Genomic DNA, 232,376 nt, shown 5'->3' with positions numbered 1-232,376 from the left:
AGACCACTTCAAGAGACTCTGTTCCTGAAACATTAAAGGTAGCAAGTTCCTGGGCACTTGGACTTGGCGTTTGGACCTCGAGCATCCCCTATAGACATTTTTTAAATATATATATATATATATATATATTTATTTATTTATTTATTTATTGTTGGCTGCGTTGGGTCTTCGTTGCTGCGCACGGGCTTTCTCTAGTTGCGGCAAGCGGAGGCTACTCTTCCTTACGGTGCGTGGGCTTCTCATTGCGGTGGCTTCCCGTTGTGGAGCACAGGATCCAGGCATGTGGGCTTCAGTAGCTGTGGCTCGCAGGCTCTAGAGCGGAGGCTCAGTAGTTGTGGTGCATGGGCTTAGCTGCTCCATGGCATGTGGGATCTTCCCGGACCAGAGAGCAAACCTGTGTCCCCTGCATTGGCAGGTGGACTCTCAACCACTGCTCCACCAGGGAATTCCTCCCTTTAGACATTTTTGATCTCTAACATTCAAGATGAAATGAACCAGCTCAAGGGAAGCAGCCCCTGCTGCCATTTTAACCTGCTCCTCCACGCCCACCCCATGCACATTTTAATTTAGCCATGTAACAGGTACACAGAAGAGGAAGGGAGAGGATGAGGTGCAGCTCACAGTTTTTGGCTTTTGGGTCTGAGTGAATGTCTGTGAAAACCTCCCTCTGTGAGTCTTTCTTTTTGAAAGGTACCTGGGTTAAACACTTACCTTTTGGAACTCTCAAGCAAATGGGTCTCCTTGATCCCTCTTCCCTGGTGACCTTTGACCTATGGAGAAAGATGGGAAAATGAAGACCAGCAAGGTGACTCAGCAGATTCTTAGCTGTGTAGCACAGCCCTGTTGGACCTGACAAGGGAGCAAAGGGAAAGTAGGTCAAGAAGCCTCAGTGGAAGAATGCACATGTCTCTCCTGGGATAGGGCCTCTCCACCACCTGGGTGAGATCTGGCCACTGACAGGAGGAAGGGGAAGGTGACAGGCAAGGCTAAATTTGATCACAAATCTATCTTATTTAATGCACATTTTTAAAAACCAGGAGGAAATACACCAAAATTACAGTAGACATTACATATGATTTCCCACATTTTTGCTACTCTGATGAACTTAAAATGGCAGCTCATCTTGTCTTATTTGAATTTAGCTGAATGCTAATGCGGTTTCTTACTGTGTTTACTGACCACTAGGATCTGTGAATTGCCCAATTGTAGCACTTGCTTTTCTTTTGAGTTCTCTGACTTCTTCTTTAGGTAAAATCCCTCATATGTTTTTGATGTTGCAAGTATCTTCTCCCTGCCTGTGACCCCTTCATGAACTCTGCCTGTTGGGGAAGATTAGACATAAATCTTTCATTTTAGGTAGTCAAACCCATCATTTTTATCCTTGGTGGCTTTGCTAATCATAAGGAAGATGGACTTTTCTATAGCTGGTGCTAGTTGTCTGTACAGAAACCTTACAACTAGATCCCTCTGTCATATCAGATACAAAAATAATTAGAGTGATCAAAGACATAAAAGTGGAAAGCAAGGGAATTCCCTGGCAGTCCAGTGGTTAGGACTCCACGCTGCTGAGGGTGCAGGTTCGATCCCTGGTCAGGGAACTAAGATCCTGCAAGCCACAAGGTGTGGCCAGGAAAGAAAAAAAAAAAAAGCAAAACTTTAAAACTTTTAGAAGACATTGAAAAATATCTTTATGACCTTGGAGCAAGAAAGTTTCAAATAAAAATTACAAACCATTAAAAAAAAAGACAATGACTTAAAGTTAAATACATTAAAATTTAAGCTTTCCAAAAGTTAAGGGACACAAATCAAATAGTGGGTGGGAGTGCTGGGGGAGAGGGAAATTTGTTGAAGTGAAGGAACTGTTTCATATCTTGATTGTAATGGTGGTTCTATAACTGAATGTGTTTGTCAAAATTCACAGAACTATACGCTACAAAGAATGAATTTTACTGTATGTAAATTATGCCTTAGTAAAAATTAATTAAAAATAAATTATCCTTCTGTTTGATGAAAGACACATCATAGACTGGTGTCTTAGTCTGCTCATGCTGCTGTGACCAAATGCCATATACTGGTTCGTTAAAAAGCACATTTATTTTTCATAATTCTGCAGTCTGGGAAATGCAAGATCAAGATGCCAGTGTTAACCTAAAACAATTAAAAAGCCAGTTATTTTACTAGCAACATGGGTTTATTCAGAAGCCGCAAAGAGTTGTAATTGGAGACATGCGACTATGTCCAGCAAAGGAAAGGAAATGCTTTTATAGGGGAGAAGGAGGAGTTGAGAGGAGCTGTCATAAACAAAGAGCCCACTGGAGGAAACTGGGAGTTCTAGGTGCAGTGGCTTTTCATTGGCTGAGTTGTGACAGTCTCTCATTGGCTGGACTGTTGCTGGTCAAAGAGAAATTGTTTCTTCCTCCTGCTGGGTAGTAAAGTAGTATCCCTTCCTGCTGGGACATGTTGGGATCTGTGCTGATGTTGAGTGGTATGTGCATGAAAGCTCCCCCTTCTGGCACCCTGGTTCCATTTTGGTGAAGTTTCCTTTTATTACTTTTCATACTAGCAAATTCCTTCCTGTTGAGAGCCCTCTTCCTGGCTTGTGGTGAGGGTCTCCTTCTAGGTGTGTCCTAGCATGGTGAAGAGAGCCATCTCTCCCTCTTCCTCTTTTTATAAGGCAGCAATTCTATCATGGGAGGTCATTTATATGAACTCATCTAATGGTAGTTATCTCCCAGAAGGCCCCATCTCCAAATACCATTGCTTTGGGGGCTAGGGCTTCAACACATGAATTTGGGGGGACACAATTCAGTCCATAGCAACTGGGAAGAGATATTTAAAACAGATGTAACTGACAATGGATTTATTTCCAGAATACACAAGAATTCCTCAAAAAACAGTAAAAGAACCGCAACCTAGTAGAAAAATCAGCAGTGAATACAAATAAGCAGTTCCAGAGGAAGAAACTCAATTGGCCAATAAACATATAAAAAGATGTTTAACCACACTGATAATCAGGGGAATGAGTAACGATAGCATTTGACATCAATCAGTAGAAATTAAGTCTGATGTCAGCCAAGTGTGGGGATTCACAGAACTAATACAGCTGAAGCTCTGTGTCCCCTTAACCTGGCACTCCTGCTTCTCCACCTTCAGGTCCAAGAGGAGGCAGGAAAGGGGTGTTTGAGGCAGCCCTGGTTTCCATAGTCCCGTGAAGAGCTTGCTGGCTGGCTGAGGGGAAGTCTGTTGCGATGGAATACTGAGCAGTTTCAGCAAATGGATCACATCCTCACACAACCACATGGGCAGACTTCTAAAACAAGCTGTGTGAGAAAGCAAGTTACAGAACAGATACTGTGTAATACCATTTTTGCAAAGTTTCAGAACACATCATCAATACATATATTGTTTTTGAACACCTTCATTTGTAGTAAAAATACCAAAACGAAAGTGGGAATTATATTGAGGGGGACAGAGGAGGAAAGTGGTAAAAGGTAGCTGTACCTGTAACATTTATTTCCTCCAAAAACAGGCAGACTGGGAATAAACAGGACACAGTACCAACATCTCGTAAACCTGGCGGGTGAGTACACGTGTGTCCGGGCTTGTCCACATATTTTAAGGACTTCATAATTAAACACTTCTTAAATTCCGTAAGTAAATCCTGTACCCAAAGTCTCAAAGATATCCACCTCTATTTATAGCTTTTCCTTTCGCAAGTATGTCGTTAAGCTATTTGGAATTTTTTTTTTTTTTGGCTGCGTTGGGTCTTCATTGCTGGCACAGGCTTTCTCTAGTTGCGGCGAGCGGGGGCTACTCTTCGTTGCTGTGCACGGGCTTCTCATTGCAGTGGCTTCTCTTGTTGCGGAGCATGGGCTCTAGGTACACGGGCTTCAGTAGTTGTGGCTTGCGGGCTCTAGAGCACAGGCTCAGAAGTTGTGGCGCACACGGGCATAGTTGCTCTGCGGCATGTGGAATCTTCCCAGACCAGGGCTAGAACCCGTGTCCCTTGCCCTGGCAGGCAGATTCTTAACCACTGCACCACCAGGGAAGTCCCTGGACTTTTTAAAAATGTGGTGTAAAATAGGGACCCACTTTTGTTTTTCTCACTTAATCAGCCGGTTTCCCAGAACCATCTGTTCTTCCACCACCTATTTGTGAGACCATCCCTATCAGCCATTTGAAGATTGAAAGTAATTTGTGTCCAAGGTGGAGTGATGTTGGGAACCCAGACCAGAGAGCTGTGGAGCAGTTCTCAGGGTGTCCAAAGAAGCCCACCTCCCATGGGGACAGGACAGATGCTTCTGTGACAGGTCCCTTCTCAGCGAGCACTACGGGCTGTGCCGGGCCGGATATCTGCACTTGGAGCAAGCCCTCCACCCAGAGCTTCAGGAGGAGCCAGCCCACAGTCAAGGGGAAGCCTCTCAGCTGGCCAGTGGTGGACCTAGTGCCCCAGGGAGGCCATGGATGTGCCCTGGAGATGGACAGCAGGAGGGGGCAGAGCTCTATTCTGGAGGAAGAAGAGACCTGCCACAGGCCCATGATGGGGCCAGAGCAAGGGAGGAGCAGGGCCACCAAACAGCCTGCCACTGGGTGCCCCAGGAAAGGGGTTCTGGACCCGGCCGAGGGCCCAGCACCTCTACCTTCTGTCCCACCTTCTCCTCCCACCCAGAAGAGGCTGGCCTCCCCCTCCCAGTCCTGAGCTGCCATCCTGGCTGGGTCATCTGGGGATGAGGGGGCAGGGAGAAAAGAGGGGGTTTCCAAGGGGCGGGAGGAGGCGCTTTACAGGCGATGGGTATGTTCATCCTCTTGATTGTGGTGATGGTTTCACGGATGTAGAAATGTCAGAACTCACCAAACTGTAGATTTCACTCATGTGCAGTCTTCTGAATGTCAATTACACCTCAATCAAGCTACAAACTGCTGGCCAAATATTTTCAATTTACAAATTTAAAAAACTACATATACATTTTGTGTAGGGTAAGTAAACTGAGAGCAGAGTCTATTTTAGGTCTAGATCACACGCACCCTCCCCGTGGCCTCCTGAAGCCGAGAGCACAGTCCACACTCGTGTTTACTGATATTTATTCAGTGGGGAAGGATTTTTTTCTCACCTTCAAGTTTAGTAAAGTACATTTCTTAGAGTAAAAATAGACCATGAGTTTGTAAGGCACAATTTAATTCCTCCTGACTCAGCCGAGGTTTGGATGATTTTCTTATTTTAACATTTCACTCTGCAGTTGCTGGCACCTGGTCCCATCTTCCTGTGAGGACAGGCATCTCCAGTCCCCACGGCGCCCACATCCCACACCTCCCACGCCTCCCCTGCAGCCAGAATCACAGCCCACAGCCGGGGGATGGGCGCCAAGCACCAGGCGGGGAGAGGTTTGTACACAGATTCAGAACTTCCTTTCTTAGCCTCGGGTCACATTTTCCAGAGGTGAAGATATAATTCACACCATTCTCCTCCCATGGGGTAAAAATTGTCCAAATTACACGTGATGGTGGAAGAGTTAAACTTTAATTCTGCATATTCCTAACATTCCTTATTCCTTCTTCAGCAGACACCTGTCAGGTGCTGTCTCATTGAGATGCTCTGATGTAGGGATGTGATGAGGTGCCCCCCAAATACTCCAAAATGTGAAAATAAAGTTATCCTCTGGGAGTTGAGTTAAGGAACTCCATACTAATAACATGTGTCACCTAGGAAATAATGCAAGATAATCAGTAAATAAATGACTAAAGAGTTATAGAAACCTATGTCTGCTGACAGGGTAATGTAGGTCTAATCCCAGAGACCTGAACCAGGATGCAGCGGTAAACATGAAATCCAGCAATCCCATCTGAGGGGCTGTCCCCTTGAAGGGCCCGATTAGCACAAGCAAGGAAGAGGGAAGTCCAAAGAAGGATCTGGTCCCCCACGGCCCCTAGGACAGAAGAGCCGAGTTGGGCAGAGCTCTGGCCCGAGAGGTGAGCAGGGAGCCTCTGCCATCTCCCACTGGCCCTCGGGTTTTGCCAGAGAGGGGACCTGAGACTCATGCGATCTCACACACACACACACACACACGCACACACACGTTCTCAGCACGCTGGTCTACACATTGGTTTCTAGTGAGTGTGTTTGATGTGAGTCAGGACCCACATGGGATGCCTGCTCACACGCGTTTTCTAGAAGCAGTGGGAGTTGCCAGGTTCATATAATGCAGTCAACCCTTGGCCACGGTTTATTGAGCAAGAGCCAGACCCTGACCCGAAGGGAGCACCTTTCCCAAGAACCGGGATGTGTGTCTGATAGAAGGAATACCGTCTCTCTTCAGGGGGCTGGGCTACAGCTTGCACACAGGGCGGCTGGGACCTGGGCAGAGAGAGCAGAAGGGCAGCGAGGGGAGGGGCAGGTTCACAGGGCAGGTCAAGTGGGAGAAGGAAGAACCCCCGAGCCCTGGGCCCCAGCTTCATCCCCAAGCTCCAGTGCATCCCAGCCCTGGAGCCTGTGAACTTCCCAGGATCTCCCCCCACATCCCCTCTTCGTATCTGTTGCAGCATCCAGCAGAGACCAGCCTAAGTGCCCAGACGGAAATGCCCCAAGGGGCCCACGCCCAGCCGCCTCCCCGGCCTGGGAAGCCCTGACCCCGGAGAAACCCTCTGCCCTGCTCAAGAGGACACGGCTGCCCGGCTGCAGCATGATCGGGCCTCGGGGCAGAGCCAGGGGTGCGCAGGACCCCACCTGGACACACAGTCCAGGGTGGGGGTGTGACCACTGCAAGGCAGGCTCGGTCTGACCCACACGAGAAGGACAAAGCGATGTGAGGGTCAGAGGAGAGGGGAACATCTGCTGAGCCTCCAACTGGCAAGGTGCTCGGGGATTTACCATCTCTCCCTGCTTCACTCAGCAAGCCCACGTGCATGGCTGAGAGGAAGTTCCGGAGGGCCAGTCGTGCTTGTGCCAGCCCCCAGCCAGGGCACCGGGCAAAGGGTTCAGTGTGCACCTGGTGGGTGGACCGCGTCCGGGCGAGGTCAGCCTCAGCCTCCCAAGTCTCCTCCTCCATCGGGGTGGCCCAGCCCTGGCAGGTCCCACAGTGCCTGGGGCCACCAGAGACCCACATGTGGAGGATGCCAACCAAGCGACCAAGAAACAAAGCAGAACGACCTCCAGCCCTTTCCGCGGTGACCCGCAGACAAAGCACAGGCAAGCCAGTGAGTTTTACCAAGTTACCATGGCAACAGGAGTCGGCAGAGAAACTCCCCCAGGTTAACAGTGTAGTTAAGTGAATTTTAAAGTTCACTGCATCATGGTGACGCCTCGGGGACACCTTGTGTGGCTCACAACACACGGGTCATTCACAAATTCACTCAAAAAAATGTACAACGTGGAGCAGGGGCTGGAAGGCTGCACCCCGGTGGTGGGCAGCCCTATGCTGTAGCCATGATGTTTCCTGTTTTTTTTTTAAATTAACTTATTTATTTGTTTTGTTTTGTTTTTGTTTTGGCTGTGTTGGGTCTTCGTTTCTGCACACGGGCTTTCTCTAGTTGCGGAGAGCAGGGGCTACTCTTCGTTGTGGTGCGCGGGCTTCTCGTTGCAGAACACAGGCTCTAGGCGCACAGGCTTCAGTAGTTGTGGCACTCGGGCTCAGTAGTTGTAGCTCACGGGCTCTAGAGCGCAGGCTCAGTAGTTACGGCGCACGGGCTTAGTTGCTCCGCGGCATGTGGGATCTTCCCAGGCCAGGGCTCGAACCCGTGTCCCCTGCATTGGCAGGCGGATTCTTAACCACTGTGCCACCAGAGAAGCCCGGCCGTGATGTTTTTATGTGTAGTTCTGAAAAGACGTGAGGCATCCTCATGCCATGGAAGGGGGACTCGGAGTGGGGGGGGTCTGTAAATCAGCTTCCACAGCTGAGGTTCACACATAAAAGATGATCCTTCCTTTCAGAGAACCTGGCATTTTCTAAGGGAATTGTAGATTGTTAATGTGGAAGGGGACAACCTAATTCTCTGCCAACTGCCACCAAGTCCGAGTGCCACTGCTGGGGCCTGTGTTAGCCCCCTCACCACGTGCACCTGGCCCTCCTTGCCAGCCCGTCCCGGAGCCCACCTGGCAAGTGACACACGCCAGGTGTGCCCATGACCCACAAGCCCCCGGCAGGCGTCCTGGACCTGCAGGACGACAGCCGGGGCTGGTGGACTAAGCCAAACAGCGAGGCAGATTCCTTACAGCCGAACTGACCACCACATGCAGACGATGAGCATGGGCACGGACCTCATGGTGTGTGCAACTGTGATGTTTAACTTTGTGTCAACTTGACGGGGCTAATGTATGCCCAGATAGCTGGTAAATCGGTATCTCTGGGTATTTCTCAGAGATTAGCATTTGATTCAGTAGATGGAAGACCTGCCCTCATCAGTGTGGGCTGAGGAAGGGCAAGTTCCCTCGCTCTCTGCTTGAGCGGGGACATCCACCTTCCGGTGCCCTTGGCTTTCGGAGCCCCTGGTTCTTGGGCCTTTGGGCTCAGACTGAATCACACCATCTGCCTTGCCGGGGCTCCAGCTTGCAGTTGGCAGATCATGGGACTTCTCAGCCCCCACAGTCACATGAGCCAGTCCCTATAATAACTCTCCTCCTGTAGATCTATATATATCCTACTGGCTCTGTTTCCTGGAGAATCCTGACTAACAGTAATAAAAGGCTCACTCCTTTCATTCTCTTCTGTCCTCCTGGAGCTACGCTGCTGTTGAGTCCCAGGCCTTCGAATGTGGCTGGCGGGACACCCTCCCCAGGGCCTTCTTTGTCTCCTCCAGGGATGGCAGGCCTCAGCTTTCTGGCACTTGGGGTCTATGGTTGCAGCTCCCCAGGAACTGCCTTCACGGTTCTCTTTCCTCCTCCCGTGGCATCACGAGCGCCCATCTGCCTGCCTTGCTGGTAGACTTGATGCCACCACACCCTGGTGTCCGTTTAAATGGCAAGCGGAGCTCCTTCTGCCCGGTGGCCTCCCTGCCATGCCCCTGCACCCACGAAGGCGGGAAGGAACTCAGGTGGGTGTGGGTGTCTGGGGCAGAGGGCTCAAGCTCAGGACTCTAGTGGCAGCACCAGGAGATTGCAGGGCAGGCAGCGCCCCCCGCCCCCCTCCAGGACCAGCTGTGGAGGACACCCCTCCCACCAGGGGAGCAGACAGCCTCCCCTTGCCTCAGGGTGGGCTCCCCCTGCCTCAGGACCAGGGCTTCACGCATTAGGTAAAAAGTGTTTTCTAAACTCTTCACAGGAAAAAGACAGGAAGTAGACACACCACTAAACGCCCAGATCACCAGTGATTCTGTTCAGGTGCCCTCCTCCTCCTTCTAAAAACATTTGTGAAGTCCAATGAACAGATGTTTTTGCAGTAAAAAGATTATTTTTTAAGTAAATGCATTTTCTGGCAAAACTCTAGGACCTGTGCTTATGCAAATGGACGGTACAGATGGGGGCAGGGTGGGAGGCAGAGAGGAAGGAGGCACCCAAGTCGCATGTCCAGCCAGAGGGCAGATCGACAGCTTTGAGCACCTTGAAGTTTGTAACAAACAGCACAGAAAACAAGCCCAGGATCCAAGTGGCCCCCTTAGGTCCTGGCCTGGGTATGTGTCAAAGAGTGGTCATTGGGGAAGAATTGAGGGTCCAGAGATCCCCCACCCCCTGGGCCTGAGGGAGGGTGCTGGTGACAATGGGGACAGGCCACCTGGAGGACCTAGAAAGTGAGCCCCTAAATGACCAAGGACTAAGTCCTCTAGGGATGTCCCAGCAAAGGACAGACTCCAGGGCAGGTGGGGAGCAACCCTGCCCATGTCACTGGAGGCCGGCAGAGGTCCCTTCTGCAGCCCACACCCCCGGTGATAGGACCCAGGACACAGGTCTCGTGGAGAGGCTCAAACACGCTTCTCCAGCCTCCCTAGTTTGGCATCTCTTTGCCAAGCACAGGTCTCAAAGTGGGAAAGCAAGGAAGAGAAGACAGCCTGAAATGCCCCCTTCTCTCCACCCAGGCCATGGGAGCCACCTCAGGACACCCACTGGATGCAGGCAGGAGGGGAAAGGAGGCCAGCCTAGGCAGGGGCTGGGGTGGCGGGACAGCCCTGACCCTGGGTTGTGCAAGGGGGACACCCCTGTGTCCTGGCCTCCTCAACACTCTCGAAGTGCTGGAACCCAGACCTCCCTGGCATGTGTGAGCAGGTCAGCAGGTCAGCCACACTGCCTAGTCACTGCCCCCCATGCATGGGAGACAGGGCCATGGGGAGGGAGTGTGGATGCAGCACAGTTCCTAGAGGAAAGGCCAGTCTCTGCTTCAGACACTCTGCTGGGATTGTCGGGTTTGGCGCTCAGGCTGGGCAGGCGGGAGGCAGGTCGCAGGGATCCGAGAGCAGGTGCAGACCAGCTCCTCTGCAGCACACTGTCCCCTGCCTGTCAGAAATGCCAGCAGACACAAGGTCACTGGGGAGCACTGAGGGGCACCAGGGCCCGCCTCCTGCACAGCCCGGGGGGTGTGAGTGGCCAGGCTGGGGCGGGCAGCAGGCCACCAGGCCGTGTGCGTCTCCTGGAGGTGGATACAGTGGCCCCCTCTGCCCCCTCCCAGCCCTCCACCATCAGTACTCCTCACCCCAGCGACCGGGGGGCCTGCCCAGCACCCACACCCTCCCGCCGCCTGGTTGCCCGCATGCCCCAGGGACCGAGAACGTATCTGCCGGCCACCAAACCACAAATGGCCAATCAGCAGTTCCTGTCCTACGAACAAGCCCACCTCTGAGACTGGGGGTCTCCACAGAAGCCCACGCCAACTGCAGCTTCACAGTGTGACTGAACGCTGTGAGCTCCTGGGTGTCCCTCCACCGCTCCCGCCCCCAGGACAGGACAGGAGCCAGCCAAAGTCCTAGAACGTTCCTGCCACCACCCTGCGATGGGGACCCAGGAGGCTTAGGGGCCAGGTCCCAAGCAGGGGGGTTACATCTCCTCAGCCACCCTCAAAGGAAGCTGCTGCTCAGAGGACTAGGATGAGCAGGTCTCAAGGGCGGGCTACGCCCCTGGGATTGGTGGGGGAGGAGGGGAAGCAGAGAGCAGTGGCACCTTCCCCCACCCCCATGGGCCCAGCAAGCCCTCAGGCCCCCAGAGAGGGGAACGCACCCAGGGGAGCGTTCAAAGAGAGACAGGGTTCCCATCCTCTTCAGGCAAGCCATACTGGTTCTGGTTTTCAGGGAGGCCCCGAGGTCTGCAGTGCAGCTCCATGGGGCGGGCCCCTCCGGGCCCCTCCCAGCACCACCCATCTGCCCTGGAAGACTCGAGCCTTGCCCTATGTGTGGAGCAGGGGAACCCAAAAGTGCCCGAGAATACATCTAGAAATACACGTAAGAGACGGAGGGGCAAGGCATCAGGCCCAGCACAGTGACCATCAGTCCACCAGGTGGGTATTTTGGGAAGGGGGCCAAGGACACAGGTGACCCTTGAAGGTGGGAGCGGCACATCACCTAGAGCTTAGCAGAGAAGGATGAGAAGTCCGCCAGCGACTGGATGTCGTTAGGGAATGTCAGCCAGGCCCCACCATCAACCACCAGCAGGGCCCCCGTCACGTAGGATGCCAAAGGGCTGGCCAGGAAGAGGGCGCTGTGGGCGATCTCCGTCTTGTTCCCCAGCCTCTGCAGGGGGCTTGACAGGACCTTTGCCCTCATGCTGGCCTGTGGGCTACCTGGGAAGCAGCAGGAGGCTCAGCCCCTGTGGGCCCCAGGACCCCGGGGCCCTCCACCCTCCCCTGCCCAGCTTTCCCTGAACCACACCCGGGAATGTTGGGGGCATCGTTAGCATCATCCTGGGGGAGCAGGAACAGGCCAGGTGCAGTAACACCACCACAGAACCAGCACAGGGCCTTTCTCCGCTCACCCTGCCAAGGCTCTGGAGGCTTCAATGGGGCCCCACTTTGTGTCTGGCTCACACATCAAGGCCAGCAGCCCCTGGCCTCTAGCTCTAGGGGGCAGCTGCCCAAGTCCAGCTGACCCTTAGTCCATTGCAGGGCTGTGCGAACTGTCCCCAGCCTGGAGACGGACTCTTTGCCCACCCTGGGAAGCCATGAGGATTTGGCACTGATCCCAGGCCTGTCCCAGCCAGGTGGGAGGGGAGCCCTCGGAGGCACGGTGGGGGGTGGGAGGGGCCTGTGCTCAGGGGAGCACCCGCTGGGGGGCCTGGGCTCCCCGGGAGCCTTACCCAGCCGCCGGAAGCCCTCCGTGCCACTGATGGGGCCGGGGGCAAGGCTGTTGACGCGGATGTTCTGGGGGCCCCACTCCACAGCCAGGTGCCGTGTCATCGCATCTGCACGGGAGGCCGGCAGGCATGAGGGAGAAGCAGGGCTGCTCTGCCTTTAGGGGGGCCTGGGTGGGGGTGGGGGCTCAGCGTCACTCGGGACACTGCCGGCCTCCGGGGACAGGGACGGGGAGGAACCCACGTGGGCAGACCAGAGGGGGCGCCCGTACCCACGGCCGCCTTGGCAGAGCCTGCATGCACTTGGAGCACCTGCCCGCGGGTACCCAGGGTTGCAGTGATGTTCACGATCACCCCTCCATGGTCCTGCAACACACGAGAGGGGCAGTGAGCAGTGGCCAGAAGCGGGGAGGCCCTGGCGGCGGGACACTCACATGGAAGAACTTCTCGTAGAGTACACGAGACACGTTGAAGGTGCCCAAGGTGTCGATGTCCATCACGGTCTTGAAGGCGTTGGAGGACAAGGCACTGGCAGGGCACAGGAAGTTCCCGGCTGCACCTGCCAGTGGAAGGAGACAGCGGATGGTGCTGGAGCCCCGGGCAGTTGAAGCATCTGGACCCTCAGGGTGGCCCAGGTTGGCCAGGGAAGGAAACCTGAGCATTTGGACAAGTTCCTGAATGATGGCCAGGATGGGTTTTATGGGTTGGATTGTGTCCCTAAAAATAATTTGCTGAAGTCCCAAACCCTGGTGCCTGTGAACGTGACCTTATTTGAAAAGATGGTCTTTGCAGATGTCATCAAGGTAAGATTAGATCATACTGAATTAGGGTGGCCTAAGCCCAAGGATTGGCGTCCTTAAAAAGAAGAGGACACAGACGTGCACAGGGGATGGCAGTGTGAAGGAGGCAGAGGCTGGAGGGGTGCAGCCCAGAGCCAAGGCCCGCCAGGCAGCAACCCCAGGAGCTGAGGGCAGGGCCTGGGACAGAAGCTCCCCCGAGCCTTGTTTTCAGACTTCTGGCCTCCAGACTGTGAGAGAATATATTTCTGTTGTTTTAAGCTGCCCAGCTTATGACTTTTTTAGTGGCAGGAAAATAATACGCAGGATGTTTTTAAAGGAAATTTCAGCAAAAATGAACCTGAATGTAAAATAGGGACTATAGTTAACCGTATATATCAATACCGGTTCCTCGGTTGTAACAAATGCAAGGTGTTCATAGTACGTGGAGTTCTCTGTACTATCTGCTCAATTAGTCTGCGAATCTAAAACTATACTAAAACAATAACGTGTAGTCCTTTTTCTTTAAGGGGGAATTTCAGGACACAAGAGTGGCCCTACTCTTGATTCAGCCTAGTTCACGGGGCATCCTCTTGAGCCACGGCTGCACTGACCCGGGAGGAGCTGAGTTAGGCCGAGACAGTGGCCTGGAGCCAGGACAGTTCCGGGGCCTCCAAACAGGGAGATCTGGTATTGCTGACCTGTCAGAAGCCCCCTGGCCAGAAGGCCAAAGCAATGTGAAGGAGACGTTAGTGACTTGAGAGCACGGCCACCACCACTGCCACCATGTGCCTCCTCAACAAGCCCAAGGGTGAGATGACCCCGGAGGAGTTGCAGAAGCGGGAGGAGGAGGAGTTTAACATGGGTCCACTCCCCGTGCTCACACAGTCGGTCAAGAACAACACCCAAGTGCTCATCAATTGCCGCAACAAGAAGCTCCTGGGCCGTGTGAAGGCCTTTGATAGGCACCGCAACATGGTGCTGGAGGAAGCGAAGGAGGTGTGGACCGAGGTCCCCAAGAATGGCAAGAGCAAGAAGAAGTCCAAGCCAGTCAACAAGGACCGCTACATCTCCAAGATGGTCCTGTGTGGGGACTCGGTCATTGTGGTCCTGCGGAACCCGCTCATGCATCGCCAGCAAGAAGGGGCCTTCTCCCCGCCGTCAGAACTTGCCCCCTCGTTTTTCAAAGACCTGCCCTTTGCGCTGGGAATAATAAAGTCCTGTGTTTTTTCTAAAAAAAAAAGGAAGCCCCCTGGCCTCGCTCAACAGTGACTCACAGTTAATGAGAATGTCGATCTTCCCGAACTCCTTCAGAGCCTGCTCCACGGCTGCCATGATGGCCAGGGGAGCTCGGACATCCAGAGATAAAGGGAGGCACATCTGGCCAGTGGCAGCAGCCAGCTTTCTGGCAGCCTAGAAGCCGGACAGGAAGAGAGAGGTGGGCAGCAGGCCGGTGACCTCAGCCTGGAGGAACAGCCCTTCAGAATCTGATGAGGATGATGAGCCAGGTTCTGCCAGGAAGCTGGGCTCTGCTGCTGAAACCCACTCTGCAGAGACACAGCTGGCAAGTGGCCACTCCCCAGGGCCATGACCCCTGGTGGACGCTGCTAAGACAGCCCGCACCCTTTCCCCTCTCATCACCCTCCAGGCCCGTGGTCACTAGTCACAGGTCAATGGCAGCTCCAGCTGACGTCCAGTCCCTGCCCCGAGACCAGCCATGGCAGTGGAGAGACTCTCCACCCTCATGACCCTGGTGAGCCCAGAGATCTGTCTTGGGGCCACAGTACCACCCAACATAAGGGTTCCTGCATAGGACCCAATAAGTAGATTCTTTAAAAAGACAAGGATGTCCCTGCAGGCCACTTCCATTGAAGCTCTGTATTTGGAAGAGGGGCAGGTTTTGGTATAATCATCCTCTGGACCTCAGGACCCTCCAGGCCCAGGCTCCCAGCCCCCAAAGCCGCCCATGGACGTGTGGGCACAGGAGAGACCCCTTACCATCGACACTCTAGGAAGACTTCTGCTGGCGATGACTGTGTGGCAGCCGTGCCTGCAAAGCCAGAGGGCAGGCGTGAGGGCAGCAAGGTGCAAGGGACACGCCCAGCCGGGCTCCTGCCTGGCGCTCGAAGCAAAGGTCCCCCTCCCCGAAGGGTCTCTCAGGCTTAAACACCAGCCTAGGGCTGAAGGCACAGCTAGCAGAGGACCCAGGGGCCTCCGTGGGGCTGAGTGACTGTGGCAGGACCTCAGGCAGCCACCACTGGTTTCTGCGCTGGGTCTCTCTGGCACGAGGTATGCCAGCCATGCAGGGATGTGGGCCTTGCCCCAAACACCATGTGAGCAGCTGTGAGTCTCGGACACAGGGCCCAGACTCTGCATGAGTCCTGCTGGGTCCACCTGGGTCTCCCCAGGAGGATGGTGTGAAGGACAGAGAGCCCATTCCGGGGCCAGGGCACCTCCCCTGCCTTACCTCCCGACAAACCCAGCCTCAAACTCAGTAACAGTACCAGCTACCACCTGCTAAGCCAGTCCCACTGAATCCTCAGAACACCACAGCACAGCTGGCCACACTCTGCTCAGAGAAGCAACAAAGCTTCCAGCTCAGAAAACAAATTCACCTGGAACGGATGAATCCCAAAATCTCGTCCAGTGGGACATCTCTGAAAAGCAGGGTCCTGGAGGAAACCAGCTTCATCTCCCCTAACCCCAGCCTAACTCTAGGCCTCTCCTAGGTGGGGGTGACAAACTGTTGACCTGGGCCTGAGACCACAGACCTTGTGTCCCAGGAGACACTGTGCTCTGCATGGTGCCAGGGTCCAACTCGGCCCACCCTGACCCTGGCTCGGCAAGGCCCTGGGGGACCCTGCAGTAGAATTACCTCAACCTTTGGATCCTCCCGCTTTGTACAAATGGGGGTGCTGAGGCCAGAGACAAACAGTCTAGACTAATCTCTAGGAGAGGCTGGAGTCTTGCCTCTCCCAGGACAGCACTTGACCCCTTTCAGATGCTCTCTGATGGCCCTGGGCCTAGAGGGGTTCCCACCACCCACCGGCATTTTGCCCAAGATCCCAGGGTCCAGTGGGGTCCATGCAAGGGGGTGGGGAGCAAGATGGGGCACAGAGCAGTGCTTACCGCATGAAAATCTCAGCAATCCGGAACCCGATTCCAGAGCCACCGCCTGTGATGAAGGCTACCTTGTCCCTGAGAGAAGAAAACAGAGGCTCTTTAAAGAGGCCCCTGTTAAATGGGGGCAGGGGAGGAGGTGCTCTTGGAGGACATTGATCCTCTGCACTGGGCACTTCTGTCAAATTTGAGAAGCGCTGCTTTTTTTAAAAAATAAATTTATTTATTTATTTATTTATGGCTGTGTTGGGTCTTCGTTTCTGCGCGAGGGCTTTCTCCAGTTGCGGCAAGCGGGGGCCACTCTTCATCGCGGTGCGCGGGCCTCTCACTGTCGCAGCCTCTCCCGTTGCGGAGCACACGCTCCAGACGCGCAGGCTCAGTAGTTGTGGCTCACGGGCTCAGTTGCTCCGCGGCATGTGGGATCTTCCCAGACCAGGCCTCGAACCCGTGTCCCCTGCATTGGCAGGCAGACTCTCAACCACTGTGCCACCAGGGAAGCCCCAAAAAACGCTGCTTTTTAAAGTCCTCAGCTTTTTGAATCTTTGGGAAGAATGTCTCTATGCATAAAAGTCTCTATGCAGAAAGTTATCAATTAAGTGAGAAATGTTTTCAAAACATACAAGCCTTCCTCCAGCCACCCTCTAAGCAGATAGGGTAGAGGGTTCCTGGAGAAAGAGAAACAGGTATGGCTTTCTTGACATAAGAGAAGCATTTTTGGCCTAAGACATTCTATGATCTAAGTCTGGTCACAGTCTTGTCCTCGAACAGGTCTCAAAAGAATACAGAAACTGGGACTTCCCTGGTGGTCCAGTGGTTAAGACTCCGAGCTCCTGATGCAGGGGCCCCAGGTTGGATCCCTGGTCAGGGAACTAGATCCCGCATGCCACAACTGAAGATCCCACATGCCATCCCACGTGTCATAACTAAGACCCAGTGCAGCCAAATAAATAAATTTTTTTTTCAGTTAAAATGGGTAGGGGTCACATATATATGCTGTCTACAAGAAACCCACTTCAGACTTAGGGACACATACAGACTGAAAGTGAGAGGGAAAAAGATATTCCATGCAAATGGAAATCAAAAGAAAGCTGGAGTAGCAATACTCATATCAGATTAAATAGACTTTAAAATAAAGAATGTTACAAGAAACAAGGAAGGACACTACATAACGATCAAGGGATCAATCCAGGAAAAAGAAATAACAATTATAAATATATATACACCCAACATAGGAGCACCTCAATACATAAGCCAACTGCTAACAGCTATAAAAGAAGAAATCGACAGTAACACAATACTAGTGGGGGACTTTGGGCTTCCCTGGTGGCTCAGTGGTTAAGAATCTGCCTGCCAATGCAGGGGACACAGGGTCGAGCCCTGGCCTGGAAGATCCCACATACCGTGGAGCAACTAAGCCCGTGTGCCACAACTACTGAGCCTGCGCTCTAGAGCCCGTGAGCCACAACTACTGAGCCCATGCACCACAACTACTGAAGCCTGTGCGCCTAGAGCCTGTGCTCTGCAACAAGAGAAGCCACCGCAATGAGAAGCCTGCACAACACAACGAAGGGTACCCCTGCTCGCTGCAACTAGAGAAAACCCGCATGCAGCAACAAAGACCCAACACAGTCAAAAATAAATAAATAAAATAAATTAAAAAAAAATAATAATAATAGTGGGGGACTTTAACACCTCACTTACACCAATGGACAGATAATCCAGACAGAAAATTAATAACGAAACACAAGCTTTAAATGACACAATAGACCAGATAGATTTAATTGTTATTTATAGGACATTCCATCCAAAAACAGCAGATTACACTTTCTTCTCAAGTGCACATGGAACGTTCTCAAGGATAGATCACATCTTGGGTCACAAATCAAGCCTCGGTAAATTTAAGAAAACTGAAATCATATCAAGCATCTTTCCGACCACAACGCTATGAGATTAGAAATCAATTACAGGGGAAAAAAACGTAAAAAACACAAACACATGGAGGCTAAACAATACACTACTAAATAACCAAGAGATCACTGAAGAAATCAAAGTGGAAATCAAAAATGCCTAGAGACAAATGACAATGAAAACAAGATGATCCAAAACCTATGGGATGCAGCAAAAGCAGTTCTAAGAGGGAAGTTTATAGCAATACAAACCTACCTCAAGAAACAAGAAAAATCTCAAATAAACAATCTAACCTTACACCTAAAGGAACTAAAGAAAGAAGAACAAACAAAACCCAAAGTTAGTAGAAGGAAAGAAATCATAAAGATCAGAGCAGAAATAAATGAAATAGAAACAAAGAAAACAATAGCAAAGATCAATAAAACTAAAAGCTGGTTCTTTGAGAAGATAAACAAAATTGATAAACCTTTAGCCAGACTCATCAAGAAAAAGAGGGAGAGGACTCAAATCAATAAAATTAGAAATGAAAAAGGAGAGGTTACAATGGACACTGCAGAAATACAAAGCATCCTAAGAGACTACTACAAGCAACTCTATGCCAATAAAATGGACAACCTGGAAGAAGTGGACAAATTCTTAGAAAGGTATAACCTTCCAAGACTGAACCAGGAAGAAATAGAAAATATGAACAGATCAATCACAAGTAATGAAATTGAAACTGTGATTAAAAATCTTTCAACAAACAAAAGTCCAGGACCAGATGGCTTCACAAGTGAATTCTATCAAACATTTAGAGAAGAGCTAACACCTATCCTTCTCAAACTCTTCCAAAAAATTGCAGAGGAAGGAACACTCCCAAACTCATTCTATGAGGCCACCATCACCCTGATACCAAAACCAGACAAAGATACTACAAAAAAAGAAAATTACAGACCAATATCACTGATGAATATAGATGCAAAAATCCTCAACAAAATACTAGCAAACCGAATCCAACAACACATTAAAAGGATCATACACCACGATCAAGTGGGATTTATCCCAGGGACGCAAGGATTCTTCAATATATGCAAATCAATCAATGTGATACACCATATTAACAAATTGAAGAATGAAAACCATATGATCATCTCAATAGATGCAGAAAAAGCTTTTGACAAAATTCAACACCCATTTATGATAAAAACTCTCCAGAAAGTGGGCATAGAGGGAACCTACCTCAACATAATAAAGGCCATATATGACAAACCCACAGCAAACATCATTCTCAATGGTGAAAAACTGAAAGCACTTCCTCTAAGATCAGGAACAAAACAAGGATGTCCAATCTCGCCACTATTATTCAGCATAGTTTTGGAAGTCCTAACCACTGCAATCAGAGAAGAAAAAGAAATAAAAGGAATACAAATTGGAAAAGAAGAAGTAAAACTGTCACTGCAGATGACATGATACTATACACAGAGAATCCTAAAGATGCCACCAGAAAACTACTAGAGCTAATCAATGAATTTGGTAAAGTTGCAGGATACAAAATTAATGCACAGAAATCTCTTGCATTCCTATACACTAACAACGAAAGATCAGAAAGAGAAATTAAGGAAACAATCCCATTTGCCATTGCAACAAAAAGAATAAAATACCTAGGAATAAACCTACCTAAGGAGGTAAAAGACCTGTACTCAGAAAACTATAAGACACTGATGAAAGAAATCAAAGATGATACCAACAGATGGAGAGATATACCATGTTCTTGGATTGGAAGAATCAATATTGTGAAAATGACTATACTACCCAAAGCAATCTACAGATTCAATGCAATCCCTATCAAATTACCAGTGGAATTTTTTACAGAACTAGAACAAAAAATCTTAAAATTTGTGTGGAGACACAAAAGACCCCGAATAGCCAAAGCAGTCTTGAAGGAAAAAAACGGAGCTGGAGGAATCAGACTCCCTGACTTCAGACTATACTACAAAGTTACAGTAATCAAGACAATATGGTACTGGCACAAAAACAGAAATACAGATCAGTGGAACAGGATAGAAAGCCCAGAGATAAACCCATGCACCTATGGTCAACTAATCTATGACAAAGGAGGCAAGGATATACAATGGAGAAAAGACAGTCTCTTCAATAAGTGGTGCTGGGCAAACTGGACAGCTACATGTAAAAGAATGAAATTAGAACACTCCCTAACACCATACACAAAAATAAACTCAAAATGGATTAAAGACTTAAATGTAAGACTGGACACTATAAAACTCTTAGAGGAAAACATAGGAAGAACACTCTTTGACATAAATCACAGCAAGGTCTTTTTTGACCCAACTCCTAGAGTAATGGAAATAAAAACAAAAATAAACAAATGGGACCTAATGAAACTTCAAAGCTTTTGCACAGCAAAGGAAACTACAAACAAGACGAAAAGACAACCCTCAGAATGGGAGAAAATATTTGCAAATGAATCAACAAAGGATTAATCTCCAAAATATATAAACAGCTCATGCAGCTCAATATTAAAAAAACAAACAACCCAATCAAAAAATGGGCAGAAGACCTAAATAGACATTTCTCCAAAGAAGACATACAGATGGCCAAGAGGCACATGAAAAGCTGCTCAACATCACTAATTATTAGAGAAATGCAAATCAAAACTACAATGAGGTATCACCTCACACGGGTTAGAATGAGAATCATCAGAAAATCTACAAACAACAAATGCTGGAGAGGGTGTGGAGAAAAGGGAACCCTCCTACACTGTTGGTGGGAATGTAAATTGATACAGCCACTATGGAGAACAGTATGGAGGTTCCTTAAAAAACTAAAAATAGAATTACCCTATGACCCAGCAATCCCACTACTGGGCATATACCCAGAGAAAACCATAATTCAAAAAGACACATGCACCCCAATGTTCATGGCAGCACTATTTACAATAGCCAGGTCATGGAAGCAACCTAAATGCCCATTGACAGACGAATGGATAAAGAAGATGTGGTACATATATACAATGGAATATTACTCAGCCATAAAAAGGAACGAAATTGGGTCATTTGTAGATACGTGGATGGACCTAGAGACTGCCATACAGAGTGAAGTAAGTCAGAAAGAGAAAAACAAATATCATATATTAACGCATATATGTGGAACATAGAAAATGGTACAGATGAACCGGTTTGCAGGGCAGAAATAGAGACACAGATGTAGAGAACAAACGTATGGACACCAAGGGGGGAAAGTGGCGGGGAGGTGTGCTGGTGGGATGAATTGGGACTTTGGGATTGACATATATACACTAATATGTATAAAATAGATAGCTAATAAGAACCTGCTAGGGGCTTCCCTGGTGGCGCAGTGGTTGAGAATCTGCCTGCTAATTCAGGGGACACGGGTTCGAGCCCTGGTCTGGGAAGATCCCACATGCCGCGGAGCAACTGGGCCCGTGAGCCACAACTGCTGAGCTTGCGCATCTGGAGCCTGTGCTCCACAACAAGAGAGGCCGCGATAGTGAGAAGCCCGCGCACCGTGATGAAGAGTGGCCCCCACTTGCCACAACTAGAGAAAGCCCTCGCACAGAAACGAAGACCCAACACGTCCAAAAATAAATAAAAAGAAAAAAGAAAAAAAGAACCTGCTGTATAAAAAGATAAATAAAATAAAATTCAAAAATTCAAAAAAAAAATGGGTAGGGGTCAAACTCTATCCAAGTTAAAAAAAAAAATACAGAAACTAACGATTGTCATCAGGCAAGAGAAGTAACAATAGCAAAGATAATAAATCAGGTTTAAAGACTCCCAGTTCTGTTTCCATGGTAAAGATTAGCCTGAAGTGCTCAACCACCAGATCAACTGGAACCTCAGGGATGATGACCCTCGTGACTTCAATCAACTAAAGCTTGGACTCTCAACCGCCCAAACCCTTCATGAAGATGCATGCACCTTTAGCTTAAAACTTCCCCAAATTTGCTGTGCAGGGAGACACCGCTTTAGGGAAAATCTCCAATGTTCTCCTTATTTGCTGCTAGTAATAATAAATCCTTCCTTCTCCCGACCTTTGGCTTGGTTGTGTCCTTTGACACTCACCCCCACCTCGGAGCATTACTAATGAATACCCGCCACCACCCACAGGACAAACAGACCGTGCTCACAGCCATGCAAAGATCAGAACACCAGCAGTTGCATCTCTGGGGCACCTGGACCTCCGGACAGTCTGGCCACCAGGCATGGGGTCTTCACGCATCCCAGTAAAACCGCAGTCCCCGTGCAGCCCGCACCGCAGGCGCTCCCGCCCCCTGCCCGGCTCCCTGGGGCGTCCCCGACACGGCCCTCACCGAAGCAAGTCCGGACAGAAGAAGTGGCGGTACTCCGGGAGACAGTCGTCCTCCCTGACGTCGGGCGGTGGCTGGGCCATGGCGCTCGGTGCTGGCCTGGGCGGCTAGAACAGCAGGGACCCACCGGGATCAGGATTCCGACCTCGTCCTCCGGGGACAGGCGGCGCTGTGCCCGCGCCCTCCTCTCGGGCTGGCCTGGGACGAGGAGGCCCCGCCCACCCGGCCCTCGCCCCTCTCGGGACGCCCCGCCTCCGCGTGCCCGCTCTCCTCCCAGGAAGCCCCGTCTCCGCGTCCCTTCGCTCCTCCCAGGACGCCCCAACCACCCCGGCCCTCCCTCTTCCCAGGACAACCGGGTCCTTCCCGGCCCTCCCCCCACTTCTCCCAGGACGTCCGGGCCCATGGCCGCGCGGCCTGCTGGGACTGGAAGTCAGTCTGGGCGCCAAGGTGTGCGCAGGCGCAGTGCGGCGGGCAGGTTCTCGCGGCGGAGGCGGGGTGAACACGGCTGGGAGGTGTCTGCTTTCCCGACTTCTTTTCACAAGACTGGGCGTTAGTGCCGGGGTCGGAGCCAGCCGGACACAGGGGACACTCGGTTCCCGGGCTAAGGTGGAGCTCGCGGGCCGACCCAGGGCCCCTCGGCTTCCCTCACCGCCCTGGGCCCTGCTGTGCATTTAAAACACCTGGTCGGACTCGCCCAGCATTTAAAGTTCCTCGCCTCCCAGACGCTTCCCTTTCCTGTTGCAAAAGTGTGACGTAGAAGAGGGAAGGAGACTAGAGCCCGGAAAAGCCATGGGAAACAAGGAAGGCCCTTCCCTCGAATGGCCAGTCCCAGGGTTAACTCCCAACATGACCCTTTCGCGGCCAGTAAAGTCAGTACACTTCATCCGTGCCCTCATGTGTAGGCACAGGGAGCAACCAAAGCCGGGAATCCAGGACCAGCGCTTCCGTCGGCAAGACGTCAAATTTGAGTGAGGACCAAGTCGGCCTCAGCAGGTGTAATGATGTGTGGTGTCCAGTACCTGTGACAAGTGACCGGGGACACACCTGAGGACCAGGCGTAAGTGTGTAGTGTCAGTGTGGTCACCAGCCTTTCTGCCCTGGGGGCGGCTTCAGTTCCCTGCCTACCCCTTTGCAACCCTCCAATCCTGCCCAGGGCTCCTCCTTCAAAAGGAGGAGAGCACTAGCTCAGGGGCTCAGCTTGGATTCCCCAGATTTCAGGCTGGAGGTCTCTGGACCTCTGCCTGTCTCATACATTCAACAAAGTTACTGATCCCCTTCTGGTGTGTGAGAGATGGTAAGCTTCATTTCTACTTTCAAGCTGCTTACAACTTTGCATAAAGGCCTCATCCTTACCTCAGAGATGGCAGAGGCTGTAATGAGCACTCCGCCCCCACGCACAGCACAGTGAATTTTAATGTTCCCACTTTGGGGGAAGGGAGGTCACACTACCAGCTTTTGGAGGCACCCCAAAGCTTATCTGGCACTTTGGTACAGAAAGGATTTTGTCCAATCTCTTGCTTGCTTCGGATAATACTAAAAGGCACATAAAGTTGGTGGCTCAACCCCTCTGGGCTGGGGTGGGGCAGCAGGTGGACAGGCGGGTGGGTCTGGGACAGATGGGCAGAGCATGGGTGTGGGCTCAAGGTCTTGTCGACAGAGGTAGTTGGTTCTGGGTGGATGCTGGGGTGACCGAGGGCACCCTGAGTGCTCAGGCTGGATAGATGCTGCTGTGGTGGCCTTCGTCTGCCCAGTCCACCAGCTCACTGCTCTGGAACCACAGCTGGATCTCTCTCTGGGCCCCCTCCACGGAGTCGCTGGCGTGGATGACGTTCCTGTGCCAGGTGGCAGAGGTAGGACACAGGCTTCAGTGTGCACCTTGGGGGTCCCAGGGACAGTCTGCTGCGTGCACCTTGGGGGTCCCAGGGACAGTCTCCTGATGCCCTACTGTCTAGGGGAGCAAGCGGGGTGATTGTACAGAGGGGAAAGGAAGAACAGGGGAGCTGCAAAACTGGGTTCCAGCCTGATCTCAGCTTCTTAGCCACAACCTCATCTGTCCCGTGCCAACCCCCGGGGCGTCTGGCGATAAAGTCAGGTGACAGACAACGATGGCAGAGCACATACACAACACACAGGGAATGCTTTATCTTCTCCTGTGTGCATGAAAGGGTTTTTTAAAAAACCGCACTAGCAAACGTTAGGTGTGATGTGCCACCAGTAAAAGTCTCTTCTGGCTTTACTTTCCCCTGAGCAAGAAGCCCAGGTCCGGTGGATCTGCCTTAGCAGCAAGCTGCCGCCCCAAGCCCCTAGTGAGCTGGCCCTCAGCTCCAAGTGGCCGAGTGTGTTAGGGCCCCCATACCTGCTGATGTGGATGCTGAAGTCTCCCCGGATGGTGCCAGGGGCGGCCTCAGCCGAGTTGGTGTGTCCTATCATGGCCCTCGAGGTGCAGACCACATTGGGGCCTTCCCAGACCTGCAGCACAGAGATAAAGGAGGTGGGGAGAGGTGGGTATCACCAAGGGCTCAGTCCAGGACCCTCCACCCCTCCCACCACCCCTGCCCCGCTGTACCATGGCCACCACCGGGCCGGAGCTCATGTAGCTGATGAGGGCTGGGTAGAAGGGCTTCCTCTGCAGGTCGTGGTAGTGCTCAGCAAGGATGCTCTCTGGTGCCTGGTGCATTGGGGGAAGGGGGTGAGAGGAGCCCTTGGAGAGGGAGCCCCACCAGGCACTGGGACAGTGACATGGTGTACTGATCACAGGGCCCTTTGCAGACGACACCTACATGGGGCAGCACTCCAGCCACAAAAGCACAAGGCAGACACCTCCCCACCCCTCCCCTTCTACTGCCAACACCATGATGTCTTCCTGACGCAGGGCTGAGATGTGAGAAGCCCCCCATCCCAGTCCCCTCAGGGACACCCACAGGCAAAGAGCCCTGGTACCTGCAGCATCTTCATCCCCACCAGCTTGAAGCCCCTCCTCTCAAATCGCTGGATCACATCCCCAACGAGCCTCCGCTGCACCCCGTCTGGCTTCACCGCAACCAGCGTCCGCTCCAGGGTCCAGGAGGGTCCTCCTTTAGAAGAGGGGGGTTCGGGGCTGCCGAGGCCTCACCCTTTCATGTCTCCCGGACCTGGGTTCCCCTGCCAGGACCCAGGTGTCACCTGGACTTCAGAGTGTCTGCCTCAGGCAGAGCAGCTCTGGAGGGGAGAAGTGTGGTGTCCACAGCCAGGACTGTCCAGCGTGGTGCTACCCCTTGGGACAAGCAGCACAGGGGGCCCCTGGGGACTTCAGCCTGTCGGAGGGGCCATGGGCCCTTCCAGGCAGTGGCAGAAACTGCCGATGATAGAGCTGATGTCCCCTGAAAAGGCATCTATCTTAGACAACCTGGAGGCCTGGGGAGGCACAGTCCAGCTCAGAGGCCACCCGGAGGCCCAAAGATGCCATACTGGAAAGAAAGTACAAGCCTTTGCCTGATTTTCACTCTTGTCCTTTGCGGTGCTAGCACAGACAATGTCTGAACCCCCCACCTGCCACATCAGGAAGGAACCACCACCCATCTTCTGGGTCTCAGGTGAAGGAATGGCAGGGGACCAGGGAGACAGAAGTGCACTTTCCCCACCGGGTGGGCCACAGACAGCGGGACAAAGGGACCTGGGGATTGAGGAGAAAGGTGGAGGGGTTCCTGTCTGCAGGTGGGGAGAGTTGAGAGGGCTCCTCCCCTCACACCTTCGTTGGCCAGGCTGCTGTGGGGTTCCAGGGTGGGACGCTTCCAGACCTAAAGTCAACACTGCCACAGTCTTCCCCCTCCTGGGGAGACACTGCCCGGGAGACCCCCAGCATCATCACCCTCCTACAGCCCCAGGCCACTTCCAGAGTTATGCTGACCCTCAGCATTGGGTCCAGGGTCAAGTGTACTTTTGAGAGGAGCCCAGACCCTGGATGTCCAGCTAATTCCTGCAAAGAGGGAGGAGAGAACTGGAGGAGAGATAAGACGTAGGGTCCAGGAGGGCCAGTGTCCCTGTAGGCAACTGCAGCTGCCTTCCCATCCCCAGGAGGAAAATTAACCAAAGTTGTGCAGGGCCTGGAGAGCAGGCAGTGGGTGCCCACCACATCCCTTCAATGAACCGCGCTGGAGGAAGGCCCCCCATCCTTATTCCATCCCCCAAGCCCAGTGCCTGGGGGCCCTGCTGCCAGCTGGCTCGTGCCTCCGACGGTGGCAGTTCACTCTTGCCAGCATTTGGAACGCCAGGACATCTGCAGCTCAGGAAGGGCCTGACGGCCAGCAGGAAGAGCCTGAGGGCCAGCAGCTAGGGCAGAGGTCCCTGTGGATACCAGCGGGCAGGAATACGCCAGGCGGAAAAACGCCCCAGGACGGGAGTGTTCATCTGCTGAGAATGACCCCGCTCAGGAGCCCCGGGTCCGCCGCAAAGTGTGGCCACCAGGCTTCTGGCTTCCTCCTGCCCTGGAGCCCTGGGGATCCCCTGCCCTGAGCACGGTGAGGAGGTGAGCGGGGGGGCGTGGGGGGCTGGGTGGGAGTGAGCGGTGGGGGGGTGGTGTGCGCAGGGCCCCAGCCCGGCGGGAACCCGACGGTCGCGCAGCTCCAGCCGGTCTGTCCCGAGGCCTCAAGCCCCCTGCGCCAGGGCCCGCACGTGCGCCAGCAGAGGCCTGCGGCGCCTCAGCCCGCCCCACCTCGCGCATGGCCGCCCGGTGGGCGGACTCACCAGAGCTGGAGCGCGCAAGCAGGCTTGCGACCGGGGCCCGCGTGCGGCACATCAGCCCCCGCAGCGCCGCGCGCCCGGAGAGACAGCGCATGACTCCCTGCCCGCGAGTGCCGTCTGAGAGCGCAAGAGAGAGGCCCGGGGATGGAGGGGGAGGGGCGGAGGGAAGAGGGAGGGAGGAGGGTGGAGGGAGAAAAGGAACCTGGGGAAGGGTTGGAGGGACAGAGGGAAGAGGGAGGGAGGGAAGGGGAGGGAGGTGGAGGGGCAGAGGGAGAAAAGGACCCCGGGGAACGGGCAGCGGGAGAAAGGTAGGAGGGAGGGAGGGGAAGGGGGGGAGAGGAGGAGGGGTGGAGGGAGGGAGAGCGGCGCAAGGCCCCCACGGCCCCTACCTTCGCGGCCCCACACCGACCTTGCTTCACTCAAGCGGCCTCGGGAAGTATTTAATGTCAATTTTTGTTAAAATCAGAAGAAAAAAATAACAATGATGATGAACACAGCATGGATTGTATTCGTCTTTATACCAACACAGTCCTTAAGTATCATTTTGAGTTCATGCAAGTCCTCCTGCGCCTGTCTTGGGCTGTACCCCGTCCTGGCAGCAGGACCTGCTTCTGGGGGCGGGGAGTGTCCTCCCACCTGAGTCTCCCTCGGAAATTACACCCTGCATCTGGAGAGGGTGGACCTGGATGGTCAGGCAAGGTCAGGCAGGGCATCTCTGCATTTGGATGGGGAAAATCCCACCTTTATTCTCAAGTGGACATGTAACTGCATTCCTCAAACTGAAGGAATTTAGCTTCCACTGAAACCCTTACGGTCCCTGTGACTTTATCACAAGCAGAAATCACAGATATTCTCATTTACTATATTGTTCCAGTTGAGAAGGTGGCGCAATACTGTTTGAAATATGAGATCAACTGCAAGATCTTATGTAATGAGTTTTCGTTTTCTTTTTTTTTTAATTTTATTTATTTATTTTTGGCTGCGTTGGGTCTTCGTTGCTGTGCGTGGGCTTTCTCTAGATGAGGTGAGCGGGGGCTACTCTTCGTTGGGGTGCACAGGCTTCTAAATGTGGTGGCTTCTCTTGTTGCGGAGCCCAGGCTCTAGGCACGCGGGCTTCAGTAGTTGTGGCACATGGGCTCAGTAGTTGTGGAGCACGGGCTAAGTTGCTCCGTGGCATGTGGGATCTTCCCGGACCGGGGCTCAAACCCGTGCCCCCTGCATTGGCAGGCGGATTCTTTTCTTTTCTTTTTTTTTTTTTTTTAAATCTATTTTATTTTTGGCTGCGTTGGATGTTCGTTGCTGCACGCGGGCTTTCTCTAGTTGCGGGGAGCGGGGGCTAGTCTTCATTACAATGCGCGGGCTTCTCATTGCGGTGACTTCTCTTGTTGCGGAGCCCAGGCGGGCTCTAGGCGCGCGGGCTTCAATAGTGGTAGCACACGGGCTTCAGTAGTTGTGGCTCGCAGGCTCTAGAGCGCAGGCTCACTAGTTGTGGCGCACGGGCTTAGTTGCTCCATGGCATGTGGAATCCTCCCAGACCAGGGCTCGAACGCGTGTCCCCTGCATTGGCAGGTGGATTCTTAACCACTGCACCACCAGGGAAGCCCTGTAATGAGTTTTTGAAAAAGCATATATACTTCTTTATGCTGTTGTGGATGGAATTTTCTTAATTTCATTTTCAATTGTTCATTACAAGCGTATAAAAATACAATTGAGTTTTGTATATGGATCTTGTATCCAGAGACTTTGGTGAACTCATTTATTAATTCTAATAGTTTTTTAGTGGATTCCTCAGGATTTTGTACGTACAAGGTTATGTCATACAGGAATAGAGATAGTTTGACTTTTTCCTTCCCAATCTGGATGTCTTTTTTTTCATTTTATTAATTAATTGCTCGGCTAGAATCTTCAGTACAATGTTAAATACAAGTGACCTTCTTTTTCCACTGTCTTTTTTTTTTTTTTTTTTACTTTTTTATTTTGAAGCAATTCCAAAATCACAGAAAAGTTGCAAGAACAGTACAACACCTACGTCCCCTTCACTTTGATTCCACTGTTGTTGACATTTGACCACATTTGCTTTATTATTCTCTCTTTGTCTGTCTGTTTATCTTTCTCTATATTTTTATAGCATTTAAGAATAAGTCTCAGACATGATGATTATTGAATGTATATTTTTCTAAAACAAGGACAATCTCCTATATAACCACAGTAAATCCATGAAAATCAGGAGATTAGTATTGGTACAATACAACCACCCTACCTTCAAACTCCATTCAGATTTCTTTCCACTATCCCAATAGTCATTTATAGCAAAATCAGAAAATCAAACAAATATACAAGATGTACTTCTCTTTTTCTCTTTTCTTTCTGGTCCAGAATTTTTTTTTTTTTAACATCTTTATTGGAGTATAATTGCTTTACAATGGTGTGTTAGTTTCTGCTTTATAACAAAGTGAATCAGTTATACATATACATGTGTTCCCATATCTCTTCCCTCTTGCGTCTCCCTCCCTCCCATCCACTGTCTTAAGACAGGAGATTAGATTATTGTTTTGAAATATTTTTTTCTTTCTTAGTATAGACATTTACAGCTATAAATTTCCCTCTAAACACTGCATTAACTATATTCCATAAGTTTTGATGTGTCTTCATTTTCTTTCATCTCAAAGTATTTTCTGATTTCCCTTTTGATTTCGTATACTCTAAAAACTACAAATCATTGTTGAAAGAAATTACAGAAAATCTAAACAAAGGACAAAAATCCCACTTTCATGGATTGGAAGACTTAACATGTTAATATGTCAATGCTCCTCAAACTGATCTACAGATTCAACTCAATCCCTGTCAATGCTCCTCAAACTGATCTACAGATTCAACTCAATCCCTGTCAAAATCCTGACTTCTTTGTAAAAATTGATAAGTTGATTCTCGAATTCAGTGGGTTTGCAAGAGACCCAGAATAACCAGAAACTCCTGAAAAAGAACAAAGCAGGAGCACTCACACTTCCTGATTTCAAACTTATCACAAAACAATAATAATCAAGTCAGTGTGGTACCAGCACAAGGATAGACATATAGACCAATGGAATAGAATTGAGAGTCCAGAAATAAAACCATACATCTATAGTCAACTGATCTTGGCGAGGAAGCCAAGACCATTCAATGAGAGACAGAATAGTCTTTTTAACAAATAGTGTTGCAGTAGCCAAGACATGGAAACAACCTAAATGTCCATTGACAGATAAATGGGTAAAGAAGATGTGATACACATATACAATGGAATATAACTCAGCCATAAAAAAGAATGAAATAATGCCATTTACAGCAACATGGATGGACCTAGCAATTATCATATTAAGTGAAGTAAGTCAGAAAGAGAAAGACAAATACCATATGATATCACTTATGTGTGGGATCTAAAATATGACACAAATTAACTTATCTACGGGACTTCCCTGGTGGTCCAGTGGTTAGGACTCTGTGCTCCCAATTCAGGGGGCTCAGGTTCGATCCCTGGTCAGAGAACTAGATCCCGCATGCCACAACTAAGACCCGGTGCAGCCAAATAAATAATTTTTTTTTTTTAAAAAGACATGCACCACAATGTTCATTGCAGCACTATTTACAATAACCAGGACATGGGACCAACCTAAATGTCCATCGACAGATGAATGGATAAAGAAGATATGGGGGCTTCCCTGGTGGCGCAGTGGTTGAGAATCTGCCTGCCAATGCAGGGGACACGGGTTCGAGCCCTGGTCTGGGAAGATCCCACATGCCGCGGAGCAACTGGGCCCGTGAGCCACAACTACTGAGCCTGCGCGTCTGGAGTCTGTGCTCCACAACGAGAGGCCGCGATAGTGAGAGGCCCGCGCACTGCGATGAAGAGTGGCCCCCGCTTGCCACAACTAGAGAAAGCCCTCGCACAGAAACGAAGACCCAACACAGCCAAAAATAAATAAATAAATAAATAAGTTTAAAAAAAAAATGTGGCACATATATACAATGAGATATTACTCAGCCATAAAAAGGAATGAAACTGAGTTATTTGTAGTGAGGTGGATGGACCTAGAGCCTGTCATACAGAGTAAAGTAAGTCAGAAAGAGAAAAACAAATATCGTATGCTAACGCATATATATGGAATCTAAAAAAAAAAAAAAAGGTACTGATGAACCTAGTTGCAGGGCAGGAATAAAGAGGTAGACATAGAGAACAGACTTGATGACATGGGGTGGGAGGGCGAAGCTGGGGCGAAGTGAGAGTAGCATCCGCGTATATTCACTACCAAATGTAAAACAGTTGGCTGGTGGGAAGCAGCAGCATAGCACAGGGAGACTGGCTTGGTGCTTTGCGATGACCTAGAAGGGTGGGATAGGGAGGATGAGAGGGAGGCTCAAGAGGGAGGGGATGTGGGCACATGTGTATGCATATGGCTGATTTGCTTTGTTGTGCAACAGAAACTAACACAGTATTGTGAAGCAATTATACTCCAATAAAAATGTATTTTAAAAAGTATCATTTAAAAAAATTAACTTATTTACAAAACAGAAGCAGACTCACCGAACAGACTTGTGGTTGCCAAGGGAGAGGAGGGTGGGGGAGGGATGGATTGGGAGTTTGGGATTAGCACATGCAAACTATTATATATGCAATGTGTAAACAACAAGGTCTTATTGCATAGCACAGGAAACTATATTCAATATCCTGTGATAAACCATAATGGAAAAGAATATGAGAAAGAATATATGTATATAACTGAATCACTTTGATTCAGCACCTGAAAAGATGCTCAACATCATTAGTCATCAGGGAAATGCAAATCAAAACCCTGAGAGACAACTTTATGCCCGCTAGCATGGCTGGAACCAAAAGGTCAGATAATAACCTGTGTTGGCGAGGATGTGGAAAAATTGGAACCCTCCTACATTACTGATGGAAATGTAAAATAATGCAGCCACTTTGGGAAATAGTCTGGCAATTTCTCAAATGATTAAAAATCGAATCATATGACTCAGAAATTCTATTTCTAGGTATATACCCAAAAGAAATGAAAGTACATGTCCACAAAAACTTGTACACAAATTTTCACAGCAACGTTATTTATAGTAGCCAAAGGGTGGAAATAACCCAAGTGTCCATCAGTTGATGAATAGATAAACAAAATGTGGTCAGTCCATGCAGTGGAATAGTATTCGGCCATAAAAGGAAGGAAATACTGACACATGCTGTAACCTGAATGAACTTTTTTTCCCCCTAACCACTGGACTGCAAGGGAATTCCCTTGAAGGAACCTTGGAAACATTATGCTGAGTGAAAGAATTCAGTCACAAAAGGCCACATATTGTATGATTCCATTCATGTGAAAGTACAGAATAGGGAAGTATACAGAGACAGAAAGTAGTATTAGTGGTTGCTTAGGGCTGGAGGTGGGGAGTGGTGGGGGAATGGGAGGGTGATAGCTAAAGGGTATGGAGCTTCTTTTTTCTTAATATTTATTTATTTTATTTTATTTTTGGCTGCTTCAGGTCTTAGTTGCGGCACGCAGGATCTTCATTGCGGCGTGCGGGCCCTCTAGTTGAGGCGTGCGGGCTTAGTTGCCCTGCAGCATGTGGGATCTTAGTTCGTTGATCAGGGATTGAACCCGCATCCCCTGCGTTGGAAGGCGGATTCTTAACCACTGGACCACCAGGGAAGTCCCTGGAGCTTCTTTTTAGGAGATGAAAATGTTCTAAAATTGACTGTGGTGATGGTTACACATATGTGTGAGTACACCAAAAATCATTGAATTGTAAATTTTAAATGGGTGAATGGTTTAGTATGGAATTATTTCTCAACAAAGCTGTTTTTTCAAAGATGAAAAAGCAAAAAATAAGAAAAGAAAAAACAAAAAAAAAAAGACCAAAAAAATGAAAAAGCATTTATTATTATGTCACATATTTTAAATGTCTTGAGACATCTTGGCTATTTCATCAAACCACTTCCAACCCTGCACAAGTCAGGCCCTACACTGCTCTGGGACTCTGAGGCTGCTGTAGCCCAGCCCCAGACTGATCCCTGTTCCCAGAGACAGTGCAGCACATGGCTCACGCCCCTGCTCTGTGCAAGGTGGCCACTTCCTGTTGGGAGGTGAGCCTGCTTCCCCACCCCCTTTGCATCTGGGCTGGCCCTGTGGCTGGTTGTGTCTGCACAAATGCTGGGTAACATCCTCATCTGGGCCTTAGAGATCTGCACCTCTGCCTTTGCCATTTGGGATGCACGGGCTTGGACTTTCCTTTCCATGTAAAGAAGCCTAAGGCAGCCACAGAGAAAGAGAAAGAAAGAGCCCCCAGCCCCCAGCTTATCCCTACCAAAGCACCAGAAGTGTGGGTAGTCATCTTGAGAGTTCCAGCCCCAGCTTATGCCTCAAGGAGCAGAAGAGCCACCAGCTGAACCCTGCCCAACTCCCTGACTCAGCAAAGAATCAGCAGAAAATATCCTGGCTGTTGGTTGAAGCCGTTGAGATTTGGGGTAGTTTGTTGAGATGCCTCCCACTCAACCCAGCCTGGCTCAACTGAGCTCATCTGAGATGTGGAATCCCTTGGCTTCTCAGTGGTCAAGCCAGGGCTCAAGTAGAAGAGTGGCCCTAGGTCCACTGCTCCTCCGACCACAGTTCCCTGCGTCCTCTTCTGGCCAGGATCTGTGCAGCTTCTGTGTGAAGACTTCAGGCTCACAGGTGGCTGGCTGAGTGAGTTAGGAGACCTGAGTTTCGACCCTGGTCCTTCTCCTAAGGCTACAGCTTTACCCACTCTGAGCCCCGTCCCCTCCTCTGTAAGGTGCTGCTGACGGTGCCTCAGGGAATAGGGTTCTGGCACATGGGCTGCTTCTTGCTCTGTCCTGTCTTGTCCTGTCCCCTCTGGTCCCTGTTCCTGTCCCTCTCCTGCACCCTGACGCCCTCCTCAGGCTTCCAGACCCACTGCCACTGTGTCAGATGGGATTGCTGGGGGATTTACCTCCCCCAGAGGCAGAGATGTGCACCCTGCATCTCCCTGGCCCCCATATCGCAACAGTTCTGGGGTGCCTTCAGAGGTTCCCGAGAGATCAGGCCAGAGTTCCATGACCTGGGCCTCCTTCTCTTCCCTTTCCAGACCCAGTTCCTACTCCCCCTGAGTGTTCTCTGGGACCACATCCTAAAACATCGTTTTCACATTTTCACACAGGTCCACATCAGGGTCCACCTCCAGGAAACCCAGCCTCAGACAGGAAGATACCAGAAGGAAGCACTTTATGACCACATTTGATACAGCAGAGCACAAACACGAGGCTGTTCATTTCTCCTCTGATGCTGACTCTCCTCCCGCGTCCGGCACTAAACGTGGAAGCACTTTATCAATATATTTGCTCGGTATTTATTTCTCTGTGACCGCATTCCTCCCTTCTAGACTCTCCTCTCCCATCTCTTGAGGAGTAGATCTCATAGCCCTCAGATCATTTTCAGTTGTTACAGGTCCAGTTTCACGTGGGTTAAAACCCCCGCTATGTATCCACCTGAAGAGTCCTTTCTCTCCTTCCCCCAAGCCGGCCGGGTTTGGTCCAAGTGAGGCTGGTCTGCAACAACGTCCTTTCTCTCAATCTCTGTCCTCATCTGGTGCATGACTTTCTTGTCTCCAAGTCGTTCACATTCAGCTTCCTCCTGGCAAGGCAGCCCTAGTTCCTTCTGAGAATTAGGATGACAGACATCTTGTCTCGGACCCTGCACCCCTGAGCCCTTCAGATAGAGCCAGGGCCCAGGGCCAGTGGTCAGCTGTCCTCACCTTGACCCACAGACCCCAATCAATGTTCCAACAGGATTGTTTTGTGGTCTCGAATTACAATATGGAAATGCAAGGGGCCTGACTACCCAGACTCTCTGAAGAAGATGAGGATGAGAGGGCTTGTTCTGCAAGCTATCAGTCCTTGTTACATAGCTGTAATAATTCCGACCGTGTGTTGGCCCAGGTATTGACAAGTAGACCAAGGGAACAGGATAGAGAACCCAGAAACAGACTCATACATGTACGAGCACCGAATATATGATTGAGGAGCCACTGCAGATCAGTGGGAAATGCAGACTTTTCAATAAACATTGCTGGCTCAATCAGGTATCCATATAGAAAAAGAGAGAGAGAGACCTAATCCTACATACACAGAAATAAATTTCAGGTAGGTTAAAGGCCTAAATATGAAAGGCAGATCTATAAAGCTTTCAGAAGGTAAGAAACTATAAGCAGGACCTTTTAAGGGGAAGAATTTCTTTAGGCACAAAAGGCACTAATCATAAAGAAAATGATTGACAAATTCAACTACATTAAAATGAAGAACTTCATAAAAAACACCATGAAGACATTAAAATGGCCCAAATCTAAAACACTGACAATACCAAATGCTGGCAAGAATGTAAAGCAACAGGAACACTAGTTCATCACTGGTGGAAATGCAAAATGGAACAGTTACTTTGGAATATATTGTGGTGGTTTCTTACAGAGCTAAACATACTCTTACCATGTGCTGCAGCAATCATTATACTTGGTATTTACTCAAATGAATTGAAAATGTATGTCCCCAAAAAAGTGCACATGGATGTTTATAGCAGCTTTATTCATAATTGATTTATTCATAAATTGCCAAAACTTGGAAACAACCAAGATGTCCTTCAGTAGGTGAATGGATAAATAAACTGTGGTGCATCCAGACAGTGGAATATAGTTCAGTAATGACAAGAAATACGGGGGACTTCCCTGGTGGCCCAGTGGTTAAGAATCTGCCTGCCAACGTAGGGGACACGGGTTCGAGCCCTGATCCGGGAGGATCCCACATGCCACGGAGCAACTAAGCCCATGCGCCACAACTAGTGAGCCTGCACTCTAGAGCCCACGAGCCACAACTACTGAGCCCGCGTGCCATAACTACTGAAGCCCGCCCGCCTAGAGCCTGTGCTCCGCAACAAGAGAAGCTATCGCATTGAGAAGCCTGCATACCGCAATGAAGGGTAGCCCCCGCTTGACGCAACTAGAGAAAGCCCGTGCGCAGCAACGAAGACCCAACACAGCCAAAAATAAATAAATTTAAAAAAAATAAAAATATTAAAAGAAAAAGAAGAAAAGGTGGGGAGTAGATGAAACAAAGCTGTCAAAATGTTGATGATTGTTGAACTGGGGTGATAGGTATGTGAGGGCTTGGGTGTATGATTTGATTTCAGTGTGTGTTTGAAAATTTCTATAATAAAAGGTAAAAAACAAAACAGGTCTTTAAAAAAAAAAAAAAAGAAAAAAGAAATGTGCCATCAAACCCTAAAAGGACATGGAGTAAACTTAAATGCATATTACTTAGTGAGAGAAGCCAGTTCGGAAAGGCTATATACTGTATGATTCCGACTATAAAACATGCTGGAAAAGGCAAAACTCTGGAGACAGTAAAAAGATCAGTGGTTGCCAGGGGTTGGGCGCTGGAAAGGATGAACAGGCAGAGCACAGAGGATATTTAGGGCAGTGAAACTACCCTGTATGGTACTATAATGATAGATACATGTCATTATATATTTGTCCAAACTCAGAGAATGTACAATACCAAGAGTGAACCTTAATGTAAGCTATGGACTGTGGGTGATTAGGATGTAGGTTCATCAGCTGTAACAAATGACCACCCTGGTGGAGGATGGTGATAGTGGGGGAGGCTGTGCATGTTTGGGGGTAGAGGGTATATGGGAACTCTCTGCACTTTCTGCTTAATTTTGCTATGAATCTAAAACTCTTAAAAATAAAATATATTAAATACACACACACAGACCATGAAGAAAGAAAAAGACAAGTCACAGAACAGGAAAGAATATTTCCACCACGTAAAACCTATGCACGTCTAGGGCTCTATGACCAGAAATCAGTGAGTAAAAGACCAATGGCCCAACAGCACAGCAAATACTTGAAGATTCATTTCTCCAAAGAGGAAATTTTAACAGCCAGTAAATAACTCAAAGGTGCTCAGCCTCAGGAGTAATCAGAGAAACGCAAATAAAGTCATGGTACAAATCTCCAAGTCTGAAAATTCCAGATATTAGTAAGGATGTGGACCACTGGAACTCCTCAGTGCTAGTGAGAATCTCAGCTGACCAAACCCCTTTAGGTGAACAGCGTGGAGTTATCAAGAAAGGGAAAAGACAAGCTACAGAGCCAGAGAAAATATTTGCAACTCATAAATCTGATCAGGGTCTAGTATGAAGAATTTACAAAGAACTCTTACAAATTAATAACAGAAAACCACTCCGCCCACACCCTCCCGTAACCCTCTCCCCTTGAGTGTGGGCTGCACCCAGTGACATGGAGAAAACAGCAGGAGATGGGAGGTTGCCTTCAGGATTGGTGACCAGACCCGCTGATCTGCTTCTTCCTTTCTCCTTCCCCCCATCCTGCGTGGAGCTCCAGCTGCCCTACGGGCAGGTCCACGTGACAAGGAACCCAGGTCTCTGGCCAACAACCAGTGTGGACCTGAGTTCACAGCCACGGATGTGAGTTTAGAAGCAGATCCTACCCCAGTCCAGCCTTGAGGTGACTGAAGCCCCGGTTGACACTTTTGCAGCCTGACTAAGGATGAGGTGGGTGGGGAATGAGGGGGGACAGCCTTGGATTTCTGGGACATTCCTGCTTGGAGAGACCCTGCCTTGCAGGGTGGGAGGAGGGGGCAACCCAGGAGAACCAGACTCCGTACCAGCCCTGCTGCTGCTGTCTCCTTGCCCTACACCGGCTCTCCGGCTGTTTCTAATCTTGTGCCTCTTTGGGTAAACGTGGAAGTTTCCAGGTTGCCCCTTCCCCATCACCTGCAAACCAGCAGCCTCTCAGAAGACCCTGAGTCTGATTTTCACTGATTTCTAGATACCTAATTATTGTTATAGATTTCTAATTTAATTCCATTGTGGTCAGAGAACATATTCTGTATCACCCAAATTCTTTGAAGTTTATGGAGAACTGGTTTTTTAAAAATTATTTATTTATTTATTTATTTATTTGGCTGCGCTGGGTCTTAGTTGCGGCATGCGGGCTCCCAACTGTGTTATGCAGGATCTAGTTCCCCAATCAGGGATCGAACCCAGGCCCCCTGCATTGGGAGCACAGAGTCTCAACTACTGGACCACCAAGGAAGTCCCTTGACACTCTTTTAATAGGTGCATACATATTTATTTCTTCCTTATGAATTGACCCTTTTATGGTTATGAAAAAAATTTTTTTTGGTGATACCTTTTGTCTTGAAGTCCACCTTATCTAATAGAAATATAGGCACTCCAGTTTCTCATGTTTATTATTGCATGCTGGGTCTTTGTCCATCCGCTTACTTTCAACCCATCTGTGTCTTTATGGATGTAGATAGCTGGGTCTTGATTTTTTAAAAATCCAGTCTGATCATCTCTGCCTTTTAATTGGAGTGTGTAGTCCATGAATAATTAATGTAATTATTGATATGGTTGGAGTTAGGTCTCCTGTTTTATTATTTGTTTTGTGTTTGCCCCCTCTGATTTATATTCTTCTCCTCCTTTCCTGACCTCTTTCGGATTAAATGAATATTTTAAAATACCGTTTAATTTATTTATTGGATTTTTAGGTATACCTTAGCATTATTTTTATACTGGTTGCTCTAGGGATTGTAATTACATCCCTAACATTTCACAGACTATTTAGAATTTATACTGTGCCACTTAATGTAAGATGCAGGAATCTTGCAACCATGTAGGTCTGTTTTCTCCTTCCCCCTGTCCTGTCTGCTCCATTGTTTCTGAAGAGAAGTCATACGTTGTTTGAATTGTTATTCCCTTGAATGTAATTTTTCTCTGGATGCTTTCAATATTTCCTCTTTTTGTTTGGTTTTCAGTAGTTGACTATTATGTGCCTGGGTGTGATTTTCTTTGTACAGTTTCTTCTTAGGATTCACTGAGCTTCTTGAATCTGTACATTAATGTCTTTCACCAAATGTCACATGTTTTTTCTGCCTCGTTCTCTCCTATCCTTTTGGGACTCCAACTTTAAACATGTTAGACCTCTTTTCACCCCTGCTCGGGTCACTGCAGGGGGAGCCAGTGTGGGTGGCTTCTTCTCGGAGCTGGGGTCCCAGGTAGCCTCGCCCCCATCTGCCAGCCCAGGGAAGCTGGTGAGGGCTGCCAAGGGGGAGCGCTCAAACCAGAGCATCACTCTCAGGGCATCCTGCCCTGGCAACATCTTCTGCCCCTGTCACCCACTGCCACCAATGGACCACTTTCATCTTTCTCATCTTCTCCTGTAAATTGCCGGGTTATGGGATATTTCCAGTGTCTTCTTTTGGACTGTCTTTTTTTCAGTGTGTGAATTTCCTTTCTATCTTAGGTATATTCACCTTTTATCACACATAGCACATGTTTTCTCCCATTTGTCTTTTGACTTAATTGATGACGTCTATCCTTTCACACTTTTTATAATTACATAGCATTTTTTAAAATGTAGTCAAATAAGTAACTTTTTCTTCATGTTCCCCAGTTCCCTGTCTTGCTCAAGAAATTCTTTCCCATGCCTGTATTCTAAGGGACGTGTTCTAGTTTCCTTTTAATATTTTTATCATTTTATTCTTTTTTTTAAAATTTTGTTGGATTATAGCTGATTTACAGTGTTGTGTTAGTTTCAGGTGTACAGTAAAGTGAATCAGTTATACATATACATATATCCACTCTTTTTTAGATTCTTTTCCCATATAGGTCATTACAGAGTATTGAGTAGAGTTCCCTGTGCTATAAAGTAGGTCCTTATTAATTATCCATTTTATATATAGTAATATGTAAATGTCAATCCCAATCTCCCAATTTATCCCTCCCCCCTCTTTCCCACCTAAAAATATGGACCACTTCACGAATTTGCGTGTCATCCTTGTGCAGGGGCCATGCTAATCTTCTCTGTATCGTTCCAATTTTAGTATATATGCTGCTGAGGTGAGCACTATCATTTTATTCTTGATAGTTGACAACCTGATCCAGTTGGAGTTCATTTTTCTGTGTAGTGTGAGGTAGGATACAGAACCGTGTATTCGCAAGACCTCCAGAAGGGGCCTCCTGCCACTGGGCCTGTTTCCATCTTCAGATGAGGCCTCCCAGGTGGGTCCTTTCCATTTTTTAAAAAATATTTATTTATTTATTATTTAGGCTGCGCTGGGCCTTAGTTGTGGCATGCGGGACCTTTTTGCGGCATGCATGTGGGATCTAGTTCCCTGACCAGGGATTGACCCCTGGCCCCCTGCATTGGGAGCAAGGAGTCTTACCCACTGGACCACCAGGGAAGTCCCTCCTTTCCATTATTAATACTCTGTTACTTAGCAGAGTTCTCCTGAGCCCCCTAGATGGAGCACCGATGCCTCCTCTCCTGCCTGCTCGGGGAGCTTGGCCCTGGAGCCTCACACTGAGGTGACCCTCAGAGTGGGTAGGGCTGGTGGGGGACCGCTGAGCCCAGCCTGGGGCAGGGATGGATCTCGGCTGGAACAGTCTGCGGGGCTCAGTGCTGACCACAGCTGCTGTCCCCAGCATGATCTGGGTCAGTACAGTGCACTAAAATCGAAGCTCAGCAAAATCCAGAATTGGTCTCTGTCCCTTTAAATTGAGGACCTGGGAGCCCCCTGCGGCCACGGGTGAGGGGGGTCCAGCCTAGATTCCAGAGGAATAAAGGGTCCCTTTTAAGGGTTCACACCTGGGGCTTCCTCCCCCCACCCTCCCGCCATGCCTCACCCCCCCTTACCCCCCAGCATTCAGTGGCCTTGGGCTCTCCGGGTCAGCTTGTCTTCCCTCCCCACCGGTAAGCCCTCACGCACGCCCGCGCGCGCGCGCGCGCGCGCACACACACACGTACAAAGTTCGAAAGGTGCAAACAGGTATAGCCCCTCTTCCCAATCCTCAGCCACAGGATTCCCTTCCCTCCCCGGCTGCTGGATGCTTCCAGGCATTCTATGTCTTTAAGACATGCAAATTAAAAAAAATTTTTTTTCTACAAAAATGGTAGCTTTCTGAACACATTATTCTGCCCTTCCCTTTTTTCAGCTAATGGTCCCCCTGGTAGACCATTCCCAATTAGTACACAGAGCTTCCTGGTTTTCCTTTTACAGTCCACTGTATCAGTGTTTATAATATCACAGTGTTTGAATTTCGATCTGGGTACCCATGACTCTAATGCCCATTCCCTCATGACCAATATCTGGGTGCATGCTGCACTCGAATGCAGCCTCACGCTTCTGTGACCGTATCTGCAGGGAAAATGCACAGCGGTGGCAGGACTGAGGCTCCCGGGAGGGAGGCTCAGCAAACCTAAGAAAGTCTGTGGGCAATGCCACCCTTTCGGTAGGATCAAATTTTTTGATCTCTGCAGATTTGTTAGGTGAAAGAAGAAAGGCCTCTGGGTGCTTTTCAGTTTGCATTTCTCTAAGGAGGGAAATATTCATCTGCATATCCTTTCTAGGAATCTTCTCTGGTGGTTTGCTGTGGGAGAGTTGATATTTCTTATTTACTTGTATGAACTCTTTATCATTAGTAATCTCATTAAGATCGGCCCTTTGTGATGTGAGTTGCAAGTGTCCTCCCATTTGAGGCTTGTTTTTTGAGTTTGGTTATGCAGTTTTGCTCGTAGCAAAACTATCTTGCCTCTAGCCTACTGGGTCACATGTAGAAAAGCCTTCGCTTCCCCTAAACTGTGAAAAAGTTTCCCCATGTTCTCTTCCAGTCCCTCCATCGTTTCCTTTTCACGCTGAAATCCTTAATCTGTTGGAATCTACCCGGATGTCAAGGGTGAGTGAGTGCCACCCACTGACGTGAATCGCCACCTTCACAGTGTACGAAATATGTACAAGGAGCCTTTTCATTTTTCCATGAAAGTGTTTTTCACACATACTCGTAGCGCCTTTGTGGTGCGACGCGCCGGGAGGCCGGCCGGGGAGTCCAGCTCCGGGAGGCAGGAGCCGGCGCAGGCTGGCCGGACCTCGCGCGGCGCCTGGCCCACGAGCATGGACCGAAAGACACTCGCGTCCCGGGGTCCCCGCAGCGCGTCCAGAAAGCATGTGGGGACACTCCGCGGCCGCTTCGAATCTCCTGCGCGTTCCAAGTCACGCCCCACCATTTCTCCCTCTGAACCACGACCGCCGCACCACCCTTCGCCCCCATTCCTCCCTCCGCCCCACGTGTCCCGCGACCCTCCACTCCATCCCGCCCCGCCTCCCCCGCCTGCGCACTGTCGCGGGCCCGAGTTCCCCACCAGTCCGGACCTCCCTCCGACCCATTTTCCCTGCGCGCCCTCTTGGTCCCCGCATCGCCCCCCGCCCCGCGTCGCCCCCCGCCCCGCATCCTCCTTCAGATCGCCTTCCCCGCGCGCCCCCCGAGCCCAGCTCAGCGCCGTGCGCCCGGCCCCCCTCTCCGGCCCAGCTCCCGGCGGGGCGGGGCCTCTCAGGCGGAAGTGCCCGGGGCGCCGGCGGCTGGGACCGGCCCGGACGATGGGAACCCAGGGCAGAGGCGGCGGCTGGGGCCGCAGTGGCGGCCGTGGCTGCCCGAGCGGCGGCGGGGGTGGGCGGCCGGGTACGCGGGTCGGGTAGCGCCGGGCCGAGCGCGGAGCCATGCGCCAGGCTGGGACCGGGACCGGGGGCGCGGCGGTGGCGGTGGCGGTGCCGCTGCTGCTGCTGCTGCTGCTCGCTCGGTCCCCGCCTGCCGCCGCCGGCGACGGCAAAAAGAGCGGTGAGCGAGCGCGGACCCGCGGGCGCCATCCCGGGGGCTTGGGCTGGTGGGCGGAGGGAGCAGCGGGGGGAGCGGCCGGGATTGTGAGTCATCTGGGGGCACCTGTGCGCTCACCTGGCGCGGACGTAGGGCCCAGGTCCCCACCCTGGGTTGGGGGCGCAGGGCGGCCCCTTCCGGGGCACCGAGTGTGAGAGCGGGCGGTAGAAGGGACAGCCGCGCCCCCTCCTCTGTCCCCGGGGCCGGGTTCGGCCAGATGGTCCCCTTGGAGCGAGTCCTCCCTTCCTTCCTGCTCCTCCTCCTCCCAACGGGTTCTGGTCGGGCACGAGCCTCGCACACCAGGACGTGGGGGTGAAGTGGCCCAGGGGGACTCTTCTGGGACTCCAAGAGCTGCGGGGGGGAGCTGTGAGCCCCTGGGAAGAAACGTTGGGCCGTGGGATTCCCGGGTCCCCATCTGGTCTGGGAGAGGGCCAGAGTTGGGAAAAAGTTGCTTAGATCCTAAAGTAGCAGCCGGGGTGGGTGTAATGCCTCCACCCCTCCCAAGGTGACCACCACCCTACTGCGGTCACTTTCAACAGCTGGCCTTGCTTGTTGGAGGCTAGACTCCCAGTCGTCCTCAGAACCCTAGCAGGCCAGAGTGGTTCTGAGAAATGGGCACCTCTGTGTTGTCTGGGAACTTCCACTCCCTTTGATGAAGGCCCAAGGAGGTGGCTAGACCAGAAGGTGCTGTCCTTGGGGTTCTGCAGGACACCTGAGGATGCTGCGTAAACTGCCTGATTCCTGAGGCCTTGGGCTCTCTGGTGGCCAGGCTGGTGGGGCTGGGAGGGCCCAGATGCCCCACCAGGCAGTAGGCAGCTTACCCAGCACAGCCTGGGGCTGGCTCCCAGCCCATCCCCCCTTCTCTGAACTCTTGCTTCTCCAAGCTCCTGTTTCTTTGAGGGTTGTGCCTCTGGTTTCTGAGCTTGGCACAGCTTGAAATGAAAGGCAGTTTCCCCGAGATGGGCCCCTGATGAAATTGCTCCATCGGGTACCGATGAGAAAGTCATCCTTACTTTCTCCTTTCCTCCTTTTCTGGGATCAGGGCTAAGTGAGGGGTCACTGGTGAAGAGTTTATGGAGATGGAAAGTCTGGGGCAGCCGCTCACCTCCCAGGCCTGCTAAAGTGATCCTGGTTTCTGTGTGATTCTGGCTTCTGGGGTCTCTGGGTGGGCAGGGTCTCCGCACTGTGTGCCTGTCCTGGTTTGGAGGATGTGGGACAGGGTGCCCTTACTAGGGTTCCCAGGACAGGCTCAGGGACTTTCTTTCTCCTACCCCCAGCCCTGTGTCCTTGGAGGGGGTTGTGGGCAGAGCAGGTGTGCATGTGGCTGGTGCTCCCTGATATCAGAAATGTGTCTTCCACATCTGGCTCAGATGGAGAGCTGCAGAGCTGGGGATGGGGTGCTGGAGGGGCTGTGTGGCCTGGGAGTGGGGACCCCTAGGTCTTAGGGTGACCTCTCTTATCTCTCATGCACCTGGTGAAACTTCACAGCCACCAGCTGGGTTGCAGGTGTCCAGCGCTGGCAGGGGCCAGAGGACCTGGCCACTCTCTGGTCAGGGGGCTGCACACTGCAGCGGGACCTCCCCTGCCCGGCCCCATCTAGAAGCTGGGTGCCCGGTGGGCTGGCTGACTGTTTCTCTAAGGCCCTGTGGTCCTGGGGTGGGGTGGGGTGGGGTGGGGGAGGGCTGCAGCAGCCTCAGGAGAAAGTTTGTATTAGCTCAGTAGCTGCTAGTCTCCTGGCACTCAGGCCACAGTTGGCAGTTGGGACTTGGTGGCCAGTAGACACCTGGAAAGCCTGGAGTGTGTCCTATGTGATGCCTACCCCTGCCCAGCCCCCAATACCGGGCTCCTCCGAGCTCAGACTGGCTTTGCAAGTGGGCTGCTGTCTTTTCTCAGGGTGTTTCTATGGCAGGGTCAGGAGGCTGGCAGGAAAGCCAGCTGCTCACCTGGTTCCCTTACCTGCTCACCTGGCCCACCTGGAAGGGCCCGGGCTTGCTGCTGGGGTGGTGTGAGTTGCCAGTTTCCCAGTGGGGCAGGGGGAGGTACCCAGCTCAGAGGAGAGGGAGACCACACCCTGCTGTGTCCACAATGCATTTCTTCTTAAAGCACTTTAACATCCATTAACCATGGAGGGAGGGGCAGCCAAAGGGAGGTGCTGTCCGACTCAGCCAACTCAGAGGAAGCTAGGACCCAGAGAGGGGAAGGGATGGTCAAGGTCACACAAGAACAAGGCCTGAGCTGGCGCTGGGGCCACGCTTCCTACCATGCAGCCCAGGTGCCTTGTCAGCCACCCCTGGGACACAGCACCAGAGCATGCCTGTTCTGTGGGAGGCCTTAGAGGGAGGATCTGAGTGGGCACCCTCACCCACTCATTGGGCAGGTGGTTACACCATGGGCCCCAGACACATGCTCCAGCGGTTAATGGACACTCCCAGGAGGGCCCTAATCCTGGGTGGGGCCGCAGGCCTCTGTGCCCAGTCCCAGCAGACCTTCAGAGCTGGTCTGGGAAAGGCTGGCATGACAAAAGGGGGCTGCAAGTGCAAACTTTTTGGAGTGTGTGGGGGAGGGCAGCTGGGGAGCCATGGAGGTGGAGCGCAGGGGAGCCCTGGGCTGGGGCTACTCTGCAGGGGCTTGTGCCCACTGGAGCTGGGGGGTAGCCGTTCCAGCCGAGGTCCCCTCCCCACAGGGTCTCTGCCTGCCTCCTGTCTGGGTGAGGAGGGATGACGGCTCTGGTGCAACTGTATCCCAAATCATGGCCTGAGCAGGTGGCCAGCCTCCAGACCTGGACTCCCTGGCCTGTCCAGTGGAACCAGGATCAAGGATGCTGGAGCTGGGGAGGCTCAGAGGAGGTGGGGGAGAGTGTCCTGGCGTCTAGTGCCCAGGGCAGTTGTGGGGGCTCCTGCCCTGACCACTTCCTGTGCCCTTCAGACTCCATCCCTCAGCCCTGGATGTGCCAGGGCTGCAGTGGAGGGAGGGGAGGGGGGGCTGTGACCAGTGTGGAGAGGAGCTGCCTTCTGAGTGGGGCTCTTCCTGCTTCTAAGGTCTGAGACCGTTGGGGTGATCAGTGTTGGGTGGCTGTGGGACTCGTTGATAAGGGGTGGCTGGTGGGTGGGATGTGGAGATCTGGGGAAAGTTGGCAGAGGAATGGCTGTGGGGGACTGAGCCTGTGAGCTAGAGATCGTTGGCAGGGCTGGAGGGGTTTAGAAAGATGGATGTGTGGACGTGAGTGGGAACGTGATGCCTGAGTGAAAACTTCTGAGCCCTGGGCCCTTGCCAAGGGCTGGGGGGGGGGAGCAGTGACCTTTCCGAGGTCAGAGTGGGCATGCCAGGCATCCCAGGGGCTCCATGGCTTCCCTCGCCCCTTCTCTCCGGCCCAGGCCAGGCATGAGGGCCTCCATCTTCTCCCCAGGGGAGGGGGATCCTGGGCACCCTGGCCTGGCTGACAGCGCCTTCTCCGCAGATGCCAGGCTGGTGTCGGAGCAGTTTTCGCAGGCCCCGCAGAAGCTGGCTTTCTACAGCTGGTATGGCAGCGCCAGGCTCTTCCACTTCCGGGTGCCCCCAGACACAGTGCTGCTGCGCTGGCTGCTGCAGGTGTCCAGGGGCAGTGGCCCCACCTGCACTAACATGGAGATCACCGTGTAGGTGCCGGCCCCCCGCCCCCGCCCCCCCCCCCCCACCCCGCCTGAGCCGCCTGGGCCGACACCTGAGCCTGCCCTGCTCTCCCTGCCTCCAGGTACTTCCGCTACGGTGCCCCTCCCGTCATCAACCCACTGGGCACCAGCTTCCCTGACAACACCTCCGTTCAGCCCTCCTTCCTCCTCAAGATGCTGCACAGCAACGCCTCCGTCAACATCTCCCACCCAGCACCCGGGGACTGGTTTGTGGCTGCCCACCTGCCCCCCTCATCCCATAAGATTGAGGTGAAGGTAAGGGGGCTCCCTCCAGGGACGGGGGTGGGCAGGACCCCACAGTGCATGAATGGCCAGTCCCTATTTTTCATCTCCCCAGGGCAGACTTTGCTCAGGGCTCTGCTGCCCAGCCCTGCCACTCCACCCTAGGGCTCTATGGTCCAGCCCTGACACCCTCCCCCCGCAGGCTCTCTGGTCCAGCCCCGCCTCCCCCAACCCTAGGGCTCTCTGGTCCAGCCCTGCTGCCCCCTCCTGCTTCCTCTTCTCCCCTGTGCCTGCTCTCTCCTTAGGGCTTTGTTCCCACCTGTGCCTGCATCTTCCAGCCTGACATGCTGGTTGTGCGAGTGGTCGAGGTCTCCATCCTGGAGCCTGACGTGCCCCTTCCACAGACCCTCCTCTCCCACCCCAGCTACCTCAAGTGAGTGGAGGTTTGGTGGAGTGGGTGGTACTGCTGTCCTCACTGTGGGTGAAAGTGGTGGGTCTGTGTCTCTGGGTCGTGCTAAGAAGTGGGGGCCAGGTGTCTCGCCCCCTTTGGCTACCACTCTGAGGGTGAAGTATACGGGGAGGTTGGTTGAAGCAGCAGAGCCCAAGTGAGGCCGTATCCCCTTGGCTGCAGAGTCTTCGTCCCCGAGTACACCCAAGAGCTGCGGCTGGAGCTGCAGGGCTGTGCATCCAACGGGAGCCTGGGCTGCCCTGTGCGCCTCACCGTGGGCTCGGCCACCCTGCCTGGAAACTTCCAGAAGGTGCTCACTTGCAGCGGCCCCACCCAGGCCTGCCGCCTGCTGCTGCCCTCACCACCCTGGGACCGGTGGCTGCAAGTGACGGCCAAGAGCCTCTCCGGGCCCCATGTGTCCGTGGCTTTCAGTGTTGTGGCTGCCCTCACAGGTGGGCTGAGCGGGGAGATGGCTCTGCCCCCTGCCTTCCGCCCTCAGGCCTTCCTCCAGCTGAGCTCCTTGTGGTCCTGACAGCCTGCAGGCCGTGGAGTGTGAACTTCCAGCACCTTCTGCAGAGCAGCCCAAACCAGAGCAGCAACGCCTCCACCGGTCTGCTGCCCCCGACCCCCAGCTACCAGGACCTGGACCGGAGGGGCAGGGTGGGCGGCGGCCCCTTCTGCCTCAGGAGCTTCCCCGTCCTGCGGGAAGACATGGACGTGGTATCCGTGCGCTTCCAGCCCCTGGACAGGGTCTCGGTGCTCGTGCAGTCGGACATGCCCTCGGTGATGCGACTGAACCTCAACACGGGCATGGACAGCGGGGGCTCCCTCACCATCTCCGTGCGGGTCAACAAGGTACCTTGGTCCAAGAGCCCCTAGAGGCCCGGCTCGGATCAGGGCCCAGGGTCCAGGGCTCAGACCTGCCTGGGCGGAGTGATGCTGCTCAGGCCTCCCTGTGCCAACTTTGGCACGGAGATGGGATTGGGATGGCCTTTCGGGCAACAAAGTGAGCCCGGCAGGCATTGGGCCAGAACAGGCATCATCTGAGAAACAGAAGGCCTGTTCTGCGGGGCAGCAGGTCCCCGTTGGCAGGCCCAGGGCTGCAGGTAGGGTCAGAAGCTGGGTGCCCCAGGCCTGGAGGGGAAGGGTCCTGGTGGGCCCTGAGCCAGCGGGGGCCACAGAGAACAGCACCCAGCACCAGGGGTGAACCTGAGGTGGAGGCCGGGGACTGACCCTGAACGGCCTCCTTTCTAGACCACGATTGCCAACACCTCAGTGGTAGCCTGTGTGACTGCTGCCTCACCCTTGCTCAGCTTCAACGCTTCGCTCAGCTGCACCACAGGTATAGGTGGCATCCGGCCCAGGGACCAGCAGGCCCTCTGGCTCCCTATGACCAGGTCTTCCTCCTCCCCTGCAGCCTTCTTCCAGGGCCACCCCCTGTCTCTGAGTGCCTCTTCTCCCACGGCCAACCTCATCATCCCCTACCCGGAGACAGACAACTGGTACCTCTCCCTGCAGCTCATGTGCCCCGAGAGACCTGAGTAAGTAAACTTGAGGGCAGCTGGCCAAATGGTTGTGCTCGGGACCATGGACAGGGCTGCCCGCATCCCAGTTTGGGGCTGACCCGACTTCCTGCAAGCTGTGCAGGGTCAGTTGCCTTCTGGGAGTTCTAAAGGGTTCCCCACCTCCACCTGGCCACTCCTCCCGTGGCAGCTCTGAGAGTCCGGACACAAGCAGGGGGACTGGTCCAGGACACAGCCCGACAGGCTGGTACTCGGGCAGCGGGAGGAAGAGGGGCATCTTGGCCTCGCAGAGCTCGTGGCTGCTGTCCTCCAGGGCTCGGAGCTCAGGGGCCTCAACTCTGGGTTCATGTGTCCAAGACCCTGCTGGGAGCACTGGTGGGGGACTGACCGGCAGACCTCAGCAGCCAGCCTTCCTATGGCCCCTTCCTCGCAGGGAGTGTGAGCAGGCCTCGGTCCTCGTGGAGACCACCTTGTACTTGGTGCCCTGCTTGAACGACTGTGGACCCTACGGCCAGTGCCTCCTGCTGCGCAGACATGGCTACCTGTATGCGGGCTGCAGCTGCAAGGCAGGTGAGGGACGGTCCTGATGTCTCCCCGACTCGTGCCCTTGGCCTCCCAGCCCTGTGCCTTCCTCTGGGAGCCCATCCCAGCTCTGCCCCCGAAGAGCAAGGACAGATGCCCCCTTCCCACCCCTACCGTGCCCCCGTGCCGGCACAGAGAGGTACCCCCAGAGATGGTACTGCCTTCTGATCTTGGCCTCCCCTGCCCACACCTGCCCACACCTACCCACACTAGCATCCACCTACCCACATGTGCCCCACACCTACCCACACCTCTCCCGGCCTGCTCAGGGGTGAGGAAGGGGCTTCTCTGCGGGGCCCTGGGTAAGGGGCGGGCCCTGAGGTTCCAAAGCGCCCCCTGCCGAGCCTGCCCCACTTGCCCGGCTTCAGCCCCCTCTGCGTTGCCTTGGCCCACAGGCTGGCGTGGGTGGAGCTGCACAGACAACAGCACAGCCCAGACGGCGGCCCAGCAGAAGGCTGCCGCCCTCTTGCTTACCCTGAGCAACCTCGTGTTCCTGGCCCCCATTGCCATCTCCGTGCACCGCTCCCTCCTGGTGGAGGCCTCCGTCTATGCCTACACCATGTTCTTCTCCACGGTAGGCCTGCTTGCTCCCCTGGGGGTGGTAGGGGGACCTGGGCTGCCGCTCACCGCCCGGCCCCACAGTTCTACCATGCCTGCGACCAGCCGGGTGAAGCGGTGCTGTGCATCCTCAACTATGACACACTGCAGTACTGTGACTTCCTGGGCTCCGGAGTGTCCATCTGGGTCACCGTCCTTTGCATGGCCCGGCTGAAGGCCGCCCTGAAATACGTGAGCGATTTCCTGATACCCGGGGTCTGGGCTCTGGGGGGGCGGAGGCCCTTGTGCACAGCGTGTCGAGGGAGACACCAGAAAGGGGGTTTGGCCGCTGCCCTTCGAAACCTCTTGTACTGACCAGTCGCCTGCTAGAAGAGGCTGCCTCCAGTTGTGAAGGGACTGTGTCAGCTGCTCGGAGGATGCCAGGAAAGGAAGGTGGTGGGCAGGGTTGGGCGAGGCCTGTCTCTCTCCCAGGGCCCCATTCAGAGAGGAGGCCTGGAGCCCCAACCCTGGACCAGACCTCCATGAGAAGCGCCCAGCTGTGCTCCTGGAGTCCCTGGTGCTGAGGACACTTTGGGGACTTTTCTGCTGCAGCCGGGCTTGGCTGATGGAGATGCGTGCCCTGGTGCCCTGCCTGCCCAAGTTTGTGCCCCAGAAATTCACCTGTGGGGAATTCCCTGGCAGTCCAGTGGTTAAGACTCCGTGCTTTCACTGCTGAGGGCGGCGTGGGTTCAATCCCCGGTCAGGGAACTAAGATCCCGCAAGCTGTGCAGCGCGGCCAAAACAAAACAAAACACATTAGAAACCCACCTGTGGATGGACCCTTGGGACTGATGGATCCCAGCAATGCAGGAGCTGGAGGAGGGGCACCTCCCTCCCAGCCAGCAGAGCAGGGCAGGGTGTGCCAGTTGCTCCAAGGGGACTGGCAGAAGTGCTGGGGGGCAGTAGGGACAGTGGGATGACCAGCAGGCCCAAACCACCTGCTCCTGCTGGACCTTGTGCCATCAAAAACGAACCAGGCCTAGGGCTCCTGTGATCCTGCCATCGTCCCTGTGTTTTGCCCAGGTTCTGTTTCTCCTGGGCGCTCTGGTCTTCGCCATGTCCTTGCAGCTGGACCGCAGGGCCGCCTGGAACACAATGGGGCCTTGCCTCTTTGCCATTGTGGTCATGGTCACCATGTGGGTAAGGAACTAGGGCAGGCCTGGTGTCCTGCCCAGGCTCCCTCTCCTGGTAATTGGGGTAAAAGAGCATGGGCTCTCCATACACGCTCGCTCTGGGAGGAGAGAGCATGGTCCCTCATTTTGGCCATGTTCTCAGTCCTGGGTCTGAGTCCTCCAGATCTGCCAAGGGCTGCCAGTGGCACCCACAGGGGCTCAGTGTGGCTTCATGCCCAGGGCCTGGGCCTGAGGAACCCATAGATCTTTGTGTCCTTGAACCCCTCCAAGCAGCCCACACTCCCAGACCTGGGCAGGCCCCTGGGAGCTGTGGCTGCAGCCCCTGTGCCAACACTCGTGCGGTGGTTTTCTCCAGGTGTACCGCTGCGGGCGCCGGCGCCACTGCTACCCCCCATCCTGGCAGCGCTGGGTCTTCTACCTCCTGCCCGGCATCTCCATGGCCGCTGTGGCCATCACCATCTACACTTCCATGATGACCAGCGACAACTATTACTACACCCACAGCATCTGGCACATGCTGCTGGCAGGGAGCGCAGCCTTCTTGCTGCCACCACGTGAACAGCACACCAAGCCTTGGGCCTGCTCCCAGAAGCTCACCTGCCACTATGAGATCTGCAAGAACCACCGGGACGAGCTGTACACAGTGACATGACACAGCCAGCTTGGGGACACCTGCAGCTTTGATGATCTCTCCAGCCAGGGGCAGGACCAAGGGAGAGGGACCCTGTCCAGATCCATTTCCAACTGAATAAAATTGCCCTGAGCACTCTTTTGCTTTCACCTCCCGAGGAGAGGACCACACCCCCAACTCCCTTGTGCCCACTGGCTGCCAGCTGACTCGGTCCCTCTGCAGGTCCCAGCTGGTATCTGCAGTGGCCCCTGGGGCCTGGGCCTGGCTGCCTGGAGACCACAGGTACCATGTGGGGTCAGGCTCTGAGTTCTTCTGGCCTGGGGATGGTTGGAGGGAGATGTGGTGTAAGAGTCCCCCATTGCCCTATTCCCCTGTGAGGCTGTGGTATGAGAGACCCAGGTGGGCCGAGGAGGCCTGAGCCCACCTCCCATGGGCCCCTGCCCCATAGGCTGGGAGCTGTGCCATCCCTGGCTCATTGGCACCTTGTGCCCCTGAATGCCAGCCTGCCTCGGGCATGGGGATGCCCCCTGCTGATACATTTGCCATGGGAAGGAGTGACCACATTTACCAGGGAGCTGATGGCACTGGGGTGTCCATAAGGGCCAGCTGCCATGGGTAGCATGGGGGAGGCTGACTTCTGGCTGTCCAGCCCTCCCCCTTTACTCCCTTTGGCTCTCAGTTTTGGAGCTGCAGGCCCCTGAGATGAGCTTCCTGGGGAGGGGGCTGCCAAGCTGCTCTGGGAGTGCTGGGCCTGCAGGGCACACCTTGTCCCATGTTTGTGTCCCACTGACCCCTGGGTTCCTGGGCCCTGTCTAGGGAGCATCTCCTTGAGTTACTCCCAGGAGAGAAGGTGGTGGCTGCCGGCCTGCACTGGCCCAACCACACGTTTGGGGAGGGGGCTCCTGGAGATCTGGCCCTGCCTTTCTCCTTCCTCTGTGGTGGAAGCACGGTGAGGGCTGCTGACTGCCCCAGGAGCAGTGCCCTGCCCCTCCCTAAGGGGCTGCTGTCTGTGTGAGGGTGCTGGACAGGGCTGCTGAGCCCAGGGTGGGCGGCACGCACTCTCCCATCTTTTGGCCCTGGCGTCTTCCCTTCTGAGTCCTGTCCAGGCTGCGGCCTCCTTGGAGGCTTCCCGCACCCCCAGTCACCCAGCACTTGGCCACTGGAGCATTCTCTAGGCTTGTAAAGTGGAAACATTTATATACAGTATTTTGGGGAGGGATTTTTTCAAGACATTTAAGACGTATTTTTCTGTAGCTCTGATTGCACTGTGATTGGTGAATTTAATATTCTACATGATGTTTCAAGGCAAAAGAGTTTTTACATTGTTTTCTGGGCTCCTTCCGGGAGGAGGGGAGGTGGGACCGAGAATGACAAGTCCCTGCTCCCAGGAAATGGGCCCACACTTGCCGACGGTGCCTGCAGCTGCCGCCGTCTCCGCAGCGAGTTTTCCACGGTCCCTAAAGACGGGGAAGGGGGCGGGACGAGGGGGGAGGGGCTGTAGACCGACCGGCTTTGCAGCCAGTCAGCGGCGGGTGGAAGGCAAGGTGCCGCGGCACGACTTCCGGTTCCGGCGGGGAGCGGGACTCAGGTAGGTAGGTGGTGCGGCCGGCTCTGGAATCGGGGTCTTGCGGTGGTTGGGCCGCCCGGGGTCACGCGGCTGGGGTCGGGGCCGCGCGGGGGCACGGGGTAGGGATTGGGGCCGCGCGGGGCGCCGGGCGCGGGGGGGACGGAGGCGGAGCCGGGGGTCGGGATGGGGCTGGGGGCCGGGGGCGGGAGTCGGGGGATCGGGCCTCTTGGAGTTACGCGGCTGGGCTCGGGGGCGCGCGGGGCCATGGGGCCGGGGTAGAGGCGGCGCGCCGGGGGCTGGAGTCGGGGGTGGGGGTCGGGGCCCGCGTCCGGCCGGGCGCGCGTGACGGTGGCCCCTGCCTCCTGCCAGGCTCGCCACGATGCCCCTGCACAAGGTCCCGGTCGGCCTGTGGAAGCAGCTCCGGCTGCGGGAGGGCATCTACTCTCGCCTGCCCCAGCACTACCTGCGTTCCTTGGAGGAGGCGCGGACGCCCACTCCCGTGCACTACAGGCCACACGGGGTCAAAATCAAGATCAACCCCAAGAACGGGCAGCGGGAGCGCGTGGAGGACGTGCCTATTCCCGTTCACTATCCCCCGGAGTCCCAGCTGGGGCTCTGGGGCGGCGAGGGCTGGGTGCAGGGTCACAGATACGTCAACAACGACAAGGTGGGTGAGCAGGACGGGCTTGAGTGGTACTTCCTGGGCCTCGCTGCCTTGCTCCGGGCTCTGGAGGTACCTGGACAGTGAAAGGGACCCCCACCCCTCCGGGAGAGGGAGCTTACAGTCTGGTGGAGACACAGCTCCATCTGAAGAGTGTCTTCAGGAGTAAAAAGTCACAGTTCTGGGAGCCAGATCAAGTGTATAGATGAGGAGCCCTGTGTGGTGAGAAGAGATGGAGAATGAGGTTTAAGGTCACCTGTCAGCTTGACCGCCATACTTTCCCTACTTCTCGTGACATCTACAGGGCTGGCATTTGGGAAGGCCGAGAGGCTCACCTGGGAGCAGGTCTCCTGAGTCTGCCCCCTGAGCTGTGTTGCCTCTGGTGGGGAGCCTGGGGGAAGGAGGGAGCTTATGTCTTTGAGGCCTCCTAGGCTAGCGTCTCCCTTTGCCTTTGGCCCCTTGGTCCCTGGTTTGGGATGTGATGACCTGTGAACCGTGGAGTTATGGTCGTGTGTGCGGTGTGTCTGGAATAAACACCAGCAACTTGGGCAAGGTCTGGGGAGAAGCTGACCTCTGGGTGGGCACCTGGGTCCCCAGGTGGGGACTGGTTCATGCAGCTCCACATGCCCAGTCTCCCCACTCCAATGTGTGGGGAGAAGCAGCAGCGCTCACCAAGTTTCTTGCCCCCTCAGCTCTCCAAGAGGGTGAAAAAGGTGTGGAAGCCGCAGTTGTTCCAGCGTGAGCTTTACAGTGAGATCCTGGATACCAGGTTCACCGTGACCGTGACCATGCGCACCCTGGACCTCATCGACGAGGCCTACGGGTTTGACTTCTACATTCTCAAGGCAAGCAGATCTGCACCACGCTGGGGTTTCCTGTGAGATATAAACGGGACCATGTCCCTTTCTGGGCAGCCCCAGTGGGAGTCCATCACTGTGGACGGCCATCTTGCCCATGTGGCCGAGGGAGCACAGCTGCCTCCTTCTCTGCTCTTAGACCTTCCTCACTTCTGGTCTGGGTGCTGGGGCTGCCCACCTGGCCTAAAGTGCTCCACCAGGCTGGCCTGGGGGCTGCCAGCTGCTGGGGAGGAAGCTGGAGGGGCCGGCTGGTGGGGTGGGCAGGGCCCTGCCCGCAGCACCTGGCCCCATGCAGAGCCTCCTGCCAGACCCCGAAGGAGGACCTGTGCTCCAAGTTTGGGATGGACCTGAAGCGAGGGATGCTGCTGCGGCTCGCCCGACAGGACCCCCAGCTGCACCCAGATGACCCCGACAGGAGGGCGGCCATCTACGACAAGTACAAGGTCAGGGCTCCAGCCTTTACTTACTGCTCCTCGTGGGCCCCCTGGCCGGCTGCCCACCCCTGACCTCACCCGCGGGCCCGTCTCTGTCTGCCCAGGCGTTTGTCATCCCGGAGGCAGAGGCCGAGTGGGTTGGCCTGACGCTGGACGAGGCCGTGGAGAAGCAGAGGCTCCTAGAAGAGAAGGTGAGCGTGTGTGAGCACCAGCTGCCCTGCCCTCTCAGGAGTGGGCACAGCTGCCAAGCAGCAGCCCCTGGGGTGCGTTGACAGGGGCAGTGGGTGGGCTTGGGGATGCACTGCTGCCCAGCGGGAGCCGTGGGCTGTGGTCTCCACGTGGCCCACTCCCTCCCCTCCAGATCCTGACCCTCTCCTGCCCCCCCGGCTGGTTTCGTGGATGGGAAGATGGATAAGAACTGGATGCTTGGCACCATTGATTTCTGTGGCCACCTAGTATTCCCCAGGGTCTGCCCAGTACTGCACTGAGGCCTTTTGTGTCTGTCCCCTAGAGGAGTCTGGAGCGTGTGATAGCTGCCAGGACAGGGGGCCCATCGTAGCTGCTGCCCCTTCTCTCTGCCCGGAGTCTCTGCAGCCAAGGCCCCTGCGGCCCCTCTCCCACGAACAGAGCACTGTCCTCTGGGCTGGGGGCTAGCGGATGGCAAGTAGCCTTGCTTGACCCCGTGGCCAAGCCAGAGGGGCCTGGTCCTCTCATGCTCGATTCCTTTCGGTGTTTGGTCAGCAGCTGGATCCCCACCCTCCCCAGCGCGCCTCACTGTGACCTGACTTGTCTCTCTAGGACCCCGTTCCTCTGTTCAAGGTCTACGTGGAGGAGCTGATCGAGCAGCTTCAGCAGCAAGCGCTGTCTGAGCCGGCAGTGGTGCAGAAGAGAGCCAGCAGGACGTAGCCGCGCTGGGACCTGGGCCTGACAGCCAGGCTCAGCACCCCGCCCCCTTTGGCACCGTGGACAGAGCCTGGGGTGGTGGTGAGGGCCACCCGTGGTCGTGTGTGCTGGCCGTGCAGCTCCCAGGTGGGGTGGGCTTTGTGGAGGCCCCAGGAGGTCTCTTGTCCCAGGATCCCCAGAGGCCTGGGGCCCTCTCGTTGCCTCTGTCCCCCCCTCCCCGCAGTGGAGGCCCTGCCAAGGCAGGTCACCACCCTTGGGGGACAGTGTGAGTAAAGTCTGAGCTGGGCTGTGTGTGTGCTGCTTTGCTTGGAGGATCAGGCTCACCCCGTGCCTCAGAGACCCGGGACGCAGCTGAGGTGGGTGGTGGTCCCTAGGTGTGCAAGGTTTTGGTGCTCTTCTCTTCTCTGGGAGAACCCAGCATTGTGGGAGGCATCCTAGGATAGAGTAGGACTGTGTTCGCTCCTCCTCATTGCACATTGCCTGGAATGTTCTCCAGAGCAGAGGCCTGGTGCTATGTTCTGGCTCTGGGAGTGGCTGTATGGTGTCTGCACCAGCACTGCCTTTGGGGTGGCGAGCACCCCCCCCCAGCTCTGGGAGGTGCAGGGGCCCCAGAGGGTGCTGCTGGTGCCAGTGTCTTGCAGGGATGGCCTTGAGTCTGGAGCTTCTGTTAGCACCTCCCTGTCACGGTCCAAAAGGAGGCAGAAGCCACATGGCCTGCGGGGCCTGTGACACAGATGTTCCCTCTTCAGCTGACCCAGACCTGAACTTGGGTGGGGATGTGGCCCCCAGTGGGAGGCTGAACCAGGCACCTGAAGCCTTTCCTGCTCTGAGATTTGGGGGTGGCATGACCCTCTTCGCTGACCCTGCCTGGAAATCCTGAGCACTGAGACCCATTTGGGTCTCTCTGGGAGGACACAGGTGGGTTCCCCTGACCTGGTCCTGGCAGCTGACTGAGGGGCACCAGGCTCCCCTGAGGGAGCCGTGGAAGTGATGCCACCTGGGCTGTGTTTATGGGGCGGGAGGCCAGAGGGAGCGTGCAGCTGGCCAGCGAGCATGGCTGCAAGAGGGCCCTGGAGGTTCCCTGGCTCTCAAGGAGGTCATCCAGGATGGGGGGCTGCCTTGGGGTCAGAGCCCTGGGGGGAGTGCCCCAGAGGTCACCAGTCCCAGTCTCCTCCGGGGACACCTTGAGACCCCATGTGTCCTCATCCCTATTCTGTGACCATTTTAATTTTTTAAGAATTTTACCAAAAGCTGATGATGCCCAGCTCACGCCTGGCCCGGCTCTGTGGGCTGGCAACGCCCAGCCCAGTTGTCTGAACCACACAGACTGCTGGTGCTCTGGGTGGGCCAGTCTCCCCAGCTTCCACCTCCTGGTTCCCTCCCACGTTCAGGATCCCCTTTCTGCGCCCCGCCCCCCCCAAGTCTGTTGCCTGGGTACCCCTGCGATGCGCACCCAGAACATCCCCAGTTCACTGATATTGACTCAGGTACCCCTTCCTTGCCTGCTCCTTCCTGCCCCAACTAAGGCCACAGGCCGAGGGGGTGCCTGTGCCATTCCTGGAGCCTCGAGGGACCTGAGGGACCTGGCACTGGTATAGGGATTGTGGCCTGAGCGGGGTGGGGGCTGGGCCAGGTGTGAGCAGTCCGGGGGAGGGAGAGGTGGATGGAGGGTGGAATTGGCCTCCCTGTCAGCACTGGTGGGCCCAGGCTGGCTTCTGCTGGCTCCTGGGAGGAGCTTGGCATGCCCTTAGCAGGTCACTTGCCCCCCGCATAGCCTGAGGCTGGACTGATTTGGGGGTCTCAGTGTGGTCCTGGCCCCAGAACTAAAACATGAGCCTTTTTCTGGTGGTGCAGCATCAGTTTCCTCAAATTCTCACAAAAATCCTTGCCTCAGGAAAGGTTCAGAAGCCCTCACTGAGTGACAGACTCACTCCCCAGCCCCAAGAAAACAATAACCCAGACCTTCCGGTTTCCTCTGGGAGGTGGGAGTGGGGAGAGGACACAAGGGCTGCACTCACCCACAAGCACGGATCCAGGAGCTGAGCTGCCCATCAGCTACACGTCCCTGCCTTCCACGTGTTCCCCCCCCCCCACACCGCCCCCGGCCCTGGTCAGGCGGAGGCCCCTGAGCTGCCTTCATTTTTGTCTCCCGTCAACCACATCTCTGCACAGTCTCAACCACAGTCTCCTTGTTACTCTGTCAGAGCTCCGGTTCTGCCCTGGCTGAGGCCCTGCAGCCCATCAGGACCCTGGGTTGGTGCAGGGCAGGGGGTTGTGCTGATCAAGGTCGAACCTGTGGAATCCTGAGCTGCCCTGCACTGACCCGTGGCTGCAAACAGGCCATGCCCCTGTCTCTGCACCAGCTGGGTCAACCCTCCTGTGTGTTTCTATGACAACAGAGCTCAACCAGTCGGCTTCCATGCTGGGCTGCGGACAGGAGGGTGAAGCGTCACTATGGCTATGGACTGGGGAGGGGCCCTCGGGACCAGCACTGGAGGCCCTGACAGTAGCATGGCCATCAACACCCCGATGTCTCAAGGCCCTGTTGTGTCCACTGCCTGATTCCACTGTCCCTGTGTCCCAGGGCAGGCAAAAGGACCAACCCTACCTAGAGAGGGGACAACCTAGGCTGAGAGGGGCAGGGCTCAGTCCAGGGCTCTGTGCCTGACCCCTCACCATCAGGGTCTGCAGGGTGGCAGGTGTGCAGAGGGTAACCTGGGCCCTTTCAGGGTGCTGGGAGCACAAGGGAGCCGCTGTGGGGCCCATCCACACGCACTGGGACCCTCCTCAACCTTCACCATCCATTGCTGCCCCCTTGAGCCCCTCTCCTCCCACCGCCACTGGCTGCCCCCTAGCTGGAGCCCTGGGTCAGGAGAACTTGCCCAGCAGCACCAGCCCTGTGCAGATTGGCACCCTGTGCCATAGAATGCCAGAGCCCTCCCCAGCTCACCCTGAGCCCCAGAATGAGGCTCCAGGCCCTGGCCCCTTTACCACCCACAGGTGACCCAGCCCACTTTGCCCTTGGATGAGATCTGTCTGCGCATGGCATCCAGCACAGCAGGGGATGCCCCGAGGCTGGGGGTGGAAGCCCCATGACTGGGCAGCTTGGGGTGTGGCCAGGCCAGTGTGAAGAGTTCAGGACAAGTCCAGGGTGCAGGCCGAGCAGCTTCTGTGCCCTGTGGCTCTGGGCCCAGCCCAGCCTGCCCTGTGCCTGTTCCCTCAGATGTGTGACCACTCTGGACTCCTGTTCCATGCTCCCCCTTACTCCTGGGTCCCTCTGGCTTTGGCAGTGGCCTCGGCAAGGGCCTGCCTCAGCCTTGGCTTCTTCTTGGGGGCTTGAGGCCCACACCTGCTTCTCCAAGCCCTGCAGCTGTTCCTCCATCTTCTGCTCAGCAGGTGGGGCTGGGCCTCCTAGGGCTCTCAGGTGCCCTACGTGGGGGCCTTGACCAGGAGGTGCTGACCCTGGGGACTTTTTGAAAGGCCAGGGGTTGTCATGGAGATGGGGTGGGGGTGGCTCTGGGCTGCTCTCTGTCCTGCAACACCCAGGATGGCCAGTTCTTGGAGTGATGCTGCATTGTGCCCTTGCTGAATAGCTGTGGCCTTGAGACATCAGGGAAGGCCTCACTGAGGCCAGCAGACCCTGGGGCAGGCCACAGGAAGAGCAGGTGCAAAGACACAGGGTTGGAAAGTGTCCCAGGGTCCTACTGGGTGGAGACACAAGGTCTGTGGGGCAGGAGGGCCATGCTGGGGCTGTGTGTGTCTGTGTGTCCAAAGGACTAAGGAGAGGGCTGCAGAGGGGTTGGCAGGCAGAGGTGAGGCCCATAGGCCGTTTGGGGTCTGAGGTGGAGGAGAGCTTGGATCTGCCTCCTGGGGGTGGGGAGTTCCTCCTGCTCCTCCTCCTGCTGCCCTCACGCATTATTTTCTCACCAGACTGGGCCTGGCCTTCAGCTCCTGGGACAAGCCTGACCTGAAGTCTTCCTCTCAGTAGGGGCTGCAAGGACACTGTTCCTGCCACTGCCAGAGCATCAGGAAGGGCATGGAGTGGCCTAGCACATGTCCCAAGAGAGGGACAGGGACCCCTAACACTGGACATGCATGAAACACACACACAAAAAAACACCCAACAGCTGGTGCAGGAGCAGCAACCATCCAGCCACGTCTGACCCGACCCTCCAAGGGGACCCTGGTGTGGGCCCACCAGCGGTGCCGCCTGCTCCCTCCGCAGTCAGGAGTGGCTCGGGGGTGGCGGTGTCTAAAGGGGCTGGTTGCCATGGCTACCATAGGGTTCCGAGGCCGTCATCTGGTCCCTGCCTCAGCCAATCGGCGGTGGGAGCCCGAGCTGCAGCCTAGAGTCACGCTTCTTCCTTGCAGCCACACAGTGGCCAAGAGCAGGGACCCGCTTCCTGGAGTGGCTCAGAGTGCTCGGACGGACAGCCAGGCCCAGCATGGCGGAGCGCGGGCCGGTGGGGCGGGAGCAGGCACACGGAGCCAGGCAGGTGAGGTAAGCTGGGTGGGTGCACGGATAGACAGACGGGCAGACAGGCAGACAGGTGGACGCGCTCCCTGCTGCCCATTGTTCTTGTGGCTGAGCCCACAGCCCTCAGCCCACCCCACCCTCTGCACCTTCACCCCGGGACCCTCTCCCCATATACCCCAAGGAAGGGTCATGGGAAGAGAGACAAAGGAAACGGCGCAAGGCAGGATGAATCCCAGTGCACCGAGGTCCGAAAATCGCTCTCGTGGGTCTTTCTCGGCAGATTTCACGTAGAGGCGGCATCAAAGACCCCCAACTGGCCGAGGCCCTGGGCGTAACAGCTGCCCGGCCACTGCTCCCAGGGCTAGGCAACAGGCATGTCAAGGCAGTGCGGTTTCAGAAGCATTTTTTCGAGAAGAAAAAAAAAGGCGGAAAAAAAGGAAAAAATGTCCACCTATAACAGGGAGTGGTCAGCCCAAGATGGATCAGAAGCGCCAAATCCCATTACTCGGGACTTCAGAGGACAGGCCCCGAAAAGGCAGCTGCGATTAAGAGCTTGTAAATGGAGTGTCCTTTGGAGATCAAAGAGGGATGCGCTCGTGTGTGTGTGCGCGTGTGTGCGCGTGTGCATGCGTGTGTGCAGGAACGCGCGTTGAGGGGCGCTGGCCGTGGGGCTGTGCGCCATGGCATGGTGGAGCCCGGAGTGTCACCTGCCGGCCATGGCTGCACTCCATGTTGCAGTGTCCTTGCTGCTGTGTGTGACGTGTGGATGCCCCTGGGGGGGTGGGCCCGTGCAGGCGAGGGCTGGTGCCCACCACCCACACCTGGCCTTGGGCAGCGGGCCCTCTGGAAGGAGGTCCTGCCTGGGCCTTGGCCCCCAACCTGGGCCTCCATCTTCTTTTCCTGGAGTCTGGTCTCGTCCCCACGTTGGGCCCAGACGGGCCTGGCAGGAGCCGAGCGCTCAGGCCCGCCATGGCCGAGCCGGATGTGAAGATGGGCGGAGGCTGCCTGTAATCACCCCAACCGTCCTGCTGCCCGCAGAGGCTGAGGGCTCCCAGATGGCCTGGCGAGTGTGTCTCGGAGGTTCAAAGCCTCCGTCAGTGCGATTGTTAGGTTATTAGGTAAACTCTGAGAAGCAAATCTTTTAATCCACTGTGGCTAATCCAGTGCACTTTTGTTTGCCATGACAGATTCTGCAGCAACAAAGGGGCCAGAGGGACCCGGCATACATAATCACATACTTACAACTGGGCCGTGGCAGCCGCAGGGCTCCTAGGCAGCCGAGAGAGACATCGAGGGATGGCAAAGTGGAGGGCGGGTGGCGGAGGCAGACCTGGAGGGGTGGGCTGGGGACGGGGGCAGCTGGCCCACCTGGGGCAGCACTTCCCTGCCTCCCGTCGCCAAGGCCCCTAGCTATCAGCTCGAGGGGTGGCCCTGGTCCCCAGGACTATGGGGACTTGGCCGGATCGGGGGCTGGGGGTGGAATGAGGTGTGTCAGGTGGAAGGAGAAACAATAACCCTCAGATGGGTGTGAGCGCTCACGGCACTGGGAGAGGCCTTCGGGGATGGGGCAGCCAGGACAGGGACAGAGAGGACAGAGGGGGAGTCTGCCCAGCGTGAGGGTCAGTGCAGCAGGAGGGCAGGCGGCCCCAAGACCAGAAGAGGAGTAGCCTGAGGCTGACTGGGAAGGTGGGACTTTACCTGCTGCTTCCAGAAGTTGGGCCGAGGTCCCCAGGAACCTGGCCCTTCCATGTGGACACCAGTGCTCCTGGGGAAATAGCACTGGGGGTGGGCGAGGTCAGGAGGCCCAGTCCTCTGTTTGCAACATGTCTGAGACCACAGCCAGCGTGGGCTCCATCCCGTGGCCTGGGCCCATTCATGGAGGGTCACACACAGACCTCTGAGGCCAGCAGGATCATGTTGGGACTCTCACTTTGCTATTGAGGATACTTTGGCTCGAGGAGGTGCCCAGAGTCTCTGGCCAGCCCAAGACACAGGCAGACACTTAAGTGTCCAGGGAGGCAGGAGCTGGGCGGGTGACACTGAGGCCCCCAAGTCGGGGAGGTGCTGGGCTGCGGGTGGGTGGGTTGCTCACCCCTCCTCTTTCCCAAGCCCCTGTGGCTGGTGGGAGCCATCTTGGCCATCGAACCCTCAATGCCCATCCTCTATCCCTGAGCCCAATAGACACACCCTTGCAGTCAGAATCCTCCAGAGAAGCAGTGCAGAAAGGTGTCTCTGCTGTGCCCCTCGGCCTGGACTGACAGGACCCCCTCAGGACACAGGGTGAGACCTGAGTTGGGGGTGTGTGGAGGGCACCCTGGTGTGGAGTGTGCTGGCTTTGGGGCTTCGCCCTTGACTCCTGGGGGCCGGCAGGGATGAGGGGAGCTGTGTCAGGTCTGCTGGGTGAGTGGTCTGTACAGGGACCCTGAGACGAGCATGCCACCAGCTTGCGGGGCCTGGGACTCCGGGCTCTGAGTGAGCGGGAGCAAGCAGGTGACCACCGCGTCCGTTTGTGAGCATACTGCCCACGCCGGCAATGGCAGAGTGCTCAGCTCTCCATCTCTGTGGGTGGAACCTCCTGGCCTGTAAGAGGCCAGGGCAGGATGAGGTGCCTCTTAGGAGCAGGGGCCACCGGGACTGGATGACAGAGAGCAGCAGGGTCAGAAAGTGTCTTGCACCACTGAGGTGACCTTGGAGCCAGTTTGTCTGAAGCAAAGCCCTGCTCCTGTCCCCCAACCTCCCTAGCTTGGCACTGGGACTGGGGTTGCTCCTGGGCATCTGTCTGCGGCAGCTTTGGCTGCAGGCTGGCAAGAGAACTCCAGGCAACAAGAGGGATGCAAAATGGCAGCCTGGAGGATACACCTGCCCCCAGGTGGGAAGGGTGAGAGGAGCCAGACACAGGTGGAAAGAGGTGGGGGACCTGCCTGAGGCAGAGTCGGGGCCCAGGGAGGCCCCAGCCCAGGGTGGCCATGGAGCTGGCCGGCCCAGGAAGCTCAAGGTGGCACCTTCTTGCTGGTCCCAAGGCCGACTCGGGGAGACCGCAGCAGTCACATCCTGCCTGACACTGCCCCATGGGTCAGCTCTGTCCCATACCCCAGGATCCTCACCTGAGGCTGGCCTCACTCTGATGGATTAATTTATACTGACCGTTGATGGGACGATGGCCTGCTGCAGAGCTTCCTAGTTTTCCTAAGATCTCAGCAGTAGCGTTGTTGTAGACCTTCTTCCTGATGTGTGAAGAGACTGGAGCCCGCCTTAATCGCCCTCCAGCAACGACCGGTATTAATGCTCTGGGGTAGTTCCTGCCTTTATAGGCACATTCTCTGCGTCCACCCAAGTGGGTACCGTGTGTGTGGGATCCAAGCCTTTACACTTGGTGGTGTCTCTCACGCCCTTGGTGTGATGTCTCCACATCCTTTGTTGAACTTGTGATGGAGGAACACCTGGCCTTCCTCGCTGAGCTCAGAACTGATGGAAAAAGGACACTCCTCAGGACAAAACATGGAGCCCAGGGGTCTAGGTTCATGGCCAGCAAGGTGGCTGGCCGCTGTGGCTGGGGCCATCTCTCAAAAGGGAAGTTCACTTGCACCCGTCAGAACTGATGAGCCAAGGCCTCCTCCCTCTCCAGGTCCTCACCTGCCTGCCCATTGCGCACTCCCACTGTGCACACCTGGGGCCAGGCAGAAGAGCTGAAAATGCAGAGCCCAGAAGGGACTCAGCCTGAAGCTTGCGACTCCCTCCAGAAGCCTGACTCAGAACAGCCCCTCCTTGCCCTCCCCTCCTGGGAGTCAGGAGTGGTGCGGATCTGACATGTAGTAGCCTGTCTGTGGGGCTCATCCCCCACACATGGCGCCATGCTGGACGCCCCTCAACATAGCACCTTGGTGCATCTTGGATGATTCCCAAGGATTAATTCTTGTAAGTGGTCCCCCCCAGCCAAGTGGACAAACATCTGTAAGGCTTCAGAGCTCACTCAATTTCAAATATTCCTTTTATGTCTCATTTGAAGAAAATGATTTATTTTCTGCTCTTAAGTTTTTTATTTCATTCCTGGAAAGCCTGAACAAATGTCATCTATAGTTTATCACATCAAAGCCTCCTGTGGCAGACTCCTGCCCCCAGGGAGGGGTGCCTTTTAAAGGACTTCTGTAGGAAAAGAGGGCTCCATCATGGACTTCCCTGTTCCCAAGTGAGGCTCCCACGGCTCTGTGTCTGCTCTCAGCTCTGGGTGGCTGACGCAGTCCCTCTGCCAGGTCACCCTTGCTCCAGTGCAGGCCCCCAGGGCTGCCCTCCCTGCCTCCCTCTCTTCAGAGCCTCCCCAAGCTCCCTCCTCTGGGCTCCTCCCACCACCACCCTGCTCCAGCCTCCCCTGAGTGTCCATAGCCACAACCCTGAAGCAGGGCTACAGCATTTCCTCCAGGCTTTCTGACTCCCTTCCTGTCCCCACAGGGCGAGGGCCCCGAGGAGCCAGAGGCGCGAGGGCCCTGTTCTCGTCCCAGGGCCTGGGGACATCTGCCACCATGGGCCAGGAGGAGGATGGATGTGGACACGACCCTGGGAGCCTGGCCTGGCCACAGCAGCAGCTCTGCAGAACCAAGGCAAGCACTGGGGGCCCGTGTCTGGGGGTGGAAAGACAGCCTGAGGACCAGTGTCCTGGAGGTCCTGATGTCTGTTCGGCCCACCGAGGACTCCTGCACCCCACAGAGACTCTGTTGTGCCATTATGGCCACCTACTCTGTCTCTAAGGCTCTGTGGCTGAACAGGGTCGCGGGGAGGCTGCAAAGGCATCTCCTGTACCCAGCACTGGGAGGCCTGGGGCCATCCCAGCTGGATGTGGGTGAGAGTGACACCTGCCACCAGGACTCTAGTGGGTTCAGCAGTGCAGTTCCTCTGATGTGCTGTCCCCACCCATAGCCCCTGCTCCTGCCCAGCCTGCCCTGGGTGGTGGCCTGGGCCATTGGCAGGCTGGGGATTCTTCCCTGGTGGCCCTCGTCCCTCATTGCTCCCCTTTCCTATGAAACCCTGGGCGTCAGGGGCTGTGCTGAGCCCTGGGAAGCTGGATGCTGGGGGTTGGGATGCCTCTGTGCCACTCACCCCAGGCAGGGGCCAGCAGTGGGCAGCTGGGTAGGAGGTTGGCTGGTAGATAGAGTGCCCCAAGCCTGGACTTCTCCCCTTGCCTGGGAGCTATGAGGGATGAGGATGGGCAGCAAGGGTGAACCAGGAGAAGATGTGATGGCATTAGAGGTGACCTGGGGAGTTGGGGGGGCAGCATAATTGAAGCATGAAGATGGGCAAGTGACCAAATGCACCCAGGGAAGAGCCCTGAAGGCTGCGAGAGCTCCAGAGAGCAGGCCAGGTGAGGGCCGCTGAGGATAGTGTGGGATGGATGAGGGGCTGGGGAGCCCTGGGCCGGGAGGAGGTGAGCAGGTCCCTGTGTGGCCTGAGCTTCAACTTCCTTGTGTTAGAATGGGGGTACAGCCATGCCCTGGAGCTTGTCAGGAGCATTTTTCTAGGTGCCAGGTCTGATATGGCACTGCTGGAGGACAAAGTCCTGGGTGATCATGGGAGTGGCAGAAGCAATTCCTTAGGGACAGTAATCAATTCCTGGTGCCCACATCCTTTTCCTCTGGGAAGGGCTGGTGGTGGGTGGGCAACATGGGAGCTAGCCAGCTGGGCTTGCAGATCAGGCAAGGGCTGCCATGGAAACAGCGAGGGGAAGAAGGGTAGTGGGTGCAGGGATCAGGACACCCAGAAGCACTTGCTCTCAGGCTGGCCTGGGCCAGTGGGACCCACGGGGCAGTGATGGGAAGTGGAGCCCTTGCCAGGACGCTGGATGGTGCCTGGGAGAAATAGAGGCAGGCTGGACCAGTTGGGGTGGGGCCTCAGCCAGTCCCGCCCACAGCTCTTTGGAGGTTGGGGCCCCTGCCCAAATGACATCCAACATTTATTGGATGCCTACTGTGTGCCCTGGTCTTGGCTGGGTCCTGATGGGCTGGGGACTCAGGGAGGGCAGAGCCCAAGCCCACCTTCTCAGGGTCCTGGCTGCCTGGGGGGCAGCAGGCACGGAGCAGGGGGACAAAGAGGCTGGATGTTACCAGGGGCTTAGTTCCTGGTCAGCCTGGCTGTGCTCTCCAACCGCCCAACTCCTGGACACCTGCTTTCTTCTGTGCCGTGGGCAGTTGGTGGCCGTCCTCCTGCGAGGGTCTTCCCGTTCAGGGAGCTCCGAGGCCGTGGCAGGCATGCTGGGCGCGGGCCGGGCCTGTGGGTGCCGACCTGGGGAGCCCTGGGCCGGCGGACACCGTGTGGGCGGCAGAAAAGGGCTGCAACCTGGCGTGCGCCCGCGGTGCACCTGGGGGCCGTCCGTCTGCTCGGTGCTCGGGCCACCCTACCGGACCACACAGCCCCAGGGGCCCAGCGCAGTTTCCGGCGCCCCCTCCCGGGTCACCCTTGACGGCGTCCTGGCACCGTCCACACCAAGACCTCTCCCCAACAGACACATTTGATCACGCCCACTCGCTCGGGCTCTGCGTCACGCCTCGGGTTCGCCTCGGGTCCGCCTAGCGCTTTTGGCCCCGCCTCCACGCTCAGGGTCCACGCCTACATCAGGCCCCGCCTCCATGCTCGAGGCTCCGCCCCCACGCTCGAGGCCTCACCCGCTACGCTCTTCGCCCTTCCCTGCGCTCCGGTTCCGTCTAGCGCTCTCGGCCGGACTGCCACTCTCTTGGTCCCGCCTCCATGCTCCGGCCCCGCCTCCACGCTAGAGGCTCCGCCCACCACAGGTCTTCGCCCTGTCACCCCTCTCGGGGTTCGCCTGGTGTTCCTGGCCCCGCCCCACCCTCCTGGCCCCGCCCCCACGCTCTTGGCACGCCCCCGCGCTCCAAGCCCCGCCTCACGCTCCGGGCCCCGCCCCCGCACTTCCGGACGGCGCCGGCGGGGGCGCTCCGGCCTGGGCTTCGGCGCTGTGAGCTTCGGCTCCCGGCTCGGGGAAGCGATCGCGGCCGCTGCCGCTGCCGCTGCCGCCGCCGCCGCCGCCGCCGCCGCCGCCGCCGGACCGGCCGGAGTCGGGCCGGAGCCGCGTCCCCGCGGAGCAGGCCGGTGGGAGTGGGCGGCCGGCCTCGGCGGCGCCCCCGCGGCCTGCCCCGCGCCCGCCTCCGGGCCGCCGCGCCGCCGCTGCGATGGGGGCCGCCCGGGGCCGCGCCCCCGCCCGGTCCCGCCCGCCGCGTCGCCGCTGAGCGCATGGGCCGCACCGCGCCGCGCCGCTCTGGGAGCCGGTCCCGGGGCCCCGCCGCCGCCGCCGCCGCAGCCGCCGCCGCTCGGGTGAGTAGTGCGGCCGGGTGCGCATTCCTGAGGGGCGCGGGCCTGTGCGGCGCCCATTGTAGGCCGCGTAGGCCGGGCCAGGCGCGGGACCCGGAAGAGGGGCTTGGAGGGTGTGCGGGCTCCGAGGCTGTGCGGGCTTGGAGCGTGTGAGGAAGGTGTGTGGGTCCACTCTTGGGAGGTCGGGTGTGTCTAGGAAGGGATGCCAGCAGGTGATGCAGAAGGCAAGGTCTGTTGACTCTGGAGCCTATGGATGGGGAAGAGTGAGATTTGGTTCAGAAGGGGCAGCCACTTGCTGTAGGTGAGCTGAAGGGGGTGAGGAATACTCAGGATTCTGAGAAGGAATAGGGGGTCCTCCTGGAAGAGACCGGGGTGTGCAGCTGATGTGTTTGATTGGATGGTGCCGGGTGCAGTGCTGTGGTCTGTGGGCCTGGGGCATGTTCGGCCAGAGTGGGTGGGGTGCAGAGGGATCCTGGAGATAAGCAGGACAGTGGAGTGTCCCTTCCCCTCCCCCAGCAAAAAGTAGAAATGAGTGAGTATGAAACCCAAGGAGGGCACTCTCTGAGGCAGAGGTGCCTGAGTCTGGGTCTCTGCTGTGGTTTGGCTTGCTTGAGGGGCTTTACTCTTTCAGGTTGATGCCTCGCCCCCAAAACTCTCTCTTGGGTGTGTATCTTAGAATCTACCTCTGGCCTACATTTTGGAGTTCAGTCGCTCATGAAACCAGAGCTGTATAGTCAGGACAGTGAAACTTATAGCTCAGCCTCGAGGACAGAAGAGAAAAATACATTAGTCCTCTGGGGATTTTTCTCAGCCCATCTCTAAGATAATTAATAAAAAGTTATTGAGCATCTCAGCCCCTCCTTTTTGCTTGTACTTACGTTCTCTGCTGCTTCAGGAAGAATCTCAGATGTACTTGGACCAGGCCCTGTTTTGGAGAACATACACAGTCTAAACCTGACCTCCCAAGATAGCAGTATCTGGGTTTCAGTTTTAGGAACTTCTATTCAGGGACAAGGATGGGAAAGCATGCAAAATACAATGTTTCTGTTTGATTTTTCAGCAGGTATTGATGTTTCTTGGATTTCTAGTTTCAGAAAAGCTAAGTGGATTTTTTGGGTTACATTAGTCATTGAGGATTTAGGTGGTGGGGGAACAGATTACATGTAAAACAGTAGTCCCAACCCTTCAAGACTTTAATTAATGGACAATTGGGAATGTGTCAGAATCACGCTCTATTGTTTCCACACTCCACATAAATCAAAAATTCAAAAGTTCTATTTGAGTAAAATAAATAAATATACACACACCTATAGCATTGAGCTGGCTGCCATGGTACCCAGGGGGTGCGCCTAGGCAGTGACTGAAGGCGATTTTAAATGAGGTATCAGAGTTGTGGATTCCTTTTATGGAATCCCTTTGTTGATGGTGGTTACCAGGCTGTTGGCCAGATTCCGTGTTTGTGGGCGTTTGACTCTAACCTGAATTAATATAACTGCTTTATCTGTGGTATGTATGTGTGTGCACACTGAATGCTTGCTGTACTTCTCCGTGGGAACCCAGATATTTTGGTAATTGGAGCACGTTTCAATTACAGCAGTAATTTGGAGAGATGTTCGTGTGCTTCCAGGGACACCAAAGGTCTTCTGTCATTTGACAGCCAAAAATAGATGTGAAGTTTAAGACATGTTTCTTCTGGGCTATGAAAAAATAGTTTAAATGATTAGGGGGACGTGTTCACACACAAATGAAAAGTTAGTCTACCAAGACAGCACACTTTTATAATAAAGGGCTAGATCTTGAATTTGCTGCTATTTCAGCACCTGTGAAGAGCTGACATTTGGCGTCTATGACAAGTGTTGTTTTCCTTAATGTTAATGAATTAGGTGTTTATTGGTGCCCATTAGTTGCAAGACCTTGTGTTAGATGCTGTGGGCCCTGCAGAAAATGTTTAAATCAGCCTGCTACAAATCATTTACATGGAAGAGATAAGCACTTGAAGAGATAAGTGACAGTGACTTGTCATTAGCCTCCTGTTAGAACGCAGTGACTTGGTTTTTTCTCAAGGCTAGTGAACTAGAGTATCTCCATCCGTAAGGCTCAGAGCACCAGGTGTGGGTCCTCTTTCCTGAGATGGTGTCCCCGATAGGAGGACACTAGACATCCATGAGCTGGTGTCCCCGATAGGAGGACACTAGACATCCATGAGCTGGTGTGGAGACATCAAAGGTGCTCATTCCGTGTTGATGGGACTCAGAAAAAGGGACTTTGCAGTTGAAGTGGTCCATGAGCAGCAGGGTGTCACAGCCCGTGGGCCTTGACGAAGGAGCAGGCTGTTCCTGCCAAGGCTGAGATTGCATGCAGCCTACCCGGTAGTTTTCATACAAAGTCATTAGCTGTAGAACAATAATTGTGACCCATCCTCCATCTCTAGATGCTTCTAACTCTCGGCAGCTGCTGGCAGGTGAAGTGTGTGCAGTGTGAGAATGCAGGTACCGGGGCAGATTACATGCAGGCCAGGGCCTGGAGTGTGGAGAGGTGGCCGGGGAGATCCACACCTTGTGTTTGTACCAGGTTTTAGGATTTCACTCTGCTCCCTCTGGCTTGTTCAGTGCTTTAGGCATTTGGACCTGTCATGCTTCTCTCCAGTCTCCTTCTAGGCAGACCACTTACATCCAACAGGCCAGGTGGGTAGGTGTAGCCTGAGCTCGTGGGCTCAGTGACAGGGAGGACCAAAGACCATGGCAGAGTCCCGGTCCAGGACAGTCCTCCCTCATACAAGACAGGCATCTGGAAGCAGAAACAAAACCCATAGTTCCCTGACCTCTAAGAGGGTGGGTAATTTGGTTTTCATTTTATGGAGTTGAATCATGTGAGCTGTATGCTTCCTTAGCTAATTGTGTTTGGATTTTGTTTGTTCTATACCTTCTCTGCTCCTCAGAGTACTCAATTGCCATTTGCTATCAAAAGGACACTTTCCTTTTAAGCAGGGTTTTAAAGTCGAGAGCAGCTTTCTGATGAAGCGTTTTTAAGACTGTCCACGGGAATCCCCTGGCGGTCCAGTGGTTAGTACTCCATGCTTTCACTGCTGAGGGCCCGGGTTCAATCCCTGGTCAGGAAACTAAGATCCCGCAAAAAAAAAAAAAAAAAAGACTGTCCACATCATTGGCGGCGTGAGAGGGCCCCTGTGCCTGTGCATGTGAGTGATGTCCTTTGGTCACTCACTTGAAGATGCTGAAAACAACCCACGGTTAACTGCTCTTTTGGGCGTGTTGAGACTTAGAGGAACAAGTTGCTGTGTGTTCGCATATGTTGTGAGGCACAGTAAGTGTGAAGTAATGGGGCAGCAGGAAGCACAGTGGCTGTGGGCCTGGAGAGTGTGGAGTGGGGAGCAGACTGCCTTCCTTCTGGTGAGTGATGTGCCATATCTGAGTATCACAGTGACCCTGTTCTACTCAGATACACATCCTCGTCTTTCATGTGAGGTTTATACAGCTGGGAGGACCAGAAGCACCTCTCTTTCCTCCAGTCCTTCTGCCTTCCTGGAGCCTGAGGAGAGGGACTGGCCATGCAGCTCTGTAGCTGCGATGGGCTGCTAGTCTCTCTTTGTTCTCACAGAATGACACTTGAGGGTAGTGGCGCTCTCTGTGTTCTGGACATTCATTTCTTAGTGCCAGAGGCATTCCTGTAGTTGGAAAAGTTTCCAGAAATTGTTCTAATATAGTACAAACCTTTTTTGTGACAAAAGATTGAAAATTTAAACTGAATTTCTGGCTTTGAGTTCGAGCGGGAGGGCATCATTGCGAGTCTTGTCTTGAGAAAACCTCTGTGGTCATGTTTCCATGGACCCACCTTTCCTAATCCTTGTCCTCTTAATGGTTTCAACAGGACAGATTGATTCACTTTGGAGCTGTAAGTACTGATGTATTAGGGTGCAGCGCTCATTGTTCATTGACGCACAGAGTCCCAAAATGAATATCCAAGAGCAGGGTTTCCCCTTGGACCTCGGAGCAAGTTTCACCGAAGATGCCCCCCGACCCCCAGTGCCTGGTGAGGAGGGTGAACTGGTGTCCACGGACCCCAGGCCCATCAGCCACAGCTTCTGCTCTGGGAAAGGTGCCGGGATTAAAGGTGAGACTTCAACAGCCACTCCGAGGCGCTCAGATCTGGACCTGGGGTACGAGCCTGAGGGCAGCGCTTCGCCCACCCCTCCGTACTTGAAGTGGGCTGAGTCACTGCACTCCCTACTGGACGATCAAGACGGGATAAACCTGTTTAGGACTTTCCTGAAGCAGGAGGACTGTGCCGATCTCCTGGACTTCTGGTTTGCCTGCAGCGGCTTCAGGAAACTGGAGCCCTGTGACTCGAATGAGGAGAAGAGGCTGAAGCTGGCCAGAGCTATCTACCGCAAGTACATTCTCGATAACAATGGCATTGTGTCCAGGCAGACCAAGCCAGCCACCAAGAGCTTCATAAAGGACTGCATCATGAAGCAGCAGATCGATCCCGCCATGTTCGACCAGGCCCAGACGGAAATCCAGTCTACCATGGAGGAGAACACCTACCCCTCGTTCCTCAAGTCCGATATTTATTTGGAGTACACGAGGACAGGCTCGGAGAGCCCAAAGCTCTGCAGTGACCAGAGCTCTGGGTCGGGGACAGGGAAGGGAGTACCTGGATACCTACCCACTTTGAACGAAGATGAGGAATGGAAATGTGACCAAGACGTAGACGAAGACGATGGCAGAGACCCTGCTCCCCCCGGCAGGATCACACAGAAGCTGCTCCTGGAAACCGCCGCCCCGAGGGCCTCCTCAAGTAGACGGTACAGCGAAGGCAGAGAGTTCAGGTGAGTCCGACCCGAGGCCTCCGTTTCTGTGCTCACCTCCAAGACCTGGAGAACTAGCAGGGAAAGGTCTTGTCCTTCAGCCCCAAAGTGGGTGGACTCCTGGAGCTGGGGCAGGTTGTGGTTTTAGTCTTTACTCATGGTGCCTTCACATTTGTCATTAGATGTTTTTAATGTTTGTATTTTGAGGGCACTTTTATCAAGAACAGCCTAAAATATATGGCTTTGTAAGTCATTAGGAACATTGGAATTCTTAGAAGTGATATGACGTTTAAACCTTACCCTTTTTTTAAAATTTTTTTATTTTTTAATAAATTTACTTATTTATTTATTTATTTTTGGCTGTGTTGGGTCTTCGTTGCTGCGCGTGGGCTTTCTCTAGTTGCGGCGAGTGGGGGGCTACTCTTTGTTGCGGTGCACTGGCTTCTCATTGCGGTGGGTTCTCTTGTTGCAGAGCACGGGCTCTAGGTGCGTGGGCTTCAGTAGTTGTGGCTCGCGGGCTCAGTAGTTGTGGTGCACGGGCTTAGTTGCTCCGCAGCATGTGGGATCTTCCCGGACCAGGGATAGAACCCGTGTCCCCTCCATTGGCAGGCAGACGCTCCACCACTGTGCCACCAGGGAAGTCCCTAAACCTTACCCTTTAGCAGTAAAATTTGTGTCCTCTTGCACAGAAGGTGGTTTACCTGGCAGATATAATCCTTTTGGCTTAATAAAGAGAAGAGTGGACATTTCAGTGCATCAGTACGTAGAGAATTCTGGATCATTGCTTTTTGTAACTGTCTTATAAGGTTCTTCCTAGAGGTCGGGGGGTGGTTTTGAGGAAGCTGATGTGCTTCAAGCTGTCCGAGCACTTTGGGAACTTCCAAAGTGGTTGTGGCTCCAGTACTGGACCTTTCTCCCGCCAAGAAAATGAGTTGTGCTGTTGTGTATGCAGTTCCCAGCATTCTGAAGTTGTGATCACAGTCTTTGCATGTGGGCACATATGCGGCTTTGGAGGCATGGAGTGGTGCTATCTGGAAGTTGTTACCACTTTGGAAACCTGTTTCTTCGTTCTCTTTTCTGTGGTTGCTGGAAGTTTATTTGGTCTCAAGTTGGAGCCTGTTGCCGATTTTAGTGGGCACTTCCGTTCTCACTCATTTCCCTGTAGCTGGTTCTGGATACTCCTGCCTGTGAAACTTTGAAAGCCTGGAAGTCCTGTGACCCTGCTGATTTAATCAAGAGTCTGCAAGCACATCCCCAGGTGCTGGGCCTCTCCCGTGGAGTTGGTAAAAGCGCAGATCACTTCTTCAGGCTTACTGTGGCAGAGAAATTGGTCGCTTGCTAATAAAACACAGGATTAAATATTTTTAAGGTTTAAATGTCCTTTAAGTGATGTGATTGAATATACACTGTTTAGGTAATTTTTGTGGGCCTTTTGCTCACTGTCTTTAAACCTTATTGATTTAGCAATCTTTTTAGGGCAGAATATACTATAAAATTATCTTGGTAAGTAAGGCTAGTAACTGACACAGCTTTTCAGACCTAACCTGAAAGTTGTCATATTTGATTAGAACAGTTTAAAAATGAGATTAAATTTGAGGCCTGGGCTGCAGGGAAAAACAAATTGAGCTCAAATCTGATTTCTAATTTTAGAAATTCCTGCGTGCCACCCTTCCCCCAACCAGCCAGTCTGCACACTTTTCAGTTCTCGGTCGGGGGTCGGTCATAGCAGCAACTTTGCTTTTTCTCTCTTTGGTTTGCTCTATTTGTAATAAATAACCTTTATTATCAAATTAATAGAGTATGTTGCTGTAAGGACTCTGGTACATGTTCGTTTTTAACTTGCCCTTCGTGGAGCTGCTGGTGGCCGTGGGAGTCTGGCGCTCACGAGTCCTGCCTGCTCTCGGACCCCGTCCTTCTGGGGGCTGCCTTTGCGGTTGTGCGGGTGGACAGTCCCCCGTGTCAGGGTCATTGTTCATCAGCACTAGCAGGATATGGAGTCCAGCACATTCTACTTGCTCTGCAAGGGTGTGCAGTTAGGATGCATTAGTGTGAAAGTCACAGAAAAGCCAGCCCACCCCGGCTTAAACACTGAACGGGATTGGTTGGCTCAGGTAAATGAAAAGTCCAGAGGCAGGCCCAGCTTCAGATGTGGTTTGATTCGGACTCCAGCCATTTTTCTTTCAAAGACTTGATTTCTTTTTTCAGAGAAGTTTTAGGTTACCAGCAAAATTAAGAGGCAGGTACAGAGGTTTCCCATATACCCCTCCCCCCCCGCACATGCACAGCCTCCCCCACTATCACCATCCCCCACCAGGGTGGTTGGTCATTTGTTACAGCTGATGAGCCTACACTAATCACCCACAGTCCATAGCTTACATTAGGGTTCCCTCTCGGTGGTGTACATTCTGTGGGTTTGGACAAATATATAATGACTTGTATCTATCACTCTAGTACCATACAGGGTAGTTTCCTCTGTGCTCTGCCTGTTTATCGTCTCCAGCCCCCAACCCCTGGCAACCACCGATCTTTTTACTGTCTCCACAGTTTTGCCTTTTCCAGTATGCCATGTAGCTGGAAGTATACAGTATGTAGCCTATTCATATTGGCTTCTTTCACTTAGTAATATGCTTTTAAGGTTTTTCAGTGTCTTTTCGTGGCTTGATAGCTCATTTCTTTTTAGCACTGAATAATATTCCATTGTCTGGATAGACCACAGTTTACTTATCCATTCACCTGCTGAAGGACATCCTCATGGTTCCAGTTTTTGGCAGCTATGACTAAAGCTGCGGTAAACACCTATGTGCAGGTTTTTGTGTGGACGTGAGTTTTCATTTCCTTTGGGTAAATATCAAGGAGCACAATTGCTGGATTGTATGCTGAGATCACGTTCGTTTTTGTAAGAAACTGTCCCTTTTCTGAATGCTTTTTTGCCTCTGCCTTCCTGCGGCCAGCTTTGCTCTCAGGTTGGCTCCCTTGTTTTGTAAACAGATGCCTCCCACTGAAGGAACATCCTGCAGTTTGCCCTGAGTGGCTGGGGGTGCTGTGTGCCAGTGTGTCCTGCCCACTCCAGCATAATCACTGTGCAAGGGCTGAGACTCTGCTCTTGGGCTTACACCAAATAGGGCCACCCCAGAAGAAAAGTGGGGTGCCCCACCCAGACAGCATCACCACTCTCCAGCAGGGGGAGTGGTCCTTCAGGGGAAGATTGGGGTTAATGGGGAAGGGAGGAGGAGAGTGGGTAGTGAATAGGCAGCTAGTGAATGCCCGCTGCCAGGAGGAGGAGCCGGGTGGGAACCTCAGCTCAGGGGATGTGTTTCCTGCAGCAGCAGGTGCTTCTCTCAGCATTGATTCTGCGTGGAGGAGTGTGTCAGCCGTGAGGCTGCTCCCACTGTGCTCGCTGGTGTCGCCCAGGCTCCCTGTTCCCTGGCAGGAGGCCTGAGCAGCAGTCCTCATTGGCTTCACGTGTGTGCACACGGCTGTTTTTCAGATCGCTGACTTGAGAGATGGTAAATGAGCCTTTTACGTGGGTCTTTGTCAAAACTGAGAAAACAGGGATGCCCCTGGCTTTTTTCTGCATTTATCCTAGTCACCTGGGATGACTAGGATAAAGAGCCCAGGGCTGAGGGGTCACAAAATCCCTTGCTGCTCTTCTGTTCTCTGTGTGGAAGACTTTCCCAGTCTTTATTGCCCTTTGTCAGTGGAACTTTTGAACATAACTTTGGTTAGTTCATATGCACCATTTAAATTTGGTGTGAATTGGCAGAGGGTCCTCTGATGATGTAGGTGTTTTGGCTGTTTATTTACTTAATGCTTTGGCCTGGGGGGCCAGGGTCTGTAAACCATTAACAGGCTCAGAAGCTTGGCCAGGGGCTGTGCTGGGCCTGGTTGGTCAGGCCTCAGTCAGGCCATCTTCAGCCCTTCAACCACCTGCGCTTAGCGATTGCCGCTGGTTTTCTTTTGTGTCTCTCTCTCTTTTTAAAAAAAATATTTATTTCTTTTTGGCTGCATCAGGTCTTAGTTGCAGCACATGGGAGTTTCGTTGCGGCTTGCGGGCTCTTTGTTGCGGCGCACGGGCTTCTCTCTAGTTGTGGCATGCAGGATCTTAGTTTCCCGACCAGGGATCGAACCCACGTCCCCTGCATTGGAAGGGGGATTCTCAACCACTGGACCACCAGGGAAGCCCCTCTCTCTCTTTTTTTAATTGAAGTGTAGTTGGCTTACAATGTTGTCTTAATTTCTGCTGTACAGCAAAGTGACTCAGTTATACATATATATGCATTCTTTTTTTAAATTTATTTATTTATTTATTTATTTATTTATTTATGGCTGCGTTGGGTCTTCGTTGCTGCGCACAGGCTTTCTCTAGTTGCGGCGAGCGAGGGCTACTCTTCGTTGAGGTGCGTGGGCTTTTCATTGCGGTGGCTTGTCTTTGTTGCGGAGCACGGGCTCTAGGCGCGTGGGTTCAGTAGTTGTGGCTTGCAGGCTCTACAGCACAGGCTCACTAGTTGTGGCGCACGGGCTTAGTTGCTCCATGGCATGTGGAATCTTCCCGGACCAGGGCTCGAATCTGTGTCCCCTGCCTTGGCAGGTGGATTCTTAACTACTGTGCCACCAGGGAAGTCCCAAAATATGCATTCTTTTTTATCTTCTTTTCCATTATGTTTTTTTAAAGACAATCCAATTTTTATTTTTATTTTTATTTTTAAAAAATATATTTATTTATTTATTTTTGGCTGCGTTGCGTCTTCGTTGCTGCGCACAGGGTTTCTCTAGTTGCGATGAGCGGGGGCTACTCTTTGTTGTGGTATGTGGGCTTCTCCTTGCGGTGGCTTCTCTTGCTGTGAACACAGGCTCTAGGCGCACGGGCTTCAGTAGTTGTGGCTTGCAGGCTCCAGAGTGCAGGCTCAGTAGTTGTGGCGCACGGGCTTAGTTGCTCTGCGGCATGTGGGATCTTCCCAGAACAAGGCTTGAACCCGTGTCTCCTGCGTTGGCAGGTGGATTCTTAACCACTGTGCCACCAGGGGAGTCCTATTTTTTATCACTTTAAATATTTATTTGTTTATTTATTTGGCTGCGCTGGGTCTTAGTTGCGGCATGCGGGCTCTTGGTTGCGGCATGTTTAGTTGCAGCATACGGGCTTTTAGTTGTGGCATGCATGTGGGATCTAGTTCCCTACCAGGGATCGAACCTGGGCCCCCTGTATTGGGCGCGTGGCATCTTAACCACTGGACCACCAGGGAAATCCCTCCATTATGGTTTATCTCAGGATATTGAATACAATTCCCTATGCTCTTCAGTAGAACCTTGTTTATATCGCTGCTGGGGTTTTTTTTTTTTAATACTTATTTATTTATTTAATTTATTTTTGGCTGTGTCGAGTCTTAGTTGAGGCATGCAGGATCTTTTGTTGTGGTGCGTGGGCTATTCATTGTGGTTCGTGGGCTTCTCTCTAGTTGTGGTGTGCGGATTTTCTCTTCTCTAGCTGTGGTGCGCAGACTCCAGGGCGCGTGAGCTCTGTAGTTTGCGGCACATGGGCTCTCTCGTAGAGGAGCGCAAGCTCAGTAGTTGTAGCGCACAGACTTAGTTGCCCCGTGGTGTGTGGGATCTTAGTTCCCTGACCAGGGATCAAACCCACGTCCCCTGCATTGGAAGGCAATTCTTTACCGCTGGACCACTAGGGAAGTCCCTCACTGCTGGTTTTAATGTCTAACAGCAGCATTTCTTCTTTCCATTTCTCTTCACTACCTTCCTCACTGAGAAGTTCCCCGAGGACAGGGTCCAACTGATATTTCCTTACGTCTTCCTGGTGCGCCAGCCAGTGAGGCACTCTTGGTCAGGGCTGGTCATCGTGGCCGTGGCCAGAGAGTGGAGCACGGATGGTGTTTGTAGCAGGAATAACTCAGCAACTTGTGGGTCCTTTGAAGGGTGGGTGACCAACCCTTCCTCTCCAGACTGAGGAACTGCCTGATTTGTTTGTTGCCTTATCGACTGTATTTCTGGTAAATGGCTTAAAAGAAATGTAAAAAGAGGAAGCACTCAAATGTGTATAGTTTCGTGTGGAAGGTGGAAAAGTGAGATTGATCTGGGGTTTCTGGTTGGCGTTCCAGTGCAGCGGGGTGGGGGTGGGGCGGTGACTCTGGCACCCGGCTGCCTAGGGGCTCCAGTCCAAAGGGTGGCGGTGGTCCAGGTGGGGGTCTCAAGACACTGGTCCCATTAATAGTGAGCTTGTTTGATTTGACCTTCAGCAAATACTCTTCACTGTTGAATTTTTAGGTCATTTGTGATGGAAGGTGACTCATTTGTAAAGTGTGGCTCTCCCTGTGGCCTTCCCTCTCTTTCTTCCTACTGCTGTGCTTTTAGTCACTCTTAAATGTAGGGCACGAAGCTAGAGAAGAGAGCATGGCCCTGCTGCCAGTCCCTTGTCACCTTCCAGGTATGTAACTTGTCCAACTGGATGAATTCCTTTAACTGAAAAGATGATCCCAAGGTTGGTCACTGGAGATGTTTTCAGACAGGCCCTAGTGTGCAGCTGTGGGGCTCTCAAGACAGTTGACAGGGAATTCCCTGGCGGTCCAGTGGTTAGGACTCCGCGCTCTCACTTCCTAGGGCCTGGATTCAATCCCTGGCCAGGGTACTAAGATCCCACAAGCCATGTGGCGCAACTGAAAAAACAAAAAGACAGGAGTTTACAAATCTTTCCATTCCCCTTGCTGGCTGAATGGGAGAACGTTAATCTCAGTGGTTTAACTTAAGGACCCCTCACTTGGTGACTTTTCTACAGGCTGTGTCTTCTGGGTCAGCCTTCTCCTCGTTGTGTGATGGTGGGGAAGTTGCTTCACCTCTCTGAGCTTTTCTGTAAAAATGGGGACGATGAAGTAAGGGCCTGCCCAATGAGGTTGTCAGGGAGGTTCCGTGAACTGATCCCTGGGGGTGCCCGCACACAGCAGGCTCAGTGCACACAGCAGGTGCTCAGGGATTTTCACATCCTCCTGTGGTTCTTCATCATCATCTGAACTTAGTGGTCTGCTAGATGTTGGTGAAATTTGTATCTGGGTTACAAATGATTTCAAAGTAGCGAATGACACTTTCCGATTTTTTTCTTTTTTTACTTATTTATTTTTGGCTGTCTTGGGTCTTCGTTTCTGTGCGAGGGCTTTCTCTAGTTGTGGCAAGCGGGGGCCACTCTTCATCGCGGTGCGCGGGCCTCTCACTATCGCGGCCTCTCTTGTTGCGGAGCACAGGCTCCAGACGCGCAGGCTCAGTAGTTGTGGCTCACGGGCCCAGTTGCTCCGCGGCATGTGGGATCTTCCCAGACCAGGGCTCGAACCCGTGTCCCCTGCATTGGCAGGCGGATTCTCAACCACTGCACCACCAGGGAAGCCCACATTCCGATTTTAATAATCATATTTCCTGAGAGTGAAGCATGTTAATTCCCCACCCCAAACCTGCTCTCGTGGCCATCCTTACCTCCAAAAGTGGCACCACCATCTACCAGGTCAACGTGGCCCACCTGATTCCCCATCCGAATGTGTGCTGAACTCTCTGCCTCTTGCTGTCTGCACTCCGGCCCCCACACCCTCCTCCTGGACCCGCAGAGCCTTCTGGGTGAGCCTCTGCCTCAGTCTTTTCTCCCCACAGTGCCCAAAGGGACCTTTCTAGATGCAGGTCTGACTACACTCTTCCTTCTTCCACGATGTGGGGACTTCCCACTGCCCCTGGACTGCACCCCAGGCTCCTGTGACACAGCGTGTTCACGGGAGACCCTGTCATGGTACCAGCACGCTGTGAGCATTTTACATGCCTATCAATGGGGGGAGGCTGGCTAATAAAAGTTTTTAAACTAGTTACAGGAGAGTCAAAAAATATTTTTTCTCTGTTTTAGTCATATAAAAGTCTGTAGCCTTTTTCTTTTAATATTTATTTGTTTGTTTGTTTATTTATTTATTTATTTATTTTTGGTTGCGTCAGGTCTTAGTTGCGGCATGTGGGATCTTTCGTTGCAGCGCGGGGGGGGGGGGCGCGCGGGCTTCTCTCTAGTTGTGGCGCATGGGCTCATTAGTTGCGGCGCATGGGCTTAGTTGCCCCACGGCATGTGGGATCTTAGTTCACCGACCAGGGATTGAACCCACGTCTCCTGTATTGGAAGGCGGATTCTTAACCACTGGACAACCAGGGAAGCCCCAAAAGTCTGTAGTCTTTGATGACAGGTTTCAACAAAGTCCGGGAAAGTTCAGTTAGCTGTCAGACTGAAGAATTTTAGAATAGAGAGGCCCCTTTGTCTGGGGCTCCACGTTGGTGGGTTTATGAAATGGAAGTGCCTACAGAGACTGCGGCCTGCTAGGCCCACGCCGCCCGTGGTTCTGCCGCCTGGCCGCTGGGTTGGGGAGGTTGGGCTGGCGGCTGGCCGCGTGTGTCCTCTGTGCGTCAGCTGCCGGGGGATCAGCCAGTTCGCAGGTTTGTGCACCAGTTAGCGTCACAGAGACTGGAATTTGATTCATACTCACTGGCTCTGTTAATCTCCTCTAGAATCCTGAATTCATTTACACCAGTTTACCCAGCAATCATTAGAAATAATGGAATTTGGCCAAGTAGTGGTTGTTCAGTTAGGAAAGGAAGGCAGTCTAGTAATTCTTTCTTCAATCCAGCTTGAGGCCGAGTACGTGTGTGTGTAAGAAAATCGTTGCTTTATTTTTCCCCCATGTCACATCAGTACAAATGCACGTTTTTGTGAGCCACTCAGGGTCCTCTCAGAGCTCATTAATTCCAAAAAGTGTTTGCTCTGAGGAAACAACTCAGTAAATCTCTTCAGTCCCTTCCTGGAACTCAGGCTGGCTATCTGATTTTGTGAAAATAAACGCAGTCTTCAAAGAGGCCGTGCACAGGGCCTTGTGCTTGCGTGTGAAGGGCTTCAGGCTCACCCCTCCTCACCCCTCCCCTGGGTGGATTACAGCCTCGGCCCACAAGACTTCTCGGAACTGGTGAAACTCTTTGTAGCAACTGGACTCAGCTCTTTTGTTTGGACCAAACTCCTCCAGATTTGATGGATAGAGGTGAGCCCTGCATTGTGTGGCTGGGTGGGCACCCTTCTCAGCCCCCCAGCAGCAGGAGGCTCCCATTCCCTGGCCCTCTGCTCATCCAGCCTTGTGCCCTTCGAATCTTTAACGTGCTTTTATCTGGTATTGACCCTCTCTGGATCACTGGCTCATTTTTAGTCTGTAGGGCTAGTGTCTTCTCTTGAACAAATATTTAAAAATAATCATAAAGAATGTTGCTTGTAATAGCCAGCAGTTAGAGTAACTTGAATGTCTAATAGGATTGATTGCGCAGGGATTTTTTTTCTGCATGGTTGGAGAACATAGGCTTTCTATTTTCTTCTTTTTGTTTTTCTACATTTTCCAAATTCCTATAAAACATAAACCTTTGTAATTCGGAAGTATGTTATTAAAATATATACAAAGATATATCACAAGAGGATGTGAATTATGTACAGTTTTTCAACAGCATATTTTTTCTTTTAAAAGGATGCATATAAATGTTTCCTTTTAGTATGATCTTAGGTCTTCTTAATGTTTGCACTGCTATACCAGTTTTGTTTTGTTTTGTGTTTTTTTGGCCGCATTGAGCATGGCATGCTGGATCTTAGTTCCCTGACCAGGGATCAAACCCGCGCCCCCTGCATTGGAAGCTCAGAGTCTTAACCACTGGACCACCAGGGAAGTCCCTATACCAGTATTTTAATTAATTTTAATTTTTATTAAAAAAATGGAGAGAAGGAAAAATTCAAATAATGCTAAAAGGCTGATAACTAAATTTAGCAGTCTCATGACCCCCTGGCCTTTCCAGGATGGCCGCTTCCAACTGTGTCTTACCCTAGTGTATTAGCTCAGGCTGCCAGGACAAAATATCATAGACTTGGGGGTTAAACAACAGACATTTATTTCTCACGGTTCTGGAGGCTGGAGGTCCCAGACCAAAGCGCCGGCAAGGTAGGTTTCATTCCATTCTTCTCATGGTTTGCTCACATGGCCTTTTCTCAGTGTGTCTGTGTGGAGAGAGAGACAGCTCCCCAGCATCTCTTCTGGTAAGGGTAATGATCCTGTCAGATCAGGGCCCCACTTTCGTGACTTCATTTAACCATGTGACTTCCTTAGAGGCCCCATCTCCAAATACAGCCACATGGGAGGGTAAGGGCCTCCACATCAGAATCTGGGGGATGTAGACTCTCAGTCCATCACACCCCCCTTTCTGAGTGATGTGCTCATACTGCTGTCCTTGGGGCATCTGCCCTGAGCCAGTCTCTGTGGATGCTCTCCTTTCCCCACCACCTGGCCTGATTATTAACACATTCTGGGTTTGGTTTATATCCATATTTGGTGTTTTCATTGCTGAGCCAAGTTGGGCCAAGCATTTTCTTTCTTGTGCCATTTTTGTGTGTGTGCATTTTAAAGTTATGGTTGTTTCATTTTTTCATTTGATTAGATATTTGATTTTCTGACATAAATCTTCCCTTATGCTGCATCGGCTTAAAAAGTGCCTGTCAAAATACTTCTCATTACTTTTCTCATTTTGGAGCCTGTATTATTTAGATGTTGGACCATTTGGAATGATCCTTTAAATTTTGTTTCTTTTTTTCCTATTTTCTGTTTCTTTTCTTTTTGTTGTGTTCTCAGCTCTTTCCACTAAATTTCTCCTGCTCTTGTTTTCTGAATATATACTCTAAAAAGACGAAATCATCCTTTTTTTTTTTTTTTTTTAATTGTTCATGGATCAGCATTTAAAAATCTTTCTGGTGTTGACCTAAAACAATATAACAGCCAGTTATTTTACCAGAAAATGGGTTTATTGCAAAGAATTGCAATTTGGGACATGCAGTCTATAGTGAAGCCACAGGCAAGTCCAGAGAACAAAGGAGAGGAACTTCTTTTATAGAGGAGAATGAGGAGTTGGGAGGGGCTGTTATAAACAAAGAGCCCATTGGAGGAAACTGGGAGTTCAGAGTACAGTGGCTTTTCATTGGCTGAGCTGTTGCCAGGCAAAGAGAAATTCTCTCTCCCTCCTGCTGGGTGGTTCTTCTTCATGTTGGAGATGCAAAGGTATGTCTCTTCCTGTTGCATCTGCAATTGATGATGGTAGGGTGTGAGGGCTCCCTTTCCTGGCCTCCCAACTCCATTTTATTTTATTTATTTTTATTTTTATTTATTTATTTTTTGGCCACGCTGCCCGGCCTGTGGGATCTTAGTTCCCCGACCAGGGATTGCACCCGGGCGCTTGGCAGTGAGAGCATGGAGTCCTAACCACTGGACTGCCAGGGAATTCCCCCATCTCCATTTTAAGTGAGGTGTCTGTGTATTAACTTTCACATTAGCATCATGCCCCTACGCACCCCTCAGTAGGGAGACACGGTGGGTTATGTCAAGAAGTCCTGCTTATGTGGGAGAAAGACTGCTCCTTTTTCCTATGGTTATAGAGCTGGGCCTAGTTTGCAAAACTTATTTTAAATACAAATGAGAATTCTTTGGGAAGAAGTCAGTGAAGGAAAAGGAGATGTGGAGCACTGCTGTTTAGGGAAGATCTAATGTGATGACCGTAAAATATGTAATTTGTGGGTGGTAACATTGTGGAAGGATTCTTTTTTTTTTTTTAAACTCATGTCAGTTTGGGAAGAGTTTATTTATTTATTTATTTATAATTTATTTATATTTAATTTATTTATTTTTGGCTGAGTTGGGTCTTTGTTGCTGCACGTGGGCTTTCTCTAGTTCCTGCGAGCGGGAGCTACTCTTTGTTGCGCTGTGTGGGCTTCTCATTGCGGTGGCTTCTCTTGTTGTGGAGCACGGGCTCTAGGCACATGGGCTTCAGTAGTTGTGGCTTGCGGGCTCTAGAGCGCAGGCTCAGTAGTTGCGGTGCACGGGCTTAGTTGCTCTGCGGCATGTGGGATCTTTCCAGACCAGGGCTCCAACCCGTGTCCCCTGGGTTGGCAGGCGGATTCTTAACCACTGTGCCACCAGGGAAGTCTGATTCTTTTTTAATGAGAATTCTCTTTGGGATGCCTTTAGTACCCTTGAGATTATTCAGTGGATAAAAATTATTTGCATACATATAACTTGTCAGGAGCACATTTGTTCTGTGTGTTAAGCTTGCCTGAATTAGGCATGGCTGAAGGGTTGGTGTCTTGGGGAAGATGTGGATGCTGTATCTCATTCTTGTGTAATTCTTGGATTTCTTACTGAATCTTCTTGAGGACTGTTTGTTCACCTGAGGACAGTTGATCCCTGTGCTGGCAATAGACTTGTGAAACTGAATAAAGGAAACCTCATTTAAAGTCTGGAGTCTGGAGGCCAGAAGGGGAGCTCTGATGCCCTACACTCCACCTCAGTTAGAGACCGCGCAGGAAGAGAGGTACCTTGCCTTCCCAGCAGGGAGGTATCTACTTTACTGCCCCTGCAGGAGGAAGGAAGAGTTCTTGCCCAGCGCCAAGCCCAGCCTGTTGGAACCTTTGCAGCTCAGCCAATAGGAATCCATCACCACCCTGAACTCTTGCTTTCCTCCAAGGGACTTTGGTTCAAAGCACCCCTCTCAGCTTCCTCCTTTTCTCTATAAAGTAACACTCCTCTCCTTTGTTTGCTGGACTTGCCTATAGTTTTTGCTATAGCATGGTCATCCTGAATTGCAATTCTCTGCTATTCCTGAATAAACCCGTTTTGCTGGTAAAATAACTGGATGTTCTTAGCAGACTATTATGATCGGTGTTTTGGAGTTTTGGAGAACAAAATGGGGGCTCAAGGACAGTGGTCCACATATGACCAAGAAAAGCTGTGTCTGAGCAGACAGGAAAAGATGACTCTGTGTGGCCCCAGTACAGCTGCCCCTTTAAAAGGAGAATTGACAGAAATACAGATTCATTCGTTCATTGAGTGTCCTCCATGTGCCACATACTCTTCTAGAAGCTGGAGATTCACTAGTGAACAAAGCAGACAAAAATCCCTCCGATTGTGCAGCTTACACTTTTAACAGGGAGAGAAACAAGATGAGAACGCAAGTAAAATACTGAGCATTTCAGATGGTGCAGTTTAAGTTGGGGCAGAGGGAGGGTTGCCATTTTCACAAGAGTGGCCAGAGAGGGTCTCATTCTGGAGGGTGACTTTTGAGCAAAGTCTGAAGAAGGTGAGAGCACGGTGAGAGACCGTGTACCTGGAGGAGGACGAGGGAAGAGCAAGTAGGAAAGGCAGCCTAGCTGGGGCAGAGTGGCCGAGGGGCGAGGGGTGGGAGGAGAGCGCAGAGAGGTGACTTGGCATTTCTGAGACTGCGGCTTCTGCTTTGGTCTCTCTCAAATTGTCAGTGTATTGATGGTATTTGGAGCCGTGAGCCTTGTTGTGACCCCCCCAGTGAGCGAACGTAGATAGAGACGAGAAGGCCTCTGGCGGCTTTCCACTGCCGAGGGTTACGGGAGACCTGGCAGTGAGGTTGGAGGAAACCAGCGGAGTATGGGGTCTTGGAGACCAAATGAAGAAAGTGCACCAAGGAAGACGGGTTGAGCAGCCGTCGGCGCTGCTGGTAGGTGATGTGAGATGGGGGCTGGTGTCCTTAACGTCTAGCAACCTGGAGATTGTTGGGGCCCCTGAGTTGTGCTGGTGGGAGATGGTAAAAGCACATTGAAATGGCTTTCAGATTGAGCTTTAAACAGCTCAGAGCCCTTTGAGAAGGACCATGTCTTAGTCTTATTTGTCCTTGGCTTAAGATACTGTCTTGCAGGTCTGCTGTTGATAAATATGTACTGAAAGAAATGACTCGAGCTCTTAGAAAACACCTGCAAGATGTGTGGAATCCACCCGCCCGCCTGTGCCCTTGAGTACAGCGTTCACATCCCCATCCTGAGACCCCTGACCTTTATCAAGGAAGCGGCTGCTTCCCTTGTGGTTCATGTCACAGCCAGGAGCTACCTCTGCATTGGTTTTACCCTTTTTGGCCTCCCACCTGTGATAAAGAAATCTAGTTTAAAAAAAAATCAGATCAAGTGAGAAATTCTGTCTGATTCCTTTTATTAAGGATTCAGAAACAAGCTATGGCTTATGTGTTTCAATATGCCACTACTGTTGAATGTCGAGGCTGAATTTATTGGTTGAAGTCTCCCACTATGAATGTGGATTTGTCTGTTGTTGTTTTTTCTGTCAAGCTTTGCTCTGTGTGTTTTGAGTCCATAGTTTACATGCATACACATTGAGTTGTTACTTGTTTCTGTGGATTGACCATTTTATTATTATAACATGTCTTTATATCTAATAATGCTTTTTGCTTAAAAATCTACTTTGTCCGATATTGGTATAGCTACCCCAACTTTCTTTTAAGAGTATTTGCATGATTTATGTGTTTTCCAATCTTTTATTTATTTATTGAGATATAGTTGACATACATTCTGTTAGTTTCAGGGGTACACCATAACTGTTCGATATTTGTATATAGTGTGAAATGGTCACCACACTAAGTCTAGTTAACATCTGTCACCATATGTAGTTACAAAAAAATTTTTTTTCTTGTGAAGAGACTTCAGTCTTTTATTTTCAAATGTTCTATATTCCTTTTTTTGGCCGCAGTGTGCGGCTTGTGGGATTTTAGTTCCCCGACCAGGGATTGAACTCAGGCCCTCGGCAGTGAGAGTGCAGGGCCCTAACCACTGGACTGCCACGGAATTCTGAAATTTTCTATATTCTTTTTTTTTCTTGATTTTTTTTTAATGTGGACCATTTTTAAAGTCTCTATTGAATTTGTTACAATATTGCTTCTGTTTTATGTTTTTTGGTTTTTTGGCCGTGAAGCATGTGGGATTCCAGCCCCCCGACCAGGGATTGAACCCGCACCCCCTGCATTGGAAGGCGAAGTCCCAACCACTGGACCGCCAGGGAAGTCCCAATTTTCTATATTATTATATTTAAGTTATTTTTCTTATAAGGTGGATATGGATAGTTTTTTAAAAATCTAGATGATCTGCTTTTTTTTTTTTAATTTTTATTTATTTATTGATTGATTTTTGGCTGCATTGGGTCTCCGTTGCTGTGCGCGGGCTTTCTCTAGTTGCGGCGAGCGGGGGCTACACTTCGTTGCGGTGCGTGGGCTTCTTATTGCTGTGGCTTCTCTTGTTTCGGAACATCGGCTCTAGGCACGCGGGCTTCAGTAGTTGCAGCATGTGGGCTCAGTAGTTGTGGCTCATGGGCTCTAGAGCGCAGGCTCAGTATTTGTGGAGCACGGGCTTAGTTGCTCCACGGCATGTGGGATCTTCCTGGACCAGGGATCGAACCCGTGTCCCCTGGGTTGGCAGGCGGATTCTTAACCACTGTGCCACCAGGGAAGTCCCCAGATGATCTATTCTTAATTGGCATATTTAGTTGATTTATATTTAATATATAATAATTACCAATATATTTGGACTTAAAGCTATCTTTTAGTATTTATGTTTTATTTTTTCCTCATTCTCCTTTCTCGTTTCTTTTGGATTAATTAAATGTTTTTTTTGTTATTCAAATGCCCCGCTCTGTTAGCTTGTTCTATATTTATGTACTACTATTTTTTTTAATTTTTAATTTATTTTTATTTTTGGATGCGTTGGGTCTTCCTTGCTGTGCATGGGCTTTCTCTAGTTGCGGTGAGCAGAGGCTACTCTTCATTGCGGTGCGCGGGCTTCTCATTGCGGTGCCTTCTCTTGTTGCGGGGCGCAGGCTCTAGGTGCGCAGGCTTCAGTAGTTGTGGCTCGCGGGCTCAGTAGTTGTGGCTTGCGGGCTCTAGAGCGCAGGCTCAGTAGTTGCGGTGCACGGGCTTAGTTGCTCTGCGGCATGTGGGATCTTTCCAGACCAGGGCTCCAACCCGTGTCCCCTGCATTGGCAGGTGGATTCTTAACTACAGTGCCACCAGGGAAGCCCCGTACTACTACTTTTTAAGTGGTCCCTCTAGAGATTACAGCATGCATCCCTGACCTATTCGAGTGTAAGTTGGTTCTTTTGTCACTTACCAGAAAATGTAAAGACTAAAGGTTAAACTAACACAAGTTATGTACTCCCCCATTGCTTTTTATGCAGTTGTTGTTTATTTTTTTTGTATGTGTATGTATGTATGTATGTATTTATTTATTTATTTGGCTGCGTCGGGTCTTGGTTGCGGCACGCGGGATCTTTGTTGAGGCGTGCAGGATCTTTCATTGCCGCGCGCGGGCTCAGTAGTTGTGGTGCGGGCTTAGTTGCCTGCGGCATGTGGGATCTTAGTCTTACAGCTGCACCGTCCAAGGTAATTTGTCATTTTTTGGTGCCACCGTTAAGATTTTCTTCTGTGTCTTTGGTAAAACTACTGAAGTTTTACTATCGTGTCTGTTTATCTGGCTTGGGGTTTGAAGTACTTTTTGAATCTCTGGCTTGATGATTTTCTTGAATTTTGGGAAGTTCTCAGTTATTAGCTCTTCAAATATTGCTTCTGCTGTATTCTCTCTTTCTCTTCTTCTGGGATTCCAGTTACTCATGTGTCAGACATTTCTTCTTTTTAAGTCTTTTCAGTAGTTTCTGTCCTTACCATGCTTCAGTATGTATATTTTCCAGGCCTATGTACCATTCACTAATTTCTCTTCAGTTGTGTGTAGTCTACTGTTAAGTCTGTCTGTGGAGTTCTTAACTTCATTTGTTATATTTTTCAGTTTTAGTGTTCATTTGATTTTTTTTTTTTTTAAATATTCAGTCCCCTGCTCAAACTCTCCAGCTTGTCTTTTAACTCTGTTTCTGTTGTCTGTTTTTCTCTTGTTCTTGAGTCAGTTGGTCCCGTCTCCTAGTATGCTGGGCAGTTTTTATTGAACAGCAGACATTGTATATGAAAAATTCAGAGATCGTTTGAAGTTCCTGATCGTAATTTTCTCCAATGAGGGCTTACTTTTGCTTCTGACTGGCCTTTAGTGTGGGGACCTGTCACTTTACTCCAGCCAGGAACCAATCTGATTTGAACACAAGACTTCAGTCTTTGGGCAGGCTGGTCTATTTCAGGTTCATCCCTTCTCCTAGGATATAGCCCATTGGGGTCCCGACTGAAGGCCTGGGGTCTCCACTAGGGCCCACATCTTTGGTGCACTTGGAACACCCACTTAAGAATTCTGGAAGTTTTCACATTCTCAGCTTGGAAGTCATTGCTTGCGAACCTCAAGGAGAAAAGTGGGACCGTATGTTTGACTTGCCTGTTTTCCTTTTTTCTCTCATGCTTTGGCCCCTTAAGAGATCTCATTTCCTTGGTAGCTATCTTGTGCCTTAAAACAGATGAAAACATTTCTGTTTTTTTTTTTTTTATAAAAAAGTATCAAATTTATTTCAATATCTAGTTTCGTTTTTAAGTTAAAGCTTTTAGACAATTTTTTTGTAATTTAAGATTCATTATCGGAGGTGAGGTAAATGTTAATAAGCTATTAATTACTGACAACAAATAAAATTATTAACCATGCGTTTATAGAAGACATGTTAAAGAGTAAAAAGTTCCAGTTACACTACTTAACTGAAGGAAATATCCTCCAGCCCTTTATTTCTAATTATAACATGTTCTCATTTTGACATAATTTACACCTTTTTCACCCAATTAATACTATGCTAAACAAAATTTTTCTAACTGTTAAGCCTTTCTTTACCATTTATGAAATATGACTTAACTGTTACTCTTTAAAAGTTCCTTAAAAGAAATTTGAAATTTTAATTTTCACCATGAACCTGTTTGATCATAAAAGTAAAGGACATCACTACCACATGAATTAAAAGAATGGAATAAAAAACAAAAGTGGTATTATATAATCAGCAAATTATTTGATAAGACATTTTAAGTATTTCATATTTCTACTTAGCACAAGTGAGAATTAACTGGTTCCACGGTACTACAAGGCTTGGCAGTTTTACTCGCTTTAAATCATAGTGTTACTCTACTCAAGTCATTGCTAAGAAAATGGCAGCGTTCATAAGTACAAAAATTGTTATATCCAGTAAGTGGTATTCTACGTAGTCAAGATAATAAGAGAATTCTTTATAAAATTAGATTTTAAAAAATGCAGAATGTCTGGTGATTAGCAGTATCTCAAAAGGTAAAATGAGAAAAATACAGAAAATAGAAGTACTCGTTGAATAACATTATTTTGCTTTGAGGATGCCAGAAATGATTCTATTCCAAGAAATAAGTAATAATGATAAAAGATGTGATTAATACACTGTATCTCTTTTAAGCCAAAGCACACTTTTCACCTCAGGACAATTCTGATTTTTACATTCTTAATCTCCTTTGTCCAGAACAAGACCCCATTTTAAGCCATTATTTGAATAGAGTCCATAATCTAAAGCCATTTTTCTCCACAGGATGTTTTCATTTTAGTACAAATGCTGCAAAAAGGCAAATGACTAAGTCAGTTATAAAGAATTTGTAGCATAATAAATGCCAATTTACAGTAACTGTCAACAGACTTCTACACCGAAGCCTGAAAGTTGCTACAGTACAGGTGAGAACTAACATGATTCTTCCATATGCTCAGACTTAGTTTACTAAATAATACTTTCATAAGATCTGAAAAGAAACCTTAATGGGTCCTTCCAAAGCTGCGTAATTTTCCAGACAATTTTCCTCTGGTTGCAGAGCCTGTTCATTCTTTCAATCCTTTTTTAGTCCTTTCGCTTTGCAGTAGTTTCTTGACGTTTTTGTTTCTTCTTTTGCTCCTTTTCCCTGGCCTCAATCATCTTGGCCAATTTCTAAGACAGTACAGCACTTGCTAGAAACAATGGAGTTAGGGCCAAAATAACTGTTGTAAGGAAGCCATACGGGTCCTTTGCAGCCCATTCCGCAGCATACTCAGCCCAAGCCTTTATGTCAAACATCTTTGTAGAGGCCTTATGCTTGAGTAGTGATCTCTAATTTTGTTCTGGGATTATTAGCCAATCACAATTTCAGATGACCCTTGGTTGGTTGTCTTCTTTAGCTCTACCATACACTTCTGAGAGAATGCTTAAATTCTATACACTTGGGCAGTTGGCGCGGTGGCTGCTCCCGCTGGGCACGGGGGCAAAACCACGGCAGTGGCTGCCACCAGTGTCCCCTACATCGCGCCCGGGACGGTGGGCTCGGACCCCCACTCCCAACTCTCTGTCTGTTTTTCGAATTGTCCTTGCAGATGGTGAGGTGTGCAGCAAGCAAGTCCACCTTGCACACCAAAATCCAAGGCTCAATTTATTTTATATATCAGCTGTTTACTTAGAGCTTGATTTAGATGAACGCTTATATTAGGTAGTTCTGTTGTGTGGCTTTAAAAGTCAGAAAAGTCTGTGAAGAGACGAGTCCTGATAGGCATCCCTGTTTCTTTGGGCCTGCCTTAATCTGCCTCTGGGCAGAGAGGCTGTCCTGCCTTGCGGAAATCAGTGGAAATCAGAGTAAATGCTCCATGGGTTATACAACTCAAATGTTCTTCAAGGTCCAGACACCCACGCCATTCACCCTCTCAATACTGTCTAAAGGTAAATAATCTGAATAATTGTGTGTCCTTCCAAAGCGTCTTTATAAACATATAGAAATTAATGTGAACATATTCTTATATTTTTAATGCTTAATACATTTTAAAGTAGGAATTTTCTTTTGAGAAATGGACGTGACCTAAAAAATTAGGTCCATCACACAGAATGTGGTATACATTGAGTATAAACTCTAGACCTGTTGCATATGTATTCGTTTTTCAGGTGTAAAATGAATTTACTAATCACTGTAAACAAATTTAGAGTTTTCTTTTGTTTGGATTTTTATTGCTTTTATCCATCTGCGTGTTGTTGCCCTGTTCCTCATGTGACAAAGGTGGCTGGGTGGATTAGTGGCCAAGTTCACTGTTGGGGAAGAGTGTGAACGTAACAAACTGGCCTGAATGAGAAACAGACTCAGGGCTCTGGTGGATAGAACGTTACCCAGCACAAACGCCAGACGGGTTCAGCCCCGCATGCCGTGTGTGCACAGGACATGTGCACCTGCCATAGCATGAGGTGCTGTGCTCAGCATTCGTTCTGCAGCAGGCCCACGTTTGAGCCCACGTCGCCAGCACTGTTGCTGGGGGCGGAAAACAGGCCCGCAGGTGTACCTGTGCTGGAGCCCTCCCGTCCCCACTGGGGGTTCCCGTCCTCTGCTGGTCTTGGGTTCCCAGCCATGTGGCTGTGCTCCACCCTCAAGGCAGCCTCTGAGGGCCACAGGCGTGGAAACTGCAGTGTTGAAAGGGCCTGATGAGGCCTGGCGCTGTGCCCTGAGGTGGCAGCCTGAGCCCGGGTTAGGCCAGTGACAGAGAATGCTTTTGGACATTCTAGCATTGAAGGAATGTCAGACTTGCCCCGTGGTTCTTTGAAATTCGGTTCGCTTTGGAATGTAAAGTTTTGTGGTGCCACCTGCAGTTGTGCTGGAGATAATATAAACATTTCCATGGTGAACAAAGACTGGCAAATAAGAGCAGCCCAGGCCTTTTGTTTTCACAGGGTCCACCCTATGTACATATGGAAACAGTGGATGTATCTTACCTAGTTGGGCTTTCTCATAAGGTGGTCGGGGTAAGTTCATTTGGATACAGTGAACGTCCTTTAAAAAGAAAATCCTTTTGAAACATTGTGAAAGAAAGCTTCATAAGCAGAAAAATCAAATAACTCTTATAAAAGCAAAGTACCCGAAGAATCTGTGTTTCTCCCTCAGGTTTTCACTTTCTGGACAGACTTCTATGTGCTGCGTCAAGGAAAGCAGACACGGGTGTCCTGTTAGCTTAGAGAAGGGTTGAGGATTACGTGGTGATGTTACAAGGTGAAAAGGGTGACCCGAGGCTTGGAGTTTCTGATTTCTGAATTACTTCAAGGGAACAAATCATACTGTTATATGAACAGAATTTTGACTTTGACTACTAGATTCATAAGTGTATGTTTTTTAATTTTTAATAAGCCACATTTTGAAAGTCGCCGATTTGGTCTTGTAGCTTCAGCCCTAAGAACTTGTCTCCTTAGCAGAGTTCTGTGGGATCTCGGGGTTGCAGCCCTCAGCCTCCCGCCTTGCTTCAGGTTATTGACTGATGACTGACTCAGACCTGTGTTAAAGAGGTGATGGGTCTGCCATGGGATCTGCTGCTTTGAAATCAGCAAGGACCCATGTCTAGAGTCTCTGGCTCAGTTTGAAAGACCTCAGGGGGCAGGCATAGATAGCATCTCTGTAAATTACTCTGAATTGCCTGCAATTTGTTGGGAGTTGCCACTTCTAAATGTTTATTGTGACTGTGAGTGCGTGAAGTGTGATTGGCACTTTGGAACTGGTAAGTTCCTTGGAGCTTGTTTTTGAGTGGTCAAAGCTAGAGGGAGGGGCTGAAGTCTCCAGGGGAGGGTAGTGCCGGATGCAGGCTGACCCCCATCATTGAAACGAGAATGATTTATTAAAAATCATGATGGCAGATTCTGTGAAACATTTTTTGTTCCACTTTTTAAACACTACCACATAAACTTCCTCTTCATCAAGTCCATGTAACCTAAAAATCTGATGTGAAACATTTGTGTAAGTCCAGGTCCTGAAGAGATTTCTGCTGACATTTGAGAAACTGGTTGTGAGCAGAGAAAAGCTGATTTAAATTTGCAGTGTTTACGCTAAGCAGAGAGGAACGGGGTTTCTGGTTTGGTTGTCACCATGTTTGAGCTCTCTTTGGCAAGTTCCAGATGTGACTTCTGTATAGCGCTTTATAATTTTCAAAGTGGTCTTCATATATATTGTTCCATAGATACCAACAACTGCTCTGCAGCAGTAAACATCCAGGGACGTGTTATTATCAAAGTTATATAAGAAATATATTTGGTGCAGGAAAATTGAAAAATACAGATAAGTGAAAAACGATCTGATACCCCACTGCTCAGAGGTAGCACTGTTCTATGTGGATCCCTCCGGAGTCTTCTCGACACATGTATAATCTTTTCCCTGGGAAGATGGGCTCCATAATCCACCTCACCCACAATGTGAATTTTCAACGTTATTATAAAGAGTTACTGGTTTGCGTAGCATAGCTACATAAAAGATTTGTGGCAAAGAGGAAATTATAACAGGTGGACGCCCCCCCCCCCCCACCCCGGCTTTCTCCTCTGTGAATCTTTCAAGTCAGGAGTGCTTGGCCTCCCTTGAGTATGATGTTCTTCTGACTTCAGAGCTTTGAATATGCTTCGTTAAGCATTGTACAGGAAGTTAGGTGGAATTGTGGGATTTGACTGTGACCTGCAGCCTTTACCACACAGCCTTGTCCTGTTCCTTGTGTGGGGCACCGTGCAGGACAGCGTGGGGACCCGTCTGAGTTGAGGGCCTTCTGCATAGTCTGGCCCTCGGCATCGCCTTGTGTGTGCTGTTCTGTAGGATGCTTGGACTCCTTTCAAAGAGGCGACGCTTGTCGGTCCACTTTGCAGGGGAGGAACCTGCCCAAGGTTAGTAGCTGGTAAGTGGTGGTGAGGGCAGATTGGGCCCTGGGGGCCACCCTGGGGCCAGGGCTCACCAGTGTCTGCCTCTTAGGGGGCAGGTGTGACTGGCCCCTCGGTGGCCACCATACCCAGTCTGTGCTGTCCCTGTTCCACAGAACATACATCCTCCTGTCGAATTTTGACCCTAATGGCCTTTGATGTGTTGTGCAATTCAGAGTTCGGTCACGGTGGTGAGTGGAGTGTGCCAGCTAGGTAATAAAAATAAATGAAATAAATAAAAGTGTGGAACCAGGAGGCAGCCTCATGGCACAGGTAATATGATGGCTGAGCAGGAAGCTCCCCCTGGTGCAACCAGGTGACTCATTCTCTCAGCCTTGCGTCTCCTCCATCCCGAGTTATCGCTGAGCTCTGTCAGGGAGGTAGTGTACGTGCCCTGTGGCCCCTGTTCACCTCTGACATCACCTGTTCCTGACCCCAGTGGTGACCCCAAGTGTCTGTCATCGAAGCAGAGCTCGTGATCGGTGTGTAAGTGGGGACGTGGGGGGACTCTGCTGACCTTGGGCTGATCATTTGCACAGAGGCCAGATTTCCTGATTTTCTTGGAGTCTGTAAAACAGAGATTTTTATACTGACATTGGCCTGATTTCTATCACATTTTTTAGTATAAACTTTTTGACCTTTGGTTGCAGAGGTAGTAAGTTATTTGAAAGTAATAGCATCTGTGTGTGAATGTGGCAACATGCATTTAAATGTCACCGCGGCTCAAAAAAACTAAAGCACATCCTACGTGTGGGTCTGTGCTCTGCATCTTGTAGAGATTGATCTGAAATGAGGATTCCCTGACGGTCCAGTGGTTAAGACATGGGCTGTCACTGCCAAAGGCCCGGGTTCGATCCCTGGTCTGGGAACTAAGATCCCGTGAGCCACGTGGCGTGGGTAAAAAAAATTGGACTTACAAGTGAAATGAGGAAGTGTCCTCGCCATCTGTGCCTTTGTCTTGGTCGTTTTTCTCTGGTTTCGAGGGTGCTGTAATGTGAGAAGCTGAGCTTTGGGGCAAGTGGCCTTGTTTGGGAGCCGCCCTGTCTGCCTTCCTCCTGACGGGTGGGGTTGGACGCGGGGTGAGCCCCGCATGTCTGTTGGGGTCTGGGTGGGAGCTCCTCCCTCAGTGCTGGGCTCCCTGAGGGTGGGGGGGAAGAGAGCTCTGGTCTGGGTGCCCTCCCCCCACGTGATGCTATAGACCGCACTCCCTGCCGCTGGAGCTGGTGCAGTGAAGGGTGGGCGCTGGCCTTGGCCCGCTGTGGAGCCGTGCAGCCCCAGAGGAGAGCGGTTGCCTGGCGGTGGAGGGCGCGCTGCAGCACCCCAATCCTCAGGCAGCACTCGGCATGAGAGGGCCGACGTGCGTGGACTGCAGGATCCATGTGCCAGCAGGAGAAGCAGACGAGAGGGGGTGTGTGCTCCTGTGTGAGATTCTAGAGAACACAGTGATGGTGGGGGTGGGGCTGGACAGGGGATCGGAAGGGGCACAAGGAAACCGGGTGGGGGTGGGGGGGTGGACGAACTCATCCTCTCGGTCACGGTGGCGGCCGCACAGGGTGGACGTGTGTCGGAAGCCCTCACACTGCGCTCTGTAATTGTGTGCAAGACATCATGTGCCTTCTCTCAGGGACCCAGGGTTTTAGGAGCACAGGGGACGCAGCGTCCGTGTTCCTGCAGGCCGGCCGAGCAGACCAGATGGCAGCTCCCCTTATCCTCTGAAATGGGGATGATAAACCCCCCTGCTCACAGGGGTGTACCTTTAACCTTTCTTATGTTTGAATATACAAATGAATTACGTATTCTGAAAGTTAAATCCTCACGTTTGCTTAGAGAGAGAGAAGCTCTCTGGCAGAAACAGCGTGGGGAAGGTCAGCCATGTTCCCTTACACCCGTTCAGCATCGCTGTGGTTCCTGCCCATGAATTCCATAACTATACTATTCTCTGTGGGTTTAAAAACAGAGAACAGGAACCAGAGCCCACCTCTCCTGATGCTTTTCCAGGGCAGCAGGACTCTGCCCTCCTGCTCATAGGACGAGGCCGCCCGCTCCCACTTAGCAATGTGCGTGGGCCTGTGGGGCTCGTTCTGGGTCTGCTCTCCTCAGTTTACAGGTGTGGAAGCCAGGCGTGGTCACAGAACCAGCCGAAGGCGGAGTGGGGTCGGTTCCTGCTGACGACGGGTAGGTGGGTCCAGCAGGCGGGGCGAGCTCACCAGGGCCTAGCCCGAGCCGCAGCTCTCCTCACGCCACGTCTGTGAGTGAGGGGGTGAGCTTGGGCCAGACCTTGAGACAAGAGGTTTCTGGATTTTCTTGCACCTTGAAGAGTTGATGGAGACCCCAGAGAAGGAAGCAACACTGCCCCCTCTGCTCCCCTAAACAAAGGAAGGCGTGATTCCTATTTCCAGAGTCAGGGTCTTCTGACCAGCCCTTCAGTTGGAAGCAACTGCGGAGTCTGGATGAATTACTTAGCACTATTGGAGGCACTGCAGTGTAGGAATTAAGATACGTGGCAGCTGTGGCCTTTGGGCTGGGGAGAGGCAGGTGGAGGGCCTAGACCTGCCCGGGAGGAAGGGCCAAGGCACGAGTGGGCTTCGGCCTCTGCTCACTGAGGACCTGTGCTGTGGTTCCCGTGGTAACCGATGCGTGCACGATGGATGGTCTCTTCAGGGAAGAGAGTGGCGTGGGCAGGGCGGGGAGCCTGGGCAGCGCGGCAGTCCCCTCCCTCCATCACACTTCTGCCCTTCTAGGCCCCCTGGCCTCAGACCCTGAAGTGTCCGTGGCCCGGAGGGTTTTGAGCTCCCAGGTGCTGCGGGGCTGCACGTGCAGAGATGGAGCGGGGTGAGCGTGGCGAGGGGTGCAGGGCCGAGGAAGCAGGGCACGTTTGCCTTAAAGACCAGGTGGCCGCACCACCAACTGCCTCTTCGTGGGCAGGAGGAAAGCGCGTTTTCCTTAATGCCGAGGACCATGAGTGTGTGCACGGATAGATATGCTGTTTCAGCAGGTGGTATGCCGGTCGCATTTGGGATGGTTTGTTTCGTCCAGAAGGTGTGACCTTTAATCAGTTAAAGGTCTTGATGGAGGAAGTGCTCTCAGGAGTGGACTTGCTGTCCCTTTGGGGTAGTGATTCTGGCCACGTGGCAAGCCTCCCACCCAACAGCTCCCACTGCAGGCCTCTGTGAACAGTGTGCAGTGGTGCGTCCCCAACGCCTCCGTGTGAGCAGGGACCCCCACAGTGCCCAGGCCAGCCCCTCCGCACGCAGATGTGGGCCTGCGACGTGGTGAGGCTTGAGCTCAGTGAGGAGTAGGTGTTGGGTGAAGATGGGTGTGACTTCCTGGGGGTTGGGCCCTGCCAGTTCCAGCACGTGTGGCACTGAGCAGGAGGATTGTGGGTTGAGACACGAGGCTGCCACGGTCGGAAACGACTCCAGCATCCAGAGTCAGGAAGTGGGTGGCAGGGTGCTGGGTACGGGGGCCGGGAGGGCTCCCAGGGCTGTGCTGAGGCCCACTATTGAGTGGGCCTCATGTCTGACCGGTTGGGGAAGCCACGTAGGCTCCGTCTTTCCTCTGGTCTCTGTTTATTTTCTTTGTCTGAAATGACCTTAATCATTGTTCACATCCCTGCCCCGTCCCACACTGTTTCGTTGGCTGTGTTCCCAGCGGCACCTGGCACGGAGACAAGTGCCTTTCCTGCTTAACCTCAGGTTGTAGCTGGGCCATGTCCCCCGTCGGCAAGTGAATGCATCGCGTGCCAGGCGCCATTCCGAAGCTGCCACCTGCCGGAGGAGAGATGGGCACCGCACACCACAGTTAGCAACTCCGTGTGGGCCAAGGCCCAGTGACTAGGAAGGACCAGTGTCCCACAGGCAGATTTGGGATTTTAGGGGCCAGCAGAATCACAAGTAAAATTCTAGGAGGTACTTGAGGCGACTGCACTTGTATGTGGCCAAATTACAACATTAAAAAAAGCAAACTGCACCTTACTGGCCCCTCAGAGACCTCCCACCTTGCTTAGGAGAGACAGTTAGGGAGTGGAGTATCTGGTCTCCGGCGTTTCCTCCAGACCCACGTGAAGGTGAGCGACACAGGGACTGTCTCGCCGCGGCAACCAGAAGCCTTGCTTCTCAAATTGAGCGTGTGAAGCTGCTGCAGGATGGGAACCTGAGTGTGTTTCTGGAATGCTCAGCAGACTTGGTAAACCACTTAAGGCATTACTTTTATGCCAGAACAAACAGGAGCATAACGTGAAGCATAATGCAGTATGTGCCTGAATTTCTGAGTAAAAAATCACAAGACTTCTGCTGAAGGATGCTGACCAAGGTGAAGAAGTGATTCCATGAGGCCTCACCCGCTGGGCTCTGCGGGGCTGTGTGCGGTGAGCACTCAGGCTGGGCTGCAGGTGGTGGGGCCGGCAGAGAGGTCTAATCAACATTCCTCCCGGGAGTGGTGCAAGTTAGGAATCCTCTTTCATCCAGAGGATTTCCAGGGGGTAGGAGGTCTCCCATTAAATGGAGGAATCACACTTCTAGTATTGGACAACCACACAGTTCAGGGCAAACTGCTGAGAATAGCTAGAAACTCTGGGAACTGGTTTTCTTTTTAATCAGATTGAAGCCTTTGGAGAGCTAACCAAGCAGGAAGGAATGGCAGCCCCATCGGAGAAGGGAGCCCAGGTAGACCAGACTGCCTCAGTCTGGAAAGTGTGGCTGGTCCTTGGGCTCCAGGGGGCTGGGGCCTGCCTGGGAGGAAGGTGCCCCACACGTGGGTCGGGATCCCCCAACCCTGGGAGGAGGGGGCCCTCTGAGAGCCTGCAGCCCAGCCCGGACTCTCTCAGTTCCTGACTTTGGATTAAGGTGGCTGGATTCCTAGTGCCCCAGCCACAGGCCAGGGTAAAATGCATACGCTCTGGGGAAGAAAGCATCATCCCAGGTGGCCAGTTTAGAAAGATTTTCACACAGTGTCTGGCTTTCCATCCAGAATAACTAGGTACTGAATGAAAAATAATCAGGCACTCAAGAATACAAGACAATGTGATAAAAAATGCGGAGGAGGAAGCCTTGGGGATCCAGGTAAGGAGGTTTACGGATACCTCCTTGGTGGAAATCTGTCAGGGCTGGGGCTGGGAGTGGGGGAGTGTTCTCAGACAGACTCTGGGCTCTGGGAAGAGCAGAGCTGGAAGGAATGGATTATAATCCACTGGATAAAATAAAAATCCACTCAGGTACATAGGACACCAACTGATAAAATACAGATCAAGTGATGGGTGTGAACAGGATTTGTATATAATCTCAAAGTATCTCCGCCACAAATTACCTCTTAATTACAAAGGAAAAGTATTAAATTTAGAGTGGAAACACTTGGCAGGCACTGGGTTTGCCACCGATATTGGGACCAACCGGCATGGTGTTTTTCTTTTTTTCTTTTTTTATAAATTTATTTTATTTTATTTATTTTTATTTTTGGCTGCGTTGGGTCTTCATTGCTGCGTATGGGCTTTCTCTAGTTGCGGCAAGCAGGGGCTACTCTTTGTTGCAGCGCGCGGGCTTTTCATTGTGGTGGCTTCTCTTGTTGCGGAGCACAAGCTCTAGGCGCACGGGCTTCAGTAGTTGTGGTGCAAGGGCTTAGTTGCTCCGTAGCATGTGGGATCTTCCTGGACCAGGGATCGAACCCGTGTCCCCTGCACTGGCAGGCGGATTCTTAACCACTGCGCCACCAGGGAAGTCCCATGGTTTTCCTTGAGGTGATACAGCATCGCTTCTGTGACGTTCTGCCAGAAATGTTAGACGCAGATCTCACGTGAGACATTCTGTGGAACGACTGGCCCAGGCTCTTGAGAATGTCACTTCGGGAAGGAGGTGGACTAGGAGCCAGGTTGAAGGCGGCTGAAGACACAACAGTCACTGTGTGGCTGTGGCCTGCATTTTGGAACATAGGAATAGCTCTAGAGGCCACTCCTGGGACAGTGGATGGGGTCCGAGCTCGACCTCCATGTCAGGGTTGCGCTGCCTGCTGTTTTTGGTCTGTGGCGTGTCTGTCCACTGTGCATCCCAGGTGTGGGTTGATGTGGCACTCTGGCCTCAGGCCCTGGGCCTGGAGGAGAGCCTGCCTGGGGCGGGTGTGACAGGGGGGCAGCAACAGGGCGGGTGGGTGGGGCCGGCACCACCTCACCTTCCCAGGAGCTGCGGGAGGTGGAGAGGTCGATGATGCGGAGTGACATTTCAAAGTGCCTGGGTGTACAGATGTCTCTTAAGACTCTGCTTTCAATTCCTTTGGCTATATGCAAAGAAGGGAAATTGCTGAATCATTTGGTGACTCTTTTAATTTTTAGGAACTGCCACACTGTGTTCCACAGAGACTGTACCATTTTACATTCCCACCAAAAGCTTACAAAGTTCCCTAGAAACAGAAAATGATTACCAACCAGAATTCCAACCCAGTAAAAATACCCTTCAGGAATAAAGGGGAAATTAAGACAGTTTCAGACCAACAAACACCAAGTTGTCAGCCGCAGCCCCTTTACTGAAGGACATACTTAAGGGTGTTCTTCAGGCAGAAGGAAAATGCTCTCAGGTGGAAACACCCAATGCAGGAAGGAAAGGGCAAGTATGTGGGTAACTCTAGGTGACTGCTGGCGGGATAAAATAATACTGATGATGTCTTGTGGGATTTAAGACATTACACTGAATTAAAATCCAGGATAACAACAGCACATGAGTGTGTGTGGGAGGTGAGTGGAGTTAATTATTTTTGGGGGGCATGCGGGATCTTAGTCCCCTGACCAGGGATCAAACCCGTGCCCCCTGCAGTGGAAGCTCGGAGTCTTAACCGCTGAACTGTCCCTAGTGGAGTTAATTCTGACCATGTGTTGCCTGGGAACAGGTAAAATGCAGTTAATTGGACCTTGATGCATCAAGGGTACCTATTATAATCTCTAAAGGAACCACTGAAAGAATAGTAAAAGGCTTACTTTGTTAGAGGGAGGAGATGGAAAATAAAAAATATTCCAAAAGAAGGCAAGAAAGAACAAAATAAAATAGAACAGCTGTGACAAACAGAAAGCAAACAATGAGATGGTGGATCCACTCTGTAACCACACTGAATGCAGCAGGACCAAAGGAAGCAATTAAAAGGAAAAATGGTCAAACTGGAACTTGAAAAGGCTAGCTGCTTACAAAGGACACACAAAAGTAAAAGGATCTAGGAGGGTTGAGTGTGAAAGGATGGAAAGCAAAATCCTGCCAGCAGCAACCCCAGAGAGCAGGCGACGGGGAGGCCGGACAGTCCCCGGTGGGCTTTTATTCTGAGGACTGGAAACTACAGAGAGCTTGGAGGTTTCCCTGGATGCCGCATTTGGGTTCTGGTTCCTGGCCGTCTTGTGGGGAGCAGCCCAGCGTCCCCCGAGTGACATTTCCCAGAACTTCCTCTGTCGCGCGGCAGCCTGCAGTGCCTCTGTCCTGAGAGCCAGCCTTCCTGTCCACGGTCAGCACCTCGCTGCTCTCCCTCCTTTCTGTTCTCTCTCGACAGCCCTTTGCTTCCCTTTGTGTCTGAACTGGGAGCTGTGTACATAGTGGGGTTTGCTCTGTACTGGAGGCCGTGGAAAGGATCCATGTTTTTCCTGCTTATCGCCTCAAAGCTGGTTTTTCTATACGCATAAAAGATGTGCCTGGGACCTGTCAGAGGAGGGAGCAGACGGCCCTGGTGCGTTGGCGTCGCAGGCTTGGTCCTGCCCTCGTGGGTGTGCGGGGTGCTGGCCGCGATGTGACGGGGACACTGAAGAGCAGCTTAGCGCTCCCTGTGATCTGAGTTCCAGTACAGTGGCTGTTAATGGTGACAGCATTGGCGGTTTTGTTTTTAAAGAACCAGCGGAATAGCAGTGTCCCTGAGAAAGAGCGTGACGTTGCAGACGTCTGCTCTGTGTCAGCGTAAACGTAGGACCAGGTGCGGGTCCCTGTCTGTGAAGGTGTCCCCATCCGTTCCCATAAGCCTCTGTGGCGCTGCCGCTGCCCTCATTTGGCCGGAACATGTTAGTGGGCTCCAGGGATGCCCTCAGGCTGCCGTGGGTGGGTCAGAAGGACCGTGGTGCGTGGTGACTGACCGTCTGTAGTGTCCCCCTGCGGTGTGGGGACGATGAGCACCTGATCCTGAGCTGGCGGGCGAGTCGTGTGCCACATCACCGTCCACTGCCGTGGCCTCAGTGGCAGAACAGGTGGGGTGCCGTTTCTGCATTGTTTGTGCTTGTGGCCCCTGGGGAAGTGGGCTGCTCCTCTCCAGCTGTGCTGCCCAGACTGGCCCACGTGTGCTGCATGACAGGCGTCCAAGATGGAAAGGTGCCTGGTCCCGCCGTCTCGTTAAAGTGCCTTTTCCTGAGTGTGTGCACAGCACAAACCAGGGCTTCCAGAGGTTCTGTTCTTCCGGTGGTGGGCGTCCACACGGGGCTCCGTCAACTTAGAAGCGTTGTGGTCCCTTCTTCTCCCTCATCGAGGACACAAGTCCAGGGGACGAGGTGACTCCTACCACGTCCCTGGAGTCAGTGCAGCTGCTGTTCATGAGCGCCCTGACCAGAGCGAGGCTGGAGCCAGGGGCGTTTGCACGGGCTCGATGGGCCCCCAGCACGTCGTAGCCCTCGGCAACCCGCAGGGACTGACCAGCGTTGCTTCCAGGGAGGCTCTGGGAAGAGGAGGCAGTGTGGGGAGCAGCAGCGAAGGGCCGGTAGGGCCGTTGTGGGATGAGCAGAGCAGGGTAGACTCCAGAAATCGATGCACGTGTTCGGGGAGTTAGGTGTGAAAGTATTCAGAACACGGTGGATTGTGCAGTACTTAATGCTAATGGCTGGCTCTCCATTTTGATGCAAGGGAGTAGGTAGGTTTTATACGCACATATTTCAGGTAGAGATCTAAATTTAAAAAAAACAACTATTGAAGGATTTGAGGAAAAACAGAAGAATATATTTGTTCTTTGAATGAGGAAAGCTGGCCTATGTAAGATACAGAAAAATCTATAAAGGGAAAGATTGGTAAATCTGATTTCACAGAAATAAAAAACTTTTGTAATATCAAGATCAACATAAACAATGTTAAAAAGTGACATGTAGGGAGAAAATATTTTTCCCGTATATAACCAGAGGTTAATAGTAAGAATATTTAAAGACATCTGTAAATCACTAAGAAACTCATAAACCGTCTAATAGAAAATGGACAGAGGTATGAACAGGTAATTTAAAGTGGAGGGAATTTAAGTGACACCCAAACCTCCAGCCTGACCACCAACCAGGGAAATGCAAACTAAACCCAGGTGTCAGTTTCTGGCTAGTCACTAGACAAGTGGTGTTGGGTCCCACCCAGGGAGTGCTGGACTGCTCCTGGGAGGAAGTGGCCGGGGTGGGGGGGGGCAGCGAGACAGCCACTGTTAAACCCACAGGTCCCTTCACCCGCCATCGCCCTCATCCGTCCTGTGGCAGTTCTCAGTGCCCGGGAGCCCTGGCCCTGCTCCGTGACCCTCTTGAGGGGACTGTGGCACCGGTGCTGCGGCTGTGCCCACAGGGTCGGGTGGCTTTGCGGCTGATTAGCGAGTCTGCGGGCAGCGCTCTGTAGGAGCAGGGAGAGCAGAGCAGCCGTGCCCCATTTCCAGTTATGTGCATAAAAATGCCAACCCAAATAACGCTCCGTGTGTTCACTTACACGTCTGCCTAATGTGGAGGGAAGATGTGGGAGATGCCCATCTCCCTGGGAAGGACAGCGGGGTGGGAGGCAGGGTGGAGACGCCAGCCCTTTCTGCTCTGTCTTCTGAATTGTTTGCGTCTGTAGTTGACATATTGGGATATCAGATGATTCTGAAAATGTGGATTAATGCACGAGGACGTTGTCCGGCAGCTGCTAACGTGCCTCTTTGTTGGCAGGTATGGATCCTGGCGGGAGCCTGTCAACCCCTACTACGTCAACTCCGGCTATGCCCTCGCCCCAGCCACCAGCGCCAACGACAGTGAGCAGCAGAGCCTGTCCAGCGATGCTGACAGCCTGTCCCTCACCGACAGCAGCGTGTAAGTGCCCCTGCCTGGGAGAGCAGCCCCTAAGGGGGAAGCCAGGGCCGTCTCCCCAGAAGCTGTTTTGGGGCCCTCCCCAGTGGGGTGTCAGTGCATCCACATTGCAGGGAGTGTCGCTAGAAATCCTCAAGCAAACTGGAGCCAAGGTTTGTTGTAGTTGCTTCCCTCCAGGCCGAGGCTGCTGGAACCTTTGGAAGAGGGAAAGCCTCAGAGCTGCCTGGGCTGGCGCCCCAGGTTCTGGGTCTCTCTGGTGTTCACGTCGGAGGCGCGGCCAAGGCAGGCCGTCCCCGAGGGCGTCTCCAGTCCATCCTGCTCTGCGATCACGCTCCTTTAATCTGGAAGCCGTCTCACCTGCTCAGCAGTGCCTGTCGTCCCCTCAGCGTGGTTCTGTACTGGCCTCCTGTGCCCGACGGCTCAGGGATGGCCACCAGGGGCCACAGGAGCCACATTGAGCCTCTGTGTCACTTGATGGTGACAGCTTCCTTCATCGTCCTCTCCAGGGAAAACCCTCCCTTGGGGGAAAGTGCCTGTTTCTGATACCTTTCTCTTTGGTTCAGCAGGTGACTTTGGGGACCCAGGCGTGCGTCAGAAGTTTGATTGTGTCAGACATGCCCATGTCACATCAGGGTGTTGCCTGTCTGCCTGCTTGGGTCACGTGGGGCCCTGACTCCACCACCCATGAGTGTCAGGCTCGCCCAGCTTTCGGTCGTACGCCATTTGCCATCTGACCACCACCGAGGGGAAGGTTCTGGCCGGGCCCAGGTCCAGGGCGGGAGGCAGCCTTTGGCTGTGAAGCCAGCAGGTGTGGGCCCATGGCCGCATCCGCAGGTGTCTTGTCCCCACGAGAGCACGTGGGGTTGTGGCCCTGGCTGCTCTCAGCGGGTCATGGGGACTCTGCCCCGGCCCTGGCTAGGGTCTAGAGGTCAGATAGGTTTAAATAAAGAGGAAAAGGCTGCCGAGCTCGTCTTTGTAGGTGAGCAGGCCTTTCCACGTTGAGGTCTTGCTCTGTGGGCCGTCTTCTCAGTATACGCTTTGTGCTGCCTGTGTCTTTGTGCTGCTTTCCATGCTGCATCCTGCTGGACGGGATGGGTCAGGCTGCTGGATGGGATGGGGGGTCAGGCCGCTGACGGGACGGGTCTCTGAGCAGGTTCCTGCAGCCCCGTGCTGTGTGCGTCTGGCGCCCTTTCTCTTCCCCTTTGGTGACCACACGGTGGAGGCGTCATCCCGTCAGGTTGAGTCTCTGTGGGGCATTTCTCATTCATCATTACCTTCTCCTTTGTCTTGAATCTTTAATATAAAATGTTGACATGTTTTTAACAACTTATTTGAAATTACTGGGGTTTCAAACACTACCTTCCATGAATATAAAGTATCACATAAAAGGGTTCCAACGAACTGCAGCCCTTTAGACCCCCGGGAGCAGCTGACAGAACGAGATCTGTTTTCCTCTTCCCCGAAACTCAGTTACTGCAATGACAATTAGTCTCTTAATTCTCTCCAAGAAAAGGACATGTGTTTGCTAAAGGGAAGATCTAAACATTTTTAAATATTTTTTTCCCTGATGTTCTATTCATCCTGGTTTACACTGAGACTCAGAAATGTAGGCATAGTCGAGAATTAGGAGTGTAGAATTGTGGCAGATATTTGAATGTATATGAGGCAAAAAATAGGATCATGTGTTTCATCTAAATTATTTCTGATGGCAACTCAGGGTCGCCTCCACCTGGCGAAGTGCTTCCTAGTCCACTGACTTCGGGCATAGGTTCTGAGGATGGTGCCTGATCCTCAGAAGCGTATGGATTTTAGGTGCCCTGTCAGAGTACATGAGAAACAGACAAGTTGGTGGCTTGGGACACCTGAACAAGCCCTGGGCTGTGTGAGGGCGTTCAGATGTACTTGACGCTCTTCTTCCCTGATGCCTGTCCCCTGGAGCAGCCTGGCCCCACTGGACTGCTGAGCCGTCTGCACTGTGGCACCGCCTGGGACCCTGACAGCCAGGGACACCCGGGCACACCGCAGCCTCTCTCTGCCCTGCTCTGAACCTAAGTGCACCCTTTCCACCCAGCCTGGGGTGCAGCCCTGCCTGCCCACAAAGCCACAGAGCTGTGGGTGTGTGTCTGCCCGGGATGGGGCCAGGACACACCAAGTGCTGTGTGCTTGGCGCCTTCGCTAGGCGCTCCAGCAGTCGATGCAGTGAGATCAGAATTGTCATGGCTGCGTGTTCACATCCTGGTGTCCAGTGAAAACAGCACTGCTCTGTCAGCACTTCCCCTGTGGGCAGTGCTTGAGCAGGATGCAAGGGGTTAGGATCACTGGCACAGACATTCACTGCACCTGCCGGACAACTGGGAGGCTAGAGTCTTTCAGTAGCAGACGATTGGGAGGGCCATCTCTTCGAGCTGTCGGAGGTGGCAGCACGCTGCAGAGTCCTTCAGAGACAGAAGCGGGGAGCAGAGAAGGCTCCTGTTGGCCACTGTGCTCCCCGGAGTAGCTTTCAAATGGCAGGGGAGAGCTGCCGAGTTCTTAAGGGACAGCACCTGTGCAGTGAGCCATGTGTTGGATCTGCTACTTCTCTTGAATAAGTGCTTCGTTATTTTAAAGACAGTACGTAGTTTAAAAAAATTTATTTATTTATTTATTTGGTTGCTCCAGGTGTTAGTTGCAGCAGGTGGGCTCCTTAATTACAGCTCCAGGACTCCTTAGTTGCGGCACATGGTCTCCTTAGTAGTGGCATGTGAACTGTTAGTTGCGGCATGCATGTGGGATCTAGTTCCCTGACCAGGGATCAAACCCAGACCCCTTGCATTGGGAGTGTGGAGTCTTATCCACTGCACCACCAGGGAAGTCCCAACAGTATGTAATTTAATTTTTATTTTTATCATAATCTTCAAAAGGGTTTATAACTAAAATTTACGGCAAGGAAACTAATTTGAGCATTTGACAGAGAGATTACACTGCATTACCAATTTACCTTGGAAGAAAGCAGAATATAGGAACCTTGGAAATCTCTTTCAACGGGATCTAGATTGTCTTGGCCACCCATTCTGCAGCCCTCCAATGTTTCCAGTCCATTTAGAGCACCCCTTCCAGGTAGGCACACCATATCCTGCCTGGGCAGTAAAGCAGGGGTCAGCACACATTTTCCATAAAGGATCACGAATAGTCTCTGTCCCATGTTCCTCCTCCGCTTTAAAAATGTAAAAATCATTCTTAGCCCATCACACCTCAGAAAAATAGGCTGTGCTGCCCCTGCTCTAGATAAAGCCAGCTCAGCCGAACTTGGTTGAGCCATTCTATTTGTGCTCACGCTGGACTGTCTCTTTCTCCTGGACAGGGATGGAGTCCCACCTTACAGGATCCGCAAGCAGCACCGCCGGGAGATGCAGGAGAGCGTCCAGGTCAACGGGCGCGTGCCTCTACCTCACATTCCTGTAAGTTCGTCTGCACAGCCCTCGCCCTCCCCGTCTCCGAGTTTGGGGCTCACCCGCCCTCCTGGACCCGTGCCCACCCGTTCTCTCCACTCTGACCAGGCTGCTGTGGCACTGGCCTGGCTTCCTAGCAGCTCAGCTCAGGTCCAGGCACGGCACGCGGTCACACGCATTCTCGCCCTGTGGTTGGAGGGGGCAGTGCCCGCACAGTTGGTACAGATGAGCAGGGACTGCCCTCCTCACAGCCTTTCCCATCGTGTTAAGTGAGGTGCTTCTCCTGGAGGTGGGAGAACCGCGCGGAGCCTGTCGCTGGCTCGATGCCCAGGCCTGGCCAGACTGGCGGCCGGCGGCTCTGTGGACAGCGTGGCAGTGCCCCCGTCCTGAGCACCCATGAGCACTGCTTTGTTCGGGATGAAACAAGGCATCGGCCGCCTGTGGCTGAACTGTGGGGCATCCTGACTTCAAAGCTGCCTCAACTTCACCTCTTGGATAAAAATAACAAGGTGATAGTGGTTCTTCTGATCGTGGGCACTGGGGACCCTCAGAGAGCCCAGTGCAGGGTGGGGCTGGGCAGAGAGTTCCTTTGCTGTTGACGGGAGGGATTAGCGGTCCTCGTTTGGACGCATTGACTTGGAGCGGGAAAGACCTTGCAGGGAAGATGTGGTCTCGTCGCGTTGGTGCGTCCGCAGTGACTCGTGTCTTCCTGGCGGTTTCTGTGCAGGGAGAGCAGATGCGTCTCAGAATTGTTGCACACACCTGCCCTCCATCAGGATTCCTTGGTTAGAGTCTTTTCACTTTTCTGTAGATGCTTTAATTTCCAAATAAGAAAAGTGATATGGTTGAGAAGAGGGCATTTTGTCACCTCCCAGCTAGCCCTTGGCACAGATGCGCCTGAACCAGGCACCGATGGTGTCTGCTTAGGGACAAGTGGAAGACGCTATGAGGGCTGTGTGTGCACATGTGTGTGTACATGTACGCGTATGCGCATGCGTGTGCCTGCCTGTGGGCAGCCTCCTGGGGATCGCTGAGCTGGCTTGTGTCTGGAGCAGCCTGGGCCTGAGCCGAGGCCGTGGCCACACGTGTCCTCTCTGCTCTGTGGACCAGGCTGGGCAGGGGCACAGAGGAGGGGCCCGGCATCTTGTGTCCCGGAAAATAGGGGTGCGAGGGGACATGGAAGGGGTCACAGTCAGTGCCGTGGAGTGGGGTCCGTGCGTGGATGCTGACGTGATGGGGGGGTCGAGCCCGTTGACGAGCAGGGTGTCAGCATCGTCCCCAGTGTCCCCTCACAGACCACATACTCCTGGGGGAGAAAGCTGCTTTGCGAGAGGACCTGCCTGGGCTCCTGCGTCCGTGACAGGACGCCAGAGCTACCCCTGCGAGGACATAGCCTGAGCTGAGGGCCGTCCTGCACAAGAACTGCCCTTTAACTCTCATAGGTCACAGGGTCATGAAAATCCCATGTGGACCCCGCTGAGGCCACCTGAACCTCCAGGGTGAGCCCAGGGAGGCGGGTCGGGGCCGGAGGTGCTCGTGTGGGAGAGTCCCTGCGTGTAGGAAGCACGCCGTCTGCTGTCAGATCCAGAAAAAACGTTCTTCATGTTGTTCTTGCAACTTGTCTGCAAGTTTGAGATTTTTTCCAAAATAAAAATTTTTTAATTTGAAAAATTAAACAAAGTGTTAGACAAAACCTACAGAAAGAGCCGGAGTAGCACGGGGGCGGGTTGTCTATGTGCAGCACTGAGCCGGGCGGAGAGGACAGCGTGGCCCAGAGCCCACGTGCCGCCCGAGCAGCTTCCAGAATCAGAACAGCGGTGCCCTTGGGTCCCGAAGGCCCTTGGAGGGCAGTCCTGCATCCTGAGGGTCTGTGTTTCCTGGCCCTGCACCTTGAGCCCAGATTCAAGAGAACGGCCGTGCCGGGTAAATGGGGGCGAGAGGAGAAACACACCGTGAGTGGCCTGCAGCCGGGGAAGTCCTCCCTGGGGTGCGGCCGTCTGCACGCGGGGAGCGGAGTCCCTGCCAGGGCGAGGGCTGGTCGGGGGCTGGTCGGCAGCTGTGCTCAGCTTGGCCATGTCCTCGGGGCAGAAGGTGCAGCCGAGTTTTGTTCAGTGATGTGGTTTGAGGTTCAAGGTGAAGAGACTTCAGCCTCATCCACCACGACTCACATGGACGCCTTCCCCGCCAACGGGAAGAGAATGCTGCTTCGCACCTCTGTTCGCCAGTGACATGTCTTCTGTGGCTGGTGCCCCGGGAGCCCGTGCACATTTGTTTGATTGTCGGACCAGACACTGGGTGGTGGGCGGAGGTGGGTCCAGGGGGCTGGGGCTCCTGTTGCCGTTGCACGTCTTTTTTGGGAGTTGCCGTTTCTCGGGGGGTCTACTGCGTTCAGTGCTCCTCGCTGCGAGATGCACGGGGGTTTGGGGAGGCCAGTGGAGGGGACGCATGTGGGTGACTGTGTCGTGGGAGAGAGGTGCCAGCATGTGGGGGAGCCTGTGGCCCTCCACATGTAAAGTGTCTGGTCCTGAGATCCTTAAGGCTGAGGGAGGAGCCTCTTCTTTCTTTGTTGGCCTTTTAAATTCCTCAGAAGTTTCACATTTTTATTTACTTGAAATATTTTCCTTTGTGGTTTTTTTTTTTATTTCTTCAAAGCTGGAAAAGTTACTGTTCTTCCATGAATCTGATAATTATTGTAACTTCTGACAGCTTTCCTATTTTTGGAGTCACAGCTGCACAGCTTGGAGGCTGTTTTCCAGAATGGACTCGCTGGGTCTCGTCAAGAGCTTTTCCTTCTGCTCTTGTGTGGTCAGAACCGTGCGCTCTCACCATCTGGATGTCGTGCTGGTGTCACAGCACTCTTGGCTCAGCGCTCCCTGCCCCGGCTCTCCTGCCTCTGGCGTCTGACCAGCCGGCTTGGTGGGGCCGGGCTGCCCTCGGGTCCCTGTGGTCTGTCCCAATGCCCGCTCTTGAGGACTCCTTCCAGGGCCCGGCCTCTTGGCGGTCCCACCGCCCAGTCGTCTGGGGCTCATCATTCACGCCCACCTTCTCTCAGGACCTTCTAGAAGTGCTGGGCACCCTGACTGCCCTTCTTGGGCATGGCCTCCTCGGCTCCAGGACAAACCCCTGCCTGGTGTTGGGCACTGCCTGGCCCTTGGCCCCAACTTCTGCGCCTCTGAAGCATTGGCCTGTGTCCAGGCCTCTTCGAGCCTGTCGTGGTCAGCGTCAGCCTCAGTGGCTTGTCTCTGAGCCCTTGATGTGACATTCTTCCCTAATTTTACATGTTTCTGAGGAACCAGGAACTGTTCTCACTCCTGTCTTGTAGATGAGGAATGGGTGTGCAGATCCAGACCATGTCCAGAGCCCCCTGGTGGGAGGGCTGTGTGGGCACCAGCTCCACCCAGGCTCCCACCCCTATCCCGCGGCTTCCTGCCTCGCCTGCTTCTGTCTGGAGGCCAGGGTTCTACATAGCCACTGTCCACCCAGAGGTCAGAGAGGGCCCCTGTGCGCCACCCTGTCGCCAGGCCCTCCCTCCCTTGGGTCTCCCCTCCCCCTCACCAGCCTCCTCATGCAGCACTCCTGCCGCTCCCATCCCTCCCTCACTTAGACCTCAGTGGCTTAAATTTTTAAAACATGTTTTGCTATAGAGGACGTTTATTGGGACAGCTGGTGAAATTGGAATAAGATCTGTGATTAGATAAGAATATTGTATCAGGATTTTTTTTTTTTATAATTGTCCCGTAGCTAGGTACAAGATTGTCTTTGGTTTTTGTTAAATACATTCTAAAGTGTATGGGAGTTAGCAGGCGTCACACGTGCAGAGTGTTCTCTGCTGGCTCAAGAAAGTGTGTGCGTGTCTGTGTCTAGGGGAGAAAGTGACAGCAAGTGTGGCAGGTGGCAGTGGGCTGGGGTCCAGGTGAGGTGCACAGGAGTTCTTCGTACTCTTCTTGCAATTGTTTTGGATTTGAAATTATTTCACATTAAAGCTAGCTACTCCCCCCGCCCCCCGCAAAAGAAAAAGCTATCCAGTGTATTGTTGTAAACTGCATCGCGGAATTATGTTCTCTGAAAAGAAGAGCCGTCTGTCATCCCGCCTCTCCCTTGACTCTTTCCTGTACCCAGAGTTTTGTGTCCCTCATCCCAACATCAGAGCCCAGAGCCTGGTCCATGCACACCTGAGTGCTGGGCACTGCTGCCCCCTTGTGTGCAGGGCGGGCGCTGCAGGGAGCGGCCAGCCCTTCTGGCCCGTGGGCTCGTCCTGTCCTCAGGGGTCTTCGCAGCTGCAGCTCTCCTGCCACGCCTCTGCCACGGCCCCAGCCGCCCTGGGTCCCAGCCTGGGCAGTCACGAGAAGCGCTTCTCCGGGACAGGCCAGAAGCTCTCGGGGTAGGCGCCCCTGGGCTGAGGGCGCCAGGGTGGCCTTTGTCCCGGGGACGCAGCTCCCGGCCTGCTCAGTGTCTCCATCCAGGGTCATGCGAGGCGGGAGGCGGCGGTGTCTGCTCGTTCTCACTGCCGGGTCAGCTCTGGGTGGGGGAGAAATGGTCTCTGCATTTGGATAAAATGCAAGCCCCATGTTCTCTCCTCACCTGCGGCGTGGCAGGGCCACCCGGGCGCGGAGCAGCTCCACACCGCACGCACGGCTCACCAGCGGCGTCTCCTTGCAGCGCACGTACCGAATGCCAAAGGAAGTCCGTGTGGAGCCCCAGAAGTTTGCCGCAGAGCTCATCCACCGCCTGGAGGCCGTGCAGCGGACGCGGGAGGCAGAGGAGAAGCTGGAGGAGCGGCTGAAGCGCGTCCGGATGGTGAGTGGGTCCCATGGCGGGGCGCCACGCCGGGTCTCTGAGGTGTGTGACCATACTCAGTAGAGTTTAGGGGGCCTTCAGGCCCTGAGCTGCTCCCACCAGGGCCCCCCAGCACCTCCCGGACCCAGGCCTGGCCTGCATCCTGCTCAGTGCCCTCCCTGCCACGCGGAGCTGAGACGCCCTTACATGGGCAGGAGGGGCAGGAGGCTCCCACTTGTCACTTCCGAGTGCAGAGTGGCTTTTAGGTCTGGACACAGGCTCTGTTTTGTCTTGTTTTCTGACCTGCAGCCTTGTTTGACGGAACTTTGGAGGCTAAGAAGTTTCGTAATGTTTGTAATTTATTTGCTTTAATACCTTTCTGCCCACAACTGCCAGAGATACCTTGCTTTTGTTGCCCTGGGCGTGTCATTCTACTAGACTCGTTTCCACACATTCAGGGCCTCCGTGCAGAGGTGCTGGTGATAGGCGTGCCCCTCACATGCCCTCCCTGTGCCCAGTCCCCCCTGGACTCCGTGGGCCTCAGTGCTGTGTCACACAGGCCTTTGCTTTTTCTCTTAGAGCAGAAATCTATTCTCTTCTCGATATTTTGCCCAATACCTGAAACTCAAAAATGTGACGTTTCCTGAAGGAGTTGTTTCTCCACCCGATCTTCCTATTTAATATACAGGACCTGAGCCCTCGCTGGACCCTCAGAACCCTTGGGAGGGCCCTGCTGTTTCAGTTCCACATTCCCCGGGTGGGCCGTGTGCACAACAGTCTGGAGGCACTGCCATCAGGGTGGACATGGGGCCTGGCACGTGGTCACACCTGGCGGTCCCCTCTCCTGCCGCCTGCACCCGGCTCCAGAGCTCCCAGTGATGCCCAGCCCTGAAACAGGGGGCCTGGCTCTCCCATCTTCCCCCGCGGGGAGACAGCAGGCAGGTTTCCCATAGCGTGTCAGAACCTGGGACCCCTCACAGCACCAGAAGGCAGCCCTGAGAGTGAGACGCTGGCGGGTGGGGCTGCCCCGCGAGGAGCCTCAGGGAGCCTGCTCGGCCCACGCTCTCCTCTTCCGCCCGCATGGCAACGGCACGGCCCTCACAGCAGAGAAGGTGCGGCCTGAGGGCTTCCCCTGAGCTGACCAGCTGTCCTTGCGCAGCCCTCGTGGCTCAGCAGTCTGCCCGAGGTCACCCGACAGGCACCCACCCTGCCGGCTCCCGTGACTTGGTCTCACTGCTTGGGAGGGAGTGGCCGGCAGGGCTGGGGTGGGGGGCTGTGGGGGAGCTGAAGGGACAGTTAGGGGCATGGTTTCCGCCTCCTGCGACCCCGCTCTGAAAAAACAAACACGGGGAGGGGGAAGGGTAAGCTGTGACAAAGTGAGAGAGTGGCATGGACATATATACACTACCAAACGTAAAACAGATAGCTAGTGGGAAGCAGCCGCATAGCACAGGGAGATCAGCTCGGTGCTTTGTGTCCACCTAGAGGGGTGGGATAGGGAGGGTGGGAGGGAGACGCAAGAGGGAGGAGATATGGGGATATATGTATATGTATAGCTGATTCACTTTGTTATAGAGCAGAAACTAACACACCATTGTAAAGCAATTATACTCCAATAAAGATGTTAAAAAACAAACAAACAAACACAGATCAGAGTTCCCGTGGAGTGCAGGTGCTTCGGCAGGAGCTTGGCCCCGGGTCACGCGTGTGACGAGGCCGCGTCTTCCTCGGCCAGCAGCATTTCCACGGCACTACCTCTCTGTGAGGCAGCCCCGAGCACGTCGCTGTTAACAACTCTTAAAACCAACGTGCTTAGGACATAATGTGTGTAACATTCCATGAAAGAAGTTTAAGAAAGCGAGAATTCACCACCTTTTCATTGCGGACTTGAGCTTTCGTAATCGTTCTGTTAAGTTTTCAGTCTTGGCTCAGGGGCTGCGTGTGCTTGTGGTCCTGGCAGGTCAGCGTTCTGGGTGAGACATCCTACAGGCAGCTGCAGCTCTAGGTATTGAGTGTGCTTTTCTGACGTCTGAGTCTGAGACTCTTTCTCTTTGTGGCGTCCCTGGCAGGCGCTTGGTGGCTGTGCCTGGAGCCCATGAGCTCTCAGGGGAGGGGCTGGACCGAACGGTGTTCTCTGACTTAACAGAAAGTGTCCAAACGAATGTCTAGTGTCAGTTCAGGAACTGGTCGGCGGGCACAGGGCCTCAAGCTCAGGCAGGCTGCCACTTGCAGTGGTCGTTGGCCATGGGTGCCCGGCCTCAGGATCACGTTCTCAGGCGCACGGCTGCTCCGATTGGTCTGCTCCCACAGGCATCCCTCAGTCCCCAGGGGTGTGGCACCCTGCCCAGCAGCTGGCAGTGCGGTCTTGAGTCTCTTACTCAGTGTGACTTTGTAAGTTATATGAATCATACTATAAGTGAGAGAGTCCTTATCTAAGAGGAATAAGTACAGTATTTTTATTTTTGGCTGTGCTGCGCAGCTTGTGGGATCTTAGTTCCCCAACCAGGGATTGAACCCAGGATCCTGCAGTGAAAGCGCCAGGTCCTAACCACTGGACTTCCAGGGAAGTCCCACTACAGATTTTTTAATAACTTATTTTCATTGTAAAACTTGGAAAGTAAAAACAAAAGAAAACGAATACTAGCAGCCGAATGGTTACGTAAATCTATAATATCAATATTATAGAACTCTAAAATTGAATTTCTGCACATGCAGAGCTATTAAAAAAAACTAGATGTCAGATCCCCAGGAATTCGGAGGTTCCCTCTTGCTCTCTGCTGCCCTAGGTGAATAGTGTCAACACTGCAGTGCCCTGGGGAAGACTTGGCGAGGAGTCTCCCAGCCCCTCATCCCTGCAAAGCACAGGGGTCGAGATGGGGACACAGGATGGGGCGCAGCAGCCCAGGGGTCTGAGGCTCTGCCAGGGCGGCTCCCATCTGTGCCCCCAAGGGTGTGTGTTCCCCCTCCATCCATCCCTCTCTCCCTGTCTGTCCTCTTCAGTGCCATTTTCCATCCTGAGTTGCAGTGCCCACAGCTGACAGCATGCCCAAATGACATTTAGGTACTTTTGCGGTGGTGAGTTTTGTGGTGAACTCCCAGAGGTTTTTTGTGTTAAAGTGCAGGGTGGCTTAGTCGCCCGTTTTCTCAGTTATGACCAGACATACTCAGCATTCTGGTTTGGACAAGTCAATAATACAAGAAAATAAATGTGACTAGTGTCTTTCGGAATTAAAGTGATCGAATATTTATGTTTATAGATGTGGTTATGGTAATCCTCAGAGAGTCAAAGGAAATTCTATTAGTTTAATGTCAGAATTTATTAAGACACCAATAGCAAGATAAGCGAAAACCAAGAGCTCTTCTGTACAAGGGCAACATTCCCTTTGAAAATATGATGGAAAATACGACAGTAAGATTGAGAAATAGGAAAACTCAACTGAAAAAAACCCAAAATTTTTATTGATAAGCATAAAAGAAAGTGGAACTAGTGCCAGGATTCCCGGTGGTCTCCGCGGCGCTGGCATTGTGCCCCTCCTCACCGCGCACCCGCCACACTCGGGTGGTGAACCCAGCCTCCATCCGTCTGCACCCTCTTGCCGCGCAGCCTGCCCAGAGCCCAGCCGCGCTTGCTCGGACTCAGCAGGGACAGGAGGGGCTCTGGGGGCCGCTCTGGGTCGGGCGGCCCCCACAGCACCTCACCTGCCCGGCCTCATCCCGGGCTCGGGGCTCCTGGCCTTTGCTTGCTTGTGATTTGTCTCCCCAACCGTGAGGTTTCCACAGTGCTGCCAGTGCCGAGAGGTAACGTATGGCCTTGTCCCCACAGGAGGAAGAAGGTGAGGATGGTGATGTGTCCTCTGGCCCCCCAGGGGCCAGTCATAAGCTGCCTTCGGCCCCGGCCTGGCACCACTTCCCACCGCGCTACGCGGACATGAGCTGTGTGGGGCTGCGGGACGCACACGAGGAGAACCCCGAGAGCATCCTGGACGAGCACGTGCAGCGAGTCATGAGGACACCGGGCTGCCAGTCGCCGGGGCCCGGCCACCGCTCCCCGGACAGTGCGCACATGCCCAAGATGGGGGTGCTAGGGGGCACAGTGCCTGGGCATGGAAAGCACGTGCCCAAGTCGGGGGCGAAGCTGGACACAGCTGGCCTGCACCTCCACAGACACGGCCACCACCATGGCCACCATGGCTCAGCTAGGCCCAAGGAGCCAGCTGAGGCCGAGGCCTCCCGCCGGGTCCAGAGCAGCTTCGCGTGGGGCCCAGAGCTGCACGGCCACGCGGCCAAGCCCCGAAGCCACGTGGAGAGCATGGGCGCCGCCCCCACCACCAGTGACAGCCTGGCCTACAGGTGAGTGTGTGCGGCGGTTCCCTCTTTCTGCATCTGTGTCAGTGAGGCTGTGTGTGTCTCCAGGAAAAAGGGGTCAAGGCGAGAGGCCGTATCTCCTGTGGCCTCTGTTCAGCCTTCAAGCCAGGATTCCCCTTTAAAAGTCATTAAATCAGGGTCAGCCACAGAGACAGCAGGCACCTGGGTGCACTGGCCGCTGGAGCTCCGGCCTTGAAGCATGGTCGGGTCAGATGCGCCCGTTTCAGAGGGCAGTGTCTGGGTGAGGAAGGGTGGCCAGGCCCTGGATGCTGCCACCTTGGCTCCAACCCTCCCGGCCCATGCTGCCCGGACGCCTTCCTTCCTTTCCTTCCCACCATAGAGTCTGCCGAAACAACCCCACTCATGCCCGCAGAGCCTGGGCAGAGGCCCCACGTTCAGGGAGGGGCCCTTCCAGGCCACCCTCCCATAACCATGCGGGTCTGGGCCAGCTGTCCAGCATCGGGCCAGCTGAAGTAGCAGGTGACCCGGGTCTTGCTCTTGCAGCGGGAAGGCAAGCATGACCTCCAAAAGAAACTCCAAGAAGGCCGAGTCGGGGAAGAGCACCAGCGTGGAGGCGCCAGGCCCCTCTGAGGATGCAGAGAAGAACCAGAAAATCATGCAGTGGATCATTGAGGGCGAGAAGGAGATCAGCAGGCACCGGAAGGCTGGCCACGGGTGAGAAGCCGTGTGCGGGCGTGGGCCGTGTGTGGGTGTGGGCCCCGTGCAGGTGTGGACACAGGCGTCCAGAGCCACCCCGCCAGCCTCTAGCGCCCCTCTGCCAGCATCCCGAGCAGCTGGTCTTAGTGCAAGCCACATGCCACGGAAGCAGGAATTCCTTGGAATTAGGTCCAGTCCATGGCAGCATGAGGTCAACGCCTGCCTGTGTGGACCCTGTGATGGGGTGGGGGTTGTCAATGAGCTTCAATGTCCTGGGCAGGAGTGCCCACTGGTGGGATCAGTCTGAAGTCGCTGCAGCCCCCCACCCCACCCCACCGGTGGGGGGGGATGCCTGCTGCCACGTGGCTGCCCTCCTGTGAGAAGGAGCTAAGACAGGGCCTGCGCGAGGAACCTTATGGGCCTGACCTGCTTGTCCTCCGGCTGCCGGGGGAGTTCTCATCTGGTCTGCGTCCCTCTGAGCTCTGTGTCGGTCTCAGTGTCACCCCTCTTCCCTTCGTGGTGGGGACAGGGCTGGGCGGGGGGCCTGGGGCTGGTGGGGTCGGCCCTTGGGCGGACTTCCCTGGCCCTCGCCGTTCCTGGGCGTTCCTGGGAAGGGCCAAGTGGTGTGTGTGAGGCAGGTGAGGCAGGTCATTGGCGACACGGGGTCCCTGTGTCTTGTGTCCACGTAACCCTGGAACAAGCCCCCTGTCAGCGTGCAGACCCTTTGCAGTCACAGAGCCTGACCTGGTGGGGGGGCCTCTCTGGGAGCCCCTCTCTTGTTCTGGTGGGGGTGGATTTTTGGCTTCTCTGGATTTCTCTCTTTTGTGATTTTCACAGGGACTGGCTCTGTCCTTGGCCGCTCCCCCAACCCCAAATGGAGGGTTGGAGGGTTTCTGTGGGTAAAGAGTAAGAGTCTAGAAACAGCCTTCTGGGTTTGGAAGGCTCCTGCCCTCTGGCTGGGCTGCGGGTTCTATCAAATGCTGATGCTGCAGCGTCTCCACCAGGCGCTTCTTGGGATCTGTGGGCCCAGGGGAGGTGAGGCCTGTAGAGGGGAGAATTGGGGGGAGGTGGGGGCAGGGAGTGAGGGGTAGGGGGATGGGGTGAGGTCTCCCTGTGGCCGGCCTTGTGGGACTTTTTAGGAGGAGTCCACCTCCCGCTGGGGTACATTCCCTGGGCAGTTCTGGCATCACAAGGGCACTGGGTCAACCCACTCCCCCCAGGGCCCCCTTCTTGGGATTCCCTCCTTTTTGCTCCTGGGGCTAAGCCCCCCTTTCTGAGACCTCCAGCCTAGCTGAGAGAGGCAGATGTTTTCACTCAAATTCCATTCAGTGGTTGAGTGACAGCAGGTCACACAGATGTAAAGCACGTTCTCAGTGTTTGATGACGGGGAGCATGATGTCACGTGGAGGGGGAAATCAGGAAAGACCACATGTTCAGAATTATGCTAATTACGTCAAGTATTTTTGTTTTTCTTTTTAACTTATTTATATTGGGCTGCATTGGTGCTTCGTTGCTGCGCGGAGGCTTTCTCTAGTTGCGGCGAGCGGGGGCTACTCTTTGTTACGGTGCGCGGGCTTCTCGTTGCCATAGGCTTCTCTTGTTGTGGAACACGGGCTCTAGGACACGCGGGCTTCAGTAGTTGTGGCGCGTGGGCTTAGTTGCTCCACGGCATGTGGGATCTTCCTGGACCAGGGCTCGAACCCATGTACCCTGCATTGGCAGGTGGATTCCTAACCACTGCGCCACCAGGGAAGTCCCTGTGTCAAGTGTTTTTAATGGAGAAGGAAATACACTGAATATACCGAGAGTGGCTGTTGCTGAATTACATTTATTTTTTCTTTGAATTTCCTGACTGTTTCAGGTTTTTCACAAAGAGCACTTATTTTAATATCAAAATACTTTTCAATAACACTGAAAACTTTTCTTTAAAAGAAGTTTTCGTGGGGAAGCAGAAAAAAAAAGTATTCACATAGGACATGATTTATATTTCAATACACAAGTTTCCAGGAAGGACTGTACGTTCGAGGTGCAGGGGGCCGTGGGGGGCGTGGGCGCTGCTCACCTTGTTCTCTGGCCCCACAGGTCGTCCGGGGCAAAAAAGCAGCAGGCCCACGAGAGCTCCCGGCCCTTGTCCATCGAGCGCCCCGGGGCCGTGCACCCCTGGGTCAGCGCCCAGCTCCGGACCTCCGTGCAGCCCTCGCATCTCTTCATCCAGGACCCCACGATGCCGCCCAACCCGGCCCCCAACCCTCTGACGCAGCTGGAGGAGGCCCGCCGGCGCCTGGAGGAGGAGGAGAAGAGGGCCAGCAAGGCACCCTCGAGGCAGAGGTACGGGACCTCGGGAGAGCAGGGCCGCCTGCTGTGTGGCCAAGGGCTGGGAGGGCAGGTGGTCATCACACTGTCCCTCTGGGGAGGGAGGGGGAGCCCTTCCTGTGTCGCAACTGCCCTGCGCATGCGCTCACTCGCCCTCACCTTGGGACTGCTGGAGGTCACAGTCAGATGACCATTGGCTGCTGTGCTGGCTGAGCCAGGAGGGGGCGGTCCTGGGGGCTCCCAGCTGCCTCCACGAAGGGGGCCCAAAACATGTGGTTCACAGCTACACGGAGGGGAGCCCCGATGTCACGTGCAGGCAGGATGTCGGTGCTGAGATGTGCGCGGGTGTAAACTCTTCTCCTGGAAAGACCCCAGCCCCACAGCCCTCCTCACCGTGCCCTCCTTGGCCTTCAGGGCCAGGGTGGCCCCAGGGGGGCAGGAAGGCCTCCCCTTTGTGGGGGACAGATCGTCCCTCCAGGCTGGACCCTTGCAGCTGGGCCTTTGAGGTCACTTTCCCGGGCCTGCTGACCCATCAGGATTCCCAGGTGGATCAGGGTCTCTGAGGGGCCTGGAAAGCTGGGGAGTGTGGTCATCAAACTGCAGCCACTGTTTTCCTTGGATGTTACTGGCTCCCATTGCCCTCGGTCAGCTGGGCATCTGGGGTCTGACCTCACCGTGTTTGGGTCCGTGCTGCTCTGGGGAAGCTGGCGTCAGGGTGCAGACCCTGCCCAGCGTCTGTCTCGGGCATAGCTGGAAGCCCGCATGTGTCCCCCGGGTCACTGAAGGTGACCATGTTTACGCCTAGCTGTCTCACACCCTGTGATCTCGTTCTTCAGCGTAGAGCCAGGGAGCAGGCTGTGCAGGCGGCCTCCCTGGTGCTAGCCTGTGAGCTGGAGGCCAGCGGGGCAGCAGCGGGGCCACCGTGGCGGCCGGGGCGTGTGGACACCCTCCCTGCCCTGAGGACCCCCTGCAGGGGCTTCCTGGCCCATCGTCCTTGCTGCCCACTGTCTGTTCTTCCCGTGAGTACTCACAGGCCCTGCCCAGCGGCACGTCCTGTCTGGCTGGTGATGCTGAGCTGAGCCACACGGGCGGCTCTGGCACCTCCACGGTGGTCAGTCTAGGGCACGTGGGCCTTTTGTATACGGCTACAGACCAGAGAGCTGGGCCCTCCTTGTGGGGTGACCTCCCCCCAGGCCGATGAAAGTAGAAGTTGTGTCGGCTGCAGAGCATCGCCCCCGGGGTGGAAGGCCACTGGGAGAGGAGCTGCCGGGCAGCGAGTCCCCTTCAGACGGAGCAGTGGCCGCGCTCCAGAGCCCGGGTCTGTGTCGAGTGCTGAGTAGGAAGAGCTGCACCCCAGGGAGGAGGCCAGGGCAGCTCCTCTCGGAAGGCGAAGGCTCCTCTGAGTGTGCACGAAGTGACAGGACCCCAGCATGTTCCCGGTGCCCGAGGCTCTGCCCAGATGAGGGTCTGGGAAACCTGGATGGATGGAAGCAGCGTTGGCCTCTCAACTTATCCTGATGGAGCGCTGATCCTCCCGCCCTGCTCCACAACCTAAGGAGGGCTTTGGTGTCCTGTCCGCTGCACACAGTGGGAGCCTCGTCTGTGGTGACAGAGCGTCTTGGGAGCCCCTGCTCCGTCTGCCCGCTGGTCTCTTGTGGTCACCGCCAACCGCTGCTGGAGGCCCTGCCCAGGCCCATGCGGCTCACTGACGCCGTTGTTCCCTAGGTATGTGCAGGAGGTCATCCAGCGGGGGCGCTCCTGTGTCAGGCCAGCGTGCACGCCCGTGCTGAGCGTGGTGCCAGCGGTGTCCGACCTGGAGCTCTCCGAGACAGAGTACGTGCGCTCCCCCCGGGTCTTCCCGGTACCGCCCAGCCGTACTGCGCCTCCGGCCAGGTGCTGCAGTGGCGCAGCTGTGCCTGCGATGGGAGCTCAGGCACTGCACCTGAAGAGCTGGGTCTGCAAGTGTATCTCTGTCAAAGGAACCGCTGACCGTCCACGTGGTGACAAGTGACCAACGGGCCAGAGAGGAGGTCCACTCGCCTCCCGCACTCTGGCCTCACGTCCCCACCAGGCCTTGGGACTAGCTGGTCAGCGACCTGCCCGGCTTGATGTGGTCGGGGCTGCAGCCCTGACTCGCCTGGCGCTGCTGACTGAAAGCGTCAGCCCGGGGCGCTTGTGCACAGCAAGCGGGCTCTGTTCTCACGTGGACCACAGGCACCTGCGGGTCGGCTCCCTGGGCATGCGCGGGCCAGGCTGGGCGCTGGGGAGCCAAGAGCCGTATGTAGACAGTGCTGGCCACCCTGTCCCTGCACTTCTGCTCAAGACAGAGAAGAAGAAAGGGGCCCCCACCTCAGCCTTGCCGGGCTGACCCCAGACAGTACTTCATCACACCCGGCTGAGTGTGCTGAGGGGCTCACGGCCTCCCCATAGGTCACTCCTCCAGTGGCCCCTGGAGAAGCAGGGACTCGGCGTCCCTTCTGTAGAGAATGGACCCCACAGGAACCCCAGCTGGGCTCCAGGACAGCCTGGGCTTGAGGTCGCAGGACTGAGGGAAGGGAAGTGGACGCTGGGAGCCTGGCTCAGGCAGTGGATGGCCACACAGCTGAGGTGACCGCCTGCTCTGTGCCCAGGAGCACCGGGGCGGGGGGGTCCCCAGGGAGAGTAGAGCCTGCTGTGAGCTCAGGTGGTCTTCCTGACGTGACACTGACGTGCCCAGCTGGTCAGGGCAAGGGCTGTGCCAGGCTCCACCTGCGCAGCTCTGGAGCGGTCACAGGACAGGACGCTGGAGGAGACGGGTGCTGCCTGAGCCTGGGGAGGAGGCGCTGCTGGCCTCAGCCCTCTCTGGAAGCGTGGCTGGCTGCTGCCTATGGTCTTGTGACAAGCTCTCTGCCATGAGGCAGATCCATGTCAGGATCCGTCACAGTTCTATTCGTCTAGTCCCTGGCCTTAGGTGTTTCTGAAGTTTGGGGCTGTAGGCCTTACTAGGACACGAACAGTTTAGCCCAGCCTCGAGGCGGGGGCTGTGGCGGGTCCCGTGGCCTGGCTGTCTCATGCAGCCCAGCAGAGGCATCCGCTGTGGGTTCCGGCTCTGAGAAGCCTGCTCGCCCAACTTCACGTGGTCTGGGTAGTGGGTGCTGCCCACCAGGCAGCTCAAGCCACAGTGAGACCAGGGCCTCGCAGTGGGTGGTGGGCAGGCCGAGGCGCCGGTCGGACAATTGGTGGGCAGGCGACGAGCTGCTGTCCGCGTGGGTCAGGGCACGTGGCTGGCGCAGGACTGGAAACCTGGGCTGAGGCGCCACGCGGGGTGAGCCCCCCCGGGGCTGGACGTGGCTATGTGGGTGGGGCGGGCATCAGGGCATGTGGATGTGTGGCACTTCTGAGCGTGGCGCAGCCCACCCTGCAGGCCCTGCTCTGTCGTTTACTGGGGAGCCTGGGGCCCAGCAGTCACCGCTGCTTCTCCGCCCCCCAGGACAAAATCGCAGAGGAAGGCAGGCGGTGGGAGTGCCCAGTCGTGCGACAGCATCGTCGTGGCCTACTATTTCTGTGGGGAGCCCATCCCCTACCGGACCCTGGTGAGGGGCTGTGCGGTCACCCTGGGCCAGTTCAAGGAGCTACTGACCAAGAAAGGCAACTACAGGTGAGAGGCAGGGGTGGGGTCTGTTCAGGAGACAGTGCTGTGTGCTTGCGCCTTGCTGAGTCCTTGCCTCCACCTGTCTGGCCACGGGCTGTCGGCGTGAGCCCTGCGACGGATGGGGCATGGGTGGTCTCAGGTGGCTGAGGGCTCCAGGCCGAGCAAGGGGTCTGGAGGGTCTGTTGGTCCCCATGCTGGTGTGACCTGAGTCGGCCTCGTCTCAGCCTCCTAACCATCCTCCACAGGTCTGCCCTGGGCTGCCCTGCCGGCCTGAGACCAGCCCCTGCAGGCTCCTCATCGGGCTCTGTAGGTCGGGTGGGGCCCATGGGGTCTCGGCTGGGGTCAGCCCATGGTGGGCCTGCCTGGGTAGTTTGCTGTGGCCACTGGAGGGGGCCTGGGCTGAGTGCAGGCGCTTTAGCCCAGTGGAGAGGACAGAAACCCCACGCCCACCCACTCCTCCCTCACAGCACCTAGAGGCCGGGGCAGGGACCCCGCATGTGGTCACCGCACATGTCCCGCACCGGCACTCAGGCACTGGGCAGAACCGGCTCGCGTGCCCTGCAGGAGGTGTCGGGGGCGGCCGCCAAACTGCCGGACGCTGCCGCCCTCACCGCCCCTCCCGCCTGCAGATACTACTTCAAGAAGGTGAGCGACGAGTTCGAATGCGGCGTGGTGTTCGAGGAGGTGCGCGAGGACGGGGCCGTGCTGCCCGTCTTCGAGGAGAAGGTCATCGGCAAGGTGGAGAAGGTGGACTGACCGGTGGGCCTGGCCTCCGCGCTGCGTACCACGAGGGCCTGTGCCGGGTTGCGAGAGTGTGGCAGACACGCGGCTGCTGGCGGAAGGCCGGGTGCTGCCCGCCTCACAGCCACCACCCCTTTGGTCCATCTGTGTCCAGGAGGGCGGGGGTCCCTCTGGGGTCCCACAGGCTTCCACCCACTCCTCTGCAGGACACTCAAGAGCCCACCCAGCAGGGAGCCCACCATGGGGCCGCCTTGAGACCCTCCCCCACGGCCCCCTGCTGCTAACCGCGGACGCCCCTGGAGCTCACCCCACAGGCTCTGCTTCTCCTTCCGGGACTCGCCCGCCATGGCCTGCCCTGGTCAGGCCTGTCCCAGAGCCGGGGTGCAGGGGGCCCCATGGGGCCTCTGTCCATTGTACATGTCACCGAGTGCCTTCAACACAGCTTGTCTCTTGCCTCACTGTGTGGACCCGGCAACGGAGCACTGAGGCCCAAGCGTGGGCTCAGCGGGTCCCGGGCCCCTCCCTCCTAAGGGCCCATGTAAATATGTACATTTCTCAGGCCTGGGCCAGCGGGGAGGGGCTGCCCCAAGCCCGTTTTTCATGCGCTGACTTGTACAATTATCTTTTCAAAGGTACTTGGATAATAATGAAATAAAACCATTTTTGAATCTTCCCTGGCTGTGGACTGCACCTGTCCAACGTGGCTGGTGGGAATGCCCCTCGGCTGGCTCCTGGGATGTGTGCCCTGTCTCCCAGCCACCAAAGGAAGTCAGGCCAGCCTCCGTGGCGGGGAGGGGGGGCCATGGGGCAACGCTAGCAGAGCTTGGGAGAGAGAGTGGGCCCGAAGCCAGCAGCAATGCCATGCTCCCCCTTCCTGCCCCAGTGGAGCCTCAGACCTGAGCCAGGGACCCGTCTTCCATCCAAGATGTGAAGAACCCAGGAGGCTGAGATTGGGCCCAAACCAAGGGCCAGGGGGCCTGCCTTGCTTAGGAACCACACACACAGTCCAGGACCAGAGCTCTTTATTCACAGCCCACAGCTTCCATGGGCACCAAGGGACATGGCTCCCCGGGTGGGCGCTGACAGCGGTGCAACTACAGCTCGTCCTTGGGCTCTGTTGTGTTTTCTGGCATCTCCTGGAAAGGGTCACAGAGACTCAGCTGGAAGCTGCACCCTCAGCCCATCCCAGCCCATGTCACAGCCACGCGTCCAGAGGACTCGTCCAGAGACCTGGAGCCTTGGGACCGAGACACCCACCGGGAAGGGGGCTCCGGGCACCTCCGTGGGCTCCTCTGCAGGCAGCTCACCCCCGCTGTCCAGAAACTTGGAGAAGGTCTCCAGGTCCCTGGTGCCTTTGTATTCAATCACCTGAGGAAGGACGGGCGGGTCTGGGGGACACACCGTCCGGGGTCTAAGGCCAGCCCTCCGAGGCCACGCCCCATCTCCAGCCGAGGTTTGAAGAGCCTAGACTGAGCCCAGACCAAGGATGGGGTCCTGCCTCACCTTCCGACCGGGCCCCGCCGGGAAGTACTTGAGGGTGGGGAAGCCGTGCACAGGGAGGGCCTCCAGCTCGTTGGCCGTGGCATCCAGCTCGGCGATGACGATGTCCTCGTGGTCCCTGTACTTCTCAGCCAGTGCCTCCCAGGCCAGGGCCATCTCTTTGCAGTGGGTGCACCATGGGGCATCTAGGACAGGAGGGCATCAGCACAGCCAGCAGGGTCCCTGCTGCCCACCAGCCCACTGCCCTCTGCACTCACAGAACTTGATAAACACGTTCTTGGTTTCATCAAAAGCCACCTGCTCGAAATTCTTGCCCACGAGGGTCTTGACTGGCCGCTGATCCCAGTCGGGGGGGACCTCCTGGCTCAAGTGATAAGGCTGGGAGAACCGGCCAGGTGCTTTATTAGGGGTCTCTCCCAAGAGTCGCTGCTCGCACCCCCGCCCCCCAACTGGGCAGTCCAGCAGCGGACCTTGACCTCCCCACCCAGGACTGCGCGGCAGAAGGCTGCAACCGAGGTGGCGGTGACTGGCCCCCTGTCCGCAGGCATGTACTTCTTGGTGGTCTCAATGTTGATGAAGCGTAGGGTGGGGGCCTCCTCGGCCTTGAGGCCGAAGTACTGGAGCACGTGGTCGTTGTTGGCGCCCACGTCCACCACCACAAACAGCACCTGCCAGCAGGGAGTCCGCGTGGGCGCCCCGCCTCCCCACCGCCACCCCACCCCCCACCCTGGGCCGAGCCAGTACCTGCCCCCGGAAGCCGGGAGCCGCCTCCCGGAAGCCCGCCAGCAGCTCCCGGTGGGGGGCCAGCGTCTGGTTGACGAACAGCAGCAAGTGGTTAAGGATCTTGGCTGCAAAGATCTTACGGGACGTCTGCGGGGGCAAGTGGCGCTCGTGAGCCGCTCCTGCGCTCGCCTCCCATCCTCTGCTCCCACCCGCACCTGCCCTCCGGCCCCACTCACCTGGCTGTTGAACTCCGTGACCAGGTGCATGCTGTGCGTGAGGAGGAAGCGTGACAGATCCCCCTGGTCCAGGCCCAGCTCCTCATCCACTGGGAAGTCTGCCCGCCCCTCGTCATACTAGACAACGCCGGGTGGGTCAGCAGGAGCCATCGCCCTGACTCCGACCCCCACTTCCGCCCTGACTCTGGGCCTGACCCACCTTTTTGAAGAGGACCACGGTGTCCTTGGTGAGGCCGAACTTCTGAAAGAGCTGAGGCTGGTTGGTGAGGCCAAAGCTCATGTCCAGGGCATCCTGGGCCAGGGCCAGGAAGGTAGCCACATCCTTGTCCTGCAGGTCCTAAGGGGCCCGAGCCTATGAGGCCGACTGGCCTCACAGACCCTGCTCCCAGGCCCGGCCCCCGTGCCACCAGCTCACCTGGAAGAAGCCAATGACCACCACGTCCCGGGCATCTATCAGCGCTCGGGCGCCCTCCTCATCCTCCAGCCGCGTGGCACTGGGCCCCACCCGCCGCCTCAGCCACTCAGCGATGCCCTCGGCCTCCCAGGGGCCTGCAGAGATTCCCCTCAGCCTGGGCCAGCCCTGCCACCCGCCCACCCGCCCATGCCCACTCCCCGCACCAGTGTACTCCTCCGGGTGCGTGTGGTTCCCGTCACGGAAGAACTTGAGCGTGGGGTACTCTGTCACCGCAAACTCCTCGGCCAACTCTGGCTCTGTGGGCCCGTCCACCTTGGCCAGCCTGACTTTGGCCGACTCTGCTGCCAGCAGGGCAGCCGCCTTGCTGTACTCAGGGGCCAGTGCCTTGCAGTGCCCACACCACGGGGCGTCTGGGGGACAGGGCCATGAGCGCCCCAGGCCTCCATGGCCCCAGCCGCAGCCCCTGCTCCCGCCCGGCCAGAGCTCGCCGACCTTGGGGCCAGTCAGGCCCAGCAGGGAGCAAGCATGTCCTGTCCACACCTCCCTCATCAGGGGCCCGCCTGAGCCTTGGCCACATGGAGCCCAAGCACTGGAGACCAGCCTCCTCAAGGCCCCCAGCTTGGGGAGGCAGTGGCCAGTACTGTCCTGACAGTGAATTTAGGAGGAATTTTCCGTTGCCGCCCCCTGAGGCCGGCTCCCGGCCACCTGCCTGTTGAGGCCTGCCGGCTAAGAATGGCTCTCACGTGTGAAAAGCTTGTAAAAACCCAGAAGAATGTGCAAGCCTGAATGCTGGCTAGCCCTTTACGGAAGAGTTTGTAGAAGGACAATGACCGTGGGTCTCCCCTGCACCTGTGCCCTTCACCACTGTGAGGCTGGGCCCCCAGGCCCAGCTCAGCCCCAGGGCTGTGCCTCGGGTGTCTTCTGACGGAGCTCCAGGAGCACGGTGGGGGCGAGTGGCCCTGGCATGGGGGGGTAGAACCCCCCAGGTGGCCCCTGCGGGTCTCCCAGCCCCACCGGCCCCAAGCACTCACAGAACTCCACCAGCAGGGCAGGGTGCTCCCGCAAGGCCAGGCCAAGGGTCTGCCGGCTCAGCACCAAGATCCCATCCTCCTCCGGGGGCTCCTCCTCCGGGGGCTCCTCCTCAGGGGGCTCCTCCAAGGTACCCTCGGGCCCTGGCCCCCGTCCCCACAGGCCTGAGGCCCCGAGCAGCAGCAGCAGCACCGGCAGGAGCTGGCCGTCCATGGCAGTGCCGGGGCCCACGGGGCGGGGGCAGATAAGGGGGTGGGGGGCCAAGCAGCTGCCGCCACGTGGCACGCAGGCCTGGTTGCAGGGAAGATAAGGCTGGGAGGCCCCCCCACCCCGGGGGCGGGGAGGCAGACAGGCGACACCGAGGGCACCGAGACAGAGCAACGTTTAATAGGACTGTTCAGGGCACAGTGCCAGGCCTGGGGAGGGGGCATCCCGGGACAGGACAGAGGGCAGGGGGGTCTGGCCACTGAGGGGGCCGGGGAATGGTCAGGGGTCCCTTGCAGCGACTGACAGAGGTGGGGGAGACCAGGACCGCAAGTGGGAACACAGCCCCGGGGCAGGGGGCGCTCAGCTCTCCCAGTCCTGGCAGATGTGGAGGCCCCACTCCCAGGACAGGTGGGGGGTCCTGTCGTCATCGGTGAAGAAGGACGTGACCACGTAGGCACCCCGCACCAGCGCGCCCCGGGGCGCCTCCTCCAATGGAGTCACAAACTCGTACTCCTGGGTGCTCGGACCATAGCTGCCCACCATGTAGACGGCTTTGTCCACTGGGGGAGGGCGAGGGCGTCAGGGGCTGCCCTCTGCCCCACCGGCCCCCACCCCGAGCCTTCCCCCTGGGCTGCCCCCTCCACGCAGCCCTCACCTCGCAGGCCCTGGCGGTAGGTGTGATGCAGACACTTGAGGCCACTGACGATCTCCTTATTGACCTGAGGGACAGAGGGTGTTAGGGGGAACCTGGGGGGCTGGGCCTGTGGCTGGCTGGTGTCCCCCGTGACAGCTCCCTCACCTTGAAGGTAATCTTCACTTTGTAATCAACACCCTCCTTCAGGACAAACACCTGGTTTTTCAGCGCAGCCAACTCCCCTGTTAGGGAAAGTGCAGCTAAGTATGAACTCCTGTGATGGCTGAGACCCTGCCCCAGGAGCCCCCATGGGGGGGCTGTACCTGTGAGGTCTAGGTCTGAGTACTTGGGATTGGGCATGGGGGGGTCCTAAGAGGTCCATGGCAACGAGCCCAGGTCTCTACCCCAAAGATCAGTTTGTATTTTGCGGAGGGGGTTACCTGCTCAGGGTCGCACCAGGCATCCTGGGAGTTACCTGTGAGGTCCATGGTGATGGGCCCTGGGGCCTGCTCAGACATCAGTGTCAGGCTGGTCACCTGCACGTTGGGCAGGCTTGGGTCTGAAGAGAAACCAGAAGTGTACAGGTGCCCTAACCCTAACCCACCCTCCCCCACCAGCCCAGGGTGTGGGCATACCCACGACAGGCGGCTCAGGCCCCAGCAGCACCCGCTTGTACTTGACCAGGCTCGCATCGTCCGGGTCCAGCTGCTGGATCTCCAGGAGGCTCTTCCTCCCCGGGGCCCGGTACTCCGGCACGGCCTCATCCAGCACCTCATCTGGCGGCAGCTGCCCCTTCTCCTTGTCGGTCAGGAGGACTGGGGATCGGGGAGGGTGTGTGAGCAGCTGCTGCCAGCTGACCTGGCATTTGCTGGAGCCTGCCGTCTGGCCAGCTGGACCTCCCACTGCCCAAAGGAAGGAACTTAACAGGAGTCCGGTGAGGGCTCTGGGAGAGGGGTGGGCCGAGAAGATGCAGAGCAGCGCCCAAACCCAGACTCTTCGGGAAAGGCCTGGGGAGTGGAGAAGGTTCCCAAGAGATGGAGGCAGGTGATCCCTGGAGGCTCCAGCTGCATCCTCCTGGCCCAGCCATTCATCCCAGGCCCCTCCCTGACTGTAGAGGGAAGGAAGATCCCAAATGGGGAACAGCCCCAAGGGATAGGGTCCACCACTACTGAGTGGTGACTACTGAGGTCTTCTCTAGAGCAGAGGCTCTGCCTTTTCGCTGCTCTCCAGGGTCCCCAGTGCCCTAGTCCTCTTCCCATAGTCCCATAAGGCTCTTGGACACCTCTCAGGGTCCCCACCACCCTGCTCAGGGACTGCGTTCCCTGAATGCCTCCCCACAGTCTTGGGAGTTCGTCCCCATAATGCCCCTGAAGGGTAGGGGTGGTTCTCTCTAAACCCCTAAGCTTATGCTCTGAGGCCACCTCCCCAGGTGCCTCCAGACCCAGTCAGCTAGGCCCCTTCCCCTGGCGCCTTAACGCAGGGGTCTTTCTGAGCCCTTCCCACAGTCCTAGGAGAAGCTCCCATGGTGCCTTGGGGCAGGGTCTTTCCGAGTCCCTGCCCACTGCGCTCCAGTCTTTCCCGGGATCCACACCCTCCCTGAAGGAGCCCCAGCCCCACCCAAGGGAGATGGGACCTCAGGGCAGGTTCCCACGGGGAGAGGGTCCCCCTGCCACCCTGGCTTCACAAACAGACCCGCCCACTCTTGACCCCTTGCCCCATAAGTGGCCTGGACGAAGCCCCCCACCCCCGCCGCGAGGTCCCCACGAGCGCCCCCAAAGTTTCCGCGGGGGAGAAGCCGCCCCGCCCCGGGCTGAGCCCCCCGCCCACGTGGCCGCCCTGGCCCTAGCCAGGCCCGCTCACCTCGGGCGCACAGCGCCAGCCGGAGCAGCTCCAGCAGCTGCGCCCCCAGCTCACACGCGTCCAGGCCCAGCATGGTGGCCCGCGGCCCGGCCCCGCCGCCGAGCCGCCGAGGAGCCGCCACCCGCCCCGCCGCCGCCCGGCTCGGCGCTCAGCCCCGGCGCGACTGCGGTGAGCTCATCCCGGCCGGGAGCGCCCCCCGCGCCCAGCGCCGCGCCCGCGCCGCGCGCCCCCAGCCGCTCCGCGGACCCCGCGCAGCCCCGCAGAGACGCGCGTGTCGCCCGCTTGGCGCCGGCACCCGGTCGTCCCCGCCGCGGGCGCACTCGGACCCCGCACAGCCGCCGCGGTCACGGTCCCAGCATCCCGCCCCGCCTGCACCCGGCTCTGGCCATCAGGGCTGCCCCACCCCACGGCGCCGCCCAGAGTCTGGGGTGTCTCCGGGGAAGCCCTCTGGGCGGGGCTGGTGGGGCTGGGGGCGTGAGTGGAGCAGGTGCGTCCCCCCCCACAAGTCCCCAGGCTCTCGTTACCTGCAGGCAGCGCAGGCCGCACCTGGGGCCCGACAGTCCCCCACCCTCCCCCTACTCCCATCCCCGCTGGAGCTTATTTATGTCTGGGCAGAGGGGACTCCTGGAGTCTGCCCAGCCTTGTGGGGTGGGGGATGCTGTGTGTGTCTGCACAGCCTCCTGGCCCCGCACTCCAGAGGTTCACAGGCATCAGCATGGAGGGGCCAGTGACCACACACACAGGGGCCGGGGTCCCCACACACAGTGAGGTGCAGTCTGGAGACACAGCCATTATTCCAGTGTTTATTGACTGGGCTGTGTGAGCGTGGCAGGGGGTGGAGGGGTCTTTGTATGCTCTGTGCTCAGAGGCCCCCGTCCTTGGGGAGAAAAGGACACTGATCTGAAACAGAACAGGGTGGTGGAGTGCTGAGAGGGGCGCACAGAAGGGGCCTCCGGTCTTGATGCCTAAACAGACCTTGTGACAGGTAGATGGGGGTCAGCGGGGCAGGGGCGGGGGTGAGCTGGACCTGAGGCTGGGGACAGCTGGGTCAAAGCGGAGGGGGAGGCAGAACACCAGCTAGAGTCCCCCTGCTTCCTTACACCCCTCCGCCCCCCATTTCTGAGGACACCCAGGGATCAGATCTGCCCTGGCCCAAAGGAGCCCCCTCCCTATCTGAGAAGGAGGCCAGCAGGCCGTGGGTGTGGGAGGCATGTGGGCTAGGGTGGGGACTGCCCCCTTGGAGCTGCACCTGCCCACGGTCTTTCCAAGGCAGGATCTCCCCAGCCGGAGCCCAGCCCTTCTAGGGTCACATTCTGCTGCCCCTTCCCTGGGGTGGTCAGGGAAGCCACTTGTCCCCAGGCTGGGGACAGCTCTGGCCTCTGGGGGCCTTCAGCCTCTCTGGAAGCCCATCCATGCAGAGAGGACAGCCAGGCCTGGGGCCAGCCTGACCCCACCTGTGTGGGTGGGGCTGGGTGAGAGAATTTCACTGGCATGTAAGGGAGAATGGCACCCGGGAAGGGTAGAACCGCCCTCCAGTACACCTGCCCCAGCTCAGCCTGGACACGGCTTTGCCTGCAGTGGAACTGGGTTCAGATGGCCATGTCGGAGGCTCTGGCCAAAGGCTAACCCCGACATCCTGCCCTGCCCCGAGCACCTAAAAATCAGAAATAGACCTGTTTGCACCACTTTAAAATGGCCCCAACAAAAGGGGTGTGGGTGGCCAAGCTGTTGGAGGAGAGAGAGAAACGGCCAGGCTGGGCCCTGAGCCCAGAGGCTGCCCACGAATCTTGGGGGGCAGGTGTTGAGATCTTCTCTCCCAGTAAAGCCCCCTCCCACAGTCTCCCACAGTTTCGGGGTAACCCGGGTGGGGTCTCTGTCTGTTCCCCAACTGGTGCCCCAGGCATCATCAGTGCAGCAGAGGGGAAGTGAGCTGCCTGCCGTATTCCCCCAGGCCTCAAGGGCCCCCCGCCCAGCACACCTACGCAGCCACACGGTGTCATACCAGCCCGGTAGCACCTGCATGCGTCAGGGACAGTGTCACAGTTGCAGGGACACACTCCTAGGGCAGTTCGACCCCTCACCCAGACCTTACAGCCCCTGCAGCGCTGGTCGCCCACATCCTGGGGCGCCACACAGGAGGTGGGTATGGGGGAGGAGTTACAGTGACCCTAAACAGTTGTCCTCCACCCCAGCCCTCCTTCCCCACAAGTCCCCTCTCCCCTTTTCTGAGTCCCCATCCTTTCCCTGAGTTCTCACCCCACCTCTGAGCCTCCCCCACCGCCGTCCCAGCGGAGGCTGATTCCCCCCCACGCTGTCCGGGTGGGTCCAAGCCCCCTCTCGAAGCTCCAGGCAAGCTCCCGCGGGCACGGGCCTCGGTTTCTCGTGACGTGAGGGAGCCTGCTCGAGGTGGATGGTCGGACGCGCGTCCCCAGACCCCAGACCCCGCGGCTGCGGAGGGTTAACTCGCGGGCGGGGCGGCGGCCCGGGAGGGGAGGGGCGGGGCGGGGCGGCCGGACACCCTCGCCCCGCTGGGCCTGCCTCAGCCATGGCCGCCGGCCCCGCGCCCCACGGCGGGCACCGCCGCGCGCAGAGGCCGCATCTGAGCAAGGTGGGTGCCGGGGTCCCGCCCGCCCCCCACCCCCGATTTCCCGACACGCGAGGCCGGGAGGGGCAGGAGAGGAGTGAGTGCGGGTGCACGCGAGTGTGGACACTACGCGAGCGCGCGAGGGTGGACGCGGGTCTGGGGCGATGGCACTGTGTGAGCGGGGTGGGGCGGCAGAGACCCCGGGGTTGGGGTCGCCGCTCGCTCGCGCCCCCGCTCGCCTCCGCGGTCAGCCACGGCCTGAAATCCCACCATCAGTGAGCGTTAATCTCCTTCAAGCACACTGATCCGGCGCATCCCGGGCTGTTCGGGGGCATCTGGATCTGGGGGTGGGGGAGGAGGCCACCGCAGGCCCTCAACCTCCTTTGCCCAGATGGAGCGGATGGTCGTGAGTATGCAGGACCCCGACCAGGGCGTGAAGATGCGGAGCCAGCGCCTGCTCGTCACCGTCATTCCACACGCAGTGACTGGTGAGGTGCTGCAGGGGCGGGGATGGGGTGCCGGCCCTGCCTCGGCCTCCCCCTACCCCAGTCTTTGCTATGCAGGCAACGACGTCATGGAGTGGTTGATCCAGAAGTACTGCCTCACAGAGGAGGGTAAGGGGTCAGCCCGCTGCTCTTCCTGTGCCCCATACCCGGCCCTGGGGTTGCTGTGCTGATGGCCTAGGGCTGGGGCCAAGCCCACTGTGCTGGGGGACCCGGCTCGGCTCCCCCCACTAAGAATTCACCACCTTGCTCCCCAGAGGCCCTGCACCTGGGCACCCTCCTAGTGCGGCATGGCTACCTATACCCACTGCGAGACCCTTGCCACCTCAAGCTCCGGCTGGATGAAACGCCCTATAGGTTCCAGGTCAGGCTCAACTGGGAGCAGGTAGGACCCATCCCACCAGGCAGCCCCTTGGCGGGGACTCCTGGAAGGGGTGGGGGTGGGGCAGGAGCAGGACCTGTGATGTCACCACAGATCTCGTGGTCCACTGCCCCCTCCCCAAAAGGCCTGGACTGGAAGCGTCCCTGTGACGGAAAGACCAAGTTAAGGGGAGGGACCTTTAGCAGGGCCCCATAAGGGGTAGTACCTGCAGAGGACTCCACCAGCTTAGCCGGGGTCCTTAGGCCGCAGCCCTGAAGAAGGGGCCTAAGGACAGGATCCCTGCACCTCAGTGTGCGCCCTCAATCATGATGGAGCCCCCCTCCTGCCCTCCCTGGCTACACCAGGGACCCCGGCAGGGCCTGCCCTCAGTCCCCGATCCCCCAACACTGCAACTACCTCCTGGGCCTGGGCAGGGTGCCCATAGTCAGTGAACCAAGTGCAGCTCGGTCCAGGTGGAGGGAATGGTGGATGGTCAGCTGAGCCTTGGGGCAGTGGGAAGATACCCCCCAGCCAGCCCAGTCTCCTCCCAAGGGAGCTGAGAGGGTGGGGACGACTCTTGGGGAGGGGAAGGCCCGGAAGGTCACAGATACCTTTATCCTTGCACCGCACCAGACGCCCTATTTCTGGATGAGCACCCTGTGGCCAGCCGCTGAGCTGGACTACGGTTAGTGAGGAGGGTTGGGCTAGCCGGGGACAAACTCCCAGGACTGGTGGCTGCAGGTGTGATGCCACAGGGGAGGGGGAGCTGACGTTGCACCTCTGCAGCCTGTGCCCTGTCCTTCCAGCCATCTACCTGGCCAAGAAGAACATCCGAAAGCGGGGGGGCCTGGTTGACCACGAAAAGGTGGGACACCCTTGCCACCCCTCCCAGGCTGAATCCAGCCAGAGGAACCCAGTCCCTACTTGTGGCCCTAGAGCACACAGCCCAGGCCCCAGGGTGATGTGGATACACAAGCACAAACACCCTAGGTGGTCTCAGAGGGGAGGTGGGGGGTCCACACCCCAGAGCTGGGCACCGGAGGGAGTTTCCCACTGGAGACCTCAACACTCCGCAGGAGCACTATGACCAGCTGCACAGGAAGATCAGCCACACGTGGGACCTGGTAGTGATGCAGGCGAGAGAGCAGCTGCGGTGAGACCACGCCCTGCATGCCCCGCACGCCCCCTGCCCGGGCACTGGCAGCCCTGGGACCAGAAACAGCGCGCCCAGGCTTGGCTGCCTGCCCAGGCCTCGGCCTGAAGTGGGGGGTGAGGTGGTGGGCACAGTGTCCCCCCAGCTCTGCCTACCCCCCCTCCCCAGGGCAGCTAAGCAGCGCAGGAAGGGGGACAGGCTGGTCATCGCATGCCAGGAGCAGACGTACTGGCTGGTGAACAGGCCCCCGGTGAGCCGCTTGTGGGGGGTGGTCCTTGGACAGCAGCGGAGTCCTGCCATTGGTCAGTGTGCCTCCTCAGGTGCTTGCTGAGGAGGACCTGCTTTCTGACCCCTGGGAAGGACATGCTTTTAGGGATCCTGTCAGGTGACAGGAAGTTCTTTTTCTGTGGTTCATGAGAACCCAGAGGTCACAAGGCCAGGCCTGAGCTGCCCCCACCCACAGACTAGGACACAGCAGCTTCTCTCTGGGTCTAAGGAAGCAGAATGTGGGCACCTGAAGGCCCTGGGTTGGGGGGGGGGGTGAGTGAGGACACCTGAAGGCCCTTGGGGTGGGGGGAGGTGAGTGAGGGCACCTGAAGGCCCTTGGGGTGGGGGGAGGTGAGTGGGGGCGGGCTTAGCTGAAGCATGAGGGACTGAGGTCACAGGCCAAGAGCTTCTGGGGTGCTGGCCTGGGGTCAGGCCTTACCCAGATCTGTGGGCCTGGCAGGTGGGTTGAGGTCCCCCCTACTGTGTGGGGCAGTGGAGAGACCAGTAGACACAGATGTGTGCTGTGAGGGGCAGTCACAGCAGACCATGAATAGAAGCTCCGGGGGAAAAAACCCCATGAAAAAAAAAAAGAGAGGCACCCACGGGCCTGATTACCTCATCAGGTGTGGGTGGTGTCTCTGGGAAAATGACCCTTAATCTTCCACCTGAGGGTCACGGGGTCTCCGGCGTTGAGGGTGGAGTGGGCGTGGCCAAGGCTGAGCAGTGGGCTGAGGGCCGGCGGTGGTCCTGTGGAGGGACCAGTAATGGCGCCCGTGGCCTCCGGTGAGGCATGTGTGTCTGGGGGCGGGGTGGTCAGGACGAGGTGCAGCCAGAGGGGCTGTCTCAGGTAGGACTGGGGTTCTGGCCTGAGCAGCCAGGAGCTCGGAGGTGAGCTTGGCTGAGGCGAGGAAGAACGGGGGGCTTGGGGGCAGGTCACAGACTTCGCTTTAGGAGCCAGGAGCTGGGTGAGGGGCTGGAGAGGGGACCAGGGTGGGCTAGACAGGGAGGGTGCCCTGGGGTGGGGATGGGCAGAGAGCATACAGGTCCCGAGTTCCCCTGAGCATGTTTCCACATTAGGGCCTGACATGGGCGCAGAGCTTCAGTGTATGGGGTTAGGAGGGTCTCAGCAGCCTGCCTGAGCTGTGCCCCCGCATCATCTCATCCCCCCTCTGCAGCCCGGGGTCCCCAGCGTGCTGGAGCAAGGTCCACAGCGGGGTTCCTGCACTGCTGGGCGAGTGCAGATGGTGAGGACCCTGCGTGCACACCCCCCAGCCCACTCCCCACCCCTGCACAGTGCCCTCCGCTCCATGTGCCCCCACCTCCCTTAACCCCTCCACCCCCCCCGCCACTTTACCCCCCGACTCCACCCACTCCACCACTAGGGGACTGCTTGGGGGCTGCCCACCCATCTGTCCACTTGTCCATCCAAATGTCCCATGATTCAGTCACTCCAAGTCTCCTGCTTTGCTCCCCGGCTCACTGCCCCGACTCCCAGCCCCCTGCTAACTCTCGCTCTCTCTCACCTCCCACCTGCTGCCCTGGGTGCAAGTAAGTACAGTAGACCCTATGGGGGGAGGGGGTCTCTTCCCCCAGGCCAGGGCAGCATCAGGGTCTGTGGGGACTTGGAGGGGTGGCGAGCAGGGCTACGGTCCTGAGCGACCAGGGCCGAATGAACCATGTGCCTCCAAAGCCTCCAAACTGGATGGAATTGGACGAGGACACATGTCCGAACTTTGTAGCAGCAGAGCCCTCGGTCAGATCCCACGACACCCAAAACATAGAGCAGAGTCATCTAGTACTTTTCTGAGAAAACATCTTCCTGACTTCAAAATCATAGTTCACAGTCATAGGTTTGTGATTTCCATCAAAGTCACGCAAAGATAGCTGAGAGGAAAGGTTGGCATCACAAGCATCCTGAGGGTGCTGTCTGCCTTCCCCTCCTTTCAGTACATTTGAAAACATGAAATAGTGACAGTTGGGGAAACTCAAGGCAACTTTGAGCACCTGAGGGCTTGGTGAACACCCCGAAACGTCCAGACTCGAGGTCCCAGGAGGCGTCCTGGAAAATCAGACTCCTGCATTAGAGGCCGGGGCTCCGGAGGGCAGGGCAGGGGTGGGATGTCAGTCCGTATAGGGACCTGCCTTCTAACTGCAGCCCACTGGCCCCTTCCAGACCAAGACCGTGGATTTCTACAGGCGGGAGGTAGGTCCTGGGGGCAGCAGGGAGGGGAGGGGTGGGCTGGTGGCTCCCAGCCCCGGCCCCCTCACAGGTCTCCCATCCTAGGTCGAGTGCTTACGAAAGGCAGTGGGCAGGGCCCGGGTGAAGTCCTCCGTCTGCCTTGAGGCGTGAGTGGGATGAGGGTGGTGGCTGGAGACCCCCAGCCCAGAGCCCAGACCCTTCCTCCAGCGCCCTCGTCCCCACAGCACTCCCTGCACTGGCCCTGGCACCACCCTCCACCCCCAGGTACCTGAAATTTAGCAGCCAGCGTGGGCCGCACGACCCCATCATGTCGGGGTGCCTGCCCAGCAACCCCTGGGTCACAGACAACGATACCTACTGGGCCATGAATGCACCCAGGTGAGCCTGGGGTGGGCCAGGAGCTGCAGGTATGCCCCTGCCTTCCTTGTGCTCCTGACCCGCCTGCCCCTCCCCCAGCGCGGCCGTGCCCACAAGGCTCCGTGTGGAGCAGTGGGCCTTCAGCTTCCGGGAACTCTTGGAAGACCCGGTGGGACGGGCCCATTTCATGGACTTTCTCAGGAAAGAGTTCAGTGGTGAGAAGCCCCCTCCCCTGCTCCCTGCTCGAGCCCCCCCACCCCAGGTTTCCACCAGCCTGAGGTGGGCCTGACCCGGTGCCCGGACCCCCAGCCGAAAACCTCAGCTTCTGGGAGGCCTGTGAGGAGCTGCGCCACGGAGGGCAGGCCCAGGTCCCCGCCCTGGTGGACGCCGTGTACCAGTGAGTACCGCAGGGTGGGGCGGGGGGCGGGCAGCGGCCAGCCCGAATGGCCCAGACCCACCGGGGCTCCCCTCTCCCATGCCAGGCAGTTCCTGGCCCCTGGTGCTGCCCGCTGGGTCAACATCGACAGCCGGACGATGGAGCGGACGCTGGTGGGCCTGGGCCGGCCACACCGCCATGTGCTGGACGATGCCCAGCTGCACATTTACATGCTGATGAAGAAGGTGGGTGCCTCCTCCCCGCCCCCCCGCCCCCCCCCCCGCAAGCTGGTGTCAGGTGGCTTCAGTGGCCACAGCTCAGAGGCTGGTCCGCACCCGCTCCCCGCGGCTCCTGCCAGCTTAGTCCCGCAGCTCACACCGCGCTTTACAGAGCAGCAAACCGAGGCTCAGGGCGGCTGCAGGGCTTGTCCAGCTGTGGTTGTAAAGTGTTCTAACGTGGAAAAGGTCAAATATGAACAAAAAGCAAATGATGAATCCCCACGTACCTCCAGCCCACCTTCACAAACTGTCGACTCGGGGCCTCTCCGGACTCACGGTCCATCCTGTCCAGTGGCCTACCACACACCCCACCCCTGACTTTAAAGCCATTTCCAGACTTCCTGTCTGTAGGTATTGCAGGAAGTTCCCTTAAAGGACATGGCCACCGCTTCCCTTTCAACGTGGCTGCAGAGGCCAGCATCACACCCGAAACACCAACAGCATTTACTCAACGCCCTCGAGTGGCCAGTCGCGTCGCCTTCCCCACGTGACCTCAGGCTAGTTTCCCGCTGCTGCTTATTCTCTGTGCTGTGGAGGTGAAGCCTGATGGGGTCTCGGGGCTGAGATCAGGGTGAGAGCAGGCTGGTTTCTTCTGGAGCCTCCAGGGGAGAATCCGTCCTCCTTTCTCCAGCTTCTGTGGACACTGTGTTCCTTGATCAGATTGTTTTCAGTTTTGTTGTTGTTGGTTCGGTTTGGTCGGGAATAGTTACTTCAGAGGTGGTGTCTGATGTGTTCTCCACTCAGGAGGGATGTCAGTCCAGCTCTCTCTTTCGTGGTGAAAGCAGCTTTGACAGTCTGGCCCAGATCCATGATTTCATGAGGGTATGGGATGTTCTAACCCATCACTGCCTCCCTGTTCTGACGCCTCCTCTCTCTGCTCGTTGCTGGCCCAGTGGTACCGATCATAGAGGAAAGGCAGGACCGAGGCTTGATTCCTCCTTTAAACATATTTATTTATTTATTTATTTATGGCTGCGTTGGGGTCTGTTGCTGCTGTGCGAGGGCTTTCTCTAGTTGCGGTGAGCGGGGGCTACTCTTCGTTGCGGTGTGCAGGCTTCTCATTGTGGTGGCTTCTCTTGTTGCAGAGCACGGGCTCTAGGCGCGCGGGCTTCAGTAGTTGTGGCACACGGGCTTAGTTGCTCCGCGGCATGTGGGATCTTCCCGGACCAGGGGTTGAACCCGTGTCCCCTGCGTTGGCAGGTGAATTCTTAACCACTGCACCACCAGGGAAGTCCTAAACATAATTTTTAAAAAATATTTATTTTCTTAATTTTTTTGGCTGCATCGGGTCTTCGTTGTGGCACGCGGGCTTCTCTCTAGTTGTGGCATGTGGGTTTTCTCTTCTCTAGTTGTGGCGCTCGGGTTCCAGAGCGCATGGGCTCTGGAGTTGTGGCACGTGGGCTTAGATGCCCTGCTGCATGTGGGATCCTAGTTCCCTGACCAGGGATCAAACGTGTGTCCCCTGCATTGGAAGGCAGATTCTTTACCACTGGACCACCAGGGAAGTCCCTTGATTCCTTCTTTAATTACCACTTTTCAAAATAAGCAGTTGGACCCCTGATATCTGCCAAGGGTAGTCAGTGAGGTTGGGATGGTTTTAATACCATTGTAAATTCACATTTTGACCGTATTTGATGGGTTTCAATCCCTTTCAGTCCTTGTCTAAAGGGATGTGCAGAGGTCCCCCTCTCCGGCTGATTGCTCTTGAGTCCTGTGACGTGTCCGAAATCTATGGTGCTTCCTAGCTTTCTAAGGGGCCGTCCTACTCCAGACCTAGAGCCAGCCATTCCTCGGGCCCTCAGCCCTCCCTCGGGGGTGGTGTTCAGAAACCATGACCTGCACATCAGACCCGTCATAGCGCCAGGGGTGGTCATGGTTCCCAGGCCTTTCAGCGGACAGAATCAGGAAATACGTGTTTTAAATAAAACATACCAGGAGTTCATACTGATACTTCTAATTCGGAATCAGGATTATAGAGTTTCCTTAACCTCTTTGGCCTCTCTCTCTCTCTCCTCATTCCCCTACTGAAAATCTGGGTTTTCAGTGGTGCCAACATAATCACTCACTTGCTTTTTCTCAAGATTCACTCAGTAGCTCAACTGAGCACCATTCACAGTGACTGAGAGTCATTTACTGTTTGTTTTTTCGGTCCTTTGTCCACAGCCCCTCAGACGCCCCTTGGACACTCGGTTACGTGTGGCTAGGGTGGTGTCGCCTGCTGGACGCCCAGCTTCACTTGTCCCCCTTCAGTGTTTGGGGGTTGCTTATTTATTTTATAATCACATAAAATATCTACACAGTTTCAAAATCCAATCTACAAAGTACATTCAACTAAATCTTGTTTATACCCCTGCCCCTCCACCAAAAGTTAACAATTTAAAATGTGTATTTTTCTTTTTAAAACATAAGCACCTGGGTTCGTAGATTCCTGTCCCTCTTTATTGAATCCCGTGGTTTTTGTCGACCTTGCTTTTGTCCCCGCTCCACGTGCCCCACCTCACTCTGTGGGTCCGCGAGAACCAGTGACACCGGTTCCCTGTCGCAGGAGGCGCCACGTTCACTCCCCGTGTGGGCACCGCGCTCCTGTGTGGTTGGGGGCCGGTCTTCCTGAGTCCGACCCGGTCTGGGCTGGTGTGGGAAGGCTGCTCCGGCCCAGTCCACTGTGGGCCCCGCCCTTGGAGGAGCCTGGGCAGTGCTGGCTGAGACCAGGAGTGGGAAGGGATCAGGCCCGGATGCTGTCTGTTGCAGGACTCCTACCCGAGGTTCCTGAAGTCGGACTTGTACAAAGACCTGCTGGCGGAGGCCGTGGTGCCCCCGGAGACCAAGCAACGGTCAGCCAGGTGGTGCCCAGGGAGGCAGGTGGGATGCCGGGGGTGGCGCCCTGCGCTCAGGCCCCTTCTTCTCCACAGGGTGTTCCCGTTCATGCGGAAGCCGCGCCATTCCAGCCCCAGCCCTGCTCTCCTTCCTGCCTCTGCCTCCGGGGAGCCCTCGGGTGGTGACGGGGAGGCCTAGGTGGGCCTGGGCAGGGGCAGAAGGGGGCCATCTTGCCCTCATCAACTCCTCTTGCCCAGGGTCCTTGCAGCCACTGAGACTCCCCGGCGCGGGAGTCCCCTCGGGCCCCGAGCGCCTGGCCTTCTGGGGGCACTGACCTCTCTGGCTTCCACCTTTTCCCTTGTCACACCCTCCCCCAGAAGGGGCTGATTCCCAGGGCAGGGGTGCCCTGGACTGAGACAAGATGGCAGCGCACCCGCTGGTGACTCCCAGGGCAACATTCATAGGTGGCCGCCAGCAGCGGGCGTGGGAATGCAGGGGGAGGTGCTGCTCCCACTGGGCTGTGGCCTCTCTGCCTCCGTGGCCACCCGAGGCCGTGGCTTCTCCCCGGTGTTGGACAGAGATGGCTCCAGCATCGTTGCTTCTCCAACAGCCAGCCCTGGTTCACAGCCAGGGCGGCAGAGCCTCTGGGGAAAGACACCAGGGAGTCCCCACTCCGAGGGCCCCCCGAGACTCAGCTGCTCCTTTGGGAGTGCAGCCAGACTGGCTCAGCTGGGGCAGCACCACCCCTCCCTCAGGGCTGCCCACACCCTCCCGCTCCCAGCGCAGAAATAAAAGACCTTTGTGTCCTCACTCTGAGCCTGTCCTGCTGTGGTCCAAATCGTGGTGGGTGCACACGTGGTGGGTGTGCTTGTGGTGGGTGTGCATGCACGTGTGGCATGTGGGTGAGGCATGCACTGGTGAGGGAGGTGGTGAAGGACAACGGGCAGTTCAGGTGTCAGAGGCAGTGGGTGGAGGATCCCTTGTGTGGGGTCTGTAGGCCTGGGGCTGGGCTCAGGCTGCAGACTTGGGGAGACAGTGGGGAGCTTGTGCTCTGGCGGCACACGGATGCCTGAGTCCTCCAGGGGAGAGTGAGCACAGAGTCCCGGGGGCTGTCTGGTGTTGAACCCAGCCGCTCCAGGGTCAGCTGTGCCCTAAGACATCACAGTGACAGGGAGCACAGTGCGGGCTTTATTTACAAGTCCAGGGTGCACCGGTGAGGGTGTCTCTGGGGAGGCCCAGACCCCGAACTCCTGCACATCGTCCTGGAACCTGAAGGCTGGTCCCTGCCCAGAGCCGGCTCCTCCATCCACCGCTGTGGACCCAGACCTGGGCCCTTGGGCCCGGGTGGCTTCTCCAGGGACAGGGAATCCAATCCCTCAACCTCAGCCTCGTCGTTGGCCTCCCAGGCCTTCGCAAGGAGAAACAGACCTGGTTCTGGAAGCAGGCTTGTCACACGTAAGCACCTTCAGGAAATTCCTGCAGGGTTCTCCACGACAGCCCCCATCACTTTGGTAACCCAAACCTTTGTCTCACTGAAGCCCCCTGCCTGGGCTCCTCCTGCTTGGGCGGCTACCAGAGCTCAGCCCTGGAGGACACAGGTGCTGGGGGACCCGCTGTCTGTCCCGGGTGGGAGAATGCCCACAGGCTGGGTTCCTAGCCTGCTGTGGGTGAGCAGGGCGGGAACCACAGACCTGAGATGCACTTGGAGGCCGTGCTGGACGCTCCCAGTCTCTGACTGGGTGGTGTGGGTGCTGGCCTCACCTCCCCAGCAGCCTTTCCCACTGATCCAGCAGACAAACACAGGCACACATGGGGCTTTCCAGACAGTGCAAAACCAGTGTTTATTCTGATTTCTTCCCGAGGTACCCGGGGTCATCAGGCTGCTTGCTTTTGTCCGGGCACGGCTGAGTCCCACAGCACCAGGCGGGTCTGGGGTGACCAAGGCACAGAGGTGAGTCTTGCATCAGGTGACACCGACTGGTGGGGGGTGTCCAAGCACCAGGAAGGAGGGGTCGCTGGCCACACCCAGGGGTGCAGGGATCCCTGAGGGACGAGGAGCCCCAGTGTGTACCCAGGGGTGCACGCTGACCCCAGGGCGCATCCTGGGGCCAGGTCCTCGGGACACTCACAGCTCCAGGCAGCCCATCCGTCACATCCTCCCAGGCCCCATTCCTCATGGGCCCCGTCATGGGCTCTCCAGGGCAAGTCACCACCAACCACACTGGGGTGTGGGCCTGCCTCAAGCCACCCCAGGGCCCACCACCCTCTGAGCTCCACGACCCCAGGGAGACACTGCAGAGAAGGCAAGGCTCAGACGGAAAAAGGGAGGGGATTCTGCAGCCGAGGCTCTGGCCAGGCATGGAGGAGTGAGGGTGAGCTGCTGCCAGCACGGGCTCTGCCCAGGGAGACCCGGGTGGGGCTCGGAGTGGGGACCTGAGTGAGGACCTGGCATGCTGGCGGGAGAGGGGAGAGGCCCCGGCATGTCCCTGGGGTGACGGGCCCAGTGGAGAGCGTCGCCAGGTCACCAGGTCAGGAGTCGGCGTGCAGACCGAGCCAGTGAAGGGCTGACTTCCCAGGATGTGAAACTTCAGCAGCCGCCTCTGCTTCGGGCTCTGGCCAAACCACGTCTAGGCCTCATTCCGGTACCGTAGGCGAGAGAACCGGTCCCTGACGGCCTGGTCGCTGTCGGGGTCACCCTCAGCCAGGCGGACTACCTTGCTGCTCGGGATGAGGTCCCGCACCTTGTGTTTGGCCACGGAGACCAGGCCGGGTGGATCCGGGCTGGCCGGGCCCGTCAGGAGAATGTAGGCAGCGTGGCGGCTCGGCTCAAGCAGAACCACTGTGGGGACATGGCCATCAGGTCCCGGGACCGGCCAGCACGGGCCTCCCATGGCTGGCGGCCCAGGCCCATGCGGGGCGCACTCACCCTGGAAGGTGACAATGCGGGTGGAGATGTTGGCCAGTTCCAGCAGGACTCCGGGCAGCGTGGGGTGGAACATGTACAGGCGGTGCCCGGCAGCTCCGGGCTCCTGCAGGGAGTGCAGCGGGGGCATGAGGCTGACCCTCCCGGACGCTCCTGACCGTGACCACACCCAGAGCTGTGTCCGCCGGGGTCCCACAAAACACCCACCTCCCGCCCCCCTTCCCCGCCTGACCCTGACCCTTCTCGGTTGTCTTCCAGCTGCCGCCCCTCGCACCCACTTCCTCCCAGAAAGCCCGGACCCCCTTGTCCTGCCCACCCTGCATGGCTTCTATCTATCTGCACTCAGCCAGCCACTGGCTCCACCCCATGCCACAAACCAGGACCCAAGACTGTACTGTCTGGTTGGCACCAGCCAGCTCGTGGAGGCCCCAGAAGAAGAAGGCGGAGCGGTGGTCTGCGGTGGGCAGGCTGGCGGACCGCGGGTCCCTGGGGAGGCCTGGGAGGGCCTGGCTCCACAGGACAGCCCCGGAGCTGAGGTCCAGGAGCAGGATCTGCAGAGGGAGGGGCAGCACAGGGTTGTGTCCCTGAGGGCGGCTCACCAAAGCCTCTGGTCCCCGCTCAGCCTACGGCTCAGACCAGCTTCCCTCAGCTACGGGCAAAGGTGAGACCCAGGAGCAAGTGCAGCAACCTGTCTCTTGGAGCCGGTCCCGTTCTCAATGACCATGGCCGGGGTGTCGGGTTTGTAGTAGCCGAGGATGGGTTTTCTGGAAGGAGAGTGGAGAGGAGGGCTCACACGGGCCTCTGAAGGAGATACCTGGGATAGGCTGCGGCTGCTCCTGCACGGGCCGGAGCTTTGATGCCAGGGGGTCTCACTCCCCTCCCCAGGGCAGGGTGGCACCAGGTGACAGGCAGTGGCCTCTGGCAGAAGCATACGGGCCTTGTCCCCAGGGCCGCCAGGGGTGGGGGTGGGGGGACACGCTGGGGTACCCAGCTCCCTGGAGAAGGACCCCATACCTCAGGACCTGGGCTGCACCGAGGGTCCACCTGGGCACCAGCTCCTGCCCGTCCAGCAGCACGCAGGCCTCGGCACTCACGAGAAGCAGGTCCTCACCCACCTTCCCCGGAACGTTCATCAGGTAGCGGACAGCTCCCGAGCTACACGGGCAGGAGGGACGGGATGGGGCCCCGGGTAAGGTTGGGGACGGGACCCTCCCCAGCGCTGCCTGCCGGGCTGTTTCCCTCAGGCTCCCAGGGCTCAGCCTCATCTTTCTTGCTTCTCCAGTTTCAAACTAAAAGGAAGGCCCTCACTGGATGCAGCGACCAGTGAGCCCGGGGTGGGGCCCATCTTCTCCCCCGTTTTTATTCGTCTTCTGTTTGCCGGTTTACTGAGTCTGAGCCCAGGACGACCTCAGACACCTGACACAAGGTAAGGGCCCTGTGCCCGCCCTACGGCTCCTCCTCGCGCCCGGGGCCCCTCACACAGGCCCCCACACCCCCGACCTGTGCTCCTGCAGCCTGTGGGAGGTGGCGTTGAGCCTGCCCTCCCAGAGGGGGTCGCTCTTGAGCGAGCTGTCCCTCCCGGTGGCCTTCTCATACAGGCCCTTCACTGAGTGGCTGCAGAGGGAGGTGCCTGTGAACAAAGAAGAGCCTTGCGTCACCTGTCAGCGGGCGATGACTTCGAGTCCCTGGAACAACAGCGGGAGCCACTAGCCCCACACCTGCTTCCTCCCAGGTGCCAGCAGGCCCACGAGGGAGGCCGCCCTGGGGCAGCAGATGCCACGTACCGCAGGGGATGAGGATGTAGTGGGCACCTGCACTGGTGACATAGAGGATGGAGCCGCTGGTCCCGTCCACACCCAGGCTGCCCGGGGGGCCGACTTGCTGCCCGGTGCTGCCTGAATAGACGTAGCCGTTGACCTGCAGCACACGGAAGAGAAGGGGATCAGGCCCACCCGCTGGGTCGAACCTATAGTGTCTGATGCCGGGAGACGTGGGGCCGCCCGCACCGTCCTCAGAGCTGCGCCCATGGCACCAGTGGGAAGCGCACTCTCTGCCACTCTTGGGGGGCCCAGAAGTGCCCGCCGGGTCTGCAGGCACCCGAGCTCGGGGCAGCGAGGGAGGCCACGTGGCTGGAACGAGGGCCGTACCTGGTTCTCCTCCTGGGTGAGGACCAGCAGGTCTGGGACCCCGTCAGCATCGATGTCGGGCACCTGGAGCAGAGGGCTCAGGACAGACACGTTCCCCCCGAAGCTGCTGGGATGGCTCCACAGGGTCTCCCCTAAAACCAAGCACAGGGCCCGTGTGCTGCCATGGAAACAGACATGCGTGTGTAGCCGCCTGGCGCCCATAGGCACGTGTCAGCAGCATCACTTTGGGGCAGCACGGCCCCCTCCTTTCTTCTCATCCTGTTTCCAGTGTTTGGCTGACGCAGATCCTCCCCCTCAGATGGGCAGGGCCTGGCCTCCCTGCCACCCACTGGGGTCACGCATGCAGCCTCTGCCCCGTGCACCGGACAAGAATGAAAGTGCAGCCTTGTGGATGGACCCGGGGACTGCAGGTCCTGGCCTGACAGCATCTGACCCAAGTACAATCTGCCCACACCCGTTTTTAGTCGGATTCTTCTCTTCTTAAAATATTTCCAGCTTGCTCTTTATTTTCCTCCCTACTCTTCAAACCACAACTTACAAAGGAAGTGCTGCTACCCCCAAACCTAGCATCAAGGCACAGAATTCCTTAGGGCTTTGGAAAAGGACCAGGGCCTGTTGCCTTAAGGCGGAGACTGCAGGTCTCAGGGCTCGAGCTAGCCAGACCCAGACACCCCATCCCCGGGGCCTGCCCCATGAGCGGGCGTCAGCAATGCCCCCACCCCCTCCAGGTGCCGTGCCGCAGCCACAGACGGGACTTAGGAGGGGACGACAGTGAAGTGTGACTCCTCATGGGGCGTCCCCCTCCCACCCGTGCCTTCCTTCCTATCCAGCCACGCCGCCCACAAGAGCCCGGGCTGACCCTCCTCAGAGCATCCTGGCATCGGACCCGTGTGTGGAGGCCTGGGGGACCCAAGGGAAGCAGCCTACCTGTGACCGAGTCTACTGCAATGAAAGGGCCAGGTCTGCCGAGGATGATGCAGGCAGAAGACACCCCGCTGCCCCTCGGCTGGGGGACACCGCACTCCACGAGGGCCCTGTTCTGGGCCACGGGCCTCTCCCAGAGGACGGTGCCGTTGGCCCCCGACACAGCGGCCACAAAGGTGCAGGGGGAGGAAAAGCCTGGAGGGAGAGACCCAGGTCTGCAGGGCTGAGCGTGCCGGCCTCGTGCTGTGGCCCTGCCCTGGGCTCCGTCCCTGGATCCCTGGTGTTGACCCCATGGGGTCAGCAGCCCAGCGGGGAAGGGGAGTGACATGAAAGTTCCCAGAAATTCCACCAACTGCTTCCCCCAAAACCGAGACGGCGAGGGGATTCCTCCTCCTGCAGGGAGCTCCTCACTTTTTGGGTGAAAACAAAATTACCTTCATCAGCACAGGAGAGGCTGAAATTGCTTCTGCTGCTGTTGGTGTTTTTATAAAGAAAGAAAACATCCTGGATCCTGTCCTTGTTCACGTCTTCTGTGGCCAGAAAGTCATAGGCGACTGAAAAGGAAACCACCGGCTACTTTCCCAGGCCAGGCCTGACGCGCCCCACTCTGGGCGCCGTGGGGCTGAGTGCCAGGTGCAGCTGCCCGCAGAGCGACCACAGGGAAGCGCTGCTTCCTCGTGGGCTGGCAACCCCACACCCCTTCAGAGCAGCAGCAATTCTTCATCACTTGGGTGTCAGTTGTTAAGGACACCTGGGCATCACAAATGGACGTTCTGCACACCTTCTGCTCAGGGCCGAGTCCCTCCCTAATCAGTCTGGGGTCTGGAGTCCACATGTCCACACTCACAGGGGCTACCCCTTCCTTCATTCAAGGACTCAAATGATAAACTACATGCTTTAAAATCAAACACCAAAGGAACAAAATGAGGCCCTTACCTCACTCCATATACAAAAATGAATTCAAAATGGATCAAAGACCTAAACTTAACAGCTGAAACTGTAAAACTCTTAGAAAACATAGGGGCTAAATCTTCATGACATTGGTTTTGGCAATGATTTCTTGGATATGACACCAAAAGCACAGGCAGGAAAAGAAAAAAATAAGTAAATTGTACTTCATCAAAGGACACCATCGAGGGAGTGAAAAGACAGACCACAGAAGGGGAGAAAATATTTGCAAACCATACCTCTGATAAGAGATTAATATCCAGAATATACAAAGAACTCCTACAACCCAACAACAAAAACAAACAACCCAATTCAAAAATGGGCAAAAGACTTGAATAGATGTTTCTCCTAAGAAGATATACAAATAGTCCATAAACACATGAAGAGATGCTCAACATCACTAGTAATAAGGGAAATGCAGATCAAAACCATGAGGGGACCTCCCTGGTGGCGCAGTGGTTAAGAACCTGCCTGCCAATGCAGGGGACACGGGTTCGATCCCTGGTCCGGGAAGATCCCACATGCCTCGGAGCAACTAAGCCTGTGTGCCACAACTACTGAGCCCGTGCGCCTAGAGCCCGCGAGCCACAACTACTGAGCCCGTGTGCCGTACAGCCTGTGCGCCACAAGTACTGAGCCCACGTGCTGCAACTACTGAAGCCCAAATGCTCTGGGGCCCACGTGCCACAACTACTGAGCCCACGTGCTTCAACTACTGAAGCCCGCGCCCCTAGAACCAGTGCTCCACAACAAGAGAAGCCACCGCAATGAGAAGCCCGCGCACTGCAACGAAAAGCAGCCACCACTCACAGCAACTAGAGAAAGCCAGTGAACAGCAACGAAGACCCAACGCAGCCAAAAATAAAAATAAAATTATGAAAGCAGGGACTCAGACAGTTACTTATACATGAATGTTCAAAGCAGCATTATTTACAACAGCCAAAAGGTGAAAATAACCCAAGTGCCCATGGATAGAAGAATGGATAAACAAAATGTGATCCATCCATACAATGGAGTATTATTCACCCATAAAAAGAAATGAAGTTCTGCAACACGCTACAACATGGATGAACCTCGAGGACATTATGCTCAGTGAAATTAGCCAGTCACAAAAAGACAAACAGACAATTCCAGTTATATGAGGTACTTAGAACAGGCATATTCTAGAGACTAAAGTGGAACAGAGGTTACCAGAGGCTGGACAGGAGGGCAGGATGGGAGTTGCTGTGTGTTGGGCACAGAATATCTGTTTGAGATGATAAAGGTTTTGAAAATAGTGATGATGGTCAATGCAGCATTGTGAATGTTTGAATGCCACTGAATTGTTCACTTTAAAATGGCGATTTTTGGGTGATGTGTATTTTACCATAATTAAAAATAAAACTGAATACCAGACACAAGACTTCCAGAATCATGGAGTGAAGAGCTTGGCAAATAAATCCTCTCCTCCAAAAATAACAGTAAAATGAGGCAAAGTTGTCAAAAGCACCCATTTCAGGACGCTGGAACCAGACTGAAGGCACACCTTGAATAAAGAAGCACTGATTTAAGAAACATTATTGAGCCGTGGGTTGGAACAGCGGGCGTCTGGGGCCTTTCACCTTGGGCTGCTCCCATGCTCACCCTCCATCAGCCGGGTACCACAATGGGTGAGATTAGAAAGCAGCAGCTTCCTGCCAGGGGGGCTGAAAACAGGAGTGATCTCCGGGGCAGACCAAGGGGAGGCCAACTTTGGAGCAAGCTCCAGGGTGAGATACACATAGGGAGACGGGCCAGCAAGTGAGACACCCTAGTTGGTTCTGATAAGACCCCACATATTCCGGGCAGTCTGAAGGCTTCACCCACCATCAGGAGAGACGAGAGATGGCCCTTGCTCTCTCCACATCTATGAGGACAAAGTCATCACCAGAAAAGAAAGCTGTGTGTGGGAATTCACTGAAGGCCCAGAGGTTAGAACCCCATGCTTCCACTGCAGGGGGCATGGGTTCGATCCCTGGTCAGGGAACTAAGATCCCGCAAGCCGTGTGGCATGGCCAAAAAAATAAAATAAAATGGGGCTAATAATCTAAAAAAAGAAAGAAGGAAAGAAGGAAAGAAAGAAAGGGAAGAAAGGGAGGGAGGGAAAGCTATGTTCAATATCCCTCACTAATAACAGACACAAACTAGCAAACTGGACCCAGCAACCTGAAGAAGTGATTGTACAACATGATCTAGTGGGTTCTACCTCAGGAACGCAAGGTTGATTTAACATCTGAAAATCAAGGTGATATGCCAGGTTCACAGAATAAAGGACAAAAACCACACAGTTGTCTCACAGACAGAGAAAAAGCATTTGACAAAACCCGACACCTTTTCATGATAAAAACCCAAACAGATAAAAGACATCTACAAAAAGCCTACAGCTATTAGCACACTTACTGCTGAAACAAGTAATGTTTTATTCCCAAGATTGGGAGGAGGCTACCTGCTCTCACCTCATCTGTTCGACATTGTACTGGAGATTCGAGCAATGAAATCAGGCAAGAAAAAGAAATAAAAGGGAAGGAAGAAGTAAAACCGTCTATCTCTTTTTTTTTTTTTTGCATATTGCATGATTCTGTAGGTAGGAAATTCTAAATACACACATACACCCCTACTAGTCTAGTTAATGAGTTCAAGGCCACAATTTAAAAGGTCCATATAATAACCGGCAGTGTTTCTATAAACTACCAAAGGGAACTTGAAAATTAAATTCACACAACAATTCCTATCACAAGAGCATCAAAGAGAACATTCAGTGGTGGGGGAGGGGTGGATTGGGAGTTTGGGGTTAGCAGACACAAACTATTATGTATAGGATGGATAAACAACAAGGTCCTACTGCATAGCACAGGGAACTATATTCAATATCCTGGGATAAACCATAGTGGAAAGAATATGAAAAAGAATATATATATGTACAACTGACTCATTTTGCTGTAAAGCAGAAATTAACACAACATTGTAAATCAACTATACTTCAATAAAATTTAAAAATATGCTTAGATAAAAGTACTCAAAAAAAAAAAGAGAACATTTTGGAATAAATTTAACAAAAGAAGTGCAGGACTTGCCCACTGAACACTGTAAAACATTGTTCAGAGAAATTAAAGATCTAAACAAATGGAGACATACCCCCTATACGGGGACTGCAAGGTTGGATACTGTTACGATGCAACTCTACCCAAACTAATTTATAGATTCTACACAATTTCTGTTAAAACCCAAGAAGCCTTTTTTACAGAAATTGACAAGCTGCTCCTAAAATTTTATAAAAATGCCAAGGACCCAAAGAGCTAAAACGATGTTGAGGAGAAATAAAGGAACAGAGTTGGAAGACTTCCGTCTGTGGAGCTGTGGATATCAAGACGATGCGGCACTGGTGTAAGGATGCAGAAGGACAGAACACAACTGACGGTTGAATGCGTTTCAGCAAAGGCGCCAGGCCACTCAGTGGGGGAAGGACCACGTTCCCGACACTGTCGACATGCACGCCTCCCACCCCCAGACTCATGGGAGCTCTGCAGCGTCAGTGCCAAGAGCAGGGAGGTGCCCCTGTGCCTCTGAGCCGGTCCTGCTGGGAGGGAGGCATGTGTGACCGTTTCTAGAAATCCTGCCACTTGCTTCCACCAAACACTCTACACAAAAACGACCTCAAAATGGATCACAGACCTAAATGGCAGAGCGAGAACTCTAAAGCTTCTCGAAGAAAAAACAGGAGAAAATCTTCATGACCTTAAATTAGGCAAAGAGTTCTTAGACACCAAAAGCACAATCCATGCTAAAAAAATGATACGTTTGACTTCATTAAAATTTCAAACTTTTGTGCTTCAGCAGACAGACACCCTACAGAAAATAAAAAGACAAGCCCCAGATGGGTCACAAATATTCCCAAATCACATATGTGATGAAAGACTTGTACCTGGAACATATAAAGAACTTAAAAAATTTTTATTGACATACAGTTGATTTACAATGTTGTGTTAAAAGAACTTTTATAACTCAATAATAAAACAATCATATTTTTAAGTGAGCAGAAGATTTGAATAGACATTCACCAAAGATGACGTAAGAATGACTAATAGCCCACGTGAACATCATTAGTCACCAGGGAAACACAAACTATAAACGCAATTAGGTACCACTTCACACCCATTAGGAAGGCTACACTAAAAAAGACAGAGATATCCCTGGTGGTGCAGTGGTTAAGAATCCACCTGCCAATGCAGGGGACATGGGTTCAAGCCCTGGTCCGGGAGGATCGCACATGCCGCGGAGCAACTGGGCCTGTGCACCACAACTACTGAAACCTGCATGCCTGGAGCCCATGCTCTACAACAAGAGAAGCCACCGCAATGAGAAGCCTGCGCGCCGCGGCGAGGAGTGGCCCTCGCTCACCGCAACTAGAGAAAGCCCTTGCGCAGCAACAAAGACCCAATGCAGCCAAAAACAAACAAACAAATTAATTAATTAAAAAAAAAAAGATAATGACAAGTGTTGGCTAGGATGTGGAGAAGCCAGAATCCTCTCCCACACAGCCAGTGGGGACATGAAACGGTGCAGCTGCTGGGGAAGGCCTGGCAGTGACAGGAGTCAAACACAAACTACCACGAGGTTCAAGAGTTCTGCTCCTGGCAACCTACCCAAGAGAAATAAGACATATGTCCACACAAAGATTTGTACACAAATATTCACAGCAGTGTTAATCATAACAGTCAAAAACTGAAAACAAGGGCTTCCCTGGTGGCGCAGTGGTTGAGAATCTGCCTGCCAATGCAGGGGACACGGGTTCGAGCCCTGGTCTGGGAAGATCCCACATGCCGCGGAGCAACTAGGCCCGTGAGCCACAACTACTGAGCCTGCGCGTCTGGAGCCTGTGCTCCACAACAAGAGAGGCCGCGATAGTGAGAGGCCCGCGCACCGCGATGAAGAGTGGCCCCCGCTTGCCGCAACTGGAGAAAGCCCTCACACAGAAACGAAGACCCAACACATCAATCAATCAATCAATCAATCAATCAATCAATCAATCAATAAATAAATAAATAAATAAATAAATAAATAAATAAATAAATAAATAAAATTTTAAAAACTGAAAACGATGCAAATGTTCACCAACTGGTCAATGGACGAATACTCTGGTCTGTCCACACAAAGGAACACGCTACCACATGGATGAACTCACGTAAGTGAGAGAGGCCACAGATGCATCTTACGTGATTTCATTTACATGAAACGTCCAGGAACAGCAAGTGTATAGAGACGGGAAGCCCACTGGCAGCTCCAGGGCTGGAGGCAGGGCTGGGGCCTGCGGGTAAGGAATCGTGTAGGGATGATGGATGTGCTAAACACTGGATTGTGGTGACAGCTGCACAGGTGCTCAAGTCTTTTTTTTTTTTTTTAAACAAGTTTATTATTATTTTTAATAATAGTTCTTTAATTAATTAATTAATTTATTTATTTTTGGCTGCGTCGGGTCTTAGTTGCGGCTCTCTAGTTGAGGTGCGCAAGCTCAGTAGCTGTGGCTCGTGGGCTTAGTTGTCCCGCGGCATGTGGGATCTTAGTTCCCTGACCAGGGATTGAACCCGCGTCCCCTGCATTGTAAGGCAGATTCTTTACCACTGGACCACCAGGGAAGTCCCAGTGCTCAAGTCTTAAACTGACTAAGAATCATCGAATCGTATACTCAAAGCAAGTGAATATTATGATACATAAATTATATCTCAATTAAGCTGCCAAAAATAAACACAAACAGGTATTACTTCACCCTCTCAAAATTAGGCACCAAATTCTGAACAAAATTGACCATCAGTGGGGCTTAAACAAGAAATTCCCCTTATTCCACCAGAGAGGGCTTCAAGTCTGTGCAAAGAAACATTGCGAGGCTGTCGGCACCCACGCCCGCTAATACGGGGACAACTCCCAAGAGGCAGGGAAGTGCCCAGAGGAAAGCTGACTCAGCAGCTCCCATAAAGGCCAAGATTTTACGAGAGAGAAATCAAGTGTGCTCGACTGCGGTGGGGCGGACTGGAAACTCGGCTGGCGCACGTCAGGGAGACCCAGCCACAAATCTGCTGCCTGGTTTTCACATTTAGAACGGCCTTCACTACATCTATTCTGCCAGTTGCTCTGTTTTACTAATGTTCTTTTAATTCAGAAAAGTAACCAAATGGGCCACTTTCCTTTCCTGACCCCCCCTCCCGTCCTTCCTGAGGATGCTCCTGTTTCCCTGAGAGGCGGCCCCCGGCCCCCAGACTCCAGGGGACCCGGGGACACTCTGGGCGCCCCTGCCCCACAAGCCGCCCGCACCTGCTGCCTCGTAATCGATCCTCCACACCCCCTGTGACGCCGGCCGGTCTGGACATGGGATGATGAAGGAAACCACGAACACCACAAAAAGGCAGACGAACAGCGAAAGAAAAAAGGCCACCATCCGGCACCGGGAGAGGCGGGACCGCGGGGGCGGCTTCACGCTGGTTTCCTTTCCCGCTCGGTTTCCCAGATGCTCCTGCACCTTCCTGTTCTCGTTCTTCAGCGGGTAGATCTCGGCTTCTAAGTCCTTGCAGTCCGTCATCCTGTGCACACCCCCAAGCTCACCTCTTGGCCACTGTGGTGGCGACACAGGAGAGGCGGTCAGGAGCCCCAGGGGCGGCTGTGACCGTGGCCCATCAGCCCAAGAAAGGGTGTCACCGACTCCACTGGAGAAGGCCTCTAACTCAGAAGGGCAGTGGGCGCACAGAGGCAGCAAGCAGGACGGGTTTCCCTCTACGCTCCGCAGCTCCTGCCTGCTGACCCGGGCAGGCCGGCCGGGCTAGACTACGGCAGAGCACGCATTAAACATTAACTATTAACTGAGGCACCTCTGACCGGCCTCCCGCCCCGAGTCGGGGTCAGCCCCCCAGGGAGGGGGCTGCACTTACTCACCGGGTGACCCAAGCGAGCTGCGAGGTCTGACGGCACCTGTGTCGTTCCCTGTGAAAGGAAAACAACAGTGTTTACAAGACTCTGAGGGTTAAAGCAGTAAATGCACAGAAGCACTTATAACAGTATCTGACACACAGTGAGCACTCAAGCTAATTATTATTGGTAACAAGATAAAGTCACGCCGGGGGTTGGGGGGATGGAGGACGACCTCCCTCCTTCCTGCCCCTCCTGCTGGCAGCACTGGGCGTGTCGGGGAGGAAACCTGGGGCGGCCACCTCGGAAAATAAGACGGAAAACACTTCTGAAGTTGAACCACAGAGTGGGCCTGACAGCTGGAAACCTCCATCACCAAGCTTTGTGCTCTTCATCGTGCGAGAAAGAAACAAACTTCTGCCTGGCATAAGGCAAGATATTTGTTATTTTGGTCCTTTTTAAACAGCCAAACCAGTGTCCTAACTAACACAAATTATATTGAGAGGCTGCAAGGGATCAAAGGGTCTGAGTGGGTTATAAGCCTCATCTACCCGAGAAGGAGGCTGTGCCAGTGGTTAAAACCAGGACAGCGGGAAGGGCTCCCGCTGGGAAGGGGTGGGTTAGGGAGGCGGGAAGAGACAACAGAATGCTGGTTTTCTGTATAAACATCTTACCTTCTGACTTTAACTGTTTTTCTCTATTATTTAATAAAAATAATTCATTTAAAAGCCTGTGTACACAGCCACTAGAGCAGCTTTAGTAATAAAATGTAAAATGGCAGGGGTGGGTGAGGAGGTGGAGACCCTGGGAAACACAGTCGTGCACAGCGGCGAGGAGGAAACACGGCAGCCGCTGTAGAAACGGCCTGGCGGTTCCTCAGACGATCAAACACGGAGCAACTGTCCGACCCAGCAGCTCCACTCCTAGGTGTCTTTCCAGGAGACCTGAGAACAGGGACTTACACAAACACCTGTACACAAATGCTCTGAGCTTCACTGTTCAGAATAACCCCAGTATCCATCAACAGGTGATGGATAAACAGAATGGGGTCTGCCCACACTGTGGACTATTACACAGCCATGAAAAGGAGTGAAGCTCTGACACAGGCGATAGCATGGACGAACCTCAAAAACATGATGCTTGGTGAGATTATACAGACACAGAAGGTCACGTATCGTATGACTCCATTTATACGAAATGTCCAGAACAGGCAGATCCCTGGAGGCAGAAAGTAGATGAGTGGGTGCCAGGGGCTGGGGGAGGGGGCTGGGGGGAATGCTAATAGGTGAGCCTTCCTTCTGGGATGGTAACAATGGCTGCAAAACCCCACGCGTGTACTAAATGTCAGTAATGGTAAAGTTCATGTTGTGTGTATGTTACCACAATTTAAAAAGAAAACCAAACAAACCTCTGTGCCTCCCCCTAGTGCTGAGACATGAGTTTTAACATCCTGAAGTCAGAAAAGGTGAGCCTGTCAAGGTAATGAGCTGGACACAGGAAATCAAACAAAGACTCATGACCAGGGGCCTCCTCAAGCCCAAGCATCTTACCCGTGGGGCGGGAGGTGGGGGCCCGTCTGGGACGGATGGGAAAGAGCCGGCAGCAGAGCCTGGATCTACCTGGCGCATCCAGCCTCTGTGGTCCCAGCGAGGGGTGTGTGAAATATTTAACACGCGTAGATTCTTTTCGCAAAGGAAAGAAAACTGAATGAGAGACCAGAATGCTAAAATTATTGATTTTAAAAGCTCTATCTATAAAGTTCTCTTTCGTAAGAGCTTTAGAACGTTGGGCCAGAAACTCAAGCTCTCTCAACCACGGCTGTGCAAGCACGAGGGCACCTGCTCAAAATGACAACCACTCACATTCCACCTACAACCCTGTTTCCCAGACCTCGTTCGCGGCTGGCACACCTGGAGACCAGGTCTGGACAGGGAATCCGCTTTTACAAACGCAGGTGCATGTGGGGATTGCAAAGTGCTGGTGAAATGCAACCAGGCAGTCTGTGAACGCGGGGGGGTGAGCACAGAGGTCCCTCCCGAGCCATGATCCTCACCTTGGGCACATTCACCACCCGATCAAATCAGCCTGTCTGGGTGGGGCCGGGCAGGAGGTGACTCCCAGGTCCAGCCACAGGAAAAAGCGCTGGCCCAAGCGTCTGCCCTTTTGCTGTGGTCACCCCACTCTCACCATCACATGGCTAGATTCTTCCTGCCTCCTGCCCTGCCATGGAGACACCACCTCCCCATTGCCAGCCTGGAGGAAAGCAAAGCAAAGGGAGGAAGAGCCCCTTCCCTCCATCCAGCTGCCTGGGGGTTCTTGTCCTTGGAGTTCTCGGCAAGCTTAGTAAAGTAAACCCCAATGCCGACCCCAAGCTAGTAAGTTAAACCACTCCTTTTCCTAATCAGTCTTTGACTTCCTAAGCTAAGAAACAAGACAGTGCAAAACAGTTACTGATGTAGTTTGGTTTTTTTTTTTTAAGTCAGCAATAAATTTATGTGATATAACGTGTGAAAGATATAAAAGCATAACTGCCCTTCCCCTTGTAGCCCCCAGGCTCAAGAGGAGAAGCGTGGTACTAGTTTCTTTCTTTTTTTTTTTTTTTAAACATCTTTATTGAAGTATAATTGCTTTACAATGGTGTGTTAGCTTCTGCTTTATAACAAAGTGAATCAGTTATACATATACATATGTTCCCATATCTCTTCCCTCTTGCATCTCCCTCCCTCCCACCCTCCCTATCCCACCCCTCTAGGTGGTCACAAAGCACCGAGCTGATCTCCCTGTGCTATGCGGCTGCTTCCCACTAGCTATCTATTTTACATTTGGTAGTGTATATATGTCCATGACACTCTCTCACCCTGTCACATCTCACCCCTCCCCCTCCCCATATCCTCAAGTCCATTCTCTAGTAGGTCTGTGTCTTTATTCCCATCTTGCCACTAGGTTCTTCATGACCTTTTTTTTTTCCCTTAGATTCCATATATATGTGTTAGCATACTGTATTTCTTTTTCTCTTTCTGACTTACTTCACTCTGTATGACAGACTCTAACTCCATCCACCTCATTACAAACACCTCCATTTCATTTCTTTTTATGGCTGAGTAATATTCCATTGTATATATGTGCCACATCTTCTTTATCCATTCATCCGATGATGGACACCTAGGTTGCTTCCATGTCCTGGCTATTGTAAACAGAGCTGCAATGAATATTTTGGTACATGACTCTTTCTGAATTATGGTTTTCTCAGGGTATATGCCCAGTAGTGGGTCGTATGGTAGTTCTATTTTTAGTTTTTTAAGGAACCTCCATACTGTTCTCCATAGTGGCTGTATCAATTTACATTCCCACCAACAGTGCAAGAGTGTTCCCTTTTCTCCACACCCTCTCCAGCATTTATTGTTTCTAGATTTTTTGATGATGGCCATTCTGACCGGTGTGAGATGATACCTCATTGTAGTTTTGATTTGCATTTCTCTAATGATTAATGATGTTGAGCATTCTTTCATGTGTCTGTTGGCAATCTGTATATCTTCTTTGGAGAAATGTCTATTTAGGTCTTCTGCCCATTTTTGGATTGGGTTGTTTGTTTTTTTGTTATTGAGCTGCATGAGCTGCTTGTAAATCTTGGAGATTAATCCTTTGTCAGTTGCTTCATTTGCAAATATTTTCTCCCATTCTGAGGGTTGTCTTTTGGTCTTGTTTATGGTTTCCTTTGCTGTGCAAAAGCTTTTAAGTTTCATTAGGTCCCATTTGTTTATTTTTGTTTTTATTTCCATTTCTCTAGGACCTGGGTTGGTACTAGTTTCTTACGGCTCCCTCCAGAAATATTCTGTGCACTGAAAACCATAAAGTGTGTTTTAAAATGTGAGTAGAACAATCGAGTTATAAACCTGACCTCTGAAAATTAAAGGAAATATGAGCCCAAACTATTCTCTAGTCCCTGCTACACAGGTTTCCTTGCTAAGTCAGACCAATGGTGCATCACGGAGGGAACACAAGGAATGCTGTTGGTCCCCCAGTGAGGGCGGAGAGAAACCCCTCCCCATGCTGCCACCCATCTGGATGTAGAAGCAGAAAGGGAAACTCTCTCCAAACGGTCCTTAGCAACACAGCTGGGGAGTCAGGTCAGCACCTACGGTCTGGCCAAGCCCGCGTGCAGGGGAGGACAAAATAAGACCCATCACAGACCTGATGGAGGATGGGCAGAGGCTTCAGGAGGCCAGCCCCCTCTGCAGGGGCCAAGGCAGTCCCGCGAGACCAGCACCCCGTGGGCTGACCTGGTCCAGGGCCATGTTGCGATAAACATCCCTGCAGGAACCACCTTTTTTTTTTTTTTTTTTTAATTAATTAATTAATTTATTTATTTATGGCTGTGTTGGGTCTTCGTTTCTGTGCGAGGGCTTTCTCTAGTTGCGGCGAGTGGGGGCCACTCTTCATCGCAGTGCGCGGGCCTCTCACTGTCGTGGCCTCTCTTGTTGCGGAGCACAGGCTCCAGACGCGCAGGCTCAGTAGTTGTGGCTCACGGGCCCAGCCGCTCCGCGGCATGTGGGATCCTCCCAGACCAGGGCTCGAACCCGTGTCCCCTGCATTGGCAGGCAGATTCTCAACCACTGCGCCACCAGGGAAGCCCCAGGAACCACCTTTTTAACCAGCAGACATTGGCTTCTAAAACTGTGAATGAGCCACTAAGACATCTGTTGAGGTCCTAAACTGATCTGAGATCAAAAAGAATTTGTGAGAAACTCGTTTAAAATCGCCAATGAGGGGACTTCCCTGGTGGTGCAGCGGTTAAGAATCCGCCTGCCAATGCAGGGGACACAGGTTTGAGCCCTGGTCTGGGAAGATCCCACATGCCACAGAGCAAGTAAGCCCGTGTGTCACGACTACTGAGGCTGCGTTCTAGAGCCCACGAGCCACAACTACTGAGCCTGTGTGCCACAACTACTGAAGCCCATGCGCCTGGAGCCTGTCCTCCACAACAAGAGAAGCCACCGCAATGAGAAGCCCGCGCACTGCAACGAAGAGTAGCCCCTGCTCGCTGCAACTAGAGAAAGCCTGCGCGCAGCAATGAAGACCCAACGCAGCCATAAATAAATAAACAAATAAATTTACAAAAATAATAAAATAAAATCGCCAATGGGATCCCCACCTCAATCTTAGCTTAGTATTTTATTTGTAGCTTGAATCATTTAATTCTCATGAGCATATTAGTTTGAGAATGTTTTTCTAAGTTTTATACCCTATAAATGAAGACCTAAAAAATTACTCATTATATAAAATGAAACATAGCCAACGTGCAAGATTCATTTTCACTTACCTAATAAATCACTTTCAACAAATACGTTAATATTTTAAGGAATAATGATTTCCAGTCATTCAAAAACTAAAAATCAAATGTTCTGTGCCAGGAATTGTAAGTGTGCCTTTCTAAGATCATTTTTGTGTGTCATTATTTTTATTCTGGAAGTTTTAACTAATCAAAGTGGTGGTTCAAAATAAAATATGGAAAATTTAGGAGCGTATTGATTCTGTTCCTGTAACAGAATTTCATGGGAGTACTTCCCTGGTGGTCCAGTGGGTAAGACTGCACTCCCAATGCAGGGGGCCTGGGTTCGATCCCTGGTCGGGGAAGTTCCACGTGCCATGTGGTGCAGCCAGAAAAGTAAATAAATAAAATAAATAATAATGATGTCTCTTGGCCAGTTTGACTTTTAAAAATATATTTATTTATTTATTTGGCTGCGCGGGCTCTTCATTGCGGCATGCAGGATCTTTAGCTGTGGCATGCGGGAATCTTTTAATTGTGGCATGCGGGATCTAGTTCCCTGACCAAGGATTGAACCCGCGCCCCCTGCATTGGGAGCACGGAGTCTTAACCACTGGACCACCAGGGAATTCCCCATTTTGACTTTTTAACACATGGCATCTTTACTAAGTGCACTGGAACGTCTGTCGTTGGCAGAACTCGTGCAGTAACTTGTGATGATAAGTCACTGGACCCATGATAAACACTGCAAATAGCGCACATTACAGCCACTGTGGAAAACAGTGTGGAGGTTCCTCAGAAGACTAAAATAGAATTACCATATGATCCAGCAATCCCACTCCTGGGTATATACCCAGACAAAACTATAATTCAAAAAGATACAGGGAATGGGGCTTCCCTGGTGGCACAGTGGTTAAGAATCCACCTGTCAATGCAGGGGACACGGGTTCGAGCCCTGGTCCGGGAAGATCCCACATGCCGTGGAGCAACTAAGCCCGTGTGCCACGACTGAGCCTGCGCTCTAGAGCCCGCGAGCCACAACTACTGAAGCCCGTGCGCCTAGAGCCCAGGCTCCGCAACAAGAGAAGCCACCGCAATGAGAAGCCTGCACACCGCAAGGAAGAGTAGCCCCCACTCGCCGCAACTAGAGAAGGCCCACGTGCAGCAATGAAGACCCAATGCAGCCAAAAATAAAATAAATAAAATAACTTTATTAAAAAAAAAAAGATACAGGGAATTCCCTGATGGCTCAGTGGTTAGGACTCAGCGCTTTCACTGCGGTGGCCTGGGTTCAATCCCTGGTTGGGGAACTAAGATCCTGCCAGCTGTGCGGTGAGGCCAAAAAAAAAAAAAAAAGATACATGCACCCCAATGTTCATAGCAATGCTATTTACAATAGCCAAGACATGGAAACAACCTAAATGTCCATTGACAGATGAATGGATAAAGAAAATGCAGTACATATATATAATGGAATACCACTCAGCCATAAAAATGAATGAAATGATGCCATATGCAGTAACATGGATGCAACTAGAGATTATCATACTAAGTGAAGTAAGTCAGAAAGAGAAAGACAAATACCATATGATATCACTTATATGTGGAATCTAAAATATAACGCAAATGAACCTACCTATGAAACAGAAACAGAATCACAGAGGAAGACTGGTGATTGTCAAGGGGGAGGGGGTTGGAGGAGGGATGGATTGGGAGTTTGGGGTCAGCACATGTAAGCTTTTATATATAGACTGGATAAACAACAAAGTCTCACTGTATAGCACACAGAACTATAGTCAATATCCTATAATAAACCATAATGGAAAATAATATTAAAAAAGGCATATATATATATATGTATAACTGAATCACTTTGCTGTACAGCAGAAATTAACACGTTATAAATCAACTATACTTATGTTAGCTATAAAATCATAAAGAGAACATCTTGTCAAGCTCCAGAATCTACACATACTTTTAGGCCATAAGAGTTCAGAGTTTTATTCATAACTTTGTAAAATGCTATTTATGTATGAAACAAAGCAAGAAAACATATTGAGAGGGGTTATGTTTACAGAATACTTCTTCAAGGTGTTACTTTTCTTAAACGTACATGCATACTTAAGTAATATTTAAGGAAGTCAAGCAAAGTAATAGTACAATTCCACTGTTGTGTACGTTGTCAGTGACAAAAATAAAAATGCTTTGGTGGTTAAAAAAGAGAAAGAGAGAGAGAGATTAGCACCAACATAAAAGAACCCTAAATGCATGTACGTAAGGTACAGGATGGCAAGAAAGAGCAGATTTTGAACCTGGGTTCGGTAGTGAGCTCTGCCTCTGGATTGTGGCTTTCCTCAGTTTCTTTTTCCTATTAGGTTGTGGGGAAGGTTCAGGTAGTGTATGTAAAGCTGGGGGCTCAGTGTGCTGGGGGGGCGCGGGGGGGGACTCCCTCCATCATTGTCACCACCCTCTCCCTGTGCTGCTCCTTTTCTTTCCAGACACAGAGACCTCAGGCATCTCACCAGCACCCTCTTTTCCTGTTAAGCGTTTCAAGCCTGGAGCTGCCCAAGGAGTTGAGGGTCTATATTTGAGATCCTGAGAACCTGAACTTCACTAAGGAACACAGTCTCTTTGCACTGAAGGGTCCCAAGTCCTCCAGTGAAGTCCCATGACCTCCTACCCCTCCGTAAGGGGGCTTCACAAAGCCTGGGTCCTACACCACTGGCAGCACACAAGACAATTTAGGTGGTGCCAGGTGAACATTTTTATTTCTAGTTATCTCTGTATTTTTTCACGGATGTCTTTCCGTTTATGGTGACAGTGGTCTTAGACTTCCGGTAACTGATAAAGGTTCTTTCCTTAACTGTTTATTTTGAAGTTACTGATTTATAGGAAGTTGCGAAGATCATACCGAGAGGCCCCGTCTCAGCCTTCCTCAGCGGTTACAGCACAACTGCAGAACCGTATCAAAACCAGGAGATCGACGTCGTAGTTCTATGCCATGGTGTTCCCTGTGTAGATTCATGTATATCAAGATACAGAACTATATTCCATCACCACAAAGAGCCACACCCACCATCCCTCTCCTCCGGCAACCACCAACCTGTTCTTCATTTCTAAAATTTTGTCATTTGGGGAATGTTATGGAAATGGAATAACATAGTATGTGAACTTTGAAATTGGCTTTTTTCACTCAACACAGTGCCCTTGAGGTCCCTCTGTGTTGCTGCTGTATGAATACAGTTGATTCCTTGTATTGCTGAGTAGTCGTCCCTCAGTATCCACAGATGCTCAAGTCCCTTACATCAAATGGGATGCACATAACCCGACACACACACCCCTCGCCGTACACCTTAAATCATCTCTAGATAACCTGTAATACCCAGTACACTGTAAATGCTATGTAAACAGTTGCCAGTGTGCATTGAACTCAAGTTTCGCTTTTTGGAACTTTCTGGATTTTTCCGCCTGGAATACTTTCAATCTGCAGCTGGTTGAATTCACGGATGGGGAACAGGGGATACAGACAGCCAACTCAGTTTTTAAAGAAATGGCAGCTTTGTAGTTTGTTGCTCACATATGTAGGATTGCTGTATTTTCTGTGTGGCTCAGCCTTTTTATCATTGCACAATGCCCCCCGTCCCTAAGTAATTCTCGCTCTAAAGCCTATCTGACATTAATAGTTCTTCTTATCTTCTCTTAATGTTTGCATGGTATATCTTTTTCCATCCTTTTATTTTCAATCTACCTATATCATATATTTGAAGTAGGTTTTTTTTAGACAGCACAGGGATCATTTTTTTTTCTTTTGGCAGTGCCACACGGCTTGCAGGATCTTAGTTCCCCAACCAGGGATCGAACCTGGGCCACGGCACTGAAAGCACTGAGTCCTAATCACTGGACTGACAGGGAAGTCCCTGGATCATGTTTTTTTTTTTTCAAATCCTCTCTGCAAATCTGTATTTTCAGACCACTTACTTTTAAGGAAATTATCCATATATTAGGCCTTTATTCTGCCTTTTGTTGTTTGTTCTCTGTTTTTTGTTTCTCACTTTTGTTCTTCCTGACTTCCTGTGGATTACTTTATGAATAAGGGAAACATTATTTACAATTCCAGTTTTATTTATCTAGGTGCTTTAGCGTGTTTCGCTGCAGATTTTTAGTGGTTGATCTGGACATTATTAGACACACCTAACTTATCACAGTCTCCTGCTGTCAGCATTTTCCTAGTTCCAGTGAAGTGTAGAGACCTCACATCCCTGCTTTAAGCCTTTACCAGTCTGTGTGTAATAGAATTGTGTTAAATATCTCCTCTACATACATCTACACATCAGTGTTATATTTTTGCTTCATTCATCAAACATAATTTAGAAAACTCAAGAGAATGAAAGTCTATTACATTTACTCATATTTTTGCTTTTTCTGTTGTTCTTTCCTTCTTCCTAATGTTCCAAGAATCCTTCTCTTAACATTTCCTTTACCTTTCAAGAACCTCCTTCAGTCATTCTCTTAGAGCAGGTTTGCTGGCAACCAATTCATTTTCCTTCACATGATAATGTCTTTATTTCTCCATCATTCCTGATGAATAATTCCCCAGATATAGAATTCAGTGCTTGACATTTGATAGGTTCTTTTCTTTCAGCCCTTAAAAAACATGATGCCACTTCCTTCTGGCCTTCATGGTTTCCAGTGAGAAATCTGCAGTCCTTTGAATTGTTTTTCCCCATAACTCAAGATGTCAATCTCTCTTGCTGCTTCCAAATTTTTTTCTTTGTCTTTAGTTTTCAGAAGTTTAATTACAATGTGTCTTGGTGTGGGTTTCTTTGGGTTTATCCTGCTGAAGGCTTGCTCAGCTTCCTGAACCTGTAGGTTTACATCTTTTGCCAAGTGATGGATATTTTCAGCCATTATTTTGGTTTCTGGGGCAGCAGCACCGCTGTGAGAATCCGGGGTGGGAGAGCTACAGCCCAGGCCATGGGGACTCGGGACACGGCTCCCTCCTCCAGCTCTGTGCCCCCAGCCTCTCTGGTGTTTTCTCTTAAAGTGTATTTAACTAGAAAAAGTGAGTTAATTAAAGAAAAGTACTAAATAAAAATAACTGTATAGTTATGCTGCGAGTATGGCACAATCCTGAGTGGCACATGAATGAAGTGGGAACACTGCTTTCTTGGCCTTTTCCTGTCCCTTCTGGGGACACCTCCACTCCTGGAATATGGAGCCAAGCCCTACACGCTGCACAGTCCTGGTTACTAGGAATTTGCCATATTCTGAACTAAAATCTGCTCTCTTGTAACCGTCCCCTGATCCAGATTCTGTGCTTTGGAATAATATCTAATCCCTTTACCTACATGTAAGCCCTTCAAGTGTCTAAAGAGCATAAATGAAAAAACTGTGTTCGGGAGGTTGTCACCTGCTACCCCCACAGCTGTGGCCCCCATGACGGGTTGTAGACCCTCCGGTGTCCCTGAAAAGCCTAATCCTAACACTTCCCTGTGTCTAAGTCCACCTAAAACATCCTTCCCCTTCAAACCCTACCCACCCCTCAAGGCCCATGGAAAATGCCATCTTATTTATGAAGCCTTTTCTGGTTCTTCTAACCAAATGTGACCCAAAGCCAGTCTGGCTTTTTTTTTTCTTGTCAGTGGGGATACTTGTTTAAAAGGGAGGTCACAATTTAGGAATGATTCCCTAGCTAATCTAAGTCACCACAGGTGGTGGTGTGGTCTAGAGGAGGGGCTGGGACTGGAGACCCCCTCCCATCCGAGGCACCTGGGCATCTACCCAACCTCTCTACACCAGTCAACGTTCCTGTTTGCCAAAAACACTTTAGCTAGTGTAGGTAGAAAGAGAATTTGTTGGAAAGAGATTAGACAGTGCCCAGAATGGACGGGGAGACCAGAGTGTCAAACTCAGAAAACGGGTGGACGCCAGGGATGCGAGGTGGCTGAGGCTCCGTCAGGCCCATGGCCGTGGGGGCAGTCTGGTTCAGACACAGCTGCTGGCACCAGGCCCTGCCGCCCCTGGGCTTTCTCAGGGGGACCCTCCCAGGACAGGCTGGGACCCTTTCTCTCCCCTACACGCTCTCACCAGCTCCCTGGAGAAGTCTGGAGACAACACGAAGCACAAACTGGCCCCAAAGAAACACAGCTCTCAAACATAGAGAAGCAGAGGGGAAATGTCACACCTGGGCTTTCCCAGTCCTGCGAGTTGAGCCACGCAGACCCCAGGCCTCAGGGCACTGTACTGTGAGCAACACCAATGGCCACAGCCCTCACCTCGGGCAAAGCCTGACCTCACAGCGTTATTTTTATACTGGGGTCAGTAATAAAAAATTCCGAAAAGTGCAATACTGAATTCTGCTTTGTAACGTCTTTGAATATTTGACGGGCTTCATGCAGAAGGGTGGCAGCAAGACGAGGGCCAAAGGGCAGAAGCCACAGCAGCCATTTCAGCTCCTGCGAGGCAACAATGCCCTCCAGACGGAGGGTCCCAGCGCAGGGACGGCTCGGGACGCTCCAGCTCTGGTGTTTTCCGACTGGAGGTTGAAGCAGAACTGGTCCTAAGCTCTGCTCCCCATCATCCCTCTAAAAGCAAGGACTTCACTCACTGTTCCCGCAGAAATCAGAAATCACTGGCTCGCTTGCATTACTCTGAATAATTTCTTTTTTTTTTCCTTTTAATCATTAACAGAGTTCCAAGTTAAAGATACTTCATAACAAATAGGTGAAAGATACTGTGATCCTTCTCCAGGGAAGGTTTCTATTCTTCAGGAGAGAAAGCTGGGTAGGGAGGGCATACCCAGCATAACCAACTCAAGTAACAAAACTTTATTCACCTAAAAACAAACTGAGTTGGACAGAGGGAGAGATGATAACCTCTCTATTTGACTCCTCGAGAATCCTCCCCCTCAGCTGGGTCCCTAAGAGCAGGCGGTGGGACCGCAGTGCCGGGTGGGGCAGGGCAGTGAGGATGGGCCGTGTCAGGTGGGTTGGTCCACGTGCCAACTGTGCTGCTGGCTGCACAAACGTCCAAGTGTGATAGACTCTCACATCATCAGACACACAGACAAGGGAGCCCGTGTGAAAACTGGCGAAACAGGAATGGGGCAGGTCTGCGGCGCAGTGATCAGCACTGTGCCAACATCTAGCTCCCACCTCTGATACTGCGCTGGCCCCAGGGACGTCAACACCGGGCCCGGGGGAAAGCACTGCAAGCTTTTTGTAATATCTTGTGAGTCTATAATTAGTTCCAAAGAAACAGTTTAAAAAATAATAATAAAAAAACCCTTGAGGGGCTTCCCTGGTGGCACAGTGGTTGAGAATCCGCCTGCCAATGCAGGGGACATGGGTTCGAGTCCTGGTCCGGGAAGATCCCACATGCCACGGAGCAACTAAGCCCGTGTGCCACAACTACTGAGCCTGCACTCTAGAGCCCACGAGCCACAACTACTGAGCCCGTGTGCTCTGCAACAAGAGAAGCCACCGCAATGAGAAGCCCGCGCACCAAAACAAAGAGTAGCTCCTGCTCGCCGCAACTAGAGAAAGCCCACGCGCAGCAACGAAGACCTAACGCAGCCAAAAATAAATAAATAATAAATAAATAAATTTTTAAAATTAATTAAAAATAATTTAAAATTAATTAAAAACAAAAACAAAAACAAACTTTGAGCAAGGCAGGGGGGTCAGAGCTTCCCCAGAGCCCGGCGACACCTCAGGGCCGCCCGATCATGAAGCTTCTGCTCCAGAGGTGGGAACTGTTTCTGTTTTGTTCTGCTTGTTCTTGGCAGAACATCAACCACAGTGCAGTTCTACGAGGACATCCAAAAGAACGGCCAACCCCCAACCTGCCACTATTTCAAAATAATTACTGCCTTTCTGCAAACCCCCCACGGCAATCACTTCCCTTCCCACCGTGGGGAAAAGGTCCGTGTGGTTCCTTGCTGCTCGTGTACAGTGACGCCCGGGAACATGTACAGTACCACGCAGGTGCCCGAGGTCACGGAGGGCCCGGGAGCAGGGCCGCCCGGGCAGCAGGGGAGCGCGTGTGGGGACGGCGGGGCCCCAGCACCGCCAACACTGAGGACACGCCTGATCCTGAGCCCAGGTGTTGTGGCAGAAGGCTCACACCAAAGGCACACAAGCAGCTCAAGGTGCCAACCTGACCCCAGTAGACGCAAAGGGTTATCCCTAAGCCGAATCACTAAGTCTGTGAACTCCAGGCTTTTTTCCTTTTTATTTAAAATCGAAGCTGCTGTTGTTAAATTCCACATAAAGAAGTAAGAGAAACTTAAGAAGTCTTTTGCCTCTAATACAGCAATGAAGCAGCTGCAACCATAACCTAGAATAAAGCGCATCCCTGAAATCAGGTGTGTTTATTAGTTCTTCGTCAGCCAGCACAGAAAAGACCCATAGCCACCAGCCTATGGGCTCTAAGTAACAGGCCCACTGGAAAGACAGGCTTCTGGAAGTCCAACCTGGGCATAAAAACGCATATTTCTGTGTTAGCTAAACTCAACGTGAGAAGCCTGGAGAACAGGGGTCCGGGGGAACATCAGGGCAGCAGATCCTAAAGGAAACACAACGCACATTTGTACACATATACAGAAAATTAAAGGAACACTTCCCAGATACTGAAAAGGAATGAAGAAGTTTTCACTTAAAACAAAAGCTGTTAGGACACAACAAATGAAGAAAAGATAATAAAGGGAAAGCCCCTGAGGTTAAGAGACTTGTATCTTTACCTCATTTGCATCTAATGTCCTTTTCTGTCATTTCTAACCAGCTCGTGGTCTTAAGGACAGAAATCAGAAATTGGTTCACAGGATTTCCAGTCACTGACTGGGATTTTCTCCTGCCACTTCTGAGCTTCTGAAATGATGACTATGCAGTGCACTTTTTGACTTAAATGTCAAGTAAAACAAAACAAAAAAGAAATGAAGAAAAATGTGAGAGATGAGAAAGAAAATGTATCAATATGATACATATTAGGGTAAAAGATATGAGCCTAAGAATAACCTGCTTGAGATAAACATGCAATCCCTGTGTACAGCTTTTCAAAGGGCCACACACCTGCGGGTGTGTCTGCTCAAGGCCAAACCTGCCCTCCTGCCTGGTGGGGAAGGACAATAAAGCCCAGTAACAATTAACATTTGGAGGGGCAGGAATACGCAGTATTTGCATAAAGGGAATAACTCCTTTTTCTCCAAGAGTTCTTTCTCTGAGAACAGTTTACTGAGACAGAGAGAACAGAAAATTCAAAAATAAAAATGTCTCACTCTAACTTTTTTTTTTTAATTTTATTTATTTATTTATTTTTTATTTTTTATTTTTGGCTGCTTTGGGTCTTTGTTGCTGCGTGCGGGCTTTCCCTAGTTGCGGCGAGCTGGTGCTACTCTTCATTGCGGTGCGCGGGCTTCTCATTGCGGTGGCTTCTCTCGTTGCGGAGCACGGGCTCTAGAGCGCAGGCTCAGTAGTTGTGGCGCACGGGCTTAGTTGCTCCGCGGCAGGTGGGATCTTCCCGGACCAGGGCTTGAACCCGTGTCCCCTGCATTGGCAGGCGGATTCTTAACCACTGCGCCACCAGGGAAGCCCTCTAACTTTTTTTTGATGGATAAAGAAAGCATAAAGATTCTAACAGGTGAGACACTGAGAATAAATAAGCAATGATGCTGTAAAAAAAAAAAAAAAGATTCTAACAAGGGCAGGGACTTTGCTGGTGGCTCAGTGCATAAGAATCTGCCCGCCAGTGCAGGGCACATGGGTTCGATCCCTGGTCCAGGAAAATCCCACATGCCGCGGAGCAACTAACCCTGTGCGCCACAACTACTGAGCCTGCGCTCTAGAGCCCGCGAGCCACAAATACTGAGTCTGCATGCTGCAGCTACTGAAATCCACGCACCTAGAGCCCATGCTCCGCAACAAGAGAAGCCACCACATTGAGAAGCCCACGCACCGCAACGAAGAGTAGCCGCCGCTCGCCACAACTAGAGAAAGCCCGCGTGCAGCAATGAAGACCCAATGCAGCTAAAAATAAATAAAATTAAATCTTAAGAAAAAAAAAAAGATTCTAATAAGGGCAGAGGGAAAAGGGAAAATTGCTCCAACAAATAACTGACAATTCTACAGCTATTATGAAAGTAGGGGGTTTAACCTTTTTAAACTAAAATTTGGTAACTTTTTTTTTTGGGAGAAAAGATCACTTCAGGGAACTTTAATAAGAGATGCGCCCCCCCCCCCAATTTTTAAATTTTCAATTTTACAGAATTCTTTTTGGACAACGAATCAAAGAGATCAGACTTTGAAAATTAAGCACTTCCACTGGAAAGGTAGTTTGTATATTTTAAAAATTGGTTTAAACTAAGTAAAATTTTTTTCCAGTTTAAACTGGATGCCTTAAAATCTTAACTCTGGTTTTAGTTGAGAATTTTGAGAACTTGGTACCACAGTCAGCTCTGTGACAGAATCAGGAAGGAGTAGCCCACTTCTATTTGCCCAGACACAGGACACCTTCCTCCACTCACACAGGAATAGCTACTTCTCATATTACCTGGCCTCACTAGGGTGACAATTTCACAAAGTAGACATTATTTTAATCAAAGGTACCTGCAAATTAGAAAACACACAGAGAGAAAATACATTTAAATAGGCAGAGGACAGGCTTGGAGGAAACAGCAGATGAGCTTTTTAATTTTTTTATTATTTTTTAAATTTTTATTGGCGTGTAGTTGATTTACAATGTTGTACAGATGAGCTTTTTAAATGGAGAAAATATGTAAGGAATACTTAGGAAAAGACTCTGATTATAGATTAACTTTACTATCTAGCTTCACCAGTTAGTAACAGAAACTGAAAGGATTTTGTCACTGGATTAAACCATGAAAAGATAAGCTTACCACTCTCCGACTGCATACTGATATGGTCCAGGGTGACTCGAAGGTGCAGCTGAGAGTGGAGCAGATTTCTTTCTTTCCACTGGGGAGCTCTCAGCCCTAGTTCACACTCAGCGGGGTTACTTTACTAAAGGACAGAAATTACATTGGACAAAACATACTGCATCTTGTCATGTATCCACTGGGGATGTGTTTTATCTGCAAATTGCCTTTGTCCACTTGGCCCTGCTGTGATTTGACCAGTAAGGGATCCTGGTTTTCTTTTCTTTTCTTTTTTTTTTTGTCTGTGCCAGGCAGCTTATGGCATCTTAGTTCCCCGACCAGGGACTGAACTTGCACCCTCAGCAGTGAAAGCGCACAGTCCTAACCTCTGTACCACCAGGGAACTCCCAGGGATCCTGATTTTCAAGTCTTCCCTCGGGCTGGTCCCCCTGCCAGGAGGCCCTCTCAGTGCTCCGAGCCTCGGCTGGACTCGCATCAAGCCTATGTGAGCACCGCGGACCAGGAAGGCCACCTTCCACCTGGGAACTCAAACTTTTTCTTTCAAAGCACCCATAATACTCCTCCCACAGCCGCTGACCGAGAGCTATTTTAGGGCAGCAGGACTTCCCTGGTGCCAAACAAACGACAGACGCTTGGTAAGTGTCAGTTAAACTAAGTGTCAGTGAAACGGGGGAGAGAGCTTTTGGGAGCCATCCCTTGACAAGAAGGTGAGATAAGGCCCATCACGCTCTTCATTCAAGAGCTTGTGTGGATGCACAGACCTCATGACCTGTAATCACAAACCCATCTTATAGTGTGAGTGCTCAAATGCTCCCCAAAGCCAGCTGTGACATATACAAACAGTTTAGGAATGTCTTTTACATTAGGAGGCCTGTGTCCCGGCCCAGTGGCCCGAGTGTTCTGACAGCACTTCAACCAGAGGCATGTGAGAGATGCCCACAGAACCCAACTGGGCAGACTGGGTTTTCAGCTGAGCAAAGCAGAAGTCAGACAATGACGGCTACAGTGTTCAGTTGTTTACAGCAGAACAACTACTTCTTCTCTTCACCAAAAAATAATCTCAAGGCAGACAATAGACCCTTAATCATCTTTCAAATGAGAACAAATTTTAAGGTCATGCATGGTTCCCGGATAAAGGCAAGTGTTTCACAGGCAGGTCAGTGCTTAGGACCTGAACCTCAGCACACAGTTCCTCTCCTTCACGAGATGCAAAACTTTCAGAGTAATTGAGGGCGGCTCGCATACCACCTAAAAGGGAGTTACGGAGGAATGGCTATCAGAATTTCAGACAAGCAACTATTACACAGAACAAGTTTTGTAGGTTTGTCTGTAAAATAACACGGAGTAAGCTTTTTTCCTGCGTTCTAAGGAAGATTTAATTTCCTTTGATTCCCCCACAAATCAGTGTTTCTTCTTGTCCTTACATTAAGGACAGCAGAAGCTCTTAAGAAGATAAAGTATAATTCTTACTTGATCACTTTTGATCAACCCTATAAATAGGCCTTAACTTCAATTTACTTATTTACCTTTATTTTTTAAAAACCTGTTGTCACATAAATGTTTAAATATTCATGAAAGTAGAGACCACCAGCCCCATTCATCCACGACCCAGCTTCAACAATTACCAACACAAAGCCAACCTTTTCCATCTACAGACCACACTTCTCTCCCATGCCCCACCTCCAATTTCTTAAAAAATTTCCTCCAATTTTTAAAAAGTTAGAGATATGCCACTTGATCTCTCAATATCTGTTTCCTGGTTATTCATTTAGGAATCAGCATTCTTCTTCTTCTTTTTGGACACCACATCCAGACAACCTAAGCTCCATGAAGGATTTTACAAAGTCAGAGGGGGAACAAAACTCACTAAGTTTGTGGGTTTTCTAAAGACTGATTTCGGGTGAGGTACATAGTAAATTTTGAAACAACCACAAACCCTGCAGATTCTGACGTATCTCTTCAGTTGAACCCCTCCTTTCAACAGCCGCTACTTTAGATCGTATTTTTGTAACTTCTCACCTGGATTTCTGTAGCCCTCTCAAACCTTCCTGGATGCTGCAAGAGACATCTTTCTAATATTTCCTGATCATGTCATTCCCCTGCTTGAAACTCTTGACTGACACTTCATAACTTTAGAACAAAGCTCAGCCACCTGAGTTTGCCTGCAGGTCCTTCCACCACCTGGCTATCGTCTACCTCTAGTATCATGTCCTCCCAAACCCTACACCCAACGTCTGTTCCCCCGTCACAGGCTGACCTACCAGTAACTCCTGCTGGGCCTTCACAGCCCACTCAAACCAGACCCCCATCCACCCATCGCCCGCCACTGCTCCATACTCACTGAGCCACTGGTGAGACCTACCCCCAGATGGTGAGGAACTTCGGAGGGCATCACTTGTTTATTGCCTTTGTCATCACAGGACAAAGCATAGTGTGCGGCATAAAAAAAACATACACATTCACCTGTCTGAATAAATGTCCAATTCTTGCTATGCTCTGCTTGTAAACTTTTCTAATTGATTTGAAATAGATAGCATGTATCAGACATAGGGGTCAATTTGACTACCTGACATCCACTCCTTCTCTCTGTAACAGCACCTGGATTTTCTTTGGGTAAATCCACTTTCCCACAAGCTTAGTGTGGTTCTGGTAACTTTGGGGAGGGCTCCTTGCCCAGGGCTAGCTAACTAATCAGATTTACATGATTAGGACCCAACTGAATACTAGATCCGGAACTGCAACTGGAATTACAGGAATAGGCACTCTTTTCCCACAGGAGTGGTTTTAAAATATGTTCACAAGCTCTTTGATGTGCCTCCCTTCAAAGGTGAAGTCTTTAGTACCTAGTGATGCCAGCAAACAGAATGTGGCAGGAGCAGCAGCAAAATTCCAAAACTAGATCATAAAAACCATGGTGACTTCCACCATCCTCTCTCTCCTCTCTTACCGCTTGCTCCGAGGGAAGACAACGACATGTGAGGACGTGGTCTCTGTGGCTAGGAAATAAGGACTCCAGCCAACAGCCAGCCAGCAAGGAACTGAGGCCTTGAGTGAGTGGACTGTCTTGGAGTCAGACCCTCCGGTCCCAATCAAGACTTTAAATGACTGCGTCCCCAGCCAATATCTTGGGTGTAACCCCATAGAGTCCTTTGGGACTTCCCTGGCGGTCCAGTGGTTAAGACTCCACGCTCCCAATGCAGGGGACATGGGTTCGATCCCTGGTCGGGGAACTAAGATTTTGGATGCTGCGTGGAGCGGCAAAAAAAAAAAGAATCCCATGAGAGTCCTTGAACTATAATCACCTAAGTCACTCCTGAATTCCTGACCCACAGAAACTGGTAATACATGTTTCATGTTTTAATCCATTAAAACATCATTGATGTTGATTTGTTACGGAGCAGCAGATAACTAATACAAGCAGGTAGAGCACAGGCAGCAACCTGAGAAGAAGAAAGGCAACATAGAAACAGGTCAAAGAGAAAGTGTGTGAGAGGATGGTAGTAAGACCCCCACACTCCATCACTAAATCCTGATGATCTCATTTAAGCCCCTGGCCCCATCTATTTCTGGTCCCCTGGACTTTCCTAAGTGAAAGTTGGTGTAATGCCTCCAGAGGTTGAACTAGTTTTAATGGACGCTTGACACTTGAAGCCAAAAGCACTCCAATCCGTGCAACAAGGACTCAGAGAACTGGTAAAATGCCCCAATAAATGTCCACTTCATTGATAACAGGGTCATTTCCATTTCACTCTTTCCTGATCCGTATTCTCTCTTTAGCATGCTCCATATTTTGCTTATTTATCTTACTTATTATCTGTATTCTCCCGTAGAATTGAAGCTCCTTGAGGACAGGAATTCTGTCTTGATGAGTGCTATATGCCTGGCACCCAGCAGACACTCAGTACTTGCTGAGTTCATCTAAGCTGCTATAACTTCAGGCTCACAGGGAAAGTGCAGAGAGCAATGGAGCCATCTGGTTGAGGCTCAGAAGAACATTAGCAGCCTAGGGGTAGGTGAGCACATCACACAAGCTCCTCAGCTGAAATCACGGGGTTGCAAGTATTTGCACTTGTCTATACCCTGATAACCTACCAGTCAGCTCCCAGGCAATCAAGTCATGGGGGAGCTGAGAACTCTCACAGACTGACAGCGTTCTTCCTCGCTTTTAAACTCTGCTTTGCTTTTGCTCAGTAAAACAGGCTGTAGGGAGCAATCACCTCTATAGATGAGTAACCGTCAGCTGAGCTTTGGGTTACTGAGCCAGTCGTCAAACAGACGCCGTCCTAGAAAGAGGACATGCATATCTGACCCTGGCGAGAGGCAGCTCATGGACATACTGTTTTAGTATTAGTATATTTTTTAATTACTTCCAGGCAACCCGTGCAGCGATGGCCAGCTTGCCTCCTATGCAGCCAACGGGGGTGGGAAGGTTCCTAATGGGAGTTAAATCCTGTCTTTGGGGGAAAGTGGGGCTGAACTGAGCGCCACGGAAGCCCAGGCTGCGTCAGTCGGTCCTGCAAACCCGCTGCGCTGCCCGGCTCCCACCCACAGCGCGGCGCGGACAAGCGCGGACTCCAACGCTGGGCGGTGGGCGAGAGCACGGGCGGGCTCTTGGGGCTGGGGTCTCCCGGGGCCCCGCGCCGACGTGGAGAGACACGGCCCGGGAGGGAAGAGGTGGACCCGAGCGAGGCCCGCGGCGCGCACGCGCGAGCAGGAACAGGCCGCGCTACTCACCCGCCGCCGCGCCCTCCCGAGGCTGCCAGAGCTGCTGCCCGCGCCGCCACCAGGCTGCTCGGCCCCGCCCCCAGCGTCACTTCCGGTCGGGCGGGGCGGAAGCGCGCTCAGGCCCCGCCCCGCGGCCGGCTCGGTTGCTGAGCAACGCGGAAGGTAGTGCCAGCCCCGAGGATTGCCTTGCGGGTGCTGCCGGTCTGCTCCGGTTCCGCGGTTGTTAGCGCGTTCGAGCGTCTTTCATTAGTTTTACTTGCGTTGGCCCGACGTTTCCTCTTCCGGAAGTGCCTGTTCTGGTCGTTGGTCCAGGTTTCTGCTGAAAGGCTCGTCTTTTCGTGTTGTTTCGTGGCGCTCTGTATTGGATATTAAGTTTTTGTCGATGGTGTGTGTTGTAAATACCTCGGTTTGCGTCTCGTCTTTTCACTTTAATATAAAAAAAGTGCCAATATTTTATGGTAAGTGCTTTCTGTGTCTTGTTTAAGGAATCCTTTCCTACCCCCTTACTCTCCCACGTATTTTCCTAATGGTTTTTTAAAGTTTTGATTTTAACATTTAAGTCCTTAATTCAGTTTGGAGTAGCTTTAGTATGGGGTAAGAAGGTAACTTCATTTTTTTTTTCCATTCGGATAACCAGGAGTCCTAATGCCATTTATTGAGTTAGCCCCTCTTTCCCCAAACGATCTGGCATATTTTTTAAAAAACTCTGTATATGCATGAGTTTCTGTTGGGTTTTTAAAATTCAGCTCTAGGGGCTTCCCTGGTGGCGCAGTGGTTGAGAGTCTGCCTGCCAATGCAGGGGACACGGGTTCGAGCCCTGGTCTGGGAGGATCCCACATGCCACGGAGCGACTGGGCCCCTGAGCCGCAATTACTGAGCCTGCGCGTCTGGAGCCTGTGCTCCGCAACAAGAGAGGCCTCGATGGTGAGAGGCTCGCGCACCGTGATGAGGAGTGGCCCCCAGTTGCCACATCTAGAGAAAGCCCTCGCACAGAAACGAAGACCGAACACAGCCATAAATAAATAAATAAAAATTTTAAAAAAATAAATAAAATAAAATTCAGCTCTATTTTTTTAAAAAATAAATTTATTTATTTATTTTTGTCTGCATTGCTGCACGCGGGCTTTCTCTAGTTGTGTTGAGTGGGGGCTACTCTTCGTTGTGGTGCGCAGGCTTCTCACTGCGATGGCTTCTCTTGTTGCGGAGCATGGGCTCTAGGCACGCGGGCTTTAGAACGCAGGCCCAGTAGTTGTGGCGCACGGGCTTAGTTGCTCCGCGGCATGTGGGATCTTCCCGGACCAGGGCTCGAACCCGTGTCCTCTGCATTGGCAGGCGATTCTTAACCACTGCGCCACCAGGGAAGTCCTCAGCTTTATTATTGATAACTTTGTCCTAATGCTCACACAAGGTGTTCTGCTCAGATCAGGTTTCTTGTTAATTACCCCACAGTAATAGTAAGTATGAAACATCCCTCACACCCCCCACAGGCCTCCCCCAACCCAACCCATTGAGAACTGATGGAAATTTTTCCTTTGTGAGTGGACTGACACAACATCCCTAGGTGAGGGATTCAGAGAAATAACTTAATCTGTTCATAAAGGGAAAGAGGCATCTGTCCTCCTCATCTCCTGAAAGGATCCCCTCTGGACTCAAGTATTTTGATATTTAGATGAATCTCTCCAGGCCCAGGCAGCCCCAGGGTCTCAGGTCTAGACTTTTAGGACTCCTGGGCCTCACTCTCCTTCAAGTGTAAATACCTGGAAAGATAGCCCGCCTTTCTCCTCCTCAGTACCTGGGCACCTAAGCCAGGCTGTAACTACTTGACCCTCTCAGAAAGATAAGGCAAGTTATTACACTTTTGAATCACAGCAGTTAACTAGACAAATTACTCTAGACTTCATTCTCCTAAGTATCTGAAGAGTCTCAGGGGACTAGGGCTTTTTACTGGAGCACTGGGAAATGGAGGGAAGTCTTAAATGCCCATAGCTTCTTCCTGGGATCATTACATATTCTCTTCTGGTGTGCAGGTGCCACACAATCTCAATTACAATACCCTTACAGTAACTCGTGATACCTGATTGGACAGGTCACTCCACCTTATTTTTCTTCTGGAAAGCTTCAGCCATTCATTCTTCAGTCAAAATCACAATCAGGCCAAGTTCCACAAAAGAACCCTGTAGGGCTTTTCAGTAGAATGGTCCCCAATCTGTAAATCACACTGGAGAACTGACATGATTTATCTTCTTACACAGAACATGGGCTCAGGACTTCCCTGGTGGCGCAGTGGTTAAGAATCCACTTGCCAGTGCAGGGGACACGGGTTCGAGCCCTGGTCTGGGAAGATCCCACATGCCGCGGAGCAGCTAAGCCCCTGTGCCACAACTACTGAGCCTGTGCTCCAGAGCCCGCAAGCCACAACTACTGAGCCCGCGTGCTGCAGCTACTGAAGCCTGCTCGCCTAGAGCCCGTGCTCCGCAACAAGAGAACCCACCGCAATGAGAAGCCCACGCACCGCAACGAAGCGCAACGAGGAGTAAACCCCGCTCACCAGAGCTAGAGAAAGCCTTTGCACAGCAGCAAAGACCCAATGCAGCCATAAATAAATAAATAAAAAAGAACACGGGCTCAGACTCTCTCTGCACTTAATTTAGGCCTTCTGTGCTGTCTTACAGTAAGATTTTTATTTCTTTTGTTAGATGGCATTCTGCGGTTTTCAATGCTATTGATAATAGTTTCTTGGGCATTCCCTGGCGGTCCAGTGGTTAGGACTCTGTGCTTCCATTGCAGGGGGCACGGGTTCGATCCCTTGTTGGGGAACTAAGATCCCACAAGCCGTGAGGTGCGGTCAAAAAAAAAAAGTGTCTTTAAAAAATATTACGGGGCTTCCCTGGTGGCGCAGTGGTTGAGAGTCTGCCTGCCAATGCAAGGGACACGGGTTCGAGCCCTGGTTTGGGAAGATCCCACATGCCGCGGAGCAACTGGGCCCGTGAGCCACACCTACTGAGCCTGTGCGTCTGGAGCCTGTGCTCCGCAACAAGAGAGGCCCGCACACCGCGATGAAGAGTGGCCCTCGCTCGCCACATCTAGAGAAAGCCCTCGCACAGAAACGAAGACCCAACACAGCCAAAAATAAATAAATAAATAAATATTAAAAAAAAAAAAAAATTACATTTTCCATTGTTGGCATATTGAAATAGTGCAAAGATTTCCATATTTTTTTGCTAAGAATATTTTTAATACTTTGTTGGTGGATTCTTTTGAACTTTCTCAGAATATAATCATATAATCTGAATAAAGACAATTTTGTTTCTTCCCCCTCAATCCTTACGTCTTTATTTTTCTTGCCACTCTGAGCTGATAAATAGAAGCAGTAGTGTGCATCTTTGTCCTGTTCCTGATTTTAAAGAGAATATTTACAATAGTTGACCATTTGCTGTAGGATTTTTTTTTTGTAGATACTCTTTAACAGGTTAGAAATGTTTCCTTCTATTCCTAATTCCCTAAGAGTTTTTTTTATTTTTGTGAAATAAAATTCATATTTTATGGCAAGACAAGAAAAATTTAATCATAAAAAATTCTTCTCTGCCCTTTGCCTCCCCTCTCCCCACCACTGTGCATTGTATATCTGCATTATGCATCAACCAAATCCCCCCATCGGCAGAGATACCTGCTCAACCATAAACAGCAGCGTTCTCCCAGCACCCACAAGAGGACTCCTTAAAAGATAACATTCTTGGCTTCCCTGGTGGCGCAGTGGTTGAGAATCTGCCTGCTAGTGCAGGGGACATGGGTTCGAGCCCTGGTCTGGGAGGATCCCACATGCCGCGGAGCAACTAGGCCCGTGAGTCACAACTACTGAGCCTGCGCGTCTGGAGCCTGTGCTCCCCAACAAGAGAGGCCGCTATAATGAAGAGGCCCGCGCACCGCGGTGAAGCGTGGCCCCCGCTTGCCGCAACTAGAGAAAGCCCTCGCACAGAAACGAAGACCCAATATAGCCAAAAATAAATATAAAAATAAATAAATAAGATTACTATTAAAAAAAAAAAAAAAAGAACTGCCAGCTTCCTGAGTTTTTTAAAAAAAAAGATAACATTCTTTCTTGATCTTGTACGGGACCACATGACCTACCACGATGACGTTTAGATCTGGATCATGTAAACTGTCAATAATATGTCATTTGATGTACAGCCCTCTGTCTCAAAAAACTTACGGAACTGTTCCTTGACTTCTAATGGGCAGAACAGTTCTCAGAGCTTTCTGAGTTGCTCTTCCTGGGTTATAGCCCTCAAATTTGGCTCGGATAAAATTTTTCATTTCTTTCTCAGGTCGATTGATTAATTTTTCATCTACATCATCAATGTGCATTGAATTTTATTAGGTGTTTTTTCCTGCATCTCTTGTGATGATTATGCGGTTTTTCTCCTTTAATCATTTTCTTTTTCTCCTTTAATCTTTTAATGTGGTAAATGCTATTAACTTTCTAAAGATAACTGATCCTTGTATGCCTAGATTAAACCAATTTGCTTATGGCCTATTATCCTTTTACATGTTGCTGGATTTCATTTGCTGATATTCTTTAGAATGTTTGGCTCTATGTTTATGAGTGAGGTTGGATTATACTGCACTTTATTTTACTATGCTTGTCTAGTTTTGCTATCAAGATTATATTGGCCTCATAGAATGAATTGGGGAATATTTAATCATTTTATATTTTTCAGAAAGGGTTGTGGATTGGAATGGTCTGTTCCTTTCAAAAGTTGGGTAGAAAACCAGTCTTTCACCAATAAAACTAGGTGGGCCTGATGCATTCTTTGAGGAAAAATTTTAAAATAAGATTTATTAATACCTTAATGCTGGTGCATAAAACCCCAACTTATTAGAGGAGGAGGGGACAGAGGGAAACTTCAGATACTGAGGTGACATGCTGGGTAATGTCAACTGAAAAAAAACCCAACAAACCACACACACAACATGAGAGCTGTGAGTTCAGTTTTATTTGCAGCTTACTGAGGACTGTAGCAGGAGAGACAGCCCGTCAGTGAGCTCTGAACTTTGGAACAGGGCGGGGCGGGGCAGCGGGGGGGCGGGGTCAGTATATATTATGTATATGCTTTTGGTGAGGGGAGTAATGTGCAATCAAGCATACATCTTGGTAGAGGTTGCAGCTAGTCATGCGGGGCAGATGTCTCTGTTAATTATTTTACTGCTTTTCTAGGTATGAAAAGATGCAAGAAACTGGGTTCATAAAGTTTTGTAATGAAAATACCTACCTATCTGAAGGCCTGTTCCACCAGTTTTCCCAGAGCACAGAGGGCCTCATTCCTGATCTCGGCCCTGAATTTCTTTCAGGGTGTGTTGAAGGTCAGCGACTGCAGTGGCTGGTCACCTAATCATTGTAGAGCCAGATGGAGAGCGACATTTTTTTTTTTTTTTTTTTTAAGTTTGGCTGTGCCGGGTCTTAGTTGCAGCATGCGGGATCTTTTTTTTCTTTTTCTTTTTCTTTTTTTTTTTTTTTCAGTTGCGGCATGCAGACTTCTTAGTCTTATCCACTGAGCCACCAGGGAAATCCCAGGCTTAAGGCTTTTAAAGACTGATAGCATAAGTCTGGTTTTTGCCCCAAGATGGATGACACTTTAAATTTTTGACATTTCTGACTTGCTGTTCTTAAAATGAAGCACAGTTACAGCCTTTTGACTCTTGAGAAAAATTAAAATTTAGAGAAAGCAAAATAGAATTTTCCCTAGTATACAAGTGTGTGTTTTTTTCCTTTGTACTTTCACGTACATTGTAATATTTAGAGTTAGAGCTTAGTTTTATTAAGTGTATCTTAGTGTTTTATTTGTTTTTTCCATGGTCAGCAGTCTCCTCCTCTCTGGGGGCCTTCTTTCCCCTCTTCCTAGAGCTGCAGCAAGACCCCACTTTGAGGAGGTTGGACCAACGCTGGCTGCCTCTGCCTACCTGCTCCTGTGGACTGTCAAGGTGTCTCCTAGGCATCACATGAACCTGCTGGCCATCATCATTCTCTTCCTGCAGTTCAGATGCTTTTTCAGCCATCACACAAACTGCTGCAAGGGGCCTGAGAAAGATTTTAAATTACTCTTTTAGTTTATTTAACAGTTACATGGCAGTTCTGACTTTATTGTTATTATTGTGTCCATTTTAATATTATATTTTTTTAGGAATTTTCCATTTAATACAAGGTTTCAAATATAGTGGCATAAAGTTCAGTGTTCTCTTAGTTTTTAATTTCTTCTCTGTGGTTACACTCCCATTTTATTCTTTACTTTGTGCTATCTCTCTCTTTTTTTTTTTTTCCATCAGTTTCACCAGAAGTTTGTCTATGTTGTTAATCTCTTCAAACAACCACCTTTTGGGACTTCCCTGGTGGCGCAGTGGTTGAGAATCCGCTCACCAATGCAGGGGACACGGTTCGATCCCTGGTCCGGGATGATCCCACATGCTGCGGAGCAACCAAGCCTGTGAGCCACAACTACTGAAGCCTGTGCGCCTAGAGCCCTAGAGCCCGTGCTCTGCAACAAGAGAAGCCACCACAATGAGAAGCCCGTGAACCGTAACAAAGAGCAGCCCCCACTTGCTGCAAGTAGAGAAAGCCTGCGCGCAGCAACGAGGACCCAATGCAGCCAAAAAAAAAACCTCAGAAAAACAAAACACCACCTTTTGGCCCAGTTGATCCTTTCTATTGTATGTTTATTTTCTTTTATGTTGATTTCTGTCTTCTTTTTGTAATCTCCTTTCTGCTTTATTCATCAGTCATGTTGTGTTTTTCCTTTTCTAACTCAAGTTGAATGCTTGTTAGGTCATGAAATTACTGCCTTTAAAAAAATATTTTAAGCATTTAAGACTATACATTTACTTTATTTGTTTGTGGGGGGGGTTGCCGTACCGTGCAGCTTGCAGGATCTTAGTACCTTGACCCGGGATTGAACCCTGGGCCCCTACAGTGAAAGAACCTCCACTGGACTGCCAGGGAATTCCCTACATTTCCTTCTTTTTTAAAAAAAATACATTTATTTATTTTTGGCTGCATTGGGTCTTCGTTGCTGCACGCAGGCTTTCTCTAGTTGCAGCGAGTGGGGGCTACACTTCGTTGCGGTGCACAGGCTTCTCATTGCCGTGGCTTCTCTTATTGCGAAGCACGGGCTCTAGGCGCGCAGGCTACAGTAGTTGCGGTGCATGGGCTCAGTAGTTGTGGCTCGCGGGCTCTAGAGCGCAGGCTCAGTAGTTGTGGCGCACGGGCTTAGTTGCTCTGCAGCCTGTGGGATCTTCCCAGATGAGGGCTCAAACCCGTGTCCCCTGTGTTGGCAGCAGATTCTTAACCACTGCACCACCAGGGAAGCCCCCTACATTTTTTAAAAAATTGAAGTATAGTTGATTTACAATGTTGTGTTAGTCAAAACACTTTAAAAGGTGTATATTGAAATCCACTTTTGTGATGGTGTATTTGTTTTTCCTGCAGTTTTGTCATCTTTTGGTTTGCATATTTTGAGGCTATTTGATTAGGTGCATGCAAGATTAAAATAGTTTAATCTGGGGCTTCCCTGGTGGCGCAGTGGTTGAGAGTCTGCCTGCCAATGCAGGGGACACGGGTTCGAGCCCTGGTCCGGGAAGATCCCACATGCCGCGGAGCAGCTGGGCCCGTGAGCCACAATTACTGAGCCTGCGCATCTGGAGCCCGTGCTCTGCAACAAGAGAGGCCGCGATAGTGAGAGGCCCGCGCACCGCGATGAAGAGTGGCCCCCGCTTGCTGCAACTAGAGAAAGCCCTCGCACAGAAACGAAGACCCAACACAGCCAAAAATAAATAAAATTAAAAAAAAAAAGCTTTAGAAAAAAAACAGTTGAATCTTACTGTGAACAAAACCCTTTTCAATACAATGACTTCTCCATCCTTAATATTTTTTCCCTTAAACCTTATACTGTAACTATATCAGCTTTATGTTGGTGTTAGCCTACATATTTTCCCACACTTTTACTTTCAACCTTTACATGTCTTTGTATTTCAAGTGTATTGCTTCTAAATAGCATAAAAATGGATTTTCATGAAATCCTATTTGATTTTCTCTTTTAACTAATAAATTTAATCTCTTTATAGTTATTGTGATAATCACGTGTTTGAATTTGTTTCTACATACTATTTTTAAAATAAATTTTAATTTTGGAAAGATTTTAGATTTACAGAAAAATTGCAAAAATAGTACAAACATTCCCATATACCCTTCCCCAAGTTTCTCCTTGGGTTCATATCTTACATAACTATGATACATTTGTCAAAACTAAGAAATTAACATTAGTACATTGTTATTAACTAAATCACAGCCTTTTTTTTTTTTTTGCGCCATGCCGCATGGCATATAGCATCTTAGTTCCCTGACCAGGGATCAAACCCATGTCCCCTGCATTGGAAGTGTGGAATCTTACCCACTGGACCACCAGGGCAGTCCTACCTTTCGACTTGCTTTGACAAATAGGTAATGGTAGAAGGAGAGTTCTGGGGGTCTCAGCCTAGGCCTTAAAAGGACTGACAGCTTCCACTCCTTCCCCTGGGGCAGCCAGCTGCCATACTATGTAGTAAGCTGGGCTAGACTTCAGAATGTTATGATGTCATGTACAGAGACAGAAGCCACATGGAGAACCACAGAGGGGCCAGACCATCAGTGTAGCCTTCTTGGATCTTTGCTCAGCCCAGTTTCATACAAGCAATTTTGTGAACCAAGCCAAACCACCTAGAGCAAAGAGCCCAGGGCCCAGCTAAGCCCTGCCTGAACTCCACAGAATAATGAGAAATAATAAATCATTTTTGTTTTACACCATTGAGTTCTGAAGTGGCTTGCTACACAAATTTATTTGCTACACAAATAATTGACCTGCTTTACCATAAAATGGATTTCGTTATATGAGGCAAAGTTGTGCAGGATTCCATGTCGGTAAATCAGGCATCCTGCAGGCCTTTGGGTGTGAGGGCACTGCAGTCAGAACAAGCAAATACATATCTGGATTTGTGGACAGTTCCAATGGTATGAATCACGGTCCCCTAGTGTCCGCTGTACGCATGTGTCAGAGGCTCATTGTCAGTCTTGGAAGTGGCCAGGGCTAGAGCAGTCTTGGTGGATGGCAGACTGTGAACTCAGGGACCACCACCAAGTAGTAGTCACAGAACCTAACAGTAACTCCATGCTTCCTTTAACTTTCACAAGTCATGTGACAGGCACCATTTTCACAGGTGTAAAAAAACAGTCTGAGAGTAGCTAAAGAATACATTCCCAGTTTCACGGCTAGAAAGAAAACACGGGATTTATTTTCTTGTTTTGTATTGTCTACATTTATTTCACTTTATTGCGGTTTAGCCTCAGCGGAGCACGTAAGTTTTGGGCTCCACACTAAAATCAGGGCTGGGACTTTGGCCCCGCCTCTTGCACAGCTTGCTTGTTCATCAGAGGCTCTGGCTCCGCCCCCAGACTACATTTCCCAGCAGGCCACGCGCCGGCGCCGACGCAATTCCTCCCGGAGTGCCCCGCGGCGGGAAGAAGCCGAGCGGGTTCGAGGCCGACGCGACCCTTCTTCGTTGCCGCCGCGACCCTTCTTCGTTGCCGCCGCGCTGCCGCCGCCGCCCCCGCCGCCGCCGCTGCCGCTGTCTGAGAGAAGCCGTCGCGGCCGCTCCTGCCGCTCCCTCCGGCCACCATGTCCGCCCAGGCGCAGATGCGGGCCCTGCTGGACCAGCTCATGGGCACGGCCCGGGACGGTGAGTAGGGGCGGCCGGCCAGGCGGGGGCTGGGGCGGGAGCGAGGCGAGGCCGCCGGGCGGCCTGAGGCGGGGGCCGCGACCGTCTGCGTCTGCGCGGGCGTCCTCCCCTCCCCCGCGCGCCGACCGGGGGCGCCGGGCCTTTGTTTGAGCTCTTCACGCAGGCTGGGTCCCCGGCGGGCTCCTCCCTCGGAGCCCGCGTCGTCGGTGGGGCGCCAGCCCCCTCCCCGTTGACCTTCCTGCGATTTCTCCGCCCCCACTCCACCCCCGCGGCCCCCGCCGCCCCTCGAACCGGGAGTAGGCGAAGGGCTGCAGCCAGCGTGGGCTCAGGGCGCTGGCAGCGGGCTGGCGGAGCTCCTCCGCGCAAGGGAGCCGGATGGCCTGGAAACCCCGGCCGTTCTTGTTCTGTACCGTTGCAAGGGGAGCCGTAAATTGAGCTTTTCTAACGTGGGTTCCTGCCGCGTGTTTTTCCAGCCCCCTTTTCCTCTAGCCACACAGGAGAGCCTCTGTTTAGCCAGCGCTTGGCAGTCGTTAGGTAGGTTGTACTGTAGGGAGGAGCGCAAGATCTTGATGGTTGTCTCAGGAGAAAGCGGTTGCATCTTTGCAAAACTATATACCTGCTGTGGTTTGTGTTTTCTTTTCTACCGAAGTAATGAAGTTGTAAGTTCACACTGGCACATTCGCAGGGCTGTGCAGATTGTTTGCACTTTATTTCATAGGCGAATAAGTGCTTTTTAGCTTTCTTTGTATATTGAGTTGCTTTTGAATTGCTTCCCATATTTTTATTTCATACAAACTGAACAATTGTGGCCCCTCTATTTTATTTATAAAGGTTCAGTGTATCTTTGCCTGCCTACATCAATCTGCAAGGGAGTTGCAGAAAAGCCTCATGTTCATCGAGCCGTGAGTCACAACCAATTTCTAAGCTGTTATAACAAAAAAGTGTTTGCTTTTTTTCACAAGTAACTTTAAAAGTGTAGTTTAGAAAGAAAACATTTTCAATAAAAAGACACTACATTAATCCTGGATGCTTGCAAATCCTAAAATATATTCCTCCTTTAGTATTACACAGCTCTGTGTCATATACACAGATTAGCTTTAAAATTTGTCACATTCCACTTTGCCTTTACTTTTATGTATCATTCCCCTGACTTCCTTACTGCAGGTTGGGCAAGAAAACTTTTCCTTTAAAACTTTTCAACAGCGGGCATAAAATTCTGCAGCTGAGGTCTTGAAGAATGCAGATGGGTACAGTATGTGTTGGAACTCACAGTGTGTATTGACTAACCTAGTTCCTTTTTTGCCTTTTTTTTTTTTTCTTCTTGGTATTGTTAAAAGTGACTCTCAGGTGCCAACTGTCTTTTTTAAGGGTGGGGGTTAAAGGGGGATAGGTAGACTAGGTTCAGATTATTTATCAGTCAGTAGTAGAGAGAGAAAGCTTTCTTCATATAATTTTGGGCAAAATACTGCTTATACGTTGGTCTATAGCAAAATGATTAGACTAATAAGTAGCTTTTGTTGGAAACTACCAGCTTTAAGTCATATATGGTGATTCATCGCCTTCTGATTAGCATGGGTTTTGGTATCTCATTGCCCACATGTATGTGTGGGGCTAATGGCCGTTTGTTGCTCAGGATTTTACTTCTGACTCCTTGACTTCTTTGGCACAATGACGGAGTCACATCTCTTTAAGTGTGATTCTTCATGATATATTTAGCATCAAAAATCATCTGTATTTCGTTCCAGTTGTAAATGCCTCTAGATCAGCTTTTCAGTGTATTTGGTAGTCTGCAAATCATCCAGGTGAATTGTACCAGGTATGCTTTTGTGCTTAATGTGATAATATTGTCTTATTTAAAACCACACATGAATTTCAGGAGACGAAACCAGACAGAGGGTCAAGTTTACAGATGACCGTGTCTGCAAGAGTCATCTTCTGGACTGCTGCCCCCACGACATTCTGGCTGGGACGGTAGGTACATTTGGGGGGGATGTCATAGGACATTCAGACATGGATGCTGTGTAGGCACTGAAGGTTTTTCAGGTTGAATTCTGTTTTCCTTTACCAGGCAGAAATTACCTACTGCCCTTCAAGTGATAGGTTCTGTTAGTGTGGTGGAATTTTATATAATGACATATTTCACTTCTATGAAGTTCTCTTTGCAAAGTTATTAGGTTTTTGTTGAGTCATTTATACTGAGGTATTCACAGTTAAGTAGTGCAAAAACTAGTCTCCTTTGGCTTTAGCAAAAAGAGTATCTCAGGTCAGCCTGTAACTCTAAGATTCTAGGTTGGTTTGTTTTCAGGTTAAACACATGTTAGACTTTTGATCTACCGAGGTATGTTTCTTCCCGAGATTTTTAGGTTTTTGAAAAATCAGGACTAACATCGATTTGCAATTTCGTGTTATGCCACCCTTTCAAGAAATCAGTACATGATCCAATAAGTATAGACCTCTCTACTTCTAAGTGAAGTGTAAAATTCTAAGTGAAATTTTAAGTTCACTTCAGATGAACCAAACAGATAAATGCTAGTTTTGCAGAATGTGCATTTATTCAAAATTAGGTAGGATTTAAGAAGACTAAAGAGTGTTGGATTATCTACCGTGATTCAGCCACTTACAGAAAACGAGTCCTGTAAACACCATCACCATTTTAAGATTTCACAGCTCCCTCCTGGGATGTCTACTCATTTTAAGGGTCAAATGTGCATGTGCTGGGGAACGTTTTCTTCATAATTAATTGTTGCTTTTATTATTACCATTTTGGGGGAGAAGCATCTGGAAAACTGCTCAGTTGTATTGAATCTTCTCAAGCTGGCTCTTCTGACAGCAAATAGGAAATGAAAGCCAAGCCTTGTGCCTTTGTTAGCTGAGGTTTTGCCTGCGGTTGACCTGGTATAGGAAAACATTATAACTACTGTGTGCTCCAGATTGTTGTGGGTGCCATCACTGTAGACTCCTGGCTTCCACTGGTCATAAGCAGTCAGCGGTAGGATACTCCTGTAGGAGGCATCATAACCTGGAATTGCTGGTAGGTCTTAGTGGAAGAAGTCAAAGGGAGTAGAGGGACATGCACCAGAGTGAAGCAGTTCAACCGTATTTTTCTTGATTGGATCCCTATGTAGCATTGTTCCAGAATGCTGGTGAATGAGGGCGTTTCCTACAAATGTTTATTGTGTTAGGTATAGGTTCATTTGCCAGATATTTGTTGGACACATACTCTGTGCCAGGCACTGGGGGTGTGGTACCAATAAGACAAAATCTTTACTCTCATCTAATGGAGGAACAGGACAGACAGTAAGTAATGAATGAGTAGGTTCTGGACTGTTGGATAGGGTGATACGGAAAGGCCTCTCAGGAACATGGGAGCAGAGACCTGAGTGGTGAGAAAAAACACACGTGTGCGTTTGGGGGATTAACGCTCCAGGTGGATGCTGGAGCAGAGGGAAGCAGGGGTGCCTCGGGTGCCTCTGGGCTGGTGTGCTTCAGGGGGAGGGAGAACAGAGGCTGTGGAACCAGAGCAGTGATGAGAGGCCAAGGACTGCTCAGCATCACTCCGTCCCGCGTGGGTTACAGGGCAGCTCAGACTGAGGAGGAGGGAGCCCAGGAGACCCATGTTCATATGAGGGTGCCGTGAACAAGTGTGCGGGGTCGTGAGGTCAATTGAGATGAGGGTTGGGAACTTGGATGGAGGGTGTTGTAAAGGTTGAGCCTTACTGGTGTGGGCTTCGTGGAGGTGGCAAGCGAGAGGTAGAGTTTGTGTTGTGTTAAATTGGAATTAATATAATTCTTTAGAACACAGCTGCAAGGTGAAAATGGTTATAACCCTCAGCTTGCCAAGGGGTGCTCCACACCCAAATTTTTGCTCAAAACCGTCTCCTGTCAGTAGGGGTGAGACAACGGAGGAATGGAAGCAATCTTTTTATTGAGGCTTGATGGGAAAATGTATTGATTAGTAAGAGCGGAGGGATAGCTGGAGGGAAGGTAGTGTAACTTGTCTCGGTGGAAGAACTTTGGTTTTCTGAAGGTTCTAGAAGGAGCCTTTATTTGCCCTTCCCTGTCTGCAGTGTGAGACCACTGGAGGGTAGAGAACACAGATGTTTGTTCAGTAAAAAAAAAAAAAAAAGGGGGGGGGTCTGACATGCTGGATTTGACAGCCATTTGGAATATTTTGGAAGAAGTTTATGAGTGTGGTATTTCAGCTCTGCTTGGTGTTTGGCTGCCAGGGGAATTGGCCAGTACTTCCTTGCCTCCTTGGCAAAGCTGAAAAGCTACCTCCAGAGTAACCATGGAACCCCAGTCCTGTCTTCACTTGCTTTAGCAGTGGCTGCTTGAGAGCTCCCACCTGAAGGAAGATAGTGGTGAATTTTGCTTTATGTGTGGTTCCCTAATGTTGAAATTTTCTTGACAGTTGAAGTTTTTAGAATGGAAATTGATTTGGAGTTAAAATTATAGTACTCAGCGGTTTCGGTGCTTGCTTCATCTGGAGGTGGTTTTTCTTTGAGTAACAATTCGTTAGCTTTTAAAGAATTTCTGATAGCTATCTTTCATTTTTCAGTTGTTGCACTTAGTTTTGTTTGTGGAAGCTATATATTTTTAAAGAATTATATTTGCTATTTAAAAGAGTGAAGGAAGCAAAAGTAGTCAGCTTTACAGCGATAGCAATTTTAGCTGCAACTTTGGCTTTTGGAACTTCTGTTTCCCTACCTCTGGATTCCCCACGTAACCAACATGCATAAACTACACATGACTTCGGAGTAAGCATAATGAAGGAGAAAAGAGCTTTTGGCATGTAGCCTTCAGTCAAAATGAAGATAAACTCCACCCTAGGCAGTCCCCTCATGGCTCTGTTACTGGGATACTGAAGGAAATTTTGTTAAGAGCATGGCCACACTTTCTGAGATTCGGACCCAGGAGTCAGGCACTGCGAGCCTCTCTCATGTGCCTAAAAACTAAAATGTTGAGGGTTTTGTAACCCATGAAGATTTTTTTAATCTCGTTTTGAACACACTTGTAGTTTGAGCTTAAAGGAGTTCCTGAACTCCATCATTCTTTGTTTGCTAGTCGTACTTGCGACCAACAGCTTGGGTTCCCGAGGTGTCTCCTTACTGGGCTGTTGGGTTTTGTTAACTTGCATTCTCTGACTTATTATTCTGACCCTCAGCATCCAAACGTCCCTGTTGCTGTTTAGATGATCAGAGGCAGGGGTGGGGTGGGGTGTCCCTGTACAGGGTCCTCTACTTAGGATTTAGATAAGAAATACGCACTGCTAATTGTTCTGTACGTGCTCACAACATCTAATAGCACATCAGGCGAATCTTACTGGTAACACAAATAATTTGTTTTGTTAAAAGAGCCTTTTGTTTTTCAAATGGGGCAAGTGAGTGGTCCAGTCTGTGTTCCCAGTTATGTGTCCAGAGCCATTTAGCAGGTTAGGAGAATGTTTGGAGAATTGCTTTGGCTCTGAATCAGCTGTTCTGCTTTATTTCCTTTGGTATACAGAGAGCTACACAAAGCCTGGTGTTAGGTTATGTTGTAATTTCCAAAACCTGGTTTCTCTCTGTTCTTTCTTTTTCCTCTTTTTGTCTCTGTAGCATCTTGAGTAGTCAAGACTGCAAGAAGGAATGCATGGAAACTTGCTGCTATCAGTGATACTTTCGTTTCCTGGCCTCTTCTTTGCCACCCTCTCACCCCTCATGCTGCTATTCACTGAATAAACATTTCTTATGTGACTAATGCAGTAGTAAAACTGGCAAAAGCTAAATAATGAAAACATTACTAGTCTGTTTCTGGTTCTATAAGAGATATAAATCATTACACTTAAATGCATCTGTTCTGAGTGTCATATAGTCATGATGGTATCAATAAAAGGAAAATAAGGCTTTTTAGCCATATTGTTTTTTAATTTTCTTATCATAGTTAATATCCAAAATATTGTTTATTTTGATGACAGCTAAAACACCAGGTCACGTGCTTCCTACAAATGGGTGGATGTTCATGTGTAAATTTTTGTTTCTTTCTCACAGCGCATGGATTTAGGAGAATGTACCAAAATCCACGATTTGGCCCTCCGAGCGGATTATGAGATTGCAAGTAAAGAAAGGGACCTCTTTTTTGAATTGGATGTAAGTTTTATTTTGTGTTAATTATTCCCTACTGTGAAGAGCCAAATACTGCACTAACAAGAATAATGTAACCTACGTAAGTTATGAAGCAGAATAATGAAATAGATGTCATTCCACCGCTCTCTGGCTGGGAGCTAGAACGTGGCCAGTACCGATTTGTGTCTGTGTGTCTACCATCCCTATTCCGTTCTATGTTTTGTACGTATCATTTTCTTTAAAAATGTTTCTTGTTACATATTTTATGATTCCTTGGACATTGTGTTTATTCTTCTTTTTGAGTCTTATAAAAATGGTTTCATAGCATAGGTAGTCTTTAATAACTTTTTTCCTTCAGTGTTATGTTCCAGTTTACATATTTTGTTGAGTCTGGTTTGTTTGTTTTCATTGCTGCTTGAGTATTCCCCAGACTATCCATTTTGTATTCATAGACAATTGGGTTGATACTAGTTTCCTTCTTTTTTTTTTTTTTTAATTCTTAAACTATTATGAACAGTGTTATAAATGTTCTTGAATATCTTCTTTGTGCACATGTACAAGGGTTTATCTAGGGTACATTCCTAGGAGAGGAATTGCTGGATTGTAGGAGAGGCACGTTTATTCTTGCAAGATCTGTAATGTTGTCTTTTTCTTTTTTCTCCCTGTTGTTTGAGAAAGTGTATCAGTTTACAGCCCTAATAGCAGTGTACACATCCTCACTAACATTTGGTATTGTCAGACCATTAAATTTTTGCAATTTAGTGGTTATAAAATGGCATTTCATAACTTTATTGTCATTTTTGCCTCCCAAAGGAACCTTTTTTAGACCTTTTCCCCTAATTTGTCTACTTCCCTGCCATGAAATTTTGATACCACAGATACCCAGCATATCAGTTTATGTGATCCTTTCCAGGTCACAAACCATTGTAATATCTAAGATTTTTTTCACTCTTCATGACAAGTTTTCATCCCTGTCCCCATTGAGAATGCATGATTGTCACACCATTCTATTTATTTATTTATTTAGATTTTTTTTTTGGCCGCGCTGTGTTGCTTGTGGGATCTTAGTTCCCTGACCAGGGATTGAACCCAGGTCCCCTGCAGTGGAAGCGCCGAGTCCCAACCACTGGACTGCCAGGGAATTCCCATGGAGTCACTCTGTTAGTTTTTTCTTTTTCCAAGTCCTCCATCCCTGGTGTGACCAGAGGTCAGTGAGGGGTTTGATGCCATTCAGGTTCCTCAGTGAAGACTGGGAAGGCACTGAGCTTGGTGGAAGGAAGTCAAGAGAAAAGCAAATCTAAGGAAAGACTTTTTTTTTCTGCCAATGGACATTTTAGAGGATATATTATAGCTAGAGTCAATTCTACTTAAATCAGTAATCTTAAAAAGTGATTAAAATTATCATTTCTTTTTCAAGTACAGTCTTCAACATCAGCGTTGAATCTTTGAATTAACTAAAAATGCCTTTAGCAACAAACAGCTCAACTAATAGATGGGGCTTGGAGATGGAAGTTTTCTTTATTGTGAGTTTTAATTCTTTAGTACCTGAAAAATGCTTATGTAAAGAGGCCATTACCTTGGGATATCAGAAACAGATACACAAATGTATAGGTTAAATTTTCAATTTTAGTAACGTAATTTTTTTGGATCACAAATCTAAGCATTTCTGCTACATGAGAATGTCAGTGTACTTTTTAAATGCCCTGATGAATTTATGCTGAAGAATAGATTAATAGAAGAAATTTAGACTACAGAAAGACTGAAACATATGGTAATTTAGTATTTTATGAAAGGCATGTGTTCAGCCGCTGTGGAGATGAGTTTTTCAATGAACACTATTAGGAAGTATGGATTAGCTAGTTGGGGGAAAAACCAGGTTGGATCCCCCAAAAGAGAATTTTGTTCTGTTATCTTGACATGTTATAAAGCCTAGAAGCTATAAGGGAAAGATGGATACATTTTTCTGAGTAGGGACTTAAAATATTAGCATATCAAAAATTCCTATACATAAAATAAGACAATTCAACTGGGACAAAATATTTGCAGCATATATGACGAAGGGCAAGTATCCTTTGTATATAGAATTCATCATGATTGAGAAGAACCATAACAATAGCTGAATAGAAAATGGGCAAAGGATAGAGAAGGACACTTTCTGGTAGGCATCTAATCCTATGGCAGATACTCACCCTCACTCAGAGCTATGGAGATGGAGAGTTAAGTAATCCTGATACACCTCCTGGGTAATTGAGCATCTGAAGATGTGAAAGCATATCCCGGCAGTGCTAGTTCTGAGAGTATATCTGACCGATACTTGTGCATATGTACAAAGATAAATTTGCTCCAGAATATTCCTACAGCATTAGAGCTGCAGAAAGCCAGGACCCTGTAGGCTTCTTCAGTGAGAGCTTGGCTAAGTCATTGCTCTTCTTTACAATGGAATGATGTATAGCTATGGAAAGAGGATTGAGTTCAGTGTAGTTCAGTGTATGTTGTTGTGAAATTAATCTTCGAGATAAAGAGGAAAAGCAAGTGTGATATGATGGCTTCCATAGTGTGATTTTTAAAAAGGAAGGACATTTATACTCATTGACGTGCCTAGATGTACAAAGTAGTTTTAGAAGAAACCAAGAGATTATGAACATTCTTGTCTTAGTTGGAGGGCTCGAGTGGGTCACGAGACCTTTTTGTATTGTGAAAATTTATCATTTGCAGGAATACCTTTTCCTGTTAAAGAGGTAACCACCTGTCCTTTCAACTCCTTAAAAATCATATTTGACCTTACAGATGGCTCATGTTGAAATGTTTGATAGCTAGTGCTGTAAACCTACGGAGGAGGGCCTCCTGTCCTGAAGAACGAAGGGTGACTTGGAGCAGCTGTGTTTGTGGGAGGGCAGTCTTGTCAGGAGGTTCTCAGCATGTCAAATGCTTGTATACACTTGTTCTAGAACTCTGCTGGGACTGTATCTTAGTGATACGTGTTAATGGGTACACAGAAAGGGTGCCCATTGCAGCTTTTTTTGTGAAAGTAAAAGACTGAAGTGAAAAGAGGAGGATGTACTGGAACTGTTTATTAGTGGGGGCTACTTGCGTAAGGTGTGGTCCTGCCACACACTGAGTGATGCTTTGTGGAGCTCTAAGCAGGTACCTCTGGGTGTTAGGGAGAGTTTACCATAAAAAGGTTTTTTAAATAATGGCTTTAAGATATAATTCACAAGCCATAAAATTTACCCTGCCTTAAAATTTTTAATATATATATATATATCAGTAGTGTTTAGATGTGCATGGGTTTATTTATTTATTTATATACTTAATTTTTTTTTGGCTGCGTTGGGTCTTCGTTGCTGCATGAGGGCTTTCTTTAGTTGTGGCGAGTGGGGGCTACTCTTCGTTGTGGTGCACGGGATGGGTTACTTTAATAGAGGTAAATGTGGCCTGACTTTAAAATACCAAACTAAAATAACTTTTTTTTCCCCTTAGTTATGCAGAATAAACTTAGAAGGAAAAAATAAAGTGCTTTTCCAGAATATAGATTTGTTAAAAGAATTTGATAAAAATCAATTTTTAAATTTCTTCGGTAGGTAACATAACTGTTACAGATTCCAGGTGAAAAGTCTCCCCTTTCCATGTGACTAGCCATCCAGTACCTGTCTTCAGAGGTCACCTGTATCTTTCAAAGATAGGCCATTCAGGATGAACAGATATATATACACACATATATATATATATATGTATGTGTGTATGTATATACGTATATATATGTATGTATATAGGTGTATATATGTATGTGTCAGAAAGGCTAGTTGTGATTTTTCTTGTCAAAATTGCAATTTTGATAAATCAGAACACCTCAGTAGCTTTTTGGCCAGATGTGGCCAGTGAGCTGACTCTTGCTATCACTGACCTGTTGCTGCCTCCTGATGACCTGCTGTTGGTGCTAGGCTCCTAGCCTGCCACGTACGTAGCCCATGGGCTGTTCAGTTCCCAGGCGTGGGACCAGCAGCTCCCATGTTGAGGTTGGTTTCTGGAGGGACTACAGTGTAGTCATCACTATTGGAAGATGGACACAGGTTTTGTTTTCACAAGTTGTGAACCATCGCTAAATCATGACTTGTTCTGATTTTTCTTAATAACTTATATTTGTGTATCTCACCAAGTGTTTTGGTAGAATGCCTTCACTGTTGACAGTGAATCTGTGAGGTGGGCCAAACATTTATCTCCAAAGTCTCTGAAAGTATAATAAGATTGATGCCAGAATTAATGCAAGCAGCATCAAATGACGCTGGGAGAGGAATCATTCCGTTTAGCATATCAGTCAGGGATATTTAGGAGCTATTTTTATCTAGGTTGTATTAGAGAGACAAAAAAAGTACAGCATTTATTTTGTCTTAATAATGAAAAAATTAAATATTAATGTAACAGGCATTTGAATTATATTTTAAGCCATGTTTATCATACAAGGTTTTTTTTAAAATTTATTTATTTTTGACTGCGTTGGGTCTTCGTTGCTGCGTGTGGACTTTCTCTAGTTGCAGTGAGCGGGGGCTACTCTTCGTTGTGGTGTGCGGACTTCTCATTGCGGTGGCTTCTCTTGTTGCGGAGCACGGGCTCTAGGTGCATGGGCTTCAGTAGTTGTGGCTCGCGGGCTCAGTAGTTGTAGCGCACGGGCTTAGTTTCTCCGCGGCATGTGGGATCTTTCCAGGCCAGGGCTTGAACCTGTGTCCCCTGCATTGGCAGGTGGATTCTTAACCATTGCGTCACCAGGGAAGTCCCTTGGTAAATCTTTTATAAGAGCTCATCAGCCCTTTATACAACTTTCAAATATTTATAGACTTTGAGTCCCCTCTAAGCAATTTGTAAGAAATTGTCCTAGAAGAATCTTTGCCTATGTATGAGAAGACTTAAGATGTTTATTGCATCGTTTTGGATTAGTGAAAAGTGAAAAAATGCAAATGTGTATTCATTGTGGAATGGTTATAGTTGTGTTAAAATACAGTGAAACACAGCTATAGATATAGAAGATGCGTGTATTGATGTGAAAAATGAAAAAAGCTTGAAAAATTCCTAAATGGAGTAAAAATTGTTTGCTTGTATATGCGTTTTAATACAATTTTAAAAGGTATATACCAAGCTCTTAAGTGATTATTTCTTAGGGGAGGAGAAAGAATTATGCTTTCTTTTTTTTTTTTTCTTTTTTTGACTCATGGCGTTCAGGATCTTAGTTCCCCACCTAGGGGTCAAACCCACGCACCCTGTAGTGGAACCACGGAGTCCTAACCACTGGACCGCCGGGGAATTCCGAATTATGCTAAGTCGTGAAAAGTTATTAGGTCCAGTCAGGTTGCTAAAATAGTAGGCAGAAATGAAAATTTAAAGGTATTTCTACCTTGTAACTTCCTTAAGATAGAGATTTGTAGAAGTAAGTACAGTGGTCTCTTATTAAACAACACAGGTTTGAACTGTGTGGGTCCACTTACATACGGATTTTTTTCAATAAATACATACTACAGTACTACACGATCCATCGCTAACCCCCTCATTGTTCAAGGGTCAACTGTGATTGAAAACACAGGCAAACACTGGTACACAAAGATGTTTGTGGTAGCTAGCATTGTTTATAAGATTGAAAAGTTGGATGCAACAAAAAAGGCTCAATGATGAATGAGCAAATTATGATGCACTCAAATGGTAGACTGTGCCCTTGAAACTGTTTGTGAGACCTGTTCAATGACTTAAAATTCCTTAGGAAATCATGAGCAAGACAAAGATAAAATTGTGTATACTGGAGATTTCTGTGTGCTCTTGTTGGAAGTGTGTGGCTGAATCAGAATTCATTGACTATCATAGAAAACGCCAAAAGCCCCCTTTCCCTGTGCCCCTCCCGCTCCCTGGAGGCAGTCCCTTACCACAGCTTTAAGGTGCAAGGAAGCAACAGCTTGCTGCTCAAGTGCCACAGGCTGACCTTGGATGGTCAGGGTTTTTTGTTTGTTTGTTTTACCATGGAGAATCTCAAACATCAGAAGGAGATGTAACAGTATAATGAATCTCCATGTACCCATCACTCAGCCTCAGGAATGATCAGCTCAGGGCCAACTGTGTTTCATCTTTGTACCCACTTCTCACAAATCTCAAAACAAACCTCACACATCCTGTCATTTCATCTGTAAATATTTCAGTGTTGCCATTGGCTTTTGAAGTTCTCTTTACTCTACATACAAAGATCTGGTATTATATTTGGTTGTGACAGAATCTCCTTACTAGCATTTTTTTTTTTTTTTTTAACTGAAGTATAGTTGATTTACAATGTTGCATTAGTTTTTGGTGTACAGCAAAGCGATTCAGTTATATATAAGTTCTTTTTCAGATTTTTTTCCATTATAGTTTATTACAAAATACTGAATATAGTTCCCTGTGCTGTACAGTAGGACCTTGTTTGTCTATTTTGTATATAGTAGTTTGTATCTTATTAGTATGTTTCTAAAAATATGTTGAGGAAAAATTTAAACATGCAGAAGTAAACAGAATAATATAATGAGATCTCTGGGTTTCATCTCCCAGTTTTCAATGATTGTTGACGTGAAGACTCTTATTTCATCTTTATTCTTGTCTTTCCACACTGGATTATTTTACAGTAGTTCCTAGACATAGAATTTCATCTGTAAGTACTGCAAATAGTACATCTAGAAGATAATTTTATTTAAAGTATTGGTAATTTAAGAAATAATTTTTTAACATTATCTAAGTCCTCAAATTTCCCAGACTATCTCAAAAAGTATTTTTTTACGATCATTTGTTTGACTCAGAATTCAAAATAAGAGCCACACGTTAAGATGTATTGTAAGTCTTTTAAAATCTGTTTGTTTGAAGAAATTAATTATTAAGTCTCTCATATCCTGGATTTTGCTGATTGCATCCTTATAATGCAGTCTTTTTAACATGTTTTCCTTTATCTTTGAAATTTCCTGTAACCTGGGAGTTAGATCTGGAAGCTTGATGGTCAGAATCAGGTTCTCGTTTGACAGAGTAGTTAGTGCAGGGGCCGGGCCAGGCACTGGCTGGTGCGTCACCTCGGGTGGCAAAACGTCAGTGGAATTGGGTGTCACAGGCAGCCTGACCTGGTTGCACAGGCCCCCATCAGCCTTTGGCCTTGTGCTTTAAGCCGCAGTTGAGGATTATTGCCTAGATCAGTTATGTCACTAGGGTTACTGCTTGTCAGTTGTTTATTTATTTATTTGGTTGCACTGGGTCTTAGTTGCGGCACACGGGATCTTTCTTTGTGGCACGCGGGCTCTTTGTTGTGGCGCATGGGCTCACTAGTTGCAGCACACGGGCTCAATAGTTGCAGAGCACGGGCTCTCTAGTTGTGGCACGCAGGTGTAGTTTCCCCACAGCATATGGGATCTTAGTTCCCTGACCAGGGATTGAACCTGCATCACCTGCATTGGCAGGCAGACTCTTCATCACTGGACCACCAGGGAAGTCCTGTCCGTAACTTAAAAACACGTAAAACACTCACGTGGTTAAGAGTTTGAGATATGAAAGGTATGTTGTGAAGCCTGCCTCCTTCTCTGTTCTTCAGCCCCCTGGTTGGCCCCAGAGGTAACCAGTTGTTCGGTTTCTTCTCTTTCCTTTAGAGATTATGTGGATACCCGAGGGACATGTGTCTCTACTTTTTATTTTATTTTATTTTTATAAATTTTATTTATTTATTTATTTATTTATAGCTGTGTTGGGTCTTTGTTGCTGTGCACGGGCTTTCTCTAGTTGCGGCGAGCGGAGGCTACTCTTCGTTGCGGTCTGTGGGCTTCTCATTGCAGTGGCTTCTCTTGTTGTGGAGCACAGGCTCTAGGCGCGCGGGCTTCAGTAGTTGTGGCTCGCGGGCTCCAGAGCGCAGGCTCAGTAGTTGTGGCGCACGGGCTTAGTTGCTCCGCGGCATGTGGGATCTTCCTGGACCAGGGCTCGAACCCGTGTCCCCCGCATTGGCAGGCGGATTCTTAACCACTGCGCCACCAGGAGTGCCCTCTAGTTTTAAAAAAATTTATTTATTTATTTATTTATTTATTTATTTATTTTTGGCTGTGTTCGGTCTTCGTTTCTGTGTGAGGGCTTTCTCTAGTTGTGGCGAGTGGGGGCCACTCTTCATCGCGGTGCGCGGGCCTCTCACTGTTGCGGCCTCTCTTGTTGCGGAGCACAAGCTTCAGATGCGCAGGCTCAGTAGTTGTGGCTCACGGGCCTAGTTGTTCCACGGCATGTGGGATCTTCCCAGACCAGGACTCAAACCCGTGTCCCCTGCATTGGCAGGCAGACTCGCAACCACTGCGCCACCAGGGAAGCCCCTTCTATTTTTTTTTTAAACACAAATAGTAGTCTGCTGCACACATGCTCTATATCTGTCCCCCCTTCCCTTTTTTTTGGTTTAAGTTTTCAGCATAATTTTGAGATTATTTCCTATCGTATAGTGTACTTCTTCCTTTTGTGTCTACATAGTATTCCACAGGATGTGTGTCTGTTTTATAGGACCATTCCCTGTTGATGGTCATAGTGCTGCATTGCACATTGGCACATTGTGAGTGTATCTAGGAAAGATCCCTAGAAGCGGGACTGTTGGCCCAGAAAGGATGTGCGTTTGTCGTTTTGGTAGTTAGTGTCATGGAATTCTCCAGAGGGGTGAATGATCCCACCAGTGATGTGTGAGAGTTCCCATTTTCACATCTTCACTAACAGAGCAGCGAGTTACCAAACTTTCAGTTTTTGCCAATCAGAAAGGTGTAAAAAGATATTTCTTTGTGGGCCTGACAGGGTTGTCATAAAGGTGTTTCTTTGTGTAGGTGTTCGCTGCCTAGATCCTCAGCTTGGGCTGATGGCTGGGACCTCTGGCACTTTTCCACCCCAAATTCAGGTTATCTGGGAGAAAGTGCCTCACCATTGGCTCCTTCTAGCCCAGTACAGCCTCATTCTGACTGCACCAGGGCCAGGCCTTGATTTCTTGAGAGTGTTATATCCAGGAATTCCCTAAGAGAGGGAATTGGTCATTTCTATAAATACATCTCAAGTTTTTCAACTTGGACACAGACATACAGAACATTAAGGTTACAGGGCAGCCTGTTTCTTCAGTGTTCACATGTGGAAAATGTAAAGATTTGCTTCTCTCTAATTCAGTGAAAATTTTCAGTGAAAATATGGTTCACTTTTCCCCCACATTGTCTTGCTTTGTGATGTTTTATTTGACAGGTTTCCAGAGCAACACACCATATCAACTAATGGAACCAGTTCTGCTTACACCTGGTCTCTGTCTTACACGTGTGCAGTGTGACAGTCACGCTTTCTCAGTCAGGTCCTGGGTGAGAGTCCCTGTGCGACCCTGGGCAAGTTATTTTGCCCTTTTCTATTTTCTATAAACTGGGCTGGTGATAACTGCCTCAGAGCTGTGAGGACTAAGTGTAGGTACTTTGGAGTCAAACCACAAGGGTTTTTACATCCCGATGCCATTGCTCAGGAGTTTGGAGACTGTGCCTCCATTTCTTCATCTGAAAATTGGGTACCTTGAGAGCCCCTGCGTGGCTGTATTGAGGCACACGTTTGCTGTGACTGTTCTGCTGGCAGCATGGGCTCCTCTTAGGCTCACTGATGCTGCTAGGCAGGCAGGGTCAGGGAGAGCACCTCATGGTCCTGTGTGTGGACGGACAGCCTCCAGTGGCAGTGAGACCTGTGTGCCCCCCTGTGCCAGCGGTGTGCTCAGGCCCCCTGAGTAGTTCATGGTTCATCACACCACCCCTGAGTTGCAAAGATGGATGACTTCCTAGTAAGTGGTATCTTGTGATTAAGACTTAATTTTTAGATTTGAGTACCTTTTTTTTTTTTTAATCATTTAAACCTGCTTTTTTTTGTTTTTTGGCTGTGTTGGGTCTTCATTGCTGCGTGCGGGCTTTCTCTAGTTGAGGCGTGAGGGGGCTACTTTTCGTTGTGGTGCACGGGCTTCTCATGCGGTGGCTTCTCTTGTTGCAGAGCACGGGCTCTAGGGGCGCGGGCTTCAGTAGTTGTGGCTCGCAGGCTCTAGAGTGCAGGCTCAGTAGTTGTGCACGGGCTTAGTTGCTCTGCGGCATGTGGGATCTTCCCGGGCCAGGGCTTAAACCTGTGTCCCCTGCATTGGCAGGCGGATTCTTAACCACTGCGCCACCAGGGAAACGCTAAACCTGCTCTTTGATTTAGGAACCAATCTAGAATTGAGAAGCACATTGAAGAGAGTGAGGGGCAGTAGGACAGAGCCATCTTTTAAAGAACATGGCAGTTAAGAGACGTCTCTGCAGTATGTCTTGTCTGTGTTGTGAAGTTTACCATTTAATTTTTAGCTTATCAGATGTCCGAGTCAGTTTATATTTTGCTTAGATGCAGCTGGTTGCTTTGATTGGTAAAGGCACTGGCAGAACTGTCAATGTGTATTCCCCACTCAACCCCTGTTGAGCGGATCCCTGGCTGTGTTAGGTGTGAGATCCCTCTTTTTGGGTAGACAGTAGAGGAACTCTGCATCAAAGTCTCAGCACGTGTGCATGCATGACCCTTGGACCTCTCAGGCTGGTCCGTTAGGAGCTGTTGTTCCAGGTGAGCACAGGTGGTACGTGACCCGAGTCAGCTCACTGGCACTTTGATCCTGGCGAGTCCCCACCTTGTCAGCAGAGCTGGTCAAGTTGACATGCTTCCAGGAAATGCAGTGCATGCATGCAAACAAATGCCAGTCATTGGCTTTCCTGCTCGTTTGATTTGAACATAGTGAAATGTTTATCGAGAATATTTGGGGACCAATGACAGGAAAGAGGTCCTGAGTTCCAAGTGTGTGGAGTGAAATCTGGGAGTTGGCCTTGTGGGCAGTGGGGTTTGGCACCATCACGAGCCTCTTCCATGTCTTGACCTACTCCCTAGTATGCGTTCATTTGAAAGAGGGGACTGTAATCCTCTCCAGTGTCCCTACTGTCCATTCCAGTGTCACACCAATCCTTGTGGAGTGCTCTCTCCTGACCATATTTGGAGGAAGAGACATAGATTATCACTCCTTGGTCCGTTGGCCTAACTTTCATCTGCCTTATTATCATTTCCACCCAGAACTTTCCTTTGTTTTTCAGCGGTGGATCATTCACCCTGTCTAACCCCGTCATCCACTGCTAACCTCACTTGCTGTCTATGTAACATGATGCTGACTTCAGCAACTTGGGAGGTGCTACTTATCACTGGTCCTAGCCTGACAGTTGGGAAAGTGACGCCCTGTTTGTATGTTTATCTGAAGTTATGTTGGGACCTTTGACTAATTACGGCAAATTAAGTGCTTAGCATATGTGACTGCTTATTAATTAGTATTTTATTGATTCCCACCAACTCTTTTCGGAGTGTCTTTTCCTTTACCTTTTTGGGTAAGTAGTAACCAGTTTTCCCGCTACTTTAGACGGTGGGCAATAACTAAACGTGTTCACAGCTCTCAGTAACATTTGTTCTATTGTTTTGTTTTGAGGTGGAAGGGGGAACTCTACCCTCAGAACATGAGGGAATAATATTTACGTGGCTCACAAAGACCAGTGAGTACATCATCTGCATCTCCCACGACTCACCAGGAGAGGGCCTCTGACATTATTAGCTCAGTCCAGCCTTTTCTGACCCTCAGAGACCACTATTAGTTACGGCCAGGTGTTTTAATTTTCCTCAGAAATTTCTTGGAAATGTTGTTGAGGGATGGGGGTTCTTTTACAAATTTTGGAAATAAATAAATCAGATGAGAAGACCATGCTTTTGAGTGGTCATTTGGTTTAACAGAGACCCTTGATTGAATGTGATTGTGGACATGTTAGCTGTAGTGTAGCTTCAGATCTTCCCACTGAACCTACAGGCTTTAAGAACCAACCCAGGACTGTTATTTCCTGTCGAACACGTGAGTTCTGAGGTCGTAGGCATGTCACTGACTGAAGCTCTCTTCTTCTCCTGAGCTAGGCGATGGATCACTTGGAGTCCTTTATCGCTGAGTGTGATCGGAGAACTGAGCTTGCCAAGAAGCGGCTGGCAGAGACGCAGGAGGAGATCAGTGCAGAAGTTTCCGCAAAGGTATGCTGGGGAGGCCTTCGTCTCACATTGTTGTCGTAAAAACTGGGCTGCCACCGGGCTGGCAGTCACGGTCACTGCTGAGTGTGCGTCTTTGGGGTGGATGGTACCCACCGCCTTGGCTGTTCCCAGTGAGGAGGGAAGGCCGTCGCTGAGCTCTTAGCCCCTCCCCGCACTGTGCGTGTGGGGTTTTTTTGTTTGTTTTGTTTTTTTTGTGTGTGTGTGCACGTGTTCGTGTGTTTTAAAGTTCTTTTTTTTTTTAACATCCCTATATAAAACAGGAAATGAGAAAAGTTAGCAGGGAAATGGTTAAACTATGGTGCATCCATATCATGGAAGAAGAAAGTAGATCTGTGTGGAATTGGCCTGTGTGTCATCTGGATGACCCTTGTCTCCTCTTCAGCAGAACTCTCTTCAGTATCTTTTTTCCTTTCAGTTTTATAAAAGCATTTCTTAGGAAATAGTTGCAAACTGGATCAACGGTGCCGTTTTATTTTTGAAAACAAATCCCAATAATTAGGCATTATGCTTAAATTATAAGTGTATGCATTTAGACCCATGCATTTTATTACCCTTACCCAGAAGATTGAACTGTAATAGAAGGCATCAAAAGACATGGCCTAGAAGCTGACCCACATGATGGTCCTTGCAACCTGTTGGCAGTAACAGCGGTGCCACTGCTTTTATTGGAACGCGGTGCACAGGTCTAGTTATGATCAGTCTCAGTGGTGGGATTAAGGATGTCGTAATTGTTAGAATTCGCATGTCATCAGTGAGGGTTTCCAGCTGTTCTAATATTTTCAGTGGAACAGACCAGAAATGCAACAAGAGAAACACTCGTTTTCTTTGCATTAAAAAATCTGTTGTTTTTAGATGTCTCCTTACCTGATTGTTTCTCTCTCCTAGGCAGAAAAAGTACATGAGTTGAACGAAGAAATAGGGAAGCTTCTTGCTAAAGCTGAACAGCTAGGAGCCGAAGGAAATGTGGATGAATCCCAGAAGATTCTTATGGAAGTGGAGAAAGTCCGTGCAAAGAAAAAAGAAGCTGAGGTTGGTGACAAAAATGTCTTAGAGAGGGAGGAAGTAGTAACTCCAGAGAGTTGACCGTTTGGGCTAAAATTAAGCCATGCCTTCTTTTTTTGTATACATATTGGGAAGGAGTTGGAAATAGGGTGGTATATTGTCAGGATTGTACAGTTTAGAGTCAGCACACACTGGGGTTTGTGTCTTCACTCTGCCCCTGTGACCCCGTGTGGCCTCAGACTAGGCACTTGCCAGTTCTGTGCATTATTCCCATGTGTAGAGTGCGCCCTGAGTATAACAGTCAGCGCAGGAGTGTTAGTGAGCACCTCCTGTCTGTCCATCTGGCTCCCAGGGAGGGGGCAGCGTGGTGGGTGTTAAGCTGGTGTAATTGGGCCAAACTTGCTTTGCAGATGCTATGTACAGTGAGGCCTGGTGCTTAGTGACACTGTGTCCTCAGTAGAGAGACCCGTGCAGGTTGCGGGTGGTACCCAGGTGGTGTCCGCTAGGCTGCCAGGCCAGGACACACTGCTGTGTGGTGGAGAAGCTGAGTCAGGGACTCAATGTCTGTATCCGTGACAACCATTTTCCTCCTAGATTATTTCCTCTGTTGCATACTCCCTGGTTCTCAAATCTCACTGCTGGAATCGGAGATGGCTTGGGTAGGCTTCGAGAACGGTGGGAATGGTAGTCAGAGGAAGACGGGGCGGGTGTGTTCCTTTAGTAAGTGCTTGTCAAACTCCAGCTATGGGCCAGGCACTTCTCTAGTTGTGAGCAAGCCGGAAGACTCCCTCTCCTGTTGGAGATGGCACTGCTGTGGGGAGGGGGGCCAGGCAGAAGGGAATGTGAGCAACAGATAAGATTAATTCTGATGAAGACGGGGGGTCTTGGGGGGTGCAGGGTGTGTCCAGGTAGGGCAGAGGGACCCTGGAAGGCCCTTAGCTGAGACCAGATGAGAAGGTTCTCAGAATGGTGGGTAGAGGTGAGATGGCGGAGTGGGCGGTGCCCCAGTGCAGGGCTGGTTTTGGTTGTTGCTGCACCCGCGGCTTGTCATGGTGCCTGATACATAGTAGCAGCTCAGCGATGACACAATGATTCTCAGCTGAACACACGAATCCTGCTGACTGCCTGTGGGTGTTCGAGCGAGGCCCACTGAGGCAATGACGTGTGCGTGAAGAGTCGCAAGTCCTGCGTAGAAATCCTGCACGGCTGTATACTAAACCCCTGTGTACTTAAATGGGAAATTTGTGTTTACATGTTAAAAAAAAAAGTCAGGCTCCTTTGGTTGCTGACAGCTCCAGCAGAAAGGCCAGAGGGTCAGGAAGGAAGCTCTGTGGCCTCTTAGCGAGTCCTGAGGCCAGGCCTTCCTGCTCTGAAGAGCAGAGCAGACACCAAAAACCTGTGAGATGGCTCTGAGATTTATGCATAGGCTGAATAATTGTAGATGTGGGGTTCACCACTTGGATGGCTGCAGACAGCCAAGAGGGCAGCAGGATAGGGGACCCATGGCAACTTGTGCCCAGGACTCCAAGCATCCTTGCTAGAAGACAGTTGCAAGGACGCTCACAGCAGAACTGGTAAAATGAGCAACCGTCGGTAACCTAGAAAACCACCCATGGACAGACAGCCATGTGCCCCTGAAATGGAGTTCTGCAGCGGTGAACGAACTGAACACATCTGCCTGCAACATCCTGGAGGGAGCTCGCCAGCAACACAGGTGGGAGAAAGACCTGTAACGCTGATGCAGGACTTCTAAATGCCCCAGGTGCACACACAGTTTATGGGTCCACATGTGCAATGAAGTACAGAGACAGCACTGAAGATTATGCTGAACGCACACGAATGCCTCTGGGGAGGGAGAGAACTGGCACTAGAGAGGGAAACATCAAGAACTGAATTTCCGTCATAATGTTCTACATTTTTCATTAAAAGAAAAACAAAAACCTTAAGCAAAAGTGCTAAATATGGTGGGTACACTGGTTATTTGTGATATTATTTTGCCCATTTCTGTAGTTGTAAAACTTTGAATGCCTTCCTCTAATCTCTTTCAAAATCAATTCTAATTATTCTGAGTGAAAAATGTCAATCCCAAAGGGTTAAATACTGGATCTGTTATATAACATTCTTAAAATGACCAAACCATAAGAATGGAGAGCAGATTGGTGGTCACCAGGAGTCACAGAAGTGGGTGTGGCTGTGAAAGGGCAGCAGGCAGGACCTTTGTGGTGATGGATGTTCTGAACCTTGACTGTATCACTCAGCATCCTTTCTGTGATGTTGAGTTATAGTTTTTAAAGATAGAACCATTGGGGGAAGCTGGGTAAAGTGTACGCAGCACCTCTCTGTATCATTTCTTAGGATGACCAGACAGCCTTGCCTCCTGCTAAGGGGAGGAAGGGCACCCTACCCCATCCTGTCCTGTCCTGTAGTTCTGAGGAAGGCCTATGGGGGGCACTCAGGTGATGAGGATGGGGACAGTGGCCAGAGTAAGGACACTGGGGGTCCTGGGCACCAGAGTGCCTTTCTGTATCTTTGCCTGTTTAGTGAGTGATGTGATGTCTTATTTTGATTTGCATTTCCTAGGGAACATTTTGAATGTGTGAATTAATGGAAGATTACTACATTCAATCATCCCTTTAAGGGCAAATGATTATTGAAATGCATTTCTTAAACCTAGATTTTGAAGGAATGTTTTAACTTGAGCACAAGCAGCAGTAACCATGTTCTGGTTCATTTTCTTTTGTGTTTCGTGTATTTTGCTTTGAGGCCGAGTGACTTTTTTTTTTTTTTTTTTTTTTTTTTTTTTATTTATATTTGGCTGCGTTGGGCCTTCATTGCTGCGCGCAGGCTTTCTCTAGTTGCAGTGAGTGGGGGCTGCTCTTCATTGCGGTGCGTGGGCCTCTCATTGCAGTGGCTTCTCCTGTTGTGGAGCACGGGTTCTAGGCGCACAGGCTTCAGTAGTTGTGGTGCGCGGGCTCAGTAGTTGTGGCTCACGGGCCTAGTTGCTCCGCGGCATGTGGGATCTTCCCAGACCAGGGCTCGAACCCATGTCCCCTGCATTGGCAGGCGGATTCTTTTTTTTTTTTTTTTTTTAATTATTTATTTATGGCTGTGTTGGGTCTTCGTTTCTGTGCGAGAGCTTTCTCTAGTTGCGGCAAGCGGGGGCCACTCTTCATCGCGGTGCGCGGGCCTCTCATTATCGCGGCCTGTCTCTTGTTGCGGAGCACAGGCTCCAGACGCGCAGGCTCAGTAATTGTGGCTCACGGACCTAGTTGCTCCGCGGCATGTGGGATCTTCCCAGACCAGGGCTCGAACCCGTGTCCCCTGCATTGGCAGGCAGATTCTCAACCACTGCGCCACCAGGGAAGCCCTGGCAGGCGGATTCTTAACCACTGCGCCACCAGGGAAGTCCCGAGTGACTTATGAGTAAGACTCAGACTGCACTGGCTGCAAGAGGGAGTGTGCTTTGTTCCGTTTGGCACACTTCCTCCTTTGAAGAGAGTGTCTAATGTGTTTGTCCTTCCAAATTTTACCTTTTGGGGCTGCGTTGGGATACAGTTTCCTGAACATTGGGACAATCTCCATAGATGCTCCTGTGTTTTTTGCTCGTCTGTTTGGTTTAGTTTTTTTGTTTGTTTTTTTAAGACCGCTGTTTAAGATTCTCCCCTCTTGTTTCTTTGGTCTTTGCAGAGCTCTCCACCATAGCAGGGACTCACCTTCCCTGCTGGCCTTTTAGCACACACAGCATCCTGTGTGTCTGAGTGTTCTGAATACCCCTTGTTGCTTTGAAATCATGACTGGTAGTTCATTTCTTAAATAAACAATTAAATTTGGGTTGGTTACAAGAATCTTAAGCTTTTTAAACGATTCAGTTTTTATGTATTTAAAAGTCATCTCGGACTTCCCTGGTGGCACAGTGGTTAAGAATCCACTGGCAGGGGACATGGGTTTGAGCCCTGGTCCGGGAAGATCCCACATGCCGTGGAGCAACTCAGCCCATGCGCCACAACTACTGAGTCCGCATGCCACAACTACTGAAGCCCGCATGCCTGGAGCCCGTGCTCCGCAACAAGAGAAGCCCATGCACTGCAACAAAGAGTAGCTCCCGCTCGCCACAACTAGAGAAAGCCCGCGCAGCAACGAAGACCCAATGCAGCCAAAAAATAAATAAAACATTTTTAAAAATTAAAAAAATAAAAGTCATCTCTAGGGAATTCCCTGGTGGTCCAGTACTTAGTACTTGGCACTTTCACTGCCAGGGCCCCCGGGTTCAATCCCTGGTCAGGGAACTAAGATCCCACATGCCATGCAGCCAAAAAAAAAAAAAGTCATCTCTGTAGTCCCTTCACATACTTCCATTTTAGGGGCTGAGTAGACAGTGGCATTTGACTCTCACTTTCTTCCCATTCTCCAGGAAGAATACAGGAACTCCATGCCTGCATCCAGTTTTCAGCAGCAGAAGCTGCGTGTTTGTGAAGTCTGTTCAGCCTACCTTGGTCTCCATGACAATGACCGTCGTCTTGCAGACCACTTCGGGGGCAAGTTACACTTGGGGTTCATTCAGATCCGTGAGAAGCTCGATCAGTTAAGGGTATGTTAATGTGTTGCGTTTCTGAAGAAACCCGAGAAGTTTTGTGATCGTCTTCACATCTCTTTGCTTGTAGAAAACCTTGTGTTCTTTTTTGTTTGTTTTTGTTTTGTTTTTTGGGGGGGGTTTTGGTGGAGATACTGAAAACCTTCTGTTCTGATCCTAAGATCATGCCTTGGTATTATACTTGAGTTTTACAGTGAACTACTCAGATTTTATCCGTATGTTCCCACAAGAGATCTAAGATCTCAGAATCCAGCAGAGCCTGGCATGTTTATTTCGTCTGCTACCCCTTGTTTACAGAGGAAAATGGCAGAATTCAGTCCCACGGTACAGAGAGTTCTCGTACCCCTCTGAAAACACTTCTGTTGGTGATGGGAAAGAGCCAGTAGTCTGTAGTTTTTCTTCTTGGACAGAGGCGGACACATGGAGGGTGGTCTGGCTAGAAGGATGAGAAGGTGATGGGGCTTTTTCTGATAGCCCTGCCCCACTGCTGGATGCCTGTGTCCCTTCCTCGGGGCTCCTCCTTTTTCTGGGTTAAGCTCTACAACATTCGACATCTTGGGTACAGAATGCCAAGGAGGAAGGTTAAGTAAGTTTGTGATATTTTGAATTGTCTTCTTCAAATGGATAGTGCTTTCCCTAACTGTGTACTGGGACCCTATGATGGGATGCTGGGAAATGTCCAGGCCGTTTATCCAGACACCTGAAATCGATTGGAAGGACAGACACATGACACCTGACTGTAGGACACCACGATAGTCAAGGCCTTGGGCCTTGTGTGCCCCCAGGAAGGAGCAGCGGGTGGCAGGGCCCTGCACCCAAGGACGGTCCCCCATAAGTGATGTGCAACTCGGCCCTGGGAGAGGGAGCTGGGTGGCAGTCTCAGCACTGGTCTTAAAACATTTGCTCCTGTGCTCCCAGTAGAATTTTGAAAAATGATATTCTTTGTCACACATTTTTAAGTTGGGATTTTTTTCTTATAAATTTATGGGTATAAAATACATAAAAATATTTTATATGTAGTCAGTAGAATGTAAATAACAATTTGGTGTCAACTACCATCCCCATTAAAAATCTCCTTAGGGAATTTCCTTTAAATTGTTTTCCCATTCCATAACACCTCAGAATTTTGTCCTAATGTTTCTTATATCTGAAAGCCTTTTGTTTTTTTCTTAAGATGTACCTTTGCTTCAGAATACATTGAAACCTTTAGAACTTAAGTATTCACCTGATCTAGAAGTCATGTATTGTCATTGCAGTTATGAGCAGTATATAGTTGATAGAACAACCCAACTAAGTTACAGATTTTGATAAATAGCTGTTAAACTATCAACAGAAAATGTATTTGGAAGTGCACCTCTTAACGATAAGGAAGGTGGGAGTTGTGTGCCCTAATCAGAGATGGCTTCACTCCCAGTGGTACCGGAGGTGTGCACCCCGCCTGGGCCGTGCACCCCGCCTGGGCTGTGCACCCCCCGGGCCATGCTCCAAGGTGGATGCAGGGTGAGAAGAGTGAGGACTTTCCTCAGGTGGGGAAACCTAGTGTTTTAGGGAGTGGGGAGGGTTTGGGAAGGAGGTGATGCCAGCCCACAGGCCGGTTCTCGGCCTCTTCTTGTCCTGGCCATGCCTTCTCTTCCTGGGGCCTGGCTCCCATCAGAACTGAGATTTAAGGTCACCCTTTATGCCCTCCCGGGCCTTTGTCTCCTGACTCTAAGTTCCTCCCCCTCGGGGCCTTCCCCTCGGCAGCGCGAGGGGAGGCATTGAAAGGCTCTGAGTTGATTTTGGGGTGCTCTGAGCTAGCCGGTGGATGGTGCTCTGGCAGGGGGGTTGCTAGGCCACCTTCTGCCTGTTGGCCTTCCTTGTCCACACTGTGCTCACCATGACCCAGCCTGATGGGACGTGTGGAGCCTGCTGCCCGGGACAGGCTGCAGCTTGGCTCCCGCAGCAAGATGGATTCGGTCAGATACATGTTTTCTCTTTTACATGAAGTTTGTGGAGTCTCCTTGGGGTAAAAAAAACTAAATTTATGGATTGATTTGAGCAATATGATAAAATGTCTGTGACTTAGATGTACAGCACTTAGAATATGTAGTTTGTCACTGAACTTATAAAATGATAAAGCGTTTTTTTCCCCATGTATTTTCTATTGTTGAAGAGGTTTTATGAAGAATGTGTTCCTGTTCCCTTAGTTTCTCTTAGGTTCTTAAATTGCCAGTATTGAGGTCACATAAAGGTGCTTTGTTCAATAATGTTCACTCTAGTGTGTGACTTGCTCCTCCCCCATCTTCCACCTTTTTGTTTATTTAGAAAACTGTGGCTGAAAAGCAGGAGAAGAGAAATCAGGATCGGCTGAGGAGGAGAGAGGAGAGGGAGCGGGAAGAACGACTGAGCAGGAGGTGAGCACATGCGACCTGAGGACACCCCACTTCTTCCTGGCAGCATTGCGTATTTATTGCCCTTGACAGTTGAGGTCTGCCAGTTACCTGGGTGGCTCTTAAAAGAAAAATAAGCAAACACATAGCACGTTCAGTCAAGCAAGGTTCTGGCTAGTCCAGGAGGACCTGTGTGCACAGCTGTGTGGTGTGGACAGGACACCCAAGCTGCTCGAGCAGCTGTGGCCACCTGATTCTTCTCTAGAAAGATGTGGACTCCCTGGCAGGGGTGGAGGGGGACCTGTCACAGCACCTCCTGTGGAGCAGCCCTTGGCCAGCAGGACAGGCAGGAGCTGGGACACCGGAGAGGAGCACGCTCTCACGCCGCCATGCCTGCCGTGGGCAGGACCCACCAGGGACGGGCTCGGGTGTGGGCCCAGGCTCGTGGGTGGTAGGGTGGAAGCAGAGGGAACATGAGCTGGCTGGGAGGGCCCAGGCCGAGGAGGTGGCAGTTCGAACCCTGTGAGGGCCAGGAGGGAATGATGTGTTCTGGAGGTGGCGCTGATAGGATTTGCTAGTGGACGGATGCGAGTTGTGCAAAGGGGGAGTGGAGCTGGCTCCGGGTTTCTGACCAGGAGTGGCCGCTTATGGCGGTGGGGAGACTGGGAATGGTGTGTTGGGATTAGGAGGAGGTGGGGAGGAGAATTTGGCTGTGGCCGTATTGGGGCCTAAGAGACATCCCTTCAGCCTAAGAGACATGCAGGTGGAGACAGCGGGCCTGGTCAGAGTTCAAGGAAGAGGCTGGAGCGCCGAGTAACCACGCTCTCATATTGGGCACAGAAACTGGGCTTTCCTGGAGGAATTCCTTAGTGAATAACTCAGGACAAATAATCCTTTATTGTATCTTTTGTGTTTCTTTTCATTATTTTAACTAACAGATTCTGATTATAAATAGACTCAAAACAGTGTAAAAATATATTAAGCAAAAAGACACAGAGGTGACGACAGTCGCTGGACATGTTGCGTGCACGGGTATATGTGGGACCCTCCACATGTGAGACCTTCCCATAACAGCTGTGCTCTTGAAGGCTACACAGAGTCCCTACTGTGATGCTGTAATTAACTATATCCTTTTATTCTCCCACCTTCACCTCTTTTGTCCACCCCCATTTCCCTACCTCTGGCAACCACCAGTCTGTTCCCTGTATCTATGGGTTTGGGTTTTTTTCGATTTCACATATAACTGAGATCATACAGTATTTATCTTTTTCTGTCTGACTTATTTCACTTACCATAATGCTGTCAAGGTCCATCCATATTGTTACACATGGCAGGATTCCGTCTTTTTTGTGGCTGAATAACATCCCACTGTATACGTACAACCACATCATCTTTATCCATTCATCTATCAGGGGACACTTAGGTTGTTACTATGTTTAGGCTACTGTAAACAATGCTACAGTGAACATGGGGGTGCAGCTATCTTTTCAAAATCGTGATTTCATTTCCTTCAGGTAAAAATACCCGGAGTTGGAATTGCTGGATCATATTGTAGTTCCATTTTAATTTTTTGAGGAACCTCCTTTCTGTTTTCCATAGTGGCTGCACCAATTTCCATTCCCACCAACAGTGCACAAAGATTCCCTTTTCTCTGCATCCTCACAGACACGTGTATTTCTTGTATTTTTGATGACAGCCATTCTGACAGGTGTGAGGTGATATCTCATTATGGTTCTGATTTGCTTTTCTCTGCTGAATAGTGACGTTGAGCAATAATTTATGTGCCTGTTGGCCATCTGTATGTCTTCTTTGACAAAATGTCTATTCAGGTCCTCTGCCCATGTTTTTACCTTTTTTTTTTTTTTTTCCCTTCTGTTTAGAGTTCTTTTTGTGTTTTGGATATTAGCCTATTATCAGATACATGATTTGCAGATATTTTCTCCTGTTCAGTAGGCAGCCTTTTCATTTTGTTGATGGTTTCCTTCACTGTGCAGAAGCTTGTTAGTCTGATGTAGTCCCACTTGTTGACTTTTGCTTTTGTTGCCTTTGCTTTTTATTTTTTTTAGAAGCCTTTGCTTTTTAAAAAAAATTTTTGATGACTAAGTTTTTATGAAACTTTTTTTTTTAATTAATTTATTTATTTTTGGCTGCGTTGGGTCTTCGTTGCTGCACGCGGGCTTTCTCTAGTTGCGTTGCTGTGCGTGGACTTCTCATTGCAGTGGCTTCTCCTGTTGTGGAGCACCGGCTGCAGGCGTGCGGGCTCAGTAGTTGTGGCTCACGGGCTTAGTTGCTCCATGGCATGTGGGATCTTCCCGGACCAGGGCTCGAACCCGTGCCCCCTGCATTGGCATGCAGATTCTTAACCACTGCGCCACGAGGGAAGTCCCTATGAAACTATTTTTGAACAAGTAATCTAGTGACCATCTTTGTATGTGTTTGAGGGTTTATAAAATTCCTTAGAATTCCTGGGATAAGGGAATACAATATATAAATATTGATAGGTGTTACAAAAATTGCTTTTCAAGAGGCTTTGTCAGATCATCCTCCAGCCACATGATGTGTGAGCATCTTTTGTCACTTCCTCCTTGAGCACACGTTGGTGGTGATCTTGTAGATTTCTGCTTGGAACGGTGTGAAATGAGACCTCGTTGTAAAGTGCATTTCTTAGTTGGTTGTATAATGTTTCGCAGGTAGCTCATGTGGCACTCACTGGCAGTGAACCTGTGTTTCCAACTTGGGTGTCCTGCCCAGCCCTGCGCCTGCCATGTGACTATCTATGTAGCTGAGGTGGTGTCCACTGTGAAGAGTTTGCAGAGCCACTGGTTCAGCTCAGTGCAGCATGGACCCCTGGGTGCTGGTCTCTTCGTTCTGCCTCCAAGTAGCTGGGGCTGGAGGCGGGCCTTATAGCAGGTCCTCCGGGAAGTCGGCCCTCCTTCACCACGTGAACTTGAGGCACCTCCCCTCAGCTGTAAGGGATGGAGCTGTTTTTGGGAAATTGTTCATCTTTTTTTCTATTTTAGGTCTGGATCAAGAACCAGAGATCGCAGGAGGTAGGTTTTCCATTTGTGTGTTCTCAGTGAGATGTTCTTTTCTATATGCACTTAATACTTAACCTTTATAGCTTCACAGTTATTATCTGGTGGTCAGGTCTGGCTCATGAAGGGCACAGGACATGGGTGAGACTCCAGTCCTGTTTGTAGCTGGCGTTGGCTGGGGCTTAGTGTAGCATGGGAGTGGGGACCCACTGTCAATGAGAGGGACAGTCAGGGTGCTGCTGGGGCCTGCTGGGCAGCTGGGAGTTTCCTGGCCAATGTACAGGAAGCGTCAGCGGGAAGGGTCTGGCCGTAGTTACCAGAGAGTAGTTGGTGGGATTATTGTGAACCCAAGTTGTAAGTTTGTGGGAGGAGGGGAGATACCAGTAAAGCATCAACAGAACATCTGCTGCAGGTCGCGCTCCCGGGACCGGCGTCGGAGGCGGTCAAGATCTACCTCCAGAGAGCGGCGGAAGTCATCCCGATCCCGGTCCCGAGACAGACACCGGCGCCACCGAAGCCGTTCCCGGAGCCACAGCCGGGGCCACCGCCGGGCATCCAGGGACCGGAGTTCGAAATACAAGTAACTACTCTGACTCCTTCGGTAGCTGCGTCCAGGAGTGAACCCTTTCTTTGTGTGCCAGGGTCTGGGGGTCTGTCATCTGTGGGACACAGTGTTAGGGCCTTGAGGAGTCCTGAATGGGGCCCAGGGCACTGAGATCCCTAAGCCGAGGGCAGCAGGTGGCTTCAGGGCTGGGACGGTTGAGAGGCTGAGGAGGTGGTCGCACATGGGCATGGCCACGCTCAGGGGCTGCACACTCACTGTCACTTTGGTACACAGAGCCCCTGACTAGGCCCTGCTTACCTCTGTTGTGGTTTTTTAAAGGAAAAACAGCAACAACAAAAAACACCACTAATAGTCATATTCAGAGATGACCACTGTTAGCTTTGGTATGATGGATTTTAAATATCTTTTTTTCCATTGTGTTTTTACGCAATGGATCGTATTCCATGTGTGGACTCTTGTTGTATTTTCCTTTGCAGTGTTTACATTACAGTGAAAGCTTTTCCTGTTACTAGAAACCTTTGCAGATGTCACTTTCTAGTGGCTGCCCAGCCCTCCCTGGGCAGTGGGTTGGGCACGAGACGGCAGGCCTGGCACCCTCTGGTCTGCTAGGGCCCTTCCAGCCGTGGTGGGTCCTGCCCTTCCCTGGCCTGGTGCTGAGGGTCCAAGGTGTCAGTGCCTGAGGAGCAGCCAGGAGGGAGGGCCAGCCCTTGCTGAGCCTCTGGTTCCTGTTTCCCAGGTTCTCCAGAGAGCGGGCCTCGAGGGAGGAGTCCTGGGAGCGCGGGCGGAGTGAGCGGGGGGCCACCGACTGGAGGCTCGAGAGCACCAACGGGAAGACGGCGTCACGGAGGTCGGAGGAAAAGGAGGCCGGCGAGATCTGAACCCACGCCCAGGCGCTGTAAATAGTCCGATACATGTTTGACACAGCCTAACGTTACCCTTTATATTTGCTGAATACAACTCATCTTTTGTAGTTTACCATTTCTATTGTTTTGGAGCTAGCTGTGAGTTTCTCGAGATGTACAGAGTTGCTCCTGTGTTCTGGGTTATGTCAAGTGGGAATAAATAGCCTGACAGACTGCCTCCTGATGGCCACGGTGCAGTCTCTCCTGTCCCCGGTGTGCTAGACTTTGCCGTGGCTTCCACAGGTTGGGGGACACACCAGGGGTCATCTGAGTTGAGCCTAGAAATGTGACTTAACCGTTGGACTCCCCTTTGACTTTTGGCGTATGATGCGCTGTGCACCTCCAACACCCAGACTGGCTGGGGCCGGATGTGCCCGGCTGTCTGCTCTGTGGGCTCCACGTGTCTTTCTGAAGTCTGAGCTGCCCTCTTACCGAGGGCTGTCTGTCTGATTTGTGGTAAGCAGCCTCAGCCTGGCACTCAAGCTCAGATGAACTGCAGTTCCCCCTCTTGGAGTTACTTAGGGCCAAGAAAGACACGTGGATAGTATCTGCATGACAGCCACGAGGTCCTCAGAGGAGGGCATGCTGACTTTGGGGTCAGGTGTGGTTTGACTCACCCTTGGGGGGGCTGGTGGTGTTACCCACTCTCCCTCAGCCCTTTTGCACGTATTGCTAAAGTGAGCCCTTCGTAAAAGTATAACTGGGAGCTCTTTTCTTGTTTTCGCTTTTGTGGGGGTATTTTTGGAGGGAGCTTCTGGCTGGGCCAGAACATGCTGGAACATAACCCTGCTCCCAGTGGGAGACCACTGGGAAGCCAGGGGTGCGTATCTGTCTGGTAGGTGGGTGGAGGTGTGCCCTCCCAGGTGGGAAGTGGATACAAGTTGGCAGAAAGCCTGGGGCGGGGGGGGGGGGGGTGTAAAGGTGCTCCTGGGAGGGGAGAGGCAGAGGGGGTGAGGGCTGTGGTCATGGGTTCCCGACTCCACGGTGCAGCCTGGCCTGTGACGGTGGGGGCTGGACTGAGCGGGAAGCCAGGAACAGGGCTGCACAACTCCTCACACCTCCATTCGTCACCTCCGGAAGGGATGTTTTGGGGTTTTGTCCTGTTTTCATTGTCGTGCAGTACACATACATTTACCACTGTAACCATTTGTGAGTCTACAGTTGAGTGGCAATCACTGTGGTGGCCACCGTCCGTGGAGGGGTGGTTTTGAAGAGGCAGGGGGCAGATGGTGTCCCTGGACTTTGGAGGCCTGGGGTCCCAGCCAGAAAGCAGGTGGCGCTGGGGTCAAGATGCCCAGGAGGGCCTGGAGGGCGGCTTCTGCTCCCCTTACACCTGGATGCTCACCAGTCAGTCCAGGACCAGGCGGTGGCAGCCCTTGCTGCCTGGCTTTTCCAGCGTCAGTGCTGGAGGCACCCGCCTGCCCCTGGCACATCACAGGGCCTGAGAGCCCAGTTCCCCCGACCCCTGAGCCTTGGGTTCTCCGTGTTGGCCCAACTCCTGGGCGCAGGAGGGCAGCAGACCGGCCGTGGCCCTCTGCTCTGGGTGGGCAGAGGAAGAGGTCAGACTGGTGGGGGCACAACCCAGGACACTGGGGCTGCTCTGAGGACGCCACAGCGCACCCTGGGTGGGTCCCAGCACAGGGCCTGGTAGGTGGGTGGAGGACCCAGAGGGTGCTGAGAGGAGGGGACTGGAGCCGGAGGGGGCCACCTACCTAAGCCCCCTCACGCCTTGTTAAAATACTGATGTGGGGAATCACTTATTTAACAGGGAAGAGCAGGGATGCAGGTAGGGAGGTGATTGCAGTCCTAGCAGAGAGTTGGGTTGGCCCAGCCAATAGGTGCAGATGCTTCCGGGGCCCATGGTCATGGTGGGCCCTAGGCCCCTGGGGTCAGCCCCAGGGCTCTATGGTGCCCTCAGCCCCTCCCTGTCATCAGGTTCTCAGGGACTCCCCCACACACACCATGCTTCTGGCCACTGGCGGGGGTGGGGTGTGGCATGGTGGTAGCACCTTGTGTAGGTTGTGGAGTCTCCTAAGTGCACAGAGGCCCCAGGCTGTTGGGGGGGGGGGGCAGGGCAGCCAGGGGGCAGGGCTCTTTCTGCTGCTCTCCCGTCTCTTTCTGGGGGTCTCTAGCCAGGCCCAGAGCTACAGTCTAGGGAAGGGAGGGCTGGAGGATCTGTGCTGGCCCTGCTGCTGCGTGGGAGCCCATTGCATCCAGGGCAGCTCCCAGGCCCTCGCTGCATCATGTGGATACAGGGATATCCTCCCAGGATGTAGCTGGGTGCTCTTGGTTGGGCCTGGGGGCTGGGGGGCCGTGTCCAGCCATGTTTTGTGTGATTTGGGGAGGGGGTGTGCACAAGCAGTGCCTCTGGTGGGCCCCCTGCCTGGGAATGGGGTGGGGGCCACAGTGGGGCTTAGAACGCACACGTGGTCCTGCTCTGGGGAGACTGGGTCAGCTAAGTGGTTTTTGAACTTTATTGCATGTCATTGTCATCTGGAGGACTTGTTAAAACAGGTGGCTTGGCCCCCCCCGCAGACTTTCTCTTGGTCTAGGGAGGGGTCCAAAAATGTAGACCTTTTTTATTATTTGCAGGTAGATTTTTTTGATTGAGATAAACTCTCCTACCATGAAGTTCAACATTTTAACCACTTTAAAGTGTATGGTATAGTGGTTTTTGTATATTCACAATGTTGTGCTGTCTAGTTTATTACTGTGTAGCTTTAGAACATTTTTATTACCCCAAACCTTGTACCCATTAGCAGTTACTCCCCCTTCCCTCTGGCCCCAGCCCTGAACAACCACTAATCTACTTTCTGTCTCTGGAATCACACGATGTGACCTGTGACTAGCACCTCTTAGTACTGAGCATGGTGTTGGAGGGTTCATCCACCCTGTAGCCTGTATTGGTACCAAGAATGTAACAGTTTCCTTGGGCTGCTGGTGCTGCTGGTCCAGAACACACTGAGAGCTGGACTGGGGGCAGCAGGAGGGGTCCCCGACAGCTGGGCCACCAGCTGCAAACCCTCAGTGGCATCTCTCCTGGGACGTGAACTGAGCTGCTGTCCGACTCCTTAGAGCAGGGCTTCAAGCTCTTGCCACCAGGGCACATGAGGAAGATAACACTTGTTCTCTTTGGACCTGAGGAAAAGAGGGCTGAGTCCTGTCCACAGTTGCTGGCGCAGTGTATTCCTTTATGTCCACTGCACAGGCCCTAAGCCCGGCCCTCAGACACCCTTCCTCCTTCTCCCACACCCCTGGGCACGCTCCAGCACGGGAGGCTTTGGTGCCACGTGGCCCTGGGCGTGGGGTCACAGGCAACGAAGCTGATGGCTGCTTGAGGACCTACACGTCTGCCACCAAGTGCCAGTGATCCCTGGTCAGAGGTGGCCCTCCACCCCCTGCCCCAGGGCACCTGGGAGTCCACTGGGAAAGCCCGAGGGGTCCCTGGGGTCCCTGTGTGTCCTGAGCACCCACAGCTCTCTGGCGCTTTCCGGCCTCTTCTGCTCTTCTGTCTTCCCCTCCCTGGGGCACCTGCTCCCCGCCCTCCATGGCTGGCTCCCTTCCCCGTGTCATCCCCGCAGCCTGGCCTGCCTGACTTCCTTGCCCAGTGCCCGTGGGGTGGGGGGTGCCCTCCCAAGGAGGTTGTGCGAGGAGCACCGTCCTCACTGTCCAGGGGAGAAGTCGCGAGCGGCCAGCCGAGGGGACTTCCCCCACCTGGAGCCCGACCACCTTCATTTAAAAATTTTTATTGAGATGTAATTGACAAATGTTATGTTTCAGGTGTACAACATAATGATTTGATACATGTATATGTTGCGACATGATTTTTTTCTTGTGGTGAGAACTTTTAACCTCTACTCAGCAACTTCAAACATATAACACGGTATCATTGTATATATAGTATGATGCTTATAATTACATAATAATGTGATATATTACAATACAGTATTGTATTGTCCTGGGCCTCCTTCTGAAGCTGCTAGTGCCTCCTTTGGAGCCCCACCGAAGTCCAGCCTGCCTGGGAATCCAGGCCAGTCAGCCCCGGGCCAGGCCTAGGCTCTGTACAGAAGAAAGCATAAAACACTTAGTTTAGAGAACGAGGAGCAGGCCCTGCATGTGCACCCGGGTCCAGAGTTAGGACATCTCCAGCTCCTGGGAGCCCCCATCTTCCCCCACAATCCCTGTCAGAGGTCTCTGCTCTCTTTACCACAAACAACACACATTTATTGTCCCACCGCTTCTGAGCATCAGGGTTCCCAGAGCTGCAGTCAAGGGGTCTCATCTGAGGCTGTACTGGGGAAGGGTCCTCCCCAGCTCACCTGGTCGTGGCAGCAGTCAGCGGCTTTCCAGCCTTGGCAGGAGGCCCTCCACAGGGTGGCTCAGGGCAACGGGTGAGGGAGAGGGTCTCCTAGCAAGACAGGCAGCACCTCAGTCCTGGGAGTGCCTTCCCATTCCCGCCCCAAATCCTGTGGGTTAAAAACAAGACAAGTGGTCGGGGGGTGGGGGTGGGGGAGTGCGGGCTAGAGAGACATGGAGACAGCAAGTGCTGGTGAGGGTGTGGGAAACAGTTACCACAGAGCCCAGCAGAGGTCCACTCCTTGAGACACACTTGGGAGAGCTGAAAGAGACTCAGAAATCCTTGTACACGCGTGTTTATGGTATTCACAGTAGCCAGAAGGTGGAAACAACCCAGATGTAACAGATACAGGGGCAAACAAAACCCAGAATGTCTGTTCCTACAATGAGATATTGCTCGGCCTAAAAGGGACTGGAATTCTGATGCATGTCTAACATGAATGAGCCTTGAAAACCTTATGCTGGGTAACAAGCCGGACACAAAAGACCACGTACTGTATCTGTTTCCATGAAAAGTCCAGGATCAGTAAATCCACACAGACAGACAGTAGGTGAGTGACTTTCAGGGGCTGAGGGGGGAGAGGCATGGAGGGTGACTGGTAATGGACACAGGGTTTCCTTTCAGAGGATGAGAAAGTTCTGGAACTAGATAGAGGTGATGATTGCACACCATTGTGAATGTACTAAGCACCACTGAATTGTACACTTTAAAATGGTTGAAATGGTAAATGTTATGTGTATTTCACCATATTAAAAATAAAAAGCTTGGGGGAGGGATGGATTGGGAGTTTGGGGTTAGTAAATGCAAACTATTATATGTATGTATAACTGAGTCACTTTGCTGTACACCAGAAACTAACACAACGTTGTAAATCAACTATACTCCAATAAAATAAATTTTAAATAAACAAAAAGCAAAGCCACACTCAAAGGGAGGTGACAACACAGGGGGAGAGCACCAAGAGGTGGGGTTACGGGCTCCAGTCTAGAGTCTGTCCCCACCATTATTATTAGTGACACTTCTTTTTACTCTATTTGTGTCTTTTGTCTGAAAGTCTTCTGTCGGATCTTTATCCTTTCTTTGGATCAGTTAAGTCATGTAGTCGGTGTAGTTAACAATGTTCTTGGTTTTGTTGACACTGTCTTTTGTGGGGGGCTTTCCATTTGTCATACCCATTCTCTTTCTCTCCATTTTTGCCCCTTTTTGGGGGGATTGTTTTATTTTAACAGTGTTTTTCACTCTGTTAGTTTGGAAGTCATATGCTCTATTTCTATTCTTTCTATTCTTCCCCTAGAATTTACAACATGCATACTTGATGTGTTGTGGTTGGCTGAATGATAGCCTCCAAATATATAGAGGTCCTAATCCCTGGGACCTGTGAATATTCCTTTATATGGCAAGGGGATTTTGAAGATGTGATTAAGTGAAAGATTCTGAGATGGAGATGATTCTGGATTATCCAGATGGGCCTAATGCAATCACTTATGGGAGGCATACGGAGATTTGGCCACCAAAGAAGGCCGGGTGCTCCTGGCTTTAAAGCTGGAGGAAGTGTCCAAGAACCAAGGAATGCAATTCTAGAAGCTGAAAAGATGAGAGGATTTTCCCCCAAAGCCTCCCGAGAGGGCATGGCCTGCGGACATCTTGATTTCAGCATAGAGAAACTGATTTTGGGTGTCTGCTCTCTAGAACTGTAAGAGAATAAACTTGCGTTGTTTTAAGTCACTGAGTTTTTGTTACACCAGCAACAGGAAACAGTCTAAAGTTAATGAAAACATTGTTTGCATGACAGATGATACAAGGACTTAAGAGCACTTGAGGGCTCTGAACCCCTTCTTGCTTAGTATCGGTGGGTGTTTCGTGTCTGTGTAGGGCTTTCTGGTGGTTTTTTTGTTTTCTTAACTCCATAGACATTATAACTTTACATACAATCAGTGTTAGTATTTACCAGTGTTTTTGTTATTCACTCTTCTTACAGCTCAGACTTCTCCTGAAATATATCTTTCAGTAGAGTCAGGACAGGGTGGGGCAAGTGAGGCACCAGGGGCATGACATTCAAGGAAGAGCTGGGAAGCTACTTCCCTGGTGGTCCAGCGGTTAAGACTCTGAGCTCCCCAGTGCAGGGGGCATAGGTTCTATCCCTGGTCAGGGAACTAGATCCTGCATGCCACAACTAAGAGCCTGCGTGCTGCAACGAAGGCCCGGTGCAGCCAAATAAATATTAAAAATTAAAAAAAAGGAAGAGCTCCTGCTTGGCGTTGTGCAGGGTCTTAGGGTCTTGATAATTGATTCTGACTTAATTTTTAAGTTTACTAATTCTATGACTCTGTTTTGTCTGTTAAGGTTATCCATTGCATTTTTATTGTTCATGGTTATATTTTTCATTTCTAAAAGTTCTTTTTCACATGTGCTGTGTGACTTCTTATATTTTATGGCTCCCTGCAGATATTTGAAATCTTTAATTTTCTGAACAAGCAAAGTTGTAATTGAATCTTGACACTTTGGTGGGTCCATTCTGCTGACTCACGTATCTGCTGGCTTTCACGCACGGTGTCTTCTTTCCCCCTGTGCCTGGTGAGTTTGCTAGTCCTGGCCCTTTGTGGCCTATGGTGAAGTGCTTGCTTCTAGAGAGGATTTATTTGCCAGGTGCCTGGGGTCTATGAGGGAGTCCAGGATCATTTTACACAAAATCCGCAGCCTGGAGATTTTGGTAAGGGGAGGACTCCTCTGGTGATATGAACTTGGTCTGCAAAGCCACAGGTATTGGCATGTGATTTCAATTTATCAGGGAATTGTTTTCCCTTTTCTGCTGAACATAAGGTTTTTTTGTTTTTGCTTTTTGTTTTTTTTTCTTTCTTTGTTCGTTTTTCCTAGTCCCTGTGTCTGGGGAAAGGATACCCAGTGAGGTATCCTTTTAGGGCCCCAGGTTTATGGGGAAGAGTCACCTTTTGGGTACGTCACCTTATACTGACCCTTTTAACCTATGAGGCCGTGAGGAAAAAAAATCCCAGCTCAAGTTTGCTAGTTTCGGCAAGTACATCAGAACCCAGGTGGTATAGGTGCTGTGACACCTCTCTGAGTTCTCACGTTTACTTGGTTTTTGGTCTGAAAATTCCTTATCATCTTGCTTGCCCTTTGTGCTATTGAGAAGATGGAAGGCATCTTATCCAGCATTTTAAATTGTCATAAATGAAGCTGTAGCCTCTTTTCTTGCCAGGTTGGAAATGGCAGCACAGAGCAGGCAAAGCCTTGGAGCATGACAGGGCCCAGAGGCCTGAAGGAAGGGTTGGGTATATTTCGAGGAGAGACTCCCCCCAAGAAAGACAGAAAAAAATGGGCAAAGGCGTCAGGTCCACAGACCTGACAAAACAAACACCACCCTGGGAAAGTGGGTGATTCTACAGAGAAGTCAAGATGGAGCAAGCAGCGTTCACCTTCACAAGTAACGAGCTAAATGAGGGCTGCGGGGTGGGGGGTGCAGGCTTCCGCCTCTTGCTCACGAAACTCAGGAGGGCAGTTTTGGAAATTTTATCAAAAAGCCATAACAATGGGCATACCAGAAATTCCACTTCTATAAAAATCCCCCAAGGAAATAATTATGTTTGTGCATAGAATTTTTGCTACAAATGCTCAGGGCAAGGTTTTCTGCAAATTAATTGTGAAAGGGCGAAACACATATACATAAATGAATAATCACTCATACCCCCACCACTTTCGTTTTCTGAGATTAGATCAGGTATACTGACTTCTCTGCCTCCCTAGTCCCACGCCCATAAACTGCTGCCATCACTTAGTGTGTGTTGTTTTCAGTTTTGTTGTGATTATGTCAATATGAACCTGGATTTATTCTCTACAGTGACCTGCTGCGTATTTTGTTCCATGAACGTCTTGGCATTGTTCACTGTCTGTGCCCAGAGGCTGATCTCCCTGTGTGCCTCTACCATAATTTTTTTAAAAATTTACTTTATTGAAGTATAGTTGACTTACGTGTTAATTTCTACTGTACGACAAAGTGACTTAGTTATGTGTACGTATACATTTTTTTTCATATTCTTTTCCATTATGGTTTAACAGGATATTGAATGTAATTCCTTGTGCTATGCAGTAGGTCCTTATTGTTTATCCATTCTATATATAATAGTTTGCATTTACTAACCCCAAACTCCCAATCCATCCCTCCCCCATCCCTGCTTTCCCCTTTGGTAACTATAAGTTTGTTTTCTATGTCTGTGAGTCTGTTTTTCTTTCACATATGTTATTTGTGTCATATTTTCGAATCCACATAGAAGTGATATTATATGGTATTTGTCTTTCTCTTTCTGATTTACTTAGTATAATAATCTCTAGGTCCATCCAGGTTGCTGCAAATGGCATTATTTCATTCTTTTTTTTTTTTTTTATAGTTGAGTAATATTCCATTGTATATATGTACCACATCTTCTTTATCCATTCCTCTGTTGATGGACATTTAGGTTGTTTCCGTGTCTCGCCTGTTGTAAATAGTGCTGCTATGAACATTGGGGTGCATTTATCTTTTTGAATTATAGTATTGTCCACATATATGCCCAGGAACAGGATTGCTGGTTCATATGGAAACTCTAATAGTTTTTTTAGGAACCTCTAGACTGTTTTCCACAGTGGCTGCACCAATTTACATTCCCACCAACAGTGTGAGAGGGTTTCCTTTTCTCCACATCCTCTCCAGCATTTGTTATTTATAGGCTTTTTTTTTTTTTCTCCTCACCCCGCGGCTCTTGGGATGATCCCCGACCAGGGATTGAACCCGGGCCACAGCAGTGAAAGCACCGAGTACTAACCACCTCACCGCCAGGGAATTCCCATGTTATTTGTAGACTTTTTTATGATGGCCATTCTAACAGGTGTGAGGTGATACCTCATTGTAGTTTTGATTTGCATTTCTCTAATTAGAGATTTTGAGTATCTTTTCATGTGCCTGTTGGCCATCTGTATGTCTTCTTTGGAGGAATGTCTTTTTAGGTCTTTTGCCTATTTTTTGATTGGGTTGTTAGTTTTTTTGTTATTGAGTTGTATGAGCTGTTTGTACATTTTGGAAATTAAGCTGTTGTTAGTCACATCATTTGCAAATATTTTCTTCTGGTCCCTAGGTTGTCTTTTCGTTTTGTTTATGGTTTCCTTTGCTGTACAAAAGCTTGTAAGTTTGATTAGGTCCCATTTGTTTATTTTTCCCTTTATTTCTATTGCCTTGGGAGACTGACCTAAGAAAACATTGGCATGGTTTATGTCAGAGAATGTTTTGCCTTTGTTCTCTTCTAGGAGTTTTATGGTGTCATCTACTTCTAGGAGTTTTATGGTGTCACCTACCATAATTTTTAAACTTTTCTCCTATTGATGAATGTGTTGGTTGTGCACCATATTTTTTCCTTATTTTCTTTTTATTTCTCTGCTCTGATAAACAGATCTGCAAAGAACGTCACTGTGCATACATCTTCGTGTGTGTGCCTGTTTTCTGCAGGATAAATCCCAGAATCAGGACTGTAGGCCTAGAGAATTTGCACTTTTTGGATTTAAAGGATACAACCATCATTTGCAGATATTTTCTCTCATTCCGTGGGTTGTCTTTTCGTTTTGTTTATGGTTTTCTTTGCTTTGCGAAAGCTTTTGAATTTAATTAGGTCCCATTTGTTTATTTTTGTTTTTACTTCCATTACTCTGGGAGATGGATTGAAAAAGATATTGCTGCAATTTATGTCAGTGTTCTGCCTATGTTTTTCTCTAATAGTTTTATAGTATCTAGCCTTACGTTTAGGTCTTTAATCCATTTTGAGTTCATTTTTGCATATAGTGTTAGAGAGTGTTCTAACTTCATTCTTTGACATGTAGCTGTCCAGTTTTCCCAGCACCACTTACTGAAGAGACTGTCTTTTCTCCATTTTATATTCTTGCCTCCTTTGTCATAGATTAGGTGCCCCTAGGTGGGTGGGTTTCTCTTGGGCTTTCTGTCCTTTTCCATTGATCTATATTTCTTTTTGTGCTGGTACCATACTGTTTTGATGACTGTAGCTTTGTAGGATAGTCTGAAGTCAGGGAGCCTGATTCCTCCAGCTCTGTTTTTCTTTCTCAAGATTGCTTTGGCTATTTGGGGTCTTTAGTGTCCCCATACAAATTTTAAGATTTCTTTCTTCTAGTTCTGTAAAAAATGCCATTGGTAATTTGATAGTAGATTGCCTTGGGTAGTATATTCATTTTGACAATATTGATTCTTCCAGTCCAAGAACATGGTATATCTTTCCATCTGTTTGCGTCATCTTCGATTTCTTTCATCAGTGTCTTATAGTTTCCAGAGTACAGGTCTTGTCTCCTTAGGTAGGGTTTATTCCTGGGTATTTTATTCTTTTTGATGTGATGGTAAATGGATTGTTTCTTTAACTCTCTTTCTGATCTTTTGTTGTTAGTGTATAGGAATGCAACAGATTTCTGTGTATTGATTTTGTATCCTGTCACTTTACCGAATTCATCGATGAGCTCTAGTAGTTTTCTGGTGGCATCTTTAGAATTTTCTATGTATAGTATCATGTCTCCTGCAAACAATAACAATTTTACTTCTTCTCTTCCAGTTGGGATTCCTTTTATTTCTTTTTCTTCTCTGGTTGCCGTGGCTAGGACTTGCAAAACTATGTTGAATAAAAGTGGTGAGAGTGGACATCCTGCTTGTCTTGTTCCTGATCTTAGAGGAAATGCTTTCAGCTTTTCACTGTTGAGTATGATGTTAGCTGTGGGTTTGTCATAAATGGCCTTTATTATGTTGAGGTGTGTTCCTTCTTTGCCCACTTTCTGGAGAGTTTTTATCATAAATGGGTGTTGAATTTTATCAAAAGCTTTTTCTGCATCTAGTGAGATGATCATATGGTTTTTATTCTTCAGTTTGTTGATGTGGTGTATTATACTGATTGATTTGTGGATACTGAAAAATCCTTGCATCCCTGGGATAAACCCCACTTGATCATGGTGTATGATCCTTTCAATGTATTGTTGGATTTGGATTGCGAATATTTTGTTGAGGATTTTTGCGTCTATGTTCATCAGTGATATTGGCCTGTAATTTTCTTTTTTCGTGGTATCTTTGTCTGATTTTCGTATTAGGATGATGGTGGCCTCATAGAATGAGTTTGGGAGTAATTAGACCGACAAAGGATTAGTCTTCTAATTTACAAACAGCTCATGTGGTTCAATACCATAAAAACAAACAACCCAATCAAAAAATGGACAGAAGACTTAAATAGACATTGCTCTTGGCCATACAGATGGCCAAGAGGCACATGAAAAGGTGTTCAAAATCGCTAATTATTGTAGAAATGCAAATGAAAACTACAATGAGATAGCACTTCACACCAGTCAGAATGGCCATCACCAAAAAATCTACAAACAATAAATCCCAGAGAGGGTGTGGAGAGAAGGGAACTTTACACTGTTGGTGGGAATGTAAGATGGTGCAGCCGCTCTGGAGGTTCCTTAAAAAACTAAAAATAGAGCTACCACATGATCCAGCAGTCCCACTCCTGGGCATATATCTGGAGAAAAACTTGGTTCGAAAGTATACATGCACCCTAGTGTTCATAGCAGCACAATTCACAATAGCCAAGACATGGAAGCAACCTAAATGTCCATCAACAGATGAATGGTTAAAGAAGATGTGGTACCTATATACAATGGAATATTACTCAGCCATTAAAAAGAATGAAATAATGCCATTAGCAACAACATGGATGGACCTGGAGATTATCATACTAAGTGAAGTAAATCAGAGAAAGACAAATGTCATACAATATTGCTTATGTGTGGAATCTTAAAAAAAAATGATACAAATAAACTTACAAAACAGAAGCAGACTCACAGACTTAGAGAACATGGTTACCAGTGGTAAGGTTGGTGGTGGGGGGATAGATTGGGAGTTTTGGATTGACATGTACACAGTGCTATATTTAAAATAGATAACCGGGACTTCCCTGGTGGCGCAGTGGTTAAGCATCTCCCTGCCGGGACTTCCCTGGTGGTCCAGTGGTTAAGACTTTGCCTTCCAATGCAGAGGACACGGGTTCAATCCCTGGTCCAGGAAGATCCCACATGCCGTGGAGCAACTAATCCCGTGTGCCACAACTACTGAGCCTGCACTCCAGAGCCCGAGTGCCACAACTACTGAAGCCTGCACACCTAGAGCCCGTGCTCCACAACAGGAGAAGCCACCACAATGAGAAGCCCGCGCACCGCAGCGAAGAGTAGCCCCTGCTCGCCACAACTAGAGAAACCCTGTGCACAGCAGCAAAAACCCAACACAGCCAAAAATAAATAAATAAATATAGATAGATAACCAAGAAGGGCCTACCAAAAAATATATATATATGTAGTTGTGAGGCAAATTTGGTTATATTAATGAGTTCTGTAGATGAACAAGGTGAACATGAGGTTGATTTGGTCATTGGAACATCCTGATGATGGGTGAATTTTGAGATTGTTTTTCCCTCTTATTCCAGAATAACTTTTTGTGATAATGATAAATTATATACTGATTTTTTTTTTTTTCTGTGTCAGGTCTTAGTTGCGGCACACGGAATCTTCATTGAGGCATGCGGGATCTTTCGTTGTAGCGTGCAGGCTTCTCTCTAGTGGTGTGAGGGTTTTCTCTTCTCTAATTGAGGCGCGCGCGAGCTCGGTAGTAGCAGCGTGTGGGCTTAGTTGCCCCATGGCATGTGGGATCTTAGTTCCCCGCCCAGGGATCAAACCCACGTCCCCTGCATTGGAAGGTGGATTCTTTACCACTGAACCACCAGGGAAGTCCCTATATACTGATATTTGATGTAGAATTATTCCTAGGTAAAGAAATAAAAGAAATTTAATATATATGTATTTTTTTTAATAAATTTATTTATTTATTTTTGGCTGTGTTCGGTCTTTGTTGCTGTGCGCGGGCTTTCTCTAGTTGTGGTGAGTCGGGGCTACTCTCTGTTGCAGTGTGCGGGGTTCTCATTGCGGTGGCTTCTCTTTTTGTGGGGCATGAACTCTAGGCGCATGGCCTTCAGTAGTTGCGGCACATGGGCTCACAGTTACGGCTCGCGGGCTCTAGAGCGCAGGCTCAGTAGTTGTGGCGCACGGGCTTAGTTGCTCTGCGGCATGTGCGATCTTCCCGGACCAGGGCTTGAACCCGTGTCCCCTGCATTGGCAGGCGGATTCTTAACCACTGCGCCACCAGGGAAGTCCAAAAGAAATTTAATATTTTTTAAAAAATAAATAAAGGATACAGCCAACAGTGTGCTGGAGCCTGCACAGGTTAAGTTGGCTCAGGTTAAGTTGTAGGAATTTTGAGAGCTTGTTGTTAAACACAACCACTATTAAAAATTAAGTTATAGTAATTTACAACTAAATAGGTCATGTGAAAAACAGGTAATAAATACTGAAAGCCAATTACTTCCTAATTATGTTACTACAGTTTACTGTCATCTATGCTTACGTCTCTTGTATCTGGACAGTGGAAATACGACACAATGGCAGCTACTATACGTCTCTTCCTTTTTTTTTTTTTTTTTTAAAAAAGGTGAAACCGAATCACACTTTTTTTTTTTGCTGAGCCATGCAGCATGCGGGATCTTAGTTCCTCGACCAGGGATTGAACCAGCACCCCGCTGCTGTGGAAGCACAGAGTCTTAACCACTGGTCCGCCAGGGAAGTCCCTATATATCTCTTCCTAATTTCCCATTCAGTGATAACCTGTTTGATAGCCTGAATCAACCATGATGGCAGTAGTTATACCACGGAAATTGGCAAATGCTACAAATCAGTTCCCATTCCGTTCTTCCAGAGTGCCAGTTATTTAAATATTTACCAGCCCACAACTGTATACAACTGAATTACCTCCCAAAAGGTTATACTAAAACTTCCACCAGGAGTGTATTGGATCTTGCCTTTTTAAATATTTCCATGACAGGTGTCTTGTTAATGAGCATTTTAATTTGCACGTCTTTATGCATCTTTGCAAATGTCTCTTGGTCATTGGTACACTATGAGTTGCCTGTTTGTCCTTTGGCTTATTTTTCTATTGGGTTGACTGGTGTTTAAAAAAAAAAAAAAAAAATGTAGAGGGGGTGGGAAAGAAGAATTTGGATCTTGTAAAGAAAAAGATAATAACCCTTTGCTATTTGTGGCAAATATTTTTCTCCCAGTTCCTCTTTTAACTTTGTTTATGGTGTCTTTTCCTCCCATACCAAGTTTTTGCTCTTTATATCATCCAGTGTGTCCATTTTTTCCAGTGACAC

At 51.5% G+C, this 232,376-nt stretch overlaps 11 protein-coding genes and 1 non-coding gene across 30 annotated transcripts; 6 read left to right on the top strand and 6 right to left on the bottom strand.

Annotated features, from left to right (window-relative positions):
* Positions 1-9,210: 9,210 nt before the first annotated feature.
* DECR2 (2,4-dienoyl-CoA reductase 2) lies at positions 9,211-22,526 on the bottom strand. 2 transcript variants are annotated; one of them, XM_061207888.1, is made up of 9 exons: positions 22,334-22,526; positions 16,105-16,173; positions 14,974-15,025; positions 14,253-14,388; positions 12,634-12,758; positions 12,472-12,565; positions 12,206-12,310; positions 11,476-11,693; positions 9,211-10,417 (listed from the first exon to the last, which is right to left on the bottom strand). In XM_061207888.1, the coding sequence occupies exons 1-8, from the start codon at positions 22,411-22,413 to the stop codon at positions 11,476-11,478; spliced, it is 879 nt and encodes a 292-aa protein (XP_061063871.1). In that variant the 5' UTR covers positions 22,414-22,526; the 3' UTR covers positions 9,211-10,417. The 2 variants fall into 2 exon arrangements, with proteins under 2 accessions (XP_061063871.1, XP_061063872.1); XM_061207889.1 differs by lacking the exon at positions 12,206-12,310.
* LOC133103394 (small nuclear ribonucleoprotein Sm D2-like) lies at positions 13,762-14,247 on the top strand. The gene has a single exon (XM_061208788.1). It carries the CDS (start codon positions 13,762-13,764, stop codon positions 14,245-14,247), a length of 486 nt encoding a protein of 161 aa, XP_061064771.1.
* A 1,409-nt stretch (positions 22,527-23,935) lies between the features above and the next one.
* NME4 (NME/NM23 nucleoside diphosphate kinase 4) lies at positions 23,936-27,194 on the bottom strand. 3 transcript variants are annotated; one of them, XM_061209136.1, is made up of 5 exons: positions 27,053-27,194; positions 25,271-25,404; positions 24,897-24,998; positions 24,687-24,799; positions 23,936-24,274 (listed from the first exon to the last, which is right to left on the bottom strand). In XM_061209136.1, exons 1-5 carry the CDS (start codon positions 27,141-27,143, stop codon positions 24,091-24,093), a joined length of 624 nt encoding a protein of 207 aa, XP_061065119.1. In that variant the 5' UTR covers positions 27,144-27,194; the 3' UTR covers positions 23,936-24,090. The 3 variants fall into 3 exon arrangements, with proteins under 3 accessions (XP_061065119.1, XP_061065117.1, XP_061065118.1); XM_061209134.1 differs by having other exon boundaries at positions 23,936-24,162; XM_061209135.1 differs by having other exon boundaries at positions 23,936-24,162; positions 25,271-25,427; positions 27,053-27,193.
* A 12,712-nt stretch (positions 27,195-39,906) lies between these two features.
* Positions 39,907-40,013, bottom strand: LOC133104581 (U6 spliceosomal RNA). The gene has a single exon (XR_009703643.1). It is a non-coding gene; the product is annotated as a U6 spliceosomal RNA (small nuclear RNA).
* Positions 40,014-42,522: 2,509 nt separating this feature from the next.
* PGAP6 (post-GPI attachment to proteins 6) lies at positions 42,523-51,755 on the top strand. Of its 5 annotated transcripts, none has more exons than XM_061208379.1 (14): positions 42,523-42,777; positions 45,497-45,520; positions 46,271-46,448; positions 46,544-46,736; positions 47,009-47,136; positions 47,335-47,603; positions 47,687-48,006; positions 48,406-48,493; positions 48,569-48,692; positions 49,108-49,244; positions 49,652-49,830; positions 49,920-50,045; positions 50,877-50,993; positions 51,342-51,755. In XM_061208379.1, the coding sequence occupies exons 1-14, from the start codon at positions 42,660-42,662 to the stop codon at positions 51,636-51,638; spliced, it is 2,298 nt and encodes a 765-aa protein (XP_061064362.1). In that variant the 5' UTR covers positions 42,523-42,659; the 3' UTR covers positions 51,639-51,755. The 5 variants fall into 5 exon arrangements, with proteins under 5 accessions (XP_061064362.1, XP_061064360.1, XP_061064361.1 ...); XM_061208378.1 differs by having other exon boundaries at positions 42,524-42,777; positions 49,899-50,045; XM_061208380.1 differs by lacking the exon at positions 45,497-45,520 and having other exon boundaries at positions 42,524-42,777; positions 49,899-50,045.
* Positions 51,756-53,160: 1,405 nt separating this feature from the next.
* MRPL28 (mitochondrial ribosomal protein L28) lies at positions 53,161-56,330 on the top strand. 4 transcript variants are annotated; one of them, XM_061208540.1, is made up of 6 exons: positions 53,161-53,205; positions 53,554-53,851; positions 54,538-54,690; positions 55,011-55,145; positions 55,241-55,327; positions 55,935-56,330. In XM_061208540.1, exons 2-6 carry the CDS (start codon positions 53,564-53,566, stop codon positions 56,040-56,042), a joined length of 771 nt encoding a protein of 256 aa, XP_061064523.1. In that variant the 5' UTR covers positions 53,161-53,205; positions 53,554-53,563; the 3' UTR covers positions 56,043-56,330. The 4 variants fall into 4 exon arrangements, with proteins under 4 accessions (XP_061064523.1, XP_061064524.1, XP_061064525.1 ...); XM_061208541.1 differs by having other exon boundaries at positions 53,187-53,209; XM_061208542.1 differs by lacking the exon at positions 53,161-53,205 and adding an exon at positions 53,222-53,303 and having other exon boundaries at positions 55,956-56,330.
* An 11,424-nt stretch (positions 56,331-67,754) lies between these two features.
* Positions 67,755-125,744, top strand: AXIN1 (axin 1). Of its 2 annotated transcripts, XM_061208047.1 has the most exons (11): positions 67,755-67,830; positions 71,713-72,673; positions 105,023-105,163; positions 108,501-108,597; positions 113,248-113,385; positions 117,188-117,714; positions 118,234-118,404; positions 120,469-120,714; positions 122,425-122,532; positions 124,169-124,336; positions 124,960-125,744. In XM_061208047.1, exons 2-11 carry the CDS (start codon positions 71,796-71,798, stop codon positions 125,084-125,086), a joined length of 2,601 nt encoding a protein of 866 aa, XP_061064030.1. In that variant the 5' UTR covers positions 67,755-67,830; positions 71,713-71,795; the 3' UTR covers positions 125,087-125,744. The 2 variants fall into 2 exon arrangements, with proteins under 2 accessions (XP_061064030.1, XP_061064031.1); XM_061208048.1 differs by lacking the exon at positions 122,425-122,532.
* Positions 125,745-126,217: 473 nt separating this feature from the next.
* PDIA2 (protein disulfide isomerase family A member 2) lies at positions 126,218-129,202 on the bottom strand. The gene is made up of 10 exons (XM_061208261.1): positions 128,977-129,202; positions 128,149-128,355; positions 127,946-128,079; positions 127,730-127,867; positions 127,531-127,647; positions 127,316-127,441; positions 127,042-127,239; positions 126,829-126,949; positions 126,575-126,756; positions 126,218-126,439 (listed from the first exon to the last, which is right to left on the bottom strand). Exons 1-10 carry the CDS (start codon positions 129,185-129,187, stop codon positions 126,218-126,220), a joined length of 1,656 nt encoding a protein of 551 aa, XP_061064244.1. The 5' UTR covers positions 129,188-129,202.
* Positions 129,203-129,541: 339 nt separating this feature from the next.
* ARHGDIG (Rho GDP dissociation inhibitor gamma) lies at positions 129,542-131,748 on the bottom strand. The gene is made up of 6 exons (XM_061208262.1): positions 131,676-131,748; positions 130,451-130,630; positions 130,291-130,374; positions 129,981-130,057; positions 129,837-129,900; positions 129,542-129,741 (listed from the first exon to the last, which is right to left on the bottom strand). The coding sequence occupies exons 1-6, from the start codon at positions 131,746-131,748 to the stop codon at positions 129,542-129,544; spliced, it is 678 nt and encodes a 225-aa protein (XP_061064245.1).
* Positions 131,749-134,212: 2,464 nt separating this feature from the next.
* On the top strand, positions 134,213-143,372 carry RGS11 (regulator of G protein signaling 11). 2 transcript variants are annotated; one of them, XM_061207932.1, is made up of 17 exons: positions 134,213-134,283; positions 134,651-134,747; positions 134,823-134,873; positions 135,020-135,126; positions 135,757-135,808; positions 135,930-135,988; positions 136,200-136,276; positions 136,445-136,526; positions 137,719-137,787; positions 138,723-138,746; positions 138,828-138,889; positions 139,008-139,121; positions 139,200-139,315; positions 139,410-139,497; positions 139,583-139,721; positions 142,503-142,585; positions 142,664-143,372. In XM_061207932.1, the coding sequence occupies exons 1-17, from the start codon at positions 134,221-134,223 to the stop codon at positions 142,764-142,766; spliced, it is 1,386 nt and encodes a 461-aa protein (XP_061063915.1). In that variant the 5' UTR covers positions 134,213-134,220; the 3' UTR covers positions 142,767-143,372. The 2 variants fall into 2 exon arrangements, with proteins under 2 accessions (XP_061063915.1, XP_061063914.1); XM_061207931.1 differs by having other exon boundaries at positions 138,717-138,746.
* A 1,018-nt stretch (positions 143,373-144,390) lies between these two features.
* On the bottom strand, positions 144,391-177,407 carry FAM234A (family with sequence similarity 234 member A). 6 transcript variants are annotated; one of them, XM_061208657.1, is made up of 14 exons: positions 164,603-164,664; positions 157,973-158,104; positions 156,450-156,497; positions 155,835-156,132; positions 148,997-149,116; positions 148,566-148,757; positions 147,639-147,769; positions 147,276-147,408; positions 146,992-147,121; positions 146,506-146,646; positions 146,180-146,255; positions 145,869-146,042; positions 145,495-145,597; positions 144,391-145,407 (listed from the first exon to the last, which is right to left on the bottom strand). In XM_061208657.1, the coding sequence occupies exons 2-14, from the start codon at positions 158,048-158,050 to the stop codon at positions 145,196-145,198; spliced, it is 1,836 nt and encodes a 611-aa protein (XP_061064640.1). In that variant the 5' UTR covers positions 158,051-158,104; positions 164,603-164,664; the 3' UTR covers positions 144,391-145,195. The 6 variants fall into 6 exon arrangements, with proteins under 6 accessions (XP_061064640.1, XP_061064641.1, XP_061064645.1 ...); XM_061208658.1 differs by having other exon boundaries at positions 145,887-146,042; XM_061208662.1 differs by lacking the exons at positions 157,973-158,104; positions 164,603-164,664 and adding an exon at positions 177,317-177,407 and having other exon boundaries at positions 155,835-156,341.
* Positions 177,408-186,826: 9,419 nt separating this feature from the next.
* On the top strand, positions 186,827-217,911 carry LUC7L (LUC7 like). 2 transcript variants are annotated; one of them, XM_061208729.1, is made up of 11 exons: positions 186,827-187,066; positions 187,898-187,968; positions 188,943-189,037; positions 193,093-193,191; positions 205,141-205,251; positions 206,155-206,298; positions 210,683-210,859; positions 213,167-213,255; positions 216,252-216,281; positions 216,679-216,846; positions 217,568-217,911. In XM_061208729.1, the coding sequence occupies exons 4-11, from the start codon at positions 193,096-193,098 to the stop codon at positions 217,707-217,709; spliced, it is 957 nt and encodes a 318-aa protein (XP_061064712.1). In that variant the 5' UTR covers positions 186,827-187,066; positions 187,898-187,968; positions 188,943-189,037; positions 193,093-193,095; the 3' UTR covers positions 217,710-217,911. The 2 variants fall into 2 exon arrangements, with proteins under 2 accessions (XP_061064712.1, XP_061064711.1); XM_061208728.1 differs by lacking the exon at positions 187,898-187,968 and having other exon boundaries at positions 186,907-187,066.
* Positions 217,912-232,376: the final 14,465 nt, after the last annotated feature.

Source organism: Eubalaena glacialis, chromosome 13 (genome assembly GCF_028564815.1).
Source record: "Eubalaena glacialis isolate mEubGla1 chromosome 13, mEubGla1.1.hap2.+ XY, whole genome shotgun sequence".
NCBI classification, from domain to species: Eukaryota; Metazoa; Chordata; class Mammalia; order Artiodactyla; family Balaenidae; genus Eubalaena; species Eubalaena glacialis.
Note: the sequence above shows the minus strand (reverse complement) of the source record. Positions and strands in the feature narration are given on the sequence as shown.

What these genes read in the sequence shown, in the direction of transcription:
- LOC133103394 (XM_061208788.1), top strand. Translation starts at nt 13,762, where the DNA reads ATGTGCCTCCTCAACAAGCCCAAGGGTGAGATGACCCCGGAGGAGTTG.
- DECR2 (XM_061207888.1), bottom strand. Translation starts at nt 22,413, where the DNA reads ATGGCCCAGCCACCGCCCGACGTCAGGGAGGACGACTGTCTCCCGGAG. An exon ending in GTCTTCCTAGAGTGTCGATG is followed by an intron (nt 14,389 to 14,973) that starts GTAAGGGGTCTC and finishes TCCGGCTTCTAG; the next exon opens with GCTGCCAGAAAGCTGGCTGC. An exon ending in GGAGGGCTTCCGGCGGCTGG is followed by an intron (nt 11,694 to 12,205) that starts GTAAGGCTCCCG and finishes GCTGCTTCCCAG; the next exon opens with GTAGCCCACAGGCCAGCATG.
- NME4 (XM_061209136.1), bottom strand. Translation starts at nt 27,143, where the DNA reads ATGCGCTGTCTCTCCGGGCGCGCGGCGCTGCGGGGGCTGATGTGCCGC. An exon ending in GCTTGCGCGCTCCAGCTCTG is followed by an intron (nt 25,405 to 27,052) that starts GTGAGTCCGCCC and finishes CCTCTTCTAAAG; the next exon opens with GAGGACCCTCCTGGACCCTG. An exon ending in TTCAGCATCCACATCAGCAG is followed by an intron (nt 24,275 to 24,686) that starts GTATGGGGGCCC and finishes TCCCCTAGACAG; the next exon opens with TAGGGCATCAGGAGACTGTC.
- PGAP6 (XM_061208377.1), top strand. Translation starts at nt 42,660, where the DNA reads ATGCGCCAGGCTGGGACCGGGACCGGGGGCGCGGCGGTGGCGGTGGCG. An exon ending in CGGCGACGGCAAAAAGAGCG is followed by an intron (nt 42,778 to 46,270) that starts GTGAGCGAGCGC and finishes CCTTCTCCGCAG; the next exon opens with ATGCCAGGCTGGTGTCGGAG. An exon ending in ACTAACATGGAGATCACCGT is followed by an intron (nt 46,449 to 46,543) that starts GTAGGTGCCGGC and finishes CCCTGCCTCCAG; the next exon opens with GTACTTCCGCTACGGTGCCC.
- MRPL28 (XM_061208540.1), top strand. Translation starts at nt 53,564, where the DNA reads ATGCCCCTGCACAAGGTCCCGGTCGGCCTGTGGAAGCAGCTCCGGCTG. An exon ending in GATACGTCAACAACGACAAG is followed by an intron (nt 53,852 to 54,537) that starts GTGGGTGAGCAG and finishes TTGCCCCCTCAG; the next exon opens with CTCTCCAAGAGGGTGAAAAA. An exon ending in CCATCTACGACAAGTACAAG is followed by an intron (nt 55,146 to 55,240) that starts GTCAGGGCTCCA and finishes CTGTCTGCCCAG; the next exon opens with GCGTTTGTCATCCCGGAGGC.
- AXIN1 (XM_061208047.1), top strand. Translation starts at nt 71,796, where the DNA reads ATGAATATCCAAGAGCAGGGTTTCCCCTTGGACCTCGGAGCAAGTTTC. An exon ending in TCCCTCACCGACAGCAGCGT is followed by an intron (nt 105,164 to 108,500) that starts GTAAGTGCCCCT and finishes TCTCCTGGACAG; the next exon opens with GGATGGAGTCCCACCTTACA. An exon ending in CTGGAGCTCTCCGAGACAGA is followed by an intron (nt 122,533 to 124,168) that starts GTACGTGCGCTC and finishes TCCGCCCCCCAG; the next exon opens with GACAAAATCGCAGAGGAAGG.
- PDIA2 (XM_061208261.1), bottom strand. Translation starts at nt 129,187, where the DNA reads ATGGACGGCCAGCTCCTGCCGGTGCTGCTGCTGCTGCTCGGGGCCTCA. An exon ending in CCGTGGTCCTCTTCAAAAAG is followed by an intron (nt 127,648 to 127,729) that starts GTGGGTCAGGCC and finishes GGCGTTGTCTAG; the next exon opens with TATGACGAGGGGCGGGCAGA. An exon ending in CGGCGGGGCCCGGTCGGAAG is followed by an intron (nt 126,440 to 126,574) that starts GTGAGGCAGGAC and finishes GTCCTTCCTCAG; the next exon opens with GTGATTGAATACAAAGGCAC.
- ARHGDIG (XM_061208262.1), bottom strand. Translation starts at nt 131,748, where the DNA reads ATGCTGGGCCTGGACGCGTGTGAGCTGGGGGCGCAGCTGCTGGAGCTG. An exon ending in CATCACCATGGACCTCACAG is followed by an intron (nt 130,058 to 130,290) that starts GTAACTCCCAGG and finishes TTTCCCTAACAG; the next exon opens with GGGAGTTGGCTGCGCTGAAA. An exon ending in CTACCGCCAGGGCCTGCGAG is followed by an intron (nt 129,742 to 129,836) that starts GTGAGGGCTGCG and finishes GCCCTCCCCCAG; the next exon opens with TGGACAAAGCCGTCTACATG.
- RGS11 (XM_061207931.1), top strand. Translation starts at nt 134,221, where the DNA reads ATGGCCGCCGGCCCCGCGCCCCACGGCGGGCACCGCCGCGCGCAGAGG. An exon ending in AGCCGCTGAGCTGGACTACG is followed by an intron (nt 135,809 to 135,929) that starts GTTAGTGAGGAG and finishes CTGTCCTTCCAG; the next exon opens with CCATCTACCTGGCCAAGAAG. An exon ending in TCTCAGGAAAGAGTTCAGTG is followed by an intron (nt 139,316 to 139,409) that starts GTGAGAAGCCCC and finishes CCGGACCCCCAG; the next exon opens with CCGAAAACCTCAGCTTCTGG.
- FAM234A (XM_061208657.1), bottom strand. Translation starts at nt 158,050, where the DNA reads ATGCGCCAGGTAGATCCAGGCTCTGCTGCCGGCTCTTTCCCATCCGTC. An exon ending in TGCAGTAGACTCGGTCACAG is followed by an intron (nt 147,770 to 148,565) that starts GTAGGCTGCTTC and finishes GCTTGGTTTTAG; the next exon opens with GGGAGACCCTGTGGAGCCAT. An exon ending in CAGTACAGTCTTGGGTCCTG is followed by an intron (nt 145,598 to 145,868) that starts GTTTGTGGCATG and finishes CACTCCCTGCAG; the next exon opens with GAGCCCGGAGCTGCCGGGCA.
- LUC7L (XM_061208728.1), top strand. Translation starts at nt 187,006, where the DNA reads ATGTCCGCCCAGGCGCAGATGCGGGCCCTGCTGGACCAGCTCATGGGC. An exon ending in CATGGGCACGGCCCGGGACG is followed by an intron (nt 187,067 to 188,942) that starts GTGAGTAGGGGC and finishes CATGAATTTCAG; the next exon opens with GAGACGAAACCAGACAGAGG. An exon ending in GACCGGAGTTCGAAATACAA is followed by an intron (nt 216,847 to 217,567) that starts GTAACTACTCTG and finishes CCTGTTTCCCAG; the next exon opens with GTTCTCCAGAGAGCGGGCCT.